The sequence below is a fragment of the Pelobates fuscus genome, chromosome 7, assembly GCF_036172605.1.
Source record: "Pelobates fuscus isolate aPelFus1 chromosome 7, aPelFus1.pri, whole genome shotgun sequence".
NCBI lineage: Eukaryota > Metazoa > Chordata > Amphibia > Anura > Pelobatidae > Pelobates > Pelobates fuscus.
In genome coordinates this window covers 51,912,664-52,201,021 of record NC_086323.1, presented here as the reverse complement: position 1 = coordinate 52,201,021, position 288,358 = coordinate 51,912,664, and the positions used below count along the sequence as shown (strand labels likewise).

At 40.4% G+C, this 288,358-nt stretch overlaps 1 protein-coding gene across 1 annotated transcript; it reads left to right on the top strand.

Annotated features, from left to right (window-relative positions):
- The first annotated feature begins 61,319 nt into the window (after window positions 1–61,319).
- On the top strand, window positions 61,320–181,725 carry SEC16B (SEC16 homolog B, endoplasmic reticulum export factor). The gene is made up of 27 exons (XM_063428250.1): window positions 61,320–61,548; window positions 68,011–68,316; window positions 71,386–71,471; window positions 82,359–82,482; window positions 83,660–83,696; window positions 84,797–84,929; window positions 87,768–87,925; window positions 90,130–90,191; window positions 92,972–93,107; window positions 99,369–99,596; window positions 100,288–100,385; window positions 104,565–104,646; window positions 108,989–109,106; window positions 114,667–114,778; window positions 117,070–117,175; window positions 144,211–144,345; window positions 147,682–147,795; window positions 153,001–153,063; window positions 154,636–154,705; window positions 157,349–157,582; window positions 159,414–159,481; window positions 172,743–172,874; window positions 175,237–175,326; window positions 175,896–176,007; window positions 177,518–177,597; window positions 177,677–177,763; window positions 181,547–181,725. Exons 2-27 carry the CDS (start codon window positions 68,024–68,026, stop codon window positions 181,616–181,618), a joined length of 3,030 nt encoding a protein of 1,009 aa, XP_063284320.1. The 5' UTR covers window positions 61,320–61,548; window positions 68,011–68,023; the 3' UTR covers window positions 181,619–181,725.
- Window positions 181,726–288,358: the final 106,633 nt, after the last annotated feature.

The following is a 288,358-nucleotide window of genomic DNA, read 5'->3' as shown; positions in this document are numbered from 1 at the left end:
AAAATGACACAGAGCAATGTGATTGGATGGCTTGAAATCCATCCAATCACAGTGCTCTTTGTCATTTTACAAGCGTGGGAAAGTTCTTTGGAATTTTCCCACGCTTGTAAAATGACACAGAGCACTGTGATTGGATGGATTTCAAGCCATCCAATCACATTGCTCTGTGTCATTTTACAAGCGTGGGAAAATTCCAAAGAACTTTCCCACGCTTGTAAAATGACAAAGAGCACTGTGATTGGATGGCTTGAAATCCATCCAATCACAGTGCTCTTTGTCATTTTACAAGCGTGGGAAAATTCCAAAGAACTTTCCCACGCTTGTAAAATGACACAGAGCACTGTGATTGGATGGCTTGAAATCCATCCAATCACAGTGCTCTTTGTCATTTTACAAGCGTGGGAAAATTCCAAAGAACTTTCCCACGCTTGTAAAATGACACAGAGCACTGTGATTGGATGGCTTGAAATCCATCCAATCACAGTGCTCTGTGTCATTTTACAAGCGTGGGAAAATTCCAAAGAACTTTCCCACGCTTGTAAAATGACAAAGAGCACTCTGATTGGCTTAAACCCACCAATCAGAGTGTTCTTAGCCTAATTGCAGGGCGGGGCAAGGCCCTGCGGAGCTCAGTCTGCGCGGAGCCCTCCATGGGTGAAGATGGATTATTTTTTTTTGCGCTCGTTTTTTTTTTTTTTTTTTTTAATTGCGTCGGTTATTATGGATTTTTATTTGGCCTTTTTTGGGGCTGAAGAAAGAAGATTTTAGAAGAAAGAAAACATCGAATGGTAAGTTGATTTTATCTCATTTTTTTTACAGGTTTTTAGTTAATGGTCCCCCCTCATTATTTTTAGGGTGAGGGGGGTAGGTAGGGAGATATTTTTTTTGGGGGGGGGGGAGGGTTAACTAGGGTCCCCCCCCCTTTGTATTTAGGGCCCCCACCCACCGCTCAGGGGTGGGGGCCGGGGGGGACAATAGGTCCCCCCCCTTATTGATAATTTTAGGGCCCCCACCCGCCGCTCAGGGGTGGGGGCCGGGGGGGGGACAGTAGGTCCCCCCCCTTATTGATCATTTTAGGGCCCCCACCCGCCGCTCAGGGGTGGGGGCCGGGGGGGGGGGGACAGTAGGTCCCCCCCCTTATTGATCATTTTAGGGCCCCCACCCGCCGCACAGGGGTGGGGGCCGGGGGGGGGACAGTAGGTCCCCCCCCCTTACTGATCATTTTAGGGCCCCCACCCGCCGCTCAGGGGTGGGGGCCGGGGGGGGGCAGTAGGTCCCCCCCCTCATTGATAATTTTAGGGCCCCCACCCGCCGCACAGGGGTGGGGGCCGGGGGGGGACAGTAGGTCCCCCCCTTATTGATAATTGTAGGGCCCCCACCCGCCGCTCAGGGGTGGGGGCCGGGGGGGGGACAGTAGGTCCCCCCCCTCATTGATAATTTTAGGGCCCCCACCCGCCGCACAGGGGTGGGGGCCGGGGGGGGGACAGTAGGTCCCCCCCCTCATTGATAATTTTAGGGCCCCCACCCGCCGCACAGGGGTGGGGGCCGGGGGGGGACAGTAGGTCCCCCCCTCATTGATAATTTTAGGGCCCCCACCCGCCGCACAGGGGTGGGGGCCGGGGGGGGGAAAGTAGGTCCCCCCCCTCATTGATAATTTTAGGGCCCCCACCCGCCGCACAGGGGTGGGGGCCGGGGGGGGACAGTAGGTCCCCCCCTCATTGATAATTTTAGGGCCCCCACCCGCCGCACAGGGGTGGGGGCCGGGGGGGGGAAAGTAGGTCCCCCCCCTCATTGATAATTTTAGGGCCCCCACCCGCCGCACAGGGCGGGTGGGGGCCCTAAATTATTATTGATAATTTTAGAAAGCGAGCTGAGCTGTCAGTCAGACAGCTCAGCTCGCGAACGCGCATTCCGCGCACATGCGCGGTAAAGCGCTCAGGTTCTTCATAGGGCGGCATTCAATGCCGCTCTATGAAGAACGCGATTGGTCCAGCGCGAAGCCGTCCCATTGGGCCCCGCGATTTCGTCATTTTGACGAAAAAGGGGGCGCGGCCTAGCGGGGAGCTCGGCGCTGGAACGGAGGTAAGTTTTTAATATAAAACCACCGATTTTTTTTTTTTTTAATGAATGAAAGTTCATATAAAAGCAAGAAGGAAGGCTGGGGGACCTGTCTTTCTTGCTTTTATATGGTGACTATAGAGTCCCTTTAACCAGAGGTGTGTTTGTATGTAGTGTTGAAGTTTGAATGCAGGGGTGTATTTGTATGCAGTGTCACACATTGACACATTCAGATACAGACACACAGATTGACGCAGATACAGACACACCAATACACATACAAACAGATACACACACTGACTACATACATATACAGGGATACACATACTGACTACATACATATGCATAAATACAGAGAGACATATACACACATATGTACAATTTACATTTTTAAACCCACCCTCCAGTCTACCTTTTCCTGGAGGGTGGCTTCCCTGACAGATCTGGGCTTTATCCTTTTAAAAGCTAGTTTTGTGAGTGCATTGAATGTATTATACTGTTCTAGTTCTATTTTATAAATTTGTTTTATGTTTCCATTCTACTTTACAGTATTATCTGAGATATTTCAACATGGAAGAAAAAACTATTGTGTTTTGAGCTATTTTTGTGAACAATTAACATTTTAATGGAGATTAATTCATCTTACAGTTTTATCCTTCGTTAGCTTAATGTGTTGCCGTATATCATTTTTAAGATGTAATAATCCCTCTAAATTTTCCCAACAGTGAAATGCAGTGAAAAAAAAAAAAAAAAAAAACTTGTTTACAGCCTAATGCCTCCATATTCATAAGTGTAAGAATTAAATTTCAAAAGCTGCAGATAAGGCTTCAAGCTAAGGCTAAGATTTACACATGTATATGTTTTATAAAGGAAAAATCAGATTGTAAAATAGACGTACATCGTTGAAAAATCTGTGAAGTAGGTCAAACAGACATATTTGTCTCCTGCCACCGATTAAGTTTAATGTATCCTTTGAACAATACATGTCTATTGCTCTAAATTCTAGTGATCTAATGGAGGAAATGAGGTAGCTTTGTGAATTATAGGACTATAACTTGCGTTCGGTCCCGATTAAAATATATGTAATTCATAGCAGTGATAAAGTATATTCACAGAAATGTTTTATTAGTCGTTCCTATTCTACAGATTTTAAGTACCATCTTTTGCATTTGTGATTTGTCTAATCTGCCACAATGTCTGTTGTTAAAGGGACACTCCAGGCACCCAGACCATTTCTGCCCATTGGAGTGGTCTGGGTGCCAACTCCCACTACCCTTAACCCTGCAAGTGTAATTATTACAGTTTTTTATAAACTGCAATAATTACCTTGCAGGGTTAACTCCACCTCTAGTGGCTGTCTACTAGACAGCCACTAGAGGGCACTTCCTGTATCATAGCACAGAAAACCTGTGTGAGGACCTCCAGCGTCGCTCAATTCCCCATAGGAAAGCATTGAAAAGCATTTTTAATGCTTTCCTATGGGGAGCTCTAATGCGCATGCGCATGTCGCTGCCTCTGGTAAGTGACTGAAGGGGTTTTCCCCCCTTCAGCAACCGGGGATAGGAGGTGGGAGGAAGAGGGGACCTGCAGTGCCAGGAAAATTGATTGTTTTCCTGGCACTGGAGTTTGCCTTTAAGCGTTTTATATTTGTATTGAGGATGGATGGCTGTCAACCATCAAAATCCATTCCTTCTATTACTTTAGTAAATGTTCATTACATTAAAGGGTCACTTCAAGTATCCTAAAAACGAAATCTGCACAGAATTGATATAAGCCACCCCAGAACTATAATTCCCTTGGTGGCTGATGATTCCCCTATGATGCGACTGGAGGTGGAGCTACACCACCTCCAGCACCAGAGGGGTTAATTTCTGAATTGCAGCATTTCAAAGTGAAACACTGCAGATTCCAGGCACACATGCAGATTCCAGGCACACATGCTGATTCCGGGCACCATGGCCACTTCAAGTCACTGGAGTGGTCATGGTGCTTTCATTAAACCTTTAACAAGAAACAACTATTCAGATTTTTACAACAATGAAAGTTTGCCAGTAATAAGTTTAAAATAATATGACTAATATTAGGGTGTTTTTTTTTTTTTAATGGAACACCCAGAGCACCATAACCACTACAGCCACGACTTCCGGTCTATCCCTATAGGAGAGTCCAGTTAGCTCTACAGAGCTAAGCAGAACCATGAAGGACTGCGCTCACAGGCTGAGAATTTTTTTTTTACAATTCTTTATTTTTGTATTTCATAGTTCTTGGTACAGGAATTAAAAGACATTGTGAATGGTAGCATTAGAAGGAGAAAATCAGAGGGTTAAGACATGTCAAAAACACTGCACTTTTTTATTCCTCCAATTACATGTAAATAAACGATATCGCTTCAAATCAAGCATGGTTTCAATGTGTGGGAGTCGCTAATATTGCGATGGAATTGCACAGTTTTTTATGTATCATGTGAGCTTCAAAACGCTGACACTAACTCAAGAAAACAGTTAAGATAAAATAAAATAAGTGAGACACTAAAGGTATGTTCATAAATTGATCCCTAGGAAGGTATCTGGTATGGTAAGTCTAATGGATGTATTGGGGTATCCCTGCTTGTGCGCAGGGCCGGTGCTAGGATTTTTAGTTACACAGGCGAAGATGCATTTTGGCGCCCCCAACCCTCATTAAAAAAAATAAAAAATGCATCTTCACCTGTGTGTCTTTCCTCCCAAGCCACAGGCACACAGGCATCATTTTTCAGTCACACAGTCAAAGTCATACAGGTACACTGTCATACAAAGACAGAAATAATCATACAGAGACATACAGACACATACAGTCAGAGACATACAAGCAGAGATATACATGCATACAGAGACATGCAGGCATATAAACACATACATGCATACAGAGGCATACCGTCATACAGACACATACATAGAGACAGGCATACAGAAACATACATACAAAGACATTCAGGCACATACATACAGACATACAGGCATAAAGAAACATACATACAGAGACATACAGGCATGCAGACACATACATACATATATACATACAGGCATACAAAGACATACACACGTACAGATACATGCATGCATACAGAGACATAACGTCATACAGATACATACATATATACAGGCATACAGAGACATATAGGCATACAGACACATACATACATACAGAGGCATACCGTCATACAGACACATACATTCATACAGAGGCATAGCATCATACAGACACATACATACATACAGAAACATGCATACAAAGACATACAGGCATACAGAGACACACAGACACACACATACGTACATACAGAGACATAAAGGCATACAGTTACATACATGCATACAGAGACATATATACAGACATTCAGAGACAAACATACATCCAGTTACATACATGCATACAGAGACATACAGAAACATACATACAAGACATACAGGCATACAGACACATACATACAGAGGCATACCGTCATACAGATACATACATACAGACAGGCATATAGAAACATACATACAAAGACATTCAGGCACATACATACATACAGAAACATGCATACAAAGACATACAGACACACATACAGAAACATGCATACAAAGACATACAGACACATACATACAAACATACAGAAATATAAAGGCATCCCTGGGGTGCGTGCTGTCCAGCTCCTTGGAGTCCTGTCCTGCAGCGCAGCCTCATCACTGTGCGCCAGCCGCGCTGTGCGGTACACAGGGAGCAGGGATATGATGTCATATCCCCGCCCCCTCCACACAGCCTGCGGCACACAGGAGGGTAGGAGGTGGGCGGGCGGAGGTTGGGATCTGCGGGCGGAACGGTAAGGGCTCGGCCACTCTACAAGTATTAACCGGCTGGAGGGGAGCGCAGTGCGCTTCCCTCCTTCCGGTCAGCCTGATTTTGCGCCCCCAGGGCCGGTGCGCCCTAAAGCGGCCGCCTGGGCCGCCTTATGGTAGCGCCGGCCCTGCTTGTGCATTTATCCCCATATGAGGGATGTGCTGAGAGCAGCCGGTGTGTCAGGGTACTGAGAGGCAATGGTGTTCTGCGTATTTGTTAAGTTAAGTGACCGGGTTAAGGTCGCCCGTGGAGGGTGTGGTATGCCCTGTGAGCCATCGAGTAACTAGGCTGTGTAATTATACGCTCCATGACGCTGGAGCAAGGGGGGCAAAACGTCTCGTTCATTTATTAATTCATACTTATTGCATTTAGTATTGACAGCCAGTCGGTTAGGTACAACATAATGGACATCACTGTTTTATCTACAGAGAGGGAAGTAAGTGGAGTGATAACTAGAATAATACTAGTAGTGAAAACATTGAAAAAGAAAAATTAAATAATAAAATAATAATAAAAAAATAAAAATAAAAAGGGGGAAATTAATAATTAGCAGATATTTTATATATTGTGGTATGGGTTTTGTGAGTCTATCTCCTCTTGAGGATCATCGGCGGCTTGCTTCTTTCAACCTTTATCTGCTGCTGCACAAGCGGTAAAGGTGGTGATTCAAGATACATCCCAGGAGTGGCTAGTACCAGCCACAGTTTCGGTGGACAAGATGAGATCCATCACTTGCAGGAAGGCAGCAGACTCCGTCGCAAAGGTGAGGTGGTGAGAACGGCCATTCTTGTGGGCCGTCAGTGTGCGGGAGAGACCCCATTTTTGGGGTATATTGGCTGATCATAAGTTTTTGGTTACTGGGGCGAAGGATCTCCTCCAGCCCAGGGTGGATCGGCAAAGGTCTTGCAGGAACTGGAGGTGCATCTCCTCAAAGTTGAGTGGTGTTTTGCCTCTTAATACTTCTAACACTGCAGTTTTATCCTTAAATAGGGGAAAGCAGAGTAACACATCACGTGGAGCTTTGGACGATTTTGGCAGTCGGAAGCAGTGCTCGAATTGAATGCGTTTGGCTTAGCAGTGGGGTAGGAGAGTGGCCAACAGGTTTCTGATAAAGTGTAGAAGTTCCTGCTCCTCTATAGTTTCGGCGATACCTCGAATCTTCACGTTGTTGTTCCGTCATGCGTCATCCATGGCATTGATTCTGGCCTGCTTGGAGGCCTGCAACTGTTTTATACTTTCTGCGGCGTCTGCTTGTTCATGGGTAATGGAGGAGATATCATCCTCCGTCACCTGAACTCTAGCTGTGACCGCCGGGATTTCTTTCCTTATGACTGACAGGCCTGTGATAAAGAGTATCCTGATGTTAATTTGGAGGGTCTTGAAGTCACCCTTATTAACAGGGGCTAACAGGTTTGCCTCTGGCAGTGGGGTATGATAGGGATATTGTCTGGGGTATCCAGCATCTCATACTCTGAGGTGGAAAGACCGAGGACTGGCTGGGCCGCCATCTTGGGTTTAGGCCGTGATTGCAGCAGATCTCCGATGTTGCAGGAGCCTTTTCTTGTGAGTGTCTTGAGCTTCTTTTCCTCATAGTGGCTCAGGGTGTCAGATGCTATTTGCGGGGGAAAACAAAGCGTGGGTGAGTGATATTTGCGGTGAAATTCCAAAATTCTGCAGCAGCTCAGCTGGCATGCATCTGTCGGGCTGAGAATGTTCTGAGCGCTCCCTGTCAATATGCATGGTACTGCATGGCCCTAATTAGCTCTTTAGAACTCAGTAGTTTCCTAAAGGTTCTGACTGGAACGCTGTGGTTTTAGTTTTTTATGCACAAATGTGACAATCGCTTCACTATTACTCTGTATAACCTTCACACCCAAAAGTGCAAATGTGGTAAATTTTATACCAGTAAATTTTGTGTGCTGTGACAAAATATACATAAACTAAAAGATGCAAAATAGAGTATTATTGAGTGAAAACACAAAAATAAAGTGGAACGATATATAACAATTTAGTGGACTTATTTTCAATTGGGTTATTCTCTCAATACGTAAAATGCAACAGAGAAAAAATATATACAATAATAGTGCAATATTGCTTGTGTAAAAAATAGTGCAAAAAAATGTAATTGTGATCTTCATGCACTGCGTCATAAAAAAAAGGTGTGCACGCAGCGGCTGTCATCAGTGTTTCTGTATGAGACTGTAAGGCCTGGGACAATGGCGGTCTACCGGGTCAGCACTCCCCGCAACCAGCAAGGAAACAGCTGAACCCCTTACACTACCTAGCTAAAAAAGTTACATTTTTTGTTAGAGTTATATCGATGGTTGGTCAACTGGACCTAAATCCACTACTCTAATGAGCACCCTCAACTTAGTAAGAGAAAATCTAAACCACAAAAAAAATCTTGTGGGCAAAAATGCTTTGGGGTACGTGTGATCTTGCGCAAGATTCTACATTTATATTAGCTATATTATCTTTTTTCCTTATATCTCATTACATTGTAAATGACAAAAATCTGGTACAGTTATATTCATTCATATATTCATATTTCTGACATTGTGCATTATTCATGTATAACCTGGAAGGAAAACGTTTTCTCTTGTCACTCATCCCAAGTGAAGATGTTACTTCAGGCCTCATCCTTTTCACAATCAGCCATCAGCAGACTGAGAAAACACACTGTGGCATGGAGATATTAATATTACATAAACATTAATATTCCTTTAAGCCTTATCTAAATATTTCTATGTTAATTACATTGGCAACATTATTGAGCTGCCTAGCAAGAAGACCTTCAGGTAGTCTATCACATTTACTAAGTGGAATATATTTGTTTGCAGATAACATTCTGTTAATGTTATCTGCATATTTAATCCATGATGTTTGTTTTATTATATTAACTGTTATATTTCTGAGAAAGAAAAATAAACAAAGGCCTATTCTTTAAACCTTCGGAGTAATAATCTCCTGTATATTCTATTAATTATTTACCACTGACTCTTCTGTAACCCTCCAGTTATAAATAAAGGATTAGGAAGAAGGATTCGGCCCTTTAGAGTTTAAAAATCATTAAATAAGAGTGATCTTTCCTATTTAAACGTTAAATGCTGTATGTTATAAATTTACTTAGCAGTCTAAGAGAATTTTAAATAAGCAAGAGAACATTCAATAGAATGTTCACATGCTTTGCTGAGCCACTTCTAACCACATTGTGACAAGATATGTAATGACTTGCAAAAGATCTGTTGCAGTGAAAAGTCAAGAAAAAAAATAAAAACAAATATTTCATATTGAGTCCGATTACTAGAAAGCAGTTTTTGTTAAGGACAATCTCGATCAAACCCCAGCAAGTGAATTCCGCACACCAGTCAAGGTAACATAAAGAGGGGATCATATATCAAGGCAACCTGTTATCATAAAACAAGTTCTCATTTTGGTACCTGCAAATTAAGTTGTCCCACATGCTTTCTTTTTAACCATTCTCTGTGTATTTGTTTTAAAGATAACATAGAACATCAGAAAAACATAAAATATATCAATGTATGGAAAAGCTCTGAGCTGGGTTTGTATTTTGAATCTCTGACTTTTATGGAGCTTACATATTTCCTGCATGACCACCTGATGCACTTCATGAGAAAGAAAACCAGGGCTCCTTGTCCTATCTACAGCCGTGTGTCCCTCACCTTCTTGGAGCCATGTTGATGGTCTGCACTCGGTGAAGGTGTAGACCAGATGCTCTCTGTAACTCCTTCCCTGCTGCATCATGGTGGGCTTGCCAGTAAGGTCTTTGACCTACCCGCTGGTTCATGAAGGAACACTAATCTCTCCTCCCCACCAGCTCTCTCTTTGGGCAGGAGCTTGCCTGCATGGGCTGGCTGGAAGGATACTTTGATTTCCCTTTTGGGCTCAGCCCACCAGGTCTAGATCCCATAATTTATTAGTTTAGCATAATTTATTAGTTTTAGTCCCACATTACTACCGTTTTACTTCTCTCTTACATGGTTAATGACCAAACAATGTCTCCCTGGATTTCATTCAGTTACAAGCCCCTTGAACCTCACTGAGCATGTCTCCTTTTTTTTTACTGTAAGATGATAGTCATCATGTTCTATTTATGTGTCGATCTGCATTGTACAATTTTTCCTTTAGTATTCATTTGTCGATCTTGACATTTTATTTCCTTTTCTTTTTTCCATTGTATGAAACTACAAAAACATTCAAATAACAAAATTCATCTCAGTTAACAAAAGTAACAGTAAAAAAAAAGAAGATCAATGGTGTCAGTAGAGCCTAGCGTGACTAGTGTATGTAGTTTAGAGACAGGAGATTGTTTGGATTTAAAAGTCTCCCTGTCTGTTAACCAATGATTTAACAAGAGCTGGTGAAAATGTAATCCTTGCCGGGACTATTCAGGTGTGATGGTGAAAAATGTCCCGTATAAATCTTTCCATCACAATAAAACATGGGGATAAAAGGAACTTGACAAAGCTTAAAGCATGTAATTCATCATTAAGATTCTAAAGTAGATCATAGTCATTTAAAGTGGTCATGGTTCCTTGAGTCTCTATGTGCAGCATTTTGCTTTTACACGCTGCACCTATCAAGTTTAACCACACCTGGCAGTGTCATTGTGGTGGAACTAGATTTCTAGGCTGGTCATGGGTCTCCTGGGCCCTGTGAAAAATATTAATGGTCTAAGACAAAGGTAGGCAACCTTTGGAACTCCATATTTTGTGTACTACATCTACCATAATGCTCTTACAGCCATAATGCTGGCAACATTTCAGGGCAGATGTAGTCCTCAACATCTGGAGTTACGACAGGGTTTCCCATCCCTGATCTGAGAAATACCCAGCCTCTATGTAAATAATAGTTTATATTCAGTTGGGCAAAGTTTGTTCTGTTTTTTTGTTTGTTTGTTTTTTACTTTTTCTGTGCGGTTTTGTCGCAAATTGTAAATGTATTGATGTAAAGTTCTACGTTTCAAATGAACAATCACATAGTGTACTATAAATGGCTATGGCCAGTGTGTCAACAAGACAACACTACAAGTAAAATACAGACATTAAAAGACATACTAAATCGAACTAATAAAAGAAAAGAAAAGCAACACATTAACATTTAAACATACAGCATATAGCAGCAAATAACAAACACAACAAAACAATAATATCTTCTGGTAATGCAAAATATTTCTGTTTTAGAGACATTTTGGCTAAACCATATATCGCTGTCATGGCAGAGGATTATATGTGAGCTTAAAAACATCGTAAATCTAAAACCGTAAAGGAATTTATCAAACGTTAAAGATAAAATATTTGTTTTTAAAATTATAGTGTTTCTTTGAAATTTCTTCACAAAGGCATTACTTGCTTTCTTTGTTTGCTGTATAAAAGAGACATCTGATCCTCCCTAAATTATGTGAAGTACAATGCTTTTTTTGTGAATACAATTGTGACTTTAAATATAGCTTTATGCTTCACCAGCATATTGTATTAGGAGTCATTTTTCAAACGTGCATTTTTTTACTCAGTACTCACGACCTAAAAGCTAAAGCAAGGTATTATTAAGTGCTTAGCTGCAAACTAAGCTCGTTTTTATTTCAGAATTTGTTTTTTGTGTTCACACCACCTGTCATTTCGACACCTAATACATTACACATGGAGCAGAGCTCAAAGACAAGTTAACAGATAAATCACACCAGCTGTGGTGCTAATTGAATGAAGTTCTGTATGTGTATGTTAGCACAATTTATTTCTATAAGAACATGTCATTTCAATAAGTTCACAAGATCTGAATCGGATTCTGTTTTAGCGTAGAGTGCAACTGTTTTATAGTTTTCTCAAAAGCGTTCAATATATCAACTTCTTTAGGAGGCGCATTCCTCATTCTTGAAGGAGAGAGAAATAAACCGAGTTGCTATTGCAATGCATACACTAGCAAGCTCCGCACGGCGACCATAAATACAAAGGGCAAAAGCTACTGTTGGCATGCACAATATAAAGGCATCTATCTACTAAGAGATTGAATTCCACAAAAAAAAAGGCTTATTTAGAAAGTAATCTGCCAGAGGAAGAATGATGCCTAAAAGGGAAAGTAAACTGCCCCTGAAAATCCTGACTATTAAACACAAAGGGCTTCATTTAGTTGCTGGTACTGGATAGAAATGCTAGAATCACTGATTTTTTTATTGGCTCCTTTTACGCCCGAAGAATTCACATTTCGTTTACAGAAATGTGAATTATTAGGTGGTGTAATGAAAAGAACACTCCTAGCATCGTAACCACTAGAGAAATCTGTGCAGGACAGGTTTAATAGATACGTTGATTAATCCCAATGAATAGTTCCACTCATATTATAGGTTGAGTGGAACTGCTATATACAGTTATTGAAGCAGCACATAGTGTTTAAAGGGATCCTATAGTGCCAGGAAAACAAAGCCGTTTTCATGGCACAATAGGGTTAATAGGTCCCCGGGCGGAAGGGGTTAAAACCCCTTCAGCCACTTACCTGAATCCATCTCCGATATCCCTCGGCACTGGGTCAGGCTCTGCCCATGCTCCTCACCCGCCAACGTCAGCCGGGGGGGAAGGAGAGCAAATGCGCATGCGCGCCAATGGCTGCACGCGCATAGGACCTCCCCATTCAATGCTATCCTATGGGGAAAATCTGACGCTGAAGGTCCAATGTCAGATAACGGACCAAAGGTCCGTTTGGATTGTGGAAGCCCTCTTGTGGCTCTCTGGCAGACAGCCGCTGGGGGCAGACTTAGAGCTGCAATGTAGACATTGCATTTCTCTGGAACTGCAATGTTTAAATTTGCAGCACTAAGTGCAAAAGGGTCACAGCACCCAGACTACTTCAATTAGCTGAAGCGGTCTAGGTGCCTACAGGGTCCCTTTAATGAACCCTACTGTGTGCATGTGTGGTCTGCTGTCTGATTCTCTCTCTGGGGAGGAGAAAGAGCTTGGTTCAAGTTGTCCATGTGATGGACACATTCCATGCACAACTTGGACAGAACTAATCTTTCTAATCAGAAATAGAAATTGCACAACTTTCTGATTGACAGTCGTGGTAAGCTACATGTTAGAAGGAAAGCTCATATCTTGAAAGAAAACAAAAGCATGAGTGAAATAGTTCAATGCCTTGGACAAGGTATGAAAACATTAGATATTTCAAGAAAACTTAAGCATGACCATCGCAATATTAAGAGATTTGTGGCTGATTCAGAGCACAGACGGGTTCGTGCAGATAAAGGCACATTGAGGAAGATTTCTGCCAGATCCATGCATCGGATCAAGAGAGCAGCTGCTAAAATACCATTACATAGCAGCAAACAGATATTTGAAGCTGCTGGTGCCTCTGAAGTCCCACGGACATCAAGGTGTAGAGTCCTCCAGAGTCTTGCAACTGTGCATAAACCTTTTATTCGGCCACCACTAACCAATGCTCACAAGCAGAAACGGCTGCTTTGGGCAAAAAAATACATGAAGACTAATTTTCAAACAGGCGCCAAGCACTCCAGCCGACACCATAACCACCGTAGACTACTCCAGAGAGCAAGGCAGGAACAAGCTCTTATAAGAGCTTAGTAGTGATTTAGCAAGGGAGTATGACAAGCATAGCAATCCCTTGTAGCAGATTCACCCAATAAGAGACGGCAATCCAAATTGAGGGTGAAGTAGAACTGAAGCTTTTAATCAAAAACTCTGCTTTTATGCAATTCTCCCGTGCAAGGGAGACACCCATAGACAATTATGAATTACCCAATCACACGCTGGTTACATCCCACACATCTCCTCCCCTCAGCCTGAGAGGTAACACAATTAGCCGTACAGTTTAAAACATACTTTTTACCCAACTTTCATAACTCTAAAACTATACATCTAATATTAATAAGCACATATTATTAATCAGCACATTTCAAATATAAACATACCCAAAAATCTTTCGAATCCGTTCAGCCGTTAGGGAGATAGATATGTCACCTTTGACAGACCGCAAGCACATTTTCATGCTCAAAACAGTTCCAGAGAATCAGGCTGTGCGGACGGTCTATTTCCCATGTTAAAGTCAGTTCGAACAGAAGAACGACAACCATTCGAATTGTCGAACTGTCGAATGAACTGTCGAATGAACTGTCGAATGCATTAGTTCCAAGGAAGATAAAATAATTTGGAACAGTGCATTGTAAGTTTTTATGTTTAAAAAAACCCACTGTTTTTATTAGGAGGTTTGTTCAATAAAATTTGAATTGTACTCTTAACCCCTTAAGACCGCAGCCAAATGTACAAGTTTTGAACAAAACAAAATGCAAACAAAACCTGGCATTTGCGCTATATGTTTGTCCAACCGTAATTCACCTCTTTCATATTAAATGCACCCACCCTTATTATATATAATTTTATTCAGGGGAAACAGGGCTTTCATTTAATATCAAATATTTAGCTATAAAACATAATTTAATATGAAAAAAATGGGAGAAAATAAGATTTTTTTATTTTTTTTAGTTCTACATGACATTTTAACTGTCAATGTCATAATACTGTTTGCTTTTACTGTAATAAAATACACATATTTGTATTCAGCAAAGTCTCACGTGTAAAACAGTACCCCCTATGTACAGGTTTTATGGTGTTTTGGGAAGTTACAGGGTCAAATATAGCGTGTTACATTTGAAATTAAAATTCGCCAGATTGGTTACGTTGCCTTTGAGACTGTATAGTAGTCCAGGAAATAAATTTACACCCATAATGGCATACCATTTGCAATAGTAGACGACCCAAGGTATTGCAAATGGGTTATGTCCAGTCTTTTTTAGCAGCCATTTGGTCACAAACACTGGCCAAAGTTAGCGTTAGTATTTGTTTGTGTGTGAAAAATGCAAAAAACGCCAATTTTGGCCAGTGTTTGTGACTCAGTGGCTACTAAAAAAGACTGGACATACCCCATTTGCAATACCTTGGGTTGTCTACTATTGCAAATAGTATGCCATCATAGGGGTAATTTTCATTCTTGGGCTACCATGGGGTCATAAAGACACGTAAGCAATCTGGCGAATTTTAATGTGAAAAAAATGAAACACAAGCCTTATATTTGACGCTGTAATTTTTGAAAACACCATAAAACCTGTACATGAGACTTCGCTGAACACAAATATTTGTGTTTCAAAACAGTAAAAAGTATTGCAGCAATAATATCGTCTGTGTAAGTGCTGTTTGTGCGTGAAAAATGCAAAAAACGTCACTTTTACTGGCGATATCATCGTTGTAATACATTTTACTGTTTTGAAACACTAATATTTGTGTTCAGCGAAGTCTCCCGAGTAACACAGTACCCCCCATGTACAGGTTTTATGGTGTCTTGGAAAGTTATAGGGTTAAATATAGTGCTAGCAAATTAAATTCCCTATACTTTCGGCATGGGTTGTCAGGCAGGTCCCGCTAATTGTAATTAATTTGGATTCCTAATTATGTAAAATTATTACATAAATATATGTGTAGAATTAATATATGTATATATATACATATGTGTATATATACGTATATATATATATAATATATTTTAAATATTTTTATTTATATATAGGTATATATATATAGTGATATATACTATATTTATGTATATAGATATATATATTATTTCGTTCTACGTGTATTTTAATATAAATATATATATATTAATATCACAATACAGTTAGAACGAAATAAAACACATCTATATATTTTGTAATATTTTATTTTCAATAATTTTTTTTTACGTATTTACATATTTATTTTTTTATATTATATATAAATATATATAACAATAATTATATATATATTTAATCAGTATCAGTCTACGTGTAATTTGATATTAATATATAAATACATTAATATAAAATACACCTAGACATTGTATGTGTGTGTGTGTATATGTGTATATATATATACTTAGATCATATATATATATAATATATATATGATCTAAGTATATATTATTTTTTTTACACTTATTTTATTTTATTTTTATTTGATTTTCAGCCAGCAGGGGGACTAACTGTCATTACAGTTAGTCCCCCTGCTGGCATTGCTGCAGCCAGCTATCCCGGCCATGTGATTTTGAGGTCCTCGCAAGGACCTCACTCTCACATGGCCGGGGGGGACCGGAGGAGGAAGATCTGCCGCGGGGGGGCTCCCTGGGAGTCCCCCCAACTGCGATCGCCGGCGTGGGATCGCCGGCGACCGGGTAAGTGAAAAAAAAACGGAGGGCGTACATTTACGTCCTGCGGCGTTTAGAGCCGCTTTAAAAAGGAAGTAAATGTACGCCCTCCGGACTTAAAGGGTTAATAGTTGATAACATGAGAATTATGCTGACTGTTATTTACATCAATTATTTTGGTAAATGAGAAAAATATAATTTGCATATTAATTTGGAACAGGGTGTATATTGTCTAGAGCAGGGGTCCTCAAACTGTGGCCCTCCAGATGTTGCTGAATTACAACTCCCTTGATTCTTTGGCTATCTATATAATTCGAAGAATCATGGGAGTTGTAGTTCAGCAACATCTGGAGGGCCACAGTTTGAGGACCCCTGCTAGGGACACAGTTTGAGGACCCCTAGTCTCTTGGTTGTTTGTATAATTGTTTGGGAATACTTTGACATACAGCAGTGATCTCCTGGTACCCAGAGATTATCCCCTACTGGTTTTATCACACACTTAGTTCAGGAGATATCTATCCTCAATGAAGAGGAAAGACATCCATTTGGTGGAGGAAGCTCTGCAACTGCCGATTCTGTTTTTTTTTTTTTTTTTTTAAGTACTTTATTTTTGCATCCTGCCGGACAAAGAGGAATGATAACATTGCATGGGCTTACGCAGAAGCCACGAAACATATATATAGGAATAACATCCATGTTAACTGTATATAGATACTTCAAACTAGTTCACACGAGGCTTGATGTCGTCACTGTCTCTGTCCACCAGGGGATTTTTTCTTTTTAGAGATCCACATTACATCGTGCTGGTGAAACCATTGGAAAAAACAATCGTGGAACATAAAATATAACATATCACCTTATGTATTGTAACCTGATAGGGTTGCCTCATCCCGTAATATAGGGGTTCACCCTGGCGCACCTTACCGTGTACCTATCTTGCAACACGATTTGAGTGTAAAGTACGTTTTGGTTCATGTTGCGTGGTTATGCACCGTTGTTTTAGAACGTATGTGTAGAACTTCTGTGCTCACCCCGTCTCCGTTTACCGAGAAACGGGGGGATTAGGAAGGGAATAAAAAGTAAAGAGAGAAGAAAAAGGGGGCAAGAAGTGAGGGCAGGGAAAGGGGGTACGGGGTAGATGGTGTGGGTCGTATGCGACGTCCCAGCGCAGTGTGGTAATGTTCGTTATTCTTATCGGTATGTGTTGTTCTATGCGGTGACCGGGAGTACATAGTCATGCCATGGTTCCCACACTCTGTCAAATTTAGGTGAGGTGCCTTTCAATCTGGCCGTTAGACTATCCATTAGGTGTACCTCTTTTATGTTACCTATTACTCTCTGGGTGGTGGGTAAGTCTGTTTGTAACCATATTTGTGCTATCGATCTCCTAGCTGCTAGTGTAATTTTATGGAGTAATGTTTGTTCAACTCTCGTCCAGTTATCTACGGGTCTGTTCAGGAGGTATGTCCATGGGTTTAGGTCGGGTGCCTTGTGGAATATCCCATTGACTACTTGGTGTATCTTAGCCTTATGTCCGCAATCCCTCCAACTGTCGTCAGTGGGTGTCTGACCCATGCGGTGTAGTGTAACTGGGGTAGTGTACCACCTGAACATTGTTTTGTAGGATTGCTCCTGTAGTGTTACACTTATAGATACCGTATGGGTTGCCTCCCAGATGTCCCTCCATTCCTCACCCTCTAGTACCTCTCCCAGGTCTCTTTCCCACGCCTCCGTGTATGTCAATGGTCCCCACTCTTTTGATTCTGAGCATATGTGTGCATACATTGTGGTAATTAAGCCTTTTCGTGTATATTCATTCAGACACATTTTTTCATAGAATGTTAGGGGGGTGGTTGCTGCTTGTCGAACGTCTGTCTGTTGAACGTAGTCTCTTATCTGTATATAACGGAAGAAGTCAGCTGGGGTGAGGTGTGTTCTCTGTTGGAGTATGTCAAAGGGGACTAGTTTCTTTTGTTCATACATATGGCAGATCCTCTGAATCCCTGCTGTCTCTATGTTAGCGAAGTCCCTAGCTGCTATGCCTGGGGGGAATGCCCTGTTCCTCAGTATAGGGGTCATGGGTGAGTTTCTAGATGTTAAGTTATATTTGTGGGCACATGTGTCCCATATGGTTAGGGAATTCAGTATGGCTGGGCAAGTCGTCCTCAGGATAGGCCTGTCTTCTTTGCGTACCCACATGTGATACTGCGGGAGGTCGGTCCCTGTCATGAGCGACTCCAGGTCTACCCACCTTCTAACCTCCAGGGGAGAATGCCACATAGCGATCTGTGCCAATTGCGCCGCTAGGTAGTAGGAGTAGAGGTGTGGCAGGCCCAGCCCCCCTCTTTGTTTCTGTCTAAATAGTATATTCCTGGAGATCCTGTGCCTGCGGTTGTGCCATATGAAATCGCCTATTGCTTTCTGGAGGTGTGCCAGGTCTGATTTGAGCAGTCTGACAGGCAGTGCCTGAAAGAGAAACAGGATTCTTGGTAGGATGTTCATTTTTACTGTGTGGATGCGCCCTATCCAGGATATGGGTTTGTCTTGCCAATTGTCCATGTCGTGTATGAGTGTCTTAATCAGGGGGGTGTAGTTCAAGCGGTGTAAATTTTTGGGGTCAGCATACAGGCGTACTCCTAGGTACTTTAGATGGTCGCGTACTATCGGAATATTGTGAGTTTCCTGTATGGTCGTTATGTCCTCTGTTGTCATACCGAGTGGGAGGGCACTTGATTTATCCAGGTTCGCCTTGTAGCCGGAGAAGGCCCCGAACTGTGTCAGTAGGCCTCTGAGTGCTGCCATGGATGCTGTGGGATTCGTGAGGGTCAACAGAACGTCATCCGCGTAGGCAGAGGCGAGAAACTCTTGTCCCGCTACTTTGATCCCTGTAATCAGAGGGTGTCGTCGCATGGCTTGCATGAGTGGCTCAAGCGACAGCACAAACAGGAGGGGGGAGAGGGGACAGCCTTGTCTGGTTCCGTTCCTCAGAAAAAAGGGTTGGGGCCCTGCTCCCGTCATCCTGACTTGTGCAGAAGCATGGTTGTACATGGCCTTGATTGATGTCACGTACCTTTCGGGGAAGTTCAGGTGTTTCAGGAGGTCGAATAGGTACGGCCACTCAACCCTGTCAAAGGCCTTCTCCGCATCAAGCGAGACCAATAATGTGGGAGTGTTGGAGGCCTTCTGTCGCCATATGAGGTCTATATTTCTCCGGGTATTCTCAAATAGCTGCCTGTCTGGCACGAACCCCACTTGGTCAGGATGGATCAGGGTTTTTAACGCGGGGTTCAGTCGGTCTGCTAATATCTTCGCCAGTATCTTAATGTCTTGATTAATCAGCGATATGGGTCTATAGTTGTCAGGGAGTAGTGGATCCTTGCCAGGTTTCTGGAGGAGTATTATGTTAGCTAGAGACATACTGCTTTCTGTGTCGCCGCCCTCCATGAGGTCGTTAAATACTCGCGCTAGGTGTGGGGATAGTTCCTCCTTAAAGGCCTTGTAGTACGTCCCATCAAAGCCGTCTGGTCCCGGTGCCTTGTTGCCTTTCAGGCCCGCTATAGCCCTATCTACTTCCTCCCTCGTTATGGCTTCGTCAAGGAGCTGTGCCGACGCTGTCGAGAGTTTTGGCAGGTCTAGGTCCTGCACGAAGTTGCGCATGTGCACGTTAGCTTCTTCTTGAGACGTTTGAGATCGGGGCGTGTGGTTGTAAAGTTTTTTATAATAGTCGGTAAAGACCTGTGCCACCTCTGCTGGAGTGTTTTTTATCGTTCCGTCACTGTGTTTGATCGTAGTGATCGGGGCATGGTTTTGTCTTGGTCTTAGGGTTCTGGCCAATAAGGTGTCCATTTTGTTTGAGTGTTCATAATACGTTCTCTTGGTCCAATTAAGGGCTTTTATGGTGTCATCCATCAGTACAGCGGTTATGGATCGCCTGATCTCTTGCACTTGCTCCGTGAGTTGGGGGGTTGGAGCGGTTTTATGTCTCTGCTCTGCTTTCCTCAACTCTTCCAGTAGTCTGTTCACCTCTTTGGCCTTGTGTGCTTTCTTTCTCATTGCTAGTTTAATGCATGTGCCCCTGATCACAGCTTTATGGGCCGCCCACACTGTATTTGGGGCAATATCATCAGTTTCGTTTTCGTTGAAGTAGTTTTGTATGTCGGCTCGTATTTCAGCTTTGGAACCCTCGTCGCGTAACAGGTGTGGGCTCATCCTCCAGTTCCATGGCGCTGCTGCGCACAGGTGATCCAGCGTCAGGGTGACTTCGGCATGGTCTGACCATGTAATTGAACCAATTGCGGTCTCTTTTACCTTTGCCATGCTTGTGTCGTTAACGAGGAAATAGTCAATCCTCGAGTAGGTACCATGCGGTGCGGAGTAAAAGGTGTAATCGAGTTCTCCGGGATGCTGGGCCCGCCACACGTCAATCAGGCCGGTGCCTTGGAGAAAACCATGAAGCATTCTGTCCTGACCCCCCCCCTGCCCTGCGACCTCTGGATACCTGCCCTGGTGCTTCTGTCAACCGCTGGACACGGTGCGGCATTGAAGTCGCCCCCCATGATTAACATACCGTATGGAAGGGCCTTAATTTTGTCCGTCATTGTCCCCCAGAATGTTGAGTCTGGTGAGTTAGGGGCATACACATTGATTAAGTGCACTGGATGGGAGTACAGTATCCCTGACAGTATGATGTACCTGCCGTCTGTGTCTATGTCCTTAGATTGTATTTGTATCGGGCACCTGCTATGTACAAGGATAGCCACCCCGTTGTGTTTGCGGTGAGATCTAGCCTCATAGGATGTAGGGTACGTACGGTCTCTAATGCGGAACGTCGTGTTCTGAGAGATGTGTGTCTCCTGAATGAGCGCTACGTCAGGGTTGTGTCTTTTGATTTCCCTGAGCATGAGGCGTCTCTTTCTAGGGGCGTTCAAGCCCTTGACATTTATGGAAAGTAGTTTTAGAGCCATATCTGTCGCGGTGTTTGTCGCTCGTTACCCGTTAGTGGGCTCCCTCTCTGACTGTCACTATTGCTATAATAGCAACCGATTACTGGTGTTATGAAGTGTGCCTCCGCCTCTGAGACCATCATATGAACTGGGTCTCAGGGAGAGGAAACGCATGTGTGGGAAGTGGAACATTGACCTAGCATTAACTTTTACATTTACATTTATCCAGTGGGGGTGCGCTGTACAATCAGTATATAAACTTGAACATTAATTAACCATTTAGTCGAATAACATATTGGGTCATCCCTCCTTATACATTTGGGTGGGGCGCTTGTCCGCTGCGGGGTTACACATTGTGTATTTGTAGGCAATGCATTTAGGCTCCCATGCAGGTAAATCATATATAGCGAATACATACACTTAACAGAGATATGGTATATACATTGCTACCCCAGAACCCATACCATCCGGCCACCCCCTCCCATACATCCGGGCCATAGGTCTATCACTTAGGCCTGACTACCCTAGTACACGTATTGTGGTCCCATGCTCAACTGGTAAATGCCCGTACTGTCGGGTGCAAGGGTATTGAAGGGAGCCGGGGGGGGTGGGGGGTGTCTCAGGGAGAGGGAACGCATGTGTGGGAAGTGGAACATTGACCTAGTAGTAACTTTTACGTTTACATTTACCCAGTGGGGGTGCGCTGTACAATCAGTATATGCATTTGAACATTGATAAACCAGTTAGTCAATTAAGGTGGGAGATATACATTGCTTTCCCTCAGGTTTGTCTATGCTGGCCAGTGGGTCATCCCTCCTTATACATTTGGGTGGGGCGCTTGGCCGCTACGGGGTTACCTAGTGTATATTTGTAGGCAATGCGGTTTGGCTCCCATGCAGGTAGATCACATATAGCGAATACATACACTTAACAGATATATGGTATATACATTGCTACCCCAGAATCCATTCCATCCGGCCACCCCCTCCCATACACCCGAGCCATAGTTCTATCACTTAGGCCCGACTACCCTAGTACATCTATTGTGGTCCCCTGCTCGGCTGGTAAATACCCCTATTGTCGGGGTGCTAGTGTATTTAAGGGAGCCGGGAACACGGAGACAGGACCCCTGAGCCCTCAGGGGAGGGCAGCCGCCGGGCGCGACCTCTCATAGGTAACCCGCTATAGAGGGGGCTCTGGGGTCAATGGGGTCAATGGTACATAGTTTAACCACGTTTTTTTTTTTTTTTTTTTCGTGTGATCACATAGCGTAGGAAAAACCTGGGGCTTAGCAGTAGGGCTAAGATCTGAATCTACAAATAAACACATATAATATATAGAATATAATACTATACATAATTCCGGGTTGAGTGTTCAGATACCAGTACCCTGACACCCAATCTCAGTGACTCAGTCCCCCCCTCCCCATCCCCCACCCAAACATTGTTATATGGTATGTTCAGCGCTCAATGTCCACCCTTGGTTAACTGAAAATGTTCTCCCATACCCATTGCTGAAGTGTTTTTTCCCCTCCCAGTTCCCCCCCCAAGTTGGTCGACCCGGGCCTCTCCTCAACCCCCGTTGAACGTTATGTGGACAGTCACTGTCCCTTGATGTAAACCGTGCCCCTGTACCTTACTCTCCGATGGTATGCCATTCTCTTGGTAGGGGCTGTAGGTCTCCAGACTCTGCCGCCACTGTAGGGATCCCCTCTGGGGCCGGCAACTCCATGGCCGTGAAGAAGGATCGTGCATCCATTCCTGGGTGAAGGACGTGCGTTCTCCCCTCCTTGAACGCTAGGGGCTTGAAGGGGTACCCCCAGGCGTAGCGGATACCTGCGTCTCGCAATGACTCTGTGATGGGCCTCCATTCCCGTCTGCAGGGTGGTAGGCGCTAAGTCCTGGAATATAGACAGCTCAGCACACTGGAAGGTGATCCGGGCCTCTCTGCTTTTCTTAAGGATTGCTTCTTTTGTTTGGTAATGCAGGAACCTTATAATAATGTCCCTTGGGTAGTTGGCATCTGGCCTCTTTGCCCGCAGAGCTCTGTGGGCTCTTTCAATGTGCCATTGGTGGTCAGGGATATCAGGCAGTAGTGCCTTCAAAATTGCAGACACTATGGCCGCCACTGGGCCCTCTCCCGCGTTTTCTGGGAGGCCCCTTAGTCGTAGGTTATTGCGGCGTCATCTATTTGCCATGTCTTCGATGGTTAATTCAGCCGCCACCATTCTAGCCGTCAATTGATTGACTTGTGCGACGGCCGTATTGTGGGCCTTTGTCGTGGGTTCAAGCCTCGTTTCCAGCCTCGTGGTGCGGTCTCCCAGGGCCTGGATTTCATCCCGGAGAAGCTTGACGGCGCGGTCTATCTCTCCAGTCAGGAATGATTTCACCTCTGCGAGTGTGGTGAGTATTTGGGCTGCGTCTGCAATGCTCTGAGGTCCCGCAGCACCAGTCCAGCATGCCGGCTCCTCACCTCCCTCCTTCCCGCCGCCGCCGCCATCTTGGCGGTCTGTGGTCGCAGCTCGTGCGGTGAAGAACTCTGCCATGGAGGTACCGGAGTCTTGGCCCTTTTTAGGGTTCTTCTTCTGGGGCCTCTTATCCATCCCCGGGAGCAGTTTCGGCTTCTTTCAGATGCGTTTTTATGCTGAAGTTAGCTGTTTTGCGGTGCGGTCGAAGCGGAGCTCTAGGCAAACACGTCCAGCTCGCTCCGTGTCCAAGCCACGCCTCCCGATTCTGTTTTTAAATTATCTAATTATAAGGAGGGAACCAGTAATTAATCAAATTCTGAATTAACCAAGTGCATGGGCAAATTTTCTTCCGCTTTCACTTTATTTTTGGGCAAATTCACATTAGTCCAAAACAAATCCCCAAGTCTACCCTTAAAATATCAGTGAATTTACATCTTTAGTATCAATTTTGCCCAACTTTGACAGCAGTGATGTGTTGAGAGTGTTGGGCTAACCCTCCCCCAGCACTTTAGGCCTATCACTGTCATCCGGTTGTATGAAATTGACTGATAATACAGAAAGTTAAATCCTACACGATCAGTGGGGTTGAGAAGGAGTAGTCTTCTGGGCACCACGGAGATCCCAGTTTTTTTCCATCAAACACAGTTTCATAAAGAATGGGAAATAGTGCCCTAAGACTCTTGGCAACATAATCACTACATTGAACATTGAGTGCCACTTTAACAGAACGAGGGCCGCACAGCACTGCAATATTCCTAATCATACAAATCTACAACAGATGGGGAAAGGTAATCATGATATAATACACTCCTTCATTCTCAATTGTTTTATTTCATGGCAATGTAGTTTCAATTACTTACAACAGATACAAGTATTCTTGTAGGTGCATTAATGTACAATACTTTACTTAGCATTTTAACATTGATACTTTTTCAAAGTACAATATATTGCGTAATTCAAATACCATATCAGAGAAAATCTAAATGGAAGAAATAGCAATGTTCTTTAATGCATGAGTATTTATGATTAATGTATTTTGTTTGGTATTATTACGCTTAATCTTGCTTGTGATGCATGTTAATGCATGGGAAAGCAGCAAAAACCCTCATTTTGCATACTTCATATCTTAGTATACTTAACAAGACTGCTGCTTCTATGGTTATAATCTCTCTTCATTACACGTAATGCTACTTTGGTTGTTATGCGCCATCAAATTCTATATTTCTGTGTTAAACTGAGAGGATGTTAATCATTTCTAGTTTAGAGCAAAGGAAGCACATTAAGTTCACTGAACAGATTTATAAAACATAAACAAACATTGACATCCTAAAATAAAGCTTTGTTCTTCCAATAGCCATATCCAGCAATACCATAAATTAAATATGATTCTTATCTGCTAAATTCACAAGTTATTACTATACATTTGGATTCAGACAGAAAGCATATTTGCTCTCGGCATAATAACAATATAGATACTAAAACTGTTAAACTGCTTGAGGTATCACCGGGGATGAGGGTAGGCTGCTTTGCACTTCGTGCTATTTAAACTCTGAACAGCAGTGTGTGCTTTAGTGCCAGGCTCTGATACTGAAGATAATCAGTGAAAAGTTAGCTAGTAAGGTTGAAAAAGAAAATTAACTCCTTTCCTACCAAGAACGTATGCATATTGTGTACAAATACAGTACTTTTTTTTATTTTTTTTTTACAAACAAAAAAATTAGTCACATTTAAAGGGACACTCCAGACCCCTAAAACACTTTAGCTTGCTGAAATGCTTTATGTGTGAAGAGTGTCCTATTTTTTTTCATTTTACAAAAAAAATGCAGAATTTAATTAAAAACTGGTACTTCTATAAAGTAGCCTATTTATACCAACCGGGCTGTCAAGCAAACAACAGGTCCTGTTACTTCCTGCTTTGGTTAGCTCAGTAGAGCTGCCTCTAAGGATGCAGGCAACAGAACTACAGAAAAACAGTGCCAGGGCTGTCTATTCATTGCAGTGGCAAAACTACCGCTGGTGCAGCTCCCCTAGGGCCTGCACACCTTGGGCCTTTTTGGGTGGCCCATGTACTCAGCGACACTTGATGGGTATTATTTCTTTATTCCTGAACAGGTGCTCGGTCAGATGTCATGGCCCTTTAAGAGCAAGATCGGGCCCCTGAAGTATCAGCTTATCACTTCCACGTAGCTTCACATAAAGTGCCGCGTGAGAGGGAGGAGATGACACTAGCAGCATGGAGGGAGAGGATCAACAAGAGAGCTGCTCTAGACCCCACACTCCCATTTACTTTAGGCAGCAGCAGGACCACAAGTAGTGATGTACCGAACTGTTCGCTGGCGAATAGTTCCTGGCGAACTTAGCGTGTTCGCGTTCGCCACGGCGGGCGAACACATGCGCGATTCGTTCCGCCCCCTATTCGTTATCATTGAGTAAACTTTGACCCTGTGCCTCACGATCAGCAGACACATTCCAGCAAATTAGCAGCAGACCCTCCCCTCCAGACCCTCCCACCTCCTGTACAGCATCCATTTTAGATTCATTCTGAAGCTGCATTCTTAGATAGAGGAGGGAAAGTGTAGCTGCTGCTCATTTGATAGGGAAATGGATAGCTAGGCTAGGGTATTCAGTGTCCACTACAGTCCTGAAGGACTCATCTGATCTCTGCTGTAAGGACAGCACCCCAAAAAGCCCTTTTTAGGGCTAGAACATCAGTCTACTTTTTTTTTGTTTTGTTTTTTGTGTAATATAATTGCAGTTGCCTGCCTGCCAGCTTCTGTGTCAGGCTCACAGTGGATACTGTGCCCACTTGCCCAGTGCCACCACTCATATCTGGTGTCACAATAGCTTCCATTTAAAAACAAAAACATTTTTTTCACTGTTATAGATTGAATAGCAGTTAGTTGTCTTCAAGCGGGTGTGTCAGGCCTTCAGCGTGTACTCTGCCAACCTCTGCCAGTGTACTTTGCCACTCATATCTGGTGTCACAATAGCGTGCATCTAAAACCAAAAAACCTTTTTCACTGTTGTAGATTGAATAGCATAGCGTGCCTTTAAAAAGCAAAAACGTTTGTCACTGTAAGCTAATAGCAGTCAGTGTCCTTCAACCGGGTGTCAGGCCTTCAGCGTGTACTCTGTCAACCTCTGCCAGTCCACTTTGCCACTCATATCTGGTGTCACAATAGCGTGCCTTTAAAAAGAAAAAAAGTTTTTCACTGTAAGCTAATAGCAGTCAGTGTCCTTCAAGCGGGTGTCAGGCCTTCAGCGTGTACTCTGCCAACCTCTGCAAGTGCACATTGCCACTCATATCTGGTGTCACTATAGCGTGCATTTAAAACCAAAAAACTTTTTTCACTGTTGTAGATTGAATAGCAGTTACTTGTCTTCAAGCGGGTGTCAGGCCTACAGCGTGTACTCTGCCAACCTCTGCCAGTGCACATTGCCACTCATATCTGGTCTCACAGTAGCTTGCACGTATAGTACCACTAATCCAAAAAAAAATGACAGGCAGAGGCAGGCCACCCCGCAGGGGCCGTCATGGTCGTGGTGCTGTGATTCCCTTTTGCCCTAGAATAATGCCCAATTTTCAGAGGCCACGTACCCTGAACTTGAAAAGTTCTGAGGACATAGTTGACTGGCTAACACAAGACACCCAATCTTCTACAGCTTCCGCTCGGAACCTTGACGCACCATCCTCCTCCAGCTTAGCTTCGGGCACCTCTCAAGATACCACTCACCCACCTGCCGCCACCACCAACACTAGCACCACAGCCGCTTCACTTTATCTGTCAGAGGAGTTATTTACACATCAGTTTGAAGAAATGAGTGATGCACAATCATTATTGCCAGAGGATGTAGATAACAGGGATATGTCTCAGTCAGGCAGCATTACACACATGGGTGTACGGTGTGATGATGATGATGTTGTACCCGCTGCTGCTTCCTTTGCTGAGTTGTAAGATACAAGTGAAGCGGTTGATGATGACGATGCGTCCATGGATGTCACGTGGGTGCCCGCTCGGCAAGAAGAAGAACAGGGCGAAAGTTCAGATGGGGAGACAGAGAGGAGGAGGAGACGAGTTGGAAGCAGGGGGAGGTCATCGCAAGGAGTTAGTGGCACAGTCAGACAGCATGCATCGGCACCCGGGGTCAGCCCGACAGGACGCCAATCAACGCATGCTGTGTCCACCACCAGAATGCCGTCATTGCAGAGCTCAGCAGTGTGGCATTTTTTTTGTGTGTCTGCCTCTGACAACAGCGATGCCATTTGCAACCTGTGCCAAAAGAAACTGAGTCGTGGGAAGTCCAACCACCTAGGTACAACTGCTTTGCATAGGCACATGATCGCACATCACAAACGCCTATGGGATCAACACATGAGTACAAGCAGCACACAAACTCAAAGCCGCCATCCTCCTCCTGGTCCAGCATCTTCAGCCACGTCAACCACTGCTGTCTTTCTTGCCCCCTCTCAACCATTCGCTACTCCGTCTCTCGCCTTGAGCAGTTCCCGCTCATCTGCCCACAGTCAGGTGTCTGTCAAGGACATGTTTGAGTGTAAGAAGCCAATGTCAGAAAGTCACCCCCTTGCCCAGCGTCTGACAGCTGGCTTGTCTGAACTATTAGCCCGCCAGCTTTTACCATACAAGCTTTTACCATACAAGCTTTTACCATACAAGTTCACTGAGGAGGAGGAACGGGAAATGAGTAGCTCGCTCATGGGTGGGGGCAGGCGGGAGAACAGTACGTCCCCCATTGTGATTTATGGCCCCCACTCACCGCGCAGGGGTGGGGGCCGGGGGGAGGACAGTAGATCCCCCCCCCTTATCCTTATTTACTGAATATTCCCCTGTATAAAAATGTTTGGCATTTAGTGAATATTCCCTATTCTGCTCTGTGTCAGTGTGTATCAGGGTCTCTGAGGACAGGTGTCAATCCATATCTGCAAAGTGACCTTATGTAGGGGGAACAGTCCCTATTCTGCTCTGTGTCAGTGTGTATCAGGGTCTCTGAGGACAGGTGTCAATCCATATCTGCCAAGTGACCCTATGTAGGGGGAACAGTCCCTATTCTGCTCTGTGTCAGTGTGTATCAGGGTCCCTGAGGACAGGTGTCAATCCATATCTGCCAAGTGACCTTATGTAGGGGGAACAGTCCCTATTCTGCTCTGTGTCAGTGTGTATCAGGGTCTCTGAGGACAGGTGTCAATCCATATCTGCCAAGTGACCCTATGTAGGGGGAACAGTCCCTATTCTGCTCTGTGTCAGTGTGTATCAGGGATCCTTAGGATAGGTGTCAATCCATATCTGCCAAGTGACCCTATGTAGGGGGAACAGTCCCTATTCTGCTCTGTGTCAGTGTCTATCAGGGATCCTTAGGATAGGTGTCAATCCATATCTGCCAAGTGATCCTATGTAGGGGGAACAGTCCCTATTCTGCTCTGTGTCAGTGTGTATCAGGGTCTCTGAGGACAGGTGTCAATCCATATGTCAAGGTGTCAATATGTCATATGTCAGGTGTCAATCCATATCCATTGTGATTTAGGAATGTTAGGTGATTTATGCCCTTTATGGATTAAAACCAGACTCTGCATCAACTATGCAATTTTCCATGGGAGTTTTGCCATGGATCCCCCTCCGGCATGCCACAGTCCAGGTGTTAGTCCCCTTGAAACAACTTTTCCATCACTATTGTGGCCAGAAAGAGTCCCTGTGGGTTTTAAAATTCGCCTGCCCATTGAAGTCTATGGCGGTTCGCCCAGTTCGCCTGTTCGCGAACGTTTGCAGAAGTTCGCGTCCGCCGTTCGCGAACCGAAAATTTTGTGTTTGCGACATCACTAACCACAAGCAACCACGCTCCCTCACACAAAAGATAAGCTAACAGGAGGATGGCCGCAAATATAAAAATCATGACATTTATGTGTGTGTGCATCTGTGTGTCAAGGTGTGTATATCTCAATGTTTGCATGTGTCAGTATCTGTGCCTGTGTGTGTGTGTATATGTGTGTCAGGGTATGCATCTATGTGTGTGTTTATGTCAGTGTGTGTATCTGTGTTTCATGGGGTGTGTTTATGTCAGTGTGTTTGTCATGGGAGATGGAACTCCTTGTTTGTGTTCCCTTAATTATACTTTGTATCGTCTAATGTTTCCCTGCATTCGAATGCAATTGTTCCCTTCTGTTTGATTGCTGAACAGATTCTGTGGGGTCCCTTGTTCGCAAATCATGTTTAGGCTTGATTGGCATATTGTTCTTATCCCATTCTAAATATGATAAAAATAAGGCTTGAGTATTAATCTGTTTATAGGTATTAATGTCTCTTTTGGATAGGATATTGAAACACAAGGCTTGTTCATATCAAATGACTCCTTATTTAAGAGGGAATCAAGACATATGGCAAATGAGAGAGTTAGTTTATACTGAAACCAGACTTCCAGGCCACTTATGTGTGACTTCTCACACCTTACACAGTAGGTCTGCTGGGGTCCCAGATTCAAAGAGGAATTTAGGTTGTAAACTCTGACCTCCCATACAATCAAATTAACCCCTTTTAAAATGGACAATACCACCTCTACCAGGCAGCCAGTTCATATATGCACAAATATAACTTTTGTTTTATCGAACAGATCTGAGTGTTCTTTGGATCGGGGTTATTCAGGAATGTAATTTTTGTGGCCTTCCGATGCTGTTGTCATGTATTTTTGTGATATGTAAAAATTGTATGTAAGTTTTCCTATTTGAAAGATAATTGGATTATCTTAATTGGAGCTTAATTATCTCTCAAACACAATCACTTGTGGAAAGGAAACCCCTGTGAATTTGTATTGGAAAATCCATGCTAGGGGCACTACATAAAAAGCCGAGTGTGGCCTGCTTTTACACAATACGACTGGTTGTGTCCATTATTTTGGGGAAACTCTACACAAAGGGAATACTTTCACTATATTCAGCACATCTGGAATTAGGACTAGTGGAATAACGGCAATAGACTCACGAACCAGTGACAGTGTGTATCAGGGTGTGTGCATGTGTCAAGGTGTGTGTATCTCTGTATTAGTGTGTGTCATATGTTAGTTTGTGTATCTATGTGTGTATGTGTCAGGGTGTGTCATTAACTATGTCCAATGCTTCAAATAACTTATATGTGATTTATTTTTTTGAATTAAATAAACATATTTGTTAGCGATGATATTAACCTTTCACGGTTTCAAAAAAAACACCTAAAAATGCTGTGCATACAATGTGTTAAACATAAGGATTATTAATAATATAAAGAATATTTATTTATCTTCTGGTAAACTAAGAAAACAAATATTGATGGTATAAACCTACAAGGGATCTTTCTTTGAACTGTCTTTATCGGTTTGGTACAAGTAAGGAATGAAACTACAAACAGAATAGTGGAAGCGGTGTAAATGTTTAACTATTAATGAAGACCGGCTTATGACCCTGCAGTAGTAATCCATTTTCTGAGTATTTTATCATAGTTGACACTCTTTGTCTTGACAATTGAATGACTCATACAGGGTTATTCACCAACGTGAGGATTCAAAGTGAATTTCAAATTTAAGATGAAAAGAGCCGAATTGGAATAGTTCTCAAACTCAGCTATGCTCTCAATTCTGCTACTTTGGCCTTAAGTTTGAAATTCACTTTGAACTGACTTTGAATTCTCATTTTACTAAATAACTCTGATAGACTTCCTTCACAGAGCAGGACGTGTATACATAAATGTTCTTTTTGGGTCTAGTAGGTGTAGAGTATGCCAAATTACTAAATCCAAGAGATGCCATATTTTACAATTTGTAGTTAACGGGAAAAATTACACTATTAATAAATGTATTACTTGCCATTCAAGTGGTGTTATACATCTAGACTTTATGAGGCCTTAGGCGAAACTCAAACAAGAGGCCCCCACTAAAACTCATAGTAAAAAAACATATAGGGGTTGTATCGTGTGTATAATGAGCTGTTGTTATATTGAACGACAGGCTTGCAGCACTGGATACAGAAATTTACTCTCTGTATTCACTGTTGGGGTGAGTGTGGCACGGTTGAAGGAGAAAGTGTACCAGGGCGAGGGGAAGTGAGAGTGACAGGATGAGGGAGGGTTATGTGACATGGTGAGTGTGGCATGTCTAGGCAGGATGAGTGACAGGATAGGAGAAGTTAATGTGATAGGGTGAGTGTGGAAGAGCGAGAGCCGGTAATTGGGGTATGGAGGGGGTGAGAGCAACAAGATTAGGAAAGGTTAATGTGAGCGAGGCTGTGTGAAGGGGGCATGACAGCATGTGGGGGGTGGCTGTATGTGTGTGGAATTGTGACGGTGGGTAGGTGAGAGTGTGGGAGGCAGTGTTGAAAAGGGTGACCGTGTGTGCAAGGGCAGTGTGTGGGAGGAGTGACTGTATGTATGGTGACAGTGTTGGGGGCTGACAATATGGGGTGCAAGTGTGTGAAAGGGTAACAGGGTGAGGGAGCAGTGTAGAGGAATGTGACAGTTTAGGGGGCAGGGTGTGAGTGGGTGACAGTGAGGAGGAAGATGACAGTGTGGGGTGGCAGTGTGGAGGATGGTGACAGTGTGTGACAGTGTGGGGGGACAGGGTGTGTGACAGTGTGGGAGGGCAAGGTGTGTGGGACACAGTGTAGAGAGGCCAGGGTGTGCGACAGCATGAAGGGGCAGTGTGTACGACAGTGTAGGGGGGGAAGGGTGTATGACCGTGTGGTGGCAAAGTGTGTGGAAGACAGTGTGGGGGGCAGTGTGTGTGACAGTGGAGGGGGCAGTGTGTGTGACAGTGGGGGGCATTTTGTGTGAGAGACAGTGTGTATGACAGTGTGGGGTGCAGGGTGTGTGGTGGTCAGTGTGGGGGGCAGGGTATGTGGTGGTCAATGTGGGGGACAGTTTCTGTGGTGGTCAGTGTGGGGGCAGATTATGTGGTGGTCAGTGTGGTTGTCAGTGTGGGGGGCAGTGTATGTGGTGGTCAGTGTGGGGGGCAGTGTATGTGGTTGTCAGTGTGGGGGCAGTGTATGCTGTGGTCACTGTTGGAGGTAGGGTATGTGGTTGTCAGTGTGTTTGTCAGTGTGGGGGGCAGTGTATGTGGAGGTCATCAGTGTGGGGGCAGTGTAAGTGGTGGTCAGTGTATGTGGGGGGCAGGGCATGTGGTGGTCAGTGTGGGGGAAGTGTATGTGGGGGCAGAGTATGTGGCTGGCAGGGAAACGTAGGTGCAGTGTATGTGGTGGGCAGGGCAGTGTGGGGGGGCAGGCAATGTGGATGGCAGGGCAATGTGGGTGCAGTGTATGTGGTGGGCAGGGCAGTGTGGGGGGCAGGGTATTTGACTGGCAGGGTAGGGTGGGAGGGCAGTGTTGGGGACAGGGCAGTGGTGGTGGGACGGCAGTGTTGGGGTGTTGAGGCAGTGGGGGTGGGAGGGCAGTGTTGGGAACAGGGCAATGTTGGGGACAGGGCAGTGGGGATGGGAGGGCAGTTTTGAAGCAGTGGGGGTGGGAGGGCATTTTTGGGGCAGTGTTGCAGTGTTGAGGACAGGGCAGTGTTGAGGACAGGGCAGTGGGGGTGGGAGGGCAGTGTTGGGGCAGTGGGGGTGGGAGGGCAGTTTTGGGGCATTGGGGTGGGAGGGCAGTGTTGGGGACAGGGCAGTGGGGGTGGGAGGGCAGTTTTGGGGTATTGGGGGTGGGAGGGCAGTGTTGGGGACAGGGCAGTGGGAGGGCAGTGTTGGGGACAGGGCAGTGGGGGTGGGAGGGCAGTGTTGGGGACAGGGCAGTGTTGGGGACAGGGCAGTGGGGGTGGGAGGGCAGTGTTGGGGACAAGGCAGTGGGGGTGGGAGGGCAGTGTTGGGGACAGTTTAGTGGGGGTGGGAGGGCAGTGTTGGGGCATTGGGGGTGGGAGGGCAGTTTTGGGGCATTGGGGGTGGGAGGGCAGTGTTGGGGACAGGGCAGTGTTGGGGACAGGGCAGTGTTGGGGACAGGGCAGTGGGGGTGGGAGGGCAGTGTTGGGGACAGTTTAGTGGGGGTGGGAGGGCAGTGTTGGGGCATTGGGGGTGGGAGGGCAGTGTTGGGGCATTGGGGGTGGGAGGGCAGTTTTGGGGCATTGGGGGTGGGAGGGCAGTGTTGGGGACAGTTTAGTGGGGGTGGGAGGGCAGTGTTGGGTGGGAGGGCAGTGGGGGTGGGAGGGCAGTGTTGGGGACAGGGCAGTGGGGGTGGGAGGGCAGTGTTGGGGACAGTTTAGTGGGGGTGGGAGGGCAGTGTTGGGGACAGTTTAGTGGGGGTGGGAGGGCAGGGTTGGGGCATTGGGGGTGGGAGGGCAGTGTGTGTGGAGGCTGTGACAAGCCTCCACACAATTAAATACCTTATTTGTTAAATATTCCCTGGTGGTCCAGTGGCAGCAGTCCCTGGTGGTCCAGTGGGATTACTGTTCAATCTGCAGCCTTGTTCTCGCGAGCGCATGTCATAGCGTTGCCGTGGTAACCCGTGGCAACGCTCTGCGTGCTCGCGAGAACCACATTACGTGATCTGCAGCTCTGCACTCGGCGGAGCTGCAGATCAGAGGCTGGCTATCCATGTGGGCAGACCATGTGGAGGGGCCACCCGGCGGCATACTGGGCAAGCTGCCGGGCCCCCTCTCACTGTCGGGTCCTCGGTCATAGACCAAGGATCCGACAGTTCAGTCTGCCCTAAGGTGATTTAGGCGGCCGCGAGGCCCCAGCAAGCGCGAGGCCTTAGGCGGCCGCCTAAATCACCTAATTAGAGAGCCGCCTCTGGTGTTGTATACATGCTCACCGGCCCATGTGGATTAAATTATATCGGCGCGTCACTAGACCTCTATGCTCGTGGTAAGGTGAGCAGGTTTACAACATCAAGAGAAAGTTTGAACAGCAATCATTGTCATTGCATTTTAAGGATCATCATGGGGGAGAGTGTGTGTGTGTGTGTGTATATATATATATATACAGCGGGACCTCGGCTTACGAATTTAATGTGTTCTCCGGGACGTTTCTTATTGCGAAACATTTGTAAACCGAAACACGGTTTCCCATAGGAATGCACTGAAAACCAATTAATCCGCTCTGGAGGTCAGTAAAAAGTCAAAATGAGCTGGCATGGAAACCAACCCACAATGCAGAACACACAATGAAAGGTATGCGAACGACGAAGCTCAGCTCCCTACCTTTCCACTGCTTGAGAAATGCACCAAAAAGTCCCAAAACAACTGAAAACTATTCCCAGAATGGCTCCAAAACTCGATGCAAAAGCCACTCCAACACCTCCACACTCGACGCCACGTGCTACCCACAGGTTCCAGCATGCAGGGGGCGGTGCTATAAACCACCCAGGTGCAATGCATCCTGGGGAAACTTGCTTTGTATTGCGAAATAAATTTGTAAACCGAGGCATTATTTTCAATGGATTTTCATCTGTAAACTGAAAATTATGTTAACCGAGGTGTTTGTAAACCGAGGTCCCACTGTATATATATATATATACCAAAAAAGTTATGGTGGGGAAAAATTGTTATTGAAAACCCATTCCACCTGTGTCTGAGTCTGTCGATAGTTAATACAATGTTAAACAAAAATCTGCACACCAGTCAAGCCATAAGACTCGCTTTTCCCACAGGAATCACAAATTTGTGGTGATGCTACTACCTGAAAAGATTCTGGGTGGGCATATGCAAATTAGTTTAACAAAGAATCACATTGCTGCCTCACTCCATTTTAAACATGGATTCCGTTGAGGATGTGTTTGCTGTATTCAACAGCTTTGAAACACAACTTAGGAAAAGATGCAAAATGTGATTCCTTGTTGAACTAATTTGCATATGCCCACCCAGAATCCTTTGCAGTAGTTACATCACTGCAAATTTGTGACTGGTGTGCAGAATTTTGTTTAACATTGTATTAACAGTATATATTTGTGAAAAGATGTTTCAATCCCACAAAGTGGACTTCTTTAGGACATGAAAAAAACGTTTTATATACAATCCATGGTCCTGCACAAACCTGTCAGAAGTAAGTTGCCAAGGTGCAATTTCCAGCCTTGACTAAATAACTAATCACAAAGGAGAGCTCTCACTGGACTTTTCAACCAAATTCAAGTATTTATTGTGAGTACAGTCAACTTACATCAACTTTTAAGTCTGTAAAGACTTTCATCAGGATAACCATCACTTACTACAAATACCTTTAAATACCCCAAATTAAAAAAAAAACACCAGTGCCAACCAATTAGCACAGAGTAATCACCCAGGAACAGTGATACTGGAGGAAATCTAATAGTACAAAAAAAGAAAAAAATAGCATACACCATCTCTTTGGTATATAGTGTCGGATGAGGTATTCAGACAGTGAATGGTACATAATTTATGTGGTGTCACTTTTATATTCACAATTCTTTGTATAAGTGAAGAATGAATGTGATAGGGTTTGTAGTTCACTTGTGTGTATATGTATTATTAGATTTGATACGGTATCACTGTACCAGGGTGATTACTTTGTGCTAATTGGTTGAAACTGGTTGGTTGAACTGTCTTTATCGGTTTGGTACACGTGAGGAATAAAACTACAAACAGAATAGTGGAAGCAGTGTAAATGTTTAACTATTAATGAAGACCGGCTTATGACCCTGCAGTAGTAATCCATTTTCTGAGTATTTTATCATGTACCAGGGTGATTACTTTGTGCTAATTGGTTGAAACTGGTTGGTTGAACTGTAAAATGATTTTAGAATCTGAGGTGTTTAAAGTGCTAAAAATACAAAGTTGAAAGGGTTAAAAACCTGTTTGTCATTTACCTGATTCAGCACTGGTTCCGGCTCCGCTAATGTCAGCCGGAGGGTTGCTCAGAGCATGAAGACTGGTAGACAACCACTATAGGAGGAGTTAACACTGCATAGTAATTAATGCAGTTTCTCAGTAATTGCAATTACAGGGTTAAGGGGACTGGGACACTAAACCTAGACCACTTCAATGAGATGAAGCTGTCAGGGTGCCTATAGTGTTTCTTTAAGGATGTCTGTAGTTAGTAACGGTTATCCTGATAAAAAGTCTTTACAGACTAAAAGGTTGATATAATTTGACTGCACTCACAACAAATACTTGAATTTGGTTGAAAGGTCCAGGGATAACGTTCCTTTGTGATTATATGTGTGTGTGTGTGTGTGTGTGTGCTGTATATAGAATGAATTCAGCTTTAATAAATGTCTGTATATATTACATATTTTGTACCTGCATTTTGCATATGCTATATACTTGTCACAGTACCTTATGTGTCACAGCCTAGGGAAGTCCATGAAGGGGAGAGGGTCCCTCTCATCTCACCAGTGGTTCCGACGCCGGCCGATATAACTCCGCCCTTTCTTCTGACGTGGCACGTATGCCCACCAAAATGTTCAAAGTCAACCATGGCTATATATTAAAGGCATAGGATATAAGAAGGGCACTTAGGGAATGGATCATTGACCTGTTGTGGTTTCTGTTTACAGTTCCCAAGAGTGCATTATATTCTGTGTCTATTTTGGTATATTGAGCTTGGCTTTCCTCTGACTATTCTCCGTTTTGTTCTCCTGTGATTCGGCTATTGTTTTTTCGCTTCCCTGGCTCGGCTTGTCCCTGACCATTCTTTATCTTACAATGTATAAACCGGCCATTCTAAGGCCCGGTAAACGTTGTCTCATCTATTATCATACACACACTGCGTGTTGGGTCACTAGGTATTGTGACAATACTGCCACTGAAGTTTTATTGCTGTGAAAATGTGTATAACACAAGCACAGGAAATTACTGTAAGTTATATTGCAGTAATGTTCTGTTATACACCAAGCATTCTGAACTATTATAAAAGAGAAACAAAGAAACTTGTTTCACAAAGCATTATTTGCTGTTAAAAAAAATGAAATGACATTTTGGAGCTATGTTAACGACAAACCTATGACTTTTAAAGTTATCCTCAGATAATTATAAAATGCGACTTTCTCATTCATAAGCTTTAGTGAATTAACTGAAGATAGTCTAGTAAGGATTCTCTGTACTCTCTCAGTCTCTATTGATGGATATTCTTTCCTTAATAGATCAACTCATTCTTTTGATTGAAATACATTAAAAGCAGCAGTAAACTGATCCTATCCAACGACAGAAAAAATGGCAAATTCAATATTTACTTGATTAATGACCAGAAAACCTTAAACTCTCCCTTGTAATTGCCTGTCAGATATGTGCCGAAATATCTATGACTAGATTGATCTAAAGGAAATTAATGTCCCATATTTCAAAGGAGAGGGGATGAATTACTATATATATATATATATATATATATATATATATATATATATATATACAATACACATGTAATGGCACTCACCCTTGCTGATATCATAGGTGGTTGAAATGCCTTGGTGCAATCTCACACTGATATGTAGTATATGGAATAAAGATGCACTCTTAGGTCTTTTTAGAAAAAAGTAGTAGTATTTAATCCATCAAAGATTTACAGGTTGCTGATCGATCGGGTCGAAACGTCGATCAGCAACCTGTAAATCTTTGATGGATTAGATACTACTACTTTTTTCTAAAAAGACCTAAGAGTGCATCTTTATACCATATACTATATATATTTATATATATATATAAAATAGTAATTAATCATTATATATATATGTATTCGTTTGTAACAATTTTCTTTTACTATTTTCTTCCCCTTATTTATTTTTGATGTCTATTAAAGGGTCATTCTAAACACCATAACAATGATGGTTAGTGGTTATGGTACCCTGAGTGCCCTTGCGCCCTCAGCATTGTAGGTAGTCTAACTGTTTTATAAAGTTTTGACTTTGTACCCGAGGTTCCGAAGCACATACGTGGTGAGCGCTACTCTAATCTATTCAAAAGCTTGTGATGACGTGCTACATCGAAAGTCAAATAGCTGCGTCAAAACCAGTTTTTGCTGCGTAAGCACCCTCTAGTGGATATCAGGAAGAAAGCCATTTTAGTTGTGTTTAGCACTGTTATATAAACATTGCCGTATCTATAATTGTACATTGTAGGGCTAAAAAGATTAGACCACTACAACCAGACCACTTCATTGAGACGAAGTGGTCAGGGTGCCTATAGTGATCCTTTACCCAAAAATAACCAAATGTAAAACATCACAGACTAAGAAAACTTTCCAGATTGTCTCTAAAGTCCTAAAACTTGAATTCATACTGGTGAATAACAATGTCTTTGTTTTTGAGTAACATCATGAAAATGTATTTAGGGGTTATGAGCTGGAATATATTATAACAAAATGCCTTCTTCATTTTGGATGTTGCAAAACATCCACAATGTCACCATTCTTTTGTATAAGGATTGTGCTCTCCTTTAAAATGTCATTGTGCATTCAACGAGTTCACTACGTAGGGTTTGGACATTATACAGTTATATGGTTTAATATCTTGTTGCTATGTCTTTAATACCTTACCATTCGAACAACGTTTATATAGCATGTTAGAATGTCTTAAATGTTTTATTAATCCAGCCATATTCTGGAATCAGAGTGACCCTATGAGCAATGTAGATCTATTTATGAGTCATGAGATGGTTTGGTATGCAGTTTGAGAATATTGTCTGGGCAAGCTTTTGTATATAGTCTTTTTGTAGGATTATGTGTGTAACTCTGCAGTCACTAACCGTTGGTATTAACACACGTCCTCAGTTGCCAAGGAATGGCATTCTGTCTAAGGTCACTCCGCCTTGTTACATGTGGTGAATTAGATTAACTTACACCTACCAACACAGGGAGTTATTAAATCGTGACAGGTTGTAGGCATGCCTATGGGGTCCCACCAGCCCATCGTGCCATAATGTCAGATCCCATTATTGGAATGTAAATGTCACTGGTGACTGTGTTTGTGTCACTTATATATCCTCCCTCTCAAAGCGATATGACATATGCCACGGGACTACATGTCCCTTGATGCTTTGCTAGTGTTATGGCTGTAAGAGCATTAAACAAACACTTTAGTGTTAGGAATACAAAGATGTATTCCTAACATTGTGTTCCTCAGCCCCTGAGGCCCCCTTTTCGGGTCCCTGCTACTTGTAAAGAGTTAAATAACCATTTATTCACTTGCCCTATTGCTGGGTGGACCTAATACACATGCGTGACAAGCTCCGTGAGTGCATTAGGCCTTCCTTATGGCAAAGCATTGCCTCATTACTTTCCTATGGGGTTTTCTCTGACACTGGATGTCCTCATGCAGAGCTCAAAGGTGTCCAGCGTTGTCCGTGAAGCTCCAGGAAGCACCTCTAGTGGCTGTCTGGTGCTGCAATATAAACAATGCAGTTTCTCTAAAACTGCAATGTTTTACTTTGCAGCACTAAGGCGGACAGTCAGGGACACTGCACACAGACCACTTCAATGCCATTTAGTGATCTGGATGACTATAGTGTCCCTTTAATGTTGATATAGTCCACTACAAATGGAGTGCCAAAGGTTATCATAGTCATAGCCTGCCTTAAGCAGTAAAGATGCTCAATATTATGGCAAGTGCTTCAATGGGTGATGTTTTTTAAAAGTTGACTATTTGAAAATACACAAGTTAGGTTCCACCACCTCAAACCCTACTTGCTCACTCATGGATCATAAATGAGTACCTAATAAAAAATAAATAAATGTGACATTCACCAAAATGTCAATGTCTGCATATTGGTATGATATGATGGTAATATGCAGAGCACACCTGGGTAAATAGTAAGTGAATAAACTCACAACTTGAACTTTTATAAAAACAATTACCCATATTATACTTTACATTAAATGAATGTACTAAGTCATAAATATGAACACTTCTAACCAAAGCAAAAGTTAAAAACTAATAACGCTAAGATGACGTCAGAAAAAGTATTGCCCTTCACAACATGGCGCCGAGCTTTACATTGTGCGTAGCGCTAAAGGCTCCGGCTAGAATCACGGTCATCTGGTTCGGAGGTTCCGGGCGTTGACGTGGCAGATGAGTTAAGAGCTGCTTTCTGATGGGAGGAGTTGCTAGCAGGCTATTGACAACAATGCGTCTACTACCTGGTCCTTGGAGATAGATGCTGTAAGTAATCAGGTTGTGGCTTGGCCGGTGCACAGTCGCAGTCTGCCTCCCAGTGTCCAATGCAATATTTTATGTTGTCCTCTCATTTTCATGAAACGGACACCTTCTTAGATAGGAAAGGCGAGGAGCAACTTCACAGTACATTAAAAGCAGAAATAGTTATTGAATGCAGAGATTATATCATGGATTTTTGAATAATGCCATATAAGAGTATATTTGCTCAATCCCTGGATAAATGCTCAACAGTATAGTAGTGTGCCTGATTAAGAAACAAATAACAATTTATATATATATTATATATATATATATATATATATATATATATATATATATATATTAAAATTGTTATTTGTTTCTTAATCAGGCACACTACTATACTGCTGAGTATTTGTGTGTATATATATATATATATATATATATATATATATATATATATATATATATATATACAATTAAAGTAGAATTATTATAATTTCATATATATATATAAAAATCAAAATTCGACTTTTTATATATATGTGTTATTCCTGTTGTTCCTGACTTTGTTTATGTGTTATTTACATACGTGCACAGTTATACATAAACCATTGTATTAAACCTATAGAAAACTTTTCCCAAAATGCTGCATACCATAGAATTAAAAGTTACATCATCAACACCCTCTGCATCTAAATCATACACAGAACCCATGTGATATTGTACAGTATATGGAGGACAACATTCTCATATACAGAACTGTATATTCTCATAAACACTGTCACATACAGCGTGACAGCGCTAGAACATACAGCATTGTATGTATGTAATTCTGATTTTGTGAAGTACCTATAATTCTGAAACCTGTCTTCCTGAAGCCAAGGTGTTATGGTACTTTTTGCAGTAAACCAAAATGTTTAAATGTCTATCTGTTCCTGTCCAAATCAATAAAATAAATTGCGTATATACGCTGAAGTAATTAAGTCTGACACACAAGGTTCAGGTTAAAATAACTTCGAGAAAATTTATTGGCAAGTGATTAAAAAGCGGACACGCAGGTCCTTTTAAGAGACATTTTACGTCATCATTGCTTATTAGAATATCAGTAAATAAACATCATTAATTGGATTAATTGTCAAGTGTCGGGATTAGTGTCCACCTATCAATATTATTAATTGGCTCAAAAGACTAAGTGGTTAATCCCGTGTCCACCCACCAAGAGGTGGGATTGTTCTGGACACGGGTGGGGGACAAGGGGTTTTGAGCGTCATTTTACACGGTCGGTGATCTCAGGCCTCGTGGCCAGGTGCAAGGTCTCTTATGAATAGAACATTTCATTACTACTGTGTTCGCATGGCCTTCAAATTATACTTTGTTGCAAATCTAAGGAAAAGTCAGCAATTCCTGTGTTAATCATATCTTTATAGAAAATACAGTCTTTGTTCTATTGTATTAGATGTGCTGGGAAATTCTGTCATGTAAGGTGATTTTAAAATAAACAAGTTAGGTTATGAGGACAAAATAGAGGATTGAAGAAGTCAGGTTAGGGGGACAAAATGGAGGATTGTCACAGTATAAGGTTAAAATGGAGTTAGTGCAATAATTGAATACAAATACAATAAGGTTTTTTAAATAATCCCACATCAGTCCCCCCTATGAAATGTTAGATTCTAAGAGATAAAACTTTATTAAGTTAGTACCAGGAAGACGTGTTAACCCAAAGGCACAGAAACCCCGTGGCCGCTAGCTAGGTGTTAATGCAAAGTGCAAGGCTGTCCCTAGATCTGACCCTAATAGGCTAACTCATCCGTCAGTATGGCTCTCGAACACTTCACACCCAAGGGTATCCCATGGCAGCTAACCCACCACTTCTCCACATGGGGCCTTTACCATTCACTGACAGATGCTGTCCCTGAGCTAGTCCCTTCCTAGAATTCCTGCACTTTATCAACAAAAGGGATTGTTTGCAGCGGCAGACAGGGTGAGTTGATGTCTTGGAAATCTTGGTCATCAACTTCAAGATGGGCGAAAGTGGGTGCCGCTTGGTCAACAGTCTTCAGGAGGGATTTTCTCAGACATGGGAGAATACAACAAAAGAGAAGAGCAAAGAGAAAAAGAAAAATTAGTATAGCCATACCAATATGCATTAAAGCCTTTTGCCATCCCGTCATCCAGCCAAACCATCTTTCCCAGGGATCTTGTATCCCAGAATTCCTTTTCAACTCTATAGACAGGTCATTTAATTTCTCTATGGCTAATGTAACTTTACCATTAGGGCCTGTGTTTTCTGGGATATAGGTACAACATGTCAAGGTGTCGGGCAAAATTTTACAAACTCCTCCTTTTTCGGCTAAGATCATATCTAGGGCCATTCTATTCTGGAAAGCCATTTGGGATGTGGCCTGCAATTGTTCGGCCAATCCCTGGAGGGCGTCTCTGGTATAATTAACAAAACGCTGTTGATTATAATAAATGTAATTTATCCAATTTAAATTCTTGTTTGTGGTAACTATGGCAAAAAGTGATTCAAATCCTGCAGCAACTTCATCTCTTGCTTTAAATTCATTGGGCACCCCCCTAGGCACCCCAATGGCATCAATATAGACATGAGGATCAAAACTTCCTTTTACTGGGGCATCACGCTTAACCTTAGTGTGTCTGGACTCATGGGTGTTGAGGTGTGTGTCAGAGATGATATGTATAGGCATAATAGCTTTAGCCAAAGTACACTCCCCCCACCACTCCTTGTCCATTCTGGATCTTAACTGTAAATCCCCACACAACCAGTAGATATCCCCTAATGACCTGGTGTGAAACTGCAACAAGTTCATAGAGACACTCCTGTAGGTAGCACAATACCCCTTAGAGAAGTTACCCAAGAATTTACCAATTCCATCATAATTAGCATAACAAGTGTAATTACCTTTATACACGGTAATACCATCTGGGGGTTTGACATCCTTGGTTAGGAGAGGATACTCCTTTGTCCATGCAATACATATGGACCTGTTAAAATCATAGTGATAGGCAAAAAGGCTTAAAACACATTCCTCTATATCTACTGGCAGGATTAGAGGTACAGTGCCCAGGTGAGGCCGGGCACCACCACACACATAGCATGCAGTCTTATTATGCTTATTGGCATTATATTTCATCCATTCTAACCATAGATTTACATCATTAAAACCTGTTTCAGCGGCCATGGTATCTTCAAAAGTGGGGTTAGCAATGGCCATCATGTCTTGAAAGGTCTGGATGTGAGGTTTTAATGGGTTAGGGACCATATGGGTGGCCCCTTGCCACTCGGAAGAGTTGCACATATCTTTTAGGAAGAAATGCCCTAATTTACGGTAGGAACCCTTTTTCCAATACATTCCCATCACATACTGGTCGGCATCCGTTGGGCTTGGATGCTCAATGTTAAGGATTAATTTCATTGGTGTACCTCCCCCAGGCTTTCTCAAAGTCATTCTCTGGAGAAGGGATCTACCTTGTTCATCTACTTTAGATAAGGCACTTTTTGGTTTGTAACCCCAGGCAGGCCCGGCATTCCATCCCGCTGCCCCCCAATGATTACAATTGTGCCCCCATTGCTTGTCAACTACACAAACATATGGATCTTTTGAATGAGGGATATCTCTGTAAATACTCTGGATTTGTGATGTGGGGAACGGGCATTCTACAATATCACAATAGTCAAAGGTGTAAGTAGCCACATGGGTGCATGATGAATTGTACCAGAAGGTATACCCACTAATATCTTTGGTGATGGCTACTTGTTGGGCCTTTATGAGGCTGATTAAGGAGAAGATGTGCCAGAGGTACATGCTTGTGCGGTATCTGCTTCCTCTGGGGCAGGAGATTTCTTGCAGTGGGAAGCGTGGATCCAATTTGGCCTACCGGCCAGTTTGACGGAAGTTGCGGTAATCAGGAGAACTTGGAATGGACCGTCAAATCTTGGTTCCAGGGTATTTTTCCGCACAAACTTCTTGACCAGAACCCAATCTCCGGGGAGCAGGTTATGGGCACCTGTATCCAATTCGGGATCTGGAATTGAAGAGAAAACTTGGGCATGTATTTTGTTTAAGGCACTTGCAAGTTCAGTTACATAATCTACTAAAACATCTGATTGGAGCTGTAACTGCTGCGGATAATAACAACCTAGTCTGGGTGCTGTCCCAAATAGAATCTCATATGGGGACAGTGAATGCTTCCCTCTAGGTGTGTGCCTAACACTGAATAAAGCTATTGACAGGCTTTCTGGCCAGGGCATCTTTGTTTCTTGTGACATTTTTAACATTCTGGCTTTTAGAGTGCCATTCATGCGCTCTACTTTACCACTACTTTGTGGGTGGTAAGGGGTATGGAAGGCTAGAGTCACCCCTAGAGCAGTCCAAATTTCTTTAGTCACTGTTGCTGTAAAGGCTGGGCCTTGATCACTTTCAATGACTTCTGGGAGTCCAAACCTACATACTATTTCTGTAAGTAAGCGTCTTGCGGTTGTTTTTGCAGTGATATTGGCCACTGGGTAGGCCTCTGGCCATCCTGAGAACATGTCCACTATGACTAGTGCATATTCATGGGGCCCACTCTTGGGCATTTGGATGTGGTCAATTTGGATTCGCTGGAAGGGGTACATGGGCTTTGCCAGGTGTTTTGCAGGCACCTTGATTGGTCTTCCTGGATTGCATTTTGCACAAATGACACAGGCCTTACAGAAGCTGCTGATCAATGTTGTGATTCCGGGTGCTTCATAATACTTCTGTATGAGGGCGGCCATTAATTCCTTTGACAAGTGTGCAGGCCCATGTGCCCATTGGACCACTGCTGGATATAAGTTTTTGGGGAGACAGAATTTGAAGTTGTTGTAATATACTCCATCCTTTTGGACGGCTCCTTTCTTTTTCCATTTCTGGATTTCTTCAGGAGTGACTACAGCTTGCTGTTCTCGCAAAATTCGCAAATCAGTAGGAAGAGTTTGCAGAGTAAAAATAGGGACTTCTTCTTCTTCTTCTTGTCCGGACACGTCTTCATCCACTTCCTGCAAATCCCTGGCTGCTAGCTTAGCAGCCTGATCAGCCAAATGGTTGCCCTTTGCTTCATCTGTATCCAATTTCCCATGGGCCTTTACCTTCAAAACGGCCACTTCTTTAGGGAGTAGGAGGGCATCCATTAGTTCCTTGATTGCAGTACTATGCTTGACTGGCGTACCGGCGGTGGTAAGAAATCCTCTTGTCTTCCAGATGAGGCCGAAGTCATGTGCCACGCCTAGAGCATACCTTGAATCTGTATAGATATTGGCACGTTTTCCTTCGGAAATTTTGCATGCTGAAGTCAGAGCCTGTAATTCAGCTTCTTGCGCAGACATTGCTGGCGGTAAAGATGATGATTTGATAACTTCATCTGTTGTGGTTACGGCATATCCTGTATGGTATCTTCCTTCTTCATCAGCATATCTTGAACCGTCCACAAACAGGGTGAAATCTGGATCTGGTAATGGATTCTCGTGCACAGTTGGTAGGTGCACTGTCTCCATCTTCATCTGTTCAAAACAGTCATGAGGTGTTTCGGGGTCATAATCATTCACTATGACCAGATCTTGAAATTCCTTTTCTAGGAAGTGGCGTGGCCATGCTTCCAGAAGGTCAGTTGTTGGGTATTTGACAATACCATTTTCCTGTAGCTGTTCTTCATCCATGGTGGCCCATAACTTTGCCATGGGCCCAAGATCATTCCATGACCTTGTCTTTGCTTTGGTAACAGGAATATGTGGGATAGCAGTATCCCAATGGCGGTAGAGGTAGATAAGTTGTTGAGGTAGTTGGACCAAGACCATGCTATTGCCTTCAGAGTCACAATAGAAATCTTGAGCAGTGAGCTTCACATCAGTCCAGTGGTAAAGCTCATCTTCATAGCAAGGTTCGGGAGTAATGTTTGGTTTGTACCACATGGTACAGAAGGCGTAATCTGGGCCTTCACAGAGAGGCTTCTCATCTTCATAAAATGTCAAATGTGGATGCATGACTTTCTTGATACATCCACAAAGCAGGTAAATGTAGGTTTCATCTGTGACAAATCCATAATAGATACCCCCCTCAGGGAGTGGAAGAAGAGTGGATGGATTAAGAACTTGACATCTTTGAATGGAAATGTTGTCAGGTAGAAGAAGATGACACTGTAGGCGTAGGTGTCTGGCAGGAGACACGTGCTTGAGCTGGACTTGGTTGATGATGGCAGAGATGTCATGAGGGGCCAAAACAACCAGAGGGTGGCCAAGGACCAGGTCTGAGGTTCTTTCTATGAGCTCTCTTGCAGCAAAAACAGCCCTGAGACAGGAAGGGGTCCCTCTGGCCACAATGTCCAGTTGACATGAGAAATATCCAATAGGCCTTTGGCGGCCTCTTAAGTCATTAGTTTGGGTGAGAACTCCTGTTGCATGGCCTTGTCTTTCAGAGACAAATAATTTGAAAGGTTTGGAGTAATCAGGCAGGCCCAAGGCAGGAGCAGAAGCAATGGCACGTTTTAGAGCATTGAAATTGTCTATTGCTTCATTAGTTAAACAGAAAGGGTCAGACTTAAGTGCGTCATAGAGAGGTTGCATGAGCAGGGAGGCCTCTGGGATCCATGCTCTGCAGTAGGAAATAAGGCCTTGGAAGGCATGGAGAGATTTTGAAGTTCTTGGAGTTGGAATATCCAGTACGGCTCTTACCCGGTCCCGGGTAAGATGTCTGGTACCTTGAGATAGGCAATGTCCAAGGAAAATTACTGAGGGTTGGCAGAACTGTAGCTTGATGAGGGAAGCCTTGCATCCTTGTTCTGCCAAATAACAAAGCAGGCTAATTGAGCACTTTTCAGCAGTGGGTATATCATCTCCACAGAGCAGCAAATCATCCACATACTGAAGCAGAACAACTTCTGGGTGCTCGGCTTGCCATGGGTCAAGGATGGTGGCCATGGCCTTTGCAAATTGACTTGGTGAATTTTGTGCCCCTTGGGGCATGACAGTCCAGGTATACTGTTGCATCTCATGAGTGAAAGCAAACAGGTATTGGCAGGATGGGTCCAGTGGGACACTGAAGAAAGCATTTGCTAGGTCAATGACTGTGAAAAATTTTGCAGATGGTGGGACTCCAGAGAGCAGAGTATGGGGGTTTGGTACAAGAGGGGTGTCCAGGACGGTAGCTTCATTGACAGCACGGAGATCCTGAACCATCCTGTACTTCTCTGGCTCACCTTTTGGAGTTTTCTTTTTCACAGGGAATAATGGGGTGTTACATTCAGATTTACATTTCACCAGGGCACCCTTCTCCAAGAGTGCCTTGATGTGGGTAGAAATGGCAGCGGCCTGTGCTGGTTTTAATGGATATTGTGGTTTTCTTGGTAATTTAGCTCCTGAAATGAGCTTTACCACCACAGGGGGAACATTTAGGTGACCTATGTCCTCTGGGCCTGAGGACCATAACTTGGCGGGCACCTGTATCTTTAATGCCTCTGGGAAATTGGACCTTAATTCTGCTGCTTTCTCACGGGGCTTTTCTAAATGCAGCATTAGAGGCAAGGAGCACAAGGCTGAGGTGTCTGATTCAGATAGAGGTGTGGACATTTCTACCTGCCCATCCGGGGTAAAGGTGATGGATGCTTGCAGGCGTGAGAGAACATCAGCACCTAATAGGTTAATTGGGCATGTGGAGGATACCACAAAGCGAGCAAGCAGGCTAGAGCCAACTCGTAATGGAGTTGTTAAAGGGCTATGTCTTGGCTGGCCATCCACTCCAACACAAGAGACGTCAATATTTGACAGAAAGGATGGGTCTGGCAGGTCTTGTTCTCGCAGAACACTACGGGCTGCACCTGTGTCAACTAGAAATGTGGTAGGGTGGCCTTCAATGGGCAAAGTCACTGTGGCAAGTGGCCCCCCCTTATCCCCTGTAGACACTGCCATAACAGGGGTTGCAGACACAGGCTTGCCAATTTCCTAATCATCTGGTTCCTCAATTATCGGAACCTGTTTGGTGGCTTTGGGAGCTGGGGCAGGTTTGGAGGGCTTTCTGGGCTCCCTTGGCTCCTTTTTAGGTTCTGGGCAGTCACTTCTAAAGTGCCCCTTGGCTCCACAATTAAAACAATGTCCCCCCTCCTCCGGTCTAGTACCTTTTGGGACTGGGGTGGAGCGGGATACCATGAGAGGCGCTGAAGTGGATCTTCTTGGGGTCTGAGCGGATTCCAAACCTCTAGCAACTAAAAGTAGGGTGTCCAGGGGAACAACCTTATATTCAGGGCGTGCAGCAATGATTCCCTTGCGTATAGAGTCCTTAACACCTTGGACAAACGCACCTGACAGCATTTGTGAATGAATTTTGTCAGTAAGATCAAACCCCAAATCTGTAAACATTTGATACAGTCTTGCATGAAACCTTTCCACTGATTCTCCTTTATCTTGAATAACATCAGTAAGGCCAGCAGCCTGATCTGCAAGTTTGTCCTTAGCCCATTCTTTTAATTGGGTGCAAAAAGTTACTCCAGAGGGGTAATCAACATCACTGTTGAGCTGATCTGTACTGAGGTGTCGGGCCATACTTGGCCAATATGCATCCCCTGCTTTAATAGCACAAATGCTCAATAGATCACGCCATGCGGCTGAATAAGTCTTTTGAATTTGAACTATCCCTCGGTAGAAGGGCATGGGCTGCTTTTCTGGGTCCGGGAGTGATTTCATCAGAGCACTAGCTTGAGTGGGGTTAAAAGCTACATATTTAGGAGGGGCCTGTTCTCCCCGACCCTTGTGGCCGAAGGGATCATCGATAGAACGATGAGATGGGGCTCCTGCAGCAAGTTCCGATGAGACATGGGACACCCTGTCCATCTCGTCATCATCGAATTCTATGATATTGACTCTTCTACGCGGTGCAGGTCCCGCGTGAGGTGAAAGGGTCGGTGGCTGGGAATGAGCCCCAGATGCAGGGGTGGCTAGCGAGTCGTAACCTGGGGACAGGTAGTCGCCGGGAATTACTGGCATCAGGGCTGAACTGGGAGCCGCCATATTGGAGGCGGGGAAAGGAGTTGCTTCAGGATTAAGGGAAGAAGCGGCGGCCATATTTGATATGGGCACTTCCGGGGCAGATTGGGCCGGACTGGGCATGACCGGAACCTGGGGAGTGGCTTGGGGAAAGGGAGGGTAACCGGGGTAGGGCAGGGCCATGGGATATGGGAAGGGGTAGGGCCAGGCAGGGGAGGGCAAAAGAGTAGGGTGGGCAGGCACGGTTAAGGAGGTAGGATATTGGACTGGGGCGGAGCTGATTATCGGAGGAGACAGGACAGGATTAGTGGGGATGGATGCAGAAAGAGGAGTTGTAGCATGGGAGGGAGGGGTAGTTAGCTGGACGGGTGCTGATGGAAGGGGATTAACCATAGAGAGGGATTGCAGGGAGGAGGCGGCAGATGAGATGTTAGGATTAGGCATGGAAGGGAGCGTGGGGATGGCTGAGGATGATGGGACCGTTAGAGAAAGGGAAGGGGTAAAGAAAGATCCATCAGAATTCAGGACCGGGCAGACAGGGGAGGTGGTGAGATGGGGTTCGGGAGGATCGGGAGTGGGGAACATAGTCAGCTGGCTATCACCTATGGCTGACTGAACCTTGGGGATAGACATCCCCTGGGCGCCATTTTGGGGCGCTGGCTGAGGATAAACCCCAGCAACACAATTCTTATGATACACAAACAATTTCACACCTTTGTGATTTATTTCTTCCTCAACCCAACCTTCTGACTGAATAGCCTTCGCTACTCTGTACCATGCTTCAGCAGTCTTTAATAAACCATTATCTGTAAGCTTGCCTTTCATTTCTGCTAGTAACTTGCGCCAACTTTCTGGTTGCAATCTCCCACATGTCGGTACAGCAATTTTACATACTTTTGCAATCTTTTCAACACCTTTAACCATCTCTTCACCCTCTCTGTTCTCTACTAAATCACATGCTAACCAGCCCTTGCTGGGCTTATCTAAATCCTGTCCCATAGTCCCTCTACCCCTATACCAGCGTCCTAGATATAGAGAGAGAGAAGGAAAATTGAACAGAACGTCTACAATGCTCGACTGCCACCCGAGAATCGTGGATCTTTCTCAGGTGCGTCTTCCCAAAACGTAGACTAGTCACTGAATCCGCCTACCCGGGGTGGTAGACACGGATTGGAGCGAGGTGAGAAGTGTGTGACCAATCACTTCTCTTTTAAGAGGAATGGGAGTGGATAGTATAATAATATAGAAAGTGTAGAAAAGATGAAAGGCAAGGAAAAAAAAATCCTTAGAGACAGACACAGGAGTACATGAGACTCCTCATTAAACAAACAAGACAACAATACAGTTGAAATACAGTGTATGCATCACAGTTCAAATGAAATCAACAGTAATTCCTTTCCTTTACTCATGTGCTTACTCCAAAGTCACCTCCCTCAACCCCGTAGTGCCCCTATAAAACCCACTTATAAGTCTCACTACCACAAATAAACAGAAAAACTGGAATTCCACCAGCCCCAGCGCTCAGGGCGGCGGTTACCAAGAGAAAACTGGAATCCCCCCAGCCGAAGCTGAGGTTTACCAAAACTGGAATCCCCCCAGCCGAAGCTGAGGTTTACCAAAACTGGAATCCCCCCAGCCTCAGTACCCGGGACAGTGGTTACCAAACTTGGAATTCCACTAGCCCCAGTACTCGAAACTGTGGGTTACCACGTGCACAATGAGGCTAGCTAAGCTCTCAGAGTGTCACGAGAAGGATCACAGGAAATTATGAGTCTACACAAAATCCACAGTTCCAACAATCCCCTTTTTCCTTACAGCCACAGCCACGAGGCTCCTAAAAGAGGTAAACAGGCAAAGAAGACCCCCAGGAACGCATCCACAGGTCAACCCCCCTTTTTCCCTACAACCACGGCACCGTGGTTCCTAAAAGGAGTAAAACAGGCAACAGAAGACCCAGGCAAATCCCCTCGGGTCCACCCCCCTTTATCCCAAAAGGGGCAAAATACAAACAGATAAACAGACAAAACAGAAGACCCAGGCAAATCCCCTCAGGTCCACCCCCCTTTATCCCAAAAAGGGGAAAACAAGCAAGACAGAACCCCAGGCAAATCCCCTGCAGGTCCACCCCCCCTTTATCTCAAAATGGGGAAACAGGCAAACAATTCAAACACAATTCAAACACACCCAGGCAACAGATAGACTAAAATGCAGGTAAACAAATGAGTAACGAGACACCGGGCAAGATATTACCTGTCTTTGATGTCCTCCCGGGAAGCAGTCACAGACACGTGGACGGGTCAATCAAAGGGGCCGGAACGTACCGGTGGCTCTGCAGAAGTCTCTACCGTGTATCTGGAGGTGATCAATCTCCCTTCCTTCCCCCTGGATTCCTCCGTCCACCCTTGTCTTCCTTAGGACGGCTCACCGGCCGGACATAGCCCGATGCCCCACGTTGGGCAGCCAAGTTGTTATGGTACTTTTTGCAGTAAACCAAAATGTTTAAATGTCTATCTGTTCCTGTCCAAATCAATAAAATAAATTGCGTATATACGCTGAAGTAATTAAGTCTGACACACAAGGTTCAGGTTAAAATAACTTCGAGAAAATTTATTGGCAAGTGATTAAAAAGCGGACACGCAGGTCCTTTTAAGAGACATTTTACGTCATCATTGCTTATTAGAATATCAGTAAATAAACATCATTAATTGGATTAATTGTCAAGTGTCGGGATTAGTGTCCACCTATCAATATTATTAATTGGCTCAAAAGACTAAGTGGTTAATCCCGTGTCCACCCACCAAGAGGTGGGATTGTTCTGGACACGGGTGGGGGACAAGGGGTTTTGAGCGTCATTTTACACGGTCGGTGATCTCAGGCCTCGTGGCCAGGTGCAAGGTCTCTTATGAATAGAACATTTCATTACTACTGTGTTCGCATGGCCTTCAAATTATACTTTGTTGCAAATCTAAGGAAAAGTCAGCAATTCCTGTGTTAATCATATCTTTATAGAAAATACAGTCTTTGTTCTATTGTATTAGATGTGCTGGGAAATTCTGTCATGTAAGGTGATTTTAAAATAAACAAGTTAGGTTATGAGGACAAAATAGAGGATTGAAGAAGTCAGGTTAGGGGGACAAAATGGAGGATTGTCACAGTATAAGGTTAAAATGGAGTTAGTGCAATAATTGAATACAAATACAATAAGGTTTTTTAAATAATCCCACATCAAAGGCTACCAAGAATTTGTATAGTAAGCAGGTGAGGGCAGATTAAATTACATGGTTCAAAATGAGGAGAAGTACTTCAATAATAAAGGGAGTTCCCATCGAGGATAAGCAAGCTTGATAGGAGGATAGGTTTTAAGCACTGCCATTAAATATATCGAAACATCCAAATAAAAAGCTTATTTATGCTCGGTCAGTCAGTCAGGTACCTGCATCTTCAAGGTATTGTAGCTTAGTACTTTATCTAGGCATGTCTGAAGAATATCCTGGTTTTCCTTAGTGCATGGATTATGGACAATTAAGTATTTCAATGAAGTACAGGCTAAAAAAGCATTCCATATCCAATAGTACGGGGGAGAATTAGAGCTTTTTATTTATTGCATCTGAATTCTCATCACAACTAGGTAGAAGCCTTAAGGGATCACTATAGGGTCAGCACATGTATTCCTAACCCTATAGTGCTAAACCCACCATATAGGTGGCTTGCCCCCTCTTAGCCCCCCTATAAAAGTATAAAACTTACCTTATTTCCAGCGCCGCGCAGGTCCACTGGCGCTGGCCCCGCTCCCTTTGTGATATTGTCGAACTTGCCAATTTTTAGCCAATCCAATGCGTTCTTATAGGGAAAGCATTGGATTGACTAAAATTGGCACGAGGCGGGGCCAAATACCGTTTTGGCCAATCAGGACCTCCTCATAGAGATGCATTGAATCAATGCATCTCTATGAGGAAAATTCAGTGTCTCCATGCAGAGCTCCATGTGTCTCCATGCAGCCCTGAGCTAGGAAGCCCCTCCAGTGGCCATCTAAGGAGTGGCCACTTGGAGGTGTCCCTAGGGGAATGTAAACACTGCCTTTTCTCTGAAAAAGCAGTGTTTACATGAAAATGCCTGAAGGGAGCTATTATACTAACCAGAACAACTGCATTAAGCTATAGTTGTTCTGGTGACTCTACTGTCCCTTTAACCTTTCAACTTCCACGCCCACAGATTTAGTGATAGAGAATCTGGATGAAAAACAGGACTTTTATGTAGAAAGGATGGACTTTGTAGAAGCTCCCATGGAGTTTCCACACACAGGCTTAGAAGCAAAGAAAACCATGGTCTGCAAGGCCAGAATGGATCAATCAGAATAATTGAGTCATTATGAGACATTTTCTCCAAAGAAATGGAGCCAGAAGTGGGACTGGAGGAAATGTATACTCCAGTAGGAAATCCCATTTTCTGGACAGGCCACCTTGTAACCTGAAAGCTGATCTTCTGTCTCTGAAATATCTCTTAGAACTGAGATCTTGGGGTATAAAGGCTTTTCTTACATCTTCCACTCTGTTTATGCACTCATCTAGATGCTTACCAAAAAGCATTTCACCTTTAAAGGGAAGGGAGCACTCTGTTCTTAGATTATCCATCTGTGGTCCATGATTTGAGCCTCTAGCTGATACTGATACTGCAATATTCCTGGCTAAAGTAAAGTCCACAGCCAGTTTAATGTCCTGAACACGGTCAATGATAGATGTTCTACTCCTTCCATCTTTAATATCTTGTTCAATGCCCTCAACTCATAGCTTTAGAGCACGAGACAAACTAAAGACTACAGCCGCATGGAAATCAGTGCCTACCATATTCATATTAAGATCCATTCTACAATCAATAGAATCTCTAAGGTAAAAATCCTGGAAATTTGGAACTGAAATACGGGAAATTCTGAGCTAAGATTGGAAGGGAAAGGCAGGCCTTAATCAATTATGACAAACCTCAAACAGCGCTGCAAAATTGCTGAATAACACTGGGCCAAACAAAAAATAAATTGATCATTGAAGAAGAGCACCCTTGCCAGCAAGACTAGCAGGAAGAATTACAATCATAAAAGAAAGCACCCAATAAACACTTGAGCACCGGGGAGAGACATTGACAGCAGGTAAACTTGAATCCAGGCATAAGCAAATATATTTCGGAGTATATCCACAGCACCTCTAGGTTCACAGAAAGTTACCCTTGGTCACTAAAGGGGTTTCTTCAGGGGGACATTTTTGCACAGGACCATGTCCTGAAGCTTCCTAAGGGAGAGAGACTGAACTCCCCTAGGCCAAGGGTAACGTATGTCTTTTTCTTAGAATTAGGTTCTAAGTGAGGATAGAATGAGCCACCCATTGTTGTACTGCCATGGATATGGCCAGGAAGTTAATCTACCTATCTATCTGTGACAGTGTTCCCGTACTTCGACTGAGTACCTCTATCTATCTGTGACAGCGCCCCCGTACTTCGGCGGAGTGAGTACCCCACTCCGCTTTCGAGCCGCAATCAGGGACCATGAAACTGTTCAACCTTAGTCACTGAAGCTTGACTGGGGTCTCTCAGAAACTCTTTCACACAGGCTGCAACTCTCTTCTTCCAGGCAGGTATTGTCCCCTCTACCTTTGCTTCTTTCTTTCCTCTCCCAAGCAGGTATCCACGCCTCTGCCTAGACTGCGATCAGCTTCGGGTAGTGCATAAAACTGTTGCTACCAGCAAGTGGCACTACACATAACTGTTGCAACCAACAAGTGGCACTGCACATAACTGTTGCCATATGTTTGCAACCAACAGATGGCACTGTACAGGTTCCACAGCCAAATCCATTTTGTATTTACCTTTTACACACCCTGCACCTATAATTGGCACAGGGTGACTAAGACATGAGAATAACCTGGGGACCTTCATACAGTGTTTGTCTTCAGGCCCCCCTGTTAAAGAACCACTATAGGCACCCAGACCACTTCAGTTTAATGAAGTGGTCTGGGTGCCAGGTCCACCTAGGGTTAACCCTGCCTGCTGTAAACATAGCAGTTTCAGAGAAACTGCTATGTTTACATATGGGTTAATCCAGCCTCTATTGGCTGTCTCATTGACAGCTGTTAGATGCGCTTCCGCTCTTCTCACTGTGATTTTCACAGTGAGAAGACGCCAGCGTCCATAGGAAAGCATTGAGAATGCTTTCCTATGAGACTGGCTGCATGCGCGCGCGGCTCTTGCCGCGCATGCGCATTCAGCCGATGACGGGAAAGGAGGAGGAGAGTCCCCAGCACCGAGGGAGCCCGCCGCTGGAAAAAAGGTAAGGGATTAACCCCTTCCTCCCCCTAGAGCAGGGGTAGACAACTTATGGCACGTGTGCCATGCACGGCACTCGAGGTGTCTTTGCACGGCACTCAAGGCTGCTGGAGCCAAACAGGCTCTGGCCTATCCGGAGTCCCAGTGAAACTTCAGATATCTGCTAATATGAAAAGGTGGTGAAGGACAATCCATATACATGCACACAACCCCACGTGCAGTCTCTCACATGCGATTCCCCAAACAGCCCCACACATACACACACTACGAAACACACAATGTGATATATCCATCCACACACACAAATTCACAAGCAGCCCCCCTACGCAGCCGACATTCATAGGTACACAGTACCACAAACTACTCATGAACATATACAATATAATAGCTCATATACACACAAATACAACGTTACAAAGCAACTGCAGTATATAATAACCCAAAACGAATACGGCAACATGCACACCTCAATTTTAAAAAAATAGGACCGGCACGCTATGGGACATCACAATCTTATTTCGGCACAGTGCTGCTAAAAGGTTGCCTACCCCTGCCCTAGAGCCTGGCGGGAGGGGGGCCATGAGGGTGGGGGGGACCCAAGGACCCTATAGAGCCAGGAAAAGAGTATGTTTTCCTGACACTATAGTGGTCCTTTAAGGTGATTACTGTCACACTATCTATTTTTAATATGAATGCGAATCTTCATGATTCTGATGAGACTCAGTTTTCCATAACAGCCCCTTTAAGATTCCTTTGCACAAAAAAAAAAAAAAAAAAAAAAAGCCACTAAAATACTGGTTATAATAATTAGGAAAGAATAATTCATACTGAGGTGCCGGATTTCACCCTATCACATAAATCCCAAAACCTCCCTGGGGAAAAAAATCCTTCTTTGGAATAATTGCCTCATTACTACTACATTAATTACAATTACTAAAGTGCTGCTCCACTTCTCTATTAATTACAATTACGTATGTGCAAAAATATATATTTCATTTATTATCCTCAATATTTTTTTAAAAATCCAATTTTTCAAAAAGTGTCCTTTGACACTTAATGCATAAAATGTAAATGGAGGACACACATAACATTATCTAGCAATGTTACAGCATTTAGAGACATTTTTTTTAAAGTCATATAACTGATGAAACAACCGTTTAACTATAAACTGCCCGATCTGTATGACATTGCTCAATGGATTTTATCTCAAATAAACTCTTTATAGAACTCTGTATAGGAATGACACTGAATCAGAGATTTGTTTTTAACTCTCCATTATCTGGTAAACAAGCTATAGTATACAAACCTGATATACTATTCCTGCCTACACTCACGCTAACCACTACAGACTGCAGTAGTGGTTGTAACGCCTTCTGCTTTTTTTTATGTGTCACAACTGTTTTTGAACACTTTCATACAAACCGAGGGTCCACAAGATGTCCATATTGCTTCTTCTTCATTACAAATATCAATTTTATCTGTATTCAGGCAGCATTATTTAGTGTGTAAAACTTATATTGATTTTTAAATATTCTGTTGAGTGTAATAACATAATGCTTGGGTCCCCCGTCCTAAAGTTGTATTCATAATTAATTAACCACTATTCTACTGATTGTAATCAGAATTATTCAACCCCCTTTCAAAATCAGGTTTATTGTCAAGATTGACTTTCAGCTGTTTGCAATGAACAAATCAAACAAAAACAATTAAAATAGCTCAACACAATGAATTCTTCAAGTGGTTTCCCCGAATTTAACTGAAAGTGCAACTTATAATGACTTCTCCAGTCTCAAAATTATTCAACACCTTCATGGCAAGCATATTTAGTACTTAGTAGAACACCCTTCTGCTGTTATGACCTTCTGTAAATGAGATGCATAGCCAGACACCAGCTTCTGGCAACGTTCCTTAGGAATCTTAGCCTCCATTTCAGTAATATGCTTGGGTTTCCGTGCTGCAACTGCCTTCTTCAAATCCCACCAGAGATTTTCCATGGGGTCCAAGTCTGGTGACTATGATGGCCACTAGAATTTTCCAGGACTTTTTCTGCACCCAAACTCTGGTGAAATTTGAGGTATGCTTAGGATCATTGTCTTGATGGAAGGTCCAATGTGCCCAAGCTTCAGCTTCCTCACAGACGGCAGGACAGATTTCCTGATACTTCAATGAATCCATCTTACTTTCAACAGGCTGCAGGTTTCCAGTGCCAGAGGATGCAAAGCAGTCCCAGAACATCACTGAGCCACCACCATGCTTAACTGTAAGCAGAGTGTTATTTTCAGTGTATGCTTCATTTTTCTTCCCCCAGACATACTGCTGATCCATTAGTCCGAAAAGTTCCAGTTTTGGTTGTTTTGCTTTGTCACTTCACAGAATAGAATCTCAAAACTTTATATGATTTTGAGCTACGTTTTTTTGTGCTTTTGGGTCAGTAGTGGTTTACGTCTTGGAGTACTGTCATGGAAACCTTCTGTGTTTAGTACGTGCCTTACTGTGCACAGTGAAACCTCAATATTATGCTGCAGGTCTTTTGCAGTCACTCAAGGGTTTTTCACAATCTGCCTTCTCAGAAATCTGGTTGCAACCATTGATAGCTTCCATTTTTCTGCCCCATCTAGGTGGTGTAACCACTGTTCCTTCAACTTTGAGCTTGTGAACTATGCTTCCAACAGTGTCTCTAGGAACATTCAGTGCATTTGCTATCTTTTTGGATCCTGTTCCTTGTTTGTGAAGGGCGATGATCTCTTCTCCTAACTTTGTGGACCATTCTTTTTGACCTAGGCTTATTTCTAACATGCAGTCAAATGTGTCACTCAACAAACCCCTAGCCAGTTCAGGTATTTCAAGTGTTCCAGCTCAAGCACATCTGGTGCAACTAATGAAGCCCTTGATTATTTTCATTAGGGAAGCTTGAAGCAACATTTGTTTTTGCATATGTGTGCTGTTATAAGGCATTCTATTCAGGGGCTTGAATAATTTTGAGACTGGAGAAGTCATTATAAGTTGCATTTTCAGTTGAATTTGGGGAAATCACTTGAAACATTCATTGTTTTGAGCTATTCCAATTGTTTTTGTTTTATTTGTTCATTGCAAACAACTGAAAGTCAATCTTGACAATAAACCTGATTTTGAAAGGGGGTTGAATAATTCTGATTACAACTGTATGTGCTGAAATGGGCATACTTGTGCCAGCCTGCTGAAGATTTGTGGGAGTTTCAACTACAGGCAGCAGACTGTAGTTGCCACTAATTCTGTCTGTTCCCAGATAATTGTATACTGAGAGAGGAACTGTGGAGACAACATGATTATGTCTCCACAGGTATTCTCTTGGCATACAGATGTACATGATTAAAACAAACAAGACTGAATATTTTGGATACCTCCAGTCAGTGTTTCAGTGCTACCCATCTGTAAGTTACACACAGAAAGCACCAATAAAAAAAGAAATAAAATCAAATTGGTCCCACTTAGACCTCATGAAGGTCGCAGATGCGCCTCTAGCGGCGGTCAGGAAGACAGCCACTAGAGGTTGGATTAACCCTGCTGAAACTGCTATCTTTACGTGTGAAGGGTTAAAACCTGAGGGACCTGGCACCCAGACCATTTAATTGAGCTGAAGTGGTCTGGGTGACTATAGTGTCCCTTTAACAAGCACTGGTTTAGCACATTCACAGATTACTGAATCAAAATGTAACACACTGTACCAAGCGGAGTTTATCAAGTTTATGACACATCAGCCTGTGTTGAGTACTGTTGTGTTGAGTAATGAGAAAACTTGCCAAAGCCCTGCTCATTAGTAGTGTGATATACTGTATTGATTACTCATTCGTATTCCATATGCCCTATGCCTAAGAATTTATCCCAGGGGTGCCCAAAAAGCTGATTTTTTAAAACTACAGCTTCCGTGGTCCTTTGTCATGCTGACGCAATTCTAAAGGCATGCACAGCATCCTGGTAGTTGTAGTTCTACTTTTTGAGCACCCCCTGATCTATCCTATCTTGTTTCCGTTAAGCTGAATGTAGAGTAAACACCTGGGCCCAGTGGAGGTACTTCTCTCTGTTTCATGTCTTGGTGATAAATATCCACATTGTTATATAGTCCTTAAGTAAACTTCAATATGTGCTGATATGACGTGTTCCCATTATCTGTTGACCCCACATGTGGGTGACTGTTATGTGTCCATTTGATGTTATCTGTGCAAGGAGTACAGCAAGGATGAATATGTTAGTGTTCAGGGCCGGCCAAAGACATTGTGCTGGCTGGGTCGAAGGATGTAATGCTGCCCCCCACTCCGCCAAACCTCACGCACATCCAGGAGATGCAGTGTGTGTATTGTATGTAGTGTGTATAGTGAATGCACTGTATGCATGCGTATAGTGGATACAGTGTGTGTGTGTGTGTGTAGTGCATGCCGTTTCTTTGTAGTACATGTCATGTAGTGGGTGCTGTGTCGGTGTTTGTGTAGTGGGTGCAGTGTCTGTGTAGTGGGTGCAGTGTCTGTGTAGTGGGTGCATTGTCTGTGTTTGTGTAGTTGAAGCAGGGTAGTGTGTGCAGTGTCTGTTTAGTCGATGCAGCGTAGTGTGTGCAGTGTCTATGTAAAGTGTATTGTGCAAAGTGTAGTGGTTGCATGTAGTGTGTGTAGTGGATGCAGTATCTGTGTGTAGTGCATGTAGTCTGTGTAGTGGATGAAGTGTCTGTGTGTAGTGTGTGTAGTGGATGTGGTGTTTGTGTGTGTAGTGGATGTAACCATACAATGTACAGTACAATGTACAGTATATGTTCACATAACCTAGTTATACTATATATACTGTACTGTACTATTATTTTTATGTGTGTATCTGTGTGTAGTACTTTATGTTTGTCAAGAAGATAATAATATTAATAGTGTCAGGAATATAAAATCACTATTTAGGTCTTCACCTTAAAAGGAAGATTTTGCTCACCTTTTTTTCCATCGTTGCACCTGCGCCACTTTCTTGTGGCCAGCCCTGCCCCGCTCCACCCCGGTGGCTGAGATCATCAAATGTTTTTCTATAGAAAAAATGCAGCGCTGCGCCAGTCAGCAACTCCTCATAGAGATGCATTGAATGAGTAGCGTTCAGCATCTCCATGCAGAGTGTGGAGATGCTGAACGTCAGTGCCTCACCTTGTGCAAAACTGACCCAGGAAGCACCAACAGTAGCTCTCTGAGTGACTGCCACTGTAAATGTCCCTAGGTGGCAATGTAAACACTGACCTTTCTCTGAAAAAGCCTTTAAGCTGTGTTGGTGACTATTGTTACCTTTAATATTAATAGCTTTATAAAATGTACATGAATACATTATGTACATGCACTGGAGCTGTATACTGTGCTCGCTTTGACCCAGCAAGTTAGTTCCCAGCAATGCAGGCAGATGTGTATTAACTGGTATCACTTATACCATAACTCTTTACCTGCCCCTGTCACTAACTGTGACTCAGCACATGCTGTTACGTAGAACCAGAACATCATGTTTATGTACTTTGACCCAGTGCTATCTGAGTTTGTCTGCAATAGTTTAGATCTACGGCATGAAGCATTACTGTTTGTGTGATTGTGGCCTGTTTATGTGGCAGACGGACTTTGGTAGGGGCCTGCTGACAGATTCTGTCTGACTGACAAAGGTAAGGTCTGTCCATCATTATTAATTCTTTATTCTTAGTATAATTTAATGTCTCCAACAATAATTAGTGCACGTGCCTAGATCCTATGGTGCTATAGCTATAGCAACTGAGATGCTGAGATGGCGTGTATTTTAGGTTTTTTTAGTGAGTTCAGCTTTAAGATAATTTGCTTAAAAAAAACTGTACTTTCTAAGTACTGTCAGGGAACATGGGAATGTGAATTTTCTAGTCATTATGCTATTAAACGTGTAGATATTCCACAAGGCTCTATGTTGACCATCAGTTTATTATTATTCACATTATTATTCAAATTGTTTAATTATTTTTCCTAATTATAATTTTTCTATTTACCATCGTTGGTTTTACCATTTTTTTTTAAATCGCACTCTTTAGAGAAGATTGTAAATGTAACTTTAACATTCTTAGTTACAGTAATCTTGTAATTCAAACTACATATATGGGAGGCATTGTTTGATAGAGTAACAATAGTTTTTGCAAATATTATGACACAGATTATACAGAGATTTTGACAGTTACTCGCTAAACTCTGACTTGTAGTGAGCTATTAGACAATTTGCAAAATGTAGGCTGACAGTTTTTTTGAAACTTTTTTTCCAGCTCAGCTAAAATCTCAGTTTATCTAACAGCCTAAACGTTTGGATTATATATGTCTACAACTCAGAATTTCGTGAATAAAGCCCAGAAAATTAGTGTCAGGGTTGTAACTGATTATGTCATATTTGGCCCATTTCTGTGGAAAAGATTTTTGTATGTCAGTGTTTGAAGCAGAATCCATGTTTAAAAATTAAAACACATATGTCAACAAATTTATAAATGTTTAAAAAACTAAATATGTTAGTATGTTTGTTAGTTTTAAAAATCAAAACGTATATACTATTTTGCTTATTAAAGGGACACTCCAGGCACCCACACCACTTCAGCTCATTGGATTACAGGGCTAATCCCACCTCTAGCTGCTGTCTCTCAGAAAGCTGCTAGATGGTGCTTTCAGCTTCTTAGAACACGAAAAGTGTTTTAAATGATGCTGCACATCCTCACGCTATGCACGTGGACCTCCAGCGTCGCCGGAAACCCAATAGGATAGCATTGAATAATGCTTTTTCTAAGGGAAGGTCTAATGCATGCGCGCGGCCATTGCCGCGCATTTGCATTGGGCCCCGCTCGTCTCGGGGCAGAGGAGGGAGCGGAGCTTCGACCCAGCGTAGAGGGACATAGGTGCTGGTATCAGGTAAGTAAATAAAGGGTTGTTAACCCTTTATTTAAACGAGGGAGGGCGCAATGGAGGGGGAGGCAGAGGGATCGGTAGTGTCAGGAATACAGCTTTGTATTCCTGGCACTCAGGGCCGTATTAACATAGGGGCTGATGGAGCTGTAGCTCCAGGCCCAGGCCCATGGAATAGGCCCATTTAAAAAAAAAAAAAAAATGTTTTTTTTTTTTTTTTACACACTACTCTTAGGTTTGCCACCTGACTGGTATTTTACTGGCACAGCCGGTATTTGAGTGTGCCTGTCCGTGCCGGTATTGCAGTAATACCGGCAATACAAATGCAGGTATTTTTCTCAGAATAAATGGAGATAACTCTGCAATACCAGCACTGGCCAGTAGGGGTCACTGTGTGTGGAGAGAGGCAGGGATAGGAAGTTACAGCATATCCTTGCCTCTCTCTACTACTCACTGATTCATGGCGGAGCAGCAACACGGCACAGAGTCCAGACAGCAGCTCTACAGTAAGTGAGGGATGGGGGGGGGAAGGGCAGCAGGGACACATGGGGACACTGAGACACTAGGGGACACTGAGACACTAGGGGACACTGAGACACTAGGACACATTGGGACACAGACACTGGGAGACCTGGGAACTCTGAGACACTTGGGGACACTGGAAAACATGGGGACGCTGAGACACATGGGGACGCTGAGACACATGGGGACGCTGAGACACATGGGGACACTGTGAGACATGGGGACACTGTGAGACATAGGGACATTGGGAGACACTGAGACATTGGGACACGGAGACACTATGTCCCCATTTCTCCCAGTGTTCCCATGTCCCCCAGCCAGTGTCCCTAGTGTCTCAGTGTCCCCAAGTCTCCCAGTGTCTGTGTCCCCATGTCTCCCAGTGTCCCCATATGTCCCAGTGTCCCCATGTCTATGTCCACAACTGTCCCCATGTCTTCCAGTGTCCCCAAGTGTCTGTCTCCCAGCCAGTGTCCCCTAGTCTCCCAGTGTCCCCTAGTCTCCCAGTGTATGTGTTCCCATGTCTCTGTGTCCCTAGTGTCTTAGTGTCCCCAAATGTTTCAGTGTCCCCATGTCTCTCATTGTCTGTGTCTCTAGTGTCTCAGTGTCCCCATTTCTCCCAGTTTCCCTAAATGTCTCAGTGTTCCCATGTCTCCCAGTGTCCCCATGTCTGTGTGTTCCCGGGTCTCTCAGTGTCCCCATGTCTCTCAGTGTCCCCGGGTCTCACTGTGTCCCCAGTATCCTAGTGACATGGGGACACACTGAGACATTGGGACACTGGGCAACATGGGGACACTGAGACACTGGGAGACTAGGGGACTGGGCGACATGGGGACACTGATACTGTGATACATAGGGACACTGAGACACTGAGGGTGACACTGAGACACTGAGGGTGACTTGCGAGACTGTGACACTGGGAGACATTGGGAGCAATCCATCTATACAGCAGAACCAAACTGTGAGTAGTTTGTTGGTGATTTCACAGAATTTTCTCTGATGTCACTCCTTGTGATTATACAAATGATTAAGGCTGGTATTTTTTCCCAAGAAAGGTGGGAACCCTAACTACTCTTCACATAGTCTTGCTTAAAGGAGCACTATAGGGTCAGGAACACAATCATGTATTTCTGACCCTATTATGTTAAAACCACCACCCTGGCCCCTTCTTGCCTCCCTAAGTATAGTAAAATATAACTTGTATTCAAGTCTGCAGCTGCTGGCTCTGCCTCTGAACTGACTGTCTGCTAACATCATCAGAAGTGGTGGTCTGAGCAAATTACAATACTTGCCCATAGGATTGGCTGAGACTGTCAACTAGGCAGATCAGGGGCAGAGCCATCACAAGTCCAACATAGCCCAGGCCAATCAGCATCTCCTCATAAAGATAAATTGAATCAATGCATCTCTATGAGGAAAGTTCAGTGTCTGCATGCAGAGGGTGGAGACACTGAATAGCAGTGCTGCACAATAGGCAGTACTGCCCCAGGAAGCACCTCTAGCAGCCATCTAAGGAGCGGCCAGTGGAGTTATTTTCTCTGAAAAGACAGTGTTTACTGCAAAAGGCCTGAATGGAATGATTCTACTTACCAGAACAAATACAATAAGCTGTAGTTGTTCTGGTGACTATAGTGTCCCTTTAAGTTTGGAAGCTTAAGAGGGATGTATGGGAACAAAACTTGTGCGGACTGGCTGACAATAAAATTAGTTTAGGTAATCCAGACATTGGTCTCTCTAACACTGTGGCATGTCCCCTTTCTTCTACACTTACTACATACACCTTTTCTCTGTCTCAGACTATATACCAGGAATTTCTGCCTGCTAGTAAGAAAGTAAGGAGACAAGTGGACCAGCGAGTGCTAGGGGACAGTCCTTAGAAAGCATGGAGTGAGCGCATCTTTAGACGCATTTATGTCAAGCTCAGGGTGCTGCCTGCGTAGTATGCCTGCATGATTGGCGGGCAGCCTGACATGCATTCATGCCAGGCTGTCCTTCAAATTCTTTGGACAGGCATGCCCCCTTTTTGGGCATGTTCTCCCCTTTTGGCAGGTCTGGTCACGTGATTCGCACCAGTGGCCCACCCTTTTACCCCGCCCATTGACTTCCTGCTTCACTGGACACTGCTGTTAGGGGTTATGGATTTACTTGAAAGATGAAAGCATAAGTTAGAGAGAGATTAGCATAGAGTATGTCTTTTCTTATAGCTGCATCCTATGAGTTTCCCTCCAGCACCATCTCCATCAGGTACATGACGCTTGGGAGGTATGACTGTTTTAGTGTTTTTGGTCGTTAAGATTCCGTAATTAGGCCCATCATAATTGTCAGCACCAGGCCCACTGTGCTCTTAATCCGGCCCTGCTGGCACTGCAGTATCCCTTTAATGTTTACAAAAACTGTTTAAAAAAAGTTTATTGCTATACAGTATCTCACAAAAGTGAGTACACCCCTCACATATTTGTAAATATTTTATTATATCTTTCATTGTGACAACACTGAAGAAATTACACTCTGCTACAATGTAAAGTAGTAAGTGTACAGTCTGTATAACAGTGTAAATTTGCTGTCCCCTCAAAATAACTCAACACAGGCATTCATGTCTAAACCATTGGCAACAAAAGTGAGTACACCCCTAAGTGGAAATGTCCAAATTGCGCCCAAAGTGCCAATATTTTGTGTGGCCACCATTATTTTCCAGCACTGCCTTAACCCTCATGGACATGGAGTTCACCAGAGCTTCACAGGTTGCCACTGGAGTCCTCTTCCACTCCTCAATGGCGACATCACGGAGCTGGTGGATTTTAGAGACCTTGCGTTCCCCCACCTTCTGTTTGAGGATGCCCCACAGATGCTCAGTAGGTTTAGGTCTGGAGACATGCTTGGCCAGTCCATCACCTTTACATTCAGCTTCTTTAGCAAGGCAGTGGTCATCTTGAAGGTGTGTTTGGGGACGTTATCATGTTGGAATACTGCCCTGCGGCCCAGTCTCCGAAGGGAGGGGATCATGCTCTGCTTCAGTATGTCACAGTATATGTTGGCATTCATGGTTCCCTTAATGAACTGTAGCTCCCCAGTGCCGGCAGCACTCATGCAGGCCCATACCATGACACTCCCACCATGACACTTGCCATACTGTAGGCAAGACACAGTGATGCAGTGTGCAGCGTATGATCTTAGCACTGACAGGCTGGCCCCCACCCCTTAAACCTCTGCAGCAATGCTGGCAGCACTCATAGGTCTATTTCCCAAAGACAACCTCTGGATATGATGCTGAGCACTTGCACTCAACTTCTTTGGTCAACCATTGCGAGGCCTGTTCTGAAAACCACTGTATGGTCTTGCTCACCGTGCTGCAGCTCAGTTTCAGGGTCTTGGCAATCTTCTTATAGCCTAGGCCATCTTTATGTAGAGCCATATATAGATAGTGGAAGCGCACTCAACCCTTCGTTATGGAATCCAGGGTGCTCAAATGGACAAGTCCCAGTACCAAAATGGACCAAATGTAACATTTTAAATATAGAAAATAATCCAGGCACTCCAACGAATTCCAAAGCAAAGGCAATTTTATTAGAACCAGGAACCAAACGGCAACGTTTTGACAAGCTTGATAAAGGCCCTAAGGGGTCGAAACGTTGCTGTTTGGTTCCTGGTTCTAATAAAATTGCCTTTGCTTTGGAATTCGTTGGAGTGCCTGGATTATTTTCTACATTTAAAATCTTTATGTAGAGCAACAGTTCTTTTTTTCAGCTCCTCAGAGAGTTATTTGTCATGAGGTGCTATGTTGAACTTCCAGTGACCAGTATGAGCGAGTTTGAGAGCGATAACACCAAATTTAACACACCTGCTCCCCATTCACACCTGAGACCTTGTAACACTAACGAGTCACATGACACCGGGGAGGGAAAATGGCTAACCTAGATACAACTCAAATGTCCACTCCTCAGATGGCTACTAGAGGTGCTTCCTGAGTGTGCAGCACTGGCATTCAGTGTCTCCACCCTCTGCATGGAGACACTGAACTTTCCTCATAGAGATGCATTGATTCAATGCATCTCTATCAGAAGATGATGATGTGCCACTACTGTGTTTGGCTTGTGCTGGCTATGTTTCTGATCTGCCTCCTTAACAATCTAAGCCAATCCAATGTTTTCCTATGGGGAAGCATTGTGATTGGCTCAGATCCCCACTGCAGATTATGTCAGCCAAGCAGGCAGGTCGGGGCAGATCCAGCAGCAGCAGACTGGAATAAAAGTAAGATTTTACTATATATAGGGGGGCAAGACGGAATCAGGGGGGCTAGATGGTGTTTTTAACACTATAGGGTCAAGCATACATGTTTGTGTTCCTGAACCTATAGTGTTCCTTTAATGTTTGAATGTATATCATTTGATTTTTAATGTTTAAAATGGTAATTTGTTAATTACTATGTTTTACTTTTGAACAAAATTAAACCTTTACACTGTCTAATTATTATGAGCATTAAGTATTACAAAACAAAGTACTGGTGACTCTATGAACAACATAGGACACAGATTTAATGGAGAAAACAGAAGAAAGAGTTATTCATTAAAATAAAAGTACATGTTTTCAATTTTCAAAATTGACTGTAATTATTATGAGCATTTACAAACTTGATGATTGCAGTAGATTGAGTAATGACATTTCTATTTGCTAACGATATTTCTTAATGGAATCTCTGCTAGGTAACATTTCGGTATGGACCATGCTTCCAATCCATGGTTCAACCAACCACGAGGCAGACCAACTTCAGAGATGCACCCATGGAGAGGAGTATATCCTCAGCGAGCACCTTATCCTTACATGAACAGTAGCTATGGTTATTTCCAAAATTCTCACCCAAGAGGTGGTCACCAGCCTCCAGATCCCTGGAATGATTACTATTCCCACCATCCAGCTAACACACAGAGACCCAGAGATTGGGGTCGCCCAGCATCAAGGACAGAGATTTACAGCAGAGATGATAAATTTGCTTACCGGCCACAGTCTAGGTGAGGTCTTCTTCTGTGGTCATTTATGTGTATTTTATACATTGTCTAGGTTCGGTCTTCTGTGGTCGTATATTTGTATTCCTTCCATTGTCTAAGTGAGAACCAATATTGTGGTAATATATTTATTTACATTGTAGAACCTGTCAGAGTTAGATGTTATTTTACAATGATTTGTGTCCCCCATCCACCATTTAAAGGATGTCTCTATTATGTGACATGAATACAAACATTCAAATTCAAATAATATTCCATATAGATCTGATGTATAGATCATTTCAAACTCATAACTATGTCCCGATAAATGACAACCCATTCAAACAACATTGTCAGGTTAATAACCAGATTTTTGTGCAGGGTAAACACATCAGATAAATGTTAAAGACAACCCAAAAAGAATTTACAATCTTGCCTACAAATCAATTTTAGATGCATCACATAAGTTATTCTGAAAAGAAGAGCAAGAGAGATAAAAATAATCTTATTTATGCAGCCATCTCTTTTCTCTCAACAGTACATAATACTCATTTAATACATTTAGTCCTTTCTATGCCAGAGGGGTTCCTGCGGCAACTGAAGGTTTGCCGTCTATTTTACTGATATTCTTATACAAATTAAAGCAGTGAATTTCTCTAGGAATGATATAGCTGTCGTTTTATTTTGCACTGCCTTAACAAAATTGCAAACTTATTTTATGAAGGATTGCAAATATAAACAGAAAGGAAGGGATGGTGTTTGTCAGCAGGAATCCAATTGTCAGAAGGCTACAGTAACGACATACTGCATTTGTTTTAGCTATGGTAACCGAGAATTATCACCTGAATTCAATAAGCTGCAGTGCCAAAGCTTCTCATTCGTATTGATTTTGTCATGCTTCTGAATTTAATTAACCTTTTAACTTATAGTGGAGTGGACAAGTTTACCCATCAAAGGCTGTTTGAAGGAGAGGCCTTAAAGGGACATTTCCGGTTGTAAGTGTCTCCCGTTAAAAATGTGAAATAAATAAATATAAAAGGAAATCTACAAAAGATAGTTATTTTTAAAGCATGTATAGCTGCCTGAGGAGACCAGACCAGGAAGAGGCTTCACCCATCAGGATCTTCTGATTCTGCTCAGTGATGTCTGAATTTATCCCATTAAATGTTGTCCAGCATAGTTTTATAGGATGTGTATTTCAGCCCCAGTCAGTAGTCCTTTTCATCACATTGGATGAGTGGAACTTTGAAATAGATGATACCCCCATACTGTATCTAATACTAGTTTAATGAGTACAAACTGGGTTGTGTGCAGCATTCCTCGTACTGTTGACTGCACGACTGCACATAATTGCCACCAAGGAATGAGAGGAGGTTAGGACAAGCACAATGTGCTCCCAGTGCTCCCACCTGTGCAAAACATGTCCAAAAGCTGGACAAGCAAATGAAGTAAAACTTTCTTCTTTCATGTCAGAGGGAGAGGAAGCAGTATTATTTCTTCCCAATTTTTGCAGTTTATTATTTCTGTAGTTATATAGCAACTGTTTTCAGGCAAACAGTGACAGAGGTCTTCTTTTAACCTATGCATCAAGCAATGGTTTATGTGATGCTTAGGGTTTTCCCTTACAAATATCATTGCTTGAGTATAGATGTATCAAAATCATAAAATAAAATAGCAATGTTTAAACACACTAGTGACACCCGAAACTTTCTGCACACACCAAACCAGTCTGAATACCTGTGATTGTGTGATTGTTTAAGTCTATACTTAATAATATCTTAAGAAATAAACAGGTTAATACCCATCACCATCACCAGCAAGTTTTATTGTATTGCCAGCCACGTATGTTATTGGCATATCTTCTCTCATCTAACAGGACTTTAACCTCTTAAGGACCAAACTTCTGGAATAAAAGGAAATCATGACATGTCACACATGTCATGTGTCCTTAAGGGGTTAAATGTTTGATTGTACATTTACTGTGACGTTTAAAAGTGCTAAAGTGGACTGCTAACCCCTACCATACCAAAGTAATTTTTTCCTCTGCAATTTCCTACAGTTGCAGATGGGCTGTTACTTTTCATTATTGACCATACCACTTTCTATATTCTAGTTAGGATCATTATAGTTCAATTTGACATACGGTGCTTCTTAATAAATATCACAAAGTTTATAGATTTACCAAGCCTCCAATTCGAGTGGGCAATGGATTTCATGCCAGTTATTTTCCATCCCAAACACCTTTCGATTCTTTATTAGAATCCTCTATTAATGTGCTCATCCTTCTAGACTTGGACTATCAAAAATGGCCCAAATTGTTCACTTGGTTAATGGAGACAAATCCGTTGTCTTTTCCAGACTCCTTTACACATTTCAAGTCCTACCTGCAAAAATTAAATAAAACTAAAATGCTCATGTATCAAACTGCAAAAGCTAAAACAATTGTGTGAACTGAATTTATCCAAGCTATATCATTACAACCTGAAATACCTTTTAAGACACATCATATATTGGATCTGACAAGCATACTCTTACACCAATAAATTACTGGATGGCCAATTTGACCTTCTCTTTACCTTACCAGGTATATACAACATTAGTACAGATCATATAATAGATTATTTTAGTCTCCTCAAAGCCATAACTATCAGGGCTGGGATTTGCCTTGAAGACCCATAACCTAATACCCTACTGTTTTAAGTCAGTCAAGCTCTTTTAACTATGAGATCTGGGCATTCACTATTAGGCTTTGATTCACAAACAATACATTGTTACACTAATCTAAAAAAATATCTTTCTATCCATATTCTAACTATTTACTTGTATTGCATAGGCAACTGAGTAATAACATGTAGGACAAAATTAAATTCAGCCTGGAAAAATGGACCTACATTTGACAAATAGATTGACAGCTCACAGATTGTCCACTAGAGATCTCATCCATAGATTTCTTACTTATAGTATGTGATTATAACCTCCTTAATGCTATTCATCTTTGCCATCATAGAACCATGTAGTTAAATAGTTTGAACATTAGCATTTGTCACCCTCTGCTACAGCTCTTGCATTTGCCTGATTTATTGATATCTTTTGCAGCCAGGGATATTATGAGAGATATGGATTCTATGAACCTGCTCCCAGAGAAAGCTATGCCTATGAACACCCACCTGCTGGAGAACAAGGTACGGCAACAGACTATCGTGAAATATATCTTATTAAGCTTTACTTTGAGGGCTCCGTTCACTAAAGATCAGTGGTTGAATCATAAATGGATTCATTTAATTATTTTAACAATTTATGTGATTATTCATAAACCTTAGTTTTACTAATTTTCGGATGAGGTTGCAAATGTGGTAAAATAACAAAATCAATAATGATTTTACAGTGTTTTCAGGATAAAATATTATACTATTGATTAAATCACAAACCAGCCCTACCCCCCCAAAGTCTCAACAGTTTCATCAGTTGTCAGAACGTTTTAATGGGAAAACACCAGGTGACTATCTGAGCGTCTTTGGTTGCCATTGTAAATGTTGAGAGGAGTCTGTTAACATTTTTACAGGGTTATTTACCAAAGTGAGAACTGCCAGGAATTCAAAAGGAATTCCAAAATATGTCTATTGTGTTTCCAATTTATCAATTTTTTCCTTAAATTTGAAATTCACTTGAAATGTTTGTAATTTGTGAAATGTGAGGGGGAGGAGCAGGAATTGACATTGTATGAGACTCCATTAGAATACCAAATTAAGGAGAGATTCTAGTCAAAATACAAAAAAGGTCCAGAATACCCCCAGAAGATTGCAAAAGTAATCTGATTATAGCCCCAGGATGAAGTAAAAGCTAAATGTTGTAAATATTTTAGCCGTTAAAGTAATTTTAATTGGCTTAACCCCTCCTGTATATCTAATGATAAGAAGAGGGTGAACATCCTTTGAGGTGATCCGTAAGAACACAGCTCCTCTTCTCATACTATATACACATAGACATGTCTGCTTGGGACGAACCCCACCTAGACAGATTTAAGATGTCAAATACGGTTATGTATTCATCCCTAATTATTAGAAAGACGTTTGATAGCTGTATCCAATAATTTAATAATGGTGTTGGTTGTTAATTTTGTAGCAATAGAGGATTTCCCTAATTTGCTAATCATAGATTTGCTAGCTAACTTTGTTTTGGAATGGAATAAAACGCCATTAAAAATGTAGATTTAAAGTCTGCAGAGGTGGAAGAGACACATTTTGTTATGAAATGTAGCAAACATTTTGACCATTTTTTATTTGGGTTATGTCTGCTTTATGATAATGGTCAGTGTATACTTATGATATAATAGTCTTTATATTTATGTTATCTATTCTTCAGTACTGCACAATATGTTGTGTTCTTACCATTGAATAATATGCACATTTATTACTATTTAAATACAGTTTACTCTTATTTTTGTGCTACTCTTGGAACACGTAAAATAAGAAAAGGTATTTACCTTAGAAAAGAAGGATATTTGGCAAGAGGGCAATATGTTGTGTTACCTGTTTAAAATCCCCTCGTATCGATTGACTGCTCACTTGTAACTGCAAAAGAAAACATAAAAAGTCCCACAAGCCCATAATGTAATGAGTTTCACAGTAAGCAGGCTGCAAGTACCATTTTTTTTCTATATTTTTATTTCTTTATGCAATTTTTAGAAGAGACTGAATGCAAAAGCAGTGAGCGAGGATGATTGTCACTAACGGCAGATTCTGATTGGCTAGAATGTGCGTGCTTACTGATTGACCAGGCGAACAGCCTGATTAGCTGTAAAGTGGTAATCTGCCAGGAAAGTGGCCTATATCTGTAAACATCTGTCCATTTAACGCCGCTCAAGTGGAAACACTTTTTATGTCTGCTACGGACGCAGGAGATAAGTACAGCATGTTGATAAATTAATTGCAATATTTAGGGCAAAATAGAATTTACTTCTACTCTGTTCTTTTGGTCTAACTCATGCAATCCAGTTAATCACAACTCAGTATGGTTTCATTCTTGTGGAAATTTAATTGGGGAATTGGAAATTTTGTGCTAAAATATCTCAATAGTCATTTTCCTAGTTTATCTATTTTTGATCTGAAATGTGCATTCCTTTACTCAACCCCATTGTTTATTAGATAACCCTGATTCCCAGCTTTAACACCCCAATTTAATGACATCATTTGTGATTGTAACATAATTCTATTGAATGAAACATCATACTCTGCTTATTTGTTTTAAAAAAAATTACAGTAAAAAAAAAAACAAACAACAGTAAACAGTTTGCACAGGCTTCTGAAAAGTCTTATCATCAAAATACATTAAATGCAAATTTAAAAACCATTCAGCTAAATTGTTTACCATAGAAATGTTACAAGGTCATTTACAAGTGGCTTAACGGAATCTATGTTTGCCTTGTTTATTAACAGAACCCTCACGGATGCAGACAGAGCACTAAGCTTTGGTTTTGCATGATGTTGACAGATCTATGGGGGAGTAGCTGTTATCTGTAAATATTGATAGGTTAAAAGAGTTCCTGGGAGAAAACTCTTCTAGTTTTTATTCTGTTCTATAATGTTTAAAAAGGAACTGCTACTTGGCCGGATCTTTAATATTATGTTGATCATTTTTCATAGCCTGTTGATCAATCCCTTTGTTTAATCAATCTGTTTTTGAGGTCTAAAAAATATTATACATACGAGGTGTGTCTGGAAGGTTACCAGCCATGTAATATAAAAAATAGAGACATTTATTGAAGAAGATACAAGAAACATTGTACATAGGACAATGACGCTTTAGACCTCTTCAAAGTAGGTACCTTGGGACCTCACGCAGTTCTCCCAGTGTCTCTACCAATGTTCAAAATACTCAGCAAAATCCTTTGTTGGAATCGCCATCAGCTGCTTCATCGTCTATACCTGGGTCTCATTGACCATCTGAATTCTCTTCCTTTTCAAAATTGATTGTAGTTTTGTGAAAGTCAGAGTCGGAGGGCACCAAATCTATCAACAAATTTTCGAATATCTTTGAAGCATTTGCGCCAAACTTTTATTTGCGCTGCACTCATTGCATCGTCCCTGAAGCCTTCTGAATCATCATAATAGTTTCCGTGGAGGAATGTTCAAGCTTAACGCAAAATCTGATGCAGATTCATTGCTCTATTCGCTCAGTCATTTTGAATGCGACGGCCACAGTGTACATGCTCACTCAATGGCGTCTACTGTCCCTTCAGACTAGTACAGTGAAGTCGTCATTGTTCACACATGCGCATTCCAGTCCACTTTACTTGGCTGCCATGTCGTGCAAAACGTTTTCCTTATATTAACAATAGGTGGACTTTTTCCGGACAGACCTCGTAGAAATACACATTGCTGCATTGATCGCCATCCATTGAATGCCTCCATCTTGGCTACTTGAGTCTGACTCTTCACGGCTCTGCTTAGCTCAGTGAAGCTAACTGGATTCTCCTTCAAGGAAAATTCAGAAAAAGGACTGGAACCATGGGTATCATAGAACTCCTGGCAACATAACCACTACAGCAGGCTATAGAAGTTAGAATGCATAGAGTGTTCCTTTGATGTAAGGTTAATATGTTTTTTGGAAATATCAGACGTTTGGAATATGTCATCAATCAATAAACATTGCATGTGCAATGGCAGTTTCCTGATTAATTTAGTTGTTTGAATCACTTTTTAGGGTCATTCCTTTAAATACTTCTATCAGATGTGCAAAACCATGCAATTCAATTTAAAATGATAAAAGCATACATTAATGGCTCGTTAATTCCATGTTTAATTTGTAATCCTTTTAGTTTGTAAATACTAAAAAAAGGGTCTAGAATCATTTTGCCTCACTTTGTTCTCCTCCTCTTTTCTCTACTTTGTAGATCAATTTGAACAGCATAGAATTTTAACAGCATGGCATTTTGGTCCTTAATAGATAAATAATCATAATTAATACTTATTTTTAGCTCGTCTTAAGCAAAGCTTTTAATTATGAAAAGCTTTTGATGTCATTTGGCATCTGCTCAATTTTCACAGTGTATAAAATAGTTTAAATCTGCCCTCAAATTGCAAGGTATGTTGACTTCAGGATTACTGAAATAGACTGCAATCTCTCTCCATAATCTAGTGGTTTGCTGTCCAAATTTTTAATGCAGTGAGACGTATTTTCTTTTTATAATCACAAGCTGTTGGACAGTACCCTGTTAATTATAGCAGAGATAGCCAGCTCAGTCCTCGAGGGAAATAGACTGCCAGAGATTTAGGATTTCTCTAATTAACGTGAAATTAACCAATTAACTTTGTGTATCACTTAGCAACATGTTAGGTATTACTCTGAAAACTTGTTGCCTCTTGTGGATTGGAGACAATCTGTCTTGAATAATATATACCTTATATAGAAAAATGCAGATCATAGGCTTTTCTGATAGCCAACGATACTAGTTGGACATCCATCACAATACTGACAATATTATTATAAATCTTTGAACAACTGATAACTGTAATTTAGAGCTTGGTCAAAGCATATGCTCAACAGTGTATAATACCAAGATATGGAATTTAAAGGGTTACCTAACACACCATGTCCACTTCAGTGATTTTAAGTTGTCATGGTGTTTAGAGTCTGTATGTGCAGCATTTCCTTTTGATTGATTTATTCACACCTAAATAAAACCCCATTTTAAAATTGTGTTGATACTTACACGCTATTCTACATTTCCTCTTTGTCAAGCAAAACGATCAATTCATACTTTGTATCCAAAGAAAAACACAAACGACATGGTGCCCAATGCATTATAAAATTAAAAAATCCATTCATCCTGATGGCTGGGTAAATGACAGTATCACGGTGCTACAGTGTTTTTATGTCATTGATCCTGTGCTATTTGCAGTTACCAGACAGTCTTATATCTAAAGATTAATTGTATTTTTGTTTCATTCAAGGTCTCACTTTTTCTCAAATTTTCTCCCCATGCAAACTTAGGCTGCCAACTGTTCATCCTAAATAGCACTCCAACCTATGTGCTAAGTTTCTTGGCTGTAGGGAAACTGATTCCAAGGCCTAACACATCTCAAAAGCTGAAAAAAATGTTTAGTTATAGTAAAACAATTGCCAAGTAATGTACACAATGTTTTCTACACTGTGCAAAAAAAATGCTTTAAAAGTATATTGCCGTTTGTACAAAATTTACAACACAAGAATGTATATATATTCCATGACACGTGCCTCTCTATAATGGAGACATAATCCGTTACTCTCTTTCTTCCTAAATTCTACATGCATTGTAAAATGAGTTCCAAAGTTTTAAAATGCACAAAATATGCGGCCAAGTCTGAAACAAGCATAAGAAAAAACTGAAATGGGTAAACTAGAACAGTGCACCCGTAATCAGAGTCTAAACCCTAAATGTATCTGCTCCGCCAATAAATTGCAGAAAATTGCCAGTAATGGAGCATAAAACTAACGAAATGCAGAACGTATAAATCTTTATTGGTCTCTCTTAGGGGAAAGTACAAAAAAACACCAAATAAATAAAGTGAAAAAATTTAAGTGACGAAATTTAAGAATAGGATCATCAATGATCTAACCACATTCTCGCGATATAAATCGTTATAGATAGCTATTGGGACCTTGAATTGTAGCAAGAGCTTAAAGTAAAAGGCTTCCAAATGCTAATTGGTCCATAATCAACTAGATATACTTGAGAATGAGAGCTTGGCTCACAGTAGTTGCATATTAAGTACTAAGTGTTTGGAACAGCTAAAAGAAACTGTTATAAAACAACTCATAAACGGACACAGTATCCGTAGGTCGATTGTGCAAAGTGTGTGACTAGAAGAGAGATAAAAACGTATCCCCTGAGAAGTAGAGACTGTTTGCATAAACTACAGAAGAGAAATATGTTAACAACTGCACATATATTGTTGTTACAGTGATCCATAAATGGATACAGTCAAAAGTAACATCAGGGGTGTAGGGGATGTTATTATCATTCAAGACAATAAATTGCAGAGGACGTAAAGGAATATAGAGGGAGCGGTGTACCTCAAACTAATAATATAGTTGGTAGATAACACTGTCTCCCCAATTATAATACTCCGGGTGGTCCCCAAATGCAATGAGGGTATCGGAGAACTGAGGGGAAAATAGAGAGTGAACGGCAAATAAGACCGCATAAAAAATGTAGGGTTCTAATGGTTAAATCAGCTGTAGATTGTTTGTTGGGATCTTCATAAAGAAGAGACATGGCTTCAAAAAATTCATCCAATGAGTCCAACATGGGATCGTCATTTTCCAAGAAGGAATGGGCCCAGGCCATAGGTTCACCTCTTAGAAAGGCGATAACTGAACAAACCTTAGATCTCTCAGTGGGATAAGATCTAGGTTTTAGAGCAATTAATAACTTGCAGGAATTAAGAAACTCCCTGTATTTGGATCGATCTCCAGAAAACTTTTCGGGATTACAGAAAGCAGGGTCGCTAGCTGAGTGCATAACAGTATGAGGAGTATGTGTTTGTAAGTCTCTGACATAAGTAAGAATCCGTTCATTTGTAACCTGTAGGTCTTGCATGCCTTGGGCAAGTGTATCAACTCTTTGATTCAGCATAGTAAATTTAGAATCGAAATCTGCTGTATCCATTACAAAGGCTGGATTATTCTGTAACGTTTACATAGGTTGATATGGAGCACAACTGCAGATTTCTTAGGACTTAGATTGTTGATTAGGATACTTAGGGAATAGAATAGGAACTGTGTATTCAATAATGGAAAATACAGGTACTGTATCTTTAATTAATTCGCTGTTGGTTTAATTGGAGTAAGCAGCTTCCGATATACATGCAATCTAGCACATTGGTGGTTGCAAGTTTTAAGGAAATGTAGGAAGTTAGAAATGAAGTTCTAACAGGAGTGATTCGTTCTGGAGTTAGAGATAGCAGGCCTGGAAGCAGCTGTAGCCTGAATGCTTAACGGACTTGAGAGCAGGCTGTAGCAGAAATGCTTGGCAAACTTGAGAGCAGACTATGGCAGGAATGCTTAGCGGTTTTGAGAGAAGGTAAACTCTTATCACAGATATAACGATTGACTTAGCTTCCAAAGGGTTAAAAATCAGGTTCCCGGAGTTCTCCTCCGGGGAGGGTTGTTACTCAGGCAGGATGAGGAAAGTCCAGATACTAGCCGTGGTCGAGGAGAGGAGAAGGAGGGTAAGTGGAATTTCCAGTCCGATTCGTTACACAAGTAGAGGTCGCAGAGAAACTTTTAGCCGGTTTGATATCGCGGTAAAGCTGTTCAATAATCCAGCGTCTTGTATCTGGTGCGGTCGCATTATGTAGCGTGGGGAGACCGCGTCAGAGAAGGGGTGTGGCTAAACTCCGTCAACCCGGAAGAGACAAGGAATTACCGGTAGTTGAGGCATGACACCTGGCAATCCACCAATCCGCATTCCGCAATGCCGATTACGTCATGACGCAATGTAACCCCCTGCATTCCCCCGCCCGCGGTACGAAGAAGAAGAGAAGAGGAAGAAAGAAGACTAGCTGCTGCTGCAGGAAAGTGAGCAGAGCACAAGAGAGAAAAAGGTAAGCAGAACAGAGATGAGGGGAGAAGAGCAGAGGAAATGGGAAGGTTGAGCAAAGAAAAGGGATATTAGAGCAGCAGATAAGAGGAAGGAGAGCAGCAGGAGAGCAAATAAAATGGGAAGAAGAGCAAAGAAAAGGGAAGGAGAGCAAATAAAAGGGAATTATAGCAGAGAAAAGGGGAAGGAGAGCAAAAAAAGGGGGAAGAGTAGCAGATAAAATGGGAAGGAAAGCAAAGAAAATGGGAAGGAGAGCAAAGAAAAGGGTAGGATAGCAGAGAAAAGGGGAAGGAGAGCAAAAAAAAAAGGGGAAGAGTAGCAGATAAAATGGGAAGGAAAGCAAAGAAAATGGGAAGGAGAGCAAAGAAAAGGGAAGGATAGCAGAGAAAAGGGGAAGGAGAGCAGAAGGAGAGCAAAAAAAAGGAAGCATAGCAAAGAAAAGAGGAAGGAGAGCAAAGAAAAGGGAAGGAATGCAGAGAAAAGGGGAAGGAGAGCAAAAAAAGGGGAAGAGTAGCAAATAAAATGGGAAGGAGAACAAAGAAAAGGGAAGGTGAGCAAAGAAAAGGGAAGGGTAGCAGAGAAAAGGGGAAGGAGAGCAAAAGGAGAGCAAAAAAAGGAAGGAGAGCAAAAAAAAGGAAGGATAGCAAAGAAAAGAGGAAGGAGAGCAAAGAAAGGGGAAGGATAGCAGAGAAAAGGGGAAGGAGAGCAAAAAAAAGGGGAAGAGTAGCAGAAAAAATGGGAAGGAAAGCAAAGAAAATGGGAAGAAGAGCAAAGAAAATGGTAAGGAGAGCAAAAAAAAGAGGAAGAAAAGGGAAGGAGAGCAATAAAAAGGAGAAAAGAGACCACCACAAGCCCACCTCAGCCAGCGTCCACCAACCTCGCAGCAGAGCAAGGTTCTCACCCCACACCCGCCTTGCGACACGGCGGCCCCGAGGAGGGCTCAACGAAGCCGCCCAGCGATTCCAGCACTGTCCCTCTCCCAGACCCACAGCGGCACCATGAAGGTCACTCAGGAGAGTGCACACAAGGGCACAGCTGCAGCTGGAGAAATTGAAACGAACCCCCCCAGAAAAAAAAACGACCAAAGCACCAACTCACCTACCTGCAATCAATGGCGCCGTCACGCAGTGTGAATGCTTGGGATGGGACTGAGCTGTTCCCCAGGCCGGCATGGGCTGGCCGTGGCTCGGACTGAGCTGTGAGTAAAGCCTCTGGCTGCTCGCTACCGAAACTTGCCTGTACACCTACACACATAAGTACAACTAGCATGGATACATACATACATACATGGTCTGGCATATGACACTATAATAATGAGCATATCGTCTAACATTTACTAATTTCCCTAGTATCTGTTATGTAGTCATGACGTGTAACCTCACAGCCTAACTGCAATATAGATTACCCAGGTCTTATACTGCAAATCTTAGCTAGGCACAAACAATAAACATATATTTTGAAATCACAACAAAGTTATGCCTAATGTACCTACTACACATATGCTTTGCTACTACTCATGTTTTACTGTTCATCCTCACTATAAATATAAAACATGCACGTGTCTCTGTATACCCCACTGTAACAAATGTCACTGATATTAGCAAGTGGAATGCCTTTGGGGTACCACTAGCATGCCTGTTAAACATATACGCACGAAAAAATAAAGAATTAAAAAAAAAATAAAAAAAGGGGAAAAGAAGCAGAGAAAAGGGGAAGGAGAGCAAAGAAAAGGGAAGGATAGCAGAGAAAAGGGGAAGGAGAGCAAAGAAAATGGGAAGGAGAGCAGAAGGAGAGCAAAAAAAAGGAAGGATAGCAAAGAAAAGAGGAAGGAGAGCAAAGAAAAGGGAAGAGTAGCAGATAAAATGGGAAGGAAAGCAAAGAAAATGGGAAGGAGAGCAAAGAAAAGGGAAGGATAGCAGAGAAAAGGGGAAGGAGAGCAAAGAAAAGGGAAGAATAGCAGAGAAAAGGGGAAGGAGAGCAGAAGGAGAGCAAAAAAAAAAGGAAGGATAGCAAAGAAAAGAGGAAGGAGAGCAAAGAAAAGGGAAGAGTAGCAGATAAAATGGGAAGGAGAGCAAAGAAAATGGGAAGGAGAGCAAAAAAAAAAAAAAAGAGGAAGGAGAGCAGAGAAAAAGGGAAAGAGAGCAGTACCCCCAATTTTTCCACAGTAAAATGGTGGTATAGTATAGTATAAATACATATTGTTTTTGTGATTAATCACTATACTTTATGTTCAAAACAAAGAAAATACATCCTGCATATCACATATTTACATTACGATTCATATCAGTAGCAAAATTACAGTTATGAAGTAGCAACGAAAATAATTTTATGGTTGGGGGTCACCACAACATGAGGAACTACATTAAAGGGTCGCGGCATTAGGAAGGTTGAGAACAACTGTACTAAACTAAAAACACAAGTGCTCCTTAAATTCACTTACTAACAATTAACTTTAGATTGGAACTGTCCCATCATTTTTAATAAATTATGATAATTATTAAATTATTAAAATATGATAATTAATAAACTTACTCAACTCTCAATGCCCCTCATTTGAAGAAAACACCACAGATCTGTTGCATCTTCAGTGTTCAAAATAAAGTTGCACCACATTCAGGGATCAGTGATATATTTTAATGAATCAGTTGGATCTGGCTTGGTTTAATAAAATGTATCCCTGAATACTGAGTGCAGAGTAGCTTTATTTTAAATTGTATGCTGGGTCTCTGGGTCAGGAACCCATACCTTCAGCACTAGAACATGGTGTGTGTAAATGTGTATGAAACATATGAAGAAGAATCAATGTAAATGACATGCACATCACTCTGTACCTGCAACGTATGCTTCTACATGTATCTTGTACATCTGGCTAAATCTTCTAAGCTCTACTGTAAATGGCCACACCAACTTGTAGTCTTAGCTGAAGGTAAAGGTAATTGCACAGGTCTGTTCGTTCTTCACCTGCATATTGGTTTTACTGCAACGTTCAGCTAATACTTTATGTTAAAACGTAATACTTTATGTATGCAACATTTCAAATATATGCAGATAAACAAATGGTCCAGGATAGTTTCAGTTTTGAAGTTATATCTTGTATTTTTATTGTGTTAACACAACAGACAACACTTCAATTCCTGCATGCGCATGGCTTGTAATAGACCCTTGCATGTATAAAAATGTTGCCATTACGATAGAGTAAAGAGATAACATATAACTTTAAACATCAAAGTTTGCTGGACCATTTTGTTTGTCTGTACACATTGCTTAATGTTCTGTCTGTGGACATTACCAGTTTGGTCATTTGCATCCTACACAGAAACTGATATTTTCTTCATTTACGTTTTTGATATACCTAACCAAACTTGTGAGGTTTGTTAGTATGTTGAGTAGTGTGTATTTTCCATAACTATTTGATTGTTTTCACTGATAACAAGCAAGTAGTCTAGCATCTCCTCTTTAAAAAAAAAAAAACATTTTCTCATTGCAGAGTGGAGTAGAAGAGCCCCCCCCACACACACAGAGCAATGGGTGTTGAATTCATACAGTGGCTATCACAAAAATCAGACCACTGAAACCGACAGGAATCAGCCACAAACTTCTGCTCAGAGCTGGTGAAATATTCTTACTATTATTCTACATTGAAACACTTACCATAGGAACCAGTTATATATACTTTTATTTCAGGGACTAGACTAACTAATTAGCAAAATGTAGACCAGAACAACAAAGTTGGGGAAAATGTAATTTAATTTAGCAAAGTTGGTATTTTTTTCCAACTGTTTTGCAGTGTTAGATAGACAGTATGTTCTATGTAAAGAACAGAACATTTTTACTGTGGTATGTTTTCATTTCACTTTAAGTTCCTGACTATTCATAGTTCAGTGAATAACCCTGATCCTGGCAGCGGAACATATTGTACATTAGATAAATTCATATAAAATGTGAAAATAATGGACTAGCTGGAGCTTCAGTTTATTTAGTGCATTCACCTCTTTCGTGCCCTAAAAGCAACAGATCATCAACTGCATCCGTTTTCTTCTTTTTTTGGTTGTTTTTTTCTTGATGGTAAATATGAAGTTGAAGATTATTAAAGAAAGTGGTGCCACTGCAGGCCTCCCAACTGCTTTAATTGCAGCAAGATAGCTTTGATTTTGTGGTCATTTTCCGCTGTCCTGGGTTTGTTCCCTGGTGTCCCCCTTTTGTGGGCACCAGGGTACTGTTCTCCAGAAAGCACGGCATGAGCACATTATCAGACCCGCTCGTGCTACGCTAAGGGCACTATGTACAGAAGTTATGTATCACAGCTCTGCACATGTTCTGCCATTATATGGGCTCGCCAGTGGTATTGGCAGTTATGATGGGGGTGCATTTACGCCAGGCTGGCATGCCTATTTTTTTGGAAGACCATGCCCCCTTTTCGTGTGAGTACTGCACTTTGAGTGTTACCAGTGGGTCACATTGCTGCCCCACCTCTTTTTGGCCCGCTGACAAACGTCCCACTTTGTGGGACCCTAATGTTGCCTGGTATGCCACTGTTGTAAAGGCTATCCCCTATGCTATTTTTTGCAATTCCATATTGCAAGTGAATACATCTCAAAGGCTTTTTGAATTGCTAAACTTGATAATATTATAAAGTAAATATTCTATTAGAGATTGCAGATGCTAACGTTGGTTATTTTTTTGTAGTTTGCCATGGTTGTTTTTGCATATTACTGGATTATTAAATTAATTTCATAATGGTTGCCTGTTCCTTTGTATTGGAAAAAAATGTTCACTTAATATTCTTAGGTCTCAGGACTATGATGACAGTGTGGACAAATTACAGGTCAGTGCCCATTTCTCTTCTACTTGAACAAATATTCTTTGCATAATATTCAATGTTCAATTGATCATGAAAGCTAAAAAAAAAAACAATAAAAAATATGTACTGTGTTTTCATTAAAAATATATATATATGTCTGCTGTCTATGGTTGAAAATACCATAGCATAAGTTCTAGGAGGTTGTTGTAGAAATAATTGAACATTTTTTTGAGAATTTAGTCATATCTGATTCCTTATTGATCAATTAGTGATCAGAGCCAAATTAGTGTTCTGTGTCAAGTCGCTAGCTGTGGAGTTAAATGCAAAGGCTCTAAATGTATAAATATATGCAAGGGTTTTAGCTTCCTACTTATTGCATTAGGCACTTATATAGAAAAGCTCAGCATGTGTCCCTCCATTGTGAGATATCTCAGTAAACTGGCAGTCCCTTTTTTACTGGGATGTCAAAGATAGATTGTGGATAGCAGCCTCTATAATACTCCCCTATTCAAAGGTTTGCAGAGGATTATGGGAATTGTGGTCCAAAAACATTGTCAGAGCTCCCATACAAGTTTGCAGAATCAGCTCTCAGCATGGTCAGTTTAGTCTTTTATCATACCAAGGTCAATAAATTTAGCCCCTCTTAAATGTTTAAGGAAGGATAACATCTGTTTCCCAAAACAAACAGAGCTGGTGTTCTCAGCCAATGAGCTAGCAGTGCACTGCATGGCTTTGCTCATGAGATCTAATAAAAGCTCCTAGCAGGAGCTTCCAGCTCTCACGTTCTCCTAGCAGGAGGAAGGGAGCGGTGCCTGGCATACTCCAGCTAAGACGTAAATCTGTTACTAAATGGTTTGACTACTTTTGGGCAGTGGGGACACGGCATTCCTCGCACCATAATCACTACAGCTGGCTGTAGTTGTTATACTGCCTGAAATGTGTTCCTTACAGGCTTTGTTTTAAGTACTAAGGTTTTAGAACACCAAAACAGGTTTAATGAAATCTATTTTATCATTGTGATTTGTCAAGTAATCATTATTTATTTTCAGATTGTTTACCTTTTTTTTTAACATGTATAGACTTCTTTCTCACTTAACGTTTTTTTGCACTATTTGCCGCTACAGTCATTTAGTCTAGCGGAACCCAGTCTGTTGTCTCAGTATCGTGATTCTGGCATGTCATCCAGCAGTTATGAGTTAAGTCAGTACATGCATGATCCCTGTGACAGAAGTGACTCGTGGCATCACGTGCTGGGAGGTAAATGAGAAATTGTGTTAGGTGGGAAATTGAAGAATTTAAGAATTCTGGTAATATCCTCTTTGATTATTTAGGCATCAAGTCAGCCTGTGCTGCAAAGCAATTATTTAAATTTTGATTTTCTTCATTCTGTTTTCAAAATAAATTAAAAAAATATAAGGTCAAAAACAAATAAAACATCTTCCTGATTAGCCTCAATTCAATGTCCGTACAAAGCACAGCATAAAAGAGATCAGTGTGACTTGTCCCGCTGACATGACTCTGCCCCACTGCCAGCACTGTCTCATACCCCCGAACTGTCATGGATCTGGTGGGGCAGTCCTTTTTTTGGGCTTATGTCTCACAATCCCAGGTTGGTTCTCTTGTGTCCCCAGGTACATGAGTGGACACACTTACCTTGTGATGAGGGTACTAGGAGCATACAGAGCATGTGTCAGCAATAGCACCAACCAGAACTCTTCTCTGGGTAGCCCACCTACCTCCTTGAGTGGGATCACACATTTTAGGTGCCCGCATTGGTGCAAGTGGAGTCACTGGCATGTCTCCTTAGGCCCATCCACCCCCTGTCAGGATTTTATACCTTCCAGAGTTGGCAGATATGCTGTCTGTATACACAACATTTTAATTTAAAGTTGTCCTAAGGGAAATAGGCAGATAATAATAGGAAAGTATATTTCTGTGAGTCATGTCAGCAGCTCAACTCACACCGATTTTCACCAGCTGAGCTGCGTATATACACTTCCAGAAAAAGTAATTTACAGACTTCATAGTGTCACACAAAAAGAAAGGGGTTTAATAACAAAGAAATAACAACATTCTGGCCACTAGGCTAATTTCCAGCGATTGCCTAGATCCCTTATTTCCAGTGAGGAGTCATCTTAACACTACAGCATACCATTAATGCACAAAGCAAAGTCTCTACTGATATTGATTAGGTTGTTGTGGGAGAATGTGACTGGCCTGAACAAAACCCTAAACCTGGCTTTATTGAGCCTTTTGAAATGATGTGGAACATCGCTTGTGAGCCAGAGCTAATCACCCAACATCATACCCCAACTTCATTCACCATCCTGTGGGTAAATGGAAGTAAACGCTGTAGAAATGGCTCTCATCTAGTGGAAATTCTTCCCAATACATTAAATGCAGCTATAGCAGCAAAGGGGGTGCCAACTCCATATTAAAACACCTTGTTTTGAAAAAGCAAGTGTCCACATATTTTAGGTCAAGGCATTCATGTTTAGTACACATAGAAAAAAAAATGCACACATAATTATTTTTTGCAATTTCCATTCCATTACCAAAAGCCATTTTCATGAAAAGAAAAGGGGGGAGTAATTCAGAGACAGCTTATTTTAAATTGAAATAATATTTGGGAGATGTAGACTTTTTTTCCCTAATGAAAGTTCATCACTTAAGTGTCATTCTTGTACAGCTGAGCTATTTTCAGACATTTACAAAAACAAATGAGCCATTCTTATTTAGCAGTGGTGAAATGTGACAGTAAAAGCCAAATTAATCTGGGCACCCTGCAACAAAGCAAAACAATTTATGTTACAGTGCATTAGCCAAAGTAATGTTAGTTAAATATTCATTGTGAAATTTTAATAAATCGTGACTCAGGTCATACTGACACAGGTTAAACGAATATCAAGCTCAGCAGTGTTTCATTACCTTGAAATTGTAAAGTAAATTACTAGAGTAAGATCGGGCATAACTTTAGACATGCAAAGAATCATGGGAATTGTAGTTACAAAGCAGGTGGAGATATAGCTCTCCCCTAAACCTCCTTACCCCTCCACCCCACTGTAGACACAATAATATCCTTATCCACAAAGCCACAATAAAATATAATCAGAGAGAATGTGAAGTTATTGTAGTAGACATCACTATTATATTTGATGCCTTTCAAATACATTTTAATTAATTTAATATTTACATGTTAACATCTGACAAGTGACGTAGCGGTGAGAGTTTAAACAAATGAGTCACCTCTCTGTTTTTGTTGATCAAGTATCAGTGCTATTGAAACTCTGTTGGCCGGTGTAGAATGTAGGTGGCCCTTGACATTTTCCCTCAATAGGGAAATGGGTGAGATTCCAAATGCAAATACATTTATCACTAGAATGCATTTTCACACTGTTCCATACAGTTTAGATTATTTTTATTTTATTAATATAATATAAACCCTAGTTTTAGACCCTTCTAGACCCTTTGATACTTACCTTTTGGATTTGTCTACAGATCGAGGTTTTAATATGCAGCCCCTGTGATTATTGCAGTTTTGAATTGAAGTCTACTAGACATATTTTACATTTTTACATTGACACAATTTATTATTTTCTTTTGTTAGTTGTTTTACAGAGTACCTGTAGGAGGGGTTACAATGTTGAAAGCTTAGCTTGAATCACAATAGTTACATTTGTATTCAATATACTCTATCCTAGTCACTTATATACTGCTCTCGTAAGTCATTAATAGTGATTCATGCTATAGCTCTCCAGTTTAGTTTTCAGACTGTCGTATGTATGTATATAATTTTATTCTCATTTTCCTTTGGTTGGTGGGTGTGCATTTTAATGGATTCTAATAAAATATTTTTTGTGCCCTGTTCAGAATATCTTACTATTTATAATAACATAACTAGGTACCTACCCGCAATTATAATTATTGAGACTTCAGAATACTTTTCACTTTGTATGCCAGGAGGGACTTTTTTTTTTTTTATATATATTAACGCTCTGTTGGTGAGAATTGTCAGTTGACCAAACTAGACATTAAAGGTCAAAAACATGGTTTTAACACTGTCTAATATATAATCATTTCTATTTTTTATTTTAGAAGAATCTTCAGTTTGCACTCCCCAACCCACAGCTCCGATGAAGTTTTCACTCCCCCATGTCTCTGTGTGCTTTGGGGCCATGGGCCAGTTGGTCAGAGTATGTCCCAACTTTCCAGATGAGGGGCAACCTGCACTTGTTGAAATACATAGCATAGAGGTAATGAAGGACTGTCATTCTGTACACTCCTGTAATGCAAAATTAAAATAATAGACTGTAAATGACCACCCCTACACTTCTCCCACACTCTACCACAAAAATAATGTCTGTGTTCTGGCAGTCAGAGAAGGGAGAGGGGAGTGCTCCAGACATTATTTGCTGGTTGCAGCTTTAATCTGCAATATCTTTTGTACTGTACAGATGCTTCATGTAACATACAAAGATTATTTTACATTCTGTTGGAATTTTCTGTTCTAACACCCATAAATATGGTATTTGACTATTTTGGGGGCATATTTTTTCACACCTGTTCTGTGTGTGACAAAATAAGGTTTTACAATTGAATTGTCATGTTTTAACTAACCAACCCAGTATTTATATTAAGGATAAACAAATAATCAATTTATTTTGCACTTTATATGTGTGTTGGAGCAACCCACATAGGTGATTGTAGCACCATTTTTTTTTTATTCTTTTACCAATTCTTTAATTTATATTGTTATTAAATAAACTAAAGAGTTGGTAAGTTTAGGTGTCACACCAGGAAACATATTTTAGTTTTATCCTTTGCTAATGTGCTATGTTTCAAATAAATGATATGTTAATTTTGTACAAAGGAGAATTAATTTTGAATATATATATATATATATATATATTTATATATATATATATATATATATATATATATATAGACAGCCCGATGGTTTGGCAAGGAAGGTTCCTGTATGAGTCAAAAAAAAGTGTTTTGATATTCTTAAAATAAATTCCTCTGCAAAGCACCCAGTGAGCCTGGCTGCTCATGTGCTAATTTTGTAGCTGGCTTAAGGTTTCTCAGAATGCCAGGTTGGAGCCCTCTCCATAAGCCCTGGAATCGGTTTCTGTGAGTGGTGTGTGTTAAATGAGTGTGTGAGAGTATGTGTAGTAGCTGAGTGTTGTAATACATACATTACTTGTTCTCTTAAACTTCCACTCTGTAGACTTACTCTCCCTGCTATATATAGTTGTACTATCCTTAGAGGCTGCATGGACCCTTTAATAGCTTAAAATAATATTAAAATATATTTTAGCGATTGATATTTGTTTCATTTTGACTGGTTAGTCCCCATATTGCTATACATTTTAACCTTGATTGGTGGTCTGCTAAATTCAAGAGTATGTGCTTAGAGCTTTAAGTCTCCTTGGGAAAAGCACAATATATAACTAGCAAATTACAATAATATGTGTTATTAATCTATAACTCTATGCCAAATTAGTTTGGGGGCATATAATTGTTTTAATGCATCTCATTAAAGGCCAGTCAAGGACATAGGGGAAGATGCAGCTTTTGTGGATGTTCCAACACCAAATGAACTTTGGCCTCTGGAGAAATTATCCAAGGCATTATGTTACAGGAAAAGTATAAACTAAAATCCAATGCATACAATAATGAAACTGGACCTTTACTGGACTACAATATGTGAATAAAATAAATAATTCACAGACATAAACATATTTGGAGTATGTATCATATCAGTACACTAGAGCGAACTTAATTTCTGCTCGTGAAAAAATTATCAACATTGAGAAGAAAACAATTGTTCAATTGTACAAATTCTGCATTGTACACCGTTTTAATAATAAGCTTACCTACGGCATTATGAACTGATTTAATAAGCTTTACAAATGGTTCAATACTCTTAGAAAAAACATCTTTCCATATGTTTTATCTACACAAGTCACCATTAAAGTCTATGATAATTTTGGTAGATAAGTAATTTGTAAAATTTCCCTCACAATATTGAATAATTTGTAAACGTATTAAATTGAGGCCTACATTATACTAAAATATTCTAAATTAAAAACAAAATAAAAAATGTATATAGAGAGGACAATAAAATATATTTGAAATATGTCAAAACAAAAACAAACTTTACTGCTTTATAAAAAAATATGAAAACTTGGATTTAATCTATTTCCAAATTCTGTATTGTAAGCACTAGTACCGGTAATAACATAATACATATTATGTAATTGTTATAATAACACGTATAAACATTTGACGGACTTAGTTTAAAATGATGTCAAATTCTGTTGAATCGTTTTCTGTGTGGTAATCCTACCAACAGTACAATTAGGAAGTAAACAAAATAGGCTTTCTCTACAATGATAGCATTGATTCTGAGGTAATAGCACCGAGATAAACAGTTTGCACATGTTTGTTGTAGGTGCTTCTTCATACCACTGTGGAACATGAGGAAATGAGAAGATTCCCTGGACCTGTACAAAGGTAGGATGGTCTAGCAAGGTGGATTGGAGGGTCATAAAAGGCAACAATTGCACTTTATGCTGCTATGATTTGAAAATCATCTTCCAGGTGTATTTACTAAAGTGAGAACTCAAAGTGAATTTCAAACTTGCTGCCAGTTTGACGATTAATACCCCAGACATGAGCGTAGGAACTTTAAAAGTCTGAGGGAGGAGCAACATTTTATTGAGAAAATCTGATACCTCTCTTACTAAGGGTACATATCAAACCATACAGTTTTATAAAATTAAAACGGGACACTAACACAAGGGGTGGTTATTAATAGTATACTGAGATGCAGTTAAGTGTTGCAGTATTGTTTGCGTTTCTACCAGATTATGTTATTAAGATATTTTATGGAGAAGGATGTAGGTATTTTAATATTTAATCATTTTTTTGAGGCAAAGCATTTCTATAGCAATATTGTAAGCATGTTTTGAAGGACAAAACAGACTGTTAGAGACTAACTTATAAAACATAAATGAAACAAAGCCTTCCTTACAACATTGTATGCAGATACCTATTCTCATTTTCAAATAATTTTGTATGCCCTCATCAAGGGACTTGTTATAGACTTGCCAGGTTTGGAAACATTTCTTTGATATGTCATACTTATGTGGCATTGATCCTATCCAGTCAATTGGTAAAATATAAAATTGTTGGACTTTCAACAGAGGCATGCTTGTTGCCTTGCATTCCATCCATTTATGTGAAATCAGTTTTCTATTAATACTTAGTAAATATTGGAAGTAGCAGGTAATTTATTAACATCAAAATACATTTAAAATATTTTAGCCGCAATAAGCTCAACAGACAATTTAGATTTATTATTATTATTATTGCCATTTATATAGCGCCAACAGATTCCGTAGCGCTTTACAATATTATGAGAGGGGGGATTTAACTATAAATAGGACAATTACAAGAAAACTTACAGGAACAAAAGGTTGAAGAGGACCCTGCTCAAACAAGCTTACAGTCTATAGGAGGTGGGGTATAAAACACATTTGGACAGGAAATAGCAACCAAATAAGGTGGGAGTGAAGCAGAGCAGGAGGATAGAGTAGAGTGCTTCCCTTTAGGAGAGAGCAAGAGACAGGTATGTAAGGTAGAGGTTACTCTGGGAGGCCATAAGCTTTCCTAAAGAGATGGGTTTTATCGCAATTCTTAACTGATTGAAGACAAGGGGAGAGTCTGATGGGGTAGGCAGGCTATTCCATAGGAAGGGAGCCGCCCGCGAGAAGTCCAGTAGCCCAAGATCGTGCCAGCAACTGTAACCTAGCACTAGATTTAGAATATATATTCTTAATTGCTAAGGAATAGCCTAGAATTTACTAGGATTGAAGTGTGAATGGTAAGAAAGGTAGTGGTATGTATGAATGTGTGCTGAAGGGACACCGTGAGGGGAGGATGGGGTGGGTAGGGGGCCGGTGGGTAATAGAATCTTATTAGCAGCTTTAGACCTTGATTACTATTAAGGTGCTATTAATAAATTCCCAGGGTCTAAATTCCTTTCAGAAAAAGGGATTTCTATATGATACAATTACAAAAGAGAAAGTAGATAGAAGATAGGAGACTCATTGGAGGGAAGGGGATACACAAAAATGGAGATGCAATAAATATTCCATTATCTTTACCTCTGCCTTTAATAAAAAGAAGAGAAAAAAGAGGTGAGATGCGATATTAATTTCTGACAAAATTAAATTTGAACTAATATTAGAAAAAAAGATACAGAAGGCAGGTATTTTATTATTGTTTGCAAAATTAAATATATATATACTTTGGATAATATTTACGCCCCAAACACATATACTCAGTGTTTTTTCGAGAAAATATTAGCAATTGTAAATAAAATTCAGAAAGGGAAACTATTAATAGCAGGGGATATGAATGTAGTGGCTGATGTAAAATGGAATAAAACAAACCAGAAGCCCTCTACTGGATACCTGTGAGAAGGGATAAGAAATGGTAGATCTTGCCAAAAAATGTGATTTCTCCTTTTTTTTTCGAAAGTCCATAAAGCTTATCCGAGAATAGATTACTTTACCACTGATTCAAATAATTTACGATATTTAAAAAAATCTAAAATAGATCTGATCACTTGGTCAGATCATGCTGCGATAACTGTGGAAATAGGGGAAGAGCAAGATTCAGTGATAAATGAACGAGTTCTTAAATCAGAGAGAAACTGCAGATACCTGAATGAAAAGACCAAGGAGTTTATTTTATTGAATGATAACAGCAAAGTAACAATAGGAACTCTGTGGTGTGCTTTAAAGAGTTACCGTATATACTCGAGTATAAGATGAGTTTTTCGGCACATTTCGTCTTATACTCGAGTCAATGTCTGTATTATGGCAACTTACATTGCCATAATACAGACCAGGACTGCCAGGCTCATTACAAGCCCGGCGGTCCTGTTGGCGGCTGGCAGCGAGCTGTAACTTACCTTTCCTGCAGCTCCTGTCAGCTCCCTTCTCCTCCGTGCCGGTCAGCTCCCCTGTCAGCTCCACTGTAAGTCTTGCGAGAGCCGCTGCGTCTGAGCGTTGCCACGGGTTACCGTGGCAACGTTCCGCGTGGCACTCAGACTGCGAGTGTCCCCATTAAATATTGCATATGCAGTGATGAAGATTTCCATACTATGGTTTTGACAGGAAAAAAAACCCAGTCCAAATTTACAATGAAGACTCCACTTAAAATGCACACTGAAAGCAGTAGTGAGGGTTTATTTAAGACTAACGTTCATCCTTTGTTTTTCTCAGGGAAGATTTGCATAAGATGGACATCATTAATTTTTGCCAAGAAAATGTGAGCCAGTGCCGCCAGTCACAGAGACCAGAAAGTAGTGACGATGCTCTGCTCTGGCAGATACTGTTACAGATGTGTCGGCAGAACGGGGTAAGTATCACCAAAAAATAACTTTCTTAGAAATGCAGAAATGTAAAATGGAAATAGAATGCTTCTTTAAACTTGTAGGTATAGTTTGTATGAGAACATCCTAAATAAATGTTGTGTCCTTAATTAATATTCTCCTTGCCAATTTTATGCGTATGATTGTCAGCCAAGATACTTACATTGTTATTATTTATCTTGGTTGCTTGCATTATATAGTGTTGATTAGCTTGGAGGAACTAAACAGGCTCTAGGCTGCTATTTAATATTCAGTAAAGCTGTGTTCCATTTGGTATAAATTATAGCATCTGCCCTCTGATATTATTATTTTTTTCTAAAGTTCAGAATGTTTTAGAATTTGAACTAGCAAAATCCCAGGAGTTTTATAGATGATATTGCCAAAAACAACCTATTCCTTTTTTTAAATGTGAATTAAATAAGTGTAAAAATGTCTAAATTAAAAAAAAAAAAAAAAACATAGATATGGCTATAATACTGGGCCTTCCCAAGTTTCAAAACACACAACTGGTGGTTAGTCAGTGCAAGTACATTGACATCATGGTGCAAATGCTAAATTATCACACAGGGAAATAAATAAAATGCCCAGACTATAAACCGGTTTGCATTTTAATGTGCATGTTATGTAATGATTGCTAATTTTTATGTAGCACACATTTTTTCACATTTCTGCTGAAAGACAGGCTTAGCTGCACAAAGGTGAAATCTTACACTGTGAAAACTTAAAAGGGATACTCCACACACATAAAGAACTTTAGCTTGCTGCATGAGGAGTGTGTCATTTTTTTTTCATTTTACAAAAATTGCAGATTTCAATAGATATTGGCACTTTTATAAATTAAGCTTGTTACACCCTCCTTGACTGTCAATCAGACAACTGGTTCTGTTACTTCCTGGTTGTTTAACTCAACATGCAGGCAATTGCTCAGCACACCTGCCTTGCAAACATTTCTCATTGAGCAGGGACTGGACAGCCAGATAAACTCTGGGAGGGGTTATAAGGGGAGGACTTGCAAAGGCTTCAGACAAGAAATAAGCTATTTTTAGATCTACCCCAATAAAAAAAAAAGTATAATTAAATCAATCAAAACAAATATGGGGCATGGATGTGGACTCTAAAAAGAACATAGACAAAACATAGTTTAATAACATTTTAACAAATAATAAAATGCACTCACAAGATGTAGACTTATTGTGCGCTCAAAGGGTACCTCCCATGATTTAATTGTGGGGCTATGGATTCCTCTCCGCTGTCTGCAGGATAGCAGGAAATCAGACTCCGGATGGTAGTATAAAATAGCGGCTTTTATCAGAAATCAAATAAAATTGGTAAAACAGCAGTAGTGTGATTCAAAACCATAAAATCTAAGTAAATTACAGATGGTTATACAAATATAGGATAGAAGGCTGTTATCTTTGTATAACCATCTGTAATTTACTTTGATTTTATGCTCTCTGAGGAAGTTCCAAGTGTGGGACGAAATGCGTAAGACCACAACTACTGCTGTTTTACCAATTTTATTTGATTTTTTATAATAAAAAAAACTATTTTATACTACCATCCGGAGTCCTGATTTCCTGCTATGCTGCAGACAGCGGAGAGGGATCCATAGCCCCCCAATTACATCGGGAGAGGCACCTTTTGAGCGCATAATACGTCTACATCTTGTGAGTGCATTTTTGAACAGTGCACATTCTTTGTTAAAATTGTATTACACTATGTTTTGTCTATGTTATTTTTAGATTCTATAGTCGTATCCCTTATGTGTTTAGCTTGTATTCTGGTCTAAAGATCACTACCTGGGAAGTGATCCTTGGGAGTCTGTCCATTTGATTTACCTGATAAGTATATTGCATACTTATTTCACACTATTCACATGTGATTGTGATGATAGTATTTTATTGTTTTCTATAATTGAATCGATGCATGTTTTATACTATCTACTAAACAGTTACATTTTTTTTTTTTTAATTGGACAGTGGAGTATCCCCTTAATGAATGGGTAACTGACTAACTGTGGAACATGTGAACTGAAATTAAAAGTCATGTTATGTAACAAAGGTGGAATACCCGCTTTGTTATCTAATATTATATACATCAGATTTCTTGGAAACAATTCTGTGTTATTGACTTCTGCGTTATCTCTGAAGTTTACCTTATTATTCAAACTCCAAGCATCTCCTGTTGTTTTTTTTGTTTTTTTTCTAAACATTGAAGAAAAAAAAAGAATAAAATTCTTCGTTTTTTTTGTGTTTAAATATCAAGAGCACATTAAGTAGAACACAAACCAACTTACAATATCTCTTTATACAATCAGTATTTATTTTAGAGAGGACCTTCAAGCTATCTCTGAATATTTATTAGGCTTAGTGCTCAGGAGCATTTTTATACACCCGTAAATTATTATTAGCAATTATATAGCACCAGCTATTCCGCAGCGCTTTACAATTATGACAACAACTAAATTACATACGGAATATAACAGAGATTAGAGGTGAAGAAGACCCCTCTTAAACGAGCTTACAATCTATGAGGAAAGAGTAAAAAACACACCAGTAAGAATAGCATGTCAGATGGGAGGAGAGATTGATGGGTAAGATGCCTGTGTCAAAATAAGCTAGTAAGGGTTGTGTATTGAAGAACCGAACACTTGAAGGAGAGAGATTGAGATGGGCTGCGGAAGTGAGGGAAAATGAGGAGGGCAATTGTTATGAGTGAATCGTCATCTAGGAAAATAATAGGCCATGCTATAGAGCAGTGCTCCTCAACCCTCTCCTTAAGGCACACCTAACAGTCCAGGATTTAGGGATTACCTGGGTGTGTCTAAGGTGTTAAAAAAATTAAAAAAAATAAAAACACCTTAGTCTCTAAGGTGTTTTTTTTTCCACCTTAACTAAACACCTTAGACACACTTGGGTAATCCCTAAATCCTGGACTGTTAGGTGTGCCTCGAGGAGAGGGTTTAGGAGCACTGCTATAGAAGTGTGTTTTCAGTTACTTCTTAAAGGTTTGATGCCTAGGAGAGAGTTTGATGGTACGGAGTAGGAATGGGGTAGCCCTTGAAAAAGCCTGCAGGTGATAGATAGCAGTGCAAGAACAACAAGATGACAGAAGAATTTTGCTTGCAGAGCGAAAAGAACAGGAGTGGTGTATATCTTGAGTAAATAGGAAATGTAGTGAGGAGTAGAATTTTTGAAGGCTTTGTAGGTTAGTGTTAGCTGTTTGACTTGGATCCTGAAGGGCACAGATAGCAAATGGATGAGGTGTGGATGTAGCAGTCCATCATAAAAATTAGTCTGCTGGCAGCCCTGATCTCAGACTGAAGAGTGGCAATGTGGGTATTTGGAATGCCAATGTAGTAGTATGGAATTACAATAGTCAAGTTGGGATGTGATGAGTTCATGAACAAGTGCTTTAGTTTTATAAGTGAGAAAAGGGTGATTGCATGAAATATTTTAAGATGAAAGCTACAGGATATGTAGACAGACTGGATGTGAGGAGAAAAGAGTTAAAATGTAACTCCAAGGAAGTGAGCTTCAGGGGTTGGGGGTAATAGGTGTCTACAATGAGGTACAGTGAGATGAAATCTCTGAATATAAACACCCCATAAAGCATAAGTGTCAAATTGTGCCACCCATATGCAGGACCCGTGCAAGGATTTATACCCTCACCCCTTATTATACATCTACCTTCAGTCTGTTTCTCTCATAGGCTTTCTTTATCTTACCTTCTCCATTAGTCATTTCTATGCTAACTAACTGTATGCAAGGATTTTAACGTGTGTTTTGAAGGTTGTCTGTGGGGCGCTGCTGTTTGTTGTGAATGGGGAGGCTGTGCGTCTTGTACATGAATGCTCTGTGTGGAGGTGTGGCTGTGTGCTTTCTGTGGGAGGCTATGTGTGGCTAGGGTGGCTGTGTTTGTAGTTTCCATCCTCGCTGTGGACCTACTCCCTGGTGTCTGATGGGGACTGTGATGCTGCTTCCTAGCGGTCCAGTGGGTTGTAGATTACTGTAAACACTCTTTCCCCCTAGAATACAAAGGGGCACTATAGGTTCCTACAGTGCCCCCCTACTTCGCTCCCTCCCCTCAGCGGCGCTAAAACCCCTTCAGTCACTTACCTGAATCCAGCACTGATGTCCCTCTGTGCTGGATCAGGCTCCGCCCATGCTTCTCCCCCACCAACGTCAACAGGCGGGGGAGACGTAATGAGCATGCGCGGCAAGTGTCTCGCTCGCATTAGGATTCCCTTTTGGAAAGCATTATTTTCAATGCTTTTGCTATGGGGATTTGATTGATGCTGAATGCCCTGAGGTCATTTAGGTGACTTTTGGTTTCCTAACCACCCAAAAGTCCCTCTAGTTGCTGCTCTGGTAAACAGCCACTAGAGGTGGAGTTAACCCTGAGAGGTAATTATTGCAGTTTCTCAGAAACTGCAAACATTACCACTGTAGGGTTAAGGGACATGGGACAGTGCACCCAGATCGCTTCAATGAGCTGAAGTGGTCTGGGTGCCTATAGTGTCCCTTTAACATAAATGATGCTATGGTATTGGTTCATTGAAGTTAAGCTGAGGGAAAGCTGTACATGACAGGTAGGCAACGTTTATAAACTGCTTATCATTGAAGATTTCTTTGTATCCCATGACCCTTGGCATGGTGCCAGATTGGGGCCCTTTCCAAGAGCCCTGGGCTCATTTTTTGTGAATGGTGAATGTCTGTGTACCTAGCATTATGTGCCTGTATATGTGCCTGAGAATGTGTGCATCTCTGACTGAGTGTGTCTGTGTTTCTGGCATTGTGTACCTGTATATGTGCCTGAGCATTCTTGTGTGAGGATGTGTTTGAATGTGCTGGGGAGAATATGGGTGCCGGGTACTTGCCTGCCTTATGTTGTGTGTAAGGGGGCTTTTTGTGGTGTTTGTTTATGGTGAAGCTGCGTTTCATGTGTGGGAGGTGACTGTGTATGATAATGACTATCTTCAGGGGTGACTGTGATACGGTGAGAAAGGGGGTGAGTGACAGGATGAGGTGGTTCAGGTTGACAAGGTGAGAGGTGGTAAGTGGAAAAAGATGAGGGGGATGAGTGTGACAAAATGTGTGGCAGGATGAGGGGTGTTAAGTGTGATTACATTGAGGGGCACACGTTACATGGTTAGTGTGGCAGTGTGGTGAATGTGACAGTGTTTGGAAGGTGAGTGTAATAGAGTCTGGGGGAGTGGAAATTACAGGGTGAGGGGTTGTGAGTGTCAATTGAAACAGAAACATAGAGTGTGACGGCAGATAAGAACCATTCGGCCCATTTAGTCTGCCTAATTTTCTAAATACCTTCATTAGCCCCTGGCCTTATCTTATAGCTAGGATAGCCTATCCCACGCATGCTTAAACTCCTTCACTATGTTAACCTCTACCACTTCAGCTGGAAGGCTATTCCATGCATCCACTACCCTCTCAGTAAAGTAATGCTTCCTGATATTATTTGTAGACCTTTGCCCCTCTAATTTAAGACTATGTCCTCTTGTTGTGGTAGTTTTTCTTCTTTTAAATATAGTCTCCTCCTTTACTGTGTTGATTTACTGTGTTGATTACTTCCTTGAAATGGGTCAGAAGTAAGTGATTATGACAGTGTATGGGGCTGAGTGTTTGTGAGGGAGAGAAAGCCATTGTTAACAAGTGTAAGAAGTAGGGGGCAATTATATTTCCCCTCATGATCCAGTGGATTCCCTGGTGGTCCAGTGGATTCACTGGTGGTCCAGCAGCCTCTCAGTGCAGCCATAGTCCCTCCGGTTTAGTTCACAGAGAGCAAGAACTTCAAGAGATTACAAGTAGACCACAGACCACCAAATAATGATTTCTAAAGGGCCCTGCAAGCTTTAGAGTGTGGGGGCACTCAGAGCTCCAGCCCCCTGTCTGAGCCCAGTTCCTAAGTAGCCCCATTGGTCTTCTTATGGGTAATCTGGCTCTGGCAGCTGAGATAGTTTAATGGTTAGTGCTCCAGTTGCAGTCGTTTAGAGTCCTTTGTTTTACACCTGTTAAAGTCAATTTACACTGGTGTTTTTTCCAAGGTTGATTATTAAAATACCATTCAATTGCGTAATATAATAACTTCAGGATGCCATGATATACTTGGAAACTAGCAGACCCTCTTCCTAGCTAATTATTTTGATGTTATTATTGATGTTATATTTGTGGAAGTGAAAGGAAGAGATATTTTGTATCACTTGCTGATAGCCCCTTCTATACATTCTTCAGTGTATTGCTGGCTCAGATGTGGCAGAGCTTCTTCTTAAAGATTGTAAACGAGACACTTACCGGATAGAGCATCCCAACACCAATCTTATAAGCCTTATTGAAGACCCCCTATTGATATCGGACTGTGTACAAATGGACCTTCTGACCGGGGAGACCCAACCAGCTGCTGAAATTGCTGCTCAGGCAGTGGAGAAATTCACAAAGCTGATGTTCTACGGGCGAAAAAAAGCAAGTTTTTAACTAATAAAAGATGCAGCTTTCTCACCAATCCATGGCTGAACTTTTAATCCTTTTTATCTACATGCATCTTTGACCTCAGTGACACTTCTTTCCAATAAACCTAACTTCTTTCCTTTTTGGCTTCATTAAATTTGATCTCTTTAAATGCCTTTTGCAGCTTTCGTCTGCAATGCTCATTTATCTTCCAGGCTTTTTTTCCCCCTTATTTTGTTTTCATTTCCAAGCTATGCAGCCTTGTTCACATCAGCACAAACATCTTTCTTCTCTAACTGTCTTTCGCTGGATTTTCATGAATTTCACATTCCATTACTATTTAACTGGTTCTATTTAAAACTCAACTGTAAAGGTTATTTTTTTGTTTTGTTTGTTTTTTATTTTTTTTTAATGGATGTATTTTCATGCCAAAGACAGATATACTCATAAAACAAAGCTGTTTGGATATCGGTCTGGGGGTTTGTATTTTCCTATATAGAGTTTCTTAGTACTTTTATTAGAGGGTGTGTTTTTTTTTCTGTACATTTTTTAAAGATCTTTGCTTCATTATGTGACAACATATGTGTTTAACATGCGAACCACTAATTAAAAGATATAAAAATTACAAAACGTAATTTATCTGGTTGCATGTAATTGGCTAAATGACATGTCCCTGTTGATGATCTATATTGTGTTTTGACAAAAGGAGGCTTTGGATTGGGCAATGAAGAATGAGCTTTGGGGGCATGCCTTATTTCTCTCCAGTAAATTAGACGCACGGACCTACAGCTGGGTAATGGGACGGTAAGTGGTCATATATTCGCTGTGAAATAAAATACAGCACCAACTAATGAATTAATGGCTCTTCCATTCACTTCATAGAAATAGGTCCTATTTGAATACATTCCAGATACCAATCACCACTTATATAACGATGAACTGAATATTATTGGAAAGTAATGGCCTTGAGGGGTTATGAAGACATCATAACATACATGAGACTCGTGTCTTCAGAGGCATGAGATGGCATTATTTCCCCCTAATATGCAGTTTGCCACTGTGTATCTTTTATATTAAAGGGGCACTGTAGGCACCCAGACCACTTCAGCTCATTGAAGTGGTCTGGGTGCAAACTACCATCACTCTTAACCCTAGAGTGGTAATTATTGCAGTTTTTATAAACTGCAATAATGACCTACTATGGTTAACTGCTCCTAGACAGCAACTAGAGGGACCTCTGGGTGACTACGTCTTCACGTTATGCATGAGGACTTTCAGCGTCACCGGAATTCCCATAGGAAAGCATTGAATAATGCTTTCCTATGAGGAAATACTAATGCGAGCGGGGCTGAGTCAGCGCCGAAGGACATCGACGCTGGACCCAGGCAGGGGGGGGACTGAGTACTCAGGCAAATCGGTCATGGACCGAGGGTCCGCGGCTCTTGGGGGGGCACACCTGCCTGCAATATTGTAATTGCTCAGCTGGGGAGCCCGACAATCTCCTCAGCCAGCCTACATACAGCAAGGGGCCCGCACGGCCTTCTGCAGGCCCCTGTTACTAAAGATGTTTTCCCTTTGGTCGGCTGTGCTATAGTTACAGGCAGCAGAGGCAGCCTGCTTGTGGCACACTGAGAGACAGCCAAGGGGCCTTCCCAATGACCCACTAGGCTGCCTCTCAGTGTTCCTGTCTAGTGCAGCATGCGGAGAAGATAAACAATGTCCTGCTCCTGAATCCTCTGCCTGAGATGAACACAGTATGCAGGCAGGCAGCCAGCCTGTAACACTGCTCAGGCAGCTCCATGCGGCTCGTTACCTCAGGAAGTGACGTCCCCCTGCACCCATCCTCTATCATCCCCTGCACCCACCTACTACAACCCCTGTCACCCCCTGCACCAACCCACTACAACTCCTATCACCTCCTGCACCCACCCACTACAGCCCATTTAACCCCCTGCTACAACCCCTACCGCCCCCTGCACACACCCTCTGCACCCACCCTTAACAACTTCCCTGCACCCACTACAGCCCTTATTACCCCTTGCACCCACTACAACACTAATTGCCCCCTACACTCACTACAACCCTAATTGCCCCTGAACCCATTACAACTCTTATACCCTCTGCGCCCACTACAGCCCCTATTACCCTCTGCACCCACACCAAATCACCCCTTGCATCCACCTACTACAACCCCTATTACCCCCTGCACCAACCCACTACCACCCCTGCACCCACCCTCTACACCCACCACAACCCATATTACCCCTGCACCCACTACAGCCCTTATTACCCCCTGCACCCACTACTATTACAATTCCACCTGCACCCACTACAAACCCAATTGCCCCCTACACCTACTACAGCCGCTATTACCCTCTGTTCCCACTACAACCCATATTACCCCTGCACCCACTGCAGACCCTATTACCCCCTGCACCCACCCTTTACACCCACCACAACCCTTTTTACCCCTGGACCCACTACATCCCCTATTAACCTTTGCATCCACTACAGCTCCTATTACCCCCTGCACCCACTAAAAGCCCAGTTGTCTCCTGAAAACACTTCAACCCCTGCACCCACTGCAGCTCCTATTACCCCCTGCACCCCATACAAGCCCAGTTGTCTCCTGAAAACACTACAACCCCTGCACCCACTGCAGCTCCTATTACCCTCTGCATCCACTACAACCCATATAAAATCCTTAACCCACTGCAACCCCTATACCCCCTGCACCCAACACAACCCATATTACCCACTACTGTCCCTATTATCCCCTGCACCCACAACAGCCCAATTACACTATGCACCAACTACAGGCCCTATTAACCCTGCACCCACTATAGCTTCTATTACCCCTGCACCCACTATTGCCCCCATCACCCATTTCCAGCACCATAGCCTCTATTACCCCCACCCAACTACAGCCCCTATAACCACTACATGCCCCTGTTTTCACGCACACTGACCTTCTACACATGCATACCTGGGTTCACACACACACACTACATGCAACTTTGATCTTGCATTCACACACACATACAGACCTTCAATACAATAGTCTCTGCATACACACACTGATGTCATGGAGATACTAGAAAGACCCAACATTTGGAGGCCTGCATACTTCATACAAACATATTGCCATGATTCATAAATACTCCATTATACATACTGCCATGCTACACAAACACACATAAAAAACAACATGTATTTAAATGTACTCTGAATCCACACACACATATATATATTAATTTACACCAGGGCTCACAGTGAATATACACATAGAAACATACATTCACTTTCCATGCACATGTAATCAAATACACTGTACATCTACAACCTCATATATACCAGCATATATATTGGTCTGCAAGGGGTCCAGGTTCTAATTTTTCCCGGGGGTCCCGACCACTGTCAGTCCGTCCCTGGACCCAGGTAAGTGACAGAGGGGGAAGCTATAGTGCCAGTATGTGTTCCTGGCACTATAGTTTTCCTTTAAGCAGTTTTTTTTTTATATATATTAAATTGGAAGTTAGGGTTAGGTTAGTGTAGGGGTAAAACGGACTGTTTACTGCTATGGCAACAGTGGAACATGCCCCAGCACTATCCAACATTTGTGGGTGTTACAGTATTAGAGACAAACTAAGTTAAAATGAAGGCATCTGCCCCTCTGGATTATAATTCCCAGAAATCTTGGACATGTATGTTCCGGTTCTGCCTGAGATTACAGACCCCGAACTGCATGAAGACAAACAATGCATTATTCTGCGTTAATTATGGAAAAGAATTGCACAGGTTATGTTACCACCGTGCAATATGGGGATAGAAGACATGACCTGGCCGATTTAATAATGGTTAGATTATATTACATAATGGATTATTGCACCCTCAAACATATCAGCATTTATACTTTGGAGAGGCATTATGTTGTGGGAAAATATAATCACTTATGTTCCATAAATGGCACATTCCCATCAACTCTCATGTGAAAAGTAGTTTGTGTACTTTAAATAAACAAATTTATGGACTATAATTTAACAACAGCAGGTAATTATATAGACCAGAAAAGCAAACAACGTTATATAATCACAAGGTTGCATGGTCTTCAGGTCAGTATTTTGGGAAAACAGAAATGAAAATATAATAATTATGCGATTTGTATGTCATCAATGGCACATTACCATTAACTCCAATGTGAAAAGAAGAGGGAAGAATAGTGTATGCTGAATAATGTAATTACAAGACAACATTTGTCTAAGATGAAGTGGGTCAAAGTGATTTCAAGCCCAGTAGTTTCTTATATATCTGGAAGTGGAAATCTAATCATTGAACTACTTACATGCCATCAGTGGCCTATTTGCATCAACTTCAATATAAAAAGAAATGAGGAGGAATAGTGTATGCTATATAAACCAAATGATGGATTTAGCAGCAAAAGGTTATTCACAAGACCAATAACATAAAGAACTTTACATAACGAGAAAGGAGGCAAACTATTATTTAGGAAAATATTATTTGCTGTGTGGAAGTAGGAATATAGTCATTGAATGACTTGCATAGCATAATTGGCACATAACCATCAACAACAACATCAATGTGCAAGAAGAGGAGCTACTGTGAATACTGAATAAAAGAAATGATGGGTCTGGCATTTAAGTCAAAAAGTACCGTAATTCACTAGGCCAGTAGCATACGAAATCTTGCGTAATTAGAAGGGGGAGAGGTTGTGATTTTGAGGCAGCAAATTACTTGCAGCAAAGAAAACAGATGGATGGGGCTACCTATTGCTTGTAGTGAACTTAATTGATTGAGAATTGACTGCACAGAACCGTATTGAAAATACATTAATTTCTGAGTGGAGGATTGATCACACATTACTTGTAGATGAAGCTGGTCAACCAGCATGTGGTTCTTCATCTAATTTCCTCCGCAGCATGGTTAGCAGCTGAGCATTAATTATGGTCCTGTTTCTATTTTCAGGTTTACAAGCACTTTAGCCCAGAACGATCCTTTGCTAACTCTTTTCCAGCTAATGTCAGGACGGATTCCGCAAGCAGCCACAGTAAGATCTTGCTTCTCATTCCCATGTCAGACTAGATCATCATAATTAAGCTTGCAATACACACAGTATAGATCTCACTGAATTATCTCATTTAAAGTGGGGGATGTGTCACATAGCTCATAGAGTAATGATGTCTCCCCTTTAGCAATGAAACAACTTGTGGATTGCAATTCTCATGATCTTCAGCCAAAATGTTATCGGAGCATCACAGAAAATGACAAATGTAGCAGGTCCATAGTTTTACCATATTTTATAGTCTTCTTAAAGTAGTGGGCTAAAAAGGGAAATGAGAAGGAGATCGGTTACTTCCTGCATCATGTTTGGGCTACTGGCTGGCTTAGCATCATAAGAATTTACAGCTGCTATACTGGCAGAAGTTATGTGTGTTCGTTAATAGTAATGGGCGCCAGATTCTGGTCACACAAGATGTGCTACAAAACCTTAGTGGTCATTTATTGTTTGAGAATTAGAACTCAATTTTTTTTATTCTTATGCAACTATTTGAAAGTAAATAGCTTAATATATTTGGATATTAATGAAAAACATTTTGTCTACTGGAATCAATCAGTATTGAGGTTAAAGTTAATTAAAAATTAGAATAATTTAAATATTCAAATGAAGCCTTGTCTGTCACCCAAGTATATGACAGCCCCTTGTTCCCATACAACAGTCCGCAGCAACTATTGCAACTTACATTGCATGTCTGTGTATAAGGGATAGGTGGGAGTAATGTTTCTTATTCATTATTACCAAACCATGTTAAAACTATCCTTTAACCCCTTAAGGACCAAACTTCTAGAATAAAAGGGAATCATGACATGTCACACATGTCATGTGTCCTTAAGGGGTTAATATCTTAAGAGCATTTGTTCTAGTAGTGAAAGGTTGGGGAGTACATGGTATTAGTTTTTTTCTGCCATCTGTTTTTTTTTTAAATAGGGATAAAGAGATTCCCTAAAATTTCAACTGATTTGGGCAAAAATACATAATTATTTCTCAAGTCATAATCTTGTCTGTGTAATTAAAAAGACAATTAATTTAAAAGGTCACATGAAGCAAGGAAATATTATTAGACCCTTTAGAACGCTTCTTTGAATGTCAAGTTGTATTTTATATTTAACTTACAGAAATAAACTGTATAACACAGTATAAACAATCTAAAAAATTAAGGAAATATAGAATTTTTATTTTGTATTTGATATTTACTTTAAGAACATAATATACAATAATTAAAATAAATAAAGTGACTTATTTTTAGCATTTCACTTGTACATAGTCCTAAATTGTGAAAGTTCTTTTGTATTTTGTTATCTCATGTAAATATTTAATGGAATTTGTAATGTATCAATGAAGAATTCTTCAATGTTATGTTCTTATGGGAAAATGCTAGAGGTTTGGAAAAAGAATGTATTGCCTATTTTTTGTCTCCCGATAAATCCTTAATTTTTGCAATCATACTTTGATTGTAAATGCAATTTCAAGCAAAGCCATCTTTTACACACCACAAATATCTGACATCATACATAATGTACAATGTTCCCTTGCAGATACAGGTTACGGTACTTTCTATTAGATATTCCCATGGCACAAAACAAGAGTTATGTGTTTTCAGCCTTTAATATTAATTCTGCATGACCTAAAGTATGCTAGAAATCAGTCACTATTAATTAATGTTTTTCCTCTGTTCTCTTATCATGTTCTTAAAATAAAATAACAAGCACTCTAGAATGCAAACAAGTACCACATTGCCATCAATTCTTTGTTATGCTTGACATTCATTAAAACACAAAATATTGATGAGTTGCTCTCTAATACCTAAGTACCCCATTAAGAAATGGAATGGGTTCATGGACGGGGAATACAAATTGTTGGGAATGGAATATTTTAATTATAAGGGTGGAGATAAATAATATTATTCTGGATTTTGTGTGTGTGTGTGTCATCTGTGTCTGTGTGTTTATTATTGTTAACATTTGTATAGCGTCAACTTGTTCCACAGTGATTTACACTAATATAAAGGGGAGAAATTAACACACACAAAAAAGAACCAAACTGACAGAAATGTTAGATTGATGAGGACGCTGCTCAAACAAGACAACAATGTAGAGTAAAATTGGTTTTGCAATTACATTGAGAGGGATTTCAGGAAAAGGGGTTGCACTTAAATTGAGTTACACAGAAGTAGCCAGATGTTACCATAAAATACTGGTCTCATTATATGAGACCGAGAATCTGTAACTTAGGGCTGGAATGGACAGATCTACATATGCCACAGTCACATTTTGCCTCTAGTAATTTGCCTTTAGGGCAAATCAGATAAGTTACCAAGTATGTATTTAGCCAGATAACATATATTCCTGAGCTCAAGATGAGCTAGAACCAGCTTGAGATCTGAGTGAAGACTTACCGAAGGGCAGGCTACTCAGGATGTTGTCTGTTCTCAGTACTCCCTTGTTGATACATTCCTGAGCATTTAGGTTTGTGATATATTTTTTCCGTATTCAGGGCATGGCATTTCCCTAAATAGTACTCTGCGTCTTGTGATTTGACATTTTCTATTCTGAAAATAATGGATATAATCCCTGCAGAATAGATAAAATATTGTTTTTTGTATTTACTGGTGTAAATGAGAGTACAAGTGTTCAAAGAAGAAGATACACATTATGGAAAGTATTAGGCAGATTTATGTAACTATGTACAGACAATGAGGAATAGAATATAATTTCTGTCTTAGTTTTTCTGTCCACACTGTTCTAGTAAAAACAGCAAGACTATAAATAGTGAAATAATATGAACACATAAAAAACATAAAACACAAATAGTATAACTGTTTATGTGTATTTAAAAAAGAATGTCAAATAAATTATAGCATCCCCTTGTCATATTTTATATACCACTCAGTTTTTTTTCATCTCTCCAACTTTAGTATGGTTCTTCCTGGAGAACCTTACATTAACAGACCTTTCTTTAGCAAATCCTGGGCAGAGGGAACTCATTGTTCATTGTGTAAAGCAACCCTGGAATCTGTTTAACAAATAATAAACTACAGATTTAATAAACTGTATTTAATTTACTTATAAATAGTAATACCACAGATTGGACAGAATTTAAGGAACGCTTCAGTGTCAGGAATACAAACGTGTCTTCTTGATACTATAGCTGTAAAAACAAAGTTTAGGCTCCCAACCCCTGTGTTACAAATGTAAACGTTGATTTTACTCACCTTATTTCCACCGCTGGTCTCCTCGTAGCTGGATCTGCCCTGTTCCGCCTCCTTGGGTGAAATCAGCAGAAATGATCATCTCAGCCAATACTACTGCGCATGTGCGGAAAAATGCTGTGCTGCGGCAGTCAGCATCTTCTCATAGAGATGCTCTGAATCAATGCATCTCTACAGGGAATGTTCAGCATCACCATATTGCGCAGCACTGACCCATTGAGTGACAGCCAGTAGAGGTTTGCATTAAAATGCCTGCAGGGACTGACTATACTCACCAGAACAACTACATTAAGCAGTAGCTGCTCTGGTGACTATAGTGTGCCTGTAAGTGTAGACCTATCTGTCTGTGAAATTGTTTTAAACCATCAGTGATAGATAATGATTTAAAACATATAACTGCTTAAATTATGTAATATCAGAAGCCAATCAGTACTTGAGATTGTTTGAGATGAACGTATTGCCTATTAGCACAAAGAGTGTGGAAGACAAATAAATCCTTGGATGCTGATGTTGTATATCCGCTTTGCCTAGAGTCAACATTTTATATTCTTTTTATTTCTAAAAATTCTAAACATTTTTGAAAATAATTAACACAAGGTATAGTAGATCATTGGTAAAGGTTTGCTATCACAACAAATAAGTATTTTGAAGCCTGCCTGCAATGTGTATGATGGTGCAAAAAAAACGAATATATTTAATATACATGTAATATTAATCAGTTTCCATGTGTTACTAAGTGCTGTCACTGAGTGCTAACACTGTTTCTCCTGTGCTATCCATTTCTAATGAGACTAAATGAGATTAAATGATTTTTCCTGTTCACAGGAGATTAAACATTTATAATTGTTGATAGTGACTCACTCATACACACTATGTAGACATTCTCAGACCCAGATATAATAATAGGTCAGGCAAAATGGAGAGAGGAACACAGATAGACTGTCGTTGTAATAGAAGAACACTTGGGATTGGTGTAGAAAGGTGGTTCTGACAAACAATGAACTCTGTGCACTCTTTCAAATGCATTCACTATGTAAATGGCAAACATGCCATAATTTCTTCTGGATCAATACGGCTACAAGAACCTTTATGTAAACATTGATTTTCTATATGTTAACATAGTGCAGCGGTGACTCAAAGTGGGGAGACTGGAGACCGCATCTGGCTGTCATACTGTCCAATCAGATGGTAGATTCGGATATCAACCGCCGTGCCGTCATCGCCATGGGAGACAATTTAGGTAACAATGAGTAAGAGGAAATGGACCTTTGGGAATTTTAGGCATCTCTAAAATGAAAGAATATACATTCTGTGTTCTCCTGAAGCCACAGCGATAACAAATATATTTGACAGAGTTTAGAGAAGCTGAGATGTAGTATTCTTTACAAACAAGTTATTTTTTAGAAGTCTAAATGAAGCAAAATGCCCCTGCCTTATGAATGAGAATGAGTAAAACCAGGAATTTGAGTACAAGGAACTCACTGATTGTGGATATTCGAGTGTTCTTCTGTAAATATTAAATGGTCTAACAGGCAATGAGGTTGAGTTGGACTCAATTTTGTGGGTGATTCAAAAATCTAACCTTTTTAATTTCTTAATAATAGCATCTAGCATAGTCATTGTCTGTTTGTGGTGTTTAGAGTCAAATAGTCAGTGTGAGTTTGAAAGTCTTTTTTCCATCTGAGTGAGACGGACTCTTCAGCAGTGTTTTTAAGTGGGAATGATGCATGAAACATAGAATGTGACGGCATATAAGAACCATTCGGCCCATCTAGTCTGCCCAATATTTCAAAATACTTTTAATTAATCCCTGGCCTTATCTTAAGTCTAGCATAGACGTATGCCTATCCCACGCATGCTTAAACTCCCTCACTGTTGTTGGGTAATCTAAGGTTTTATAATTATGGAATATAGATTGAATAATATCTGATGATATTCACACCCACATAGAGCCTTCAGGGACCCTGTAGTTCTTTGTTTTAAGCGGTGATATAAACACTTATGAACGGCAGATGGCCAATAAACAGACTTTGCTTAAATTATATATATAAGTTTAATAATACACACTATAAAATGCAAAGCAACAAAACAATACAATTATAATCAATTTGCTATATTAAATATGAGTTTCTACCAACAAGTCAATTAATTTACTTGACAAGCCTAAGAGTCAACATTACACTTGGTCTCATCTGTAATCTTATCAGCAAAGGACAATGAAAGCTATTACAAACTTCACAGCAGAACCAGTATACAGAATTAACCATATGACACCCCTTGCATTAATGATACCATATATACCATACATAAGGTTTCTGATATGTATATATTGAACTGATCTACGTCTAAAGAAGGAATCAAGAATGTTCCGACTTAGGAAGTTATATCTGACTCAGGCTGCAGGTAGAATGAGATATACGGTAACTGTTCTATAAACCGGGATCAGTTCAGAATATAGACACATAGGGCATTCAGTATAGTCCAGTTTATTTAATATAAAATAAAGAGAAACCTTTATATATGACTAAGAGTCTAGGATGAAGGAATTCAATTTGGGATTTTCCTCTCTGGGTGCTCTGGTCTGCAACTCAGTCTATTGCCCATAGTCAGTCAATCTCCTTTGATCTTTTTTAAGGTGATCTGAAGATATTGAATCCTCTGTTTTCTCTTGTTTAATTCTTAAGGTTACAAAATACAAAGTTATTTTGACCTGTGTTGAAACAGCATTACGTAAGGTCCAGGCTAAGCTCACCAGCATCCATGTTGTTTTTCTTTTAATATTAAAAATGATGGGGCACCAAATGGCACAACACTGTGTTAACCTCTACCACTTCAGTTGGAAGGCTATTCCATGCATCCACTACCCTCTCAGTAAAGTAACACTTCCTGATATTATTTTTAAACCTTTGCCCCTCTAATTTAAGAGTGCTAGCTAATGTTTGAAAGTGGACTTAGTCAAGGTGGGTGTTTATTGGGTTAAAAGATAAAAACAAATATGTAAATGTTTTTCACCCTAAATAAAAAAAAAACTGGGTGCTTTTTATATACAGAGCATTGTCATGGTTTGAATGCTCGAGGTTAATTATGCTTTAGAATAGTCTCTCGGACAGCTCCTTTGATGTCTTGTAATCTCAGTGGTAAAATAGCAAAACAGCAGTAGTCAAATAATATAATACATGCCTATAAAATATGATTTGTCATTTCTGGGGACTTTTTAATAGTATTATCATTATTATCATTTATTTAGTGATAAACTTATCCTGAAGTGCTTTACAATTTTACAATGGAACATAAAACAGAAAATAAGTGACAAACAAATTAATATTATCAGTAACAAAAGGTGAACAAAAACCCTGGTTAGACAAGCTTCGCGCTGTGCCACACAACACAGCGTGGGCGTTTGAGGTTAACCAGAGATGCTGGTAGTTAGCAGTCGTAGTAACAGTCTCTGGGGTATCCTGATAGCCTACGTGCTAATGAAAAAGATAAAGGCATTTGTATTAAAAATAAAGAAAAAGTTCCCCTGGCCTGAGGGCTGATATCTTAAACGTGTGTTATTTACATTTATCCTTTGTTTTTATTACCGCTGAGACTACCAGTACATTAATGGAGTTGTCCTAAAGACTCCTGCTTACCCAAAGGATAGTTAGCTTCAAGCATTCGTTGCATGAACTCTGTCAATTGCCACTTTAAAATGGCTGCAGATCATTACAGACTCTAAGTGTGTGGGAATGTATGTGTTGGTTATAAATATTGCTTTTTATCATTGACTATGTCCACTATCAGATGTAATCAGCATGCATCTTTCTCGCTCAAGCGGCTGGATAGACCCCGTGCTTAGATTGACCAAATAAACTATTGAAATGATGTATTTTCAGTGGGTATGTTTGTATGTGCATGGAGTTGTGAATACTACCTGCTCTATATTTATTTTTATCTTTAATCCATATGTAAATATCAACAGTGACAGAAGCCACTATCCGTAATTATCTGTTTTTTTTTATCAACTCCTTAGGAAATGCACCATTTATCTTTGTTTTATACAGAGCAGGAAGGAAGCCAATTCGTACATTTCTGCACTCATTAATATTCATGCTGTCTTTCAAAGTGCTTTTTAAAGGTCTCAAAAACTGTTTAGGTGGTCTGTCCTTAAAATTGACCATCTGAATTTATGGAATTCTAGGCCTGTTTCACAAGTGGAATACAATACAGAGAACATTGGTGTATATTCCTGTGCACAGTAGTGAAAGTATTTGCTTTAAAATGAATCCTTGGTATTTGTGATAGAGTTCACTACACTTTACGACAATGATGTGATTTATTTACTTCTGTCAATCTTGCAGTGTGACTAACAGGGACATAGTCTAATCTGCAAAGAGAGTGATAGTGATGAAGTCTGCCTAACAGTATGAGATGTACGACAGTCTAATGTGCAGATAGTGTGGCAGTCATGCAGTAAGATTGTCAAGACAGTCTAATGTGCAGATTGAGTGGCAGTCATGCAGTATGATTGTCAAGACAGTCTAATGTGCAGATTGAGTGGCAGTCATGCAGTATGATTGTCAAGACAGTCTAATGTGCAGATTGAGTGGCAGTGATTTAGTGTGAGTGGTAGTGATTTAGTGTGAGTGGCAGTGATTTAGTGTGAGTGGTAGTGATTTAGTGTGAGTGGCAGTGATTTAGTGTGAGTGGTAGTGATTTAGTGTGATTGGCAGTGATTTAGTGTACAGTGTAATCGCAAGTGAGAGAGGCAGTGATACAGCCTGTCTTTAACCCCTTAAGGACCAAACTTCTGGAATAAAAGGGAATCATGACATGTCACACATGTCATGTGTCCTTAAGGGGTTAAGTAAATGTGGAAATACTTTATTCTAGTGATGCCCATGAAGTAGATCCCCAGCTGTTGCTGAATTACAGATCCTATGATGTTATGATTATTACAGCTAACTAATAATGTAACATGGAAGGTGTAATTTAGCAACAGCTGGGGGTCTACTGTTTGTCCATGCCTGAATAAAGTATATGTTATAGTATGAATAGCAGTAATACAGTTTGTTCTTCAGGTTGAAGGCAAATACAGTCTTGGTAATGCAATCTCCATCAGTATGAGATGGAGTTCGCAATTGTATTCTGCAGCATGGGTAACAGTGATATAGTGTAATCTACATTATCAGTAGCAGTGATAAAGTGAAATTTGTATTATGGGTAGCAGCGTTGCCACACGAGTAGCAGTGATATTATTATTATTTATATAGTGCCAACAAATTCTGCAGCGCTGTACAATGGGTATAGTGTAATCTACATTATGAGTAATAGTGAGACAGTGTAATATTTATGATGAGTAACAGTGATACAGTGTAATCTGCATGATGAGTAACAGTGATACAGTGTCATCTGCATGATGAGTAACAGTGATACAGTGTAATATTTATGATGAGTAACAGTGATACAGTGTAATCTACATTATGAGTAACAGTGATACAGTGTAATCTGCATGATGAGTAATAGTGAGACAGTGTAATATTTATGATGAGTAACAGTGATACAGTGTAATCTACATTATGAGTAACAGTGATACAGTGTAATCTGCATGATGAGTAATAGTGAGACAGTGTAATATTTATGATGAGTAACAGTGATCTAGTGTAATCTGCATGATGAGTAACAGTGATACAGTGTAATCTGCATGATGAGTAACAGTGATACAGTGTAATCTGCATGATGAGTAACAGTGATACAGCGTAATTTGCATCATTAGTAACAGTGATACAGTGTAATCTGCATGATGAGTAACAGTGATACAGTGCAATATACATCATGAGTAACAATGATACAGTGTAATCTACATTATAGGTAACAGTGTTACACTTACTCTGCAGTGTGAATGCATAGAATACCTGTCCGCATAGCAGAATGTGTGATTATAATGCAGTCCGACAGTATGAGTCACCATGCTATCTGCCTACTATTGGTGACAGTGATGCAGTAAGTGCCAGTGATGCAGTGAGTGCCTGTAAAGACGTGTGAGTGCCTGTAAAGATGTGTGAGTGCCAGTGATGCAGTGTGAGTGCTAGTGATGCAGTGTGAGTGCCAGTGATGCAGTGTGAGTGCCAGTGATGCAGTGTGAGTGCCAGTGATGTAGTGTGAGTGCTAGTGATGGAGTGTAAATTGGAATTTGCAGGGGTACAATCTTTCTTCTCTGTAACAGTATCAGGTGCTAATTGACAGTGAGGTAGTCAAACTGGCAATATGAGTTTCAATAATTCTTCTGGTCTGGGAGTAGGAATAATTACAAAACAATCTGCCCGCATTTATAGTCCTGACATTTTGGAGACAGGTATGCATTCAGTGAATGTCAGTGATGCAGAGTACAAGTGTGCACTATCAGTGTCAGTACAAATGACAGAGTGCTTGAAGTGAAACATTGGTATCCATATAATAGGAGTTCCGGTCTAGCTGTATGGATGCATCAAAACACAATCCAGAAGATTGATTTGCTAAATCTTTAATTGTCAGGAATTCATGGTGAATTCAAACAGAATTTCAAATTTTGAGTTTAAATTAGTAAAATCTACACTGAAAAAAAGTTGGGAGCTAAGTTGGTAAAAAAAAAAATAATTAAAAAGTCATGTGTGCTTCGAAATCTGTTTATGTTGGCTTAAAATGTATAATGTATGTGAACTCATTCCTTTTCCTGACAATTTACACTAAAATTGTATTTTTTTCCCTGAAAGTCTGTTATTATAGTACGCTTTGTGTAGAGCTGCTCTTTAAATTTCACTCCTGTGTCAAATTTTCAGTTCTTAAAGGGTTAACGGTGGCTGGGCACTGCTGTTACCTTGCAGCTGCGATCCCATTTGGCTATTATTATGGAAAATCAGACCGCCTTGTTTTGTTGGGAAGCAACCACAAGTGAGTATTTTTCTATAGGTAAGACTGGTTTCCTAAACATACTGTGTAAGCTTTTTAAGCTTTGTAATGCGTTGGGCACATGATTACCGCGCAAAGATTTCACGAAAGACTAATAGTGTCAAAGTTCTAAATTAAGTCACCCAGGCCACTTCATCGCAATGAAGTAGTCGTCATGCAGTGGACCTGTCCTTGTAACCATACAATCAGTAAAACTCCGTCACGTGACGTAGAATCCCCCATAGGAAAGCGGTGATTGAATGCTTTCCTATAGGGTAGCTTACGCAGCACTAATCGCGCATGTGTACTGTGTCCCCAATGCGGATGAGGCCACGTTTTCTCCATGACGCTGCAGGCGGTGAAGAGATAGACAATGCTGAGGGAGCTTTGGCGTTGGAAAAAAAGTAAGTAAAATCATTTTATATTTTATAATACCTTTATGTGGCCAATAAGGGGAGTGCTCAATAATTTTTAGACTCCAAAGACGTGAAGGAACACTATCACAAAAAGTATTAAAGATAGATAGATAGATAGATAGATACTGAGGTTACCATTATATGAGCTGATCCTATTTTAGCCATCTTTGAGAACAGAAAGACAGGTAGATTTAGCAAGATATTTAAACATATAAAATCTTCTGATGCTGTATGTATGCTGCAACTCAGCTTAAATGTGCATTATAAAGCAGGCTGATCATAATCTGAGAAATGTGTGTTGTAAGGAAAGTTACACAGGCTCATCTGAAGAGTTGAGGGAGTTTTGTGCTCAACAGCATTGCATCAGCTGTGCAATGCAAACTATATTACATCCAACCAGGCAGAAAAATGTAATTATGGAAATAGAAGTTCAAAGGTTCTGGTGGTTTATTACCAGTCAACCTGTGTCCACGCTCTCCTTATACATAAATGGTTGAATTAAAAATGTGTATATTTGCTTGAAGTGCGTAGTGGGAGGTGGTGGTTCACAGTAGATGACAAGCCATATGTTACCTTTCCCCTGCCACTCCAGTGTTCATGAACTGCAAATCCCATTATGCTCAGTCAATGTCAACAGATGTTTAGATGAGAGAAAACAAGCATCATCTGGTACTGCAGTTGCTGTGAACTAAACTAAGAGAACCCATGATGTTTAGTGATGCAGAGATGGTAGGAAAATGCATCCTAAGAATTTGGACCACGGTGGCTAAGTCACTAGAGGTTTTTACTTACACAATAAATAAATTGGAAGAAACTCAAGGCGTATTAAAAATACATGTATTTTGTTTCAGTTTTAGTGGTAGTGTTTCTTTGACAAGCTGAGTCAAGAGTATTCGCTGTCATACACGCTGTGTGCTGTAAGATCACATTCTCTGTCTTCCCTTCCCCTCCTTCTCTTGCATGTGGCGGTAAATATCCCATCCGTCATTTCTCTCTTCTAGTTTGCATGGAGAATGACCTTATGGTGTTAAATCACATTTGGCTTGTTGGCTGCACTATCTATATTTATTATACTAAATAATTAGGATAATGTTCTTTTCTCTTATATAAATAAATAAAAAAAAAAACACTTTTATCTTTAATTTCCAAATAAATACTAATGGATATAAATATGGACAGCATCCAAACCCTTGTTTTTCACTGTCAGGCTATTCATCACAGCTAGCTTTCTCTATAATCACACTCAGTGTGGCATAATTTTGTTTTGTTACATGACTAATATATTGTAGCTATTTTGGGCAGGTTTCTATAAAATCCAAAGCGGCACTTTGGGTTGTTTTCACAAAAAATCTCCCATTGATTTCACTGGCAGATTTCAACCAAACAAAATTTGCTTGAATGTCACCTTTCTACAATACAGGATGTAGGCGTTCAGCAACACAAAAAAGAAAAAAACAAAACAAAACGAAAACAAAGTAAAATTATTTATAGAGGCCAATAGACTGTGTTTAAATTCATGGTATTGTGCAGCACAGAACATTTTGCAGTTTATTGTGACTTGTGATATTTTCTACATAGAAGAAAGCCTATCATTTATTCTAAGAAAAAATACCAATCTGTTTTCATGATGAAGGATCAAGTTAGTAGAGCAATCTGTGAGCCAACACTCCTTGTTATTTACCACTAGGGGGCAATGTCTTTCTACAGATTTGTGGTTCTCGTTGTGCTAGTTGTTTAAAGTGTTTTGTATTATTTTATTTCTGTCTCGTTTTTATTGTGCTTCTTTTTCTCTTATAATCCTTTCCTCCAGCAATTTCTCTTTAACATTTTCCCTTCTGTATTGCTGCTTGGTCACTAGCCTTCCATGCTGTATTTCAGCCAAGCATTTCAGAAGTTTGCCAACTCCTTGAACATCCAATGCACAGAAATTCTGGAGTATTGCCAAAGTTTGGGCAAACCATCGCATTGTATCCCTGCGTTCCAGGTAACAGTTTGAACTTGTTCCTTTCAAACAAATTGCCTACATTAGCCTGTTGTCTCCTAATTTCTAACATAGTTTCGCCTGCTTATCAATTTTCATTTAGATAATATAACCTCTCATCTGTTTGTCTCTATTTTTCATACTTCCTCATCACGTGTATTGCATCTTTAACACTTTTATAAATATGTTTAAATGTATACACTGTTTTTAAAAGCAGATGATGGTGGATATTAAAACTCAGGGTGAGATGTTTAAAGGACCACTCTAGTGCCAGGAAAACATACTCGTTTTCCTGGCATTAGAGTGCCCTGAGGGTGCCCCCACCCTCAGGGACCCCCTCCCGCCCGGCTCTGGAAAGGGGAAAGGGGTTAAATCTTACCTTTTTCCAGCGCTGGGCGGAGAGATCTCCTCCTGCTCTCCTCCTCCGATCCTCCTCTTCTCCTCCCCGTCGGCTGAATGCGCACGCGCAGCAAGAGCTGCGCGCGCATTCAGCTGGTCACATAGGAAAGCATTCATAATGCTTTCCTATGGACGCTTGCGTGCTCTCACTGTGATTTTCACAGTGAGAATCACGCAAGCGCCTCTAGCGGCTGTCAATGAGACAGCCACTAGAGGACATAGGGGGAAGGCTTAACCCATTCATAAACATAGCAGTTTCTCTGAAACTGCTATGTTTATGAAAAAATGGGTTAACCCTAGAAGGACCTGGCACCCAGACCACTTCATTAAGCTGAAGTGGTCTGGGTGCCTAGAGTGGTCCTTTAACACATTATTAAAAATATCAAAAGACAGCTGGCAGTTTGTGGTCACCTTAAGTGATACAGTTTATTCTAGTGAAATAGAAAAAGAAACACAGCTTGCAGCCTTTTTATCCTCTCGATAAAAGCTACAGGGGTTAGAAAGTGGAATGACCATTATTGTTATTGTGTACTACTGTAGTATCTTGTACTTGCAGTTGCATGCATTAATTAATAATCTGGCTGTTAGGATTTGATTGGCAACATTCTAAATTGTAAACGACAACTGTTTCTTGTCCCCTCCCACTCTTCTCCCCATGATTGCCACTCCTAGCAGTAAATACCTTGATATAACTGTTTCTCTACTCCCTCTCTAGGCCCATTTCCCATACCATCCCTACTGCAAGCCTCTACAATTGAACGCTACAGCTTTAAGGCCCATTTTCCATACCAGCCCTACTGCAAGCCTCTACAATTCTACTCGGCTCAACCCACCCACCTGCCCCCCCTCCTGCCCACCCAGTTCCCCCCTAAATTTATAGCATGCTCCTCCAGCTGTTTAAAATTCTCACTCATTTACCTCTTCATTTCCTCTATATTCTACCAATAGCTACAACTCTGTTTCTTTATTTAGCCATCACTTCCAAATTTCCCCTGCTACCTCTTTTCTCAAATCCCCACGGTATCCTTTAGATTGTAAGCTCATGGGCTATCTACCTATGCACTTTGTATAAAAGAGCTTTAAATGGCAAGATTTCAGCTTACGGGCAGGGCCCTCTGTACCTTTTGTATTTGTGTGTGTATATTGTATGTTCTCCACTAATTGTACAGCGCTGCGGAATCTGTTGGCGCTTTATAAATACCAGTAATAAATAAATAATTGTTATGCCACAGTAAAGTTGCACTTATCTCCTAATTTTAAAATAAAATTAAAAACATTTGGTGAAAATAGTTGATCTCTGAGTTGAAGAATTTCACCAAATACACCATTATTGCCTAAAATTTGCAATTGGGTTTTAAGCTTAGTATTATTTAGTGTTTCCTAAAATATTGTAGTGTCCGCTCTTTTGTGTAATTTTTTGGCCCTTTTTTAATTTAAATAACTAGCATTATTAGAACAGTTGTCATATGTATTGTAAGGAATTATAAGGAAGACATCTAGTGCTTGGCAGAAACACCTTTTCCACTTTATCCATGGAAAAGCTTGGATACTTTGCAGCATAGATTAAAAAAGGGCTGAATAAAATTTCTTACGGATAATGTACCAAGCACATGCAATTTTTTTTTGGATTGGCGGAAGTTTTCCAGATTTCAGTTGACCAATTTTGGTGATCATATTCTAACTGTTGCTTTATCATTCCATTCTTACCTGAAATGAAGATTAGATTTTGTGGTGTTCTGCTGTTTTAGCTCGTAATGCCACTTAGCATGCTATTTATAGTCTCTCCTCTTGTTAAGAGGCTGAGGAACTTGCAGATGCATTCGCAAAACAGGTTCTCTTCCTCTCCTGTTCTGATTGTTGCAATTAGAACACTGAACTAAAGCAATAAGCAAGTTGTTAAACTAAAATACACCACTGGAAAGCAGAGACTTTGAACACTCTTCCGCCTGACTATTGAAGCAACTAAAGACATTAAAAAAAACCTGCGGTTCCTAAAATATTGTACCACTCCAGCTCACCTGAAGGATGAATATGTAGTGCAGTGGCATACATACCGCGGTTGCAGGGGTCGCAGCTGCGACCGGGCCCATCACTCAAGGGGGCCTGGCAGCCCTGCAGACCCCTGCGACTGGTTACCTGTCGCCATGTCTTGTGGGGCTGCACGTTCAAGGGGCCCATCTTGTGGCCCATGCTGTTAGGGCCACCCGATAGAGATGAATTTCCAGGGGGCCCCGGTCAGCGATGCGGCGCTTTAACAGCGCGACCGGGCCCCCTGTGATGACATCACAGCTGGGAGGAAGTGACTGCCCTTCACTCCTCCCAGCTATCAGTGAGAGCCCGCGCGGAACTCTGACTCCCACCATCCAGTGTCTGTATGTGTCTGTGTGTGTCTGTCTATATGTATGTGTCTTTGTATGTATGTGTGTCTTGTGTGTGTGTGTGTGTGTGTATGTATCTCTCTGTATGTATATGTGTCTGTCTGGGTCTGTCTGTATGTGTCTGTCTATGTATGTGTCTGTGTGTATGTATGTGTCTGTATGTCTGAGTATCTATATGTCTATGTGTGTATGTATATGTGTCTGTATGTATGTGTGTCTGTGTGTGTGTCGCATGGATTGTGTGTACGCCACTGATGTAGTGTAATAATACTACACCATGTAATATTTACTTACAGACACAGTTGCTAAAATTATATAAATATTTTATCAGCAAGGAAGGGCTTGGCAAACTGTGGTTCTAGTGGTGGGTGCATACACTTGACTGGGTGAAAATGAGCAGAACTGTTAAATTACTTTAACCCCTTAGTGACCAGGCCGTTTTTAAATTTTCTTACCGTTAAGGACCGGGGCTGTATTTAAATTTCTGCGGTGTTTGTGTTCAGCTGTAATTTTCCTCTTACTCATTTATTGTACATACACATATTATATACAGTTTTTATCGCTATTGAATGTTTTTTCTAAAGATACCATTATTTTCATCACATCATATAATTTACTATAAAAAATTTATAGAATATGCTGAAACTTTTTTAAAAACCCACCTTTTCTAACTTTTCTACAACCGACAAAAATCACCTGTGCTAAATAGTTTCTAAATTTTGTCCTGAGTTTAGAAATACAGAATGTTAACATGTTATTAGCGTTTTTTTTTTTGGAAAGTTATAGGGCAATAAGTACAAGTAGGACATTGCTGTTTTAAAATATATATTTTTAAAATGTATCAATAGTCACATTGTAACACTGTTATCTGACATAAATCTCTGGGCAAATATATATATACGTGTCTAATTTAATTACAAGTGTATTTTTATATTATATGTATATATTAATATAAAAATACACTTAGTATGGCATTATATATATATAGATAGATAGATATATACATACATTACATTTATATGTAATATGTATATATATCGCATATATGTATGTGTATATATATATATATATATATTTTTTTTTTTTTATTAACATTTGTATTTTATTTTAACAGAAGCAGGGAGACTGTCTGTCAGTTTAGGCAGTCCTGCTGCAGGCAGCACTATGGATGCCTATTGCAGCCATGTGATCGCTCTTTCAGATGTAAGCATCGTAAACATCCCACATTGGGGGCTATGGTGAGCGTTTGGGTCCTTTGTTATATAATCAGTATGTGACTGACCATTTAACAAAGACCCAAAACGCTTGTTATATGGTCAGGCACATGTAGTCGCTTGTGTCCTTGTTATATGGTCAGGGTGTGAGGATTCTGCAGTGCCAGGAAAACGGATATGTTTTCCTGGAACTGGAGAGTCCTTTAAGGGACCATTTTTTTTGTTGGACGTACCTAGTACGTCCGCGGTCCTTAAGGAGTTAAAACACTAACGCAGAAAAATGGGCTAGCAAGAAGAGCTGAGTGATTTTGTGCCAAATAGTGATGGCTAGATGACTGGATCAGTGCAGCTCCAAAATGGCAAGTTTTGTGGTCTCTTCCCAGTATTTAGTGGTTAGCAACTACCAAAAGTGTTGCAAACAAGAGCTAATGTAGCTCAATCTGCTGAAAAACCTAATGCCAGCCATGATAGAAAGGGGTCAGAGAAAACAATGCATCACAGTTTGTTGTGTATGTGGTATCAGAGTGCCCATGATGACCCCTGTCCATCGCCATAAGCGCTTTCAATGGGGACGTAGTCATCACAAATGGAGCAATGAAAGAAGGTTGCCTGGTCTGATTAATCATGTTTTTTTTAGATCACTGTAGTATTAATTTCCAAGTGTATGTGCATCGTTTACCTGGGGAAAAGATAGCAGCAAAATGCACTATGGGAAGAGGACAGGCTGGCGGAGGCAGTGTTATGCTCTGGGCAACATTCTGACATTCTGCTGAGAAACCTTGTGTCTTGTCGTTCATGTGGATGTCACTATGACACATATCACCTACCTAGAGATTATTGCAGATGATTTACACCCCTTCATGTCAATGGTGTTCTCAGGTTGTAGTGGCTTCTTTCAGCAGGATAATACACCCTACACTGCAAAAATTATTCAGAAATGTTTTGAGGAATATGACAAAGAGTTCAAAGTGTTAGCTTGACCTCTAAATTCCCCAGATTACAATTTGATTGAGCATCTGTGGGATATGCTGGAACAGCAAATCAGATCCATGGAGGCCCCACCTCGCAACTTGCAGGACTTAAAGCGGCACTGTCATGCCGAACTTACCTTTCCTCAATCTCTTCCTCTTCTCCCCCTCTCTCGGGATCTGTTATTCTTTTCTTCCTGTCTTCTTTAGTTTTCTTTAAAATCATAAGACAAAGTAGGGACTCTGTCTTATGGAGGATTCCTCCGCTTGACCAGCTCTGACCAGCGGAGGAGCAAAGTGTGCTTCATTTCCGCTGGTCAGACCAATTTTCCCATGATCCCTAGATTCCTCCCAGTTCCCACAATGCTTCCTGTCAGTATTGCCGAACGTCCTGTCACTTAGACAGAACGCCGGCAAAACTGCCGAATTGCATCCTAACAGAATGAGCACTGTTTCTCCATTGGTGTTCGGATGCAATTCGGTACTTTGTTCGGATCGGAATTTCATTCAAATGAATGAAACTCCGATCCTATTCATTGCTGTGGCTGCATCTTGCAGCCGCTTAGTAGATAACTCCCTAATTCCCACGGTATCAGGGAGCTATCTACTAAAAGGCTGAAAGACCTAAATTGGTCTTTCAGCCAAATTTACTAACACCAAGTAAAAATGACTTGGTATTAGTAAATAATATGCCCATACTCGCTATACCGCGAGTAGGGGCATGTCTAGTAAGCAGTGAGCAGCCTGTGGCTGCTCACTGTAAAAAAAAAAAAAAAAAAATATTGCCCCCCACCCCTAAACGACGGGTGGGGGCCGTAAAGTAAAATAAGGGAGGGAGACCTATTGTCCTCCCCCCCGGCCCCCACCCCTGGGCGGCGGGTGGGGGCCATAATGGTAATAAAGGGGGGGGGGGACCTACTGTCCTCCTCCCCGGCCCCCACCCCTGGGCGGCGGGTGGGGGCCATAATAGTAGTAGGGGGGGGACCTACTGTCCTCCCCCCGGCCCCCACCCCTGGCCGGCGGGTGGGGGCCATAATGGTAATAAGAGGGGGGGACCTACTGTCCTCCCCCCCCCGGCCCCCACCCCTGGGCGGCGGGTGGGGGCCATAATAGTAGTAGGGGGGGGGGGACCTACTGTCCTCCCCCCCCGGCCCCCACCCCTGGGCGGCGGGTGGGGGCCATAATAGTAGTAGGGGGGGGGCCCTACTGGCCTCCCCCCCGGCCCCCACCCCTGGCCGGCGGGTGGGGACCATAATGGTAATAAGAGGGGGGGGGACCTACTGTCCCCCCCCCCCCGGCCCCCACCCCTGGGCGGCGGGTGGGGGCCATCATAGTAATAAGGGGGGGTAGACCTACTGCCCCCCCCCCCGCCCCCCGGCACTAAGTAAATTCCCCCCCCCATCAAGGTGACTAGGGGTGCCCAAGGCCCTAGTCACCCACCCCCCACCCAAATAAAAAATGCCCCTACCTACCCCCCTCACCCTAAAAAATAGTGAGGGGGGAATAAAATTGCTAACCTGTAAAGTAAAATTAAACTTACCATTCGACGTCTTCTTTTTTCTAAAATCTTCATTTTTCAGCCCCAAAAAAGGCCAAATAAAAAACCATCATAGCCGTCGAACTAAAAATAAAATAAAAAACCCGAGCGCAAAAAAAAAACCCGACGAAAAAGAAAAAACCCGAGCGCACAAAAAAATAATCCATCTTCTTCACCCATGGAGGGCTCCGCGCAGACTGAGCTCCGCAGGGCGGGGCAAGGCTTATAAAGCCTTGCCCCGCCCTGCAATTAGCCTAAGAACACTCTGATTGGTGGGTTTAAGCCAATCAGAGTGCTCTTTGTCATTTTACAAGCGTGGGAAAGTTCTTTGGAATTTTCCCACGCTTGTAAAATGACACAGAGCACTGTGAGTGGATGGCTTGAAATCCATCCAATCACAGTGCTCTGTGTCATTTTACAAGCGTGGGAAAGTTCTTTGGAATTTTCCCACGCTTGTAAAATGACACAGAGCACTGTGATTGGATGGCTTGAAATCCATCCAATCACAGTGCTCTGTGTCATTTTACAAGTGTGGGAAAGTTCTTTGGAATTTTCCCACGCTTGTAAAATGACACAGAGCACTGTGATTGGATGGCTTGAAATCCATCCAATCACAGTGCTCTGTGTCATTTTACAAGCGTGGGAAAGTTCTTTGGAATTTTCCCACGCTTGTAAAATGACACAGAGCACTGTGATTGGATGGCTTGAAATCCATCCAATCACAGTGCTCTGTGTCATTTTACAAGCGTGGGAAAATTCTTTGGAACTTTCCCACGCTTGTAAAATGACACAGAGCACTGTGATTGGATGGATTTCAAGCCATCCAATCACAGTGCTCTGTGTCATTTTACAAGCGTGGGAAAGTTCTTTTTTTTTGCGCTCGGGTTTTTTATTTTATTTTTAGTTCGACGGCTATGATGGTTTTTTATTTGGCCTTTTTTGGGGCTGAAAAATGAAGATTTTAGAAAAAAGAAGACGTTGAATGGTAAGTTTAATTTTACTTTACAGGTTAGCAATTTTATTCCCCCCTCACTATTTTTTAGGGTGAGGGGGGTAGGTTGGGGCATTTTTTATTTGGGTGGGGGGTGGGTGACTAGGGGCTTGGGCACCCCTAGTCACCTTGATGGGGGGGGGGGAATTTACTTAGTGCCCCCACCCGCCGCCCAGGGGTGGGGGCGGGGGGAGGACAGTAGGTCCCCCCCATTATCGTTATGGCCCCCACCCGCCTCCCAGGGGTGGGGGCCGGGGGGGGGGGAGGACAGTAGATCCCCCCCCCCTTATTAATATTATGGCCCCCACCCGCCGCCCAGGGGTGGGGGCCGGAGGACAGTAGGTCCTCCCCCCCTTATTACTATTATGGCCCCCACCCGCCGCCCAGGGGTGGGGGCCGGGGGGGAGGACAGTAGGTCCCCCCCTATTACTATTATGGCCCCCACCCGCCACCCAGGGGTGGGGGCCGGGGGGTGGAGGACAGTAGGTCCCCCCCCCCTTATTACTATTATGGCCCCCACCCGCCGCCCAGGGGTGGGGGCCGGGGGGGAGGACAGTAGGTCCCCGCCCCCCTATTACTATTATGGCCCCCACCAGCCGCCCAGGGGTGGGGGCTGGGGGGTGGAGGACAGTAGGCCCCCCCCCCCTTATTACTATTATGGCCCCCACCCGCCGCCCAGGGGTGGGGGCCTGAGGGGAGGACAGTAGGTCCCCCCTCATTCCCATTATGGCCCCCACCCGCCGTCCAGGGGTGGGGGCCGGCGGGGGAGGACAGTAGGTCCCCCGTCCCCCCCCTTATTACCCTTTTTTTTTTTTTTTACAGTGAGCAGCCACAGGCTGCTCACTGTTTAGTGGACATGCCCCTACTCGCGATATAGCGAGTAGGGGCATTGGGGAGATTTTAATCTCCCTTGTGCTATTATGGGGGTCATATTGACCCCCATAGAGTGAGGAGGGGACCTGGGGGGCTTATGAAGTGGTGGGGAGCACTGCTCCCTGCCGCTTCTGTCTTTACATATTACAAGGAGGGAGCTGCACGCCGGTAGCTCCCTCCTTGTAATAAACCGAACAAACAAACGAACACTGATACTCAGTGTTAGTTTGTTCGTCTGATTTTTTCTATTCATTCATTCGTCTGTCTGATGAATGAATGAATAGGTGAAATTCCCGTTCGCATGTCCAGATGTTTCACTGGGCATGTGCGGGAATCTCACAGTCTGTGTAGTGTGGGTAGATGACGTGTCCCACAGGGACTTCACCTACCCACACAAAGATGGCGGCGCCCTGAATATAGATCGGGGCAGAAAATAAATAATAAAAAATAGGTAATGTGGGGGGCATAGGGGTATTTGGGGGTGACTAGGGGGTCGATTGGATGTAGTTGAGGCGGGAGGGGGGTTAAAAAAAAAAACGGAATTCGGCATGACAGTGCCGCTTTAAAGGATCTGCAGCTAATGAATGAGTGCCAGATACCAAAGGACACATTCAAAGGTCTTAGAGTCCATATCTTAACGCATCAGAGCTGTTTTGGCAGCAGGAGGGGACCAACACATTATTAGGCAGGTGGGCTTAAAGTTGTGGCTGGTCAGTGTATGCACAAACAGCGTTTTCTGGCTCAAAAAGTGATGGAAAGATTGAGAAATCCATTGGGTGCTGAAAAAAAGGGGTACGTCCAAAAATTACAGTCATGACATAAAAGATGATAGACTTGTGCATTCAGTTTCAAATAAAACTCTAATTCATATGAATTTTGGATGATTCACAGATCAGAATTGTGTAGCTCGGAATCACTACATGACCAAATCACAAAACAAAACAAACGTGATTTGGAATTCCATTGTGGTGCCGACAAAAAAAATGTATTGATGGAAAAAAGATGAATGGGACAGTGTTGCGGTCACCGGCCCGCCGAGCCTCACGGCCGTGCCCGACCGGCACGACCGCACCGACTACACGAGCTTACCTGCTCGTCGGCGAGCCGGGAACCGCGCACTTAGTTCTTCCGGGCATCACGCCCGAATCCAATATGGCGTCGACCACGTGGTCGCGTCTATGGATAGCCCCGCCCCCGAGAATTATACTAATGTGTGCGTGACGTCACGACGTCAACGCACACGCACGTTTTGGGGTCAGAGGTCGCCCTCTGACCAATCATAGCTTAGAGAGGGGTATTTAAACCCCTAATTCACCCCAGTACTTTGCCCTGTCGTGGTTTCAGTTTCCTGGTATCCCGAGAGTGCTATTTCCGTGTTTCTGATTTCCTGGTATCCTGATCCTTGGCGTTTCCCTGGTTATTCTGATCTCTGGTTTCCCTGACTTGGCTTGTTTTATCGGTATTGAGTATTTTCTGGCTTCCTTGACCTTGGCTTTCCCTTTGACCATTCTCTGTCTCTAGCGTATTAGTCTGGCCATTCTAAGGTCCGGTTTACGCTCTATCCTGTTATTTTCCTTTTCTTACTTATGTATACGTTTACATAGTTTCTGCGTGCTGGACCACATTACTAGCCGTGACATTACGACAGGGCCATGGATCCTGCAGAACTATGCAAACATATGATCGCCTGTGAAAATAGGGTGGAGGATATGGACCACAGGTTGGACCAATTTGCCCAGGCATTTCAGACCTTGCTCCAGAGGACTGCCTATTTAGAGGTCCCTCCTGTACCACCTGTGGTCCCGCCACCTGTAGTGGTTCCCGTACCACATAAACCACCGTCCATAACCCTGTCACCTCCCCCTCGTTATGGAGGTGATTCTAAAGAATTCAGAGGTTTTTTAAACCAAATTGAATACCACTTTGAGGCCTCCCCAGGTTCATTCCCAACAGATAGATCAAAAATAGGCTATCTGATGAACCAATTAACTGGAAAAGCCTTAACCTGGGCTAACCCCTTATGGGAAAGTGGTGACGCAGTAGCCCGTGATTACAGTGCCTTTCTCACAGCTTTTAAGGCTACGTTTGAACCTAAAGGCAGGGAGAAGAACGCTGCCAAAACCCTTATGAGAATAAAGCAAGGCAGTCGTTCTGTAGCCGATTATGCCATAGAGTTCAAGACTCTATTGGTTGATTGGACCAATAGTGGTCTGGTTGCTGCTTTCTCTGAAGGTCTAGCTGAGAGTATACAAGACGAGACCGCAGCTAGAGACCTTCCGGTTAATCTTAATGAGTTTATTGCCTACATGATAGACATTGATAACCGGCTCAGAGAGAGAGAGAAAAACAAACAACGTAACAGACGTTCTAATTTGTCCATAGCTCCTCGTTTCTCTAACCCAGTGGTGGGTAGCCAAGCGCCTCTTCCGGAACCTGAACCCATGCAATTGGGTAGCGCTAAACTCACTGAGGCAGAGAGACAACACAGATGTAACGAGGGGTTATGTATGTATTGTGGCAAGAAGGGACATCTAAGATCGTCATGTCCGGTTCGGCCGGAAAATTTGCACACCTAAGGCACGTACGGGGACCGACCTTAGGTGTGATGTATATGTCCCCTAAATTGACTAAGAACCTCTTCCTTGTCAAAGTTACCTTGTCTTTTAAGAAGACTACTATTCAGTGTGAGGCTATGATTGACTCTGGTGCAGCGGAGAATTTCCTAGACAAGGAGTTCTCTGCAAAACATCTCCTGCCCTTAAGACAAAAAGAGAAACCTATAGCAGTCGAGGCCATTGATGGAAGGCCTCTTACCCAGCCTTTCATCACACACGAAACTCTGCCAATCACTGTCTCAGTGGGTATTCTCCACTCTGAAGAAATTACCTTTCAAATCATATCTTCACCTACATGTCCGATAATACTCGGTTTCCCTTGGCTCCTGAAACACAATCCACGTTTGGATTGGATTGAAGGAGAGATTGTGAGTTGGGGTGAGAGATGCAAAGGTGTTTGCTTTAAGCAAATCCCACAACCTATTGGTACCATTAATGTTCCTATTGCACCTCCCTTGACCACACAAATACCGCCGCAGTATATGGATTTAAAAGAGGTATTTAACAAGGTCCAGTCAGGGTTACCTCCTCATAGACCTTATGACTGTACTATAAATTTATTACCAGGGACTATGCCTCCCAAGGGAGGAGTTTATGCCTTGTCCCCCCAGGAAAATCTTTGTTTGGAAGAATATATAAAGGATGCTCTCAGAAAGGGTCATATCCGTAGATCCTCCTCACCAGCCGGGGCTGGGTTCTTCTTTGTCTCTAAAAAAGAAGGAGACCTACGCCCCTGTATCGATTATAGGGGTTTGAATAGGATTACCATAAAAAATGCCTACCCTATTCCCCTTATATCAGAGCTGTTTGACAGATTGAAGGGAGCTCGAGTCTTTACTAAGCTCGATCTCCGAAGTGCATACAATCTAGTCAGGATTAAGGACGGTCACGAATGGAAGACCGCATTTAACACCAGAATGGGACATTACGAATACCTGGTTATGCCGTTTGGATTATGTAACGCTCCAGCGGTATTCCAGGATTTTATTAACGATGTCCTAAGAGAGTACCTTCACATGTTCGTTCTAGTGTACCTGGACGACATTCTCATCTATTCCCCAGACCTAGAGACACATCACGAACCCTGTTACTGAACGGTCTTTACTGTAAACTGGAGAAATGCCAGTTTGACCAAACGGAGATACAATTCCTTGGATACGTTATATCTCCGTCTGGTTTCCAGATGGATCCCCGCAAACTGGAGGCAGTCTTACAGTGGCCATTGCCCAAGGGCCTTAAAGCTACTCAACGCTTTATAGGTTTTGCGAATTACTACCGCAAATTCATAAAGGGATTTTCCTCCGTGATTTCCCCTATAACCAATTTAACCAAAAAAGGAGCAAATTGTATATCTTGGCCCAAAGAAGCAAGAGAGGCATTTGAACAGTTAAAATCTTTATTTTCCTCAGAACCTGTCCTGACCCATCCTGATCCAACCAAACCATTTATCCTAGAGGTGGATGCGTCAGAGACAGGAGTTGGAGCCATTCTGTCTCAGAGAGAAAGTCCTGATACGCCTTTACATCCCTGTGGATTTTACTCTCGCAAACTCACACCTGCAGAGAAGAATTATGACATAGGGAATAGGGAACTTTTGGCCATTGTACTTGCCCTTAAAGAATGGAGGCATCTCTTGGAAGGTTCCAAAGAGCCACTTCTGATCTTTACTGATCATAAGAATTTGGCTTATATTGAGGACGCTAAGAGACTGTCCTCTCGTCAGGCTAGATGGTCATTGTTCCTCTCCCGATTCAATTTCATAATTACGTATAGGCCTGGTACTAAAAACACCAAAGCAGATGCACTTTCTAGGCAGTTTGAGACAGAGGAAGTTCCGGAACAGGAGATATATCCTATTATACCTCCTGAATGCCTCATTGCCACTACAGTTACCGAAGTGTCTTCTCCACTCTTCTGTGCCATAATAGCAGACCAAACTCAGGCACCTGTGGGAAAACCTCCGGACAAACTGTATGTGTCACCTCAGTTCCGAAAAAAGGTACTAGATATGTTCCATGACAACCTCACAGCGGGCCATCCTGTAGTCCATAAAACTCTCTCTGCCATCTCCCGGAGGTTTTGGTGGCCTGCTCTTAGAAACGATATCAAAGATTATGTTGGGGCATGTCAAATATGTGCCGTTTCTAAAGTTCCTCCTAGATCGCCTCCTGGACTGTTACAACCACTGCCCATACCTAGTGCTCCATGGACCCACTTGGCCATGGATTTCATTGTGGATCTACCCAGTTCAAACGGGTTTAATACAGTCCTTATGGTTATTGATAGATTTACAAAGATGGCACATTTTGTCCCACTTAAAAAATTACCATCTGCTCAAGATCTAGTTCAAATATTATTGAGAGAGATCTTTTGGTTGCACGGTGTACCCAAAAGCATAGTATCTGACAGAGGTACCCAGTTTGTTTCTAGGTTTTGGCGTTCCTTTTGTAAACAATTGGGCATCGAACTCTCCTTTTCGTCAGCATATCACCCTCAAACAAATGGAGCAGCAGAGAGGGCGAATCAGTCTTTAGAAGCCTATTTACGTTGCTTTATAAATGCCAATCAGTCTAACTGGTATGAGCTCTTACCTATGGCTGAGTTCGCCAGGAACAATGCCAATCATGAATCTTCTAATCATAGTCCATTCTTTGTAAATCAGGGTTATCACCCCGCTGTTTTTCCTTCTGAATTCTCAGACACGGAAATTCCTGCTTTGAACACCCGTTTAGAATCGATTCATGATACCTGGGATTCCGTCCATTCAGCTCTGCAAAAAGTCTCATTACGAGCAAAGGTCCAAGCTGACAAGAAGCGGGGCGCTAATCCTGTCTATCTTCCAGGTGACAGGGTGTGGCTCTCCACAAAACATATCAAGCTTAAGGTCCCGTCCATGAAATTTGCCCCTCGATACATAGGTCCCTTTCGAGTTACCCAACGTATTAATCCAGTGACCTATTCTTTGGCACTACCGGCTCATATGAGAATTGTGAATACTTTCCATGTGTCTCTGCTCAAGCCCCTTACTTGCAATCGCTACACCAGGTTATCCACTCCTCCTCCGCCCTTGGTAGTGGGTGATCAAGAAGAATATGAAGTCCGTTCTATCATGGACTCCAAATTATCCAGAGTTGTCTTGTCCTATCTCGTTGACTGGAAGGGTTATGGTCCCGAGGAACGTTGTTGGGTTCCTGCTGACCGGGTCCATGCGCCCCGTCTTATCCGGTCATTTCACAACCGCTTTCCTCTTAAGCCGGGTCCTTCCCGCCCGGTGCGTGGTCTTCGAGTGGGGGGTACTGTTGCGGTCACCGGCCCGCCGAGCCTCACGGCCGTGCCCGACCGGCACGACCGCACCGACTACACGAGCTTACCTGCTCGTCGGCGAGCCGGGAACCGCGCACTTAGTTCTTCCGGGCATCACGCCCGAATCCAATATGGCGTGACCACGTGGTCGCGTCTATGGATAGCCCCGCCCCCGAGAATTATACTAACGTGTGCGTGACGTCAACGCACACGCACGTTTTGGGGTCAGAGGTCGCCCTCTGACCAATCATAGCTTAGAGAGGGGTATTTAAACCCCTTATTCACCCCAGTACTTTGCCCTGTCGTGGTTTCAGTTTCCTGGTATCCCGAGAGTGCTATTTCCGTGTTTCTGATTTCCTGGTATCCTGATCCTTGGCGTTTCCCTGGTTATTCTGATCTCTGGTTTCCCTGACTTGGCTTGTTTTATCGGTATTGAGTATTTTCTGGCTTTCTTGACCTCGGCTTTCCCTTTGACCATTCTCTGTCTCTAGCGTATTAGTCCGGCCATTCTAAGGTCCGGTTTACGCTCTATCCTGTTATTTTCCTTTTCTTACTTATGTATACGTTTACATAGTTTCTGCGTGCCGGACCACATTACTAGCCGTGACAGACAGCTTCCAATTGTTGATCTTATTCACCTATCAAGTGAGAAGTGAATAATAAAGGTGGAAAAAGGAGAAGGGGGAGCAGTAAAAATTTTAAAAAAGTAATTTTCTTCCCCTTTTGATACATTCAAATCGTATTCCCTAAACACATTGTATGGTGGGACCACAACAATCCACATAGATACTGTGTGGCATAGCTTCATCTATTAATTAAAGGGATACTCCAGACCCCTAAAGCACTCTAGCTTGCCGAAATGCTTTATGTGTAAATAGTGTGTCCTCTTATTTAATTTTACAAAAATTGCAGATTTCAAAAGAAATTGGCATTTTTATAAAGTCATCTGATTGGCCCCTTGGCTTTCAGTCAACCAACAGGTCATCTTAATTCCTGATCATTAAGCTCAGTTGAGCTAAACTCAAGAGGCAGCCATTTTTTAGAGCACCTGTCTTTCAGAGACTTCTTACTGAACTGCATTGGGAAGTCTGTGATTGGATAACCACAGGAAGTTCGGGCTGGCTTAGAATGGGAGAGATTACAGAGGCAGCAGACAAGAGATCTGCAGCTTTGCAAGTTGTTTTAGATATACCCGCAATAAAAAAAATGCATAATAATTCCATTTATGTTTCACAGAGGGCATATCTTCTAAACTGTGATTTTATTTTTTGGGGGGGAGGGCAAGTGGAGTGTCCCTTTAAGCACTGTAATGGATCCACAATCAATCGTGGGTCACAGTGCCATCTACTGGTTGATGCCTGGAAGGAGGAGGATAGGTGGAAGGGTAGGTAACTACCTGGAAGTAGGAGGACAGGCAGAGAGGTCTGTACCTGCCTGGAAGGATGAGGACAGGCATCGGGGTTAATACCTACCTGGAAGAAGGAGAATGGGCATAGGGGTCAAAACCTGTAAGGAAGAAGGAGAGGCAATGAGGTCAGTACCTGCCTAGACGGAGGAGAATGGGCAGAGTGGGTCTGTAAAATCTTCTTTCCTGTGATATCTCCAGTTGATTTATAAATTCGTCTTTTGTATATATAGTCTTGGGTCAAAGGCTTGCAACATTAATATACAACTATACTAATGAAAAGTACTAATACGCAATCTGAATTATGGTTTCTTATGGTTTATTCTTAGTTACAGATACATAATAAAACAACAAAGGATGTTACAGGATAATGGATGTTCAACAGCAGATGGTAATTGATGGACTCCTGAAGGGAGAGTTACATCATTACATCGAGAGAGAGAGAGAGAGAGAGAGAGAGAGACAGAGAGACATTGTGTCCCTTTGTTCAGTTACTATATAGATGTGCCCATACTGACATCAGAGTGTAACTCTAGCCATATAAGGACAAAACCCCCAATCCACATTCCAGACTTCTCAGACAAAGAAAGCCTTGTGACTTATACCATCTGTTACTTATGTCAATCCAGACATCCATATATAATTAATAGAAACATAGAATATGCAATATTCTACAGGGTCAAAACTTGTCTGGAAGGAGGAGGACAGGCAGAGGGGTCGGTACCTGCCTGGAAGGAGGAAGACAGAGGATGAAATATGTAGCGGGACATATTCACTCCGTCACTCCCTGTTTCTGTTACAAATTGAATGAATGAAATTAGTCTGCAACAAAACGTCACCTTGCATTTTTTTTTTTTTATCAAGTCACCAAACCTGTAAAAACTAAAAAGGCACCAAACTGTCCGACACTTTGATAAATCTCACCCCCGTTGTCACATTAGAATTCAGAAATTATTTCTGTGGGTTCCCATGGCAAATATGTGCTGTTTATATCGAGCATTTGGGCCAAAACTAAAATCCTTGCAGACTATCTGTAATAAGCTATTGAATCTCATCATTCTAGTGCTGACTAATCCTTCATAATGAAGAATCTGTTGTAAGGGATATAGCTACGTATTCACTATGTCCATGTTATGGCATAAAAAACTAAAATCTATCAATAAATGTATTCATGCACAATATACATTTTTTAAAATGCTGCTGCGCACACATGTATATGTATGATAGGATTAGAAACTCCACTTTTATAAACAGAAGCATGTAAACATTTTAGCCGTCAGGATATAGCCCAGAGCAGTACCTCATTTTGAGGAGTAAGCATACTAAATATAAAAATTATCACTAAATCTCCACATTTTTTTAATTTTTTTTTGTTGTATTGTCCACCTTTAAGAATATGTTTCCCATAATCTCTAATAATTTGTGCATGGTGTTTTGTTTTAAGTATTTTCTATCTTTTTCTGAGGGAAATAATTCCCTATCTCCTCATGATTTCTTGTTTTTCACTCGTTAATTACTTTTTTTGAGTTCAAACTACATATGTTGTATTGAATTGAGGTCTAGAGATTGCTATGACCAGTCAAGAATATTGATTTTGTTGTTCACTTAACCATTTTGCTGTACAGTTTGAGACATGACTGTTTGGAAAATCATAATTTTAGATTTTACTTCTTCAAGCCAGCTTGACCCTACTCTCAAAGCTTGCAAGATTTTTTTAATTTGATAATCCACAGAGATGGGTCCATGGTGCCAGGGGATCAAGATACAAGTTGACCACAAAACACAAAACAGTCTTTCTCCATATTTTACTGAGCACATGATACACTTCTCATCTTGTATCTTTTTGGCACTTGTAGTAATGCTAATTAGCTATACATTTCATCTGACTGACTTGCTATGCTTTTTTTTTATTTTGAGCCTGCAAAAGAGATGTCTGTTTTAAATCTTCACCACATTCACACAGTAACACTAATATTTTTATTAAATTTAAATGATACTCGTAACTAGGAAATTCCTGTAATTGTCTTGAAAGATCTGTGTTTGAGACTTCATCAGTTGTCCTCCGGTGGTATTTATCTGTTTCCAGTTTGGGTGGGCCAACAATCCTTGAAACCAGAACTGCCAAATTCTTCACCAGATATGTCTAATTTTTGGGTCAGTTCTGACACTGTTGCCATAGGATCCATTTTATTCACTACAAAGACATCCATTAATATTTCCTTGGTATATTATGCATTGCTTTGGATATTTTTGTGGTTGATGTTGGTCTTCCTCCTATAATTTTCAATAGCACAAATTGGAAATAACACTAGAATAGTGATGTCCCGAACGGTTCGCTGGCAAATAGTTCCTAGCGAACATAGCGTGGATGGCGAACATTTGCGATTTTCGGTCCGCCCCCTATTCGTCATCATTGAGTAAACTTTGACCCTGTACCTCACAGTCAGCAGACACATTCCAGTCAATCAGAAGCAGACCAGACCCTCCCACCTCCTAGACAGCATACAATTTAGATTAATTCTGAAGCTGCATTCATTTTTTTGTGTGTGTTTGTGTTTATTATACATTATCCTCCATAGCCAGTAACCTGTGTTTATTATACATTATCCCCCATAGCCAGTAACCTGTGTTTATTATACATTATCCCCCCATAGCCAGTAACCTGTGTTTATTATACATTATCCTCCCATAGCCAGTAACCTGTGTTTATTATACATTATCCTCCCATAGCCAGTAACCTGTGTTTATTATACATTATCTCCCCCATAGCCAGTAACCTGTGTTTATTATACATTATCCCTCCACAACCAGTAACCTGTGTTTATTATACATTATCCCCCCACAACCAGTAACCTGTGTTTATTATACATTATCCCCCATAGTCATTTATCGTTGGACCCAGGGCCGGTGCGTCCATAAGGCGGCACAGGCGGCCGCCTTCGGGCGCACGGGCTCTGGGGGCGCAATATTTCAGTGGCCGGCAGGAGGGAAGCTCTCCCTCCTGCCGGCCACCATCTGGACCCCGGCGCGGCAGTGCTGTGATGTGATGTCATATTCCGGCTCCCGCGGTATCAGCAGACAGTCCGCGAGGGAGCAGAGCGGTGAGATTAGAGCTCCCTCGCCGCGCCTGATCACAGCACTGCCGCACGCCGCCCAGCAGCCCCACTGGACCACAGGGAATGATCCATCATCCACACCAGCTCTCCAGGTAGGGAGGCTGGGTGGAAAATTTGTATTTATTAAAATAATTTGTGAATGTATGTCATGTGTCTGTGTGTGAGTGTCTGTGTCTGTGAGTGACAGTGTGTGTGTCTGTGAGTGACAGTGTGTGTGTCTGTGAGTGACAGCGTGTGTCTGAGTGACAGCGTGTGTGTCTGTGAGTGACAGCGTGTGTCTGTGTGTGAGTGTCTGTCTGTGAGTGACAGTGTGTGTGTCTGTGAGTGACAGTGTATGTCTGTGAGTGACAGCATGTGTGTCTGTGAGTGACAGCGTCTGTCTGTGAGTGACAGCGTCTGTCTGTGAGTGACAGCGTCTGTCTGTGAGTGACTGAGTGTGTGTGTGTGAGTGAGTGCGTCTGTGTCTGTCAGTGAGTGATTCTATGAGTGTGTGTGCATATGAGTGTATGAGTGTGTCTGTCAGTGTATGATGAGTGTGTGTCTGTCAAATCAGTGAAAGTGTGTTTGACGTTGAGTCTGTGTGTGACTATCAGTGTGTCTGTCAATGAGTATCAATCAGTGTGGGTCTGTCAGTGTCAATGAATGAGTGTGTGTCACTGCATCTTCGCCTATGTACCTAAAAATCCAAGCACTGGCCCTGGTTGGACCTAGGCAGCATGATGTCTTAGGCCGGCCCAGAGAGTGAGTGAGTGAGTGAATAATATAATATATATGTTCAGAAACATATTAGTAATATATGTAAATTGGGTTCATGCAAAGAGGGTGAAAAGGTATTAAACAAAAACACACTTATTGCATCAAATTTACAAAGCCAAACTTTTAAAAACTTTCCTCATTTCTTTCTCGGGATGAGGAATATATCGGTTGTAGACTGAGGATTTCCATCTGCCCAATCTTTTAATAATATGCACTGGAGTGTCAGTGTTGAAGGAGACCGAAGCTGCCCCTATTCTAAATGAAAGATCCGAGACATGGATACAACCCAATCTTAGGAGTAGTGTTCTGATGTAGAAGATGAATTTAGCCGTAGTCAGAGGGATTCAGTGAGAGTAGTGGTGAAATGTGTGTGGCATGACTGAGTGTGGGTAAGTAAGAGTCAAGTATTTTAACTGGGCACTAGTTCTAGGTGGGATAAAGTGGTATAGCGGATGGATGAGTAGTTTGGTTAGTTTTAGAGGTTTGTAGAGAAAGTATATAGTGATCATGATTTTTAGCGATATCCAATATTTTTTAAGGTGGTCCCAGTGCCACCACTCATATCTGGTGTCACAATAGCTTGCATTTAAAAAAAATAATAAATTTTTGACTGTAATATAATAGCAGTCAGTTTCCTTCACACGTGTGCGTTTCAGGGCCTGCCAGGGCACAGTGTCACACCAGTGCAACTCATATCTGGTGTAACAGTAGTGTACATTAAAAAAAAAAAAAAAAAACTAGAAATTTGACTGTGAAATAATAGCAGTCAGTTTCCTTCACACGTGTGAGTTTCAGGGCCTGCCAGGGCACAGTGTCACACCAGTGTAACTTATATCTGGTGTAACAGTAGTGTACATTTAAAAAAAAAATACAGGGGGCTTGTTGTCACCTTTCGGGGACCCTTGGTGTTGTACGTGGCTGGATGGAGGAAGAGACCTTCAATGACATCAGTGAGGACAAGGAACGGGACATGGCTAGCTTGGTATCCAACCTTGTGCAAATGGGGAGTTTGAGGTTGTGCAAATGGACTGTTTGCGGTTGTTTGCGGTGCATTAAACGGGGAGTTTGGTCTGCCACTGTGAAGCGGGCGTAACCCTTACACTACCTGATCGATACAACATCATACCTGATGTTTTAAAGCACGTTATTCCAAACAATTTAGGAATGTTAGGTGATTTATGCCCTTTATGGATTAAAACCAGACTCTGCATCAACTATGTAATTTTCCATGGGAGTTTTGCCATGGATCCCCCTCCGGCATGCCACAGTCCAGGTGTTAGTCTCCTTCAAACAACTTTTCCATCACTATTGTGGCCAGAAAGAGTCCCTGTGGGTTTTAAAATTCGCCTGCCTATTGAAGTCTATGGCGGTTCGCGAACATTTGCGGAAATTCGCGTTCGCCGTTAGCGAACGGAAAATTTTATGTTCGCGACATCACTACACTAGAACGAAAATGCTAATATTTTGCTAAATTTAAACAGATATCTCTTTATTCCTTTACCTTTTCTGTGAATTTACATTTGATGTAAATGTGTGTGTGCTCTGTCTCCACATGTGCAAAATTTTATTTTTTTTCTGATCATTTATAATAATAATTATGGTCTGTAAAGTGCAACCTGTTAGAATTAATGTTTTAAGAATTTTTTATGGCCAGATTGTTGTTAGGATTAATTACCCTTTTCATTCGGTGTTTAGAGTGCGCTGTCACTAGTGTGTAACTGGCTTATTTAATTGCAATGTCGGTTTCTTTCATGCCTCTTGGATACAAATGTTTATTGGAATCTTCTCGAGGGTTCCACTGGTTTGCTTTGTATGTCAAGGCAATATAATATTCATACGAAGAGAAAAGACAAGGTAAATGCATACACATGTTTAGTTTACACATATTCCTTGGTAGCTAAAATTTTTGCAGCTATTTTACCAAAGCAGAAAGTATATGCATATGTAAATGTATTATACACTAGTTTATTACTTGATAGTGGATGCCCTGACCAGCAGAGCAAAATCAACTTGCTGAGATTGCACACCAATCAGTGCATGCACATACACCCCCATTGTAGGCACAAACTTCATATAATGGTTTGGATCAACACAAGTATCATTCCTGTTAGACAGGTGGCTGCATTCTGTACAGCGTTATAAAACGTCTATCGCTATATAGGGATTTTTACAGAACCCATAATACTCTACATTTTATAGGCATGATTCACAATTAGGTTTTGTCTCATTCATACTTGGAAATAAAGAATATGATTTACTCTTACAAATTTTGACACTTTTAAATGGTCCACAAACCTCTATTGCCTCGTTTCCACTGAGCAGTATGGTTCAGGGTCGGTACGGTTCGGAAGGGCTAGAATGGTCCAGCCTATTCAGGTGAGCGTTTCCACTGCAATTCGAACCGCCAGGGGGCATGCTGGGTTTAGACCAAATGCCTAGCGTGTCATTTGTCGTGAGCATTGACGTTTTCCTGTCCACCAATCAATGGATTGTAAAGTGTGATGCCAGTAGCTTTGCTGTAACCGCACCGTACCATTTCCTATGGACCTACATCTGAAGGGGGCCCAGAAATGGTGCGGTTTGGTTCAGTTGTATGGCCCACTTTCATAATGGAAACACTCAAAATAGCGTACCAGACCGTACTGACCCGAACCGTACCGCTCAGTGGAAACTGGGCATATGTGATACAATAGAGCAGGGTAGTTATCAGCATATTAAAGAATAATAAAGTTCAATAGGAGATGTGGCATGAGGGGTTAACAAATAGACACAGTCAAGTCATAAATCTAGCTTTGGATTTAGCATAAGTTTATTCCTATTGCAAATTGCATAATATATTATTTTTTTCTTATATAAATCATATTGAATGTGTTCTATTTTTGTATAATTTGCATAATCATTAATAGCAAACAATGAATAATACATATTATAGTATTTTATGAATCCAAATATTTAAAGACGTATGCTGACATTGACAGGTTTGTATTTTCTGTATGTTTCATATTGATTTCTTTTCCGAAGTCACACATATCTATGAGAATCATCAGTCTATAATGTCAACCTTGCTTAGAACAGAGATCCAAAACGCAAATTATGTAAATTTAGCCATATATGCTGGGTACATGATTCCAAGATGGGGGAGCCCTCTACCCAATATATGTGGCACAGATAAGTGTATTTTCAATTGTATTCAATATTTTAAAACCCTGTTTTAAGATTTAGTGAGTGTTTACTTGGGTGAATAAATAATAAAATGCCACAATCGTTACATCCACCCTTGCCTGAGAAATTTTAGATGACAAATTCTGCTTAAAGGAACACTTAAGTGTTAGGAATACAAAGATGTATTCCTAACACTGACATGTTTCTCAGCCCCCGCGGCCCCCTTACCCTGGCAATGTAAAGGGTTAAATAATGCTTTAGTCACTGACCCGATTCACGCTCAGCCGATTGGGGGGAAATAATGTGCATGCCTTCCCCATAGGAGAGCATTAGCTCAATTCTTTCCTTGGCGGTTTTCTCTGACGCTGGATGTCCTCCTGCAGAGCGTGAGGACGCCCAATGTTGTTTTACGGAGTCAAACTCCAAGAAACTCCAGGAAGCTCCTCTAGTGGCTCTCTGGTAGTCACTAGAGGCAGTCTTAGTCCTGCAATGTAAACATTGCGGTTTCTCTAATTGCAGGACTAAGGGGGACACTGCACTCTGACCACTTCAATGAGTCAAAAAGTTCTGGGTGCCTAGTGTGTCCATTTAATTAACCCACAGAGTATTAGTATTATTCATTTGAGGAGACCTAATGTTGTACAATTGAATATTTCAAACTAAGTATAAAAATATTTATCAGTATATTGAACATAGCACAATTCACAAGGTTTCTATAGTAACTGGAGCCAGCCTTTGGAAAGAAACAAATGTATTTGTGTGAAATCAGGTACACTGTCTTTCCTCTCCTTAATCAGGGATAAGATCCTATTTTGATAAATGAGATCATGGTGCTAGCACTATTTTAAGGTTGCAACATCTAGTAAACGTAGTCAAGCTTTGAAGTGGCAAAACAATATGCATTCTGGCAATCTGTAGATTTACTGTAGCACAATGTATAGGTATTTACCTGTCGGAAGCTTGCGTTCAAATAAGGGGGGACAGATCCCTTTTAAATAACCCTTCAAAATGTCTCAGTATTGAATGTGAGTCCATTCCACAATGTTTATTAATTTCAAATGTTGACACTGTATTTTCTAATTCACAATGCACTCTACTACCGAAGCTACCAGAACAATGTGGCTCTTTATTTCTTTGAAGAGGCAACTTACTTCTTGTTCAGTGTCCAAAAGTGTATTACTATCATTTTCCTTTGGGTTTATTAAATTTTCACTTGCATTTAAATCACAAGCTACCATCCAGATCACTTTTCTCTTTGTCAGAAGAGTGTCATTCAAAAGATTTTCAACCTTAGCATTGACCATGTGTGTCCTAAACACTTCATTTTAAAGAGAAAGATAGACTGAGACAAGCAGGGTGATGATCCTATCTCCAACACAGAAGAAAATATCCTTAAATAGCACTCCAACTTAATCTATTCTGCAATATCTTCATATCAAGTATCATGTCCATTGAATACAAATAATTTCTCCATTTTAGGGATTGGTGAGTTTGTATAGAAATATTATTTTAATATAAGAACCATCATTTTTCACTTATCTATTCTTTTTATGAAATGGTACACGTACGGTTAACGCTCCTCTTTTTTATATATATAAACTACCCCTACCTTTCAATAGCTTATTTTTACCCCTCTTTATTCCATGCCTCTCTCCCTTCTTTCATCCCAACATGCAAGAGGCCTCAATTGATAAGAAGGAAGTTGCTCATACCTTTTAATAGACCAAAAATAATAGGATTTTCTATGTAGATAGATCAAATACAGCCCTTTTAAACCCTGTGTTTTTTTTTCTTCAAATGAGTACTCATGTGTAGCAAGAAATGGGAGGAGCCTGTCACACTCAAATTAGAATTAGTGCGATCACATTCTATCAATCTGCAGCACTTAATTCAGAGTGAAATGCCTGATACAAATACAGAGAGAGAGAGAGAGAGAGAGAGAGAGAAAAGACCCTAGTGGGTTTCATTATTTCACTGCTACTAATTTAACCATTTGTTGTGCAGTTTGTACATGCAGAGAATGGGTTAACTATTATCAGAATGTACTAGTCATGCAAAAACTGTTATAAACAAATTATGTATATATGTTTATTGTGCTTGCCAAATGTATATGATTCAATATTGCTGCCATACCTCCAAAGTGGCCTTATTTATAAAAAACAGTCCCTATTTTGGGCCATCTGCCCCTCTTTTCAATCAAAATGTCCCTGTTTTCCAGGAGCTCTATGTTGTTGATGTGTCTGAGTATATGACAGAGCTCCATAGCAATAATTCTTACAGTAATTTGTCTTTCAAGCAGTGGCATACACACAACCCATGGGGCCCCGGTGCGAAAACTGATCCATGCCCCCCCCCCCCCACGCACTTACTCTGCGCGGGCTGGGGCCGCAACACATGGTGGCGGTCACCTGGTCGCACGGGTCGCAGGGCTGTGGCCCCTGCGACTGTGATATGTACACCAGTGCATGCAGATACACATACACTTAAAGGACCACTACAGACACCCAGATCACATCAGCTCAATGAAGTGGTCTGGGTGCCAGGTCCCTCTAGTTTTAACCCTGCAGCTGAAAACATAGAAGTTTCAGAGAAACTGTTATGTTTCACTGAGGGTTAATCCAGCCTCTAGTGGTGGTCTCATTGAGAGCCGCTAGAGGAGCTTCCGCGATTCTCACTTTGAAAATCACAGTGAGAAGACGCTGAACGTCCATAGGAAAGCATTGAGTAATGCTTTCCTATGGGCAGTTTGAATGTGCGCGCGGCTCTTGCCATGCATGCGCATTCCGAGCTGAGAGGCGGATCGAGGCGGAGAGATCCCCAGCGCCAAGGGAGTCCGGCGCTGGAGAAAGGTAAGTGCTTAAGACACACACACTCTCACGAACAGACGCATACACACTAGCTAACAGACACACACATTTACTGACAGACACACACTCAGTGACAGACATACATACATACACACTCAGTGACAGACACACTCACTCACTTACAAAACACACACTCACTAACAGATGCACACAAACTAACACACTCAGTAACAGACACACACAGTAACACTCACTGACACACTCTAACACACACACACTCTAACACACACACACACTTTAACACTAACAAACACACACACTCTCTAACACACACACACTAACACTAACACACACACTCTAACACACACACACACTAACACACACACACTAACACACACTCTAACACACACACACACACACACTAACACACACACACACACACTAACACACACACACACACTAACACACACACACACACACACACTCTAACACACACACAGACACACACACTCTAACACTAACACACACACACTCTAACACACACACACACACACACTAACACACAAAAACACACACTCTAACACACACACTAACACACACACACTTTTTTTTTTTAAATTGCATTAAATTGCATCCCCCAGCCTCCCTACCCTTGGGAGTGCTGAGGGGATTCCCTGGGGTCCAGTGGGGCTGCCTGCGGCCGGTCCTGCGGGCGGGCGCGTGAGGGAGCACTGTCTCCCGAGTGCTTCCTGTTCATCTTCCGGCTCCGGCATCAGGCATCAGTGCGATGCGCAAGGGAGCTGAAGAGGGAGCATTCAGGGGACAGTGCTCCCTCGTGCGCGCACCTGTCAGCCAGCCCGGTGATACCAGGGCCACCCTCGGGGGCCCTGAGGTGGCCAGCTCCTGGGCCCACCAGGAGAAGAGGCTTGCCACACTGGCATACATACCGGGTCGCAGGGCGGGCGGGCCCGCTGGTGGGCCGAGCCCGGTCGCAGCCAACACCACCGGTATGTACGCCGCTGCTTTCAAGTACAAAAAATTTGTTTAGAAATCAGTATGTGTAAATAAGATGCATTGTCCTTGTTCTAAATTACATTTTGCCTGATTTAATTTTTTACCTTATTTTGTAATCCTATTCCTGTAATCCTAAACACTATTTACTAAAGTATCAAACATGAATTTGCTTGTTAGGCATTCCAGTAAAAAAAATTATATGACAAGGGACTCTTAAGCACTGAAACTTCTACTACTTAGCCTTCCAAAAACTGATAGACATTTATGGGACTTGTATTTTAGCCACGCCTACAACGCTTCCTGTTTGCAAGTAGAGGGGACACTGACAGTAAATATTTGCTTTTAATTGATTACCCATCTAGCTCTCAAAGTTAAAGTTAAACCTACAGAATGCTTTTATACCATTACACATTGTGCACTTATTATAATTTGCATAAATCTCTCACTATTTATAATTTGGTTTCCATATATAATTTTTTGTCATCCTTAATCTTATGTAGGTGTACAAACTCCTCTACGCCACTCGCCTGTTGGATTACGGGATGACGTCCCTAGCACTCCATTATTGTGAGTGCATTGCCAATTCAGTTCTCACTCACTCAGGATCGGCAGTACTGATATCAGAATTGATCAAGGTGGGTTTGACTGTAAAATATGCATTCACCTGCCATTCTCTACTCTGTTGGAGACTAAGATTCATATGTAATACTTATTTATTTAAGGTGTATCAGGCTAATACTTATCGGAAACAAGAGTAGTGAACTGTATAAAACATCCCATATACCTAAAGAGGAACAGTAACTCTTATGTAAATATGAATAAAACACATATGATGCTGTATTTTCTTTTAAATATTTATAAAGATATATCACTTGACATCACATTCCAATTCAGTTTGTTACAGTGAATGAGAGAAAAAACATAAACATTGTTTGTACTTCTCTTTTACTCTCTATGCTTAATGCAAACCACTAAAAAGCTTAAAGAAATATGGCTTAATTACGTACGGTGTGATAGGTGCCCAGGGACAGAACTTTGGTGTAAACCATTCGAAAACTGTTCATCACTGTAAGGTATATGAGCTCAGGGACTTCAGGCCCCATAATAACATCATTGAAATCAAGATGTAATGGGGCCGGAGTGCCCCTTTAATAAAAATAAAATTACTTTATTTAATAAATCTCTATATGAGTCCTGTTCTATCTGTATGGTGATCTACATCTACAGTCATGGGAGAAAGAAAGAAGTACACCCTAATTTCTATGGTTTTACATATCGGACACTGTAACAATCATCTGTTCTTTTGCAGGTCTTAAGATTAGGTAAAAACAACCTTAGATAAACAACAACACATGATCTAACAATATTTAACAAACATAAAGCCAAAATGACATAAATAACAATATGTGCATGCTGTTACTCTTGTCGGAATGTCATGAAAGTTCTTCGATTGTAACTTGCGTTCACACAAAATCGTCATTAACGTAATGTTCTGCTATTGTTTCCTCTTCTTTTCCTGTTTCTTCATTACTGAATTATTTCTCTTTGAAACAAAAGATGAAGTAGGATTACTTTGGGATTACTTTGTCCAACGTATTTTTCCTGCACTTTACAATCTTGACAAAGATTGAAAGTTAAAGGAACACTATATTGTCAGAACTACAAATGCATTCCTGACACTGTAGTTTTAAAAGCAGAGTTTAGGTTCCTCACCCCCCTCTCCTTACTTTAAAAAGGTAATTTTACTCACTTTTTTTCCAGCGCCACGCTGTTTCACTGTGGCTGGCCGCAGCCCCCTCCGCCACTGTAGCCGAGATCATCAAAATTGATGATCGCAGCCAATTAAATGCTTTTCCACAGAGAAGCGTTAGGAGGCTATTGCTCATGCGAAAGCAAAACGATGCATTGCGCCAATCAGCATCTGCTCATAGAAATTAATTGAATCAGTGCATCTCTATGGGGAGTGTTCAGCCTCTGCATGAAGAGACAAAGTAATCCCTATGTCATCCTTTGTTTTAAGGAGAAATAGATCAGAAATGAAGAAAGAGGAAAAGAAGAGACAACAATAGAACGATATGTTTGAGGTGACTACCACTGGAGGTGTCCCTAGGGAGCAATGTAAGCACAAAGTCAGTGTTTACAGCAAAAAGGCTGCAGGGACATACTATACACACAGTTGTAGTTGTTCTGGTGACTATAGTGTCCATTTAAGAAAGCTCATCTGCCTTTATTAATTGAGATAAAGCACATACAAATTGTGCATCTTGACATGCTAGTGATCCATATTTTATTTACCGTATATACTCGAGTATATGCCGAGTTTTTCAGCACATTTTTTGTGCTGAAAAACCCCAACTCGGCTTATACTCGAGTCAATGTCTGTATTATGGCAATTAACATTGCCATAATACAGACAGGGTGCTGTGTGCGTTTACTTACCTCTCCTTCAGCTCCCTCCTCCTCCGCGCCGGTCCATTCAGCACCTCTGCCAGCTCCCAGTTTAAGTCTCGCGAGATCCGCGGGGTCATAGTGCGGCCGCGAGACTTACACTGTGAGCTGACAGAGGAGCTGTGCGGGGCGGCGCGGAGGAGGAGGGAACTGACAGGAGCTACAGAGGAAAGTAAGTCTCTGCCAGCCCCCCTCCTACACAGTGCCCATCCACTGGACCACCAGGGAGTGAGAGCCCCCCTCCCTGCCATGTATCAAGCAGGGAGGGGGGGACGAAAAAAAAAAAACATAATAATAAAATATTAAAAATAATAATAATTAAAAAAATAACAATATAACAAAAAAATGAAAATAATAATTAATAAAATAAATAATAATATAGCAAAAAATTATTAAAATAATAATTAAAAAATAGCAATAATCAAAATGCCCACCCCCACCAACACATACACAAACACACACTGCATCACACCCACTCACACTTCATTCATATACACACACTGCACTCATACACACACACTGCACTCATGCACACACACTGCACTCATGCACACACACACTCATACACACACTGCATTCATACACACACACTGCACTCATACACACACTGCACTCATACACACACACTGCACTCATACACACACACTGCACTCATACACACACTGGATTCATACGCACACACTGCATTCATATGCACACACTGCATTTATTATATACACACACTGTAAATAAATATTCAATTAATATTATTTTTTTAGGATCTAATTTTATTTAGAAATTTACCAGTAGCTGCTGCATTTCCCACCCTAGTCTTATACTCGAGTCAATAAGTTTTCCCAGTTTTGGGGGGTAAAATTAGGGTCGGCTTATACTCGAGTATATACGGTAGTTAAAAAATGGCTAACATTTTGTTTTCAAACATGGACAGTTGAACAAGACAATACTCTAACAAGGTTGCACAGGCATCTAAATCTGCCAAGGAACACTTTGTGAGCTTACAATTGTCACTGAAAGCCACAATCCATTATCAAATGTGTGACTTTAGCTGAACTAAACAAAGATGAAAACTTACAAATCTGAGATGAAGAATTTCTTTCTCCCTTGAGAAATGTTGAAGAATCCCTTTAGAGAAGTTCAACAACTTTTTTTAAACACTATTGGAAACACAGGACAAATTTCAGTATTATGAAAGAGCCAAAGACTGCCAAAAATACTGAATGTTGCAATGTGAATAATTGTCTTCATGGTGTGTGTGTTTATTATTATTATTTCATTTTTTTTTTCAATTTATCTCGGCAGAAAAAATCTGGAATATTCCCTGCAGTAAATGTTTTTTGATTTCTGTTGATCCGTGCTTTTGTTAAAATTTAACAAGCATATAAATAAACATGGAATGTACTCCATACATACATGCATTATTAATTATTTATTTAAATATTTTTTAATACAAATGTAACAAAATATATAAAAACTTGTTTTCCAAGTAACTATTTCAGTTCTGGCATTTTGTTCCTTACTTACAGTTGGCTGAACGTTTAAAATATTCTGACCCAAGAATACTGGATAGACCTGAGCCAGAACAAGAACTGGAACCAAAATGGCTCACTCAACTAAAGTCTCTACAGTGGCAGGTAAAGGTAAATTAAATGTAACACATTTCTGGCTATTCAGAGCCACCTATTTTTTTCATGAGAGAGAAGAGATCTGGGGGGCATGTTTTTATGCTTGTCTATATTAGGTTATCCGTGCCTGCGATCATGTTTAAAGGGACACTCCAGGCACCCAGACCACTTCTGCCCACTGGAGTGGTCTGGGTGCCAACTCCCACTACCCTTAACCCTGCAAGTGTAATTATTGCAGTTTTTTATAATTTGTAATTATCTTGCAGGGTTAACTTCACCTCTAGTGGCTGTCTACTAGGCTGCCACTAGAGGGCACTTCTGTGTCTCTAGCACAGATTTTCTGTGCTAGAGCGTCGCTGGACATCCTCACGCTGTGTGAGGACCTCCAGCGTTGCTCAATTCCCCATAGGAAAGCATTGAAAGCATTTTCAATGCTTTCCTATGGGGAGCTCTAATGCGCTTGCGCATTAGAATTGTTATTAGTTTATTATAGTTTAGCAAAATCAAATTAAGATTTGGTGTTATCACCATTGCCTTCAAAACAGCATCAATTCTTCTAAGCGCAGTTGCACACAGTTTTGAAAGGAACCTGTGAGGTAGGTTGTTCGAATCATCTGGGAGACGACTGTGAACTAACCACAATTCTGTGGATTTAGGCAGCCTCATTTCGGTCTCTTCGTAAAGTCCCAGACAGACTCAATAATGTTAAGACCAGGGCTCTGTGGAGTTCATACCATCACTTACAGAACACAATTTTTTTTCTTCGTCTAAATATAGTTCTTAATGGCTTTATCCGTATGTTAAAGCAAAAAGATGTAGCCCCAACTTGCTGGGATCCTCCACAATGCTTCTCTGTTGCATGCTGATACTTTTTATTTTACTGCCCTCGAGTTTTTCAATGAACAAACTGCCTTCTGCAACAAATATTTAATATTTAATTCATCAGTCTGAAGCACCTGCTGTCACTTTTCTCCAACACAGTTCCTGTGTTTTCATGTATAGTTGCTTGTTTTAACACCGGAGGTATGGCTTTTTGGCCCCATAAAGACTACTTCTGACCAGACATCTCTGGACATAGTTACATAGTTACATAGTTAGATAGCTGAAAAGAGACTTGCGTCCATCAAGTTCAGCCTTCCTCACACCTGTTTTTTGCTGTTGATCCAAAAGGCAAAAAATAAAAAAATAAAAAAAACCCAGTTTGAAGCACAATTTTGCAACAAGCTAGGACAAAAAATTCCTTCTTGACCCCAGAATGGCAGTCAGATTTATCCATGAATCAAGCAGTTATTACCCTACATTGAAATATTATATCCTTGAATATTCTGTCTTTGCAAGTATGCATCTAGTAGCTGTTTGAACATCTGTATGGACTCTGATAAAACCACTTCTTCAGGCAGAGAATTCCACATCCTGATTGTTCTTACAGTAAAAAAACCTTTCCTTTGCCTTAGACAAAATCTTCTTTCTTCCAGTCTAAACGCATGGCCTCGTGTCCTATGTAAAGTCCGGTTTGTGAATAGATTTCCACACAATGGTTTGTATTGGCCCCGAATATATTTGTATAATGTTATCATATCCCCTCTCAGGCGACGTTTTTCTAAACTAAATAGGTTTAAATTTGTTAACCTTTCTTCATAGCTGATATGTTCCATTCCTTTTATTAATTTGGTAGCCCGCCTCTGCACTTTTTCTAGTGCCATGATATCCTTCTTTAGAACAGGTGCCCAAAATTGCACAGCATATTCAATATGTGGTCTTACCAGTGATTTATAGAGAGGCAAAATGATATTCTCGTCCCGAGAATGAATGCCCTTTTTCATGCATGACAATACCTTACTGGCCTTGGCCACTGCTGATTGACATTGCACATTGTTGCATAGTTTGTTGTCTATAACAATTCCCAAGTCCTTTTCGTGTGTTGTTATCCCTAATTCACTTCCATTAAGGGTATACGTTGCTTGTGTATTCTTTACGCCGAAGTGCATAACTTTGCATTTTTCAACATTAAATTTCATCTGCCATTTGAGTGCCCAGTCCTCCAGTCTATCTAAATCCTTCTGCAGCAAAGTAATATCTTGCTCACATTGTATTATTTTACAAAGTTTTGTGTCATCTGCAAACACTGAAACATGACTTTCAATGCTGTCTTCAAGATCATTTATAAAAATGTTAGATAGATAGATAGATACATAGATAGATACATAGATAGATAGATAGATACATTAGATAGATGTTCTATTGGTCCTTGCCATTTCTGACTCATTGCACTGCTGGACATCTTCTGATTACTAAGGGAAGCAAGCATGATTGGTCTGCTGCAAATTTCCTTGGTTGACCACTGCATCTGTGGTCCTCAACATCATTTGTATAACTGCCTAACCATGCACCTGATTATATCATGATTATTAACTAAACACTGAAAAATGTTTGAATGGATAAAATCCTGTAAAAATTAACAAATTCTGTCTTAATTGGCAATTTGTAGATTTACTAAATCCAATTTCAGTCAGGATTCGGTCAGTCCATCCGACTATGCAAAATTCGTTCTGAAGAGTTTTGAAAATCAGTAATATCCGCACAAAACAATTTAAAGCACAGGAATCAGAGATTTATCAATAACCGCATGGAGGCCAAAGGTAAACTGAATGCATCCAGCAGGAATACATTAATGCAAATTATCACTCACTTGCTTTTTGCAAATAACTGATAATTTGAAGTACTATATGCCCGCTGGGGGTGCTAGCAACTTGGCGGCGCGATGGTTAAAGAGTTACTCCACTATGACCACTTTGGTGATAAGAAGTGGTCATGGTGGTAATAATTTGTATGTGCAGCGTTTATGTTTGTGTGCCAGGGCTAGATATATGCACCCCTGGCGTATGTGACTTTGGCAGCCTATTACCACTACATGCTAGCAATGGACATATTAAGCTATAACCACCTTCCTTCCGCCTCTCTATCAGTTTAATATTTCTTGTTTTTATTTAGTTTTTTGTTTTTTAAACTAAATTTCCCTCGCCCTCCTCTGTACTGCCTCTCCTCTCGCTGGCTCAATTGCACATATATACTTTGAGCTGGCAGAACAGTCCAATAAAAGACTTCTCTGAGCAGCCTTTGATTTGGCCACGTGAGGCCCTGGCTGATGTGGAAGGAAGCTTCAGTCGTTCCGTTGCATTCGGTCTGGCAGAAATCTGGATCAAATTCAGACCTGTTAAGGGCCTCAATTACAAAAACAGACATTGTTAAATTCCATTAACAATGTCCAGGTTTTGCAGTCCGACTGTCCCTCTACAGCAGCGAATGGTTTTGCCCCATTTAGTTTTGAGCCATTAAGATAACCCTGTTTGCTTAGAAAATCCCCTGGTCTTGTGCAAGTGTACCTCGAAGAAATGCTGTTCTGAAGGCAAAGAGTTACCATACCAAATACTGATTTTTCCTAAGTTGTTTTTTGTATTTTGCTAATTGACAGAAATAAACTAACATTTATATTTTGAAAGCATTTTTACTTTACAGCATTTTTAACACCTGCCTGAAATGTTTTCACAGTACTGCATATGAGTGTAACTATATATATGTATTCCCAAATCACTTGGCACTAACCTTGTATGAAAAATATAAATGGATACTGCCTAGGTGCCCTCAACCTGCATTGAATATATATATATAGGCTAATAAAATATTGCACTCAGAGGTCTCCTAAAAAACAAGATGGTGTTTAATAAATCATTAAAAAAAAGTTACAAAAGTGTCAGATCGACATTGCGGCCCATTCGGGCTTTTCTCAAGACTTTGGGCTGAAACGTCGAGGAGACACTTATGTAACTTTTTTTTTTGTTTGGTCCAAAAGGTATACATAAATATATTGGCATGAACCTGCTGGGTGAGACTGGCCTGGGAAAAGGTATCAGTAGCATGGCCTCCAGAAAATAGTCCAGCATAGCCCCATGTCCTACATCATATTCTTGTTTCAATAGAATACAATTAATGCTAATTCAATTACCTACTGAATAAAAGATAGCTAGATAGATAGATAGATAGATCGATAGATAGATAAAGTTGGTTGCCAAGTTACCAAAGCTTGCTGTTTAGAGGATAGACCCATCAAAAAGATTTTAATTAAAAACTGCCATGTGGGCTCTTTACATTCACCATAAAACTGTGATATATCAAAACCTTCCGCAACGGGTTTGCTAGCACAGACTAATGCTGATTCCTATGAATTATACAATATTGCTGTGATTAGTGTTCTTTGAATTAATCCTCTTCTAGCCAAATTAGAATGAATATTGCATCCCATTTATCAGTCTCCTTGAATATAGTGGTAATTGTACAACCCGTCACCTACAAATCCTTGTGTTTTTCTGCCTGCAGTTCTAATGCAGTCACAGGAACCTTTTGTAAATGTAACCCCTGAGCCTTTAAAAGAACGGGGAAAAAAAATACAGTTTAGCTTCCTACAAGAAAAAAAAAGGGTGCTTTTTTTTCTATGGACATATTTTTTTTTCCTGTCCTCAGTGCTTTGCAGATATAAAAACCTGTGATTGTACTATGGCTGCGTGTCCATACGCACCGAGCGGAAGTGGTTGTAATTGGCAAAAGATATCACAGACTTTCAAAATCAAGCAATTATAGAAGCATAAAAGGGCTTCTGACTGGAAGCCCAGAGCCAGCAGGTGAAGGCGTTAAAGTGGAGACAAGCCACAGCTAGAAGTATATTGAATGTCTTAGAGAGGATTTGCAAGCCGGCCGGACCAGAACAATAGAATTAGCTGTTTATGTTTCAAGGTGTGGAGTACGAATTATACCTTGCTTACTTGGAGGAATAGAAAAAAAAAATGAATTTGTGTCTACTAATTAAAATAAGGCACACAGGATTTCACTTTGCAGTTTATTGCAGTAAGAATGGAAGCCATTTTGACTTTTTATTTGCAAGGTTCCATCTCCGAGCTACAAATTAATTAAACACACTGAATAGATCTCTGTGCCTTTAGGAAGTCATGTTTCACACATTTAGAATATATACAATTGGCACAAAAGTGTGTTTTTTTTCCTTTTGTCCCCCAATTTGCACCTACTCTTATGCATTGAAAATTATTTTTTTAATGTTTTAAACCTTTCATTCACTTTTCAGCGCTAGCGACTTAACAACCTGAATTTTTCAATGCACTTTGTATCGAAATAAAACATAATATTTTTTTTTTTTTTTTATGATTTTAGGAAGATAAAGGAAAAAAATCTGAAGGTGGTGAAGAGCTCACAGAGAACACAGGCAAAGTTCACGTATGTAATCACTCATTGCACATGTAGTCCTCAACGTCACCTGGACAATCAATGTTAATATTTAATAAATATTTTTTTTTTATGTGTGGTGATGCTAAAGAAGTGCATAATGTAAATTAAAGGAGTAATGATTTAAACATTTTGATGAAAAAATAAAGAAAAAAGTAGTTTGCGACTGATTCCATGATTTTAAAAGTAGCATAAGGTGATTGTGTGAGAATCTTTGTGCAGTGACTGGATCTACCATCTTCTATGACATTGTCACATGATCATGTCTGATAGGTTTACATGCAGTAATTATGGATAAGCTACCCAATGCATTTTATCGATAATCGAACCATCATAGCAAACGGATTGAAATCCTGATCATGTACACTCACCCATTTCTCATGAGATCAGGAGGAATGTGCTGCTAAGTCTGTGGAGAAAGACAGATTGACCTGCATTTTCTTCTCTTTCTTTTTCATTTTGTTAATGCTCATTATTTTATTTATTGATTTCCTTTCTTTTGATCAAATTGTTTATTGGAATCATTGGACAGCTTGCAGGCCCAGTGAATTAATCTCAGCATTCATAACACCTTAATGGCTGATATCATCTCATAAGAAAAGCTATATATAGAGTTACAGATATCAATAGTATAAACAAAATAACAGTGACCTTTCCAAGCGGCGGTTATATCATCAAGTAGGTAGCCCTCTAGCAGATGTACAACTGCAGTTTCCATTCCTTTAGGCAACAATGTGGCAAAGCACTATGGATATTTTAACTTTATAAACCCCCGTGATGCTTCTATGATTAGCGTGTATAGCGAAAATGTCATTGACGGTTTAGCTGAACATCACCATGATGTAATCCTGTCTGTTAAAATCCAACACAAACTTAAAAGTTGCTCAACCTATTAAATATTATTCTATGCCAATGTTTTAACTCGTTGGGCCAGAAGAAAGTGCTCCTGTACAAATTTGTTCCTTTGTGGGTTAGATCCTGAGCAAATAATGGTGTTCTATATTGGTTATTAACTGTGCTCTCATGTGTACGCATAAAAATTACCCATCAGGTTCTGATACTACTACCCGCACTCTGCAACTGTAGTGACACTAATTGTGTTTTATTTATTACCAAGCCACAAACCCTTTAATAAATTGCAGTGGTCACTGTCACAACTGTAAAGTGTAATGCTAGTAGCCCTGTAATTGCAATTTGTGCAGCCCCAGTAGAGCATCTATATTACATAATAGATTATGTACAGCAGCACAGAGGACATTATTCTTAACTATTTTGCTGTGCAAAGCACCAAAAGAATGCGTTATAAGGTGTGTTGCTTGCCACGTAAAGGATGAGGTTTAAACACTATTTTACACAGTATTAGCAATAAAACACTGACATGCTTTGGTAGTAAAGCACTGGGCTTTTAACTTGGTAAATCTGATTTAAATTCTGCTGTCAGTGTTCTGTGATACTGTGAACTAGATGCTTATCTCCCCAAACATGCAGACACACAATTAGCTTGGAAGATTTACATTGTTTTTCTGTGTTTGCTTAGAGCCTTATAGACTTTTATTTATTCAGGTGAATTCTGACGAAAGTAGGTCATCCCCCGTGCCTTGCGATGTCCAGAATAAAGTAACGGGATTTATAGGTAAGATTAATACTCACACTGCCACTTCTTCTTGTGTACTGATACTACTGCATACATGACATCACCCATCTATAACAAATGTTTTGCACTTCTCTTTAATTATCGCATGCTCAATAACATTCATAGCAAGTAAGACGGTAATGGAAAACCCTTCCCTTCTGGCAAAGTCAATATTGTCTCAGTAATGGGGGTGCTGAGAAAAATTACACGTGCCGGTAATATCAGCAATTCTGATATAGTTTAACGAGTCAAACTAGTAGTTTAACCCCAAAGTCCAGTATCCATTGCCTGATCACGCTGTTCTCTGATCTTCTGCTGGGTCAGGGTCAAGGTTGCCTCTGATTGGCTGAGAGCGTCGGCTGATGCTCATCAGTGGCTCCCCATTCACAACATTCTTGAGAAACGTACATATTTTTCCTAAGCTGCTCTGTGAATAGGAAGCTACTGATTGCTTTCAGCCAATCACTGGCATCCCCTGGCCATAGACTCCTCTTTCAAGATTATCAGCAGCAGAAAGATAGGTGGCAGAGTGATCGAATGCTGGATAGTGGATTCTGGGGTTAAAGCGTTCGACCTTCTGTCACCATAACAACTTTATTCCTATTAAGTAGTTATGGTACCCGGAGTGTTCCTTTAATGTGGGGACTTTTGTAGTTTGTAACTTTGTGCTGTTCTATATCTACTATTTGTTTATACTACTTTTTGTAAATCTGTATTCTTGTACTTTTCTGATGCAATAAACATTTACTGAAATTAATGCATTAACATTGTCAATCCCTTAATGACACTACTATTAATACAATGCTGCAGAGAGCATGTTATAATAGCAGCACATCAGAATTTCTGATTTACTGAATAGCTCTCAGTTTCTATTGTTCAGGAAAGGGAAGATATTATCTGAACTCTCCAATAACGTTGTGTAACCAGCATACCCAAGGAAAAACAAAACTTACCTAAAGAATTTTGTTTTATTAAGCTTTAGCAAATTGTGGAACCTCTGAGTAGATTAAACACAAGTTACACGTAGTTATTAAAGGCCAATATAATAATGCATTCATTATTCCTGACAAAATGAAATTATTTATTGGGGATCTTGTTTGCATCTTCCAATTTTGAATCCCCTGGAGCTGTGTAAACTTTGTGTGCCATGGAATTTTGTGGAGAAAACATCTGCCAACCTGTCAGGGCTTTGTACGTATGCTGTATTGGTTTCACAGTGACAGATTTCCATAACTGAAATTGTGTGCACCTTATGTACAGTGGTGACCTTGCTTCAATTTCCCAAAATTCAAACTCACGCAGATATATCCACTACGGATAAAGCAGTCTTTATATTGTGGTCATATTGTCACATTCCATACATTATTATTATTATTATTATTATTATTATTTATAAAGCACCAACAAGTTCCGTAGCGCTGTACAATGGGTGGACTAACAGACACGTATTTGCAACCAGACAAGTTGGACACACAGGAACAGAGAGATTGAGGGCCCTGCTCAATGAGCTTACATGCTAGAGGGAATGGGGTATATTGACACAAAAGGTAAGGGTAGGGTAGAAAACTGTAGGTTGCTAGGATAGTATTCATTGAGGGCTTAGTGTTTTATTTTGATGACAGTTTCAGGAGAGGAATCAGGGTGCGGGGAGGGAAAGCTGTTCACAGTTTAATTGACATGCTCACCTAAAGAAGTAAGTTTTCAAAGATTTTTTGAAGGAGTGGAGATTGGGTGAAAGTCTAACAGAGAGGGGAAGAGCGTTCCATAGGAACAGTGCAGCCCTAGAGAAGTCTTTCAGGTGAGCATCAGAGGAAGGAGTACGAACAGAGGTTAGACATAGGTCTGGCAGAGCGTAGGGGCCTAGATGGGACATATTTGTGTATTAGTAAGGCTAAGTAGGTGGGAGCAGCATTGTGTAGAGATTTGTAAGCAAGTGTAAGGATCTTAAATTAAAGCCCTATATCTAACGGGAAGCCAATGGAGGGACTGACAAAGGGGGGAGGCGTGGGAGGTGCAGGTGGACAGGAAGATGAGCCTCGATGCCGCATTCATTATAGACTGTAACGGGGCAAGTTGGGAACATGTAAGACCACTGAGAAGCGGATTACAGTAGTCAAGGCGAGAGGACAGCAGTATCAGCAGTATCAGGTGTTAAATAGGGTCGGATACATGATACATTCTATGGGAATATATATTATACTTTGGTTTCTCACAACCCTCTGGCTCTTAAAAAGGTTTGAAATTATAATTACAGCACCTTGCCACAAAAAAACTAACAAAAAAACAAGTCACTAGGTCACAGAGTGGCCACATGTGTCACAACTGCCTTGAGCATTATAGAGTAGAATTAGCTCCGACATTACAATGGAATAATTAAATTGTACTTTTTTTTTTTTGTCTGGATATATAGCTTCATTTCGCAGATCTTTTTTTTATGCTATCATTAGAAATGTTTGTGGATGTTTCCCCCACATTGGAATAGTATATCTTTCAGACACTGTTAAGAAAATTACAGGATACACAAGAGGAAAGGAGACATAGCTATTAGTATACATATATTTACATAATGTCAATGTACTACAGTAGTTTTGGTTAAAATATTAAATGCGGAATCTTAACACAATGCATCCTGTCATCACTTAGAACCTGATCCAGTTTCTGAAGAACACTGTGAGCCACAAACATCTGATGGTTTATCTGAGCCTCAAAATTCATCTGACGGAACTGGTCATTGCTCCATATGGACACCACGACCCCAAACAATGTACCCTAGTGCACCTCAGAACATGGAAAATAGCCTGCAGACTATGCCACCTCTGACAACCAATAACGAATATACCTCTGGTTATAACACTTACATAGAACCACAAGTACCAGGTATAGTCCAGAGTTGGCAAACTACTGGTAATTTAAAATATCACTTGGTGACCTTTCCTATGTTGTTTTGCTTACCAGATGTATGCCACAAAAGAGAGTATGATGATGGAGCTTAAAGGTAGGTAGCAGTATTGGCCTCTAAGCAGCGTTTCTAACCGGACAAAAACGGAGGCTATTCCATAAGAAATTATTTTTTATATATACAACCTTACATAGTAAGCAGAGGTAATCAGTGCAAACTGAAGAGTGTGGTTATTAAAAGGCTTTCCCCTTTTAACTGCTTAAGTAGTTAATTACTCACAAAAAAAACTGTTTGTGTATTGGTTTAATTTATATGTGTGTGCCTTGTATTGCATGCAAATATACTAAAATTCTGTCATGAGCGCCACGTTCTAATATCCCAGTTTATTAAATGTCAATATAGAAATTCTTGTATATATTCAGTCACAAAATATAAAGGCCCTGCTTCTTTCAGTCACTCTTGTCTATTACTTACATACTAAGTTAAAGGGTAAGGTGGGGGGAGGAGAGGGTAACTCTTTTGTAGTACTTTTGTGTGAATTACTGAAGCACACATAAGTGCTAAAAATTAAACCAGATTCAGTGGTTTGAAGGATTGAAGATTAATGCGTTGTTGCATGAAATTAAAAAGATTTGGGGTAGGAAAGAAAGTTGAACAAAGTGGCTCATTTGGTTAAAGTAGGGAAACTACTTTAATGAATTTCTTAACTATAGCCATTGTTTGTACTTTAAGGTTTGAAATAATGTATCATGGGGATTATTAACCCTTTGCGAGGCACAAAGCTGTACAGTGTATCATGGAGCAATAAGGTGCATTATCCACATATATCTCGAAGGGCAAAGAGAAGATATGTTTATATTATACCGATGAGCGCTTAAATTATTTGGTTGATTCCATTGTAGGAAACAAAACCTAGAATCACTCTGTATTTGGGTTAAAAAAACTATTCTATTGATCATTTTCTTGTTTAGAGGTCCTACATTCTCAGATTAAATTTACCATTGTACAAAAAAATAAATAAGAACAGCTGTTAAATTGGTAGCCCAGTAGGTGAAAGAATGAGTACATCAGGGCTCGTTGGTTAGTTTTTTTGTTTGTTTTTTCTTATGCTTATAATGAGTGTTTGTACTTATGACAGCACTGCAGGTGCAAAGAATTGGAGACCAGCTGCTGGAATGGACCCATTAGCAGCTGCAAAGTATAAAATCTCTGTGAAGCACAATGCTGCACATAGCCAGAGATGGCATTAATAGCTGTGCATCAGGCTAATGGCCCATAGTTCTGTTTCTGCCTTTCGGAACCACTGGGATAACTATGTGGTCGCTGTGTTGGGGAGATTAATGGTGTAGGAGTTAAATCTTTTCATGTCGGACCTTGCAGGGACAAAAAGTCACGTAACATCTCAAACAACTGTAGTGTAAAAAGTAAAAAGATTTATTTAAAATTACATTTTCCATCAATTCCAAAACTAGTGCAAGGACGGGGGAATGGTAAAAATTTAAAACATCCAATGTGCTTCCTACAGTCAAAGGGATTTAATCAATGGTGATCAATGACATATTTTTGTTGAGCCATTACCTATATTTAGTTTTCCATAAAAATGTCATTCACTTTCTTTTTAATAGATTTGATACAATTACCAATGATTAATAATGGCTCTGATATTGTGAGGGTCACTACATGGTGTAAATGAATATTATAGACATGTTTCTTGCTTTCTTTCAAAACCTCAGCTCACAGTTGGCTTACATTCATGCCCTTTTCATGTTTTTTTTTTTTTTATAATCTTTATGCTATTTTCCATTCCAGACGTTACCATGGCAGACAACAGTCTTCCTCAAACTGCTTTTATTAGTGCCAATACTCCTTCTCTACAGGTAAGTCAGAAAAATATGAGTAAGAGTGACAGCAAATGTATTGGACATTGATTTGAAAATATTGAATAAATAAACTTGATGCTTTATTGCTCAGAGAGTAGTAATTAATGTTAGTAGTGAAATTCTATACTGGCTCATTTGGTTAAAGGGACACTATAGTCATCAGAACAACTACAGCTTATTGAATTTATTCTGGTGAGTAGAATCATTACCTTCAGGCTTTTTTCTGTAAACACTGTCTTTTCAGAGAAAAAGCAATGTTTACATTACAGCCTAGTGATAACTTCACTGGCCACTCCGCAGATGGTGGTTAGACATCCTTCCTGGGTCATGGCTGCCTAAAATGCATCCAAACATTCAGTGTCTCCACCCTCTGCATGCAGACACTGAACTTTCCTCATAGAGATTCATTGATTCAATTCAAATCTATGAGGATATGCTGATTGGCCTGGGCTGTGTTTGAATTGTGCTGGCTCTGCCCCTGATCTGCATCTTTATCAGTCTCAGCCAATCCTATGGAGAAGCATTGTGATTGGATCAGGCTACCACTTCTGATGATGTCAGCAGACTGCTTGTTTTTCTGAGGCAAACCGCATGCAGAGCTACAGCTTCAGGCTTGAATACAGTAGGATTTTGCTATATTTATGGAGGCATGAGGGGCCCAGGGGGGCTAGATGGTGGTTTTAACCCTATGGGGTCAGGAAAACATGTTTGTGTTCCTGACCCTATAGTGCTCCTTTAATGGAATTCAAACACAATGATTGCAGGTTTTTGTCCTAGATGTATCAACTCAGATTTCATCCTGTCAAACACAATGCTAAAATTAATAATGTTAGTTATAATAACAGATATAATTCAAAATAAATAAAAAGAATGTTGTCCTAATTAATTAGCACATAGAGCTGTTGCACAGTAGAACCTATAGGATGTACAGAAATATTTTAGTTTTTATTATACAGAATAAAATATTCAAAAAATTCAAATAAAAATGAAAAAAAAAATTCAAAAAATTCTCCCCATCAGGGGTGTGCTTAAACACAGGGTGGTACCAATAATATAAGTGTCTACAAGTGCTACCTCTAATACAATGATCCTAATGTAATAAAAAAGACAACAATGGAACCACATATAAATCACCCTCTGTATAAGTTTGTATAGTATATACTGCAATAATGCCTCAGGGAATAAATTCTTGAAACAATAGTATTATGTAGAGTTGCTCCAAATTTGAAAATAATGTATCTGTATTCCTGAAGGTGTTTGTTCCCAAAGACAAAAAAAAGTGTCTGTCAAAAATAATTTGAATGCTTTAATGTGCTTCAAAACAGTTAATGTATCAATATCAGAAAAAAACAAAAAAAAATAGAAAAATTAAAAATAAATATTTTACTTATTTTGTACAAAGGGGGCTGTGTATACACATTGGATTTTTTATATAATAACATCTATTCCTAGGTATAAATTAAAATCAAGAGAAAATATCAACATATATATATATATATATTTTTAATATGTGGGTTGTTATTATGCTTTATATATTATTCTGTAGAATGTTCAAGCTAGAGAAACAATTTACATAAAGTAAAGCTTGTTTTAAAGGGATGCTGCCACTGAAATGTTTAGATTGTTCATGTAGATGCTGAATGTTTTTACTTCCTGTATAGCTTACTACAGGTATATACCCTGTGTCTGCTATCCTTCTCATGCCTTTGAGTCTTCAGAGATTTTACACAGAGGTCAATAAATTGGACTTGTAAACTCATTTCAAGAGATATTGCTGATTTTAAACATAGGTGTCAAATTCCGTGTGTTTAACATGGATCCATCAAAAGTTGTACCCAGGGCCGTCTCAACAGCATTTAGGCCCCCATGCATAGCAGTGCACTTTGGCCCTGCCTGCACATCACTCACAGGAATAAAAATGTAAATTATCGTTAAAATGAAGCTTATATTTATTGGTACCTCTAACAAAAGCAATGTTAAAACATAAAAAAAAAAAAAACATGCTGTACAGCAGAGATTTATCCACAAAAAGATTAGAAGAACTTTATATAATAATCCCAAATTATTATAGCTGTAAATCAGTATGTGTACGTTGTTTTGGTCAAGGTCAAGATATGTATTCGCAACAGCATGTCCACCTAAACATTTTTATTAAATATTCTTTATTTTTTTGGGTGATGCACATAAATCGAAAAACACAGTGAAACATTGATAGACATTAGTATAGCATTCATAACTAATATTGCAGAGTGTCAAGTCCATGGGAACCCAATGCTCGTGGGGCCCCCAGTTAACTGTCCAGCATGGCCATGTGTTAAGACAGTGTGACAAACTCCCCTTCCCACGTGAGTTTTCCATGCGCTCCTGGAGGAGCCTGCTTGCCAGCCTTCTGCCCACAGACTATGGGCCCTGTAATATGTCCTGTAAAAGTCTCCGTTCATATATTTGGACTATATGGCCACGAGGTGGCATCCATCTTCTTTGCACAAACGCAGGCAGGGGTGTTTGGTCATCAAGTTCATGGAACTGAAAACAGACACAGAGACTCCTGAACACCGTTGGACTTCCAGCATCACCTGCATTCGGTTTTACAACACTTAGGAAGACACTGTTCAGTGGAAACGTTCCCACGAACAAGGGAAACAAGCTCCAGGGTAAGAAAATTGACTATGTTCGGTAGTTTGTTAGGTTTTAAACTACTGAACTAGACCGACTGCTATCCCTGATTTCATGGAACTGTTTTGGGCAGGAGCCTAGTGTGCAGTCGGTCAAATTAGGACTTCCAGGAAATTCCCAAACGCCTGAACCGATCTGGGTGATTTTTTTATATATTGGTCACCCAAATCGGGGCTATTAGGGGATGTAACTTTTCTGTGGGGTTTTTATGTATTTTTATGATATTTTGGGGGTTTTGTAATATTGTATGTTTTTCTTTGCCTGGAGATAATTGAGTTAGTTCAGTTCCTGACGACTCAATTATCTCTGGCACAGAGGATGAGTTTGTAACTGGTAACTAGTCCCCTCTCAGGTCCAGGGGAGGGATTATCTTGTTTATAACCACCGGGAGAGACTGGGGAGAGAGCTTTTATCCATACAAATGTCAGAGCTCTTCAGGCCGCAAGAGTAATCTTAATGCCCACCACAATCTTAGCAGTTTATTCACTAAACTTAGAATTTCGAATGCAACTGTTTTGCCTTCAAATTGCAATTCCATCTCAATTCGTTATAATTCACTGTTTAGTACATAATTCCTTAAATTAATTTGTGACCTCTAGACATTGAGTAGATTCAGCCCACGAACCACAACATACTTAGTGATGAATGCTAAGAACAGAGAAACAAACAAACTGCATTTGATTCTTGTTTTTTCTCTCTTGTATGTTATGTACTAAGAATTAAAAGTGCAAGGAATGAAACAGTTTTAGAACAAGGAATCAAAATAAAAGTGGTATAAACTCTTTTAGCATTAAATATTTTCATATATTAAATATTTTTTATCACTGCTGTTTTGACGCAGTTATATGGCCTGCTATATAGCCCTATTTTGAGGCAGCTGAAATTCATATGAGTTGTAAAATGAGTCTGACTGTTTTGCTTCATATAGGGATAGATATCAGCTTTAGAGGATAGGGAGTCATGATCACATGGATTGTATGCAGTCATTTTTCAAGTTGTGGATTTTCATATTGGTATATATTTTATGTTATAAATACCATTAAAAGTACACTATAGGCATCCAAACCTCCTCAACTAATTGAAGTGGTCTGGGTGCAGTGTCCCAGGTCCCTTAATCCTGCAATGGTAATTATTGTAGCTTTGATAAACTGCAATCATTAACTGCCATGGTTAACTCCACCTCTAGTGGCTGCCTACTAGATGTCCTCTAGCACACTATGAACAAGGACAACCAGTGTCACCCAAAACGTCATAGGAAAGCTTTCCAAGGGGCAAGTCCTAATGTGAGCTTGTCGCACATGGCATTAGGTCCCCTCTGCCGGCTGATGTCAGTGGAGGAGGGGCAGAGGCAGAGCCAGACCAGTGCTGAGGGACACTTTGTTTTCCTGGCAGTATAGTTTCCATTTAGGTAGAGTTAAAATAACATCAGGTTGCAAGGATAAAATGGATACTGTCTCTGTCTTTAATAATGCAATACCCCGATGGACAACCAGCCTAATACAGTAGATAAGTGCACCCACTGGACCTTTGGAAGTAATAGCGTTTAGCTTTATAGAGATTTGAAATCATGATCAACATTTAATGTTTCTTAAAAATATAGTCCGTTATTAACCCCTTAAGGACGCAGCATCAAAAACTGGACTTACCCTTAAGGACACAAGCATTTTTTGAATTTTTTGCTGTTTGTGTTCAACCTCTGTTTGCATTTTTCTTATTTATTACACCAACACATGTTATATATCGTTTTTTAACCGCTTAAGGACACATGACATGTGTGACATGTCATGATTCCCTTTTATTCCAGAAGTTTGGTCCTTAAGGGGTTAAAGGACAAAAAGGGCTTTAATCTGATGTGACATATACATATATAAATTCTTATTTATTATTAAAAAAATCCAAAAAAATGAAAAAAAAAATGAAAAAGAAATGAAATAAATAGTTTTTTTTCACAGTTTAGGCAATAATAATGTGTGTATAATAAGTGCAGCTTAAGGAAAGTAATTTAAAAAATATTCAATTAGTTGTTCTGATTTTCAGAGTACATAATATGTCTAGGATTTCAGCTTATTTTGAAAGTTACAGGTCCCAAAATACAAGGAGTAAAAACTTTTTTTAATGTGGAGCAATTTTAGAATTTGGCATGTTTGTCTTGTAAGCTTGATAGCCATCACAGAAAGCAAAATTGCTGCACAAAAGTATATATTTATATAAAGCACACATCACAGGCTATTTACCAAAGTGTATTCTGACACTTTTTACGTAGCCATTTCGCTGCCAATCTCTGCTAAATCGTGTAGTAAAATTGTGTTTTTTTCAGATTTCTAACATACACACATAAAACAAGGATTTTTAATGTGTATTTCATAAAGTTGATATATACTACTGCTGTAGAAAACCCCATATTGTTTTCAGCCATATCAACAGAGTAAAATGATACCCCCAATCTATGTCCTTGCCACTATCCTGTGAAGTTATAGTGCCATAAAAGAGACCTGACCATTTCAGTTTTCACAGTGATAATTTTGATAGATGAATTTGATGGAGCAAGTCTCATTTTGGGGCATTGTAGCAGTTTAACTGTTGAATTTATCCCTCAATGACCTACCATTGGTGAAAGTAGACACTACAGTGTATCTCATATGATATATATTGTGCCTTAGCGTGATGCCATTTTTTCACCAGTTTATGTCAAACTTTGTGGTAAAATATTTTTTTTTGCATTTTTTACATACACATTACATTTTTTGGGGTCATTTTTCAAGTCTGGTATGTGCCACTGTGATCAAAACCCCATAATTATGCTCAGCAAACTCTTCTGAATAAAACAATACCCCCAATGTATGTCTTTGACACTATCCTGTGAAGCTACAGTGCCTTAAACGAGTCCTGACCATTACAGTTTTTACAATTAGAATTTTGATAAATGGATTTGGTGTGTCTATATCACATTTTAGGGCATTGTAGCAGTTTGACAGTTAAAATTACTCCATAAATGCATACCATTTGTGAAAGTAGACACCACGGGCTATGTCATATGGTATATTTTGAGCTTTATTATACAGTTATGTTAGCACCAATTACTTTCAAATGTTATCATATTGTTTTATTTTTGCATTTTTATACACACATGTTGTATTTTAGTAGTTAATTTTGGAATCTTGATATATGTTACTGTAAATTAAATCACAAAATTATTCTCAGCTATATTTCCTGAGTACAAAATTACCCCCTTTGTACACCTTAGCCAGGTTTTTGTGAAAAAATACAGGGCTAAAATCATACCCGGCCCATTACAGGTTTTTTTAAATGGCAAATTGACGAATGGTCATCGTTTCATTTTGGGGCATTTTAGTCGCTCATATATTTAAATAACGCCACCAATGCATACCATTTACAAAAGTGGACAACATGGGGACCCTCATATAAAATATTATAAGCTTTATTGAAGTGACATTTTGTTACCATTTTGTTTCAAAGTTTGTGGTATTCATTTTTATTTTAACATTTTTACATACACATAGTATTTCTGATGATTATTTTTTAAATATCCTGTTTCCCACTGTCATAAAATTATCTTAGCTGTACTCAGCAACATCTTCTCAGTACAAATATACCCCATATGCATATCTTTGGAAAGTAGCGATCTTAATATTAATCTAAATCTCTAATCCCAAACCAAGCCATAATTCTAAACCAAATCCTAATCCTAAATCTAACCCTCAATCTAATAATAAACCATTACCACAATCCTAACCCATAACGTAATCCCATGTGTAACCCTAATTATAACCTTAATCCAAATCTCAATCCTACCTTTAGCAATAGTGTTAAAATGATTCCCCCTGCTGGTGTCAGCCGAGGAATTCCCTTGCTATATTCAGCAAGGGATGCCCGTGCTGACCCTAATCCTAATCTGAACATAATCTGAATCATAATCTGAAACATAATCCCAATACTACAATTAATTATAAACCTAATCTCAAACATAAACTTAATAATAAACCCAGTAATAAACCTGATAATAAATCTAGTACTTATGCTAAACCGAAAAATAATCCTTAATTGTAATCCTTAATTTAATCTTAATCCCAAAGGTTTCCCTCTACTAATATCAGTGCTGATATTAGTAAAGGGATTTTAAACTAAAACACAGTGGTATGTTGCTGCCATCTACTGGCTATTTTCAGTATTGCAGTCTCCCATCTCTTACATTGAAGACATTATTCCCAATGCAATGCGATCTGTGCTGGGCAACTAAAACTGCCCAGCACTGATCAGAATGGCATTTGGGCATATAGGGTGATCCTCCAGGGTTTGTTCAGACCCTGGGGGTCTCCCAAGCACCAGATCACTTGAGAGAATGACTGTAGCTGAGCTTGATCGCTCAGCTGCAGTGTTCTTTGTGGATTTAAATGGCTACATGCAGTGCTAACTTTCAGCACTGCATGCAGCTCATCAAAAAGTCTGGGGCCACTAAAAATGGCCCCAACTGACAGAGGGGACCCCCAGGTTTCTAATGATACCTGGGTTTCCTAGTGTGAGCAGGGATTTAACCCTGCTCACACTACATTGCTGTCTATGGGGATTTAAATCCCCATTAAAAGAGCTGCTTGCCGATCTCACTTTGAGCTCTGCATGCAGCTCATCAAAAAACCTGGGGCCACTAAAACTGGCCCCAACTGACAGGGGGGGACCCCCAGGTTTCTAATGATACCTGGGTTTCCTAGTGTGAGCAGGGATTTAACCCTGCTCACACTACATTGCTGTCTATGGGGATTTAAATCCCCATTAAAAGAGCTGCTTGCCGACCTCACTTTGAGCTCTGCATGCAGCTCATCAAAAAACCTGGGGCCACTAAAAATGGCCCCAGCTGACAGAGGGGACACCCAGGTTTCTAATTATACCTGTGTTTCCTAGTGTGAGCAGGGATTTAACCCTGCTCACACTGCATTGTGCTCTATGGGGATTTAAATCCCCATTTAAACAGCTGCATGCCAATCTCACTTTGAGCTCTGCATGCAGCTCAGCTGTCAGTCTGTGGACATTAAAAATGACCCCAACTGACAGAGGGGAGACCCAGGTTTCTAATGATACCTGGGTTTCCTGGTGTGAGCAGGGATTTAACCCTGCTTACACCACAATCTAGATATAGGCATTTAAATGCCTATTTAAGCAGATACATGCCGCGCTGACTTCCAGCACTGCATGTAACTCATCAAAAAGGCTGGGGTCACTAAAAATGTCCCCAGCTGATAGAGGGGAGCCCCAGGTTTCCATTGATACCTGGAACTCCCTTGTGTTAGCAGGGATTTAACTCTGATCACACCAAATTGTAATAGTGGGGATTTAAATCCCCATGTAAATGCTTGTTTGCAGCGCTCACTTTGAGCTCTGGAAACAGAGCATCAGTCAGTCTGGGGACACTAATTCTGGCCCCAGGTGAGAGAGGGGAGCCCCAGGAATCAAATGATACCTGGGGCTCATAGTTACCAGCAAGGTAATAGACCCTGCTGGAAAAATACTGCATGACGGAAATGTTCCGGCATGCGTCCTTAAGGGGTTAAGAAAATATGTTCATCACAGTTGGATGTGACTTCTTTAAAACCCAATGAGGTGTAATTTTATTTGTTCAGTCAGTGATGTATTTTGGATCTGTGCTGCCCTCGGCATGATGGAACTCAGCACCCCCTAATTCAAATTTGTCCCACCCCTTTATGTCAAGGCCACACCTCGTCCTGTTAAAAACTAACACACACTTTTCCTGACACACACACTCAACTACACCGACACACACTCACAGTCACAAACTGACAGACATACACACACACACTCACTCACAGACTCACACTGACAGACATACACATACAGACAATCATTCAGACACACACACACACACATTCACTGACAGGCATACACACTCACTCACAGACACATACACAGCCATACACACACACACTGACAGCCAGACAGACACACACACACTTTCCCCCAACTCTCACAGATTGATATTTTTTTAAATTTTAATTTAAGTCACTTTGCCTCTCTACCTTTGGGAGAGCTGGGTTGATTTTTTCCTGGGGTCCAGTGGGGCTGCTGGGCAGGAAGGCAGGCAGTAGGGCGGCATGGGAGTGCTGTTTTATGAGCTCTCTCTGCTCAGCTCCCTCGCATGCCGCAGAGTGATGCCGGGAGCTGGAGAGACATATTACGGCTCCCGGCATCACAGCTCACAAATCAGCGCTTCCTCGCCGCCCGCCTGGAGCACAACTGGCCGTCTTCCCTGGGTGGGGGCCAAAGGTGACCAGCCCCCCTTAAAATGAGGCAAACAAGGCATTAGCCTGGGCATATGGGGGTGGCATTTTTTGCCGCCACCTGGAAAGTGATGCCCAAGGCAAATGCCTTGTTACCTCGTAGGAAATACATCACTGTCTTCAGTAACATACAGTCTGTCTACAGTAAGTGCACTCTTTCTGACAAGAGTGAGTACTTGGACAAAGCCAAGACCCAGTCTGTCATATGTATAGTGCCAAAATTCAGATTTTCAATTCAGATATGAAACAGCAAACAGTTTAATCAAAAATAGACACAGTGCTGATCTCTCTGCTCAAATGAGCTTACAATCAGACACAAAGTAGGGTCTAGGAAGAGCATAGCTCCCAACATTTTAGGAGGACAAAGAGGGACTCTTTAGTTTTTGGGGGTGGTTATAGGTGTAACCAGGGGCAGGGCTGTTCTGATAAAATGTTAGGTGACTTTCTAATGACAAATTATGCAACCAAGATGTCATTTAGAACAAGAACATTGTACGTTACGTCTGAAGCCTGATTTCCAAACACATTCATTGCAGTTTAAAGACACATTACTTTGATTATTTCTGTGGAACTCTGTTATCCACTTAGACACACTAACAAGAAATAGGAACAATAGGAAAGAAGAGAGGGGCCAGAGGAGGGAAATGGGGACTTTCCCAACTAAATAGGGACAATTGGGAGTTATGCAAGAGGAAGATATGTGTCAGAGGAAATATATATTTAGGTCATAAGCAAGGCAGATACCATCTCTTGGTGATAATGGCTTGTTTTATTTGTTTCGTATCCTTCTTCTTTAAAGTTATTTTTTCATTTCTATGTTGTGTACAAAAATTGGGTCTCCATGCTATTTCAGTGATTGGATCAGGCCTCATGCAGCTGCCCACAATAACCTGATTACTGTAGCAGCACTGCAGTGGAAATGTGTCTAGTGAAGGCATTCACCAGCATTCGATTTTTTACATTTTAGAATTCAAGAAACCAGACTAATCCTACATATGTAATTTGGGTAACCATCAGGAATATAATAAAACATTTAAAAGCTTGATCAAAGCAATATTCAAAAAAGGAAGGTTTGAAAGAATTTCCTGGCCAGGCGGAGGCTTATAGGGACCAAAGACCTTTAACACATCTACTCCATTATCATCTCTTCTTTAGTGACTACCATTGATATTCTGGTTTTAAATAAAAAGGTACTTTTTGTAGTTGATACTATTTTACCACGTTTGATGTTGACTGTAAACATGCAATAAAGTTTAGTGTTCTTCCACACTTCGTATATTTTTTTTTATTTTGTGTGTGTGCAAATAATCAGTTACAGCAGTTAAATTTGGTGCCTTTAATAAATGTCCAGTGGAACATGCAATGGTTAGCATGTCATGATAATATGTATACATTAAAGGAATATAGGAATACACTATAGCGTTAGGAAGACACCAGTGTAGGTGACCACCTCCCTTTGCACAGGTCAGTACGTTAGTATGACAGCCACTTGAAGTGGATTTAAAAACCTGCAATGTTCAACATTGCAGGGATAAATGGACAGGACCACTGTACCTAGACCTCTTCTTGAGATGAAGTTGTCTGGGTGCCGATAGAGTCCCTTTAATTTCTCCAAGCTGATGTTCTGACACAGCAAAACACTACCAATCACTGATTGAACACTGACTGCATAACATTCCTTTTTATATTCAGTTTAGATTATTGCAATTGTTTTTTTTTTGTTTTGTTTTGGGGGTTTTTGTCACTTGCTATGTTTTCTATAGCAGTGTTTCCCAACCCAGTCTTTAACAGCAAACCAGCATTCTAAGATTTTGTCATTTCCTTGTTCTCTTTTCGTGGATTCTGACAAAATCTGGATCATTGGTGTGCTTGAAGACTGAGCTGAGAACCGTTTCTCTAGAGAGAAGTGCATTGCAATCTTAATGGTTGAAGAAGAGGATACATCTTCATATTTTCATGTACCATTTGTTCAGTCAGAAACAGTGTGTCAGAAGCAAAATGTTTTAGTTGGAAAGGCAAATGATTTGTTCAATAAAAAAAATTATATGTATTGATAAAACTTAGGAGAGGTAAAGTTACAAAGGGGAAATAAGCCAGATAATCAGATTTTTTTTCACCTCTTTGTCTGTCTGTCTATCAGATATTGCCCTATCTCACCAACAGTAGTAAATTAAGCAGAAAGTATAAAATAACTACATTACTAAAAAAGTTAAACCATAATCCCTTAATAATCACAAATCCCATAATAGCTGTACAATCAGCCTAGGCTATTCATGATATATACAATGGTTCAGAATGTCTTAACTTTTTTTAACTTAAACAATATTATATAAAGGAGCACGAAGAATTATGCATGTTTGTTCATTAGTCATATTGACTAGACTTGTGCATTAGTTTTTAGATGAACACGTTTTTGTCCATATTTCAGCTGTTCGTCCAAGAGACGAATGAATGAACGTGCATTAAAATGAATAAAAAAGAAGACTGAATTGCTTGTTGGACGAAATGTTGTCCTGCAATTTGTCCTCTTGTTTGTTCATTTGAGTTTTTTACAAGGAGGAAGCTACCAGCTTGCGAGTCACTAATTGTAATATTTAAAAATAGAAGTGGCGTGGAGGTGTGCTCCTTAACACTGCCTTAATTCTAAATTCCTTAAGCAGCATATGGCTGCTCACTGTTATAAAAAAATAAAATAAAAAAAACAGTTCCACCATGGTGGGCTACATTCTAAAGTAATTAACTGGCTGGAACATAGTGTCCCCCCCCACTTCCCCACCTGTGCAATTCGAGTGGAGTCTATTAAAATAAACGGGGGACCTAGAGTCCCCCTCCAGACTCACCTGTGGCCAAGGTGGGAGCATTTAAATGAAATTAATGGAGAGACATATTGTTCCTCCATGCCCTCACGCATGCCCTGTGAATAGGGGCTATTAAGATGAACGAGGGACCTAGAGCCCCCCAGCTGTCTCAAGGTGGGAGTATTAAATAAAATCAATGGTGGCAGGTGGAGGCCTCTAAAAGACACAAGGGGTAGACATATTGTTTCCCACCCATTGGCAGCAGGTTGAGGCCCTAAGTAATAAAGTGGAGGGACACGATGTACAAGTAAAACACCAGGATGTCTTCTAGAAGGACCTTGACACTCATTATTTGATTCTTACCAAATCTTTACACGCCTAACTAAAGCATCTTTGACACCACTCAGGGGACTGCCCAGAACTAACTACATGTACCGCGTGAAGAAAGATATTCTACTGGTTACTGAGATCTCTCACCAATATCCACACGCTACACCCAGACTCTGTAAAATAACGAATGCCACAGAAAGAAGTGTCTAGATGCCCATATTCCCAAAGATCTAACATTAAGCGTGGTTCCAGGCTAGCTCCTCATAAAAAATAAGTTTAATCAGTGCGGTTACACAGTAATTTTTATTTACGATGATATGTTACAATGTATCTACATCTCAATGGTCTGTTCTGCATTCTGAATATGTATGCATAATCGTCCAAAAGGACACTTCTCATTCTTCTATTTTTTGTACTTATCCTTTTTTTGTGTTTTCAGAAACGCTAAAGATTGTAAAAAAAAAAGTCGGGGAGTGGAGCTATTTCTCCCCCACATAAAAATGTTCTCCCCCTTTTTGTCTAGGGGTCCCCAAGCCTCTGGTCTCCTCCCACACCCTAAAGAAATACCCTACCCTAATACCAGTGAGGCGGCAATAAACTAAATACCTGTAAAAAAAAATAAGGCCAAATAAAAATCCAAAAAGGCCTGTCACAATTATCACAATACAAAATGATTCAATCGCGCAAAAACGCCACCCAAAAAATAAAATCATTACAAAAAAAAAAATCTATCTCCACCCCATGGGGGCTCTGTGCAGACTGAGCTTGCAGGGCAGGGAAAGCCTTATAAAGTTTTCAACGCCATGCAATTTGACTCAGAGCACTCTGATTGGTTGATCGTTTTTTTATGAACTTTGCATACCTGACGTTTTTTGGGTAACGTCAATATAGTGACAATCTGGTGTAACCCCTTCAGGCTAAGGTGGCCAGTTGATATCTGTACAAGACACACATATTCCTAAGGCCCAAATGCAGGTCTGCTATAGTATCATCTTTGATGTGAGCTTCCATATATGAACGTTAGCTTTTGGGTGGATGAAACAGCACATATATTATTGAACCCATGTTCGCTGGTAGTGATTTGTTGACATAATACATGTAGCACCTTTAATAACTTGTTCACTTTACACTTATGGAATATTCCAGCCACCATTAACATCTAGGAGAGTCAGGACCATATCGGAGACATCTACTGTGTCAGTGGATGAAGATGATGATGATGATGAAGAAAGAACTCAGGAGAATGAACCACAGAGGGAGCCACATGAACAGAAGAAGGTAATGGAAGTAGCCTGTACAAAATAATATAATTCTAATAATGTAGATGTACCTTTATTCTTATCTTTCTGTTGTCACAATTTGATGACACATTCTTTGGTTTTATGTAAATCAGTAAAATAATGTTCCGAGTGTCTTCATTCTCTTATTTTACCTTACCTGCTTTGGGCTAAATTAACATTGATTACATTTTCCCTAGAGTTCGCCTTTGTTCTGTACATAGCATAGTGTTTATGATTAAATTTTAAATAGCTTTGTGTATGTTACAATACGAGCAAGCATCAACAGTGAGAGGAGAGAGTTGCAAGTTGTATAAATCTTTAAATTCATCTGTAATGTGTTCTGTTAAATGCAATTGGTGCTTTTATTCAAAACGACCTCATAGGGAATCATTAATCAAAAGCTTTGAACTGCAAAACTAGCATTAAAAAGTCAGCAACAGATGTATTTCTTTTTTTGTGTGTTTTTTGTTTTTTTTTACTTTTTTCTCCCTGTGGATGTTTTTGTTTAAATATCAAAATTGACTTTAGTATTACATTGTCACGTATCCTCTGTTTTAGTTCCTTTCACAGTGAAACATATGACGTTCCACTCTAGATGTAAAAAAAATGTAAGGGATCAGAAGATTGTACGTGATCAAAATTCTACTCAATATAATCTAGAACCCTGTGGCTGTTATTGGCTGGAGTTGTGCTTACATCAACTTGACACTTTAGGGGCTAATTTTGCAATCTAGATTTCTGTTTGTGAGCTCTTTCATGTAATCAGTGTCACTGCATGTAAATAATAGATGCCATTATGTTGGCGGTAATGTTTTGATGTTACAGGCCTACCTACAGCAGGCAATGGACACATCCTATGTAAAATAATGAAACACAAAGGGTGTTTATTCACTAACTAGAATTGTAGAGCATTGACAAGGGATTTCAACAACATTGGCAAGGGGATTGCAAACATTATGAATAAAAAATGTGTTATAACATTTTTCAATATTGGCTATTGGGCTAAAATCTGAGATTCCTGTGTCAATTCTCCAGAGTTCCTGTTCTAGTGAATACATTCTATTCCAATTTATAGATTAATTGCAGATTATTTTTTATTTATTTATTTTTTGCCATCAAAGTATGATAGAGTTATCATCCCATTTTCCGGTGCATTCATTCACACACTTTCATTCAACCCCAGGCGAGTGATATCTAAACAAATCTCAGGAGAGCCTAAGGATTTGAGATATGTACAGATAATCGATTTTATACTGCAATATCTGAAGTTAAACATGACTGAGTTAGGTTATGAATAGTCCAAAAATGATAAAGCCATTATGTGCTCTCTCTGCAAACAACATGAGAAAAAATTGGGAAATATTTTACTATCACTTCCATCATACTCAGCCAGCATTATGGAATAGATAAGCAGGCAAATTATCATTCATTTTAAAATGGACAACTGTTAATGTATTCTTTCTGGGAAAAAAACAACACTTTTCTTATTAATAAATACCTGAAAAAAACTCATAAATGAACACCCATTAACACTCGCACATCTACATTCAGCCACAAACAACAAGAACCTTCACTATCCTCCAATAGTATACCTTTTAGTCCCTTTCAGATTTATAAAAGGTGTTCTGATCTGAAAGTTAGACACAAGGTCTAAAAGTGGAGAAATCACTATGGAAACCAAAGCAATCAGAAGGAACGTTCATTTTTGTGATTACTAAATATTTACTAGACGTGTGCAATTCGTTTCGGTCCGAATGTGAATTCGGATGAATTTCGGTCAGTTCGGACATTCGGGTGCTTCCGAATGTCCGAAGAGGCGAATTGACGAAGTGCCGAATATCGGAAATGCTGAATCAAACCGTAGTGCCGAATTGCGGAATTTCCAAAGTGCTGAACCGAACCGAAATGCCAAAGTGCCAAATTTCAAAAGTGCCGAAGTGCTTAAGATTTATGAAAAGTGGCAAAACAAGAGAGGGAGGGACAATTACGTAAATGATGACGGGGTAAGGTTAGGGGTAGAGTTAGGGTAAGGAAGAGTTAGAGTAGGCTTAGTGTAGGGTTAGTGTTAGGGGTAGCGTTAGGGGTAGGAGTAGGGTTATGGGTTAGGGAATTGCCGAAGTCCCGGGTTTCGGAAGTGCCAAACCGAACCGAAGTGCCGAAGTCACAAATTTGCGAAGGGCCGAACAGAATTTTTTGCCTATGCACATCCCTAATTTTTACAACAGTCTTCCACTTATTTGGTCACAATGATAAAATATACTTGCAGGTACATGGTTAGTGAAATATTTTGTATGTGTAACTATAAGTATGAGAATCATCATTTCTAGAACACAGATACAATATTTTTTGTGTCAATGCAGGGCTCCACTTTTGGATGGTTTGGATGGTTCCGTTCAAAGCAAGCCAAAGATGTTGCGAAACCATCGGAATCAACAGATCCCACACCTCAGGTAATGTTGGATATCACCATCTTGCACTGCCTTATATGGGAAATATTAAAACATTGCCCTTGTATGCAAGGAAGCAATATTTTAATGTGGTGTCCACACCATCTTATAAACAACAGTGATATATGGCTGCCACATAATAACATTATAATTTACCTTAAAGAATTGCCTTGAAAGATGGTGTTTGATCAAATGTATGTCGTAGTGTAGAAATACCATTAAATAAAATATCTAATTTATTGCAAATACAATATAAGATCTAAATATGTATTATCTATTGGATGACTAAGGCTGGTCATCGAGGACCCCACAACGAGCACAATTCTCCAGCAGCCATGGAGGATATAGTCTGTCAGAATGTAAACTACTGTAGTCCATTTTTATAAACCTGTGCATGAAACATACAGATTTCAAGATGAACCTTAAACCAAATATTAGTAAAATAAGACTAATAATAATAATAATCATTTTTCACTAACCATATTTTCTCCCATGAGAATTTAAGATGTGGGCTGGTTCTGGATGAATTCCCACTTTGTAGTGATTTATACGGTCTTTCTCACTCTCCACAGAAGGATAAGTTACCACCACCTCCTCCTAGTGCAGTTTCTTATCCTCCTATGTCTCAAGTTACGAGTAACATGCCACCAAAGAACCAAACCAATACATTTTTCACAAACACAGGTAAAAGCACAAATTACACGTAATCAGATTGTAACATAATAAAAAAAATATTAGAAAGTATTATACTGACAGCGACTCATTTTTATAAACCTCATGATAAGGTAAGCAGTGCCTACAAGAATCCAAACCTCAACTCTGTCAGGGTAATTTCACAATGACAAAAAAGGGAACCACACTCATCTAGGATGGCCACAGCTAGGTTCAGCACCACCCTCACATATAGTATCTATAAATAAAGTCTTCAGGCACTTAAAGGGCCCAGAAACAGGCAGATTTATATGGGCCTCAGGTGTACAAGTTAGACAAAGACCTTTGTTGGTTGAAATGTTGCTGCTGTACACATGATGCTCCAATAAAACTGGCTGTTATCGAGCAAGAGAGTGCCTAAAATCTTTTTTTAGAGATACTACCTGTCAGGATTATTGACTAAAGTGAGAATTCAAAGTGCATTTCAAATTTTGGACTGAACTAGCCAAACTGGGATCATTTTTCCAATTCAGCTGTTTTGGCCTTAAATGTGAAATCTTTTTTGAATTCACTTTAAATCCGAACTTTAGTACTTTGGTAAATAACCCAGTGTGTTTTAGCATATACTATAGATTCTACAGCATAAGCAATAGTAAAATCAGTTAAATAACTAATACAGAGTCATTTAATTGCTAGTCTAAGTAGAATTTTAACAAATATTGCACCAAAAGCCAGCAATGGCTAGCTATGGATGTTATGGATTTCTTTTCTCGTGAGGCTCAGCCAGTTGTATGGTGTGAAAATCATGCAGCATTAGTATCAATGAGCAATATGTGTAAAAGTTTCGGTACACTTATAATGTATATCTCTGTTTCAAAGTAGCAATGTTGTTACAGTTTAACGAGAGCTCATTAAAATGGTGTAGTAAAATTTGTTAAACTCATCTGGTTTAAATGTGATTAATTATTTAGGTGAAATAGACTATGTAGGTACAATATATATACATCAATAGACCTAAATTTGTAACTACTTGACCTTTCCTTTACATTGATTTATCTGTCCCATGTGTTGCTCAATAGATCTATTAATTGATAGACACCACCATAAAAATAGACTACGGGTTATGTAAGAATTGATTAAGTAGAAACGAAGAGGAAAACACAACAACATAGTTACAGACTTGTCCATCATTGAAGATGTTATCTAGACTGGTCCTGATGAAGGGAGTCTGCCTGAAAAAAAAAAAAATTCAATAAATTGTCAAGTCTATAAAAACAACAGCAACAGAAATAAGCACAATATACCTACGAGAACTGTGTGTGGATTGTAATTTTACATAATCATCAATATCTCTGTTTATGGTGATTTGTGGAGCAGATAGGATGATTTGTGGAGAAGAGAACTTGACTCCCTGAAGCTCTAAATTCCATGGGGAATAAAATAATGACAGAATTGCTCGTAGAATTCAGCCGCTAGTGAACACAGCCCTGCCCCCGTATCAAAGCAGAGTCACGGATCCTTTGTATTATGTACTTCTTTGCAGGCTTTAAAGAAATTGAAGATCCGCGAAATAACAATAGCAGTTCAGTATTATCAGACATTCAGGGTCAGACAGAGAACATGGTAAGTTTTAAGTTCTGGTAGTGTGAGGTTACGGCACTCACATATGTGAACTGAATCTTCTCATTCTTTGCTATTTTAGGTGACATATGCAGGTTCTAGTTTGACTGTTCCAGGGGTTCAGACTAGCTCACCAGGTGGAAATGTCCCCTTGTATAACCCTTCACAGGTAATATATTCTACCCATGCTGTTAATTAGGAAATGTGGGCTTCATTGTATCTGGAACATTCATTTCTTGTAGGGCCAGAATATCAACCCTTACTGCTTTCTCTGCCAGTAAAATGCTTAAAATATGAAGACTTGTGTATATACAGTATACTGCAGATCTTGTAGGTGAGATAAAATCGTACCCAGGTACATAAGCATTACAGTCCCCCAGTGAGCTCCCCCTTTCTTCCAAACTGCATAGGATAGGATAGTCTGAACATTGAGATGACACAGAAATAGGCTCATGATTGGAACTGACTGCTTTTATTTACTTTATTTTTTTATTATTTTTTTTTATTGGAGGAAATAGGACAGGCCTGAGTTTAATGCTTTTTCCTTAAATATTAAAACCAAACTAGATTTTAGTAGCATGCAGGAAATATAAAAAATCTTGCTATGGTGCCTGAAAATGGTTTAAAGTAGAGCCCTGGAGACAGCAATTCAACACACCTTAATTGATGATGGGCAAGAAGGTGTCACATGACTAGACATTTAGGGCTCACCTATATTATTATTACAGTGCTAAGTGCAATCTAGCATTACAGGCATTAGATACATGCATGGATTGTTCAATATAGCTAAATGCATTTGGTGCCACCTTTATGATTAACTATCCATTATAGTCGCAAGCTTCCTTAACAAACAGGGCTGATCTTCTTCAGTTCATTATTCTACCACAAATCTTTATCAGCACACAATGTTTTGGGACTGGAAAGTGCTGCAGGATATTCTTTGTTGCAAGAAAATTCTACAATTCCCTATGAATTTTACATCACACAATAAATCATGTAAAGAGGCATTGGCTGAAAAAGAACAATGACTTAATATAAGTCAAAGATACAATTGTTTCCTTTTAAAGATAACTGTTTTGATTAAATACCTTGCTTAGTTCTCCCACAAATATAAATAAAATGATCTTGAAAATAGTCAGTGAAAGGACTGAAACGTTGACTGAAATTGTTTGAATTATGGATCAATAATGGATCACTTCACACAGCCTAGTCTAGTGAGTGCACTCTTTTCTGGAAAACAAATGTAAAATAAAATATTTTTACATTAAATGTTGTTTTTTTTGTACCATTACCCTTGCCTTCACTTCTGTAACTTTGCTTTATGAAAGAGCGTTAGTAGTGAATATATTTAAATATTCTTGGAGCAATAGATGCCCTGTAGTGGTTATGGTGCCAAGAGCGCTCTGAGTCCCTCCATCGTAAATACCATTGTCAAACCATTCTAAGCAATGCCCTGGCCCCTAGCTGTGCAGGGCTCAGCTTTTAGGCATACTGCGATCAGTTGATTCTCATCCAATGCACTGTAAAGGCATGGCTCAGGGGAGCTGATAGACGTTCCTAAGCAGAATCTTTTGGTTCTTATTGCGTTAAGTAAAGTAGTGGAGGCAGGGATCAGCAGCTAGTGGACCCCTGGTAAGACGTCAGACAGTTCTATGAAGGTTTGACTACTTACAATGGGTTGCTGCAAGGACACTCCTGACACCATAACTACTGCAGTGAGCTGCAGTGGTTATGGTGATTGGAGTTTTTCTTTAAATAAATGTTGATATATTCAATCTCTGCTATATATTCTCCTAGGCCACTTTAGCTTATATTTTGCAATTTTCCCCATTTTTATGATTAATTCTGTGCCTAATCACGTACAGTTCACTGCGTGGTGCATATACATATTTTCTATTTCCATCCACAAAATAAATGACAAGCCAGATTAGATAACTGTATGTATTGACTTGGAATAGTGGGCTTTTATTTTAATAATCATTTAACATTATTTGGTGCCTTTAGATGAGATTTCAAAGAGATAACAAATGGCAATTTCATATGTGGTACAAATTGTGCAAAGATAGCAGTATTAAAAATGCTAAACAACCCATGACTAAATGTGCAAACATAATTAAGAAATCAGGAAAAAAGCAATCACACCAAATTAATAGAAAAAGAATCATTCAGGTTGGATAAAATGCGTGGGGGTGGGGGAAGCTAGACTTATCATTGTCAATCACAATGTTCTGTAATCTCAAGAGATAGGGTCAAAGCACTGCAGTTGCATTGCATTTTCATAAAAAAAGGGAAATATTTTTCTTCCTGCACAAAAATTTAGCATTTTTATTTTACATATTAGAACTGTGAAGGTGTATATTCATTAAGCATATATAATGAAGTTAGGATAAAATATATTTTACACAGAGGTAGAGGACTATCTATAAAGCAAATTTATTGCATTCATAAAAGGCAAAATATATGATGAAAATGAAAAAATAGTAATTTGATGTAATTAAGGCATGAATTTACCGTCCATTTGTGGGTGCAGTATGATTTGAGACTTGAAATATTAAAGGCACACTTCACCAAAGCACCATAACTACGATATCTTATTGTAGGGGCTATAGTGCACTGCAGCTGTCAGTGCAGTTCCTTCATTTACAATTCAATATATATTTATAAATACATTCCAGGTACAGATACTCTGCCCCCAGTCTCCTGACATCACTTTGCAGAGTAGTTTTGATCAGTTTGCGTGTGCAATTTCTTGTATAGTATTACAATGCACCACGTGACCAAGTTGTGCAAGTCAGTGTCCTTTGCTTACAGAAGCTGTACTGTGATTTTGCGCATGCACAGTGCTGATCCTTGTTCAGAGAGCTCTGCTTGTATGTAACCTGAGAGATTGGCCTATAAGCCAATATATTATTTTATTCTTATAATGTTTTATAAAATCGAAATGTGTACGAAGACAACAAAGGATTGTTCACCACAGTGTGAATTCAAAGTAAATTTCAAATTTAGTTAAAAAAAAATACCTGAATGGAAAAATTAAACTATGTTACTATTTTGACTCTCTTGTTTTGAACTCATTTTGAATTCCTGACAATTCACAATTCGGTGAATAACTCTGGTGATCATACAGGTGCAATAAATGCATCTTATAAATTATGCTATTTAATTGAAATACAGTTAATAAGCCTATAAATATATGTACGGTGAATATTATTAAGAGTGCTTGGTGTCATATATATATATATATATATTTTTTTTCCCCATATATATGTGCTTCATTACCAACAGATGCTGAATGTATCCAAAATGGGATATTCCAAATTAAGTCAAATATAATGTAAATCCCAGCAGATAAAGATTACTCAATTTGCAGCTTTATCAGCATTATGCGGATGCATACCGTTGAAGGGACTGTGTGCATTTTGAAAGATAAGCATTAACAGACAGTAAAAATCCAGAGGGATAACACTTGTTGGATAGCTCAGTCGTTCTGTATACTTGCCTAGGACAAACGTCACTGAGGTTGCTGAAAGATGCAGAAATCAATGTGAATAAATGTTTAACATCTTCCTGGTTATTTAATAATCAAGATTATCCACAGTGCCCGGGGTTTGTTTGCTAAAAAAAAACAAATAGTTATGGAATGATTACTAAAATTGCGAAATTTTTGGAAAATGTTGAAAAATGTTCCAACACTTCAATTTGGGTTTTAATTCACTAGTATTTGATGTTGAATAAATACATCTCCTTTGCTATTATTCATTGTGTGCTAATGAATTGGCATGACAGATGGATATTTTCATAGTTTTGCCAGGTATAACATGCTGGGTATGTAACGCTTAATATACCAAGAACTATTTGTTTTTATATATAGATAGTCAGCAGGCCAATCAGTTCAGTAACAAGCTAGAAAATCTCCTGCATTCTAACACTTGTCTTTTCTATCCCTTATAAGTTCTCTGAAACTGGACGTATCACGAACAGACCCAGCCGCCCACCTCGAGGACGATATCCGCTGCGGCCATGATGAACAATTGGAATGAACAGCACTCAGGGAAAAAGATCAAATTATTTCTCAAGAATAACACCAAGGGTTGATAAGATTTTTATTATGGTTTTCGTGTACAGTGTAAACATGAGAAAAAAAATTATTAAATCTTATTTTATTTGCTTTTTCGGTTATGTATTTAGCCTCTGACATTTAATTCTAAAAATATATATATAAAAATAAAAACTGCTTAAAAACTAAAAACTATCTTGTTTTGGTCAGTACATAACATTATCATCATGTTGTCTGTACAGCCAGACAATAAATACTAATTAAGTAATCCAGACCCAATGTTCGATGTTTGTCAGGTTGAATGTGATTGGGGAATAAAAGTGATTTTGAGTAAAGGGGAGTTTTTTTTGTAAATTTCATCCAAAAGGCTACAACTGCTAGTAGGTCATGGTGGACATGGTTGCTCTAAAAATGTATAATGTATGTATTAAAAAGGAATACGTGTTAAAAATAAGCCTCTTTTGCAGAGAATGCACAGGACTGTCTCCTACTAAAAATGGCATCATCTTCAACCAAGAACTCACTGAAACCTGTTGTAGCTTTCTATAAGAAAACTGTACATTTCCTATAAACCCATAAAAAAAAAAAAAATCAGTTAAGCTTCCTTTCTCTTGCACGAGGTTTTCATAACTTTTCAACACTTATTCCCAATCATTAAAGGTCCAGTTGGGTAAATTCTTTATTCTTGCAGCTCTTCACAGAACGTTATGGAAGAGCTGTTAGTTTCTTGTAAACAGGTTATATGGGAAACATATGTCTGTACATACAGCTGTGACTAGGTGGTAAAGTGAAGGTATGAATAATCTTGAATTTGTGTGAATTTTAATATTTAAAAAAAAAAAAAAAAAATGTTTTTTTGCGTGCATTTTTTTGCACCTGTGATGCATGTGGGTGCCCCTAAATGCTAGATAGTACATGCATTCTTGTCCTGTAATTCTAGCTAAAAAAAACAGCCATATGTTCAGAGTTGCGTAAATTGTATAGGATAAAAAAACAAGAGAGGTCTTTCGCAGGTTGATCTACAAAATCTATAGCGGCTTCTTGCTTTCTCTGAGGCTATTTTAATTATTCATATCTACACCTTAACTTATCAACCATTATCAGCACATTAATTTAACTACTTTGTGTACAAAGTGACTATTTCCCCCTTTTTAACCTTTAAAACATATCCTTCCATCTAAGATATGGGTAAATGAAATAATTCTGTCTGCTTCATTAAACAGTAATGGGAGATATTTGATTAGGCAACAGGTAGTTAATTTGAAATCCTTAAACTTAGGAATGGACCATTAAAGAGAACAGCAAGCCGACTAGAAGAACAGATAAGAACAGGTACTGAAATCTGGTAGTGTTGCCTAGAGGAAAAACATTATATTTCTTCTAATTTATTATTGATAATACAATAAAAGAAGGAATACAACTTTCGTTATTGGCTAAATACCCATAATAATTGTATTATCATTGATATGATTTAATGATCCTTGAGTTACATCAGTTCTAGTGCCACTTAATGAAACAAGTTGCGTGATGTCGCATTCAGAGGTTCCTTATCACCAACCCTTTTATTAAATATTTCTGTATTGGACATTCTAGCGGAAAACAAATTAGACAGTCCTTAATTAGCAACTGGTAGATGTATTCATATCTTTTCAGATTTGCTGTCCTTACTATTAAATTGCATTAATTAAAAAAAAAAAAAGATACACATTTATTGCATAAAAGACTTGCTTAGTATTATGAACTAAATGGGTTTTTAAAGTGCACTGGTCTGCAGAAACAAGTAATAAATAGCCGGATACCTGTTGGGAATGACAAAAGTGTAATTTTTTTTTACAGTTCAAAGCCGGTTGTTCCAAAAACATTATCGGTGCACATAAAACGTAAAGGATAACAGACTTGATCACCATAGGGTGCCACCATATATGTTTTCTGCCTCAAGGAACTTGTACCACAGTCTGGTCATAAATAAAAAGCACTTCAGACTGGAGCACTTCAGATCCAGTAGCCAAAGCTGAACTGAGGGTCTCTGGATACCTCAGCCCTGAATAGGTCAACAGTGGTTATAGCTCTCTGCAGTGATTATAGCACTGGTGACCCTTTCTCCTGAAAACATTAGTCTAGACTAAATGTAGGGGAGTAGAATGCAGCTTTATTGAACACAACACAGTTAATTATACACAGAAATGTGGATTCCCACACCAGGGGGTCCTCTATGCGATGCAATGGCCTTTAAAATAGTTCCACCCCCAGAGCCATTCTGCCTGGGATCTTGATTGCGACAACCCCAGCTAACCATATAGACTCCTTGCAGTGCCTTCCCAAACATAGAGCCAAAATGTATGAAATGGCCATCAAAAATCTACTTTTCCTGGACAATACCCCCATACATTATATATTCATGGATAGTTCCCGTCCAAGCATTTCTACTGTCCAAATATCGCCATGATTGCAGAATCCACACCCGAGTTATAGCGTGTTAAAGTTCGACCAAGTTGTGGCCATTCTCCAATCTTGCTCCGGGTAAGATTACACCCCCACATGTTATATGTCCCTAAATAGCTCTTCACTGGGTGCCCTCACTGTCCAAAAAGAACAGTCCTGATCCAGCAAACAGTTCCAGAGCATTTCAGGGTATCTACTGGTGATGCAGGATGGATCCAGGCAATCCACAGAGGTCCCCAATTCCGTCTGGGAGGCAGCATGGACTAATAAGCTTCTTTTAGTCCATGCTGGGATGGGGTTCCGTGACAAGGGCTTTTATCCCTCTTATACTTGAACCTAGGATTTTATGTAAACATTTAGTGTGTTAAAATGACTAATTATGTAATATTAGTTTTAGTTTTACATTAACTGGCTTTGCCTTTTTAATAAAATAATTCATTACATATATTTTTCCTAATTATCTCTTATTCTGCTAAATATATACTGTTTTGTTTTCAGACAAACTCCAATTCCCCCTGCACCTGCTCACTTCCATATAGTGCATAAAACACAAGTCTGTGGCAGGGGGTCACTCTTTGTTAAGACATCAATCATTTCTTGCTGACATTATTTCTGTTAAGAAATAGAAAGATGACAAGCCATTAGAGTGCAATTGATATTTTGTGAGAACCAGAGAGCAGGCACTTTTGCATTAGCTAAATCGAGAATTTCTATTCACAATGAAATTGATGATAAATAGCTTGTAAAAGGGAAGTCATTTTCTGTTTATTGCTTAGAAGTCTTTTTTTTACTAAGCATGCTGTTATACACTGATCATCCAGAACAGGTAGCTGTATTTTATGATGTATTACACTATCATATTTTGTTTTTGTAAATCCACAGCTGTATCCTCTGTATTTCTTTGGTTGTATTCATGTGGATGGCACTTTGACACATACCATCTACCTAGAGATTGCAGACCGCCTACACCCGTTCATGGCACTGATGGCCGTTTCTTTTTTAAGAAGAATAATGCACCGTGCCACACTGCAAAAAATGTTTAGGAATGGGATGAGAACATGACATCCCCCAAATCCAATTGAGCATCTGTCCATAGACCACGGTGGAGTCATGGCTCCAGGTGGCACTGTCATCATCTAACACAGGAGTTCCCAACCAGTGGCGGTGGTGGGAATTTGTGTGAGGGCCCATGCCCTGAGGGCCACCCAATGGACATGTGCAATGAGGGGCCCGGTTGTGCGCTGCAGCACTTTAACAGCCGGGCCTCTTCCATCTGCAGGGAGAGCTGGGAGGAAGTGATAGCCTCTTACTTCCTCCCAGCTCACTGACACAACAGTGCGGGAGGAGGGAGCCGCAAGGATGGGGCCAGATTGTGAGAGCAGACCTCCAGCTCGCACCAGTCACAGCCAGCAGAAGGTAGGAAACCGGTGTGGCTTAATTTTGTAATGTTTGTGTATCTGTGTGTGTTTATCAGTGTGTGTAGTATGTGTATCTGTGTGTGTGTAGTGTGTATATCTGTGTGTAGTGCGTATCTGTGTGTGTGCATGTGTGTAGTCTATGTGTATGTATCTCTGTGTGTGGGTGTTGCCTGTGTAGTGTGTATATCTTTAGTGCCTGCATCTGTGTGTGTGTGTGTTTATCTCTGTGTGTAGTGCATGTGTGTGTGTGTAGTGTGAGTATCTGTGTAGTGTCCATGTATCTGCATCTGTGTATCTGTGTGTTTATCTCTGTGTGTCATGAGTTTATCTGTGCAATGTGTATGTAGTGTGTATCTCTGTGTGTATTTGTGTAGTGTGTGTGTATGTGTATCTGTATGTCTTTGCATCTGCATGTGTGGCAGTATTTGTATCTGAATGTGTCAGTGTGTGTATCTGTATTATGTCTGTGTATCTGTATGCATATCAGAGTATCTGTACATCTGTGTGTCTTATTGTGTCTGTCATTGAGAGTGTGTCAGTGTGTGTCTGTCAGTCAGAATGTGTGACTGTCAGTGAATGTGTTTCAAATCAGTAAAAGTTTGTGTCTGACAGACACACTGACACAAAGTTTCAATGACAGATACAAACTCTCACTGATTTTAAACACACATTGGCAGACACACACTTTCACTGACAGTCACACACTCAGACAGTCACACATTTTCACTGATTTGACACACACTAACACACTCTCAATGACAGTAAGTGTCTGTCTGTCAGGGTGTGTCAAATCAGCAAGTGTATGTGTCTCTCAGGGAGAGTGTGTGACTATCAGTAAGTGTGGGTCTGATTACAAAAAAATGGGTGGGGCTTATATATGAAAGAGGTGGAGTCATTGCCATAGAAACATGACTTGACATTAACAAAGGGGAGTGGTTACTAATATGATCACGCCCACATTGGGGCACCAAACATTTTTTTGCACCCAGGCATCTGTGACCCTAGGAATGGCCCTGCAAATCATTTAGAGCTATAGTAACAATAAGCATATGAGATATTTTGCTCAAAACAGTACCAATGATATACGGTATTAGAAGTGGAACATGGGTTTTAAGATAATAAAGTCATTACTAAACAAGAGAAGAGAGAACATGTTAATTTAGAGAGTGTGTGTAGATATTATTACTAAAACACTAACACCATAGTTCTCTATTGTTAGCTAAAGCGTTACAATAACCATTTCCAAATCTAAGTATTTTTAAATTTAAGAATATTAAGAAAAAAAAATACAGTTAAATAAGAATAAACTTACTTTGAATCCAGAGTTGGGAAATGTATCCTTGTTCGTTTCCACACCCATCTGTTTTCATGCAGTATCACTCATTCCCTCTCTGTGGTCCAATCAAATGCTTCTCATTTCATTAGACTGATCTCCAGGATGAGAGGGGATGAAGGGAGTGTGGAGTGGAAAAGGGAAATGGACAAGGTGGGCTTTTAAAACAAACAAATAAACAAGCACACTAAAGGAGTAAAATTGTGGAGGGCTGAAATGGATCTGTGGAGTTAGGAAGGGGACATAAAAACTTCCTCTTGCAGGCACGCTCACATCACCTGCCAATTTTTGCTTGTGCACCAGGGGTGCAACTAGTCATCTGTAAAAAAGTGCAGATATTTCTGTATGTGCAGCATCTCAAACAGATTGCTTATTCCATGACCACTTCTAAAAACAGAAGAGGTCATGGTGGCTGGAGTGAACCAATAAATGCAGAGAAGATCAGCAATTACCTCCTAAGAGGTGGATGGGTAGTGGTTAAATACACAGAGAGCCAGATGAGAAATGGTAAGTAATGGGAATAAAATACCCAAAATAGTAAAAACACTCAAAGGATAGTCTTGGTTGTATATAATAGCCATAGAAGATCTACACTCACGAAGGTGCTACAGTCCATACGTAGATCACATAAGAAACCTTTACAGGTCAAGTGCCTGAAGCTTCCAAGTTTTCAGTGATACAATGATCTGTTTATCAGCAAAAGACTATTCATGCAACTGTCACAATTTGATTGTTAAAAACCCTGTGCCAGATTGGAACATACAATCACATGATGTTTTATGGAATAAGGAGAAAAATAAAAGGTCAAACCTCGAAAAATAGTTGAAGAAAATATGCTCTAACGAAAACAGTGTTCCAGAAGAATCAGTAGAGTGAAGTAACTTGGATTTGTCAGAGAGCAGATAATTGGTTGCCTCAGAAGAGCTTGTCATTTAGTAACTGACTTAAAATGCTCTAGAAGATCTGTAGAGCAGTAAACATCACTAAAGCAGTTAAACACAGATCACTCCAGTAATCCAGAAGATAGAGATAGGTTAATGAGAAGTATGAGAGATAAAAGAGAGATACCTCTTCCTTGGCAGCATGGAAAGGTGTTAAATTGAAGAGGAGAGAAGTTGGAGGATGAATTTATAAATAGAGTGAAAGTATCTTCTCAGTAAGTTTACATGGTCAGTGACATAAGATGGACAATGTTGCAGAGAGAAAGAGCGGTGTACTGGAGAAATGATGGAGAAGGAGTGGAGTAAAAGGTAGAAACTAGGGTTCTATGCAAGTGAAATGGATTGTGTGCAGAAGAAAAATATTTTTTGATGGAGAGGGCAGAGTTCAGCATAATCTTGAAGTTAATTAAATGCTTTTTAGAGTTGGATTTCCGAAATAGATTTTCTGTAAGGCGAGAGGGTTTTTGAAAGTACTGTTTTGATTTTGTATGCCAGGTTTAATGTCTTTTTTTCTCTGGAACTGCAAATGGTGATGAGGCCATTTATATCTCAGTTTTCACTTTATTTACTGAACATAAAATGTTGGTGAATTGAAAATAAAATTGCAAAATAGATGTCAAAATAGCTAAAGAGGAAAAGAAATAGCTAAATTGGGGAATGTATCAAATCAATTTGTGTTTGAACTGAATTGTGTAAAAGGTTCATAATTTTCCATAATCACCTGTTTAGTAAATTAACCCACATGCATAAAGTGTCAGATCAGGAGGGGGCTGTGACAAGTGCCCCCACAGCCAGTCCCGTACCACTATCAACAGTGAACCTTTATTCTAGTGGCACACTTATGGGGTGTGAGGATGCAGTGCATTGCCGCAGCCAGAGCCGTCCTCAAAAAGTGGGACTGGGGTCTTTAAAATTTTCTTTTTTTTTTCTTTGCAAGTGGCTTGCCACAAGCGTAGGGGTGAATGACGATTTGGAAATTCGAGAAGCATTCAGAAGCTGTGCACATCTTTCTCTTCTTCTTTGTGTCCCAATGAGTGCCTGAAAAGTCACAACAGTAATGGGGTGCTTAGGGAGGTGTTTCTTGCTCCGAAAAGGAAGTGTTGTGAGTACCGTGGGCTTCAATTTGTGGAGTGGGGGAGGCGAATGAAGAATTTTATCCAAATGATAAAACTGCAAGTCCAACTTGCATGGTGTAAGGGCACAATGCACACTCACACCATATAAGTACTTGAATGGTATAATAGGGGAGTTATTTTTCTACTATTCACTCTATGTCTGAATTTTCCAATTCAGGCAACGAACAGGCCTGAATTTACACCAGATTTCTGCCAGACTAAATGCCATTGAATGGCTTAAATCCTTCAAATCAAAGCCCAGAGGATTCTATGGATTTAAAATAAAATCTGAACTGTTTTCCCACTGGCTGTGCTAGCAATAGGACCCCATAATACAATAAGAGGTTTAACACCTCCTCATGCACCCACATGCCATGCGGGCAGCCACACAACGTAAGTCAGTAAAGGCCGAGGGTACGTTATTGTAATAGCCCCCTCCAACTGACCACATGGAGAGACTGAAGGATAAAATTACCCCACACCTACTGCCATGGATGGGAGTAAGGGGGTGGACAGTGAGCTGTCCCCCCTCCATTATGTATTTGAAGGGTCCTCCACCCAAAAGATTAAGGTGGGGGCACAGGCGTGTCAATGTCCATTCCCTGTTATTCTACAGGCCCCATCCCCTAGTGCCAGTGCTGCCAGCACGCAAATAATTATCGTTCTCTTGCATGAAGGCAAGTGAACAACAATTTGTGAACATGAATCATGAATCCTACCGGATGTATTTGTTCACAAATTTTATTAAAACCTGTGCTTTCTGAATATTCTACTGTGTGTAGGATTAGGGAGCAAAAGCCCTGATTTTAATCCAGACAGCAGATGCATCTGATTGCCACAGATTCACTCGGAGAGACCAAATTCTGACCGTATTTGGCCTCAGTAAATATGAGAATTGCCACTGAGGTGGGAGTTCGGTCAGTTTCACCAATTTTGTCCGGATGTTCAGTGAAAACCCAATTAATATAATAGTACATTGTTTACGGTGTTTGGGGTGGTGTCCCATTATTGCTCAAAAACAACAAAGGTGTGAACATTTAAAACACAAAATTGTGTCAGTATTGCTGTGACAATTCTGGAGCTCTCTAATAAGAACGCATACTTGTAATAAATTCCACTCAAAGACACTGTACTTACAAAGGATTTATGCTTGCTCCAGCAAGTGCTAGTTCTCTCTGATTCTGGACCTGTGACCTTATCTCCAAGACAACAATAGCAAAAAGACAAGAAAAGAAAAGAAAAACAACAAATTGAACTCTAAGGGAAAAGGACATACAGACTCATTGATATCTCAACAAAAGACTATAAATACACAAGGCAGAGATCTTTGTTTTTTAATATGATGGTAATTTAATAAAATCTCATATATCAGTGATGTCAATCTTTAAAATGGAGGATTTCTAGAAATGTGTATGGAAAGAAATGTCATTATTATTATAAGTAATTTTTTTATTTTAGTGATTTTTGGTTTGTTTTTTGGTTTGACAGACATAGTAGAATTCTAATTTATTAACCGAATATCCGCCAACAATTAATGTCCATAGTTATATAAACTTTGGCTGCACAAAGGTTACTCATGAGGCGGGGCTGGCCAGAGCTTGTAAAATGTAAATTGAAAATATGCCAACGGGTGTTAATATTACTCCCAAATTACAATAGAGAGCTGCGTTAACCCCTTAAGGACCAAACTTCTGGAATAAAAGGGAATCATGACATGTCACACATGTCATGTGTCCTTAAGGGGTTAAAGTCCTCCTTGTAGGCTTCACGTGAGAGACTTTGAAGTAAATGATATGGACAGATCATCTGTTGCCAGTGGGTAGGGGGAATTAAATTAAAAGCAAAATGGGGGTCACGCCATTATCAACCCTCAAATGTCATTGCCCAACCTACCTTCTAAATCTTCTTTTATTTTGCCCCAAAATGTCCAAAATCTAATTTATAATAATGCAACTATTTATAATAAAAGAAAAAGACCAAACTGCTAAAAAAAAAATAAAAAAATGTAAAAATAAAAACACCAAAACAAAAAAAAATTTAAGTCAATGCAAGGATGGTATCTAACTGTTCTTTCTTAGTCCTGGTTAAAAAAATGCATGTTCTGAAATCTAAAGCAAAGAAATTCAAAACAAAATTTAGAAAAAGGGTCTAATATGCCTGTAATTAAAGTCCCTCTTTCATTAAAAAATAAGTTTGATCTAGTCTGATTATATATAGACCATTTTTCTTCCCCTTATGTGCGCTAGTTTTTGCAACATATTAAGGAAAGTAGGGTCTACATTTCTTTATGTGTAGCAGTTAAGCTGACAAATCCTGACAATGGGTAGAGCTTAATCAAGGTTCTGTTTCAATTGCCAATCAAATTTACCCACAATCCCTCAGAAGGCCAAACAGCAAACATCATGGGCAGAGGAGAACAGAGTGGCTGCACACAGATATTGAGATCTGGCTCAAGGAAGAAAAGATAATAAATATGATCTGCTTTAAATAATGCGGAGGGACAGAGCACTCTTGCTGAAATGGGTGCTCTTTATGTTTTAGCTTGGAAATAAACCTGACCCATACAATTTAGTTTGTTTGTTTTATTTTTTTCTATATATGCTTCCTATTGTATTTAATGTATGCCAATTCAGTTTTTTTTTTTTTTTTAAATATGGAAGCATTTAAGCAAGTATTTAGGGCATTTACTAACATCTCAATAGAATATTTTGGGAAAAAATAAATAAAGGCAAGTTGCAAGGGGGGTGGGAGGTTAAATATAATCATGAAATATACAAGGTTTAAGGGGAAAATAACGTGGAATAATACAATTTCATAATCCATAAACATAGAATGATTATATCTGTTTTTAAGAGTTTGATATCTAATATGGAACACAAGAAAAATAAAACTCTTTCAATTTACAACAAGCAAAAAATATATTGATCTTTAATGAATATACAACCGCTGTGAGTGATTGGAACAATCACCCACAGAGGGAGTGATGGTTGAAGGGTATATAGGGCTTAACCCAAAGCGAAAGTAGATATAGAGGAGACTGGATGGGTTAGCTCAAGCAAGTGCTACCCAAAACATCTCTATACCCTGAAAATGACTGCTCAGCTAATTCAAAGCAATAAGTTGCTAGTAATAGAGCGTAAACAGAACTAGAGTAATAATTGATCTTTAATGATCCGTCTTGGGGACTAGAAAGGATAAAAGTAATAGTCCACTGCTATGCTATTTTAAAGCAATAGGTTGCTAATCAAAGGGCATATAGTGGATTCAAATTCAAAAGTACCGTATATACATCGAGTATACGTTTTTTGTGCTGAAAAAACCCAACTCGGCTTATACTCGAGTCACTGTCTGTATTATGGCAATTTACATTGCCATAATACAGACTGGAGGCTGTGTGCGGTTACAGTGTGAGCTGACAGAAGAGCTGCACGGACTGGCGCGGAGGAGAAGGGAGCTGACAGGAGCTGCAGGAGAGGTAAGTGCTCTCTGCCTGCCCCTCTCCCCCCCACTGAACTGCCAATGCCACTGGACCACCAGGGAAGGAGAGCCCCCCTCCCTGCCATGTATCAAGCAGGGAGGGAGGACGAAAATAATAATAATAATAATAATAATAAAAAAAATAATAATACAAATAAATAAATAATAATATAACAAAAAAATTAAAATAATAATAATGAAAAAAATTTATTAAAAATGCCCACCCCCCACCAAGGCTCTGCATCACAATCTGCATCACACACACACACACACACTGCACTCATACACACACACACACTGCATTGATACCTACTGCATTCATACACACACACTGCACTCATACACACACTGCACTCATACACACACACTGCACTCATACACACACTGCACTCATACACACACACTGCACTCATACTGATACCGGAGAAACTGACGGAAGCCAAGCACAGAGAAGTGGACACAGGTTTCTTCAGGAAGGAAGAGATTCTTTATTCGATTCACCGACCGGGGCTCAGAGGGACTTATGTCACCAAAATACAACAAGATCTGAGCCCAGAACTGACTGTGTAAATGCATGATATAGACATGTAGCTCCTCCTATAGTTAACTCTACCCACATATATTCTTTACACAATCAGCTGAACAAAGCCTAACTTCCCTTACTTGTTAGACCACATGGCTCACCCAGAACAATGGAGGAGGGGAAGTGTTTTCAGTTTCTGCATTCCTGCATTTGCTCAATACGGTGTTGATTGTATCTTAGCTACGTGTAACTAACTAACTGATACAACATTTACACATATGCCACATGGCAATCTTGTCCTAGTAAATTTATTTTTACTGAGATTCCACCACATTCCCCCCTTTGATGCTTCTGATATTTCACAATTCCAGATGCATCCCTTAACCATAGTTTGCTTACACCTCAGGTTGCCATGAATCAGAACAGACCTCGTAAGCATCTTAGCATCCTTACAAATTCCTTTAGCACTCCTCATTCTGATTCTCTCTGGGCTAAGGGTTCATACTTGCAAACAGCCATTACATGCGCAGCTGGTTTCCTTTCTGTCGTGCTCTCTATGACACTCTGTATGGACCTAATTACCAATGGAACCAAACATGGTAGAAAGAGACACACTATAATCAACATGACTCCTCCTACCAATGTCTTGATCCCTCCAAGCTGCTCATACCTACTTCCAAACCAACTACTAGAATTGTACCCGTTCCAGGCTTAAGTCGGTACATGCGTCAGTTTAGCCATGTGGCTTGTGAGATCAGCCACTGCCTGCCCTTCATCATCTATGTGCAGACAACAGTTGCTGAGATTGAACTTTCCACATACACCTCCTTCTATTTGCACTGGAAGTGAATGGAGGACTTTATCAACAGCCCAACTGGTTTACCTGGTAAGAAGGCTATGTGCTTTACAGAGGAATCCATAATTGCCTAATGGTAGAATGAGGCTTGCATCCCTGTATTAGAATACAATAACACTTCATGGACATACAGTTTGGCTGTTAACCAGTTCCCTCACATATTACATCCCTCCTATTGGCAATGAAGCGCGCTAAGGTAGCCAGTGCCACTCATTATCTTCCCAGCTACCTACATTCAAGGATGCTAGCTTCTTTTTATGATTCACATCATAAACTTTAACTCTCAAGGTCTCTGCTGTTTCAATTGGCAACAAGAAGAAGGATGGTTTGAGCATACCTAATACACATTATGGCGAAACCGACCTCGCCACGTGTCCTTGGAGGGGGCTGATTGCCCGCCTCTTGCCTTTGGACTATGGACCAGACTTTATGGGAATGTGATACCCCAGATAGCCATACCATGGAGCCTATTCATATAATGAAAGACTATGGGAAAGACTTTAGCTCCATGGCAATTGTGCTGTGTGAGTAGGATCTGCGCGCTATTCGGTAGTTTTGTGCGTGCAGATCCCAGCTATCTGGGGATAGGTGAAATGTCTGTGTGTTATGTGTAAATGTGACTTTATGTATTTTAAAGTGTTTTATGTTGTTTTGCAACCATGTGGTTAATGGAGTCTGCCTTTAGTCCTGGGTAATTGGATTACTTCTCCAATTAACTCCAGGGCAGAAGGGAGGAAACCAGGGTGCATTGTGGGGATGTTTTTCTGCCAGCCAGAAAGGAACAAAAGATACTTTTAGTAACTTTTAAACCCCTGGTCGGATTCATGCCATTTTTTAATATGTTGTTCCCCTGAATGGATTGATTGTGGATATGTATTTTTATGTGAATGTGATGTATGGTTTTAAAGTTATGAAAGTTGTGTAAAAGTATATTTTACACTGTATGCATAATGGGATTATGTGTCACACTAAGGGGAGGGGATGTGTGGGAGGTAACATCTATGTCATTGGTTCTTTTATGCCTCCCCCTGGGTGTGGCCTGTATGTGTGAGTTGGAAATAAAAGCCAGGCTGGATGAGCCAGTCCAGAGTTCCTGTTTTACCCTCAAAGTGATGTGTCGTCTCATTATTGGGGGAAGGATTTATTGTATGCTGTTCCAGTTGACTGCTAGGAGTACAAGCCTATTCGTATGGTTCCTATTCAATGGTCTACAGCATTCATATGCTTGGGAGAATTTAAAGGTTTCTCGGATTCGGTGATTGTGGTGTCTGCCAGAGTGCTTGGAGTCCTCAGGAAGCACTAGGAGCATCCATTAACGGAGGTACCCAGTCGGGGTGCCAGGCGATCCGTTACATTGGTGGCAAGCGGTGGGATGGCGTCCTAGTGCGAGGTAAAGCAGCTCAGAGACACTGTTTGGATTTACAAATTGAGGGCAACGCTAGCACTCGTGCAGCGCCCCTGGGAGCAGACAAGTATGGAAGGTTCTGGCTCTGGAGATGATTGGCTGGCCGAGGTGAGGCAGCGAGTGGCCGAGTATGGAGATGATATACCCATGGAGACACGCTGGGTGATCTGGAACCAGGTCATGGCTGAGCGAAACACAAGGCTGGACCGAGAATTCCGGTTGGCAAAAGAGAGGAAGTATGCTCAGCAGCAGGAGCGGTACAGCAGCCGAGTAGAGGCTGCATCCGAGGAGGTTAGCCGTCTTTCCCTGAGGCGGCGGGAGGAACCCGAAGTGGGGGTCCTCATAGACTGGTCCTGTGAGGAACCACAACAGGCAGGTAGAGATGGGACCAAGGTCTCTCCACCGGGCCCTTACTCACAAATGTTGCGGGGCCTCACGGATTGGTCCTGGGAAGACCCACAGATGGCAGGTGGAGATGGGACTGCGGTCTCTCTACCGGCCCTACAGGGATGCTGGGCAGTCGGCCCAGATCCCCAGCGGCAGTGTGCGTTACAGGGAGCTGAAGGTGCCGTTCTTGCTCCCCAGCGGCAGTCTACGGTGCAGGGAGAGGAGCCTGTTATCCCCTCTCCCCAGCGGCTGAAGGTGTGTAAGGGAGAGGAGTTTGTTATTCCCTCTCCCCAGCGGCAGCGCAGCTCACCAAGGGGAGACAGTAAGCCCCTCACCAGCGCAGATGGGACCGTGGTCTCTGCGCCCTGCCTACAGGGAGTACAGAGGGTCAGCCCTGCTCCCCAGCGGCTGAAAGTGTGTAAGGGAGAGGAGTTTGTTACCCCCTCTCCCCAGCGGCAGCTTAGCACACCAAGGGGAGACAGTAAGCCCCACACCAGCGCAGATGGGACCGTGGTCTCTGCGCCCAAGTTACAGGGAGCTGAAGGGGCCGTCATCCCTCCCCAGCGGCAGTGTGATTTGTTGGGGATTGGGAGCCCAGTCTCCATTCCCCAGCGGCAGAGTATCCAGCAGGGAATGGAGAGCCCAGCCCCCTTTCCCCCACAGCAGGACTCTGTGCTGGGAGGAGAGACAGTCGGTCTCCCTCCGCAGAGACGGGAAGTATGCATGGGAGAGGAGATTGTTACCACCTCTCCCCAGCGGCGGATCATTAATGTACAGGGAATAGAGAGCCCAGTCTCCATTCCCCAGCGGCAGAGTGTTCTAATGGGAGAGGAGCTGGTTACCACCTCTCCCCAGCGGCAGCTTAATGTACCAGGGGGAGACTGTAAGCCCCACACCTGTGCAGATGGGACCGTGGTCTCTGCACTTCCAGCACAGGGGGTAGGGACGGTCGGTCCTGCCCCCCCACAACAGGGCTGTTTAGCCAAAGGGGAGACAGTCTGTCTCCAGCAGCAGAGCTGTGTAACTAAAGGGGAGACAGTCGGTCTCCAGCAGCAGAGTTGTGTAACTAAAGGGGAGACAGTCGGTCTCCAGCAGCAGAGCGGTGTAACTCAAGGGGAGACAGTCGGTCTCCAGCAGCAGAGCGGTGTATTTAAAGGGGAGACAGTCGGTCTCCAGCAACCAGGCTCCAACCAGACTACTCCCGTGGTAGTGCTGGCAACAGGACAGAGTACCGCTGGTCTCTGCCCCCTCAGCAACCTACCAAGGCAGCCTACCAGTCCCCCACACAGCCGTGGTGAGGCACCTGAACCTGGACAAGATTCTCCCTCACCCAGGTGTAGTAACTGTTTATTGTGGGTGGGCTGCTCTGCTGTTTCTGTCTTGTGGGTGGGCTGCTGGACTAACAAGGGCACTGACCGGCAGGAGGTCAAGTACCCTGTTAGTCTGGGGGGTAAAGGGGAGAAGTGTGGCGAAACCGACCTCGCCACGTGTCCTTGGAGGGGGCTGATTGCCCGCCTCTTGCCTTTGGACTATGGACCAGACTTTATGGGAATGTGATACCCCAGATAGCCATACCATGGAGCCTATTCATATAATGAAAGACTATGGGAAAGACTTTAGCTCCATGGCAATTGTGCTGTGTGAGTAGGATCTGCGCGCTATTCGGTAGTTTTGTGCGTGCAGATCCCAGCTATCTGGGGATAGGTGAAATGTCTGTGTGTTATGTGTAAATGTGACTTTATGTATTTTAAAGTGTTTTATGTTGTTTTGCAACCATGTGGTTAATGGAGTCTGCCTTTAGTCCTGGGTAATTGGATTACTTCTCCAATTAACTCCAGGGCAGAAGGGAGGAAACCAGGGTGCATTGGGGGGATGTTTTTCTGCCAGCCAGAAAGGAACAAAATATACTTTTAGTAACTTTTAAACCCCTGGTCGGATTCATGCCATTTTTTAATATGTTGTTCCCCTGAATGGATTGATTGTGGATATGTATTTTTATGTGAATGTGATGTATGGTTTTAAAGTTATGAAAGTTGTGTAAAAGTATATTTTACACTGTATGCATAATGGGATTATGTGTCACACTAAGGGGAGGGGATGTGTGGGAGGTAACATCTATGTCATTGGTTCTTTTATGCCTCCCCCTGGGTGTGGCCTGTATGTGTGAGTTGGAAATAAAAGCCAGGCTGGATGAGCCAGTCCAGAGTTCCTGTTTTACCCTCAAAGTGATGTGTCGTCTCATTATTGGGGGAAGGATTTATTGTATGCTGTTCCAGTTGACTGCTAGGAGTACAAGCCTATTCGTATGGTTCCTATTCAATGGTCTACAGCATTCATATGCTTGGGAGAATTTAAAGGTTTCTCGGATTCGGTGATTGTGGTGTCTGCCAGAGTGCTTGGAGTCCTCAGGAAGCACTAGGAGCATCCATTAACGGAGGTACCCAGTCAGGGTGCCAGGCGATCCGTTACACAAATGCCCCTTCCCAGTCCTGTGGTAACTCCGAATATACTTTCTTACCACAGATCCAGTACAAATTTGCTGGGGCTTTCCAACTAGATGTAGCAGATAGGTCAAACCACACATCCTTTAAATTGGCGTATCTAGCAAGCGGGTTAGATGGTTCTGAGACATTTGAAGCCGACCACCAAGTTGTATTCTTTGTATCATCATCATAAGCTTTTTGCCCTAGACAAGTTAATTCTCCTACAGAAGTATTATACATCATTCCTTTCCTCGCTATGCAAACATAACCTATGATGGAGGTCTTTAATCTCCACTCAGATTTACCTCTAACACTCATATGATAATCGGCTTGTGTAGATATTAATTGGTCAACTGCCTCAGAACCGGACATTACCTCCTTTGCTTCCCAAGGCCATTGGTCTCCCATGTTAGTGCCTCCACACACATAGCAGTTGGTAACATTAAGACTACCGGCAATACTTTCGGCTAAATCTATGAACAGGTTTTTAGCATTATGGGGGATCTTATTATCTATACTCATCTCTTCATAAAAAGAATGGTATACTTGATGAGTTTGGGAGGTTACCGTATCAGTCTCTATCCCTATAAACAATATTGTCCCATGGTCTAAACCCGTCCCATATATTTGAAACCCAAATAAATTACCATATTTATCTAAGAACTTGTCAGGGTTATTTATAAGTATATGGATTGGATTGCATTCCATAGACTTACAGTATGGACTGGTAGGCAACTTAGTCACAATCATGTCCTTGTCTGCTGTCTGTCCCCAAGTTGCCCACCCCACACAAGACCAATATGGGCAAAAGTTATAATCTCTATTTGGGCATCTAGGACTTACATATTTATTTTTACTACTGGGACAAATATATTTATCGTTAGACCCATACGTCCTCTCCCATCTAAGATCCCCACATACATTCCTAGGCTTTCTACCACTTGATATCGCTTTACACGCATCAAATAGCAGAACACCTGAAGAATATACGAATTCTAATACCGTCTTATTAATTAGGGTCCCCGAGGATCTCCATTCCTGAGAGTCAACCAAATTGTACGGGGTTGATACTCTGGACTGAAGCACTTAGGTTCTCCTACTCCTAAATGGCACACACTATATTCTATATTTAGGTATCTACATCTTGATACATCTCCTTTACACTCATATTGTGAATGCCAAATTAGGGTCTGGGATATATGGTTACCTGTTATAGTAGTCTTAATGCAAACCTCACAGCTAGGTGTGTCAGTACCTCTACCTTCCTGAATATAAAAAGACACAAAAATATACATTATCAAAAGCACTTCTTTCGACGTCTTCATCCTCAGTCTTCGTCCGTGCGATGGCACCTCAGCTTCCAGGATGTAAGGGCTGCAGGGAATGGAGTTCTGCTCGTCTTCACAGGGGTCCCTTCGAGACTTTCCTGGCTTTTAATAACACGTTGGTGAGCGGACAGGCGTTATTATGGCCGTCAAAAACACTCACTTGTAGATCTTTGTTGATGTTCCCTTTTAACAATATTATCTTCGCAAAAAACACTTTTAATCCAACTCGATCACACGCTTCAACTGGATCTTGCAAGGATTCTCTGGATCTATGGTAGCTTGTCAGGAATCTGCCGCTGTTTTTTTTTACCCTAGAGTGATGAATCCACGGAGTCACTTCTACAACCTTTACAACTGTTGGGGTAGATAAAAGAACAACATAGGGACCTCTCCACTTGGAACCTAATGGAACAGTGTTCCATTTTTTTTATCCACACTTGATCCCCTGGATGGTAAGAATGAACAGGTGGATAAATATTCACAGGTAATCTATCTTTTACCCATTTCTGTACCTCCTCCATAGTTTTACCCAACTCTACAACCTGCTGCCGGGTAATTCCTTCTCCCAACTGACTCAAATCCCCCGTTAAGTTACCAAGTATGGAAGGTGGATGCCCATACATAATTTTTCAGCAGTACCCCAGAAACAAAAGAAAGCATCTTTGAGGTCTAGGAAGGTATAGTAGGTTGCCCCACCTGGTATTAAAGCAAGCAGATTATAGGGGATGGGTACCACTGGGTGTATATTGACTACTGCATTATTAACTGCGTTTAGATCTTGTACAGGATGATACTCATCTGATCCCGGCTTCTGAACAGGTAATAATGGAGTGTTCCAAGGGGAGGTACAGAATTTTAGGATGTCATACTTTGCACACTTATCCACATAGGTTTGTATATTTTCCTTAGCCCTCTATAATATATGGTACTAACTAAGGCTAACAGGATATGCTCCAAGCTTTGATTCAATGTGTATTGGTGGAATATTGCGAGCAAGTCCTGGAGGATTATTCTCTGTCCATATTCTTGAAATGTCAAATAAGGATTCATCACTCTTAGGGTCTGTATTTGTTATTATAGAGTAGAAGTGCCATTCTTCTTCCCTTTGCACCGATACTGATATTATGCCTGGTGATCTATTAAACTTCAGAGACGTTGATCCGTTGGGTGGTTTAAAAGTTATCTGGGCTTGAAGCTTTGATAATAGATCTCGTCCTAGAAGCTGAACTGGACACTCCAGCATATATAGGAACTGGTGCTTAACAAAATGGCCTCCTAGAATACAAGTATGACTCCTGAGAATTGGTCTAGCAGCGCTTTTCCCAGTAGCTCCTATCATAATTATAGTCTTCCTGAAGGAGGAGCAACTAGGTTAGTTACCACAGAGTACTCAGCACCAGTGTCAATCATGAAAGAGCTCCTCTTTCCCTCTATTGATACATCGACCATAGGCTGCACTCGGCTAAAGGGGGATGGAGCCCAGTCGGTATCAATAGTCTTCCATGACAGTGTCAGCCAGACTGACAAAATCTCTATCTTCTCTATCCCTTAATCTCTAGGTAGGGGAATAGTATAGTACTGTCATTCCCTCCAAGACTTTCTCTATAGCCACCTCTGTAACCATCTCGTAACCTTCTCTCTTGTCTTATCTATAACTTGCTTTATATTCCCTCTGTGGGCAGTCACTTTTCCAATATCCTTCCTCTCTACAATACGCACAGTGATTCCTACTTCCTCCCTTACTCAGGCTATTCTCAACTCCTCTATTCACCTCCCTTCCCTGTCTCTCTACACTTATGATAGCTACAGCTAGCATATCTGCCTTCATCCTCATTTTACGTTCTTCCTCCTGCTTTGTTTCAATCTCCCTGTTCATATACACCTGAACTGTGATATGGACATTCCTACAAATCCCTTTAACTTTAGCAATTTTCTTTTTATATCACCTTGGGTCTGGCTGACAAATGCTGAGTTGTTCATTCAAGAGTTTTCAGGGGCCTCTGGATTAAAAGGAGTATATCATCTATATGACTCCAGCAATCTCTCATAGAAAGCACTAGGTTACTCGTCTGCTTTCGTAAAGGAATTATGGGTCTTCCAATTAAACAGATCAGTCATGGTGAACGGGACATAAACAAATACAGGGTCTGCCAACTGTAATTGACCATTAATATCAATGTGTGGTGGACCAGGGGTAAGCTGCAGTGGCATTTGTAAATGTCAAAGTTGGAGGGCACCAGTCATTTGTCAGGTTAGGGTGGGACTTAGATATGGTTGTTTAGTCATAGGTTCCGGTCGGGGAGTGGTGAGGTAGGTGGAAATGGATAAATTAATTTTACTGGTCAGTAACTCGGTTAACAAAATGTTTCGGACAGGGCTAGGAGGAGCCTGACCAGTAACCAAAAATGGTAAAAGTGTATTCCAGCGTCCTATACCATTGACCATTTCATCCAGTTGTATTTCAAAACTAATTTACTGTTACTAAAGGCACACAAGGCTCAGTAATTATAGTGTTATGTCAGTGGTTATGGTGTTTTCAGTGATTATGGTATTATCAGTGGTTATGGTGTTTTCAGTGGTTATGGTATTATCAGTGGTTATGGCATTATCAGTGGTTATGGTGTTTTCAGTAGTTATGGTGTTTTCAGTGGTTATGGCATTATCAGTGGTTATGGTATTATCAGTGGTTATGGTATTATCAGTGGTTATGGTGTTTTCAGTGATTATGGTATTATCAGTGGTTATGGTATTTTCAGTGGTTATGGTATTTTCAGTGGTTATGGTGTTTTCAGTGGTTATGGTATTATCAGTGGTTATGGTATTATCAGTGGTTATGGTGTTTTCAGTGGTTATGGTATTATCAGTGGTTATGGTGTTTTCAGTGGTTATGGTATTATCAGTGGTTATGGTGTTTTCAGTGATTATGGTGTTTTCAGTGGTTATGGTATTATCAGTGGTTATGGTATTATCAGTGGTTATGGTATTATCAGTGGTTATGGTGTTTTCAGTGATTATGGTATTATCAGTGGTTATGGTGTTTTCAATGGTTATGGTGTTTTGTAATTGCTGAGAATTATCTGATTTCAGTGGATTCAGTTACTGTTATTAAGAATTCTCCTCACAATTTTGACTGCTAATAATAAAACTGAATACAAAGAACCAGTTGGGGGGGTAGGTAGGCACAGAAAAAGGAGGGGGACAGGCATCTGAGAGCCAGAGACAATTAGAGCACAGGGGGACATACCAGCTGCACCAGTTTTTGCTAAAGAATTTAGTTGAGGGATGGTCAGATGGGTCAGATTCCATTGGGGATGGACAGACCAGTTTTGATAACCATCTAGTAACACAAACTGTGTTAACAGTCAAAATATGGAAACTGGTCATTCTCTACTACATAAGGTAGTCCCCAAAATCACACACAGTATATCCCTTTTTAAAGTTATTTAGCATACATTCTAAGGGATCAACAATCTTTAAATTCCGGCGCTGCCATACTTAGCAACGGAGCGTCTAATTCAAAGAAACACAACAAACACACCTCCAACAGTCACACTCGTTTCCCTGGCAACAGCGCCATGTGGCACAGTTACTAGGTCAAACTCATACAACAAAACATACAGGGAATTCCCGTACACACACAGCTGTTACACCAGTCACTAAGTAACTAATATTATGCCCTTTGGCGAAACTATACAGTCACCCACGCTATAATTCTCTATATATGAATTACCCGTCTATAACACACCCCAGTAACATCGTCTTTTACAAATAGCGGTTACAGTACGGTTAGCATAAGTCAAAGCACAATTTAAGGTCACAATACAATTATTAGTGGTTATGGTGTTAAACATGCATTAGACGACAATGATTAGTACTTATATACAGTGTCAGTAAATATACAGGGTTATGGTACCGTGCACTATGATACAGCAACACACTATTAACACTCTCATTAGACGGCTGAGCTCGCGCTATCTAACAAGATATACACTTTACTAAACAATCTTTAACACATTTACAATCCCAACTAAACTATTGGCCAGTACCTTGAATGGACTACCTAAAACTATATACACCCGTTTTGGTTAGCCACACTGCCCAAGCACCACATATAGCGAACTAGAGGACCGAATTTACACAGACGCCTCTTAGTCTATTACTCTATCAAAAATCTAGTGGGTTCCAAATTTACACGCCTTCCCACTTAGCCAAGATAGGTTGAGAGCTAGCGAACCGAATTTACACAGACGCCGCTTAGTCTCCCGGTCCCTCCGACCTAGCGAACGTAATATACACCCTAGAACGCTAGTCTAGACAAGACACCGGTGTCCGGCTAGGGCTATTTACACAGAACCCCGCCTGACTCCAAACCAAATCAAACGGTCTTACTAAAGAGCGTTCGATTGAGCGGTGCGCCTTCGCTCCTTCCCTCCGACAGAGGGGGCAGATTCCATACACAGATTTAAACCCCTTTTGGGCCTACCGCACAATCGGTATACCCCTAGTCGGTCTGCCGTCTAAAACAGCAGTTGTCTTACCTCCTCGTTCCTGAACCTGGGTTCACACTCATCGACGGGGACACCCCAGCACTTACTACGTAGAGGCCGATGATCTCCTGGACAAAAGACCAGTGGCGCCGAGACGAAGGGAGGTCCACGCAGAAGTTCAGGGGTGCAGCCGTAGAGAACGTGGGCAAAGATAGACCGTCTCACGCCTCTGCTTCTCAGCTACCGTTGAACGATGAGCTTCCCGGCCCAATGCACCAAATGATACCGGAGAAACTGACGGAAGCCAAGCACAGAGAAGTGGACACAGGTTTCTTCAGGAAGGAAGAGATTCTTTATTCGATTCACCGACCGGGGCTCAGAGGGACTTATGTCACCAAAATACAACAAGATCTGAGCCCAGAACTGACTGTGTAAATGCATGATATAGACATGTAGCTCCTCCTATAGTTAACTCTACCCACATATATTCTTTACACAATCAGCTGAACAAAGCCTAACTTCCCTTACTTGTTAGACCACATGGCTCACCCAGAACAATGGAGGAGGGGAAGTGTTTTCAGTTTCTGCATTCCTGCATTTGCTCAATACGGTGTTGATTGAATCTTAGCTACGTGTAACTAACTAACTGATACAACATTTACACATATGTCACATGGCAATCTTGTCCTAGTAAATTTATTTTTACTGAGATTCCACCACAATACACACACACTGCATTCATACACACACACACTGCACTCACACACACACACTGCATTCATACACACACACACTGCACTCATACATACACACTGCACACACTGCACTCATACACACACTGCACTCATACACACACACTGCACTCATACACACACTGCATTCATACATACACACTGCACTCACACACACACACTGCAGTCATACACTCACTGCACTCATACACACTGCATTCATACATACACACTGCACTCATACATACACACTGCACTCATACACACACTGCACTCACACACACTGCACTCACTCATACACACTGCACTCATACACACTGCACTCATACACACACACTGCATTCATACACACACACTGCACTCATACACACACACTGCACTCATACACACACTGCATTCATACACACACTGCACTCATATACACACACTGCATTCATATACACACACACTGCATTCATTATATACACACACTGTAAATAAATATTCAATTAATATAATTTTTTTAGGATCTAATTTTATTTAGAAATTTACCAGTAGCTGCTGCATTTCCCACCCTAGTCTTATACTCGAGTCAAGAAGTTTTCCCAGTTTTTTGGGGGTAAATTTAGGGGCCTCGGCTTATATTCGTGTCGGCTTATACTCGAGTATATACGGTAAATCTTATTGATCCCACTTAGGGAGAAGGGAAAATTAAACATAAACTGATGGCCAGTGTAGAAGTTATATACAGTGATATGAACAAAACTATATACAATGAATGGGACCAATAAAGATTTACTTTTACATTTGAATCCACTATATGCCCTTTGATTAGCAACCTATTGCTTTAAAATAGCACAGCAGTGGACTATTACTTTTATCCTTTCTAGTCCCCAAGAGGGATCATTAAAAGGAATCTCCAGTGCCAGGAAAACAATCCGTTTTCCTGGCACTGCAGGATTCCTCTCCCTCCCACCCCCCAATCCCCAGTTGCTGAAGGGGTGAAAACCCCTTCAGTGACTTACCTGAGGCAGCGACATGTCCCACGTCGCTGCCTGCTCCTCCCCCGCTGCTCCACCTTCTGCCTACGTCGGCCGGTGGGCGAGACTGATCCCCCCCACCGGCCAAGGAGACCTAATGCGCATGCGCGGCAATGCCGTGCATGCGCATTAGCTCACCCCATAGGAAAGCATTGAAAACGATTTTCAATGTTTTCCTATGGGGAATTGAGCGACGCTGGAGGTCCTCACAACCTGTGCTATAGAGCAGGAAGTTCCCTCTAGTGGCTGTCTAATAGACAGCCACTAGGGGAGGACTTAACCCTGCACGGTAATTATTGCAATTTATAAAAAAACTGCAATAATTACACTTGCAGGGTTAAGGGTAGTGGGAGTTGGCACCCAGACCACTCCAATGGGCAGAAGTGGTCTGGGTGCCTACAGTGTCCCTTTAAAGATGAATTATTACTCTAGTTCTGTTTACGCTCTATTACTAGCAACTTATTGCTTTGAATTAGCTGAGCAGTCATTTTCAGGGTATAGAGACTGTTTTTGGAAGCACTTTCTTGAGCTAACCCATTCCAGTCTCCTCTATATCTATATTGATCTTTAATCGACTATGCCCACAACATCATCTGATTTCCACCAGTATGTGGGGTTAAACAGTATAATGGCATCCTTCAGATCACTGATTAGATGGTAACCCATCATTTTCACATTATGTTTGCATATCCCTATACTTAAATATGTATTTGTGAAACATAATATTAAATGTTGAAATCTACACCTCTTTATTCTACAACTGGGCACCTCCATGTTAGCTCCCCGTCAAGCATTGTTTTATAAGCTCTGTCTTCCGCACCAGTCACTCAGCATACAGAAGGCACAGAGAGAAGAATATAAATTAAATACTGTTGATTATGTATAAAAAGTGGTGTAAACATGGAAAGGGGGTGCATTCTCCAGTGGAATCTGCCTACTGGTTCCACTGGTTTCCATGGTGACTGGCGCACTTTTAGTACTTAAGACCACTTTTCAGAACAGCAATCTTTTATACATAACCCCCAATATTTGTAAATCTACTCTTCATTTTCAATGTTTGCCATGGCTTTGCATGTCCGAACCTGGTTTATGATGTAATTTTTTTAAAAAAAGGGGAACATAACATACAATGTAAGATCTTCTCATGCAAACCTTGATGACCTTTATAATCTGCATCTAACGGTTTAATCTGAAAACCATATAACACTTCATACGATACTTTAAAATTAGCAGGTAATTAGGATTTTTCTACTAATGAAGAAACGCTCAAATCCCAGAAATGTAGCACCTTGCATATTATCACAGGATGGACAGGCGAGTCACAACCCCGTCACGTTACAAAGCGAATTGCAGCTATTCTTTCTAAACTGAACTGTGGGCTGACACTGTATGAAGAATTCTATGGCTATTTAATCACAGCAATGATGTTTAATTAATACCTAATTAAAATGAAGAGCTGTGACAGCTGGTGAATTGGGAATAATTCTATCACTAACATGAAACAGACATAAATAGGTTCCTACTATTTTAGAATAATTTGCCATTTCCTTTTCAGAAGAAATGTTTAATACAACGTATTAAATGAAAGAACCAGTCTGCGTGAAACATCTGTAAGTCGCAAACATGCATCCTCTGTTCTCCAGGCGGCCTGTTCATTATCTACATCTCACCACGTTATGGGGGAACATGCAAGAGAGTGGCGCTGCGTGAACCCATTTTGACTGGAGTTTTGATAAACAGTATTTATGGGAAAAATATATAAAAAAGAATATACATTCTCGATAAGACACAAATTGTTTCTTTTTTTTATTGATGGGTTGTTTGATTGCTCCTGGGGTATCTGTTTAAATTAACTCGAACACTTCTGCCCACTATGTAGCTAATCAAATACATGTCTTCATTCATGAGGTTATAAAAATAGTAAACTTGACACTGTAAAAAACTATTTTCTAAGTCCTAAAATTGCAGAAACGTATTTGTGGAAATTAAACTTGAAGGCAACCAATCACTTTGGGATTATTCACTGAACATTGTAGGAAACTAAATTCTGAATTACACAATTTAGTGGCTAAAGCATGATACAGCTGTATACATTTGCACAGACTAATTCACTAATGTATGGATTGTGGCACAATAAAAGTGAAATTACAATTTTTGCCAAAATAGCCATCTGAAAGCATAGGTTTCTAAGAGTATTTATCCAATGTACTACTTTGGCCTAAGATTCGAAATTGACTTTGACAATTCACACTGTAGTGAATGACCCTGCCCGAGTTAAGATATTAGAATGTAAGATTAAACCATAAACAGATTTTAGCATCCCTTACATTCTACGTAAGAAGGGTGAGGGGATTGAGCACTATTAGTGCCAGGGAGATTTGGCATAACTACCACACGTTACCAAACCCATTAATAAGGGATTAGGCAAATCTCATCCTAATGTTCCTGGAACATCATCTGTCATGAAGGCTTCTGGGATCTGAACATCCCTTTACCATTCTGGAGCATATATAGGGAAACAGAGTGGGTAGGCACACAAACCCATTTACCAAGTTACATTATTCACACCAAACTGTACTAGGATTTGCATAATATGGGGAACCCAAGAGGAACCCAGTGACTGCACCACGGCATGGTCCTACTTTGCTCTAAAGAGACATATAGCTTCTCATGTAGAAGAACAATATGGAATTGATTTTATCTGAGTTATAATAAAAACCAAAGAAAAACAAGTTACTTGCGCTCTCTCCTTCATCCCTATGTATTTTTAAACAAATGGAGGTCTTTTAGTTACCTCCAATGGCCATGAGAGAATGAGCCCACCTGCCAACATCAAGGCAGACCCCCCCTAGGTGGGTCCTAACTCTAACCATTCACCTTGCTTCCTTGAGCCTCAGGCAAAAATCTCTAATGAGACAGAGAGGGGTATTTTTTATATACACTCCATGTGTTCCCTATTAAGGGTTAATAATGTATAGGGGTGTATATAAAAAAATACCCCTTTCTGTCTCATTAGAGATTTTTGCCAGAGGCTCAAGGAAGCAAGGTGAATGGTTAGAGTTAGGACCCACCTAGGGGGGGTCAGCCTTGATGTTGGCAGGTGGGCTCATCCTCTCATAGCCATTGGAGGTAACTAAAAGACCTCCATTTGTTTAAAAATACATAGGGATAAAGGAGAGAGCGCAAGTAACATGTTTTTCTTTGTTTTTTACTATATATTGGGGCTGATGTGTACTGTAGTCATTGCAGCCGCCCAGTGGTGATGGGAGTGAGCGCAGGACTTTTCTTTCTTTATCTGAGTTATAAGCCCATGACAGTAGGCAAAAAAGGGTGACCCTGCAAGGTAAGAAATACCCATAACCCATAAGTGCACCCATAAGTGCTGGACGAGAAAAGAAACCGTAAAAGAACAAGAATGGAACTCAAACAACAAGCCATACACCTTGGCTGCTATGATAGAACATTGAATTTAGCAGGCATTTCATAATATTAACTTCAATTGTAATAATTCCTCATAACCTCAAGTAAGTGTTCCTGTTTATACAGATTTAATCACGCTAAATACAATGACTCATGGAGGAAAAAGAAAAAAAAAACGTTAAAAGCACATTACAGGTGATTAATCCACACGGATTTAACTCCTTTTGATTGTTTATGAAAACCGGTAAAGGATTATAGTAGAGTAGAAGCTTTAGGGTAAATATCTTAATGTGATTTCATCTTGGTTTGCCCTACAGCCCTTTCAAACAGAATACGCAGTGACAGCATTATTTAGTAAATCCGAGCCCTAGGTTTAAAAAAAATAAAAAAAAACAAGTAGGGTTAAACCGTTCATTTATTAATTAAAACAAAAGCATAAAGTTGGTTCTAACGCTGTAATGTATGTAACAGATTAATAACAGCTACATTGCAGTTCTAAGCAGCTACCAAAACACAGGAGGACATATGCTGTGATGGCGATATTATATTAATGTATTCTTGGTCTTGTTTGTTCCAATTTTTACCTACTGTGACTGCTACAACGTTTAAATATCATACTTTATTCATTTACTCTTGGCAAATTCCAACACTTACTGAGTTAAGTGGATCAAAACTCCCACCGTCTTTGCTCGATAGAGGTGCACGTCTGTAAGCAAACAGTTTATTGTCGACCCGCTGTGCCATCTACCCTGATGTGCTGGTAACCAATAACACCTGATCTCACTTTAAAATTAGTTCTTTCCCATGAAAATGTGTTTTCTCATTTAGATTTTCAACATATTGAAGGCAGAAAGAAAGTATCTCTATAGACTATATGATTATCTCAACATGGATGCTGTGTTGTATAATATTACAGAAGGTACATAGCTCTTTCCCAAATTATGGCACAGCGAAAATACAACACAACAAGCAATACAAAGCATGAATTCAACCAGCAGACTACAATACGAGTAAAGTGAGTTGTTGTGTTGAAAAGATAGGTGTGTTTTGTTTCTTTTACTGCTACGCTACTTGTCAACGACCCTACCACCCACTTGATAGCTAAACATCAAACATAATCATACTGCTTAGATTATCCCAGTTAAATGGTTTTTACTTTCTCTGCTGAGCAGAGTTCCATGTCACAGAGTTCCACGTTTTGCCTAGTAAAATGTATCTTAATTCTGCATCATCCTAATTCTACTCCATTGGAGATATTGATAAATCCGTTACCATTGTGTGCAAATGAAGATGGTCTGCAAATCTAAGTTTTAACTGGAGTTAGCAGATATTTTCCATCATTCTTTTTAGTGATGACGACGTAATTGGGAAGCACTGCAGATCATATGAATGATTTAAAATTCTATATTTGCTTTGTACATGCCCACACTCTGGTGACTATACACAATGCATAATGGATACAGTTATTGAATTGAATGATGTTATATAAGCTTTATGATTTTTTTTTTTTTTTACAATTTCACTTCCAATACTCGACCACCTTAGTGAGAATGTGACTGTTAGTCTGCTAGTCTTGTTTGTCTGCAATCACCACGGAAACAAAAATAATGTCCTGATAATTGTTCCACGTTTACATCTTTGCCCCAAGAATTTTTATTTATACACACCCTTCATGCCCGTGTATGCAGAGTCACTTCATTCATGCATTCATAGATTTTTTTTTTTTAGCATATTTTAAGTTTCTCCATTTTGTTGTTTTGTCAATTTTTTTACTTTCAGGTTTTATTAACCATGATTAGCACAAACTTGACTCTTTCATTGAAATGTCTCAAGAATGCTAATATTTCAACCTTAGCATTTTTTTAGTGTAAATACACCATGCACTACTGGCTAAGGGTGGCAAGATTTCTCCCTTAGAGTCTGTGTGTTTTTTTTTTAATATAAGTATCCTTTCATCCAGTGTTGAAATTAAATAGATTTTAAATTAATAATAATGAAATATGTGTAAAAAAAAATCTTATCCCTACCTTTAGTATGTGACAGGATCCTTTAGCCATATACATGCGCCTTGGATCAAACAGTGTTTGAATCTGAGAGTTCTATAGTCTTCCCTGCTTCACTCCTTACACAGTGCAGTGACATCTTTCTATTTAAATGTTTGACAAAATGAACATCCGTGTGGCCAGTAAAAAGATGTGTGGGGATATAGATATTGATTTAATATCAGCAGAAAGGTGATAACGGCGGCTTTTCGGCTCCCGTTAAGCCATTTAACAATTTGGATATTCTTTTCACTTCCTACCAGCACTGGCTGCCTTTATTAAAGAACCACAGTGTACTACAGGGCCCCTGAAGACATATGTCCATTGTGTGGCTCTAAGTGTACGGGCTACCCGATGGACCCCTTCATCGAGCAGCTCCCGGTGCAGCAGTGAAGGGCAGATCATAGAAGGTGCATGCATATGGCTGAAGGATCCTACCATATACTAAAGGAAGTGATGAGCTATTCTCATTTTTACATATACTTTATGTAAAAGTGTTACTCTATCCTTCTCTTATCCCTAACCCTACCTTAACCCCACCACTAACCCCAACTCTAAGGCAACCCACTGCTAATATGAATCCGGAGAGTAAAAATGGGTTTTACTGTATTTAACGGCAGTGTTCAGAATTACACTCAGCGTAATTCTGAATGAGCCGGGTTCCTGAATATACGGAGATCAGTGCTGGAAACCTGGCAAAGCCCAGCACCATTCCATATCAGCTGGGGATGGACTGGATGATCCTGCCCGACCCTGGCAGGTCTCCACAAAGCAGCCTGCACCATACAAAAACTGTGACTGACTATGATTGCACTCAGCTGTGGTTTTATGAAAGTTGAAGGGTACTGTGCAGCGCTGACAGTCTGATGAGCTCCCAAGCTGACTTACAGGAGCCCCAAATATCCATTGATGACAGTGGATAGTGATAGGATAGTGATGTGAGCACTATCATGTAAATGCCTACTTAAAGAGCCACTTGCAGCGCTGGCTTCCTAGTCAATTCTCAATTTAAATGTTCAACTTAAAAGATGGCTTTCCAGAATTTTTAGTATTATGCTTGTTTACTACATTCAACAAATATATATATATATATATGTGAAGTCTGAATAAATATAATTCCAATAACCTCTACCACATATAAGCTCTGGACGTTTGCTCCTGTCGTTCAGGGTAGAGAGAGGAAGAGAAACAGATACAATGTTTCTGTTACTCCTTTTGCCTTGGCTGTGCCAGGACTAAACTAGATTGTGATGTCAATCACTAAATCTTCAAAATACATCTAAATGAGAATGGAACATCACAAGGGTCAACACAAGTTATATTTATTTTCTATGTTTTACTTATTGGTGTAATTTCAAGATAAGTGACAAATTCCCTTTAATTGTTCTTAATTCCCTTTAATTGTTCTTGTGTGTTTTAATTGTCCTTGTGTGTCTCAGTGGGTTACTTGTTTAGCAACTAAACTGATGAATTATGTGAAATAAAATAAAATAATATATATATAAATACACATAGTTCACATATAAAACCATATACATAAGTTAACATATAAAACTATTCATTTTTAGAATATACATTATTCCAGTAAATCCAAAGTGTTGCATAGAACACAATGTTCACATTAAAAACTCTTAGCTTTATTTTGATGACATATTTTTACAGAAAATAGTTGTATTTTTCATGAAAATTGGTAGCATTGTGTTTTACTCTCTACTTTACAAGGTCTCATGAAGAGATGCGTCCTCTAATAAATTACCCAACTTATTATTTAGCTGAATGTCACAATACAGCCTCTATAGTACATTGTGCAGTGGCAACTATATATAATTTATAAAAAACATATATTAACAATACCAACCAAAGCTCTGTACATGTATAATAAAAAGCTTATTCTTTTCTATCTGTAAAAAAAAAGGTATTTTGTTTTTAAATAAAATTAAAAAAAAATGATAGAATATCCATTTTCAATAAAGCTTTTGTTTACAAAAAAAATAAGTGCACTGAATGTGGGCACTTCAGATATGGTAAAAGAAAAGGCCTACAGAAAAATACTTTAGAAAAACGAGATGTAAAGAACACTAAACTAAAACTATTTTGGTGTTAAATATGCAAAGTGTATAGAATTTGATGGGCCCACAGGGTTTCTGTTGCTTTTGCAAATGGCTTATAGAACGGTTTCTCCAAGATGGTCCTTGGGAGTCAGGTTACCCAAATGTGCAGGTAGATACATCCGTTATCTTGACATTGCCCCCCCTGTGTATGTACCAGCAGAACACTAAACTAAAACTATTTGGTGTTAAATATGCAAAGTGTATAGAATTTGATGGGCCCACAGGGTTTCTGTTGCTTTTGCAAATGGCTTATAGAACGGTTTCTCCAAGATGGTCCTTGGGAGTCAGGTTACCCAAATATGCAGGTAGATACATCCGTTATCTTGACATTGCCCCCCTGTGTATGTACCAGCAGATCTTGAAAATTTGCATTTGGCAGGGATGCTTAATGAATTCAAACCAGAATCTTTACAGTAAAATTCTATTTCAGAACCTGATAGAATATCAATTGTCCATGTTTACTAAATCTATATTAAGGTCCCTATTTGTAATAACCATATGCTAATAACCTAATTTTTATACCAAGATTATCTCCTAAAGGCATTCACAAGGTTTAAATAACAGGAATAATTGCCTTTGAAAGTGGAAATTGTATCTAATCACATGATGAGTCCAACATGTTAGAATTGCTCTTTTATGTTCTATAAGGAATATCAATAAAATGTTTGATCAGTCTATATGAATTTTAAAGATAAGGTTAAAATGAGTCCTGAAATATTAATTTTACCAATGACAGGGGGCTTCATATTTGCATAACTCTCTGTTCCTGTGCTGCTGGAGATTTTCAGTAAAGACAGTTATGAAAATATTCGTCTCCTATCATTACTAAAATTAAGATTACAGGTACACTACGTTAGCATAGTCTACAATTTTAACAGAAGTATAAGATATGTTTCTTTAAAAAGACCAGTAGTTTGACTTACAAAAGTGCAAACTTAAACAAAAAAAAACCTCTCTACAGAGGTGATGGGTGAAACTATTCAGTGCCTAAAATACAAAGCAGCTCAAACACATAAAGTGGAATACCCTTATTTCCACAATAAATTAACAATATATAGAAATGTGGTGTAAAATACACCACCCAGTGGAGCGCTAATACAAATATAAGTGATAGAGGGGTTGTCACCCCAACAATTTTGTGTAGTCTTAAATTCAGGAATATACTTTTAAACATACAATGATGGGAAAAAAGAGATCATATAGTGTAGATGGTTTTGGTGAAAATTAGTGATGAAAGTAAAAAACTGAAATCACTCACATGGTCTGGAGCCTATATAATATTGGCTCTGTACGTAAGCCTATGTGCTCTTTGGGAAGCAACACACCCCTTCCTCTGAGATGTACCTCCACAACGACAAGGAAAAAAAAGAATAAAGAGACCCAATGGATGGTATATGTGCAAACAGGCAGATAATATATAGGTGGTAAATGTTATACTCACCCAGTTGAGAGCCTTAAAATCCTGGCTCTGAGGGTGGTCAACGATGTGCCAGTATGAAGGGATGGCACTTCCCTGTGAAGATTCCCAGAGGCTCCAAGGACTTCAATGGATAAAGAAAATGTATTGATTCCAAATAAAAAGTAAATATAAAACCAGAAATTTGGAGTATAAAAATAGTAAATAAAAGTCCAAATAAAAGTCCAAATCAGCCAAAACGCGCTTCACTCGTCTGTGAGCTTCCTCAGTCAGCTGTGACTGCTTACTTTCATCACTCATTTTCACCATAACCATCCACAATATATGTTTTTGTATCTCTTTTTTCCCTTCATTGTATGCTTAAAAGCATATTCCTGAATTTAAGACAACACAAAATTGTTGGGGTAAGTGAACCCCTCTATCACTTATATTTGTATTAGTGCTCCACTAGGTGGTGTATTTTACACTACATTTCTATATATTGACTTACTAAGTGCATTTTGTTTTTATATTTACATATAGCGTATATGTAAGGGAGTAAGCCATTGTATACAGGTTGGCACTAGTTCTTGGGAGTGAGGTACCTCAAGAAAGCAAAGTTAGTGACGAACCACTATTACTAAAAAATCTAGACCATTGTCATTGGCCTTTCATTTCAAAACCCTGTGAAATGGTGGCAAACTGAATGTAAATTCCTTTGGTTTCAGACAATCTTTTGGTTTCAGACCCCCCCCCCCCCCCCAGGTATATATGGCTTAGAACTAAGTCATATATATCAAGAAGCTTGACATATCACTGATACCCACACAATATAATTCCATTTAATAATGGTAATATAGTACAGGCCTGAAAATTCCCACATGCCCCTAGCCAATGGAAGGTACAAATGTAGTTCACATCAAGTTGTTGATCTACTAAATTTAAAGTTTCTCTTTATCTGCCACTATACTTGTTCTCATCTCTTCCTCAATAATCTAACTAACAAAGTACGGTTTAATTGCCATTTCCCACCATTGCAACCCAACTACAAAAACTGAATCAAAGCGGTTTGTATAAGGTCAGGATCCAAACATTCTGCCAAAATATGAACGGAATGGTTAAGGGAACACAATACACATTTTCTGCGCTCACCATTAGATTCTCAACACCTGAAGCCAAAAAGCACTTTGAAGTTTGACCTTTAAGATGCAGTTATCAAACAAAGACCAAGAAAAATGGAGGAGTCAGGGAATTCCCCCCAGCAGGAATGATCAAATATCATACAAGAAAGATTCCAAGGCCTTGTTAAAGACAAGCAATCTCCGTGCCATCAAAGTCAAAAGGGGAAGTACAAAGGGTGAAATGTTCAAATGTGAATACTTTTGATATGTTACTTTTTAAAAAACATTGTTTCATGTAATGGTATTAGATCACAAAAATAAGTCCATTAAATTTATTATAATTTTTTTCCTAAAAAAATTAAAAACAATTATTTGTATTCTGCCATATGGTTTTTTGATTCATATTTTGCGCTAGATTTAACAAAACGATGTTATGTTTTATTGCAGATGGATAATTGTGGAGGTCACTTTAATTTAAGTTCATCGAAGTAGTCTGAGTGAAGTGTCCCTTTAGCACCTAGTGCTGCAATGTAAAACATTGCCGTTCCAGAGATCTGGAATGCAATACATTGTAGCTCTAAGTCTGCCCTCAGTGGCTGTCTACCAGACAGCCCCTGGGGACACTTTTGGGAATCCAAACAGACTTTTGGTCCATTATCTAATGCTGGACATCCTCACACTCTGCATGAGAACTTCCAGAGTCAGATTTTCCCCATAGGAAAGCATTGAATAATGCAAGGAGGGGGGCAGCTCATTTTCTCAAGAAAGAACACAAGAAGGAGTACAGGCAGGACTGGACTTACTAATAAGCTGATGGTCATGTTTACTGGGTGATCTCACTGTTGCAGTAATCAAATGTTTAGTGAAACATCTATACCAGTCACATGTTTTTGTTTGTTTGTTTTACAGCTGTCCTTTCTAATATTGTTCACCAAGCCAAATATGTATCTTAGTAATAAGTAGGCCAAGTATATACCTGGCATGATAACTGTTTTGTGATCTCGCGGTGGGGGGAGCTAAATGTCTTGCTATGTCTCTGTTCCAGTCTCCAGTTTTATTTTCAACTGTCAACTGGAGTAACTTACTCAACCAAAACTTTTCTCTGACCCCAACAAAGCCCCTCTTTATATGCACAAGGCAAAATAAATTCCAGGTACTGTAGAACACATTAGAACACTTTCTTTTGTCTCTGAAAAAAACAGAACCCCTTCCCCCTAACTCTGCTAATCAGGCCAATAACATCCCATTCAGCTTGTCCCATTAGGAGTGTAACAGATAACTGTGATAAGAATAGTGCATATTTCACTAAAGTGTATGCCTACAAAATATAAAAAAATGAGTTGCAATATAAAAATGGTACAGTGTCAGTGTATTAATTCACCAAATGGGACAATCTTTTCGTTACCTCTTTCTTCTTTAACCCCTTCAGGACGGAGTCAATAGTGCACGTTCTGATCAAAACAAAACGTAAACAAAAACTGGTATTTGCGCTATATGTCTGTTCACCCGTAGTTCCCATCTTTCATATTAAATGCACCCACACTTATTATATATCATTTTGTTCAGGAGAAACAGGGCTTTCATTCCATATCAAATATTTATTTATGAAACCTAATTTATTATGAATAAAATTTAAAAAACTGAGAAATGTTAAATTTTTTAAAAAATTTGTAGTTCCGCCTCACATTTTAGCTCTAAATGTTATAATACTGTTAGGTTTTACTGCAAAAAAATGCTCATATTTGTAATCAGCGATGTCTCATGAGTACAACAGTACCCCCCATTAACAGGTTTTATGGTGTTTTGGAAAGTTACAGGGTCAAATATAGAACGTTCCATTTTTAAATTGAAATTTGCCAGATTAGTAATGTTACCTTTGAGACGGTGTGGTAGCCCAGGAATGAGAATTACCCCCATAATGGCATACCATGTGAAAAAGTAGACAACCCAAGGTATTGAACGTGCGGTATGTTTAGTCTTTGTTAATAGCCACTTAGTCACAAACACTGGCCAAAGTTAGCGTTCATATTTGTTTTTGTGTGAAAAAAGCAAAAAACTAATATTTGGCCAGTGTTTGTGACTAAGTGGCTACTAAAAATGACTGGACATACCCCATTTGCAATACCTTGGGTTGTCTACTTTTGCAAATGGTATGCCATCATGGGGGTAATTCTTATTCCTGGGCTACCATACGGTCTCAAAGGCAACATAACTAATCTGGCAAATTTCAATGTGAAAAAAAATGAAATGCAAGCCTTATATGTGACTCTCTAACTTTCCAAAACACCATAAAATCTGTACATGGGGGGTACTGTTATTCTTGGGAGACTTCACTAAACACAAATATTAGTGTTTTAAAACAGTAAAACATATTACAACAATAATATAGTCCATAAAAGTGCCGTTTGTTTGTAAAAAATGCAAAAAACTTAACTTTTACTTAAAATATCATCGTTGTAATATAATTTACCAGTTTTAAACAGTAATATTTGAGTTCAGCGAAGTCTCCTGAGTAAAACAGTACCCCCTATGTACAGGTTTTATGATGTCTTGGAGAATTACAGGGTCAAATATAGTGCTTGCAAATTAAATTCTCTGCACTTTCTCCCTGTGTTGTCAGGCATGTCAATCAAATTTTAATTAATCAAATGACATAATTACGTTAAAAGATTACTTAAATATACACGTAGAATTTTAATATATATGCATTTATAGGTATTTAAATTCTACGTGTATACTAATGTAATCTATTATGTAATTATATGTATTTATCTCTCTATATATATTTGCGGTTATTTGTATTTTATATATAGATAGATATATATAGAATGTCATTCTAAGTGTATTTTGTTACCAATATATATATATTAATAACAAAATACAGTTAGAATACAATTACATATGAATATATAATTTATTTTAAATTTTGTTTCATTATTTTATTTATTTATTTAATAATTTTATTTATTTATTATTGTAATTATACGTATATATATAATATATGTGTATATATCTATTATATATATAATATATATACATATTATATATATGTAACGTCACTCTAAGTGTATTTTAATACTAATATATATATACTAATATTACTATTAAAATACATTACGCATGACGTTACATATATATAATATGTATATATATTATATATATAATATATATACATATATTATATATAAAAATGCATTTATTTTGATTTTACACATGTCTAATAATTTTTTTTTAATTCTTCCCACCAGCAGGGGGACTGTCTGATATTTCAGACAGCCCCCCTGCTGGCAGATCCACAGCCAGCTATAGGGGCCCATGTGATCGCTCTTTGAGAGCGATCACATGGCCCCCGGGGGCCTGATTTGCCGTGGGGGGGCTGCCTGGGCTCTGAGGCAGCCCCCCAGAAGAGGATCGCGGCGGAGGTGAGTACCGCCGGACCTCCTGGGCTGCAAGCCGTTACGGCGTTCTATGCCGCCGCAACGGCTTTAAAGCCCTTTAAATCCGCGACGGCATAGAACGCCGTAACGGCGTTAAGGGGTTAATGTACAAAAATTATTTATATTTAAATTGTATAAGTAAAAAAAAAAATACATATGCAATAAACAAAACAAAAAAAAAATACATGTCCATGGAGGAAATACACTCTCTGGAGGCTGATTTGTATCCACGTTCTATATCGTAGGATGTTCGTTTGGATGCCATGTCTAAGAGAAAAATGAATAGACACACAACGTAGGGCAGTAGTGCATTATTGAATTATATAGAGACAGAGTGACAAAAGCAACAATTAGACAGATATCTGCATTATGATTTACATTAAGTCATTTTAATATATAAAGATTGTTTGCTCCAGTATATATATGAAAATTTGATTCTTTGTTAAACTAATTTGCATATGCCCACCCAGAATCCTTTGCGGTAGTAACGTCACTGCAAATTTGTGATTTCTGTGGGAAAAGCAAGTCTTATGGCTTGACTGGAGTGCAGATTTTTGTTCAACATTGCATTAACCATATATATAAAAATATATACACTTTGGGAATCAGAAATGTAATGAATATTGAAAATGGGTACAGTAACATTAATTTGCTAATTTATTTGTTTTAAAAAAAACTACCTTTCCCCAATTTATATAATATAATGCTGCAACTGCTTTGTGAAACCCTCATACACAATAGACAACAGACTGCATTCTAACTAAAGTGAGCTTGTATCATGTACTTCGAGAAAACTAATTAGAATATTCATGAGTGGAATGGTCTGCCATGGAACTGGCCTACTTAGCTATAATTTATAAACCTTGTCAGACTAACATTACCAAGCACTGCTCGGTAAGCATGGATGAGTCACTCCAAAACCTCCAATAATATGGTCAATTAAAATAAGTTTACATCGAATGAATCCCTGTAAATACAGTTTGCAGTTCATACATAAAACACAAAATACTCCTTCGGATAACAAAAAGAAGTGGGGTCATAAATGGGTTATATCTTAGAGAGTTATTTGCCAAGCTCTAAATTGGTCAAATAGTTAGGGATATGTTGGTGAATCATGTTGCAAATGAGATGAATAGACTTCGGGCTGCACTTTTGTTTTTGCCTTTTTTAATCATAAGTACCAGGGCATACATGTTCCAGACCAGTCTGTTAGTAGTTATGCTACCAGGCAGAAATTGCTGTTTACACATGCTATTTTGGGATAAGAGAATGGAGAATGAATCACATTTGTATCACATTCCTTCTGTCCTTCCATATCATTATCTGGAGAGGGCACATTTAAAAACAGAGGAAAAAACAGGACCAGGCATCTACTGACCATGTTGGGATTTGGTGGCCTGCACTGGGCAGTGTGGAGGTCCTGATCTCACGACAGGAAATATATGTTGTGGCCTCTTAGACTCCAGAACAATAGCAGCTATTTAAATTCAGTCGTCTAGTGATAATGATACAGCAGAGGAACTCTCTGAGGTACAACTGTAGTGCTGCACACCCGATCAGCGCGACCCTCCGATATTTCCGTTAGGGAGAACTCTGTGTGTGGCAGAACTTTCCTAACTCATGAAGCTCATGAAGGGCGCATTGCGTCACTTCCAGTTCACCTTGGGCCACAACACTACAGCATCCCTATTTCCACATGCTTTGAGGTCGCAGGCGTGACGTGGACCAATCAGTTAACACAATACTATTTCATGTGCTTTGGCCCCATTTATTGAGCCCCATCATTGTTTCTGTTCACAGTGCCCATTTAGTGTGTTCTTTATTCGTGTCTGTTTATTTATATTGACCATTGGCTTTTTTTCTGGATAATGATATTATGTACTTCTATAACCCTGACTGAGCTAGTTTATAGGTTTTCTGATATTCTGTATTCCTGAACCCAGCTAGTATCTATGCTTATTCTGTCTCTCTGTTATTCAGGACTTGGCTAGTATTGGTCTCTGCATTCTTACTTTGATATGTTAAACCCAGTCATTATAAGGTCCGGTAATACATCTACTCTATTTTTGTTTATTTATTTTGTTAAGTTACGTTCTGTGTTTTTGTTAAGTTAAGTTCTGTGTTTTAGGGCATACTACCGTGACACCAACAGAGGTGAAGTGATATAAGGATGAGTTGTAGAAGGACTTCAGTCCAAAAGTAAAACTTACCTTTGGACTGAGGCCCCTGCTTTTTTTGACACCTAACTGTGCCTCACCCTCTGTTCCACCTGCATTTAAGTGTGAAATTGAGATCAAGGTACCTGATGTTACAACATACAAGAAAAATTAAACCTAAAGTGTGCAATAATATCGTAACAATAAATAAAACCATTGTGAAATGTTGCTTAATAGATACATTTGTTTATTACTTTAAGCAGGGACTGCCTTAGGCCTTCAGGCACCTTGAGTCCACTTGATCTGTGAACTAAATGGCGTAAAACTACACCTATAAGTGTACTGCAAAATATATACATAATATTAATTCTTAGAAGACAATGAAGATGCTGAAATAACAAAAAGGAAGATACATATGAAGGGACAGGGAAAACTGAATTCCAAGCCAAGAATGAAGATCTGCCAAATAAAGAGGTGGGAAGTCCTGGAAGCTTTCCCCAAGAGGGATCAATTTCAAAGAATTCCCGTTCCGTTTCTGCGTTCGATCAGGCTAAAGAAGGACATTGTACCCACACGATCACCACTTAGCACAGCATGCATTAGTTTCTCAGGCTCAGTTTTGGAAGAGTTGCATATCATTGCAGGTAACGTATTGAGGGACATGCTATCTTTGACACTTCAAAAAATGTTGAATCAAGAAGATAAATTAAAAATAAATCTTTAAAAAGCAGTTTATCTAAAATTCATGTAATGTAAAATATACATGTAAAGGAAAAACAATGTCCTAAAGGTGCTATGGAGACATAATAATAAAACCTCCAGATAGCATTATTGTCCATTAATTCCTTTCTGTGGTTCATTAGGATTCCAGGGATTGAATATTTGTGTGTGTGTGTGTGTGTGTGTGTGTGTGTGTGTTTGTGTATGTAGTTTTGTGATATCTATGTATAATTATAAGCATAATCCACACGTGCTATATTTTTTAATTCTTGATTAAACTTTATTAAATGCAGTAGTCCTCAAACATTAAACTATAGATGGCGAAATATCTGTGTTCTCAGATGAAATGAAGCTTGTTTAATTATAACACTTGCAATACACACGATTCGTAGCATATGCTTGACAAACACTGACGTGCCTTATGTAAACCACATTGACAATAATTATTCTGATTTTTGCATTCTTTCTATTTTGTGCATTCACCCAGCTTTGATGACACTGATCACATGCATTCTGTAATGTCAAAAAACGTCTCCCAAGATGCCACCTCTCCTTAGGGATTTTTGATCATTCGTAGAAGGTGATATTCAGCAACACCTACAGATTTCTTGGTTTTCTTTTTTGCTAATTGCTTGCTTCAGTTTTAACCGCACATGTTCAATTGGAGTTAAGGCTGATTGTCAAAGAAAAGTTACTTTGTGTGAACTTAACTATAAATTACTCTGAGAGGTTGGCTGCTAGTTTGAAAACAGAAAATACTTTATTCACAGAAGTGGGAGTTGTGGAGAATTGAAAATGAGAAAAGAGAAAATGTTACGTCAAAACAGCCAACACAGAATTTTAGATGAGTAAGATAATTGTTCCTGTCTTCACGAAAACATCTTTGTGGAGAGCGTTTGGCGTTTTTCAGGGAACGAAGACACTCAAGTCTTGCAGGGCAACCGTATGCACCTGTAGTGGATTTCTGAGTGACAGCCACTAAAGGCAGTGTTTCCGATTGAGATTGCAGCAAATTTCTCTTTGCACTGCAAACACTATATTTCTTTTTAGTGGTTCTAGAACTTAGTATGTCTCTTTAATCAAACTGTACTTACTTGCTTTTCTTTCTTACACAATCATTTAATTTCAAACATTTCATATTCTAAGTGACGCACAAATAAGTTATATATTATACATGTAAAATCATGCAGAGAGAAAGAGAAATGCGAGTGCTCAAAGAATTCTGCATGTAAAAGTTATGATATTGAAGTAATATAATGTATTGGGTCATACCGACTTTCACAATAAGTGCATTTTGTGAAGTAGTAGCACTAGCTTGCAGTGTGTTGCTTTTGAAACAGGCAGATGTTTTTCTACTTAGCTGGCTAGTTTTATTTAAATTATTTGTGTCTCAGCAGGATAAAATTCTACACTTGAGTGCTTACATGGCAACTGGAGTGCGGTTCTGAAGAAGCAGGTCCGTAGGAACATGAGACATTGTTTAACACTTTTAAAAAAATTACTTGGCATAGACTACCCACCGCATAGTATAAAACAAAAAAAAGACTTCCAAATAAAATACACACATGGTGGATTTCCATTTATTTTAAAAGTAACAGTGATGTTTCTTTTTCCTTTTATATGGGGATACTGTGGTTAAACTAAAATAAGCTCCTGGCAATAAAAAATGTATCCAGCATTTAGTTTTCCACAATTTTGCAGAACAGCATTTGCCATCTCTATATTCATATAGCCAATTCAAGCTGGGAAAACCGCTCTGTAATTCCCATTACGAACAAAGGACTACTGGACAGTTAAGAAACATTTACCTTAAATATAGCTCCTCCATCCATTTAATTTTTCTTTAGCTTAGCATAGTCCATTTATAAGTATCATGATGATTGCAAATCCGTCAATCTTTCTATTTGATTTGATTTCATCAGGTTCGAGGAGTAAGGACTATTTCTAACCCAAATAAATATCAATTAAATCCAAGGGTCTATAGCAGTGGTTAATAACCTAATTTCACTTGTGTATCTCTTGGCAGCCCATTTCCATAAATTGTACCCCTCATATCACAGAATGGTTGTGATTAATATAGTTGGTGTTATTTGAGATACATTCTCCACACCAGGCTCTTCTTCTTCTCTCTGTCCCAGGCTCTCCTGCTTCTCTTCTTTCCAGGTTCTCCTGCTTATCTTCTTTCCAGGTTCTCCTGCTTCTCTTCCTCCCAGGCTCTCCTTGCTTCTCTTTTTCCCAGGTTCTCCTGCTTCTCTTTTTCCCAGGCTCACCCTGCTTCTCTTCTTCCCACGTTCTCCTGCTTCTCTTTTCCCCAGGCTCTTCCTGCTTCTCTTTTTCCCAGGTTCTCCCTGCTTCTCTTCTTCCCAGGCTCATCCTGCTTCTCCTCTGCCCCAGGCTATACCTTTTTCTCCTTTGCCCCAGGCACTTCTTGCTCCTCATCTGCCCCAGGCTCTCCATGCTTCTCTAGGCTCTCCCTGTTTCTATTCAGCCATATATATATATATATATTACACAAGAGTTCCAGCGCACTCACCCATCCACCAAACAGCAACTTCAATGTTGACAGATTGTATTTTTTTTTTTTCAAAAAGGTGGATGGGTGAGTGCGCTGGATCTTGTGTATTGTGTAAATTGGCCCCCAACAGCACCCCATTTATGCATGCTCAGGTGAGTGCAGCCCCCTGGTTCTATTAGTAGTGGGGCAAGTCCTTTCGCCTCTAACTATCCAGAAACCAACACCAAACATGCATGCATTCCTTCCACCTTTCTGGTGATTTGGAGAGACAGAGCTGTATGTATTCACACAATGCATCTTTCCTACTTCACTGTGTCCAATAGCATTGTACTATTCAAATACACAAAGTATTCAGCAGGGTCCACCTGAATAGGTGAGCGGCCATCGCTAAGGACATGATCTACATCACCAGAAAAGCTCATAATGGGCAGATCCACCTGAAAAAAGGGGAGAGCCCACTCACTGACAGACTTATTGGATGGTGGCCAGCCTTCAATACCATGCAGATAGAGAGTGCTGCAGAAGGTGATCAGGACCTTTAAATCAGGACTGTTCCGACAAAAGTAGGACTGTTGTGAGGCTAGCAGGGTCAGATTATGGACACATTGGACCTAGGGCTCTGAATAATTATATAAAACATTTTAAACCAATATATAAAAAACACAATAACTTGGACAACAAAGTAAATCCAAATAAAAAACTAGGTACATAGGAAAAGAACATAAAAGCCATAATTATATCATATACATATAAAAAGCAAATATATATATATATATATATATATATATATATATATATATATATATACACACACAAAATACTTATATGCATAAAAAATACACATCCAAATTATCACAGCGGTCAGTGGACAAGTGAACTCTGGGGAATACTGGTGAGAGAGAATTAATATCTCCTAGGGAAGCTGCAGCATAGTGGTTGAAATGCAGTTGTTTAACCATTGTGGACTTTAATAAAGCTGTCAAAGATCGGGTCTGGCTGGTGAGTCCTTCTACAGAGTATCGATTTGGATTCAATGCTGATGAGGGGCTGATCCTCTCTGAGCTGAGTAGTTGTGAGTGGTAATCAATCCGCTGTATGTTTGCGAGTGAAATTTCAGATTTTAGCCTAATGATATGAGAAATGTTTTTTTGCACTATGCTTTTTGTTTTTTTCATGTTCTACATATAAGCAAATATTAATATACGCATTGCCCATACACAGTATTTTGTGCACCATTGTATTTTGTGTTTTTGTTATTGTACACATATACTGTATGCATTGTCATAGTAATTTTATAAAATAGCCTTAACACATTTAGTGGCTATTGCATGAATTAACAATCACTTCATGCATAGAGAAAAAAACATCTACAATACATTAAATCGTCAAACTGATAAACGTTTTAACAAGACATGCGATAGAAATGGTATAAGGGAAGACCAACACCTGAAGCTGGCAACATCAACCCTGTCTGCCTTGCTCTTAAGCAACCAATAAACCCCGCTCATTACAACAAGTCAGCAAGTCAGCAATTTTACCTTTACTGCCACTGTTTCTGCTTATTAAAATTATGCATTTACAATTCATACTTGTTTTTTTTTTGTAGTAATTTTAAGTTGATAAACTATTGTTATTGTATTGCTTATCTCTGGCATTTCAAGAGAATTAATGGACCATTAATCCTTCCCAAGGTTATGACTGTCACCCCTTACTATGTGCTTAACCTGACCTTTCCTCGTTCCTTTTGATACAGCTGATACACTTTATCTGGATTTGCTACACCTGCTTCCCTATCCTATGGTGGCCTCCACCTCTCACATATTCCCAGATATGGTGACTGCAAGTGTGGTGATATGGGTCTTCTTTTCTCCCCATTGCACTTATTCTCTCTGTACCTTCACTCTCTTCCCTTTAGGTCCATGTAATCCCCCTTTTTCTCGTCTTCTCATTCTGCGTTGCAGTTATCCACCATCATCCAGGTTACTCTAACTCCTTCTTGGAACACTTTTTTTTAGCCAAGACCCCTTAATTCCTGTCCTCTGGCATTCCTTCCATTATCCTTAGTGACTTTAACATCACTATATATGCACTAACTTTGAAGCCTCTAAATTTCTCTCTATGACCACCTCCATGGGATACAGCCAGTTTTCCGATTTACCTGCCCATCAAGTCATCGACAATTTAGGCCTTATCTTCTCCAACCTTTGCTATATCACTAACTTCATTGACACACCCATCACTCTCTCTGATCACCACCTCCTAAGCTTAAATCTCATCATACCCCTCACTCAATCACCCTCTAGACTCTACAGAAACCTGAACTTCCGTAATCCGCAGTGGTTTTCCATTAATTTCCAGCCTCTACTCTCATTCATCTGAACAATCCTTTAAAACTCTATCCTCTCAAGTACGTTAGATAAGCTATATCCACTGACTTAAAAACAGGAAAATATAAAAGTGCAATATGTCGCATAAAATGATTAACACATATGAGTATAAAAAACGAATAAAATACTAACTCACACTTTGCAGAGCTGCTAAGAGCTCAGTCCCTACTTGACGCGTTCTGCTCGGGTTTTTAAACCATGTCTCTGTAGGATTGGTGCGCACCATGCACATCCACCACCACTGAAAGGATCCTTCTTAGTGTATTGCAATTGTAATATTTTCTTTTTCTTTTATTTTTTTGAAATAGGGGTGAAAGGGGGTTTAATATTTAGCGAACAGATCCCTTGATATGGATGCCATCTGTTTTGCCTGCTACAAAAAACTAATGTGTTTTGGAATATACATCATCATGCATAATAAACAAAAAACCTAAATGAATTTCATAACATACCGTATATACTCGAGTATAAGACGAGTTTTTCAGCACATTTTTTGTGCTGAAAACCCCCCACTCGTCTTATACTCGAGTCAATTGTCTATATTATGGCAACTTACATTGCCATAATACAGACAAGGACCGGGGGCTGGCAGGAAGCTGTTACTTACCTTTCCTGCAGCTCCTGTCAGCTCCCTTCTCTCTCCTCCGGTCCATGCAGCTCCCAGGTTAGCTCCCTCTGCAAGTCTCGCGAGAGCTGCGGGGTCAGAGTAACCCATGGCAACGCTCCGCGCGGCCGCAAGACTTGCAGAGGGAGCTGACCTGGGAGCTGCACGGACCGGAGGAGAGAGAAGGGAGCTGACAGGAGCTGCAGGAAAGGTAAGCAACAGCTTTCTGCCAGCCCCCTCCTACACAGTGCACACCACTGGACCACCAGGGAGTGAGAGCCCCCCTCCCTGGCCAACTAACAAGCAGGGAGGGGGGACGAATAAAAATAAATACAAATATTAATAATAATAAAAAAAAATAATATAAAAAAATTAAATATGAATCTGTCCTTCTACGCGGATCTCTCCAGCGGGACACTGGCATGGAGAAGGTCCTTGCGTCAATTTACCGCTGAACTGCGACAACACCAAATTAAATACCGGTGGGGACCAGGCCGCACTTTACAAGTCACCGCCGGGCGAACCTCACATGTTATTCGGGATCCACGCGAGGCCGCGGAGGCCCTGCACAAGCTTAATCTCCAGGGGAACTCACCTACAGAACCGGGGACCACGTCCGGACAAGGACATTCCTTTAGCAGAGCAGCAGCCGAAGCCCCAGAGTTTGTGCCACTTCGCCCAACAGCAGCATCCTACGCGACAATTACGACCTGAACCCCAACCCAGGGACACTGCTATCCTGGCACACATCACTGCCCCTCGGCCCCCTGGACACAACCTGATAGTGGTGACTTCTTTCACGCAATTTTGCCGCAGAAACCGGATTGAAGACCGGACTCTCCACACACATTATCAGTACCTTGCTTACCACATTGAGGGACTGTCTGTTGTCAAATTGGGGGGGCATCTCGGAGTCCATCGGCTCCATAGTATTATATACCAATCTGAGCGTACCCTAGATTTATTACCCCCATATAAGGTACCACTGCCCAACACTACACAAGGCTGTAGGAGCAGCGGAGTTCAGTTTCACTCATTGTATAGGCATTAGCCATCCAACAATGTCTCCAGGACACTGTGTTTACAAGTTAGTACCCCGATAAGGGAAATTGTTTATCTTATGTTAATGGTTTCCATAACTATAATTTCCTCCACCGTATGATGCTCTAATCTGGCAGTCAATTGTATGACCATTACAGGTTGCTCCTGCATGTTATCTACTTAAATAATACAAAGTACAACAAATGCATGTAATACTGTGTTTTACCACGCGACTCCACGTCACGAAACGTGCCGCATGTCCGACAAGTTAGAGTTCTCCTGTTTGGAGGTGTCCTCATATATTGTTTGTCCTGCCTAGCCTGACTTCTCCTATATTGCACACGCACTGACAACGATTGCCATAATAGTGATTATACTGCCTCTGACCCCCCGCGGATGTTTCTGTTGTAGGTATTACTGGGCTAAACGCTATGACACCTCTTGCCCGGGGAGACCGCTAAACGTAGAAGGGGAATGTCGGCCCCACTTATCTTAGATGTAAATATTGAAATAAGATGCCCAGAGAACGACCAGAACAGTAAGCGACCTCTAGCTGCCCCATGCCGGTTATAGCAGACACAATACTGGTATGCCAGCACACAAACACAAATTGCCACTACCTGCCTCTTTAGACACACAAGGCCAATCTACTGGAGATGCTTATCGCAGGCCACATCCAATAGCAATACGACAACCCTAGCTACCGGGGTCTGCTCCACCAAGACATCGGGTCCCATCTTTACTGATTTTAACATTTAATGACTACCCATCACACAATTAGTAAGACACATCACACATCTACTCATCACTCAGCTAAGATGTACCATGTTTCTTGTCATCAACCGTTTGTGTAATTTTGTTATGTTCATATCCATAAAATAGAAAATGCACAAATGTTTCTGCCACTGTATGACTAACTACGTGTACGCTGTTGTGGCGTTTAATAGATATGTTTGTACTCACCTGCGCAAAAAAATAAAGAATTAAAAAAAAAAAAAAAAAATTAAATAATATCAAATTAATAATAATTAAATAATAATAAAAAAATGCCCACCCCCCACCAAGGCTCTGCATCACACACACTGCACTCATACACACACTGCATTCATACACACACTGCATTTATACACACACTGCATTCATACACACACACACTGCACTCATACACACACTGCATTCACACACACACACACTGCATACACACACACACACACACACACTGCATTCATACACACACACTGCATTCATACACACACTGCATTCATACACACCCTGCATTCATACGCACACACACTGCATTCATACGCACACACACTGCATTCATACGCATACACACTGCATTCATACACATACACTGCATTCATACACACACACACTGCATTCATTATATACACACACTGTAAATAAATATTCAATTAATATAATTTTTTTAGGATCTAATTTTATTTAGAAATTTACCAGTAGCTGCTGCATTTCCCACCCTAGTCTTATACTCGAGTCAATAAGTTTTCCCAGTTTTGGGGGGTAAAATTAGGGGCCTCGGCTTATATTCGGGTCGGCTTATACTCGAGTATATACGGTATATAAAAATATATAATTGCCACTGCCTGCTTGTTAACAAAAATAAAAGCTGTTCATCTGCCATTTCTTCCACATTAAGTAGGACTATTCTTTTAACGATAGTTTCCAGTTTGAGCTCCATGTATGTTGTTTAGTCAGTTCTGAGATCATAAATTCACACTAATTACAGCAACTCCAATTAAAATGTTGCTGGCACAAGCACGACCAAGAGCTGTGTGTTACTGACAACAGTAAGCTCAGGGTTTATCTTAATGGTAATTTGGTGTACGACAGAAAGATAGCAACGAGCATGCCAAAATGCACCATATTGTGCACAACAGACTTGGAACAAGTGCCGAAAAAAAAAAAAAACAGGCCTTTGTTTTGATGTCAATTCTGTATTTAGATAGAACATATTTGTTTTCATGCAAGCGAGAGGAAATAGAATATTATCACCTACATGCTGACTATGAATGACAGCAATAGTCGAGGACAGGACAAAGAATAATTTATCATCTAAGCCGACGAGCATTGTGACTTTTTGACTTCGGAAGAAAATGTAGCTGCAGGCGTTACCTTTGTTGCAGTCTTTCAGTGGATCTGGTTAATGCTTTCAAAGGCAACCTACCCATGCACCCTACCTCAGCAAAGGGAGATAATTCTCCTGGGTGCTACTTGTTTACTTTTCACCAGTCGAGTTATAAAAACTGGAGCCTGATGCAGAAGTAAAGCACAGCTGTTTTGGCATGACTTATAACTTTTACATTAAGGGCCAAAATTGGACCATTTGCAAGCTTCGTCTAGCAATTTAAGATACATTAGTGAGCGGATATGTTGGGTTGTAGACAGAAGAACTCTTTTAGTACATTAGAACAGTTATATTCCATCAATAACCTTAATAAGGAAAACAAGGTCACTGACAACTTTATGGAAGTCAATTGAACAGGGGGTGAGTCACTAGGCTTAATAATAGGGAACCACACTCAAATCCAGTTAAAACCAGTTGCACTGAAGTAGGACCATCAAATACAACAGAGGTATAACAGAAAGCAAGTAAAATCTTCAGGCACCCACGGAATTAAAGCCATAGGCAAATTTATTGGATCAAAAAGGCAAACCAACATTTCGACCTCCTAAGAGGTCTTTATCAAGCTTGATAAAGACCTCTTTGAAGGTCGAAACGTTGCTTTGCCTTTTTGATCCAATAAATCTGCAAATCTGCCTATGGCTTTAATTCCGCGGGTGCCTGAAGATTTTTCTTGTTTTCTGTTATACTAGACATAATAATGATATAAAATGGTCTTTTTTTTTTTTTGTTGAGATTTAAAAAGAAAAAAAAAGCTCAAAAGGGGTAAAAACACAGTACGTGTTAACCCATTACAATACTACATGGTATAGTTTTAAATAAAATTCGTTTTTCTTAAAAAAAAAAAAAAAAAAAAAAAAAAAGCAAGAAAAACATTTAAAAAAAAAAAAAGTTTCACAAATTAAAAGTTATCTAATAATGGTCAGTGGAGGTGGTTGTAAGTAAGTGAGACTTGCAGCTAAGCGAGGTCACTGGAACCTTGGAATTACACAAGTACAATAATCATTTTTAAATACGTTCTTTGGCTTTCACATCCAGAATGGACTCTGATTATCGGCCCTTAATTCTCAATTTCTTGTGAGATAATCAGCTGTATTCATGGCTACGGCGCGTCCGAGCAGCTTCAACTTAGACACAACATAAAGAAGGAGATGTTGCTCAAATTAGAGCACTGAAATACACTTTTTTTTTTTACATTCGGGGTTAAATTATAGTAAGAAGAAAATGTAGGAATGTTTAACCTTTCTCAAATCAATCCATTCTATTCATTTAACCCCTTAAGGACACATGACATGTGTGACATGTCATGATTCTCTTTTATTCCAGAAGTTTGGTCCTTAAGGGGTTAATTATATCTGTGCTTCTCTATATAATAAATAGACATTTGTAACTGAAAGAATTAAGGACCCCTCAATCTCAGTCTCACTTCAGCGGTTGAGGTTAGCACTCACAGATTACTATATATATATAATATAAATATATATATATAAAAAAAAAAAATATATATATATATATATATATATATATAATAAAAACACCCAGAGAAAATCACCATCTTAAAGGGAAACTCCAGGCACCCAGACCACTTCTGCCCATTGAAGTGATCTGGGTGCCAACTCCCACTACCCTTAACCCTGCAAGTGTAATTATTGCCGTTTTTATAAACTGCAATAATTACCTTGCAGGGTTAAGTCCTCGTCTAGTGGCTGTCTATCAGACAGCCACTAGAGGAACTTTCTGGTTTTCTAAAACACGAAGAGTGCTTTAAACGACACTAGACATCCTCACGCTATGCATGAGGACTTCCAGCGTTGCCGGAATCCCCATAGAAAAGCATTGGATGTGCATTAGGTCTCCCCCGACGGCTGACTTCTGCGGGAGAGGAGCATGGGCGGAGCCTGACCGAGCACCGAGGGACATCGGCGCTGGATTCAGGTAAGTCACTGAAGGGGTTTTAACCCCTTCAGCAACATGGGATGGAGGATCCTGCATTGTCAGGAAAACCGATATGTTTTCCTGGCACTGGAAAGTCCCTTTAACTTAATTTTAAAAACATTTTTGAAAATTGGGTTCTAGAGCAAAGTGCATTTTTGCTTTAATGATAACCAGGTGTATACAACAAGAATTGGGATTATTTTGATTCAAAAACATAATAAATAACTCAGCTCCAGAGTATGACTCTTATAATGCTCTATCAGTGTTTGGCTAACCCATGGATGGATGGTCTGGTGTAAGAGCTCATCAATTCTGTTATCTCCAGCAACTGTGGAATACAATTCCCATCATAATCAATACATGTCATTGTGTAATATCCAACCAATCCCCTCTGGGTAATACATTGCACCAGATTTTTCTATTTTTTAAATAATCATGTTAACTTTTTTAAAAACAGCCAAACAGGCGCATATTACTTTTGTACTCTCCTAATTTACACTCACTCATTTTTCTAGCAGTTCAAGCATATTTGGGGGTATTCCTCAGTGATGGGCACCAGAGAGAAAAATGACTCTCTTGGGGTCCTATTTAGCGTTACCACATGCAGATAAAATCTGCTTCTAAGAACATTATCTGCAGTTTTAGCTTTCAATGTTATCCACAAATAGACATCACACTCACAAAATGCTCTCCAACTGCTAGATTTGTCCCTGTAGAAATCAATGGAACAGAAAAAAAATTACCCATTGAGTATACTTTGCGGAGTTCTATCAGAAGAAAGCAAAATAAAACATATACATATATCTGCTCTACACCTCTCCCTCCTGCACACAAAGCTTGCACAGAATATCTAGCCCAGACTAAATGAACCCTTTCATTACTGCACAGCAGAGTTGCAATGTGACGTTAAACACATGAAATGACTTAAAGATAATAAAAAGATGACATTGTGCGCTTCAGTACCTCATTACCAGTTGGACCCTTTTAACCTTCATGGAACTTGAAGAATAAGATGATGACATTCCATATATCACCTAGTAACAGACAGGGAAGAACGCTTGCTGACAATTAAAGAAAGAAATTGATTTCGGAACTCTTAGTAACCAGAGAGACTAGGATTGTGCAGAATTGATACATAATAATACATTTCTTCCTTCATAGTCATGTCGACGGCAAAGAAAGTTCTTATTAAAAAAAGTGAGAGCCGTTCCTTAACAATTGATAAGAATGTTTTAAAAAAGCTGTAAAATAAAATAATGTAGTAATTATATGTTATGCAGTACTGAAAACCAATATCGAAGTATCATTATGTTCAGCCCATGGAAATACAACAATAATAAAAAAAAAAAAATAGCTTTAGATCTCAACAATAAAATTAAATTAAAAAAAATTAAAAATTAAAAAAACTGGTTCACATCATCCAGTAGGCCATTTCCTGCAAACTCGACAAACCACATTGGACTGATTGGCTGCTTAAGTCATTTTCTCCTAGACTTCAGTGAATTTTATTTGGCATTGAAGTCAATGCAAACCTCATGGGAGAAAGTTTCAATTGTATCGTACCATGCTTCTGATAGGAAGAAGCTGATTGGCACATTTGTAGTGCTCGCTGTGTACAAGGTCCGTCAACACTTCTCTATGAGAAGAACATGCTTGGACCAATGAATGGAAAACAATGATACAACATGATGAGGAAGAAGAAGTGGAGGATGGATTACGGAGAACTTGGCCTGGAGCTGAATTCAATGTAAGTTTTAAACCATTTTTACATAGAAACATAGAAACATAGAAACATAGAATGTGACGGCAGATAAGAACCATTCGGCCCATCTAGTCTGCCCAGTTTTCTAAATACTTTCATTAGTCCCTGGCCTTATCTTATAGTTAGGATAGCCTTATGCCTATCCCACGCATGCTTAAACTCCTTTACTGTGTTAACCTCTACCACTTCAGCTGGAAGGCTATTCCATGCATCCACTACCCTCTCAGTAAAGTAATACTTCCTGATATTATTTTTAAACCTTTGTCCCTCTAATTTAAGACTATGTCCTCTTGTTGTGGTAGTTTTTCTTCTTTTAAATATAGTCTCCTCCTTTACTGTGTTGATTCCCTTTATGTATTTAAATGTTTCTATCATATCCCCCCTGTCTCGTCTTTCCTCCATGCTATACATGTTAAGATCCTTTAACCTTTCCTGGTAAGTTTTATCCTGCAATCCATGAACCAGTTTAGTAGCCCTTCTTTGAACTCTCTCTAAGGTATCAATATCCTTCTGAAGATAGGGTCTCCAGTACTGTGTACAGTACTCCAAGTGAGGTCTCACCAGTGTTCTGTACAATGGCATGAGCACTTCCCTCTTTCTACTGCTAATACCTCTCCCTATACAACCAAGCATTCTGCTAGCATTTCCTGCTGCTCTATTACATTGTCTGCCTACCTTTAAGTCATCAGAAATAATCACCCCTAAATCCCTTTCCTCAGATGTTGAGGTTAGGACTCTATCAAATATTCTGTACTCTGCCCTTGGGTTTTTACGTCCAAGATGCATTATCTTGCACTTATCCACATTAAATGTCAGTTGCCACAACTCTGACCATTTTTCTAGTCATGTATCAAATAAATGGAGGGGACTAAGTGACAATGGCAGATTATGCCGAGATCAGCTACATTACAAAGTCTTACACTGCACTGGAAAGCTAATGATTGGACAACCACAGAAAGTCTGGGCGGGGTTAGAAGAGGAGGGTTTGCAAGGCAGCAGACAAGAGAACTGCAACTTTTGCAAGAAGTTTTTAGACATAACATTATGAAACAAAATGCATAATTAAATGCAAGCATGTTATCATTTGAGGTATATCTACTAAACAGTGATTTTTACTTTTTTGTATGTGGGGAAAAAAAGAAAAATAGAGGACACGTTCTTCACACGTAAAGCATTTCAGGAAGCTAAGGTGCTTTAGGGATCTGGAATGGCCCTTTAAGAGCAACTTACCCTGATGATTATTCAAGTGTACTGATTGTACCATTTATAGTGTCCTATAGTTCCTTTTATAATGTTCTGAAGTTGCTATGGAGATTAATAGGAAAATGCACCTTTCTGTCCACTTTGCAAAATGTAAATGCTAATTGAAGGAAAACACAGGGCAGGTGCAATGATTTTGCCATTTTGCCACCCCTTCATGTCACACACTCACTGACAGACACACACATAAACTCGCTGACAGACATTCACTCACTGACACACACACACACACACACACACACACACACACACACATAAACTCACTGACAGACACTCACTGACACACACACACTGACAGACATACACTCACTCACTGATAGACATACACTCAGACACTCACTGACAAACAAACATACACTCACTCACTGACAGACATACACTCACTCAATGACAGACAGACACACACACTCACTGACAGACAGACAGACAGACACACACAGTTTTCACAGTGAGAAGAGCAGAAGCTCCTCTAGCGGCTGTCAGGGAGACAGCCACTAGAGGCTGGATTAACCCTAGTATAAGCATAGCAGTTTCTCTAAAACTGCTATGTTTACACCTGCAGGGTTAACACTAGATGGACCTGGCACCCGGAAAACTTCATTGAGCTGAAGTGGTCTGGGTGCCTATAATGGTCCTTTAATAAAAAGGAGTGTAATATGGAAACCTATCAGTATTTTGAAGTCGCAATGTTCCAATCGGAAATTGTGGAGGATTATTTTTATAATTTACAATTATACAGTTCCAACATATTAAGATTAACTTTAAGACTTTAATGTGATAATTGACAACATAAATTGTAGATTTTAGTCTAGGATAATTAAGCTGGAAAATGTTGATTTTGTTATTTTCTCAAATAGGCTATTTTGTTCTAAAATATGCATTTCCTTATCAGTTCTCCATAACTCACATTTTAATCAATACAGCCCACAGTGCTCTGTGTAGGGCATAGGTGCATGCAAACCTAAACATTTGTGAATCATTTTAAAGGCACACTCCATACCTAAATTACTTTAGTTTGCTGAAGTGTTTTGTCTGTAAAGAGTGTCCTCGTTTTTTTTTATTTAATAAAATGTTCAAATTTCAATAGAAATAGACAATTTTATGAATTAACCTTGTTACACTCTCCTAGCTGTCAATCAGTCAACCAGTCCTGTTACTTCCTGATTTGGTTAGCTCAGTGGAGCTAAACTCAAGAGGCAGTAATTGCTCAGAGCACCTGCCTTGCAAAGACTTGTCATTGAGCTGCATTTGGAAGTCTTTGATTGGATGGCCCCAGAAAGTCTGGGGATAGAAGGGGAAGGCTTGCAACGGAATCAGATAAGAGATCTGCAGCTTTTGCAAGCTGTTTTTAGATATACCCCTACAAGATGAGATTAACTAACATTCCATCACTGAAAGAGTTAATGTAAGACTGACTAACATTAGATCATTGAAAGAGGTAATATGAGACTGACTAACATTCCATCACTGACAGGGTTAATTTACTACTCTATCTTGTGCTTGAGAGGGCAGAGAAAGAAGTCCATGGCAAGGCTGAGGTTTAAGAGTGATCGATCACTACTTTCTGGAAAGGATTCCAACTTTTCGAACAACCCCTAATAAAAAATGTATAATTAAATGCATGCATGTTTTCATTAGGGAGTATGTCTACTAAGTAAGTATGTGGATGAAAATCAGCTCTATTGTCCATTTATCCTAATTCTGAATGGCACAATGAAAGTATGAACGTATCAACTAATCTCCTTAACTAAAGTTTTCATGTGATTTATTCATTCGTTGTGTGGGAATCCATACTTAAAGGTAAAACTACCAAATTAGGTAAGTAGTGAGATTGGTCAATAACTCTTTAATTAAGAATCCCTAAATATGGCAAATCCACATAAGAGCAAGACCAAAATGAAGAAAATGGCTTTTCTTTCAACTAGTAGACAGCTACATAATTTAGTATCCTTATGTGGGGTTGCCCTATTTAAGAATACCAAATAAGAGCGCTATATCAACTAAACAGCTCCCTAATTTGGTACCCTAAAGTATAGGGTATCCTAAAAATAGGGTACCAATTTTACTTAGTGGGTTATCTACTAAACACTGCTGAAATATTAAAATTAGGAAAAACTCTTTCTTAATGTTGATCTTTCAGCTACTTCGTAAATAGCTTTATTTTGGTATTGCCATATTTAAAGATATCAAAATAGAGAGCTATCTACTAAACACAGCTCCCTCCTTAATTTAATACCCTTAAATGTGATAATGCCAAATTTGAGACGTATCTATTTTTTAAACCAAAGAAAGATTTGACAGCAACCGCTGCATTCCATTAATTCAAATGTAAATTCCAAACCAAAATTATTGGACAAATTTTTTACCAAAACAAATTGATCAATTGGACTAACACTAAATAGTGATTTTTATTTTTATTTTTATGTTTTTAATTTGGGCAGTTGTGTGTCAATTTTAAACAGAAAGGAAACAAGTCACAGATCTTGTGAATTTATATATACAACGTATCATTTGTTTTAATCAATCAAAATATTATCTGCATCGATTAAACTATTTAATATTTATAATAAAGTTTTTGAATAAACTATATTTTACTGTAAATTGTATGTTTTTAAAAAATGTTTTATTTTATTTGGTGTTCTCAATATCGCTAAAATGAAAATAAAGAAATAAAAAGATAAACAAACATACAAACAGCAGCCTTAAACATATCCCTAATATTCATTATGTTGGGATCATGCTTCAGTTTGCTAATGGGTCAAAACGAACATTTAACACATTTGAAGTACACATGTTTGAAGCTGACTGTCAGTTTGCATTTACAAATAACAAAAAAAAAGTATTTTACACAGTAATGAGAGTATTTGTAAAACCAACAAATAAAAAAATATATGAATATTACTCATGAAACAAGCCCCTATTAAACTAATTTCTGGCTAATTAGATGAGCACACGCTCACAGTGACTTCTGAAATGGTGTCATCTTTGAATAATGACCTAGGTTGACGTGGCTTGTAAGGACATGTATCAAGGGAAAAAGGAAAGTGCATAATGAGTGTACAATGTAAGTGTTAATTATTCAAAATGGTGGCATCCATTACTTGTTTCTGTCAATTTGTGTATAAACCTCTGGTTGGTTTTTAACCCCTTAACGACGAGTGACGGACGAGGCCCGTCACTCAGGGGATTGCCTTAACGACGAGTGACGGACCTCGTCCGTCACCCGTTAAAATTAACCCCAGATCGCCGCAATCGCGGCGATCGCGGGGTTACTGGTGCTCCAGTCTGCCTCTGTATTAGAGGCAGCCTGGGAGCACCGGATCGGGCTGTTCCAGCACATGTGCCCGCTCTGATAGCATGTCAGAGCGAGCACATGTGCTGTGTATACTCACCTTCCGCCTCCCTGCACTTCCGGGTTCACTGTGAAGTGCAGGGAGACGGATCATCAGTGATCCTGCCCCCTGTTGAAAAAAAAATTAAGTTAAATTAAAATCCCACCCCCCTTTACCCATTTTAATAAAAAATGAACCCCTTCCCTGCCAATTGATCACTAACTACAGTGATCAATTGGCAGGGATTACATTTTACTATGATCTGATTTTTTAACCCCTGAGTGTTAATTCTTTTTATTAATTAATTTAAAAATGATAAATGTAGCTAGCTGGGGAGGGTGGAAGTTAGTGGGGAATTGGGGGATTTAGTGTTAGGCTAACTAGGGGTTAACATTAAAAAAGTTTTGAAATAAGCTTTAAAAAGTTAAAAAATTAAGTAAAAAAAAAGTTTTAATAACATTTAAGTAAAAAATAAAAAAATAAACCCTTTACCCAGTCCAAATAAAAATTAACCCCTTCTCTGCCAGTCGATCACTGCCTACAGTGATCAAAATACAGATCACAGTATTATACTGTGATTTAATTTTTTTAACCCCTGACGATTAACTTTTATTTATTTTTTAACCCTCAGGAGTTACATTTATTTAATTAACTAATTTAAATATTGTATAATTAAGTATTTTTCTAGCTGGGGTGGGTGGGTGGGAGTTATGGGAAAATGGGGAATTTACTGTTAGTGCTGCTTCCTGCTAGTTAGGGGTTAACGTTAAAAAAAAAGCTTCGAAAAAATTTAAATCTGTAAAAAAAAGTTTTACGAAAGTTTAGGAAACTTTAAAAAAATTAATAAGCAAAACAAAAGTTTAAAAAATAGTTTTAAAAAGTAAAAAAGTTTTAAAAAGTTAAAAAATGCATTTAATAACGCTCATTACCACTACACCTGGTACAAGCTAGCGGAAAAATGATCCCACGCTAAGGTTCAAAATATGCCTTTTGAAATGCCCTGGGATGTCTTCTTTAAGAAATGGTATGGCTTTATGGGGTATTTGGATTATATAGCCTGGTAAAATCAGGGGTGTATTTGCCGCGAGGCAAACAAGGCATTTGCCTTGGGCGGCATTTTTCAGGGGGCGGCAAAAAAAGCCGCCCCCAAATGCCCAGGGCAAATGCCTTGTTAGCCTTGCGGCTAACAAGGCATGCTGGGCGGCCGGCGGGCTGCTGGGAAGTGCGGGTAGGTGGGCGGCCGGCGAGGGAGCACTTCCTCTGAGCGGTCTGCTCAGCTCCCTCGCGCGCCGCAGAGTGAGGCTGGGAGCCGGAATATGACGTCATATTCCGGCTCCGCCTCCCAGCATCACTCTGCGGCGCGCGAGGGAGCTGAGCAGACCGCTCAGAGGAAGTGCTCCCTCGCCGGCCGCCCACCTACCCGCACTTCCCAGCAGCCACTGGACCACCAGGGAGACAGATATCCCCCCCCCCCAGCTTTCCCAAAGGTAAGGAGGCTGGGGGGGTTAAATTAAAAAAAAAAAATGTATTAAATATGTGAGTGATTGAGTGTGTTTGTATGTCTGTGTATGTCTGTTAGTGTGTGTGTGTATGTCTGTTAGTGTGTGTGTGTGTGTGTGTATGTCTGTAAGTGTATGTCTGTAAGTGTGTGTATGTCTGTTAGTGGGTCTGTGTGTGTGTCTGTTAGTTTGTGTGTGTGTTTGTGTGTGTGTATGTCTGTTAGTGTGTGTATGTCTGTTAGTGTGTCTGTGTGTGTGTCTGTTAGTGTGTGTGTGTGTGTCTGTATGTGTGTGTGTGTGTGTGTGTCTGTATGTGTGTGTGTGTATGTCTGTATGTGTGTGTGTGTATGTCTGTATGTGTGTGGGTCTGTGTGTGTGTGTTAGTGTGTGTGTATGTCAGTGTGTGTGTCTGTAAGTGTGTGTCTGTTAGACTGTGTGTGTGTCTGTTAGACTGTGTGTGTGTCTGCTAGTGAGTGTGTTTCTGTTACCTAGTGTATGCGTATTTGTCAGTGAATGTGTGTGTATTTAGAAGGCGGGACGGGGGAAGGGTTCGGTGGGGGTGGCGCGGGTGGGGGGGGGAGGGTTGGGTGAGGGTGGCGTGGGTGGGAGGGGGGCGCCTGAGTTTTGTCCTGCCTAGGGCAGCACAAAACCAGGATACACCACTGGGTAAAATACTCTAAAATGGGACATGGGCACAGCGTAAAAATTTAAAGTTTGAAACAAAATGGAATGGCTGTGTCCCAAATGTGCCCCTCCGATGTCCACATATACCTGGCAAAGGTACATATGGGGTATTTTTGTACTCAGCAGACATAGCTGAGCAACATATGAAGTATTATACAGTGGTAGTACACATAAGGTTTGCAAAATATACTGTGCAAACTCACTTTGTGTGTCAAAAAGGCAGAAAAAACGCTTATTACCACTACACCTGGTACAAGCTAGCGGAAAAATCATCCCACGCTAAGGTTCAAAATATGCCTTTTGAAATACCCTGGGATGTCTTCTTTAAGAAATGGTATGCTTTATGGGGTATTTGGATTATATAGCCTGGTAAAATACTCTAAAATGGGACATGGGCACAGCGTAAAAATTTAAAGTTAGAAAAAAAATGGAATGGCTGTGTCCCAAATGTGCCCCTCCGATGTCCACATATACCTGGCAAAGGTACATACGGAGGTATTTTTGTACTCAGCAGACATAGTTGAGCAACATATGAAGTATTATACAGTGGTAGTACACATAAGGTTTGCAAAATATACTGTGCAAACTCACTTTGTGTGTCAAAAAGGCAGAAACAAATGCTTATTACCACTACACTTGGTACACGCTAGTGGAAAAATGATCCCACGCTAAGGTTCAAAATATGCCTTTTGAAATACCCTGGGGTGTCTACTTTAAGAAATGTCAGGCCTTTGTGGGGTAGTTTGAATTTAAAACCTGCGAAGATGCTTGGAAATTGCACATAGGCCCAGCATTAAAATTCAAAGTTCGGTAAAAACTGATATGGCTTGGTCTCCTATTTACTTGGTCTTTTTACTCAGAAGACTTAGCTGAGCATAATTTGGGGGGTTTGAACTTAGTGGCACATATGAAATATACAAAATGCCCAGCAAAAATGCAATCCGTATGTAAAAAATGCACAAAATTATTTTTTACCACATACTTTGTCATATATTGGTGAAATAATGGGGGCATGTTAAGGCACAATACGCACCTTATGAGATACCCTGGAGTGTCTACTTTTACAAATGGTAGGCCTTTGTGTTTTTTTTTTTTGAACAGTCAAACTACTATAATACCCCAAATGGAAGCATAGGCTCATTAAATCCGTCTCTCAAAATTCGACTGTGAATACTGAAAAGGACAGACTCATATATGGCACTGTAGCTTCACAAAATACTGCCACATACATACAATGGGGGTGTCATTTTACTCAGCAGATGTAACTGAATACAAAATAAAACTTTGTACAGGAATAGCACACACCAACTTTACAAAATACACATTAGAAATTCTTTGTTATACGTTTGTGTGCCAAAACCCCCCAAAAATAAAATTTTACTCCAATATTTAGCAGAGGTTGGCGGTGAAATGGCTACGTAGAAAGTGTCAAAACAACCTTAGGTAAATAGCCTGTGGTGTCTACTTTATATAAATATATACTTTTGTTTTCTTTTATGGCTATTAAGCTTACAAGACAAACTTACCAAATTCTAAAATCGCTCCACATTAAAAGTTTATTTTACTCCTTGTGCTTTGTGACCTGTAACTACCAAAAAAAACTTAAAATCCCAGACACATTATTTATTCTGTAAATCAGAACAACTAAATAAATTTATTTTTAATTACTTTCCTTAACCAGCACTAATTGTGCACACATTATTATTGCAAAAACTGTAAATAAAATCTAATTTTTTCATTTTTTTGCATTTTCTGTAGTTTTTTTATAATAAATAAGCATTTATGTATATATATGTTACATCCAATTAAAGCCCTTTCTGTCCTTTAAAAAATGGTATATAATATGCGTCGGTGCAATAAATTAGTAAAATGCAAATTGCAGTTGAACGCAAACAGCAAAAAAATGCAAAAAATGCCGTTGTCATTAAGTGAAAGACAAGCTTCTGAAGCTCTGTCCTTAAGGGGTAAGTAACATTTATGGAGTTGTGACAATTAATCTGTAAAAATAAATAAATAAATGAAAATCCCAGTAAATAAATCTACATTAATTTAAGATGACACTAAGAAAACATCAGTGCAATAGAAATAATGTTTGATGTGCATTTTTTAAATACAAATGTATTAAATGCCGTCAATGGAGTTATTTTCTCTCTTTTTTTTTTTTTTAAATTGACAACTAAGTGAAGTTGGAAAACTTAATGAACCCGATTCTTTTGTTCAATCAGTGAAAACTCCTGTGGTATTTGATAGTTTGTAATTAAATTAATTCAACTTGCGGTGTTCTTGTGCTAGACTAGAAAGCAATGTTTTGCAACGGTTTCATTATTAAACAATTACCCCTAAAATATTTTCGTAATCATAGTTTCATAACCTCATGCATTTAAACAGACACTGCATTGAGCAAATACAAAAAAAAAAATTAAAATTAATAATATGAATAAAGTCGCCTAACCACATATTTTCTAGTTATAGTGAATTAAAAAACAAATTGCAAAATGTAAGCAAAAAAGGCCTGTTTGAAAAAAAATCTTCAACCCTGCTTAAGTATTTTAATAATTGAAACCCTGTTTCAATTATTATAGTTTAGTTTGAATGAACCACAATATTTGCATCTTGTACAGTTGAGTGTTGCTCAATAAACATCCAGTTTTAGTCAAGTAAATCTAGTCAAAAATAGTCACGCTATGACTATACGTTTGCTGGATAATTTTTCCAAATTAGCTATTTTAGACTAAGTGTTGCTAATCCAGTCCTACCTAGTCACTCTATCAATAAGGCAGTTTTATCACCAGTGTTGTACATCTCCTTTTATCCCATATAGTTCCATGGGAATGGTTCAGCTGTGGTTTCATGTCATATTGTCTTCATCCTTTCACTTAGAACTGGGAGGTAAAAAGGGTTATTCAATAAACTAAGAATTCAAAGTGAATTTTAAATTCAAAGTCAAAGTAGCCGAACTGGGAAAATTCTTTAAGTCAGCTGAGCTTTCAGTTTGGCTACTCTGGTCTTAAAGTTAAATTCAATTTATTCACTTTGAATCCTCTTTTTAGTAAATAACTTTGAAAGATGAAGTAGAGTTGAGCCGTTTTATGAACGCTTGCAAAACCCATGCATCCGACATCACACAAAAATAAATAAATCAGGATGGGATGTTGCTTCGATAGATGGATTCCTACAGCATGGGCGAATGAAGTGTCCTATTAATTAGTAAATACTATTCACAGTGCAATTGTCTACATAACAGATTTCCATTCACGTTTAGTCTCACTAGCTCATGCTTTCACTGATTTGAAAATTAGAGTTTCCGCATTAAAATGACAATTATTTCATGACCATTCATTGTCCGGTATATATTTTTATTGTTACGTTTAATTTTACCTTATTTTTCATTATGCTGGGTACCTTCGGTCATTTAAATCATCAATACTAATTATCTAAACAAATCAATAACGCATCTTAATTTTAATCAATATGCCTTACTAGATTTTAGTCTGTCTTAGTGACATGCTGCTTATTTATTTCTATGTTGCATAAATGAAATTGTTGTTTACCCTGTAATATTTCACATTTAATGGATAAAGTGCTGCTACATTTTGATTGATACCCTTTTTGACTAACGCTGTTACGAAGAAAGAGCTATCACATTTTTGTTTATGACGTTCCTTATTCGCATCCCAGTAAACACTAATACAGTGATCGTTGAAGTGAAATATTCAGCAGAGACAAGGACAAACCTGTTTACCTCGACCACACACACTGGGTAGTGGGTGCAGCCATCTTGACCCTGAGGTATCATGTGCCCAGTTGCTGCCAAGACAATTAATTGGGCACATTCACACGGGCCTGGTTTTATGGGTGTTTGCAGCCTTGGCATCAAATTACTTACTGTGCTTTGGCAGAGGCATATTTAATGATGGTAATCAGTATTACGTCCTTGTGGTGGAGGTAAAGAGGTATTTAATCCCCTCCTCTGTTTATTTAAGCTCATCAAAAACTTTAGTAGAAATTATCAGGGTAAATTGAGTGTTCAGAGTGAGTTGAGAGCTGATTGAGACCTGTTTGATTATATACTTAGAGGAGCTTGCTGGAACATTGTGAAAAAACATTCCAGCAGACAGCTATAACCAGCTCCAGATATAAACCAGTTTTAGCAGAGATTGTGAACAGGGAGAACTTGTTAGCAGCAGTTGAAGGAGCAGGCACTCGCCTTCATAGGCGTGCGCAGCCTATTGCATTAGGGTGTGCACCCTAAAGCACAAGCACACGCGGCGTGTATATATATATATATATATATATGTATGTATATGTATGTATGTATGTATATATATATACACATATATACACACACACACACAAAGCTGTGTGTGTGCTGTGTGAGGGTGCTGTTAGTGTGATGTGTGTGTGAGGGTGCTGGTAGTGTACTATGTGCGTGAGGGTGTTTGTGTGTGCGTGCTTGTGAGGGTGCTGTGAATGTACTGTGTGTCAGGGTGCTGTTTGTGTGTGTGCACTTGTGAGGGTGCTGTAAATGTACTGTGTGTGAGGGTGCTGTTTGTGTGTGTGTGTTTGTTAGGGTCCTGTTTGTGTTTGTGAGGGTACTGTTAGTGTGCTGTGTGAGTGTGAGGGTGCTGTTTGTGTAATGTGTGTGAGGGTGCTGTGTGTGTGGGTGCTGTATGTGTGTGTGGGTGCTGTATGTGTGTTGGTGCTGTGTATGTGTGTTGGTGCTGTGTATGTGTGTGGGTGATGTGTATGTGTGTGGGTGCTGTGTATGTTTGTGGGTGCTGTATGTGTGTATGTGCTGTATGTCTGTGGGTGCTGTATGTGTGTATGTGCTGTGTATGTCTGTGGGTGCTGTATGTGTGTAGGTGCTGTGTATGTCTGTGGGTGCTGAATGTGTGTTGGTGCTGTGTATGTGTGTAGGTGCTGTGTATGTGTGTGGGTGCTGTGTATGTGTATGGGTGCTGTGTATGTGTGTGGGTGATGTGTATGTGTGTGGGTGCTGTATGTGTGTATGTGCTGTATGTCTGTGGGTGCTGTATGTGTGTATGTGCTGTGTATGTATGTGGGTGCTGTATGTGTGTGTGTGCTGTATGTGTGTGGGTGCTGTATGTGTGTGGGTGCTGTATGTGTGTGGGTGCTGTATGTGTGTAGGTGCTGTATGTGTGTAGGTGCTGTGTATGTCTGTGGGTGCTGTATGTGTGTGCTGTATGTGTGTGTGTGTGCTGTATGTGTGTGGGTGCTGTATGTGTGTAGGTGCTGTATGTGTGTAGGTGCTTTGTATGTCTGTGGGTGCTGAATGTGTGTTGGTGCTGTGTATGTGTGTGGGTGCTGTATGTGTGTAGGTGCTGTATGTGTGTAGGTGCTGTATGTGTGTAGGTGCTGTATGTGTGTAGGTGCTCTATGTGTGTGGGTGCTGTATGTGTGTAGGTGCTGTATGTGTGTAGGTGCTGTGTATGTCTGTGGGTGCTGTATGTGTGTGGGTGCTGTATGTGTGTGGGTGCTGTATGTGTGTGGGTGCTGTATGTGTGTAGGTGCTGCATGTGTGTAGGCGCTGTGTATGTCTGTGGGTGCTGAATGTGTGTTGGTGCTGTGCATGTGTGTGGGTGCTGTATGTGTGTGGGTGCTGTATGTGTGTAGGTGCTGTATGTCTGTGGGTGCTGTATGTCTGTGGGTGCTGTATGTGTGTGGGTGCTGTATGTGTGTGGGTGCTGTATGTGTGTAGGTGCTGTATGTGTGTAGGTGCTGTGTATGTCTGTGGGTGCTGAATGTGTGTTGGTGCTGTGTATGTGTGTGGGTGCTGTATGTGTGTGGGTGCTGTATGTGTGTAGGTGCTGTATGTGTGTAGGTGCTGTATGTGTGTAGGTGCTGTATGTGTGTAGGTGATGTGTATGTCTGTGGGTGCTGTATGTGTGTGTGTGCTGTATGTGTGTGGGTGCTGTATGTGTGTGGGTGCTGTATGTGTGTAGGTGCTGTATGTGTGTAGGTGCTGTGTATGTCTGTGGATGCTGAATGTGTGTTGGTGCTGTGTATGTGTGTGGGTGCTGTATGTGTGTAGGTGCTGTATGTGTGTAGGGGCTGTATGTGTGTAGGTGCTGTATGTGTGTAGGTGCTGTATGTGTGTAGGTGCTGTATGTGTGTAGGTGCTGTTCTGTATGTGTGTGGGTGCTGTGTATGTGTGTAGGTGCTGTATGTGTGTTGGTGCTGTGGGTGCTGTGTATGTGTGTAGGTGCTGTATGTGTGTTGGTGCTGTGTATGTGTGTGGGTGATTGTGGGGGTACATTACTTGATATCCCCCCTCCCTTCTTACTTTATGTAGGGAGGGGGGATCCTTCCCTGCTGCCTTCCCTGGTGGTCCAGTGGAGGTGGGGGCAGATCAGTTATCCCCCCTCCCTTCTTACCTTATGCCTGGGAGGGGGGATCCTGCGGCTGCTATCCATCCCTGGTGGTCCAGTGGAGAGTGAACTCTAGCCCCGCAGGGCTAGAGTTCACTCACGCGAGATCTGAGCGTTGCCGCGGCAACGCTCAGATCTCGCGAGAGGAACCCGGCGGAGCTGCTGGCAATAGCTCCGCCGGTCCTCTCCTGCCTCCCTCACTGCCTGTGAGACGGTGAGGGGAGGCTGAGAGCAGAGCCGGCGCTCGGATAGCGCCGGCTCTGCATGAGCCGGCAGGGGAGATCCTGAGATCTCCCCTGCCGGTCTCAATACATAGGCGGCCGCGGGGATTAGGGTGTGCCCAGGCACACCCGGCACACCCCGTGCGCACGCCTATGCTCGCCTTGCTGAACTGATCTGCTTTACAACAGGGCACCTTGAAACAGCTTACACTATTAAAAGACCTTGACCTCCAGTTTTACTGGCCTGGGAAAGGTTTAACTCAGTATAACCCAAGCCAGTTGTGGATTACAACAGTTATACGCCCCAACTGTATGCTCCAACTAATGGTACCTGGCTTCAACTAGGGTTAAGCTTACGGTGGGCCGAAGTATTGGTTGTGGGTGGGTGAATTCACTGTTTTCTACATTCTTAACTATTTTACAGCATTTAATTGTATATCCTTGCATGGTGTTTTCCTGTGCAATACATAGTTATATTTAAGTTAACTATATGTCATTTTTTATAGTTCGCCTAAATATGTTCTTAGTGGGACCCCGCTTCCATACCCTGGATGCCCCATTGGGTGGAGGCTCTACTGCAGTTATCTACCCAACTCAAAGGTATCAGAAACTCAGGATCAACCTGCAGAGCGCAAAGGGGGTAGCAGGGGTAAAGTACCACAGGGGTATGGGTGGGCCTACACAAAACCCTGTTACACACACACACATATATATATCTATCTATATATACACACACACACACACACAGATATATATATACATTTAATGGCTCTACTGTAACTATCAATTAATCATCTATTTTTTTGGCGCGCCGACAGAACTTGAAATCATGAAACAAATGAAACACTGTCTGTTTCGTTTGTCTCGTGATTTATCTGTATAGCATGTCAGAGTTACAAAATTCTGAAATATGGCAGATTGCACAAACTTCAGATCAATCATGATTCTTTTGAAACAAAATGCTCAAGTCTAGTTCTCACTAATCTTGGACAGCACTAGAATATATATGTTACACTGCTTATAATACTATTTAAACCATTATTCTAATACCATGGAACACATCAGCCTCTGTTCTTTGCAAACTTACCCTCTGCTGTTTTTAGCAATACGTTTTTCCTGAAAATGAAAAAAAAAAAATTCTATCTCTATAGACGTTCTAATTTCTTCATCCTATTTAGTTTTTTTTCTGCTGGGAACGTAAAGCAATATTCCTGAGATCAATCCTGTTTCTTCTCCTTTGTAATCTCTTCCATGGTGGGCTTGTTTTTTGTAGGTGTTATTCACTACAGGATAAATGGCTTTTATTTTTTTCATTTTGATGGATTCATTAAAATTGTTCTAACCACTCCTGATATCAGAGCCCTGTTAAAGCACAGACAGCTGTTTTTTAAGAAATGTATTTGTTAAACGCTCCTATATGCAGGCAGCTGTTGTTATACAGAAATTTGTGTAAAACCCTGATCAATGAACATAAAATCATAAAATCTTATATATTAATTAATTAGTTTCACAACTTCTGTATTTCTCAGTCTTCCTTTCAAAGTAGACTATATAACCATAGGCGATATAGCCAGATTAAGATTGCCCAGGGCCCTATTGAAATTTACCAGACTGGGGTCCTCCCCGAAGCACTATTCTCTGTTTATGTGAGTGTTGTGTGTGTGTGAGAGTGTGTTTTACAGCTGCTGATTGTGTGTGTGGATGAGGCTGAGAGTTGTATGTGTGGTGGAGGGTAAGCATACCTGTGTGTTGTTTGAGTGTTGTGTGTGTGTGTGTGTGTGTGTAAGGAGGAATTTCAGTGTGGTTGAGTGCTAAATGCTAAATGTGTAGTGTTTGAGTGAGGGTGCTTACCTATCTCTGGTGATCCAGTGGAAGGTGAGCTGGACTCTCATGGTCTGGGGTGGGGGTTGGGGGGGTCATTGTTGTCTGCAGCAATACTGTGAAGACTGCGAGGGAGCTCTTAAAGTGACCTGCATCTAATATTAGTGCAGACCACAATGCCATTGTGCCCCCTCCTGGGCCTGATCTTTAGGTGGCTTCTAGCTCGCCTAATGGGTAATCTGTCTGTGAATATAATAGATGTTCTGCAAAACCAAACAATTCTGTTCCAACTTTAAATGTACACTATAGGGTCTGGAACACAAACATGTATTCCTGACCCTATAGTGTTAACACCACCATCTAGTCCCCCTTGCCTTCCCTCCCTTCCTCTTAAAATATAGTAAAAACGTAACTAATTTTCAGCACCACGCAGGTCTGTTGGCACTGGCTGCGCTCTCGACCTGCCTCCTTGGCTGACATCATCAGAATTGATGATGTCAATTGTCAATTCTGATGATCTCAGCCAAGAAGGTGGGCTGGGGTCAGAGCCACACTGTGCAGCAGAGCCCCAGAAAGCACCTCTAAGTGGCTGTCTGAGGAGTGACCACCAGAGATGTCCCTAGGCTGTAATATAAAAACGGCCTTCTCTCTTTAAAGGCAGTGTTTACAGCCAAAAGACTGCAGGGACTGACTATACTCACCAGAACAATTACATTAAGCTTCAGTTGTTCTGGTGAATATAGTGTCCCTTTCAACGTAAGAAAAGTTAGAAATTCACTGCTCAACTCTGCAGCACACAAAGAGTTAAATAGTTCACATATCAAGATGACACTGACTGCTGACAAGCTTCCAATATTTATATGGTGAAGATAAATGGTGAGTCATACTGGCAGGGGACACATTATAGTAATTCATGTAAAACAGGTAGAAACGTTTTTTTTAACCATTTTGACAGTCTCCAGTACATATGATAGGCAAGGCAGTTATTGCATAATATACTTGTGAACAGTTGCCTGGAGCCTGCCTTTTCTGTATACTAATCACCCTCTCCCTCTGAACTAACATGGGGATAAGATTTTGGATACTGAAAATGCCAGAGGGTTGTTTTTTTATAACTCGTTATCATTAAGAAAGCTGAGAAGTTGACAAAAGGCGCAAATAATCCCTTTAATTACCGTGGTGACAGAGTATGTGGGCAGCAGCTGAAGGAATCTAAAGATGTCTACATCAATAAGCAGGTAAGCAAAGGCGAGGGTTTCAGTAGAAGAGTAATGCATACCATGATGTAATTTGCAAGTACACTAGCCACATAAGATTCCCATAGGATGCCTTAAGAAAAAAAGATCTAAGGCACATTTACGATAGCTTGGTAGCAAGGATCAGCACAATTAGTTCTGGGAACCATAACACTGTTTAGGACACTATTTGGCAGAAGGTATTTTCTATCCTAGTATCGGTTCTACATATAGAATTTTGTATATTTTTCAGATTCCAATGATAGTGTAGCACTAAATTCACACTGTATCTTCTTGGGCACTAAAGTACCTTGCACTCCTGAACTTAGAATTATTAGGCAAGTTGTATTTTTGAGGATTAATTTTATTATTGAACAACAACCATGTTCTCAATGAACCCAAAAAACTCATTAATATCAAAGCTGAATATTTTTGGAAGTAGTTTTTAGTTTGTTTTTAGTTATAGCTATTTTAGGGGGATATCTGTGTGTGCAAATATATACCCATTTCAATTATTTATTTTTACCAGTGAAACCAATATAACATCTCAACATTCACAAATATACATTTCTGACATTCAAAAACATAACAAAAACAAATCAGTGACCAATATAGCCACCTTTCTTTGCAAGGACACTCAAAAGCCTGCCATCCATGGATTCTGTCAGTGTTTTGATCTGTTCACCATCAACATTGCGTGCAGCAGCAACCACAGCCTCCCAGACACTGTTCAGAGAGGTGTACTGTTTTCCCTGTTTTCCCTCTCACATTTGATGATGGACCACAGGTTCTCAATGGGGTTCAGATCAGGTGAACAAGGAGGCCATGTCATTAGATTTTCTTCTTTTATACCCTTTCTTGCCAGCCACGCTGTGGACGCGTGTGATGGAGCATTGTCCTGCATGAAAATCATGTTTTTCTTGAAGGATGCAGACTTCTTCCTATACCACTGCTTGAAGAAGGTGTCTTCCAGAAACTGGCAGTAGGACTGGGAGTTGAGCTTGACTCCATCCTCAACCCGAAAAGGCCCCACAAGCTCATCTTTGATGATACCAGCCCAAACCAGTACTCCACCTCCACCTTGCTGGCATCTGAGTCGGACTGTAGCTCTCTGCCCTTTACCAATCCATCCATCTGGCCCATCAAGACTCACTCTCATTTCATCAGTCCATAAAACCTTAGAAAAATCAGTCTTGAGATATTTCTTGGCCCAGTCTTGACGTTTCAGCTTGTGTGTCTTGTTCAGTGGTGGTCGTCTTTCAGCCTTTCTTACCTTGGCCATGTCTCTGAGTATTGCACACCTTGTGCTTTTGGGCACTCCAGTGATGTTGCAGCTCTGAAATATGGCCAAACTGGTGGCAAGTGACATCTTGGCAGCTGCACGCTTGACTTTTCTCAGTTCATGGGCAGTTATTTTGCGCCTTGGTTTCTCCACACGCTTCTTGCGACCCTGTTGACTATTTTGAATGAAACGCTTGATTGTTCGATGATCACGCTTCAGAAGCTTTGCAATTTTAAGAGTGCTGCATCCCTCTGCAAGATATCTCACTATTTTTGACTTTTCTGAGCCTGTCAAGTCCTTCTTTTGACCCATTTTGCCAAAGGAAAGGAAGTTGCCTAATAATTATGCACACCTGATATAGGGTGTTGATGTCATTAGACCACACCCCTTCTCATTACAGAGATGCACATCACCTAATATGCTTAATTGGTAGTAGGCTTTCGAGCCTATACAGCTTGGAGTAAGACAACATGCATAAAGAGGATGATGTGGTCAAAGTACTCATTTGCCTAATAATTCTGCACTCCCTGTATTGTCCTATAAGAACCATAAAGCTTTTGGGGGAGATGAGATTTATAAAGGCAAAAACACTATCTGAAGCAAAGAGTTAAAAAGGAACAACCAGCATGGAACCAAAACCAATAGAAAGTCTCTAAGCATTTATCACCTTTCCACCGAAATAACTGTCTTTTGTGTTCTTTTACACTCTATGGATGTGTTAGTAAATGCACTATTAACACTTTAAGCATATGGATAGATAAAAGGCATGTTTGCACTGATTACTGATTTGATGATGACTGGAGATATTTGCGAATGGAGAAAACAGAAGCCATCCCAGTGCAAAGTTTTAATAGGGAACAATCCCCGCTGGAACCAGTACACTGTATCTCAACATTTAGCACTTTGCACTCAAAATATCACCTTTTTTTGTCTTCATAAATTTTCCTCAATTTGTATTATTTTTCACTGTCTGGCAACATTCTAGCCAGTAAGGTATAGCACATTTAGTACTTTGCTCCAGAATAGTGTCTGTTTAACCTTGATAAATGCCCCCCACCCCCCCCCCCCCTCTCATGTCCCCTGAGAGGGAGTGAAATTATCAGGCTGTGTAACACTGTAAAAACACATCAGGTGACACTTTGTAAATAACCCACGCTGTTAACCTATAATACGTTTAATATTTAGAAGTCTTTATTGCTGAAGGAAAACCCTATTTATATAACTCTGCCAAGGTACGCTGCATATTTGCACTAGTATACTCTATGACGGTCGATTGGTAAACGCACAGTTGCACTGAATGTAGCCCATGGATCAGCGCAGCTAAGAGGAATAGGCCTTGACAGAGCCAGGAGGTAGGCATAGCAACCACAGGAAGTTAGTGACAGCTAGCATGCTGGGTAGGGCGGAGCCATAAGGGGAATATCTACACAAGCCATTATATGAAGTGGCCATTTTAACTGAACCTAAGCTTACCTGTCAGTTGTCCCTCCCACCCTCCCTGTATTTGGTTAGGTTAGTTGATTTCCCGTTTTTTCACAGCGGCGGGGAATGGCCTGGTTAAATCGGAGGGTAGATGGAGGAGAAAGTGGGCATCCTGAGGTTTAGTGTGGATTGGGCAGTGTTGCACGTGGTTGGTAGGTTCAAGTCCGTCGGTGGCTCCAAACCTGGGGGTGTGGTGGTGTCTTGGTACACCCTACACTGGAACTGGTGGGTAGCGGTGTCTTGGTACACCCCTACAATGGATGTGGTGGGTAGCGGTGTCTTGGTACACCCCTACAATCTATATGGTGGGTAGCAGTGTCTCGGTACACCCCTACAATTTAACCTGATGGAAATGTGGTCATATTGGGCGGCCAGTTTCTGTATTAACATGTTTTTTAGATTGTTATCTATTGTTATTATTGTGGGGTCATTGCTAGGGGTATGTTATGTATATGGGGGATGTTAACTTTAATAAGATTTGTTGGCAATGACCCCATTTGTTATTCCTTAATTATTTTATTAATAATTTAATAAAGCCGTGGACTAATTATTTCCAACAGTATAACCTGTGTCCGTGTTTTAATGGGGGTTTGGGTAAGGTTAGCGCATATGCCGGCAAATCCGACTGTGCGCCTGTCATGTTTTCTCTGGTATTTTTTCCATTGGTAATTTAATGTATGTTGGTACTTTGGGAGAATGGCTGGGTACACGGTATATTCTTAATTGTTATAGTATGTATTAGAATCTGGATTGGGTCTTTAGTATACTGTTTTTATTCCTCCATACAATATATAATGGCATCTTAGGTGAATGCCTGGGTGTTTGGTATGCTTGCACTGGGATATCAGTTCATGGCACCTTAGTCTAGTGGCCAAGAAAATGTAATATTTGCAATCTGGTTTGCTCCATTTCATTACACGATTTATTGTTTTGTAATGTATTGTATTTTTGGCATGTGTTCTGATTGTCTGACATCGTTTTCCATAAAAGCAACTATTTAAAAACCTATATAACTTGTTGTGACCTTAACTGATCATGTACCCGGAGCTCCCCACTAATTCCAAATTGTAAGAAGTCAACGAGTCATGCTAAATGCTAAATTAACAAGGATTTATTGAGAATAACAATTAGAACAAGAATTAACAGAAAAGTGCATAAAGTCACCTTTATGAGAGACGGGGAGGATGGGGAGGAGTAGTTGGCCCTGTTTCATAATGACCTGAGCCTACGCTGCAAAACCCTGCATGTATCTATAACTAAAACATATATTGAATACAATCATTTTACCGAAAGATATCTTCAAAAACGATTTAACACAAATCCCTAGGAAACGGATTGTTGATGATACAATATGTGATTCAAATGTAGCCATATGTGTGTTGATTAATGATCTTCCATAACATATGTATATCAAAATGAAATGTATACGCAGATAAAAAAAAATACAAAAAGCAAAGTGTAAAATACAAAAAGCATTGCATTATTTATATACTCAGAGACATAAACAAGATAAAATGATCTATAAATGAAATATGAATATATGTAGAGATTGCAGGAGGCTCTCACCTACCCTAGGAGAGAGAGCCTTAGGGCTGATCAGAGTACAGATAGGAACAGCTGGGGAGTATGCTGACATTTCATTGATGCTCTCCTTCTCAATATGGTAAATAAGTACAATGCACAATGCTAAAATTAAAACGGGCTATTTTTATCCAGAACTTTTCTCCCTAAGGGAACTCAAATGCTTAATACATAACAGAGTTTAACCGATTTGACAGTTGATTAATAAAGGGTTACATGGACAAATGCATCAATCAAATGACAAGTGTGTTACCTACAAGTACATATTGAGATTTTGTGTTTTTTTCAAACTTGTCCTGGGGAATATATGTTATTAACCAGCTCAACTGTACTTATTTCATTTACCTCAACATTAGATTATTTAAACTGCACAATAAACAGGTTCACAAAGTGCATGAAGTTTCTGTTCCCTCTCGGTCTTTAAAATGATACGAACTTCTTACATATTTTGATATGAGGTGATATGAGTTAGGTAGGTAGGATGTAGAAAAAACAGAATGTGAAAGCATGAGAGCCATTGTGCCTGTACAATAGTATTATGTGTCTCTAATAAAAAGAAAAATTAGAAGTTAAATGGAACCTATAGTCCTGAAATGAATATAATTTTTTTCAGGACTATCATTTGCCTGCTATTACCGGGACCTCTGTCTATCCCCATATACTTATGAAAATTCACGTTAAATACATTTCACTACAGAGACTCCAGCATTGCACTTGCCCGATCCACCTCCCATGACATCACACTGGCTCTTCTTCCTCTTCATCTTATCACCCAATCCAGTGCTTCTCAGAGATGAGTATTGAGGATGAAAAGCACATGCACAACAAATGCTGTTTTCATCCAATCAAATTTGATGACATTTGATTTCGAAAGGTGTTTTTAGCCCTGCACTGTAGACATTGTTGTATCTAGAAAAGGCAATGTTATACATTCCAGGACGAAAACTACAGGGCCAATGCACCCAGACCACCTAATTGAGATAAAGTGGCCTTGGTGACTATAGCGGTCTTTAAATTAAAAATATGCGATCAAACCAAAGTATAAATGAATAGGCGGTTGTTGCAAATCAGAAAAAGGCTAGTAAAGGCTACATTATTTCAATTTTGAAATGTGAATTATTATTATTTTTTTTTTAAGATGCATTAAACAAATTATAGTAATTTTCCAAAAGTAGAGGTTAACTTTGAGAATGGACATTTTTGCTTTTATACAGAAATACTAAGCACAATTCCATGCCAAGGATGAAAAGGTGCCTTTTACAAGAATGTATTGCTAGAAGTAGTCAGCCAATAATACAGGATTTACATTGTTTAAAGTTAGAAATAGTTATAAAGAATACATAACATCAGTGTATAAAGTGCAATATGCCCATCATGAGTTATCTTTATTAAAGAGTACAGATTATTGGAAAGGACTTCCAGAATAAAGGCCGTTGTTTATCGAGCTGTGTTATAATCTTTGCGTTCAATAAAGATCTGGTTTGTTATCCGTGGAAACTTCTGGCACTTAATATTGCCCTGAATGTTCTTCACACACATTGAGCCACAATAAGAAACCAAAAGCTTGATTCACTAAGGGCTGATAAAACTGGATTTAATATTAACTTTGTCATTGATTTTTTTTTCATTTATTTTATCTTCATTCATCTAATTAATTGGCACTAAAACAAATGCAAAAATGTAAGACATGCAGTTTTCCAAGAAATTGTGAGTTATTTTCAGAGAAATGCAGCGATTTGCTTGTTAATATAATCTGCTGTCATAGCAAACATTGTATCATTAATGAATAGTGTGATGAGCTGTGAGGAAGGCTAGTGGTTTAGGTCTTCACAAATACATTGGAACCTGTTCTAATGGAACTTTCAGTTTAACATGTGTATCTGGTACCTGTGTGCTTGACCTGACTCAATTACTAACCATGGTAACCATGGAACAAAATGTAGCTGGGTCTTGAGAGCTTTATAAGGATCATGGCCACTATCGCATAATCAACAAAGTCATGCATCCTTCAAACCACTCATCATTGTCCAACGATCACACCATCACAGCAACCACAATATCTACAGAAAATATGTTTTGATGCTCACTCCAGACTTATTAATCCCCATTGGTTTGAGGTTTAGATTTACTGTCTTTAAACATTGGAACAAATTAGAATCACATCAAATTGAATAAGCATCTAAAGACACACGCTCTTTAACAGAGCCTGTCCTACCATCAAACTACATAATATATGCCTTGAGTTATTCATTTAGCTTTTAGCTATTTGTATTTTGTGTTTCTTTGCCCTTTTAGGTTCACATAAAGCTGGCGTTATATTGTTTATGTGCTATATCAATTAATAGGCAGATTGTGCCTTGTGTCTTTCTAGTGTGAATAAGGTTCTGGTTACTGCACTGGGTTCTTTTTCCAACATATATGTCAATGGTTGACATGTTCACTATGTAACACGATCACAGTTCCTCCATGCCAATACTTTTCAAAAACACTATATCCGTCATCGGATTGGTGAAATAGGGCCCAATCATTACATTAAACACTCAAGTACTGGTGAACACAATGTTTTTAAAGAAGGGTTATCAACATCTTAATAGAACCATTACACACTTATTAAAATCAACACTTTAGAAGGGATTTTTATAATAATTAACCAATACCCCAATTTATTTCTACATATTAGCTAATGAGCAACATAAACAGCACAAACACCTTTCCTGACTTCATGACATGTACAACCCATTTTAACTAATTAATAATCATTAACACATCCTCGTTGATCAGACTAACTCAAGGACAGGTAATTAAAATATAACAGAACTGATAATATAACAAATACACAATGCCTGGATTTTTTTTTTTATATACCTTAGAGAAACACACACATTCTAATATCCATAATAATTATAACAAGTTAATAAAATGCCTGTCTCCTATTGGCATCATCAAGGCAACAGGCTGTCTGTAACCTTGAACCTGTGATGTATTAAAAAAACAAACAAAAAACTGCATAGGTTCTCATTTGTCATCATTAATAGTACAATATTGGTCTATTGAGCTCAATGTTGTGAGATCAAAGAGTGTATCACTAATTAAAACTAGATCAAGACATGAGTGAGGACCAACTGAAGGGCAAGCTTTTTGAGTTGTCCTCTTTTCTTAGTGTTCTCTTGTTTGGGCTGACTGTACTTCTACATCCCGAAGGTCCATGTCAATGAGAACTCCTCCAACATAATTTGCAATATTTCATGAACTAGTTCTTGATGTCCATTTTGATGGAAGCAAATATTTTCTTAAATTGAGATCTGGGAAATAAAGTATATCGATTTGTTGAAAGGCATTAATGGTATGCAATAGTCCTTAATGGTATACCATCTTGGGTTAGTGGACTTTATGTAGTTTATTGAGAAATACTCCAATATCTGCATGGCTCAATGAGCCTATACATCCTACAATGAGCCTATACATCCTACTTTTTCTCCACGTAAAGGGACATGCTTTACTCTGAGACAGCTATCTTATTCAAAAGCTTTATCTTTGAATGAGATAGTTGTCTCACTCTGCAGACTTAAAAAACAGGTAAATGTAAGTTTGTGTTTCATATTAACCTGCTTCTTCTTTCTTACGCTTTACACACCCACTTCAGGTGGACCAATCACTCTCCTATCCCTAGGAATACTAGAAAAAAATGCATTGGGCATACCTGACAGATTTACACATGTTGAAAGGTCTGTTCACCTTGCAACTTCTTGACAGAGGAAGAAGAGAGGATGTCTAATCAGTGTGATTTATGCAGAGAACGATTTAGTGTCAGGTGTCTCTTTCCCACTGCTGCACAATGATGCCCTGTTTTTGTCATTAGTGGACTTGTCTGAAAATACACCCCTAGCTGAGAGTCGTGTCAAGCAATGCAATCTGACCAAATGTATAAAGGTTTATTATATACTTTTCAAAAGTTTTTCTTGCTTTATTTTGATTGGTTTATGTGTTTAAAAGTGTTTGCTTGCTGGTTTAAAAAAAATATTGTCAGGTTTTGCATATTCCCTTTAATGTTATGCATGAGGTCTAGATAAATGTTCATCAGGTTGGTGGGGTAAAATCTTCTTTTTTGCCTTTTTTTTCGAATCTTTAGTTGTAAACTTGCTCAGAATGCAGGCTAATAGGTTGGTTCTTGACTCTGCCACCTGTTTTTTATTATTAATATACTGGATTTAGGAGGATTGCAATGCCATGCTATAAAGCACATCCATTTGAGTTCAATTATTATGCCACTTTGGGAGATTTGTTCATTACAAAGAATGGCCATCGGAGCCATGAATGTAAGATATTTAAAAGAACACAATTATTGTATATAATATCTTCTGTTTTTATTTGCAGCTTGAGGCTTGAGAAGCCTGGAATTTTTTAATATGCTGCTTCTGTATAATGTGTGCTTTTTATACAGATATGTAAATTGCAGATTAATAAAGAGTAATATGTATAAATTACAATATTTTAAAATAATTAAAAACACATTACACCCATATAGTGACCCACAACGGGCTAGTGACAGATGATTATTTATGACTTATATTTTGCATATAATGTTGTTTCTGTTATTGTTCTCACTGATGCATTACTTCACATTTAAAGGTGAAATATGAATTAAAAAAAAACACATTTCTTAAAGACCATATGTGCAAAACAACAATTTTGCTGTCACAAATGTGTTTTACATCATGAGTCATATGATCCACAAATTATCATATGTATGTGTAAAATAGCATTTTTCATGTGAAATTATCATGTAATCAATTTATTTTGTATTTGTTCTTCACAGTTTGTAATTAAGAGATCTATGATTATGTGTGCAGCAAAACATGCACCATGAAACCTCCAGGTTTCCAGTGGCTAGTAACTATGGCTAGTAGCTATATATATATATATATATATATATATATATATATATATATATATATATATATATATATATATATATATATTGGCTGAAAAGAGCTGTGGTAACATTAACTGGAACTGAAAAGTCCAGGTTCAAGTCTCGGTCAGGTCACCACATCAGTGAAGGTCCTTAGGCACCACTCCTAACAACATATATCTGCCTACCTCAAATCCTCATAGATTGTAAGCTTGTTTGACCAGGGCCTTCTTCACTTTCAGATATCCATATCATATATGTTGACTCTATATAAATGATAATATATAATTTCTAGCCAAGTCTTGATAAAGAGAGGATGTCCGTTAACCTGGTCATTCCAAAATTCTGCTAGACCAAAAAAAGGTATTCCGAGATATTTATGTCATCAAATATTTAACACATATACTTAAAGCAGAAGATCACTTCTTAAGATGCAATACTTTATCAAGGTCCATCATTCCTCCAATAACAGACTGTCTAATAGATATAGGGCACCTTCATCACAGATTTCACATTACAACATGCTTCCATTTCCCGTTCAAGCAAATTAACATACAACCAATAAGGTCAATAGCATCCTATACTCTCTGCAATGTACGCAGTATGGACTTGATTAATCCAGGGTCATGTCAGCCACTCACTAAATCACTGTACCATTGACCTGATCTGGGTGTTTTACGCCTCAGAAGATCTTAATAAATGATTTTCTGTTTCCTTGTAGATAGCAATCCCAACCCCCACATTCAATGTGATTTTTGAAGTTTCAACCAAAATTGCATTTTACTTGCAAAGTGTAAATTTTTAAAGAGCATTGATGTGTTCTGTAAGAAGGACGTGGCTTTACGTGCTGTACATTTGTTTCATTTGGGGTTGTGTGTTTTACAATGAGGCTTTAGAGTCAATGAGTAAATCTACCCTAGGCACCACTGAAAAACAAGATACAGACAATGTTGTAAATAACCAGGACATTCAATTAGTAATGTTTTGCAAGCCTTTTCTCTCCATGGGAGATTGCAAAGCATTTTCTAACATAAGGAGATTAATAGCCCCTTAGTAAATGTTTTATGCTAAATATTCCAAAGACATAAAATGAAAAGTAATAAGTGAATTTTCCATTCAGTCCCTAATTTATCATAAACTAACATTACTTTCGTAATATCAGGAGCAGAAGCATTACACGTGTCTTTTTTAAAAGCACCTGTTTTAAATGAGAATGAGAACGAAAAAATGTTGCACACAGAAAGCCAGCCAACAGTAGAGCTACGATTAAACACTGGCTCACTGTGTCAGGGACCACCAACCCCCAGAAATAGGAATTAGGAGAGGAGATACACAGTCATCCTGTTGAAAGCGAAGAAACAGTGATTTATTGAAATACATTGACATCAACACATGCATCATTTAAGGTCAAAACATTGTATGATTTGATGTCCTTGTGATTTAAAAAAATCACTTACTACCGGTATTCACTAACACTGTGATGCCTGTGTATCTCCTTTTATTATTATTATCAGGATCCTATCCTGACAACTAAGACTTATGTTACTTTTATTCTGTTTATTTAAAACAAGTTCCTGCATTAACTATGTTTTACCACTAGTGGCCTAACATTTAGGTATGTACTTACCTTCATCATTCCTCACCTGACTGGACTAATTACAGATCCTACATAATATAATAAACAAATTAGGTGAGAGCAAAATAGGGGTACATAAACCAGATGTGGATAATAAAAACATGCGATATTACCATATATCTGGATGACCTAAAATTATAAGATACAAGACATAGTATAGCCTGTATACAAAGGTAAAATAAATGGAGAAGAAAATATCCCACTCACGTATTTCTGAGCCTTTATAAGTGGCTCAGACTAAAGGCATCTTAATAGGAGACCAAGTTGCTGGAATGATGGTAAAAGGTTCACTGCACAATTTCACGTTCCTCCTGGACGTATTTTTCATAAGACACCAAACAGGAATGTAGATGCAAGAACGCAATCTTTTATTCACACAATACAGCTTAAAATCTGGATCTCCAGTAAAAGATATTGCACAACGCGTTTCAACCAAAGTCTTTTTCAAAGTGCTAAACTACATAACAATTACAAAGTTTAAATATCAAAAAAGGGCGCCTTTTCCGACTTCATTTCACTTCTTCCGGTTTCCGGTTGCGTCATCTCTCCTCCGAGTACTTCCGGGTCAGCGGCCATTTTTCTGTCTCGTTCGGATGACGAACTTCCGGTTTGACGGAAGGCTTTTTCTTACGTGCAGAAAAGTTCTGAATGCGCATGTGCGCTTGAGAAAAGTCTGAATTACAGTCCCTAAGACTAATAATGGACGACCAACTATTTGTGCAATCATATAAATCCACAAAATTAAAAATGTACTACATATGAATACATAAAATCTAACTCAATAACTCAATAAGTATTACAGAGAAAAGGGAAAGAGAGAAAAAAGGGTGTTATTAAGTGGACAATAAGAAACATAAAAATATTTAAAAATGTTTAAAAATATATTTTAAAAAAATATTATAAAAATATTATAAAATACACTAAAGAAATCTTCTCAATAAAAAGTAACATAAAAAATATTATCATAAACAGGCTATTTTCAATACATTTAAGAGAGATATAAAACATTACAAGAAAGAGGTGATCTCAAAGTCAACGTTTAAACCTTCTGGAGTTAAAGTGTTGAGGTTAAACATCCACCTCATTTCTGCCCTACTTAAAATATTATCCTTACATCCTCCTCTCCAGTGTACTTTAATCTTTTCAATACCTAAAAATAAAAGGCCTTCAGGACTGCCCCCATGGTGTTCCAAAAAATGTTTAGAAACACCGTGGTTCAAAAACTTCTTCTTTATATTATTGATGTGTTCTCCTATTCTAATCTTTAATTTTCTAGTAGTTTTCCCAACATACTGATACCCACATGGGCAGGTTAAGAGGTATATAACATTAGTAGTATTGCACGTTATTAATGTATGGATTCTATGTTCTTCCTCCAGATTCCCTCTGGACGTAAATGTTTTTATACTTCTACCTGGGTCTTTCCTTAACCTACATTCTGTGCAATCGTTACAATAATAAAAACCCTTTTGGCCATCTAAAAAATTGGTTTCACTTTTATTTTTGTCTAAAAAACTTGTAGTTAAAATTTGTCTAAAATTCTTAGCTCCCCTAAAAACAAATTTGGGCTGCTCATTTATAAAAGGTAAAATTTCTAAGTCTTCTTTTAAAACATGCCAATGTTTTTTAAAATTTTTACAAACTGCCTTATTATTAGTACTAAAATTCAGAATAAGGGGAATAGACTCATTCTTTTCCACTTCTTGATTTTTATTCTTATATTGCAAAAGTTGAGTTCTATCCTTCCTACCTATCTCATCTATAGTATTTTTAATGGAGGTTGGATCATATCCCTTGTCTATAAATTGTTGTGACAATTCTATTGATTGGCTCTGATAATCTTCTAGATTGGTACAGTTTCTCCTTAATCCGAGAAACTGTCCTTTAGGCACATTTATGAGCCAGGGTTTAAAATTACAACTTTGTAGTTCAATAAAACTATTTACATCAACTTTTTTAAAATGAGTTTTACTTTTAATTTGGTCTGACTCTATAAAAACATCCAAATCCAGAAACGTGATATTCAAATCACTAATATTATAGGTAAGTTTTATATTCCAGTCATTGGAGTTTAGATTTTCCAAAAAGTTAACCAGAGAATTAGTATCACCCTTCCATATGATGAAAATATCATCTATATAGCGTTTATAGAGGACCAGGTTTGCTCCCAGTTCCATGTCAGGTCGGATAGAAGATTCTTCCCAATGTGACATAAATAAATTTGCATAACTAGGAGCAAACCAGGTAAATTTGCATAACTAGGAGGTTTGCTCCTAGTTATGCAAATTTATTTATGTCACATTGGGAAGAATCTTCTATAGGAGAACACATCAATAATATAAAGAAGTTTTTGAACCACAGTGTTTCTAAACATTTTTCGGAACACCATGGGGGCAGTCCTGAAGGCCTTTTATTTTTAGGTATTGAAGTAGGGCAGAAATGAGGTGGATGTTTAACCTCAACACTTTAACTCCAGAAGGTTTAAACGTTGACTTTGAGATCACCTCTTTCTTGTAATGTTTTATATCTCTCTTAAATGTATTGAAAATAGCCTGTTTATGATAATATTTTTTATGTTACTTTTTATTGAGAAGATTTCTTTAGTGTATTTTATAATATTTTTATAATATTTTTTTAAAATATATTTTTAAACATTTTTAAATATTTTTATGTTTCTTATTGTCCACTTAATAACACCCTTTTTTTCTCTCTTTCCCCTTTCTCTGTAATACTTATTGAGTTATTGAGTTAGATTTTATGTATTCATATGTAGTACATTTTTAATTTTGTGTATTTATATGATTGCACAAATAGTTTGTCGTCCATTATTAGTCTTAGGGACTGTAATTCGGACTTTTCTCAAGCGCACATGCGCATTCAGAACTTTTCTGCACATAAGAAAAAGCCTTCCGTCAAACCGGAAGTTCGTCATCCGAACTAGACAGAAAAATGGCCGCTGACCCGGAAGTACTCGGAGGAGAGATGACGCGACCGGAAACCGGAAGAAGTGAAATGAAGTCGGAAAAGGCGCCCTTTTTTGATATTTAAACTCTGTAATTGTTATGTAGTTTAGCACTTTGAAAAAGACTTTGGTCGAAACGCGTTGTGCAATATCTTTTACTGGAGATCCAGATTTTAAGTTGTATTGTGTGAATAAAAGATTGCGTTCTTGCATCTACATTCCTGTTTGGTGTCTTATGAAAAATACGTCCAGGAGGAAAGTGAAATTGTGCAGTGAACCTTTTACCACCATTCCAGCAACTTGGTCTCCTATTAAGACGCCTTTAGTCTGAGCCACTTATAAAGGCTCAGAAATACGTGAGTGGGATATTTTCTTCTCCATTTATTTTACCTTTGTATACAGGCTATACTATGTCTTGTATCTTATAATTTTAGGTCATCCAGATATATGGTAATATCGCATGTTTTTATTATCCACATCTGGTTTATGTACCACTATTTTGCTCTCACCTAATTTGTTTATTATATTCTGTCTATTTTAATAGTGTGAATTGGAGTGAGACACACTTGGTGATTTTGAGCATCTTTCTAATTATTTCTTCTCCCCTTTATTTCTATTTTCTATTTTACAGATCCTACATAAGTCTACACCCCCCTCACAACATGGCCTTTACAATGAAGTTGTTAATCATCCTGAAAGACTTCAGTTCTTGGCTCCTGTAATAGTTCCTATGGACTCACCTTCTCTGCTAGTTGCCTATTGGAAACAAACCTGATCTTTGTTATCTACCTTTTGTTACCAACCTGCTCCATTACCAACCTGAACTGCTTTACAACCCTGCGTTATCCAGCCAGCCAGCTTTATACCAACCTGTTCCACAGAGGCGGCTCTCTAATTAGGCGGCTTCAGCGGGTGTCTAAGACCTTGCGCTTGCTGGGGCTTCATGGCCGCCTAAACCACCTTAGGGCAGACTGTATCGGTCAGTCAACGAGGACCCAACACCAGAAGGGGGCCTGGCAGCTTTCTCTGTATGCCGCCGGGTGCGAGGCCCCTCCATGCCATCTGCCCAGGAGGAGAGCACCTGTGGTCAATGATCTGCAGCTCCGCAATGTGCAGAGCTGCAGACCATATGTCACGCAAAAACTGGCCAATCAGAGCGTTGCCGCAAGGTTACCGCGGCAACGCTCTGACGGTTCTTGCGAGATATGGTCTGCAGCTCTGCACACTGCGGAGCTGCAGACCGGATATCACCACTGTTAAGCTCACACTGGACCACCAGGGAATAAAATAAGGTATTTAGTCCACCCTCCCTCTCCCCATCACCTCCCTCTCACCATCACCCCCTCTCCCTCTCACTATCACCCCCCTTCTCACCATCACCCCGCTCTCCCTCTCACTCTGACCCCCTCGTCCATCACCCTCCCTCTCACCATCACCCCCTCTCACATCACCCCCCTCTCCCTCTCACCATCACCCCCCTCTCTGACATTGCAGATCTCTTTTGAGGCCTCAGTAAGAAATGCCGTAAGCGCTAATAATTAAAATAAGATCTTGTATTGTTGACGAATAATGAACTGGAGAAACGTAGCCACTGTATCGATGAGTAGAAGGTAAAGTCTGAAATAAAAAGATGGGGACAGGTTATACTGCTATAGACCTCACAAATATCACATATCAATAAAATAATACAGAAGTGTCAAATGGTGTGCACAATATGGTTGCCTTATGCATTTCACTCCATAATGCGCTCATTCATAGACTCTTCCTTTTCTTCTTGTTGAATGTTTCTTGCATTAGTGTTCTTTTGCATACTTTTAGGTTCCCTCTATGGATAAATGATAAGCTAGACTGTTACTCTATGTACCTACGGCAATGGAAGTTGTCTCTCTTTGAAGAAGCCAATGCGAAGCAGAACACTTTTCACCAGTAATTTGCTCTGGAGGGAGTGGGGCTAGTTGGATAAGTTAAGACACAGTGCTATGGCACTATAGTCCACACATGGCCCCTAAGGCAGTTAATTTTGGCTAGCTTTGCCAGTAGCATTTTTATGGTCATTTATCTGAGTCTGCACTGTGTGTGCAAGAGTTTGTGCTTCTGATTTCCCCAGAGTCCCATGTTAGGTGGGATAGTCCTAAATTCAGAGTCATGTCCCACTGTCCTGGGATTGCACTACGGTTTACTGCAATTGAGGAAATCAGAGACCAGATTCCCTTAAAGTGCTTTGTGAGAGTATCATAAGATGAATTTGCACTGCAATGAGTGCATTCTCCTAAGCCTATGGCCAGAGTGCCTCAGAAGGTCTCTTTTCATGTGTAGACCTGAGTAGGGCTGGCTATACCTTTATCAGTCCACCTAATATTTGGGCATGTCTGCTGATTGCCTGGATTAATGCACCACAATTACATAATGGGGCTGTCCAGCCGTTGGGCCTGGTTTCCCCTTCCAAGTTCATACCACTCAATGATGGAAGGTACAATCCTACAGGCTGTGTGTATAGGTCCAGAATATTTAATCTGTGTTCATGATATTTCTTTATGTATTACTGGAAATGAAGTGCAGTGGAGCTACATTATGTCTTAGTGTGGATATTTTGAGTTATCTAAAATAAAGGGTGTTTTTTTTTAGCCAACAACTTCAGTGACATAGGAAATTATTTAAATATTTTATACTGTGGGAATGAGTCATCCACTTTAAGAAAACATTTTCTTCTCTTCGTTTCCTCTTCACTATACAATGGTTATAGTTGGCCTTTCGTAATATTTTTTCAATGTCGTGAGAATGATACAGAGTATAATTTGCTGTGGTTTCCTTGTACACACTGATATACATATACAGATGACCTTTCTTGACCTGGCAAAGGCAGCACGGGATATTTTGCAGAAGTTAATCAATGGCCATTCCAGAGGGAGATGATAATTAGAAACGAGTGTATGAGATGCCTATTAGCTTAAAGGTCTTCTGAAATGGCACAAACCACTCCCGGTGATTGGGGACATATAACTACTACTGTTTATTAATAGAGCATCATTAATATAAAAAGGCTTTGTGAATGAATTCAATACAGAAGAAGAAAATACAGTATTTAGAGGAAATGTGTAGTTTGTTAATAATGCTGGTATATGTAACACAGAGTGTTGCATGAGCACCTTTATCCATCCCTATGACCCAAGTATAGCTATTCTCTAAGTGCCCCAGGCACTAATATTAAACTGTAAATCGTACCAGGCAGTGTGTTACAATGCAGGTACAATGATGTGTGTATTACTGAGTGAATAGTGAGATTTAATATTTAACAGGGTTTTTGCTTAACACTGTCCCTTCCAGAACACAGGTCCAGGTCTTTGTAGAAGCACAAATTTATGCCGGGTCCTTACATATCCAGGTTTTGGGTTTGTGCAAAATTATACTAGACCAAGTTTTAGCAAAACAGTTAAACATTCATACAAAATGCCACCATTAGCATGACACAGAATGAATGTTAGAAACACACAATCAATTATTATAAAATAATTAACTAGTTCAAAAGGCAACTTAACATTTAGGGCATAAGCACAGAAAACTAATAAGCACTACCTCCATGGAACAACAAACAAAAGGTTGCAATCATAATAAAATATATCCAATGCTATAAAGCTAAACATTTTTATATAAGGCAATACAATACAACAATTTCCAGAACACTAATTTGAACAGAAATGAAAAGAGGTTCATCGCTAAACATTAGCTTCTGGTGAATTGAAAGGCAATTATAAAATGCATAATAAAATTCTCCAAATCATTGAAATTCAGTTTTACAAACTTCACTAGTCTATATCTGCAATTTCCTTGACACGTCACCCCAATCCACTACTGAATCAAAGTAAGAAAAACACAAAATACATGATCAACAAAATTCCATCAACACGGAATCAAACACTGCTCTGGCCAAGCAGCATCTCCTCATAGAGATGAATTGAATCAATGCATTTCTATGGGGTAAGTTCAGTATCTCCATGCAGAGCGTGGAGCTGCTGAATGTCAGTGCTGCTCACTGTGCAGCACTCCCCAAGAAGTACCTCTAGTAGCCATCTGAGGAGTGGCCACTGTAAGTGTTCCTAAGCTGAGATGTAAACATCGCCTTTTCTCTAAAAGGGACTGACTATACTCACCAGAACAACTACAATAAGCTGTAGTTGTTCTGGTGACTCTAGTGTCTCTTTAAAACATTTGAAAAGATTATACAAAAGAGGAAAATGCTAAATTATAAACTAGAGTGAATCTGTAACCACAGTACAGTTGATATTACTGAACAGAACATACAATGCTCAGTCCTTTACTGTCAGGATCGGGACAGGGATCCAACACGCAGAGTACAAACAGGTACAGGATACGTATACCGGACCTTAGAATGGCCGGACTAACGTACGGAGAATATAGAGAATAGTCAAAGACAAGCCGAGGTCGAGGGAACGAGAAGACAGGTAAGCGAGAAACAAGCCGGATCAAGGGTAACAGAGATAAACAGAGTAAGTCAAACAAGCCGGGTCAGAACCAAAGGGATAACAGAAATACAAGAGCACTGTGTGACTAGGCAGACTAGAACCACGACAGGGCAATGAGCAAATGGGAGAAGCAAGTTTAAATACCCTGGCTCGGAAGGGTAGACACGCCTCCGACGAGTCCTGATTAGTCTCTGAAGGATTGAGTGACAGGTCGTTCCGGGTTGGCGTCATGACGTCGGTTTCCGGACGTCATGCTAGAAAAGGAAGTGAGTCCCTCGCGGCCGGCGTTTACGTGACCGGATGGGCCGCGAGGAACAGAGGAAACAGCCCGACCGGACGGATGGACGTCTAAGTCTCTACCTCTCTCGGAGGTAGAGACTTCAGGTACCCTGACATTTACATAATACATGCATTTTACAATGATGCAAAGTAGGTATAGTGCATCTAATGACCCTTTGCTCCCTTCTATCGGTGCATTCCATTTTTCAATCCCTAGCCACTTGCAAGGCCATATACACTATGTCAGGGATAGGCAACCTTTGGCACTCCAGATGTTGTGGACTACATCCCCCATAATGCTCTTACACACATAATGCTGGCAAAGCATCATGGGAGGTGTAGTCCAAAACATCTGCAGTGACGAAGGTTGCCTATGCCTGCACTATGTGCTTCTCCTCAGCAGTCTATTTCATGCCTATTAGACCTTGTCATGTCCTTTATCCACAATCATTCCTTTTTATGACCCTGGTATCCATCTCAATGCTCCTCATACCTATCAACCCTAACTATCTATTGCTATTTATTGCACCATTTGTTTGTTAGTATCATCCTTTCTGCTGCTTCATTCCCAGCAATCCATTTAAAACCCTTACTTTCCCAATTCATCACTAACAATCTATTTCATAGTGTTTGCTCATTTATAAAAAATCTACTAATATTAACCATTAGAGAGAATTATCCTTTTCAGAGAAAAGAAATGAAAATTAGGGATTATGCTAGCTTTAGTGACTGAATAATCTAAATTTTATTAACAACAGGAGGCGAATATTTGCTTATCTTACTTTACTGAACCTCCCAGCAGCAAAGACATAGTTAACAGTAATGTAAAACAATTCAACCAATCAGACTGTATAACAGTATTATATGATGTCATCAAGCTGCTCCCATATCCTATTTCTTGCTGTAGCCGACGATACAAGTGTGAACCATGTAAACCGTAACTATGAACTGTGGACTAAGTCGAGGTCCTGATGTAGTCAACCATGTAAACTTTCAACGTGATTGATGGATCCATATATCCCAAGTGTTGGTATTTTTTCACACTAAAGGGAAATAGAGGGAAATCATGAGAGTATAGGTTCTCATACTAGATGAATGCAATTTATGGCATGTACATTAGGAACAACAATTTTAATACCTTTCATGTAAAATATGTTGAAAATGTAACTCTTGGTTAGAGTGTTGTGTCGTGAACCTATGACAGGTGGTGTATAAGGGTGTGTGGAACAGATTGACTAAAACATATGTAGTAACTTACCTTAGGGCGGGCATAAAGAAGGGAGGGAAAATATTCGCCTTGTGTCGTTAATAAAATTTAGATTATTCAGTCACTAAAGCTAGAATAATCCCTAATTTTATGGCAAGACAGGAGGCTTCATATTTGCTGTTTTAACGCTCCTATATGATAGAAGATGCAGCATGTGGCATAGGTTTGAAATAGAATGTACGAAAGGTAGACTCACTGGACCAATCAGCAGATGAAAAAATGTCTGAGAGGGAGCTACCCGCACGAAAGGCTGAGGATGCGGCTGCTCCTCTTACTGAGTGTGCTCCAAAAGAAGAGTCAACACCTGCTTGGGCTAGTATCCATCTGATCCACCGTGCGACGGTGGGGGCCGACACCGGTTTGTGTGGTTTGACATAGGACACAAGCAGGGCCGCCATCAGGGGGTGACAACCATAACGGTTGTCACGGGCCCGGCGGCCCTGGGGGGCCCGGCCACCCGGGCCCCACGTGTAGCAGCGGAACTGCGGCGCCCGCACGCTGATGGGGCCCATCGGGTGGCCTTAGGGCCACCCGATGGGCCCCATATCTTCAGGGGCCCGGTCAGCGCTGTGTCCGTGGTATAGCGCGACCGGGCCCCTTTAAAAAATAAATTGCCGCCGCAGCGCAAGTGCTGCTGGGAGGAAGTGGTCACTTCCTCCCAGCTCACTCCGTGCGGGAGGAGGGAGCGCCCGCCCGCCTGCCCGCCCGTCAATGAAGAGGGAGAGCCCCGCCCGACAATGAAGAGGGAGAGCCAGCCGACTGACAGTCCCATCAGCCCCAGCCAGCCACCCTCCTGCAAAGACAAGGTAAGAAACAGGAGGGTGGCTGGAAAATTAGCTCTGTGTGTGTGAATGTATGTCTGTCTGTCTGTGTGTATGTCTGTCTGTCTGTGTGTGTCTGTGTGTATGTCTGTCTGTGTGTATATCTGTCTGTGTGTGTCTGTGTGTATGTATGTCTGTGTGTATGTCTGTCTGTGTGTATGTCTGTCTGTGTGTATGTATGTTTGTGTGTATGTCTGTCTGTCTGTGTGCATGTATGTCTGTGTGTATGTCTGTCTGTGTATGTCTGTCTGTGTGTGTCTGTGTGTCTGTCTGTCTGTGTGTATATCTGTCTGTGTGTGTCTGTGTGTATGTATGTCTGTGTGTATGTCTGTCTGTGTGTATGTCTGTCTGTGTGTATGTATGTTTGTGTGTATGTCTGTCTGTCTGTGTGCATGTATGTCTGTGTGTATGTCTGTCTGTCTGTGTGTATGTCTGTCTGTGTGTATGTATGTCTGTCTGTGTGTATGTATGTGTGTATGTATGTTTGTGTGAATGTATGTCTGTTTGTGTGTATGTATGTCTGTTTGTGTGTATGTATGTCTGTGTGTATGTCTGTCTGTGTGTATGTCTGTCTGTGTGTATGTATGTTTGTGTGTATGTATGTCTGTCTGTTTGTGTGTATGTCTGTCTGTCTGTTTGTGTGTATGTCTGTCTGTCTGTTTGTGTGTCTGTCTGTCTGTTTGTGTGTATGTATGTCTGTGTGTATGTCTGTCTGTGTGTATGTCTGTCTGTATGTCTGTCTGTCTGCATGTCTGTCTGTCTGTGTGTCTGTATGTATGTCTGTCTGTGTGTCTGTGTGTGTGAATGTATGTCTATCTGTATGCATGTCATTATGTGTATGAATGTCAGTGTATGTATGTCTGCATGTCATTATCAATGTGTGTCTGTATGAATGCATGTATGCCAGTATGAATGTATGTCATTATGAATGTGTGTATGTATGGATGGATGTCAGTGTCTGTATGGATGCCAGTATGAATGTATGTCTGTATGTATGTATGTCTATCTGTATGCATGTCATTATGTGTGTATGAATGTCAGTGTATGTATGTCTGCATGTCAGTATGAATGTGTGTATGTCAGTATGAATGTCTGTCTGTATGTCATTATGAATGTGTCTGTGTCTGTATGTCCTTATGCATGTGTATCTGTATCTATGTTAGTATGTGTCTGTCACTATGTACGCCTGTGTGTCTGTATATGTGTGTATGTCTCAGTATTTGTGTGTCAGTATGTATGCCTATATGCGTATCAGTATGTGTGTCTGTTAGTATGTATCTGTGTGTGTGTGTGTGTATCTGTGTCCTTTTGTATCAGTGAATGTGTTTGTGTCTGTGTGTGTATTCCTGTGGGCGGGATTTGGAGGCGGTCTCTGTGGGCGGTTTTGGAGGCGGGCCCCCAGGGGCCCAGACCCTGAGCTCAGTTAGGGGCCCCAAAATTTCTGGTGGCGGCCCTGGACACAAGAAGTGGTCCTGTAGGTGGATGCAGAGTGGTTGTGGTATCTATATAATGTCTTATGCAGAGCGCCACACAGAGTGACTGTCTATTTGGAAAATAAGGGTAGAAAATAGATGATGAATTAGTCTTTGTACGCCTGGTAATATGAAATGTAACGCCTTCAGGCGAGAAGACGATGGCATGGAAATTGAAAGCTTGAATGTCTGAGACCCTACGGAAGGATACCAGACATAGGAGTAAGGCCAGTTTGGCAGAGAGTTGACGCAACGTCAAATTCTCATTAGAGGGCCAGGATTCTAAAAGGGAAAAAACCTGAGTGACATCCCAGAAATTGGAGTATTTAGGAAGAGGAGGTCTGGCCAGCCTGATTCCTCTTAAAAGTCTACAAAACTACGGGTGTTTTCCTATTGATGCATTATCAATAGGGTTGTGGGCCGCAGAAATAGCTGATCTAAAAACGTTAATAGATCTATAGGATTTGCCTTGGTCAAAAAGGGTAGATAGGAAATTTAGAATGATCATCAAAGGTGCTGAAAAGGGATCGGTATCCCTTTCCAAACACCAGCTGACCCAAGTTCACCATGCAGCGAGGTAAGCTTGTCTAGTACCTGGGGCCCATGAGTCCCATAGGAGAGCCTGAGCTGTTTCCGAAAGTCCCGAGACATTACAGGATCCCCTGAAACGGTCCAAGTCACAAGTTGGAGCCGACCTTGAAGGGCGAGTGGGTGACAGAGCCCTGCTGGATCCCTGAGGATGTCGGGGAGACGAGGTAGTAGAATTGGGTAATTCGCAGATAGTTCTAGTAGGGTTGGGAACCAAGTCTGGGTTCTCCATAGAGGAGTGACAATGACTATCATTACTACTAGAGCTTTGACCCGGTAAAGAGTGCATTGGATCATGGAGAAAGGTGGGAACGCATATGCGCCTGTCTCCAGCCAAGGATGTAGAAAGGCATCGACTGCCCGGGACTGGGAATCTGGGAGCCAGCTGAAGAAGGCCTCTGTCTGGCGATTTAGCCAAGATGCGAATAGGTCCAGTGAGAGGGGCCCACGAAGACAGTGAATTTGATAGAACAGGCGGGGGCCAATTGCCAGTCGCTTACGTCCCTCCAATGGCGGGAGAACCAGTCTGCGACTAGGTTGTCCGTGCCCAGAAGGTATTCCGCTCTGATAGAGAGATTTCTCTCTAGGCAGAATTGGTAGAGTTCCTTGGTAAGGTCGGACAGTAACTTGGAACGGGAACCTCCTAAGCGATTCACATAACGTACTGCAGAAACGTTGTCAATGCGTAGTACTAGTGAACAATTGAAACAATCTTTTGCAAAACTGCGAATTCTAGGCAATTGATGTGCAGTGCTTGCTCGGAGGGGGACCATTGGCCCCCTGTGGACCGTTCGGAGCAGGTAGCGCCCCAACCCAGGAGACTGGCATCGGATTCCAGAATGAAATCTGGTTGCAACCTGAAAATGGCTTTGCCATTCCAGGCTTCCATGTTGTGGAGCCACCAGTGAAGTTCAATACGAACCTCGTCTGTTAGGTAGATGTATTGATCGTAGGAGGTGGAGCGGTGAAGATAGTATGTCTTGAGCCGTTGCATGGCTCGGTAATGTAAAGGTCCTGGGTAAATGGCTTGGATAGAGGCGGACAATAGGCCTATTTTATGGGCCAGATCGCGTAGGCAAATCTGGTGGGCTGATAACAATTTGTGAATGTCTTTTTTTATATTTTTTATTTTTGCGGAGGGTAGTTGCAATATCGCCTGTACGGAGTCCAACAGAAATCCGAGAAACTGAACCTTCTGAGAAGGTTTCAGGGCCGATTTCTGAAAACCTAGATTTTGTAGTAAGGCTGTCGTCATGTCCGTGTGTTGGCGTAAAAGGTCTGAATCCTGAGCCATTATCAGGATGTCGTCCAAATATGTAATGGACCGAATTCCTTGCAATCGGAGTAACGCCATCATTGGTTTCATCAGTTTTGTGAAACACCATGGTGCGGAACATAGGCCGAATGGAAGGCATGTGAACTGCCAAATTTCCTCTTGCCAGAGGAATTGAAGAAAGGCTCGATGATTGCGAGCAACTGGGACTGTGAGATATGCGTCTTTGAGATCGAATCTGGAGAACCAATCTCCCACGCAAAGGATATCCTTGAGTAGATGGATGCCCTCCATCTTGAAATGACATACATGATACCTGACATAATGATTCTGGTCTTTCAAGTTGATAATTGGACGTAGGTCTCCAGTTTTTTTGTGGACCAGAAAAATGTTGCTGAGAAAGGTGTGTGGGAAAGGAGATTTTTCTATCGCCCCTTTTTTTTTTACTAGTTTGTGCAATTCTGTTTGTTTTGTCAGGTTGTCTGATGCAGACATTCGTAGTGGTGTAGGTGGTGTGTCCTGCAAGGGAGTGGAAAGGAAATCCATTTTGAACCCTTGGACTGTGTGTAGGACCCATAGGTCTTGTGAAATCAGTTCCCACTGTTGTAAAAAATGGGTTAGACGACCTGCTATAGGTACATTGAAAAAAGGAAGGTTTATTACCTGGAGCAGTACGTCCACGTAAGGAGGCAGATCCACGTCCCCGGATAGATCCTCTATTGGTCAATAGCTGCCTGTGGTAGGGTCGGGGTTGCCCCGAGTGCCAATAAGGGTTGAGGCCTGTAGCCTGTGAAAAATGGGTTAGACGACCTGCTATAGGTACATTGAAAAAAGGAAGGTTTATTACCTGGAGCAGTGCGTCCACGTAAGGAGGCAGATCCACGTCCCCGGATAGATCCTCTATTGGTGAATAGCTGCCTGTGGTAGGGTCGGGGTTGCCCCGAGTGCCAATAAGGGTTGAGGCCTGTAGCCTGTGAAGGCAATTCTGCTGTTCGTTCCGCCTCTATAACGTCCAGCTCTCCCAGAAAAATGGCCTGACTGGGAATGAAAAACCCTCCATAAGGAGGATTGGGCCTTATTTAGGGTAGTGAATACCGCTACATGTTTGGATAGATCCTTCATGAATGAATCTCCAAAGAACAATACGTTGGCCTCTGGTCCCAGTTCTCGGGAGCTCAGATTGGCTAATTTAGCATCTAATTTGTATAGTGCCGCCCTACGTCTCTCAGTGGATATAGCAACATTTGCGTTGCCTAGAAAGCATAAGGCTCTCTGGGCCCATTCCCTGACGGTATTAGGGTCAAACTCACCACTAGTTATAGCTTCGTCAGCTAGTATGAAAATTTGAATGATAGGGCCAGCGATGTCCAGGAGTTTATCCTGGGCTGTCTTGAGACCCTGCTCAATGCCCTTGCGAGGATCTTTCCCCATCTTAGTGAGGAAGGTCACAAATAGTGGGTCAAACTCTGGTGTGAGAGCCACCTTGTTGGGAATGGTAGGTCGAGGGCACTCGGCTCTGAGTTTTGCCCTAATTTCTTTTTCAAGTGGTTTGCGTAACCACATTTTTCAGTCCTCATCAGGGGTCCTCATCAGAATAGCCAAGGTAGTCTTGAATCTCATCGCCCCTATGAGATGTAGAACCCTCCAAGGGGTCAAAAATGGTATGGGCGGGGCGGTTGAAAGATAATTTTTGGGACTTGGCAGGAGCCTTGCCCTTGCCCGCAGATATACTACTCCCTTTCCAAGGGCGTTTACGAGTGATTTCCTGATCTGAGGGCTGAGAGTCCTCTGAGTCAGAGGGTATATGTGTAGTGGGATTAATGTCGCCAGAAGTTTTTTCATGGAAGGCTGCCAACGCCTTGGGAATAGATTCGGCAATTGTCGAGACTAGCCAGGCTTTAAGCTCCTGAGAAATTGCGGGCTCATTATTGTCAGACATGTTTTGTTATGTCAAATAGTGTAAGACAGGATATTAAATGGGGTTCAACCAAATATGTTTGATAAAATGTATAAATGGGGGTCACCCAAATCAACATAGTTGATGTGTAGGGCGGCACACAATAGTGGGGTAGACCACTAAATTATACAAGTGGGTTGTACCACTGTACCAAAAAGAAGTGGGGTTACCACACAAATAGTCAGACACTTTAACTACGGGTATGTCTGTAAATATAGTAAAGTGTGGGTCACTTTAAGTAATATATATTGTACAGATGAGGGTCACTCACTGTAGTGATGGTGTGGAGAACACCCTGTTAGAATTGAGTATTAAAGTGAAAAAGGTGGGGGTCACCAACAACAGACATTCAATGAACAACAGTAGTTTTTAGAGAAAAAAAGGTGGGGTTCACCCACAAGGCCTTCTTTTATTAGTAGTAGGAGAGAATACAGCAGGTATATCCTGTTAATAAAACAAATGAGTATAATGAGTAATAAATAAGGTAGGTGTGAGCACTTTAGGTTGGTATTTAGCAAATAAATAGGGTACTTACCGAATCCAACGCTGGGTACCAACGATCTGGGTGTTAGTGAAGAAAACCGCAGTTTTAAAATGGCCGCCGCCAGTAAAAGGGCGGGAGGAAGCGCATCAGAAATTGCAGACGCGAAAGGGCGGGAAAACCTGAGGGGCGCGAAATTGAGCCGCGGAATTGAGCTGCGGACTTCTGGGAAATGGAGTCCGCGGCACTAATGAAGAGAACTGAAGGTAGAGCCGCGGTCCCTCAAAAATGTGGAGAGACCGCGGCCGCCAGATGTGATAGACTCGCGGGAATAAACCCGGTTCGGTTTTAAAGGGGAAATATATGATAAAATACAATGAGTCCTATATGTTGGCACAGTTGTATTATATAGGACAAAAGTCACATTTAGATAAATTGTGAGAGTGTAAGTTGTTAAAACATTTATTTAACATTAGTAGCAAGGTAGTTATTAAATGAAAATATTGCATAAATGTCTAGAAAAGCAAGAGCCATAATTGGAATAGACTCACCTGGGAGGCAAGCAGCAAAGAAAGAGGATATGGGAGGAGCTTGATGACATCATATAATACTGAGATACACTCTGATTGGTTGAATTGTTTTACATTACTGTTAACTATTTATTTGCTGCTGGGAGGTTCAGTAAAGAAAGATAAGCAAATATGAAGCCTCCTGTCTTGCCATAAAATTACATTGTACGTCTTAGTATTTTCCGACTGTTCTCTTTTTAACTATCTGGCATCCGCCTGATGCCAATAAAAGGTTTGCAAAGAGAGAGAGAACGGGGAAAGACTGGATTGCAGCAACAAACGTCAATCAGTACAAATCTCCTCCTTCACATAAACTCATATGATCCTTAAATGAAAACTCACAAGATGCACATAACGGTTCGATAACCCAGAGGATGTGAGTTTCTGTTAACAATGCCTTTATTATTAATTATCTGGACATTACCATAAAACTGCAATTTGTGATTTAATTATGGCAGCACTTCGAAGAATGACAGAGGTAGATAAGGATAAACATAATAGTCCAATGACTTCCATCCAAGTAAAGCCAACAATTAGCCATGCCGCAATTGTCAAACTGAAATTCCCATGATCCTTATTCTGACCAAATCCCTAAATCCTAGAACGCTGTGTATCTATTGTACCAGTGCACTGAAGCACATACACAGCACCTAGCTGTAATCCAGCATGGAGCTCGTTATCTGTCTGTGAGTAATTCTGATAAATGTGTTTCATGAAAAAGATGCCATTGCTTGCCAAGCATTATGTTGCTCTGCATGCTGTTGTTCGTACACAGAAAGATAACTCTTGTTTTTTTTTTTGTTTTTTTTCCATTACAGTATTGCAGTTTGGCTATTATCTATTAATTATTTATTTTCACCTGTTATCAGAAAAATTTGCTTTGTATCATCTACGAGAACAGAACTAATAATGGGACAGTGTTAAAGCTCCCAACACACTTTACTGAAATGTATATGTGGGTGTTTTGCCAAGATTTCTAGTACCTTGTGACCCCTGCCCCACATAAGCCCACCCAGAGCAGAATTGACGATATGGTGACCTTGGGCTGCTTCCTAGGACAGTGATGGCGAACCTTTTTGAGCACGAGTGCCCAAACCGCAATGCATGCCAACTTTTTTCCCCTCAAAGTGCCAACATGGCATTTAAACCTCAATACTGAGGTTTACGTTTAGAAAAAACTACACGTACAGTTAACTTTTGTTTTAAAAGAACACAACAGAGTTAAATTATACAAATTTTAAATTATATAAATTAAGCTTATATTTATTAGTATCTCCAACAAATGCAATACATACACAGACTGCTGAACACATTCACACACCAACTGCTTAATGCATACACACACCGAGACACAGACAGACTGCTAATACTCGCACACTGCTGAGTACACAGTCTGCTGAATACACGCACGCAGTCTGCTGAATACACGCACGCAGTCTGCTGAATACACACACCCAGTCTGCTGAATACACGCACCCAGTCTGCTGAATACACGCACCCAGTCTGCTGAGTACACGCACCCAGTCTGCTGAGTACACGCACCCAGTCTGCTGAGTACACGCACGCAGTCTGCTGAGTACACGCACGCAGTCTGCTGAGTACGCACACACACACACACACACACACACACACACTGCTGAATACATAAAGACTGCTGAACACACACACACATATACTGCATTGAGGGGTGCAGTGTATGTGTCTGTGTGTAATGCTGTGTGTGGGGGGTTGGGGTGCTGTGTGTGGGGGGGTAGGGTGCTGTGTGTGGGGGGGTAGGGTGCAGTGTGTGGGGGGGTAGGGTGCAGTGTGTGGGGGGGGAAGGATGCAGTGTGTGGGGGGGTAGGGTGCTGTGTGTGTTTGGGGGAAGGGTGCTGTGTGTGTTTAGGGGTAGGGGTGCTGGGTGTGTGGGGGTAGGGGTGCTGTGTGTGTGAGGGGGGTAGGGGTGCTGTGGGTGTGGGGGGGTAGGGGTGATATGGGTGTGGGGCGTAGGGGTGATGTGGGTGTGGGGGGTAGGGGTGCTGTGTGTAGGAGGGGTAGGGGTGCTGTGGATAGGGGTGCTGTGAGTAGGGGGTGTAGGGGTGCTGTGGGTAGGGGTGCTGGGGGTAGAGGTTGAAGATGCATTACAATTTTTTTTTTAACATATTAAATATTTATTAAATCAGTATCCCCCCCTTTCCTTCTTTTACCTTTGGTGAAGGGGAGGGGGGACACAGCCATCTCTGGTGGTCCGGTGGTGGTATGCAGGACAGGAGGACAGGTCCTGCAGCTCTCCTGTCCTCACACGCGATGCTGTGTGGAGCGTTGCCATGGTAACGCGCGGCAACGCTCCACACTTCTCGGGGGAGGACAGGAGAGCTGCTTCCTCGATCCCTCCCCCCTGCTTCCGATCCCCCCGACATGGAAGCAGAGTAGGCGCCTGCCATTTCGGGCAGGCAGGCGCCTACTCTGCAGTGATGGCAAATCTATGGCCGCGTGCCCACAGAGAGGGCCTGGCGTGCCACCTGTGGCACACGTGCCATAGGTTCGCCATCACTGGTCTAGGGGCTAGACAGGGGCCCTGTAACCATTCATTTGCTTGATCCTATTCACCATTTCCATGTGAGGAATGATGGGGGATCTCAAACTGCTAATTTTGGAGGAAAGACGAGGCAGGGGTATATGATAAAAACTTTTAATACATAAAAGGAATCAACACACTGAAGAAGGAGAGTCTATTTAAAAGAAGAAAACACAACACAAGGACAGAGTCTAAAATGAAAGGGGCAAAGGTTTAAAAAATAATATCAGGAAGTATTACTTTACTGAGAGAGTAGTGGATGCATGGGTTGCATTAGGGATTAATTTTGTAGCACTCACACTGATTATTATTACATCTCCCACCTACAACACCTACACTTAAAGGACCACTATAGTGCCAGGAAAACATACTAGTTTTCCTGGCTCTATAGGGTACTTAGGTCCCCCTCACCCTCAGGGCCCCCCTCCCGCCGTGCTTTGGGGGGAGGAAGGGGTTAATCCCTTACCTTTTTTCCAGTGCCGGACTCCCTCTGTGCTGGGGACTATCCTCTTTCTTTCCCTTCATCGGCTGAATGCTCATGCGCGGCATGAGCGGCATGAGCCGCGCTCGCATTCAGCCAGTCTCATAGTAAAGCATTCTCAATTCTTTCCTACGGACGCTGGTGTCTTCTCACTGTGAAAATCACAGTGAGACGCGCGAAAGCGCCTCTAGCGGCTGTCAATGAGACAGCCACTAGACGCTGGATTAACCCATTTGTAAACATAGCAGTTTCTCTGAAACTGCTATGTTTACAGCAGAAAGGGTTAATCCTAGATGGACCTGGCACCCAGACCACTTCATTAAGCTGAAGTGGTCTGGGTGCCTATAGTGGTCCTTTAACTTGATTGGAAAACTCTCAGTATCTTCAATGCTAATTGGTCGGAGTAGGAATTCTTTGATCTTTTAAACCCTCTTAAGGACAGAGGCAGTTGTACAAGTTGTGATCAAAAGAAAACATAAACAAAACATAAACAAAACCTGGAATTTGCGCTATATGTTGTTCAACTATAATTCACCTCTTTTATATTAATTGCACCCACACTTATTATATATAATTTTGTTCAAGGGAAATAGGGATTTCATATCATATCAAATATTTATATATGAAACATAATTTAATGTGAATAAAATCTAAAAAAGCATAAGGAATTAAGAAAAGTTATTTTTCAATTTCTGCATGACATTTTAACTGTGAATGTCATAATACTGTTAGATTTTACTGCAATAAAATACACATATTTGTATTCAGCAATGCCTCACGAGTACCACAGTACCTGCAATGTACAGGTTTTATGGTATTTTGGAAACTTACAAGGGTCAAATATAGGGATTTCCTCTTTTCCATTGAAATTTGCCAGATTGGTTTGTTGGGCACATGTTGCCTTTGAGACCATATGGTGGCCCAGAAATGAAAATGAACCCCATCTTGGCATATCATTTGTAAAAGTAGACAACCCCTGGCCAAAGTTAGCATTTATATTATTTTTTTTTTTTTTGGCATTTTCACAAATAAACTGCCCTTTCACCAATGATATCATCAGTATTATACATTTTACTGCTCGAAAACACTCATATTTGTGTAGAGTAATGTCTCACGAGTACAACAGTATCCATCATGTACATGTTTTGGGAAATTACAGGGTCAAATATAAGTTTAGCCAACTTCTGTTTTTGCTGATTGAAAGTTGCCAGATTGGTTATGTTGCCTTTGAGACGGTATGGCAGCCCAGAAGTAGGAGGAGGTCGCGAGGGCTCAAAGCCGTTAGGGCGTTCTATGCCGCCGTAATGGCTTTAACCCCTTAAGGACACATGACATGTGTGACATGTCATGATTCCCTTTTATTCCAGAAGTTTGGACCTTAAGGGGTTAAAGCCCATTATAATGAGGACAGCACAGAACACCCTCAGCAAGTGTTTTTTTAATTTTTTATTATTTTTGGATTTTTTTCATATAAAATCCAATTATCCATGTAATGTATTAAAATAGAAAGTGGTTGATGTCAGCCAGTGTTTGTCGACACTTGATAAAGTCCTATAGTGGTGAAACGCATTGTTGCTGTTAAACGTTTTTAACAAGGTAATTTTGGCTACTTTTATACTGTGAGTGTGCCACTTTCCTTTTTGTCATCACTTTTTATATGTTTTAGTGGATGGCATCCTACTCATCATTCCAGATAGGATGTCACCAAATCCTAGGTGGGGATTATACCACTCACACCTTATCCATTGAGCGTTTTTTTTGCTCAAATGTGAGTAAAATACTTTTTATGTATCATTCCTGGTTTTGTGTACACAGTGAACACCATTGTTGTCATTTTTTCATTCCGGGTTCTATGGTCTCCATACTGCTGTTAAATCTGCTGTGCTGATTACACGATTACACGATTACACATACCCTATAAGTGTACACACATCATACTAGAGCTGGTTTCAGCTCTAAAAAACATGTGTAGGACTCAGGGCTGGCCCAAGACATTGTGCTGCCTGAGTCCAAGGATGAAATCCTGCCCCCCCCCCCCACACACTCACACCATAACCACGCCACCAAAACACACCCAATTTCATGAAGTTAAATCATGATAATTAAAACTAAAATTAAACTTATAAGGATCATGCATAGATCAATACATTCCACTAACCTACTACAGAGCAATGCACACTAAATTAGACATCCCAACATACATGTTTCTGCAATGGTATTAAAATATTAGCAACACACGTCAATCATAAAAAAAACAAACCAAAAAGGGAGTAAGTTAATTTGACATGTGGGATGGATCATGGATGTGTGTAAATATGAGAGGAGTGGAAGTTTGGGCTAGTTTTGACTAATAATGGGCATCTTATGTGCTGTTTTAGATGGACAGCATTTAAGATTCTGCCATTTGGAATTTGAAGGTTTACTGTTGATAGGTCTGTGTTTCTCTAGTGTAAGTGTTTGTGCATAGCAGATTCCATCACTGTGTGTATAGGGGACATTGCCTATGTATGGGAGGTACTGTGTCTATAGGGGAAGTACTGTGTTTTTTTTGCTGGGGATGCAGTGTGTGTAAGGAATATATTATGTATGCTGATTGTGCAGTGTATGTTGGAGATGTAGAATAAGATATAAGATATAGTGTGTGTAGGGAATGCATTGTGTGTGTGTGTGTGCTGGTGATGTAGTATATCTAGGGAATGCAGTGTTGTGTGAGTGCTTTTGAATACAGTGCGTGTGTGCTGAGGATGTAGTTTGTATGTTTGTGCAGGAGATTCAGAATGTCTATGAGTGTACTGGGGATGCAGTATGTCTGTGTGTGTTGGTGATAAAGTGTGTGCCTATGTGGGTACTGAGGATGCAGTGTCTCTCTTGTGGGTATTGGTAATGAAGCATGTGTCTGTGTGTGCTGGTGATCCAATGTGCCTGTGTGGTTACTGGGGATGCTGTGTGTGTCTGTGTGTGCTGGTAATGAAGTGTGTGTTTGTGTGTGTGCTGGGGGTGATGTGTGTTTGTGTGTGCTGGGGATGAAGTGTGTGTCTGTGTGTGCTGGAGATCCAGTGTGTTTGTGTCAGTGTTGGGAATGAAATGTGTTTGTGGGTGCTGCTGCGTGCTGAGGTGAAGTGTGTGTCTGTGTGTGCCGGGGGTGGTATATGTGTCTGTGTGTGCTGGGGATGCTGTGTGTGTCTGTGTGTGCTGGAGATCCAGTGTGTTTAAGTGTGCTGTGGATGAAATGTGTCTGTGTGTGTGCTGAGGATGAAGTGTGTGCGTGCTGGGGTGATATATGTGTCTCTGTGTGCTGGGAATGCAGTGTGTGTGCTAAGGATGAAGTGTGTGTCGGTGTGTGCTGGAGATCAAGTGTTTTTGTGTGGGCTGCTGATGAAATGTGTCTGTGGGTGATGGAGAGAAGTGTGTGTCTATGTGTGTGCTGGGATGTAGTGTGTGTCTGTTTGTGTTTGGGTGCAGTGTGTCTATGAGTGTCTTGGGGTTGACTTACTATGTGCAACAGCCAGTCATGACATTTACCTTTAACCTGCTTCTCACGTCCCCACCGCTGCTTTACTCCTGTCTGCCGGCTCCTGCATTAGGGAGCTCCATGTACTGCCTTCTGTGCTGCCCTGTGGTTGGTCAGCATGCTGCATAACAGACACGGAGTGGGACTCTGCCGCTCTGCCCCGTCCTAAGAGCAGCTGTGCCGCAACGCAGCAAAGGTAAAGTGAGCACTGAAGTTCCGGCCCGCACTGCAGGTAATATTCAGTGCTGAACCTTCTCATAACCCTTAGTGACTTGCAACCTTCCCACCCTCCTCACGAGTCCCCTGATTATTAGAATTTGGGGCGGCCTTACTTCCCGCCCTGGCAGAGTGGCTAATCGGGCAAAGCAAAGGCTTTCCCCAACTGGTTATTATTCTATACGATAATGACAGAGGCTGCAAAATGCCACCCCTGTCAGAGTGGCGCCTGGAGCCATGGTCCCACCGGGACCTATGGACGGGCCAGCCCTGGTAGGAGTGCATAAGATCACCACTCAAAGAATACCATTTTTTGTTGTGACATACTGTTCTATTGGCTTTTTTCTCTGTTTTATTTTGTATATTCCAAGAAACTCTGGATCTGGTACCCCTATAGAAAAAAAAGACTCATCTACTAGATTTGGTTGTTACTCTTGCAAGTTTTCACATTGGCTTTAGACATCTTTTTCACTTGTTCCTTGTTTTATATACCTATTTTGTATATACTATATTGGCGCAACCTTTCCCCCTTCTTACTGTATTAGAGGATAGAAGTAGGTCTTCAGCAGAGAGTAAAGGCCGAGACGGGACATACTTGTAAGGGCTACTTTTTATGCTTAGTGTGATCTTTGAGAATCTATGGCAATAGGCACTTGTTAAGCCAATTTACTCACAAAACAACATTCAAAAGAATCCCACAAAGGGCAAACAACACGGACAAAAAAGATCAAAATGGCGGTGGCCAGGTATAGAGATCCAGTGAAGAGAAGAAAATATAATGAATTAAAAGGTGGCGAGGGGGAAATATAAACATAAAAATATAAGGGGCATAAGTAAATGATAAAACTAAAAAAGAGAAAAAAGTTATTACAGGGTCACTTTAAAGTACCAAGTTCTGCCGAAACTGTGGGTAGATTCTAATTCTAATTCCACATCTTTCTTAAAGGGCTCACTGAATAAAGCCATTCTTCATGTAAATGAAACATAACATCACATTGCATATTAAATCCTGAAAGCGGATAATGATGGTATCCAGTTTCATAAAATCTATCAGTACTTATCACTGAGATAAATAGTTTATTTGCTGTTACCCCCTGATTAATTGAGTGATACTGAGACATTGAGCTATAACTGTACCTAATATTGCCGCTAGAGAATATCGAATTATTTCATTACTGCACTTGGCAGATATTCTGGATTACTTCTTGTGACAATGGATTCCAGTGTTTCTATTTTGCTTTTTCCCTAGTTGGACTTAATTTATTAAAAAGAGATGGTTGTTAGACAATTATAATTAATGCGGTTTGTGATTAAGTTGACAGAGATAAAGCAACGTGGATTTGTAAATAAAGAATACTGAACCCTTTAGGCAGGATAAAGGATTCTGATACATGTAAAATTCTCAGTGGGATTTATTTAACATGATATCCGACAAACAACACCTAACAATCTGCATTTCAATGTGAAATTCCTCTACACATATCTTAAGGGATTTAATGTAAAGTCCCTTGTCACTCGCTACAGGCAGCAATACTAAGTCATATTTAAATGCAAGTGCTTTTGTAGATAACACTGGTGATATATCCACCACAAAACCACACATCCTGAGTGTATGGCGTCTTTCCAATGAGTCCCTTATTTTACTATTCAAATAACACATGGGGTGTTTGCGACAACTGCATGTGCTTATATGACATACACCGGCATAAACAAGATTGTTTATTTTATTTATATCTGCATCGGTACATGAGTTATCCAACCTTAGAGAATTCTTCCCCCCACCCACCCAGTATACTTGGAATTGTACTACAAGCTTCACATAAAATAATGTACTAGTTATTAATAATACTATTCTCTTCATTAATCCACAAAGTAGGTGTTTTGATAAATTACCAAGCGGTGTCATGATTAAAAAAAACGCCATCTAACCCCACAGCGAAATACCAAAGATGGAGAGGTTGGCGCATAATCAATAAATTATTAATAATAATAAACCATTTTAATATCTGTTTATAAGATTCTCTTGTCGTGCATTATTTTTAGCATGTATTAAAATGCAGGACTATGTAATCTTATCTTTGGAAGTAAAGAACATTTAAACTCTTTTTCAGGGACTATGCAGTAGTTTGTCTGTAGAGTATTTGCTATGTGTTATGTAAGCTACTTTTATGATGAATTAATGAGCTTATTGGCAAGAGCAGAATGTGCTCATGACAACTCCCAATTTGGATCAACGCCCCCCCTGAAGTCCCTTCTCTGCTAATTGTGGCCAGTGGCAAATTTTCAAACTTCTTTAAGCTTCTACAATTCTGCTGTCACAAACAGGTCTGTCACATTGTACAAGAAAACACAGATTGAAAGAAGTAATGTAAAAAAAATGAATTATTATGAAATTTTAAACAATGTTAATGGATGGCACTAGATTACAAGTTTGTGCTCACAACATAAAGCACATATTTTTAAAAAAAAATTGTGCAGACATAAACCATAATTAATTAATAAGCAAAATTAATTAAAGGGACACTTTGGCGTTAGGAATACATATCCATATTTCTAACGCTATAGTCTTCATGTCCTCATCAATTATCCCCCCGTCCCCCCATTCACTGTGTAAAAATAAAAAACTAAATACATTAAAAAGAAACAAACTGTTCACCTTTTCTCCTGAGCCAAGTCTCCCTTGGCCCTACGCAATCTCCTCGGGTAGTGCCTTCCATAGAAGAACTTGGGCGCATGCACGTCACTCACATGCAATGCACCTACAATTCCTCCATAGAGAATCATTGTATTTAGTGATTCTCCATGACTGACCATAACGGCATTGCACATGTGCGCATGTTGTCATGGTATGTTACAGTATGAGAACCAGGATGTAAGATTCACGACTCTTATACTCAGAGACGTGACTAGAAACTGCACTTCTAAGCATTCTAATTAGGGGAATAAAGGATTTTGTGGAGTAGATGGGGGGCAGGGGTGAAGCAGTACAGCAGAAACTATAACAAGATGGAGTTGTTAAAGTGCCTACAGTGTTCCTTCACAAATACTGAGGTTATATTCAAAAGCAATCAATGAAGAACATTCAATGAATAAACATGGGTTTATATAAAAACGTAAGCTATTGTTTGGGTCCGAAGTACTATCAACTGAAATCTTAAGTTCTTCTCCATATTTTCTAACCCAGGGTTAGCCTTAGGTCATCATGCACCCTGAGTAACACCCATAAGTGATCCATTCAGTGCCCACCAACACCCTTAAATATCATAAAATATTAATAAATAATAATGATAGGCAGAAGACACTCTCGCAAACTTCTACAAAAACACCCAGGTAGACAAATTTACAAACAGTTACAGGCACACTGGAGGCGCACACCTACATACTTCACCATATACGATTTTTATCTTTTTTTTATGAGGATACCTCCCACCATCACATCAATGCATAGAATCTACCTCACACTTGATCCTGAGGCGGGGATTATTCCGCCCAGGTGCTTAAGTTGGAGCTGTATTTAAGCTCCTAAAAAGTGTGAGTGCACATTTTATATTTTACTTATATCATCTTCAGTTCAAGAGATATCATCTTTTTCATTGCATATACCCCAACGAGGACTATTTAGGCCTGCACCCTTCCCCTGTTTTTTTTTATCTAGTTCTTGATTGGAAAAGAGTGACTCCGCATTTGGTGTTTGGGCTGCCATTGGACTGCAATAATTTT

Coding starts and splice junctions, on each gene's coding strand:
- SEC16B (XM_063428250.1), top strand. CDS start 68,024: ATGGACCATGCTTCCAATCCATGGTTCAACCAACCACGAGGCAGACCA. Junction 157,583..159,413: donor CATAGAACCACAAGTACCAG/GTATAGTCCAGA, acceptor TTTCCATTCCAG/ACGTTACCATGGCAGACAAC. Junction 177,764..181,546: donor CCTTGTATAACCCTTCACAG/GTAATATATTCT, acceptor ATCCCTTATAAG/TTCTCTGAAACTGGACGTAT.